This window comes from Ciconia boyciana, chromosome 24 (genome assembly GCF_034638445.1).
Source record: "Ciconia boyciana chromosome 24, ASM3463844v1, whole genome shotgun sequence".
Lineage (NCBI taxonomy): Eukaryota > Metazoa > Chordata > Aves > Ciconiiformes > Ciconiidae > Ciconia > Ciconia boyciana.
Window position 1 is genome coordinate 2,880,001 of NC_132957.1, and position 220,972 is coordinate 3,100,972.

The following is a 220,972-nucleotide window of genomic DNA, read 5'->3' on the forward strand; positions in this document are numbered from 1 at the left end:
ATCTGGCCACGTGCACAGCCACGTACACGCCATGGGGTACCCGGCAGGGATGGGTGACAACCCAACGGGGCACTCGATGTGTCTGCTGCACCCAGATGGAGACCACGCGAGCTGGGGAGAGCTTTCCTCGCAACCTTGCAGTACCAAAGGCAGGTGTCTGCTGGCCAGGGGTGTTCTGTGACACCAGACCAGTGTGGGGACAGCTCTCAGAGCCCCCCCGCTCCTCAAGGCATCCTCAAGTGCAGAGTCTCCCTGGGGACAGCACGGCTGGGGCCGCTTTGCACGCCTCTTGTGCGAGGAAAGCGGCTCACGGGTGGTGGGGAAGGATCCCTCGTGGGCTGTGTCCCCTGAGGGTCCCGGGTCCAGCTGCCTTCTGCGACCAAGGATAGCTGGGGCGACCATCCCGCGCTCGCTCAGAGACACGGCTGCTCTGCAGGCAGCTGGGAAGGGAGGCTGGGGAGCACAGCATCATCCATCACTGACATGTCTTCCTGCAGCAGAGAAACACCCTGTCTGAAAGGCCTCATTAGCATGTAAACGAGCTGCTCCTAAGCACAGCTGGGGCTTCCCTCTCCAGCAGGTCACAACCACTCATTTACTTGTAACCACCGCAGAAAGCCAGGATGCTCGGCCCCAGCCGTGAGCCTGAGCGCACCCGTGCTCAGGACTGTCAAGGAGCATCAGCTCCACAGACGCGGCTCTGGCCTGGAGAGCAGATCGCTGCCGGAGCAGCCCACAGCGGGGCACGGCTAAGGCAGAGGTGACCTCCACTGTCGCCCCGTGGGCATCTGCTCCATGCTGGGGTCTCCTCACTCTGCGGTGGCATCTGCGTGGAGGAGCCAGCACAACAGGTTGCTTGCACGAGCGTGCCACGACAGAGGAGGAGCAGTTCCAGAGGTAAGATTTCTTGCTCTGTATCTCACCTAAGGTTGCACGCCAGACTCAGGGAATAGCCCTCAACAGTTTCCTCCCCTGGGACCTCAGGAGAAGACCTAGCCACCGAATCCAACTTACTGCAACGAAGGCTTCTTGCTTGATGCTACACAGGGAGAAGTTCTGCCCTAATTTTAACCTGCTTCGTTAGGGGGTGGGTGTAACCTGCTGTGAAGCTGTTGCCAAATTGATGTTCCCCATTTCCCACAGTCTGCAGGCACGCCTGAGACACCAGCCACTGGATATATTGTCCTGTTGGAGCTATTCCTCTTTGCAGAGCTAAATCAGTCATTGCTGTGTAAACAGGAGCACAGGTGACAGAGCTGCTTTCCATCTGCCCCATGAGTATTTACCTATTCAAATAAAGTTAAACTGCTCCAATGGGAGATGCTGAACAGAGAAGGAAGGAAATGCCGGTGTCATAAAATGGCTGGGGATGGTTTTCTTGGAATTTACAGGGGAGAGGGTGATGCACACAGTGCTGTCCCTGGAGGTCTGCCACATCTTCCCCCAGGTCTCCGCAGTCCCAGCACCTTCTGGAGAGGGGTGGGAGGCAGGTGAGGGGCTTGGCAGGACCGGGCGGCAGGAGGACCTGCCTTGGATGGCTCTTCCCAGGGATCAGCCAGGCTGGAGCTCACAGAGGGAAGCATTGCTGCCGTGGTTTAGCCCCAGACGGCAACTAAGCACCACGCAGCGGCTCACTCACTCCCCCCACCCCCGCGGTGGGATGGGGGAGAGAATCGGAAGAGTAAAAGTGAGAACACTCGTGGGTTGAGATAAGGACAGTTTAATAGGGAAAGCAAAAGCTGCGTGCGCGAGCAAAGCAAAGCAAGGAATTCCTTCACTCCTTCCCATGGGCAGGCAGGTGTTCAGCCGTCTCCAGGAAAGCAGGGCTCCATCACGCGTAATGGTGACTTGGGAAGACAAACGCCATCACTCCGAATGTCCCCCCCTTCCTTCTTCTTCCCCAGCTCTATATACTGAGCATGACGCCATACGGTATGGAATAGCCCTTTGGTCAGTTTGGATCAACTGTCCTGGCTGTGTCCCCTCCCAGCTTCTTGTGCACCTGGCAGAGCAGGGGAAGCTGAAAAAAGTCCTTGACCAGTGTAAATACCACTTAGCAACAGCCAAAACATCAGCGTGTTATCAATATTATTCTCATACCAAAACCCAAAACGCAGCACTACACCAGCCACCAGGAAGGAAATCAACTCTATCCCAGCCGAAACCAGGACAATCGCTTACGGGTGAGGTGAGGAGCAGGCAATCCAAGGAAGCATTCAGGTGAAGAGCTGGGAGGACAGGGGCTGGGAGATCAGACACCTACACGGCCAGCCCCGACCATCCCACATCAACGCCTGAAGCCATCTGCCACCCCTGCACATGGTACATGATTCTGCAATTACCAGAAAACTGAGGCTACCCCACCGAGGGAGTCTGGGGGGGACCAGGAAAGCCCCCCACGCTCCTGAGGTCAGCAGGACAAGAGCTCCATGCCTCAAGCTATATTGCAAAGCGGCGAACCCAGAGAGAGAGAGATTCACTTTTATTTATAAAAGCAGGCCCTGTTATTAATAACACGTAATGACTGTATTGCTGTATACGGCACTGTAAATATACACATTGCATTACAGAGCCCGGCAAATTCCCTGCTGCAAATTGCTCGCAATTTGCAATCGACTGTGTCTATAATCATGGTGACTGCATGATTCTTGCTTTCAGCACTGGGAGTCTGGCAGGATAATGAGTGGCTCTGCTAATTGGAGTTCCTTTAACTGGAGTTTCTTGCAGGGGAGAATTGCCCTCGAGGCCCAGCATTCCCCCTCAGTGACAAGAGACCTGATCTTTCACTGATCAGCCCCATTCCGGCCCCAAACCCCAAATGATTTTGCCTCAGACTTCTCTGTGCGCGTTGCATTCGTTTCCCACACCGCACATGCCTACTGGTGCACAAGCCCAGCTCCCCTGGCTCATTTACAAATGAATGTCATTGCTTTGGGCTGGTCCCCATCTACCTCGCCCTGCTACGATGCAGCAGGTTTTAGAGGACGGTCTGTTCACATGAGCACGCCGCAGAAACCCTCCATGTCCTGGCCACGCTCCATGCGTTGGGTGTCCGATTGTGGTAGGCACCCAGCAGCAGCTGCTGCTCGGGGTGAAAGCCAAGCTCAAGGTCATCAAACACCTTGCACTGTTCAACGCGCCGCCAGAAATGGACAGGTTCACGCTTTCAAAAGGTTGAGACGGAGGAAGGATTTTTCAAAGGTGTCAGACTACATAAGGGTGCAGGTGGCCGGGAGAGAGACTGTCTACCTGCTAGGCAAAAGGGGAAGGCGGTGGGACTGGTGCTCTGATCGGACCTCAGGACATGAGGAGGCATTGCCCAGCCACCCACCCAAGCCCAGCATGGCTCTGATGAGCAGCACTGAGGAGGAAAAACGCTCCCGAGCCATTCCTTTGGCTCCTGTGGCTGAGCTGTATCTCGTGGAGCTAGAGGAACACTCTGCTCTTTGGAAGATTTGTCATCTTCTTTTATATTTGGTTTCCAACTCTTGCTTTGCTGGGCTGATGTGCCAGTGTGACCAGAGAAACCACAAGGACATGCAAGGGACATGCAGAAGACCCAGAGCTTTCCCCTCTGCAGTCTGTTGGGGCTCAGAGGGGAGATGTCACCAATCCAGCTTCAAACATTTGTCTGAAGTCAGGAGGCAGATGAGGGCAAAGCCTCCCGTGTAGACACTGGGCACCGACCTCATCGCCAGCAGTAGGAGAGCAGCCTGCTCAGGACCACCCGTCCTTCACAGCTCCCACCGGTCCCCAGGACGTACCGGGTTCAAAGCCCGTGTCCTCCACAATGGCTTTGGTCTCTTTACCAGGGGATGTGGCAGGTCTCTCGTTGCTTTTTAACTAGCACCCAAACGCCTACAATACATGAACTGGCAGCCATGTTGATGCTCCCCAACACATTCAAGGTGGTAGCAATTGCTCGCAGCGATGAACATGTGGGTCACATTGGCCACCTTCTCCCTACCACCTGCTCTGGCCGTGTTTCGTTCGCCACTGTCTCTCAGCCTGGTCTCACACTGACATCCCACCACCGCCTCAGCATCTCACACGAGCAGGAGTGACAGCCAGACTGAGCTTGTGCTAAGGGAAAGTAAACGGATTTACTGTGCTGGCTGGCCCCAACTTTGTGCTGGTCCCTCCACCCTCTCTCAGCTGCCCGCAGACCCCTGCAGGGTGCCTGGACAGTTGGGGTCCTGCTGGAGAAACCCCACAGCTTAAAGGAAAGAGAGCAAGGGGCAACCAGGTGGAGACAAAGCTGGGAAGCCCCCTGCTCCCAGGAGCCCTGACAAGGGCGACCAAGCCCCTGCAGCCAGGCGAATCCCACAGCACTGGTGACGTGTGTGGGACCAAAGGCACCCCCCACGCTGGGAGACAGCCCACGGGAATGTCAGACCCCCGCACGGAGCGGCTTTTTAGCAGCCTACTGCTGGCAAAGCAGTGAGTCACTATTCCCATGGCAACTCCACTTACCTTAAAGACATCCTGGGGATGGGAGCCACCATCATGGATCGGTGAATGCCCAGCACCCTGCAAGATGGAGCTGGACCCCTTCCTCCCAGTGCTGCTGGGACCAGTGGGCAAACACAGGACACACTGCTGGTCCTGCACAGCCCTGTAGCACAAGCATCCCCGTGGGTCGGGGGGAGCAGATGGAGATGGGCAGGGGCTGCAAGGGGCTCACTCTCCCGTCGGGAGAAAGGCAGGAAAATCCTGACAGAGTTGCTCTTCTCTGTCCTGCCATAGGGTGTTCCTGGGAGGATGCAGCTGTAAGAACAGTGTAAGACAGACAGTGAAAAATTGGAGTGAGTCTGGCTGAGGCCACCAAGACGGTCAAGGGCTGGAGCACAGGAAGGATGAGGAGAGGCTGAGGAGATTATTCAGGCTGGGGGATGAAAGCATTGAGAGCAGCCCTGTGGAGAAGGACTTGGGCGTGTTGGTTGATGAGAAGCTGGACATGAGCCGACAATGTGCGCCCGCAGCCCAGAAGAGCAACCGTACCCTGGGCTGCATCCAAAGCAGCGTGGCCAGCAGGTCAAGGGAGGGGATTCTGCCCCTCCGCTCCGCTCTGGTGAGACCCCCCCTGCAGTGCTGCGTCCAGCCCTGGGGTCCTCAGCACAAGAAGGACACGGAGCTGTTGGAGCGGGTCCAGAGGACGGCGCAAAAATGATCCGAGGGCTGGAGCACCTCTCCTATGGCGACAGGCTGAGAGAGCTGGGGTTGTTCAGCCTGGAGAAGAGAACGCTGTGGGGAGACCTTGTAGCAGCCTGCCAGCACTTCAAGGGGGCTTATAAGAAAGATGGGGACAAACTTTTTAGCAGGGCCTGTAGCAACAGGACAAGGGGTAATGGTTTTAAACTAAAAGAGGGGAGATTTAGACTGGATATAAGGAACAAATTTTTTACGCTGAGGGTGGTGAGGCACTGGCCCAGGTTGCCCAGAGAGGTGGTGGATGCCCCATCCCTGGAAACATTCAAGGTCAGGTTGGACGGGGCTCTGAGCAACCTGCTCTGGTTGAAGATGGCCCTGCTCATGGCAGGGGGGTTGGGCTAGGTGACCTTTAAAGGTCCCTTCCAACCCAAACCATTCTATGAGTCTATGATTATTGCTTCTTCAGCTGCCCAACAGGAGGGTGAGAGGCACAGTGAAAGGAAAAGAAGCAACTGGCACAAGCTGGAACATGGGAAGTTCTCACTATCTATAAAAAATAGCTTTCACTGTGAGAATGGCCAAACGCTGAGACAGACCAGAGAGGTCAAGGAGGTGTGTGGGGGTGTCTTCATCCTCAGAGATATTCAAGTTCAACTGGAGGGGGATGGATCAGGGACCCCAGAGCCTCTTCCCACCTGTATTATTCTGTGATTTTGCTGGGAGCTGGCTGGGGAAGAAGGAGGCAGCCCCAGGATGGAGCCCCTGGATCAGCAGCACCCGGCGCTTCTGCAGTTTCAGGCTTGCAGTGCTTTTCCTGGGGACGAGAGAAGCAAGCAGGGCAGGGTCCCGTGGTGGTGACGACCACCACCCGTCATGCTGTAACAGTGCTGGGACCCATGGGGGCCGCTCAGGGAGGAGGCCAGATCGTGCTGTCCACAAAGAGCAACAGGGAAGATGGAGGGCTAGGACCAACACAGCTGGTCACGTCCCAGGCAGCAGCCCTGGCAGCAGTTTTACAAACACAGGAAGATATCCGGACAGTGCTTCCCCCGCCCAGGGCAAGTCACAAGCAGGTCATTCTTCACTAAGATACAGCCACCGGCCGGTACATAAAGCTAGCAATTCCCATCCCACCAGGCTAACAGCAGTGGTGAGGCACTGCCAGCCAAGGGAGTCACCAGGGACTCTTAGAGCTCAGCCACGGAGCAGGATCTGCCGCTCCTAGAACAACACGTCCTTGAGACGGCTCCTCTTCCTGAAATGCTCCCGGCCATCCCTGGGCTTTGTCCCACCCAGCAGAAGGCACAGAGCAGGACCCTGGCAAGGCTATGGGACCTCTACCAAACTGAGCCAGGACTTGGGGAGACTTCCTTGGGAGGAAGGGGCAGTGGGATGGAGGAAGGAGCTGTACCAAAGCGTTTACACCAGGACAGGCGCTGGAAGCACTGAAGGGATGCTGGGGAGCTGGGTGGGAGATGGAGAGGGGTTGCCTGGAGAGCTAACACGGCATTGAACGCTGTGGGAGGTCTCACAGCCCTGGTCTCCTTGACTCCCCGGCTCAGCAAGACCCTTCTTTCTCTCATCTGACACCCCCAGTGCCCAAGAGCTGGTCTATACCGTTAGCATATCCCTGTTGCCTCCCTCTGACCCTGTCCTGTTTATCCCCTTGAACACCTCTGCCTGGGACTGCTCAGGGATAGATCTGGCCACGGAGGTGTCTCCGATGGAGCAGAGGCCAAAATACTTGTCACGCATGCGTCTCGGTCAGACAAGACTCAGTGGCAAGTCCGTGCTATTTATTTACCAGGCAGATGGAGTGAAAGACCAAGCTTGGCAAAGCAAAGGCCGTTCATCTTGCTAAGGGTGTCTGGGCTGGTGGCTCTTGCATCCTTCGCAGTGTAGGGAGGCGGGGAATGCTCAAGGATGTGCACAGCTATTCAGGACCCCTAACAAAAAAGGGTGTCCATGATTTCAGCTACCTCCATGAAAAGGCAAAACGACCACTGGACATAGCAGGGGGTTGTGGACCGCAAGCTGGGAGTATTAAAGCCATGGGCACATAGGTGGGGGGGGATGTGCTGATGGATGCAGGCTGTGAGGATGGTCCCTCCTTCACCCATCCTTGTGCCCAAGCAGCTGGGAAGAGGCTCTGGAAAGACAGGCAGGAGAAGCTGAAGGGTGGGAAGAGGGAGCTGTGTTATCGAGGGACATCAGAGCGCTCAAGCACAGCTCACAGCTGTGACGTGGAAGCCCTCACCCATCGACCAAGGGACCCCTCCCCTGCACCCTTCACTAGGACCTCTGCCCTGCCTTCACTTGCAGATGGGGAAGCATCCGACCCCACATCCCTTGTCCCACACAGTTTCCCATCCCGCTTCGCACGGGCGAGGCAGACGGGACTGTCAGAGCCCTCTGTAGCAGAGAACACCAAACACATGGGAGGTTGGGAGCTCCCCATGCATCAAAGCCACTTCTTGCTGTCACGAGTGCCCTCATCCCCACCAGGAGCATCCTCCCAGCCAAGCGACAACTGTCAGCACGGATCATGTCAAAGGCGTTCCTGGCAGAGCTCCCTGCCCTTGCCAGAAGGCCAAGGCTGGTGCAGAGCGTGCACAGAGGACGTACGGTGTTGTACATCCAGGGTGCAGGACAGCTCAGCGCGTCTCTGCCGGCACAGAGAGCAGCCGGTGTCCCACTGCAGGCCTGCCCCAGCATGGGCTCCGAAATACCACTTTGAAGTGGTTGTTCTGCTGCAGAAAATGTCTGGCACAGGCTGCTCGCTGGCGCAAGGAACAAGGAAACTCACTCACAACCACTGCGCCTGCTGAAGAGGGATTCAGAGCAAGCCCAGGCAGTGTCCTGTGGCTCGGCATTTTCCTGGCTCTTGGCATTTGGCTCTGAAGTCTTCCCAAAGATGGATCCCTGTCTGCAAGAAGGGACATTCTGGCTGCCCACCTGAGCTGTTGGTACCCAAGATGCCAGGCTCCCTCAAGCCCTTTTACAGCTGAAGCATCTACATGCCACCATGGAGGTGCCGGAGTAGGGAATTAGATCAGAGTGACCCAGAATATCTCTCGCTGACCCCTTGATTTGTCCAGAGGCATGGTATCACCTCCAGAAAACACTACGATTCATCTGTGTGCAGCTGTTATCCTTCTCCTGCTGAACAGACTCACTAAGGAAGGCTGCTGAGCATGAGGTGCTGTGAACCCACCACTGCTCTCTTTCCAGGTATCAGCTGCACCCCGTCGAGCAACCCAGAGGCTTGACCCAAAAGCCAAGGGCTTCCTTTTGAGGCAATACAGCACGCAGTGGAACACCACAGCAGCTCCTTTGGACCAGAGCCACCAGTTACACACAGATATCCTCTTCCAGAGGTAGCTACCAATGGCCACATCATTCCCAACCACCCATGGTGGACAAGCACTTAGTGTGGGAAGTCTCTTTCAATGACAAATGAAAGGACTTCTCTTGCACCATTTGAAGGACGTAGGTCTTAAATGGTTTAAAACATTTTTGGGTGCAGCATGATGTCCCCAAGCATCCTCCCCAAAGAGTGTGTCGGTCTCAAGCCCTCTCCTCTCCCTCACAAGCAGAACAGCGGCTGCGCTTCCCAGAGACAGAGCTTTAGGCTCAGCAGGCACGAAAGGCTCAGCTTGATCAAATTACACTCTCCCAGGCTTGGTGCCTGCTTGATCTCATGAAACATAACTAGATTTCTCCTAAGAAAAAATCAATAAGCTAAGTGTTAGTGACTATGCTGAATTCTGAGCTGTCCAGAGCTAATTACACCCCCTGGCTCTGTGCCGCTGGCCCCTGCGCTCCGTGACTCGGGTCAGTCTCTGCCACGGCAATTTGTGCCGTTACATGCATCTCCTGTTGAACATCAATGGGAACTGGGGTTTAAGTCCTTGGGACAAGTCTTAAATTGTCCATTTCCCACCTGACTATATGCAGCCAAGGCATATCCTACTGCCATGTACAATGCAGCTCTAGGCTTTACGTGAAAGTAGGGGGAGGAAGGTAGCCCATGGGCTACTTCAAATGAAAGAGAGCTGGGGGAGCATAGGATTCACAAGCGCACACCTGGGAACCAACAGTGGAGCCACGCAAATGCCCAAGGGTGTCTACAAAGCATGTGAGCTGGATTCCCTAATCTTTCCTCATCTAGTAGGGAGGGGATGTAGGGAGCAAGGGAGCAAATCTCACTTTACCAGTGAGATTTAGTCAACCTGGTCAGTAAGCGTCGGCTGGGATTGACCTCTTGCTAGACAGCTGGACTCCACCCGTGAGGCCTCCACTGAAGGTGGAGGAGCCGCATGCAAAGAGCTCAGCTGTAGGTACCCACAGGAGGAGCGATGAACCCCCACTCCCCAGACACCTGAGGTCAGGCTAGAGCAGGATGGGGATGCTCCTGCTGGGATGGCAGGGCTGGCACACTGCTCCACCTGACCGTCATGGGCAACTGCTGCCGCCGGCTTTTTGCCAAGTCTGCTCTTCCCTTGCAGAGCCAGGCTGGAGAACCACACTCAGAGACTCCTGCGGCAAGCCCTGAAGTTGCTGCTGAGCCTGGCCAAACCCAGGAAAAGTCTTTCATCTAGAGAACCCAAAGGGTGCCAAGAGCACCAGTTGCTGTCTAAGCTGGCCTGTGGTTACAGGCACGGAGGGCTGGTCCACTCCCACGAGAGGGTCGGACCTGTCACTTGGAGCCTGCAAGGGAGCCAGGAAGGCAGCTGCTCTCTCTTGCCCGATTTCCACAACAGATGCACCCCCCAGCTTTGGTGGGTTGGGACTCTGGAGGTGGGAGGAGCAGCAGTTCCCAGCAGGGATCTTGAGGACGGTGCCAGGGCAGAGCTGGAGACGTGCTGCTCCTCTGTAACACAGCCAAGGCATCATCGGTTTCACAGTCTTTTAGCGGCTCCTTCACACATCAAGCTTGGATCATGTTTGCTCCTTCTCCCCTTTCCGCCTGGCCTCACACCAGCCTTTGCGTCCTCCCTTTGCTCCTACTCTTGCAGCTTCTCCTGGCTGCATCCAAGTTATTTGCCTTTTACTGCTACAGAGATTTGCATAATCTTGGTGATGCAAGCACACGTGGACAGGAGCACACATGGACAAGAGCACACATGGACAGGAGCACACATGGACAGGAGCACACGTGGATGGGAGCACACATGGATGGGAGCACACGTGGCTGGGAGCACACATGGACGGGAGCACACATGGACGGGAGCACACATGGACAAGAGCACACATGGACGGGAGCACACATGGACAAGAGCACACATGGACAGGAGCACACGTGGCTGGGAGCACATGTGGACGGGAGCACACATGGACGGGAGCACACGTGGCTGGGAGCACACATGGACGGGAGCACACATGGACAAGAGCACACATGGACAGGAGCACACGTGGACGGGAGCACACGTGGACAGGAGCATACATGGACGGGAGCATACATGGACGGGAGCACACGTGGCTGGGAGCACACATGGAAGGAGCACACATGGACAGGAGCACACATGGCTGGGAGCACACATGGAAGGAGCACACGTGGACAGGAGCACACATGGACGGGAGCACACATGGACAGGAGCACACGTGGACGGGAGCACACGTGGACGGGAGCACACGTGGAAGGAGCACACATGGAAGGAGCACACGTGGACTGGAGCACACATGGACAGGAGCACACATGGACTGGAGCACACATGGACGGGAGCACACATGGAAGGAGCACACATGGACAGGAGCACACATGGACTGGAGCACACATGGACAGGAGCACACATGGACTGGAGCACACATGGACAGGAGCACACGTGGACGGGAGCACACGGTACTGGGCTCTGTAGAGGTGCAGAAAGACAAACACATGCCTGACCTGTGTACCGAGATGCTCAAGGACAACAGGAGACAACGAGGAATATCAGCAGACGGGCAGAGACTCCAAGGAAAGCTTCTTCCTCAGGGGAGTCCCTCACGACGGATCTGGTGATGGCCGGGTACCACGATTTCAGACACAGCCTGAGAAGGGTCCAAACCCCGCCAGCAAGCACCTGAAAAGCTACCATTACCCTTTCCCTTCCTTTTGCCGTCCTCCATCCAATTTAGACTCCAAACGGTTCCCGCCTGAAATATTTTCTCACTTGAGCATTCTGTATCTGAAGTACCAAACGCTCTTCTCAGATCCGAATTTCCCATGTCTGCTGCATTTGCCTCACTCACAGATTCCCCAAAGCTGTTTCACTGAAGTATTTGGGCTTTCTGGCAACATATGTCCCAGCTGGCCTGAACCGCCTGTTGCCCCAGCTTCTGTTACTCCTGCTATTTGTGGAAATTTTGCATTTTAATATTTGTGCCATTATTTTGCCAGTAGCAGAAATTACACTTAGGGGCCTGCAGCTTGAGAGCCTGGTTTCGTTCCCTTTTTCATTCGCAAGCAAATGTTGTGTTTGCTTTTTTCCCAGTGTCCCTGGATCTTACAGACAGTGTGATTGTCAAATTCCTTGAGCATCCTGTCCCACCACACAGGTCCATCAGATGATGAGGGTCTATTCTGACACATCAAATATTTCCTGCTCAAATTACCCATGGTTTTATCGGGGTGGTGAGGCTCAGGTGTCTCTTGGTCTCTGGGCATGGAATAATTATGGACAAAGCTTTTGCTCAAGTGATGCGCATACAATCCAGGGCAGAAGGCATCTAAATGTCTTGTGCAATGTCTAAATGTAATCTAAATGCGTATCCAGGGCTGTGAGATGCTTTTAAGGAGCTGGGCCATGCATCACTTACAGACACAGTGCCACCCTGCAGGCACGTGGCCCTGAGCAACCCAGGGCTCCCAGCCCAGTCCCAGCCTGGGGCTATGAAGGACAAAGGTCACTTTGGAAAAATAAAAACATTTTCCTTGTGAAATAGTCCCCCAGATGTCACCTAGACCTGCCTGAAAAGTCCCTTTGAACTTGCACTGGCGTTATTTCATCTCTTTAATACTGCATATGGGAATTCGTTAGGAGGTGAAAAGTTCGGTGTTGAAATGAAAAGGTATAAACGATTCCCCCACTTTTTTCTCAATGCATTCATCATAGCTCCCCCAGGCCTGCCCCAGAGCTGGGGCTCCTGCCCATGGTCGGCAGAGGACACCTCGTAGGACAGCCAGGGAAGTATAGCTGCGATGCTACAGCGCAATGACAAACTCCTGGCCCAAGTGGACCATCAGCAGCGGTGCGACACTGCAAGGTCCCTGCTACCAGTCAGCTGAACTTCAAAGCAGAGAGCACTTCATCATACCAGCTTGGAACTGGACTCAAGAGCATCATATAGATTGAAAGAAACCTCTAGAAGTGTCCAGTCCAACTGTCCTACCCAAAGCAACACCAGTTTTGAAGATAAAACTAAGTTGCTCGGGGCTTTACCCAGCTGGGTTTTGAATATCCTGATTCAAATATCTCAGCTTGCCCAGGAGAGCTCTGCAACGTCGTGTTTGAGACCCCCAGCTCACAATGGATCTCATCTTATCAACAGTCTTACCCCAGAGGAGAGGAACTTCCCAGACATCACTGCATCACTGCATTACAGCACGGGCTACGCACCTTCAAACCAGAACAAGGACCCAAAGTGTGCAACACACTCTTACAACAAGGACAGGAGACAACATAAACCACCACGGTGAGCAATAACCAACACGCACGCCTCATTGCCTCCTGGATGGGAGACACAAGGGGACCCCAACCGTTGTTAGCTCAGTCCCAGTTTAGTCAGTACAAGGGGTCACATCTCCAAGCCACCAAGGACTGTGCTTGGCTCATGGAGGCTCACAAGCGCTCTAGACGCTTCCTCATTTGTTGTTACTCCATGAAAGAAAATAAGCTCTTGAGCCGCGGATGTGCAGTCAATTGATTCATACATCACTGGGGAGAGGCACAGACATTTCTGCAACACATTCTGTGCAGCAGCCGTGAGCTGCAATGCGGTGTCATCAGATAAATCTGTTACTCTGTGCTGGAAAACCATTTGGATTGCACTCAAATTCTCAAACTTCCAACCGGGTTCCAGGCACTATTTTTGACTTACAACAATCAGGAGCTGTTTCATAAATTCCCACTGGAGAGAGGCCTCAGTGCCTTCTCTCTCACCAGGCAATTTCAAAGCTGTGCTCTGCAGGAACTCTCTGCTCAGTTGACTGCTGGGAAGCCTTGCTCTCCAGGTCCTGCTGTACCTTGCACGGCGATGGCTTTTCAGTGGGGTGCAGGCACAGTTCTGCACAACCAGCAAGGGCCGCAGGCCTGAGCGTACTCCTGCCTACCCATGCCTTGCCTTCCTGACCACAGCACGCACTGGTGCCACGTGTGTCGAGGGGGGTACCAGGAGTGGGGCCCACGGTCCTGGTGCTGCACAGGCAGAGGAAGAATTGCGTGGCACAGGAGCTGTATCCATCAGGAGATGGTTGATCCCAGGCGGGAGGGTCATCCCGTGAGCTCCTCCAGGAGCAAGGACTGGTTTTGAGCAGGGACCACCGACGTGGCTGCTCAGGCTCCTGTCCCCATGTGGTCGAGAGCCCCAGCTCACACGCAGGACTATGCTGCACCAAGACATATAACAGCCCTTCCACCAGCTTCCATTTCGCTTGTAGCACCTGGGAAGGGGATGGAGATCCTGGGGCTTGGATGTGTTCACAGAAAGCTTTGGGCTCAGTGCAGTAGCCTGAACACAACAGTTCAGTGCTACCTCATGCCCTGGGACATGGAGCCAAGCCTCCAGGTGCCCGTCCGACAAGTCACAGATCTGCAGGTGGCCCTTGTTGTGACCACCTGCCTCACGGCGACGTCCCAGATACCCTGGTCCAACATTTGGGAGTTGGGCTGAGCCCTTATAGTCTCCTAGCAGAAAGAGGGGAAGAGAAAGCCCTGGGGAGGCTTTGCAGCTCGCAGACAGACAAACCCGGGATGAGACCCAGGCATCCGGCCAGCCGAGCCAGCAGCCACTGACTCAGCCTGCTCTCCTCCGAGTGACACCCTGCTCCGGGTCTGTTTAACCATAACCGCATACTTAAATAGTTGTCTTGGCTGATTAGGGCCTCGCTTTCCCCCCAGGAGTCTGGATGCTCTTTCTGAGGCAGTTCAAGCCTGGCTCTCCCCAGGCTCAGCTGGCAGGTCCCTGCCAGGGCTCCATTCCTGCCAGCCTCCGTCAGTCCCTGCCAGCTCTGCCCAAGCACTCGGCAGTTTCAAGCATGCCTCCAGCATGGCTCTCAAGGCAATTTCTCTCTTGGCAGAAGCCACATTGCTGCTGGTGCTGCTATTCATGGCTTGACCTGCCCCCTCCAGATGTGAACTGGTCCAAAGAGATCGCCTGCAAGCTCTGAGGTGCTCATGGGACCCAGCACTGAAACACGGGCCCCCACCATCACCCCAGATACAGCCTCCAAGCCACGTCCCACAGACACCACCTCACCTAGATTTCAGCCCAAGCAGGTGATGGCACCTCAGGCTTAGAGAACAACCTGGACCACCAACACACAATCATCATTTAGCCCCGGAGGCCTCTAAAATCATGTGGCACCTCCACTTTGGGTCACACAATTCCCCGAGGACCAAAACTGAAGGCTTCTACATATACCTGGGACAGTCCTTCTCTGGAGACATAGGCACTAACCTGTGCTGAGCCCCAGAGATGGGCAGAGAGGTGCCCAGGTCTCCTTCTGCTCTGCTCCAGGAGCCTAAGCATCTCTGCCAAACCCAGCACACGGCCAGCAAGAGTCCCCAGGCACAGGCGATGCTGTCCCAGTGAACTGACCCTTTAGTGCAATGGTCCTGGCACTGAAGTACTCACGTGGTAAGCAGTTCCGCAGTCCAGGATACTCTTTATAGTGCAAAGAAGGTTGAATTCAGAGCACCGTTGGCTTGAGCCAGTTTCCTCCACACTCACCCAAGGATCCAAGTACCAGGGGCTGAGGAAGTGGCACAGAGGGGCTGCTCTGGGAAGGGGACTCACCCTCCCAGAGCCACCTTCCAGTTTGCTGACTCCATCATCTCCCCTCCATGATGCCTTGGCACTAAAGTAGCCATGGTATCACTCCTGGACACCCAACACCTTAACATTTCCTTGGTTCTAGGAGTGGTTGAGCTAACCAGACTCCCAGTAATGAGCTCTGAGAGACCTGGCACAGCCTAATGAAGGACCATTGCAGGTAGACTTGGCCTGACCCATCATGGGTCCCATGGGGGCTACTAGTGAGGATCTGGAGCACCCTGCTCAGCCCACAGCAACCCTGGGAGGCACCACCTCCCAACTCCTAAGACAAGCACAGGGTGAGCCAGGACCAGCCAGTAATTGATTTTAGTGCATGCCTCCTGTCCCTAGCACCTCTCATACTGATGTATATTAAATAACATCCGACATGGCTGACCAGGATGTAAATAACTGCTCGGGTCACCAAGGTAGCTATCCGAGTTGTTCGTGCTTTGTCCCAACTGCACTGTCAACAGTTTTGGACAGACCTTTTTTTTTTTTTTTTTTCCAATTAAACCTTCTAAGCAATCTAAGAGGAGAAACAGATCTAGAGCAAGTCTTGCTGGACTATGACTGGTGCTGGCTTTGCCATGGTAGCTGGAATCTGGCCACCAAAATCTCCTTGCATCCAACTGCACCTCTTGTCATCCCCCCCCAGAGAACAGCTTTTTATCTCAGGGCTCTTCTAACAGACTAGACGTCCCAAAGCCACTTTGTCTTTACAGGGCTCAGGGATGACATTGGTAGTTAGAGAAGCCTTCTGTGAAAAAGAGAACCCCCAGAAGATGCTTGGCCATGGCCCCAAGAGTCACTGTCCCACCACGCTGCTCCTGGCTGCGGGATGGCAGTCCCACAGTGTCATAGAATCATAGAATATCTCAAGTTGGAAGGGACCCATAAGTGTCCCAGGGTGATAGACCCCAAGTCTGCAGATAAGGATTTGTGGTTGCAGAGGACTGAAGGAGCTGCAATATCACACTGACCCCAAGGCAAACAACAAACGATGGGTTTGGGAGAAGTTGCATGGGAAGGCAAAGTCCCACATTTTGGAAACAATGAGACCACTGATGGCAAGAGCTCCTCAGGCCCCCCCTGAAACATCCAGACAACAGCAAGAGGAACCATGACATCAAACAGCAAAATGAAATAGTGAAAGCAGGAACCACTGGGCTCTTGTCGGGGACACACAGTCTCCTCTGAACATTCCTTGAAGCAAAAAAAAAGGTAAAACATCAAAGAGCACAGCAGGCCGGACTTCACCAGAAGAGATCACACCACTGAGTAGGCTCTCAGTCATTGGAGCTGCGCTGACCTTCATGAGCCATGAAACTTGGCACAACATCTCAGTCAATGGAAATGTCTAGAAGGAAACCCAGGCATGTTCCAGCAAAGGGCAGCTACAGCCACCATCTTCAATTGATGTGGTCATGGAAAATCTGTAATTTACAGGGCAAACTGTGACTGTTCATCTCCAATGTGATTTCTACCTTAATATATGACGTGAAAGGCTGGAAACCCACCAAAGGTGCAGATGGACGTCAGAGCGCTGCTGAAAACAAAGAACTGAGGGAAATATGAAAGGTCAAACAGTATAAATCTGTCCTGAGCACTGAGATTCATTGCAAAGGCCAGGAACTTATTATCTCCAGAGCTGTCCAGGAGGAAAAAAGAAATCTCTGGAGGATGGAGTAAAGCCGGATCAGCTGCCATGGCAGCCTTTGCAGAGGAGCTGTAGAGCAGCATGGGAGGAGAGGTGCCCGTGAGCTACCTACCATCAAACACTGCTTGGAGAGAGAAACCTTTGGGATGTAAGGTGTGAAGAGCATCTCAGAGCAAACAGAAAAAGGAGAGCCCTACTCAGCCCTCAAATGAGCCTTGGCAGCATAGAAATGACTCTCATTTAGTGACTGTCTTCAGCAATGGATCCTCTTCCTCCATCTTTCTCTTTGAAAAGGCAAAGGACAAGCCCAAAGGGCTTGGGTTTGACTTGGCTGCAGAGAGGCTCCACTGCTTGGCCTCTTCCTCTTGGAGAGCAGAAGTATCTCCGGTCATCTGCAGAAGTTGGAAACGGTTGATTATGACCATAGGGAGAGGATCTGGAAGTGGTGGCAATGCCAAGAAGGGAGAAGAGGAGCCAGACAGAAAAGGTTTGAGCTTGCTGCCCGCCCCTGCTCTGCTTGCACTGCAGCAACATCATCTTGTGGTGCAGGACAGGCTGAGGAGCAGGCGGAAGGGGCCTCTCACCCAGGGGCAGGCTCGTGTACTCTTCTGTCCTAGGGTAGTGCAGGGCTTGCTATTCCACCCGTACAGCCAGGAGTCCAGTGGGGAATGGGCTTAGCCCACGATGGACAGAGTCAGGGCAAACCCCCCCTCCCACGGCCGCCAGCCCACCAAAGCCCCTGCCTGAGCGGTGGGATATGGTCCCGCACATTGGGGTGGTGGTAGCACCTTGCAAGGCTCAAGGCATGGCTGGATCTGTAGCAAGCCAGAGCACAAACAGCACGAGAGGTTGTTTATTACAGTCATGGTCACTTAACTGGCTTAAATGAGTATTTAGGAGCTATTACAGTGAATCATGACTGTGTCTGATCTGAATACACAGCGCAGAAGCCGTTGCAGGCAGGCTAAGAATTAGCTGGCAAAGATAAATGAAGAAAGATTAGAGTCTGGAGATGACTAAGGAAAATATTTTTCAGTTTCAGGTGACGCACAAGGAAAGCCAGAGGAGCTATTTGAGGAGCTCGTGGCCGACTGTCCCATCAAGCAGCATGTGGCCAAGAGCTTCCCAGTTTCCAGAACCCTGCAGCGTTCTGGACACATCAGGCTAAATACTGGAAATCAGTCAACAGCAGCAGATTTGAGTGCCAGAGGGAAGGGGCAAGGACCGAGGTAAGTCACCTCACTGAAACAGTCATTCCGTTTTCTTTTGGATTTATATGTTTCTCATGATTTGAGCCGAGGTGTTCACACCCATCCCACAGGGCAGGAGCATCCCTGATCTGGTCCAGAGATGTGAGCTAGTATCCAGCCAGCACAACTCCAGAGCTACCTTGGGCAGTCCTGGATCCTGCACAAGCCACTGCTTTCAGCAAATGAGAGATTTATTTATAACAACGGTAATCACAGAGTTACAACAGCAGGAGGAATGGGATGAGCTATGAATATTCATAGTAGAACCTCACAGCCCAGGGCCAAAGAGCAAAATCTTGTGGGAATGGCTTGTGAGTAACCAATTTGGGTTTGATTTTTCCATGCATAAAAAAAAATATTGAACTCATTTCTTTAGGAAGTTTTCATCCTGAAGCTCATATCTTCCAAAGAGAAAGCCATCAAGAATGGAAGGCTGCAACTGTACTGATGTTGATACCTGACAGCAAGGACTTCTGGAGGCAGATGGAAGTGCCCAGCATCTGAAAGTCAGATCATATTCACCAAGTCTCACATGTGAATTTTGGGGCGAGACCCCCCCAAGTCCCTGAACGTTGGCCTGACTTCTGGCAACCCAGCGCCAGGGAGAAAGGGCATCCCATGTCCAAAGTGACTGCGCACCGTGTCTGTACAACTTCTCCAGCTCTCCTGCTCATGCGGAGTCCCTGTGGGGGAATGACATCCCCCGGTGGTCCCACCTCTTGAGCCTGGCGTATTTCTGAGTACAGCTCTCACAAAGCCCAGCTTCATCAGCACCAGTTACTCCAAACAACGGCAGCTTCCCGATGAACCCAACACCCTCCTCTCCATCCTGCCAGCTCCTCAGGCATGCCTCACAGGGTCGGATTTGTCAGAGGCCACGAAGGGATGTGTTTATCACTCTGACACCGCCGGGATGAGCTAAAGTGATTCCATTCATCTCGGAGGAGTCGCACGCTGACAGCCCGACTGTGCAGGGGATGCAGAGGAGGCCATTGCTCCCAGCTCGGTCCCTGCTGCGTGTGCCAAGCACAACGCTGCGTGCGGTGCGGGGAGCTGCCTGCCATGCTGGAGCCACGCAGAGCTGCATGGAGGAACAAGCCCATCACGGCCTGTTGAGCACCAAGCAGCCAAGGTGCTTTGGCCAACTGTCACCTTCTTCCCACCTTATTGCTACCGGAGGGTCTCTCGATGACCCTGCTGTCATGAGAAAAAACAGGAATAAGTCAAGTTGAACCCTCCAGGGCCAGCTTATGGCTGGATCAGTAGTGTGACAGCAAGCTCCCTGAGTGTGCATCAGTCTGGAGAAGACTAATTTGTGTCCATTCTGCCTGGGAACGGACACAACGCCCTGTCTGGAGGCAAGATTTCAGAGCAGTTCTCACCGTGCTCGGAGACAGCCACGGGGAGACCTATCAGGGAGGAAAATGGAAGAGCGGCCAGGGCTCTGTGCTCTGGCCAAGCTAGGAAAGACACTGAGCCTGGTCCTCCAGAATCAGCCTCTCCTGTTGATCTGCCCTGCACGCCTCTGGCTAGGGCTCGATGAGCAGTGAAGCCAGGACACTGTTTGGGGGACAAGCATCACAAGCTTTACCGTTGCCATCCAAAGCCTGTGTGCCCTTATTGCCCACCACAGCCCCACACCTGGTTATGGGCCCCACAAGACAACAGAAGCCCAAGACAGAAGATGGGCAGCGGAGGGGAATGAGGGGCTGCCAAATCCCCCCACCTGGGACTCCAGCCATGGCACCGATACTCTCCGACACGGTGTTGAGAAGCCCTTTCCCAGCCTTTCCTATGGCAGCATGCTCCAGAGAGGGCTTGGGGCTGCAGCCTGGCAGACCCCCTGCCAAGGGAAGAGTGGGTTTGGTGCCAGGTAGGCTCCCCAGTGAGATCTCACAGCCTTGGTCTGCCTCTCCAGCCCAGGGCTTTGGTGGCGGTGGGTGCTCACACAGCTCTGTGCAGGCACAGCCAGGAGAGTGAGCTGCCCAGAGAGCTTACTTTGGGAGAAAAGCAGCGGAGAAGTCACCACAAGGAGCATTTTGCTTCAATCCCAGCTGTCTCACAATGAGCAAAGCAATTGCTCCTACCAGTCCCACCCATCAATCTGCCCGAGCTGTCTAATCAGTGGCCAGCTCCTTCCACACAGTAGTGGCCACCGGCAACACTGGGGAGCAAAAGGTCTCATCACAGAGAGGCCAACGGTGTTTCTGAGCAGGAGCAGGGGTAATGCGGGATGTGGTCTTGCCCCATCCTCTCCTTCCCAAGGACAGAGCATCGTGTGGGACCAGCATCAGCCCCAGCCTGTCCTCCTCCCACACACGGCCTGGGTCAGAGGAAAGCATCTCGCTTTGCTTTGGATATGGTTTAACTCGAGCAGCACCCGCTGCCTGAGCAGCCCAAACCATCAGGGACCATGGGTGGTAGGGGGACATCCCAGCCTGGCCAGGAGGACCTGCATCCACCACAGAAAACCGACCATGCCAAGGGAATGTTTTAGGGAAGGACAGAAAATGTGGGGTCTAATTAAACTAGTGTCATCTCCTGAAATTCCTATTTGCCTCGAAATTGTTCCGTTTTCATGGGAATATCCGAATGAGAACGTTTCTCCAGAAAATACCAACACATTTCCTGTATTAGGTCAAATACATCCATGCAGGGAAGTGGGGGTTTTTTCCACAAAAGATTGAAATTTTCCACTGAAAACGTCTGTAACAAATGTTGCCACTTCCATCAAAGTTTTATATGAAAAGCTAATTCCAAACAGCTGTAGTGACACATTTTTATTTGTTTGTTTCTTTATGATTTCTAAATAGAGCTTCTGCCCATAAAAATTATTTAATTTCCTGAAAATAATGAGCCATCTTTTGAGAGTTTTGGCAAATACTTGGGAGGGAAAAAAAAAAAAAAAAAAGGCAATCAGAGCCTGGTGCAGGGGCCGTGCGTGCAGTCCTGCATCGCCCAGTTGCAGGATGCTGCTAGCTGCAGCTGATGGAGCGAAGGACCAGCACCGAGTCACCCCATGTCCCTGCTCGGTTTGCGGGTGCCCCTCATGCACATCCTCAGCAGGGTCAGCTGCACCCTGGGCTGGATCCCTGCTGGGGGGTGCCTAGGACTCCCCCCCTGGGGAGGGGGCTCTTTGCTGGGGGCGGGGGGGGAGCCCATCCAGGGTGTCAAACAGCCCCGTCAGGCTCTTGCACACTCGGTCTGCTGCAAGACTCGTTCCCCCTTACTCCTGCCCAGGCCCTACAGAAGTCACTCGGGATAAACGCAAGAGCCTGTTTGTACCTGATGCGTAATTGGGCAGCGCTTCGTCAGCCGGGTAATTGCTGTCCCCACCGCGGCAACCTGAGCGCTGCCTCATGCCCTGCGGCACTCGGCCTCCCCAAGCTTGTTAAACACTGCAACGCTCCGCCGTTAATTGGCTTAGCCCAAAAACCCTCCACTTTGGCAGGGTTCAGGCCCTAATTACAGCAAATTATCCTTCATTCATTATTAATGAAATGCAAATTCACATAAGCAAACAGTCCCCCGGGGTTCAGGATGCAGGGCTGCGGTGTCTCCTAATGCCAGCTCTTGGGGGGGGAAGGATGGTTAGTGTCCCCACACCACTGGCGTCCCCAAGCCATGCTGCCAGGCTGGTGGGGTCTGCATTGTCTTGGTGCCACTCACCAGGGCACTGAAGGAGGGGAGGTCTTCTCCCCACAGCAGATCTTGGCAGCTGGATGGGGCTATGCCAGGCTCAGGGAGCCAGGCTGCGTCGGCAGCGTTGCCAGCACCCTGCTCCATGCCCAGAGCCGTCCACCCCATCCCCTCAGGCTGGCACCCGCAGATCCTTCTGTCCACACCTTGGGCTGCTCTAGTCCCTCTTCTGCTTTCCAGTTTGGGCTTTGGCTTCTCAAAGCCTTATTCTTTCTGCACTGCCCTCCGCGAGGGCAAATCCAGCCCCAGGGACCCAGCCTGGCTGAGACTGGCAGAAGGGTTCAGCTGTGGTCCTCTGAGAGCTGATGGCACCATGGGCTCCACCAACTCTCTGCTTCCTTCTCCCCAAGAAGGATATTACTGGCCCCCAAAATGCAGTGCTCTTTCTGCTAGCCCCGCAAGAGCCCTGCAAGCTGCTCAGTCAATGAGCCCCCTGCAACGTTGCGGCTGCTCCACGAAGTACCCCAACCCAGCTTTCATACAGAGAACATGAGCAAGGAGCTCAGCAGGTGAGAGAGGACTTCCCTCCTGAGACAGGCTGCCTGAGCATCCTCAGACAGCATCCAGGATGGAGAAGGATGCTGCTCAGGGCCAGAGAGGATGCATGGCCTCCTCGGATGTGAGGGGCTGGACGCTGGTTAAACAGGTCCCGCCATCGCCATCCTCAGCACCAGCAGCGACCCTCTTGCCTAGGGGTTTCCATCAAGGACAGAGTGGATACACCCAGGCCTCCCACGGGTCCCTGGCCCAAGTTTGCCAGCTCTTCCCAGGGCAGACCCTGGCTGCCCCATCCCACAGCCTGCTCAAAGCCCCCCAGCATCTCCAGCCACCTCTTCTCCCACGCCGCAGCATGGGAAGGAGCTGATGCGCGGTGCCTCCGCAGAGGCCGGCGGGGAACAGTGCGAGAACACGGCTGCCAGCATCTTACAGCGCAGATCACATCCCGGTAATCAGGAACAGGCTCAGTGGAGCAGAACTGAGACCCCAGATACAGCAGGCTTAGCCTGCGAGGCTGTAATTCCTATTGCCCTGATCTGACACCCTGTTAATAGAGATATGCATTAAATAACCCCCTGCGCCGAGCCAAGCAGCGGCAGCTCCGAAGGGCTGCCAGGAACCAGAACAGGCTCAGGGCTGGCATGTGACAAGGACAGCAATGTCCCCAAACGCCAGAGACTGGGGTTAATTCACCCTCATTCACTCAAATATCCCCATGGGCTGGACAATGCTAGATCTCACGTGCTTCTGGTGACACAATGACCCTGCTGCTAGCAGATGTGTCCCACTGCCAAGCATCCTCTCCTGCCAGCTTCTTCTCAGTGGGGAAAAGGAGAAAAAGTTGCCCTTTACGAGGCCAAAACCTTCAAGCAAATGACAGGCTCAGCTCCCTGCACTGCAGGGACAAGCCTGCCCCTCGCTGAAAGGCACCAGTAGGTCGGCATTGACCCGGGTGGAAGCCCATCCCTGCTTGAGGAACAGGGAACTCACACGACCGGCCAAAATTGTTTCTGCATCTGCCTCATCCCTGCTGGGCCAGGGTCCCGCAGTCAAGCCCTGTGCTGCTGCTCAGCAAGGTGCTCAGGCAGTGGCCGGGCTCTTCAGCCCGGGAGCTAGAGCCTAGGTGGGGGGTGCGTGTTTAAAGCAGACTCCAACGCTTCCTAGCGACCACAGCCACATTGCCCCGGACCAGCCAAGACCACAAAAACTGGCTCCAGCATCCCATGGCCATGAGCTGCAATCGCTCCAGGGAGCCCAAGACACCTACAAGTGCCATCCCATGCCGGGGGGTCCGTCTCAGGAAGCCTTGTGAAGACCTAGGGATGCTCTGGCTGTGGCCACCTGGGGATGTGACATCCTTTGTGACAAGGACCTGCTCCTCCTGGCCTTTCCAGTGTGATGGCCGGGATGATCTGGGTTCGGGGTGCTCTCCCCAAGAAGGAGGGTTGAAGAGCACCCGTTGCCACCGTGACTGTCTCGCGTGCTGGCACAAGGGGTTCACCACTAAATCTCTCTCCCAGGACTCCATCACTGCCGCTTCCCCACCAACGCAGGCTGCTGAACGCAGCTACAGAAATAGCAGCTGGGGACACGCGGTTTCAGCCAGCTACCGATATATCTCCGACTTGAAAAGCACTCATCAAGCAAGCTGCACATTTTCATATTGACGGAGTACAGCGAGTAACCAGCTACACAACAAATGGTATTTAATATTTAAAGCAGAATTAAACCAGGCTTCACAAACACGCATGCGGTACTTGGCAAAAGATACTACTGCAAGTGATTAAACATGTTTGCAGAGCATAGCCAAGAAAAATAGCAATTATCTAAACGCCTGCACAAGTTGTAGTGCAACGAGACCTGTGAAATGGGACTCTAGTGCTGGAGGAGGGACAAGAAAATTTGGGGCTGAGGGAAGAGTCTTGTTGCGAGAAACAGCAGCAACGACAGCTTCTCTGCAGTAGGTAATCCAGGAAAAGACATAAATCTCTTTTTTGAATATACAGAATCAACGTGGTGGTAAAATTATTGAAGTGGGTAACACGGCATTGAGTTGGAGATACGGTGTTGTCACAATGATCCCAAATTTCTTCATCAAGCAGAAAAGTTTTCAAAACACCTCTGTGCAAAAGAATAAGGGAAATAGTAGAAGCCAAACACCGAACCTGTGGTTAAGGAAGGCTTCTTCCCAGGTGCAGGGACAGACTGCTCTGGGATTGGGAGCACGTACCTGGGTCTCACCACAACCCTCGTGCTCCTATGTTGAATGCAGACGCTTTCAGAGGTCCTGCCCTACCACTGCTAACTTGGCTCCATCTCAACCCCAGACCCATCTTAGGGAGCCCCGTGCAAGACCTTCATCCCCATGGAACTCTGCCCTTTGCGCTGGGGCACAGAGCAGTTTATATTATTATTATTACTATTGTATTTAATCCCCAGTGGAACAGGCTGGAGAGGCTGAGCCCCGAGATGCAGCCCATAGGTGCAGATCTCCCCGTCCCGGGTGCTCTCCCTGTACCAATTTGACTCATTATCTTTTTTTAGAGAGATTTGTAAGCACCACCAAGACCTCTCCACACAACAATGCCTTTACAGCAGTGCCGTTGCGGTGGCTGCCAGCAAGCCCAGGCCTGTGCAGTGCTACTATAACTCAGTGCTGCAAAATATTTACAGCCCACTGTAAATCTGCTCACTCATGAGAAGTATTTAAAAATAATTTAAAATCCTCCTCCTGCTATGTGCAGGCTGAGCACTGCCTTTCTAGCCAAACTATCTGTACCTCCCAGGAGATTGCTACTTGTAATGACTTAAAAAAAATACAATCCCAAGATAATTCATTATCCCAAGAGATAAAAAAATAAGTTACACTTCCCTCTGAGATGCAGCAGGTGAAATCTCTGCACTGTCCCTTTAGTGCAGAGCAGTTGGGGTTTGGGGACGAGGGATGTCCCAGGGCAAGGGGGAAATGGGTTCCTCCTCAGGCAGGATCCTGCCCACAGACACATGTCCCACATGCTATAGAGGATGCTTGTCATGACCCACAAGATGTGGGGAAAGAGGTTGCAAAAGCCTGGTGAGCAGCCAGGCTCCCACTCCCATCCCATCCCAGTGAGGCTCTGCCAAGCAAAGCGGCAGATCCGAGATGCCCAGAGGTCCGCCTGACCACCTAACAGCACCCAAAAGGGACGCGGGGTGTGGAGCCCCGGGCTCCACCTGAGTCTGGGCTTGGGAAAAGGTTTGAGAGAGGAAGAACCAGGCAGAGACAGCCTCCTCCACCTCTCCCACAACCACTACGGATCTCTGAGTTGAGCAGAGCTCAAGAATGGTTCATTTTAGCAGTTGTGATTTCTGCTGCTTCTTGAAGCTCCCTCTTGGGTCCTGGGGCTCCCTGACCCATCCAGGACAGCAGCTCTCCAGCTTGCTCGTGGGGAGGAGCAACCCCAGCTTCCCAGGCCCTGTATCATGCACCAATTTTGCTGAAAAACCAAGAGGTGGACTTAGCGCAGAGTCACCTTGAATCCCGAGGTGACCAACAAACCCACGCTGCAGACCAGACTATGGCGAACGCCTGGCAGATGCAGCAGTCACCAGTACGGAACTTATGGTGGTTAACCCTCACTCCTCCTCCATGGCTTAAATCTCATTTCATTTCAGTAATTGCCTTCATGCCACTGCATCTCTGCAGAAAAGCTGCTAATGAGCAGTGAGCAAGACAGCAGCTGAAGGAAACATCCCATGAACATGCCAGAAGCCCCCACAGGGAGCAGCAACCCCACAACTTGCCGTGCAGGGAAGGATTTTCTATATCAGCAGTATCGCCGGGGCACCACCAGCTCTGCCCCCTCTGCTTGCTGGGGACAGGCAGGGCTGACTGCCGCTGCAAACTGTGACCCAGCATTCACAGGCTAAGCCAACCAACACGAGATACTGCTAATCCACCACGGCTGGGTTACTGCGGCTGTCCTGAGCAGACCACTTACTTTTACACTCTTAATTCAGATCTTTTCTTCCCCAACACCAGTTAAAAAAACTGAAAAGCACACTGAGTAAAAGAAGTTTTGCACATGCTTCACAGAAGCATCCCAAAAGACTTGGACAACAGGTTGCACGTACATACCCAGGCTGCTGTAGAGTCCTGCCTGATCCGCGACTGCCTGCATCCAGCTACTGAGGAAGCAGGGCAGGAGGTGAGCAGTCTTTATCTTCAGAGGGCACCGACTCAATTTCGGCACAGTCTTGGCGATGAGACCTTCCCCATCCCTGACGAGGTTCAAGCAGCATCTCAAAGACATTCATTGCCAACACGGCATTTGCGCTCAGTGGTCCAGGTGTTCAAATAAAGGATAAGTCTCTGCACGCACGATACAGCCTGCGTGCAGAGATGTTAGATGGGATCCGTCCCAGAAAGAGCCTCACTGAATGAGGCCCACATCAAACATTCATCCACCATTTCTGAAGGCAGTCAGATACAGGGATTCCCTATTTCATAGCCGGTTTCTGCATTGTGGAATTTATTCTGTTCAGATCTTTAGTTTGTGTACTAGTGCTTAAGATATTTGAGTAAAAATCTGAAATTATTTCACTAGCAAAAGCACCAGGGAGAAAACTGTGTGATGAGGGAGGCAGCAGGGACACACACACACACACACACAGAGCCTGCCCTGAGCGCCCCAGAAATACCTAGCGTGGCAGCCAGACAGCAAGTCCGGGCATCTTCTAAGGGGACAGGGCAGACTCTGCTGTTGAATTTGCCGCACTCATCTCCTCTCACTCTAAGAAAGCTGCTAAAATTAAATGTCTCACCCAAAGGCTGTGAGATAATCCCATTCACATTCAAAGGAACTGATGTGGACACTCAGAAGAGAAGGAAGAACTGGCAATTATTCTCTTTAATCATAATGTCAAGGAAGTGCTGTCCTGCATCGCCCTGTTTTGTGCGCAAGCAGAACACAGCAGCAGATCAGTCCTTCGATTTCCTATTTCATGATCAATTTTTCCCCCCCCAACCTCACTTTCCATTAAGAGGAGGCAGCTGACGAATCGACCCACATCACAGCTCCCAAACTGAGCCTCCAGCAGAAGCCCAAAACCTAGAGTCCATGTAAGTGTGCCAGCACCTTCTGACGTCTTCCAGTTGCTACCTGGGACCGCCAGGCCAGGTGTGCCATCCCCCTGCAGCACAAGTCCATCTGGTGAAGAAAGCCATGCTCGTAATGCACTTTACGCAGCAGGTGTGTGAACTACACCCTCTTTTCTCATCTCACATAATAAATACCCGAGCTACAAGAGGTGATGTTCTACCTGTTATTGCATTTTATTTACTCATTTGTTGCTAGTCTGGCCATCCCTACTCCTGACCACTGTTGTAGCACTCTGCCTGCTTCTTCATAGCCAGTTACAGCCTGTCTCCTCCACACCATCAGATTAACCCAACAGAGAAATGCAGTTGTGCGCTCTTTAGTGGTACCAGCTGACACAATGAACAGAACACCAGAAACAATAATGTTCCCCCTGCAAAGCTGTGGATATATAAATATTATCACTAGCAGCAAACTCCACCCCTGCAACCAGCCTCGAGAACCTGCCTGATGATGCCAACACCTCCATCCTGACTCCGCTCCACGCCAACAAAGAGTCATGTGCAAAGTCCTGATTGTATTTGGTTTGGTAAAGAGCAAGACACTGCAGCAACAGAAGGCTTATTGGTGCAACTTTGTACAAGAGATGTATGTTAGCTAAGACCAACATGCCTTAAAAGCACCTCTAAGATCTTTTCAGGGATGCTTTGAGGCCACCAGAGGATGACAGCAGATGGGAACTAGACCTGTCACATCTCACTCTTCGATACCCACCTCTGTCCATCACTGGAAGCACTGGGAAACATACAGGACCCAAACCAGCCTCCTTCAGGCACAATTAAAAAAGGAGCCAACAGCAGCTGCTAGTGTCTTAGACCATTCACGTTGAAATCTACCATACATCCTTACAGTGCAATACTACACAGCAAAGCGTAAGGCAGATATGTCAGACTCATCCAGTTCATCATAGGGATCGGTATAATGAGGGCACACCAAATAGCCGGTTCTTCTGAAAAGGAACCAGTCTAGCCTCTTTCCCCCACAGCCCATCATACAGCAGACTGGTGCAAGTTCAGAGATGGCGTTGCTTCAGGAGAGGTACAAGAAGCCCTCGGATGCAATTCTTCTCAGAGAACCTGCTCAGTGCTCGATGAGGAAATGTCCAATAACCTCCATGCAGCGTAGGGGTTGAGTTCATCCTGGTCTCTGCAGAGTGCCCACACGTACAGCATCCGCAGAACCTTGTCCTGGAAGGAAAATCCTGTCATTAGAGCGTGCGTGATGGTCACAGACCTCCTAGCTCAGAGCTGACGGGGACATGCTCCACACTTCCTCCAGAGACTGTTCTTGTGATTTTGCTCTCTGGTTCTAAGCCCGAAGGTCCTGCATAAGGATAGCTCCAGCAACATCTACTAGATTGTGGTTAGAAACTTATCACAGTCAGGAACAGATAAACTTTTGATTTCCAAAAACAGAATTAGGGTTTCCAAATATCTCTGGCTGACATATATTAACTGGCACCACTGCCAAGTTTGATAATATTTGACCTTCTTTTTAAATATAAATTTCTGGTTTCACATTGGTTCGGCCACCAGGCTGTACTGCTCTCTGTAACCTTCAATCAAGTTTAGGCTCTTTCCTGCGGCTGTAACTCTGCCTCTCCCACATCAGCCTGTGAGCTGCATCCCCTCCCCACAGCTCTATCACTAGCTCTCACACTTCAATTTGAGCAGCTCAAATTAACCAGAAATTATCATCACCAGGTCCGAGGAGAGACAGAGAGTAAGAAACCCAACATTTATCAATGAAAATCAGATCACACCAAGTCCAGCCAGAGCGTTAGCCACAGACACACACTAATTCTGCAATCGAATCTTTGCCGTGCAGACAGTGCTTTCACCATACGGGGTTACAGACTGAAACAGAACTATAAGCTTTTCCGTCCTTGATGCATGTAATGAGAATGCCAGCAGTTTTGTTCATAGTAAGTGAATAAGGATGAAAGCCGTGTCTCAGCACACCCTGAGGCCATCACTCATGGTGTTATGAAAACAGCTCCCTGAAGAGGCACTGCAGCTAGCTGTGACAAAGCCTCTGCCTCTCCCAGGAGGGAGGTGACACTGCCCATCAGCGACTGGGCTGCCAGGAGCCCAAATCCGGCACAGTGTCACAGATCCGTTCTGCAAATCAAGGTTAGTTTGATTTTACCATTTAACCATTAAGCATGGAGAGTATTTCCCTCAGATGAGGAAGTATCACTGAGGGATCAGACTGAGCATTGGCTCAGCTCCCAGATGCATACTTAACCACTACATTTTTGATCAAATGTGTGAATCTTTATAGGTTATAATTTAGGTACACAAATGTGAGGGGGGAGACCTTCTGTACCAGACCAGTCATTAGAAAACTAATGCTTTAGAAATATCACATATCACAAAAGGCATTTTTTTCTTGCTCAGTGTTTCAGAAGATTAACTTGCTTCAGCTCTGCTCAGAATTGTTAAAAGTAATTGAAAAACTTGAGTCATACAGATGTTTGGGATATGTCAGAAGGAAGAGCAGAGTGGACAAGAGAAGAAAAACAACAAAACTTTTGCCTGCTTGAGGCAGGCTGTACATCTACGTCCTAGCCACAGCACTGCTAACAGATCTTCCCTCAGTATAAAACATTAAGTATAAGCTCAAGATGAAGCGAGTAACATAACTAATTTAACGTTGCCAGTGGAACCTTAATTTGCATGATTTTTGTGATTCGTGATTTTCAAAGCCCATTTTGTAAGATTGCGTATGAAAGGCAATTTAATCATACACTTCAGCATCAAAGCTCTGCTACATCTGGAAAAGTTTATGTTCTTGAACAGAGGATTTCTGAAGGGATGAATAGCAGATAAGCTTAGAGTTGCTAGTGATCTCGCAGCATGCAGTACTGAACAAGTAGCACAGCTTTCTTCCTGAGACGTGATGAAACATAAAAATTACGTGTTTCCAAAGCGGAGAGATTTCTGGTTTTCTGATCTAGTGCTTTTATGAATAGGGTACATCTTAATCCTCAATGTACAGTGCATGCTGCTGCATATATTCACAGAAAGTGGGACAGCAAACAGGTGTGGACTCCCAAAGGCAGATTTCTACCATGGCCATGCATGCAAGGCGAAAATTTGTCCTTTAATCCCACAGTCTGCTGTGACAAACAGCATCCTGTCTCACAGTCCTTCAGGACCTAATTTTAAAAAGATTCCCTTGACTTCGCAGCATTGCTCGATGGGTTGTCTAACGCCTCATTTTCCCAGATTGATTTTGTGGTGCTCCATGGGGATCCCCTAGGTTAACTACCACAACACCTTGTCCAACCCTGTCACAGGCTGCCTGGTCTCCCCACGTCTCACTGGGGGTAAGCTTGCAGCACAGCAGTGGGAACTTGAACAATTGCAACTAGGTAAAATACCGCAGCAATTACAAGCTTATGATTTCTATTTAGAGAATTTACAATTTGAGGCTCCTTTTCCCTAGACCGGCATTTGTTCAATACTCCGCAGGAGCAGCTCAGCAGTTAACACCAAATCATAGTTACCAGACAGCCTGCATCTGACATTTGATTAAAGCTGAAGTTTTGTTTCCAATGGAGAATTTTAATGCATCTCCTTGATTTATTGCTGCTCCAGAGAAATCAGACAGCAAACAGACTTTGATATCCTGTTCAATAATTATCACATCAATATCTATCTTCTAGGAATGCAGTAATTTAATGCAAGAAATCACTATATCAGCTGTTCCTCCCCTGCAGTCGATGTGACAGGTTGTAAATCAGTGCAGATGGGCCCCATCATTAAAATTAGTCCCTTTTTTTGTAAACTTACAGCCTGGACTAAAGAGAATGGTTGCAAAAAGCCAATATTTATTAAATGCATGTATTAATTTTAATGGACGTCTGCTAGAAACTGCCAGCTCTAGGCATCTCACAATGTCCCCCATTATATATCATTAAGCTACTTAAACATTGCACAGACACAATGCAAGCCCAGAGCTGTCTGGATAGCGAGCCACTTGAGAATGAAGTTATTCCAGAAAATGCACAGGCTCCTCGAGCCTGCTGTGTCATTAACTCTGGTAACAAGCATATTCTGTGGTTATGTCTGACAGGCTCAGCCTAGCATCGCTCACAACAGAACATGCAGGCTGGACTCGCAGTGTTAAAAGCTAACCCACAGTGAAGCAGAATCCACAGAGATGCCAGAGATTTGCTGCACAAATCACCCTGTGTCAGAGGTTCCCATTAGAAGCCTGTACCATATAGAGCATTTAACACAACTGGATATGGGAGAGTTTCGTGGAAGTAAAGGCTTGCGGCACTGTAAGATATTTTGTACTAGTGTAGGAAGGCAGCAGCCAAAACCACGAACTTCTACTCCCGGTTGTTTACAGTGATTTTCCCAATCTCTTGCAAATGATTTAAATAACTCCAGCTCCCACCCTGTTTACCAAACATCTTTGTGCTCTGCTCTTACAGTGCCCTTTATGAAAGCAAAAGGGAGAAAAAAAAGAACAGGATCAGGTGGAAGCTGTGTGATGGAGCTTTAATCGAGAGCAGGACAGTTCAGTTCTGTCCCAGAGGGTGCCAAAGGAGCAGAACTCACAGGAGGTAACTGCAGGCAAGGAGCGTGCTGGCCAGGCACAGCAGCAACTGGAAGGGAAAGCACTGCTGGTGGCCGTAGCTCCAGCTCCAATCCTCACTGTGAATTTAAAATATCCCTTTCTCTGTCCATTCTAGATGTTTGCAGACTCTCCTCATATACGATAATTCTTGATTAATGGGTCGTACCACTCGGAGTCGGACAGGAATAAATAGCCCATGCTGAGCTGAACCAAGACCTTACCCACAAATGCTATATTATGCGTAGCAGTGAATGTAGCACATGTGGACACCCACTGCTCTAGGTGCTCCCAGACGAATCCATAACAACTGAGACGGCTAGCAGGGGACCCAGGGAAATCGTATACAGCCGATGAACATCACTTACCGGATCACCTTCCACCACTTCCCCTTTCTGGTTCTTAATTACCATCACGACCTGAGCCTGAAAAGTGATGATTAATACTGGTCCCTGCTCCATCATCTTCCCCATAGCCAGCTGCAATGAAAGAAAATCCCATTAGAAACAGTTGATTTCTGTAGATTAATGTAAAAGCATCAAGAATTTAACACAACTGCTATGGCTTGACACAGCTAACAATCCCATCTTCTCCCTGAGCTGAATCTAGTTATTTTAATCAGGTTATACCTGCTTTGTTAATACAGATGCTGTAGACCTTATTGCAAAGCATTTTCCCAAACACTTTCCCTGTACTTAAAAGCTTTCCCAAAATTGTTCTGAAAGTTTTCATAGTTCTTCCAAGTCTAAAAATCTGGGAAACATGAACAAACTCTGTTCCGTTATTTCCAAATTAGACACCAAAAATAAAAGAAACTCTGCTCTTAAAAAAATGACATTTTCTCAAGAAAGTACATCAACTGAAGTTTTTTCTCTTGCTTTTAAATTAATCTTTGACATGAAGTTGTACTGAACTAGATAAAAAGAACTAAGTAACAGAAAGACTTCAAGGTGAGAACCTTTTGTTCGACAGGATTTTTTTCTCTATTCTAAGGTCACTCCATTAAATATTTAAGGAACTTATTAACTGAAATGCAAAGAGGAATGGAGAATTAAGTTTTGTTTCCCAAAGCTGTGCTCTTAAAAAATACAACCCTCTTTCTGCCTCTTTTGTGGGAATGCAGTATGCTACAGAGTATCTTGCTCTTCAGTAACTCTGGAGTTACTGGCTATGTTGGCCAAAAAGGTAATCATACCACCTCAAACTTAAGGTACCATGATTATACTCTTTTGTACATGAGAGATACTGTTTCAAAAACATTCTATTTTATCACATAATAAAGAATGTATCACAAGAGAGAGTTACAAGACCGTGCCATAATTCACAAAGGTGTGCATATATATATAATTTTTTTTATTATTTTTTTTTTTAACTCTCCCCTGAGGAAAACTCAGCACTACTGCAATGCTCCTTTGCTTAACCCGCGGGAATCAGTTCCCTAGCTCTGCAGTAACTCACACCATCCCAGTCCACGCTGCATTTCTGGAACTGGCCTGACTCATTCAGCAATGCATAATGCCTTACACCCAAGTATCAAAAACCAGATCTCCCAGATCTTTGTCAGACCAATTTCCATGACAGACATTTTATATGACACCACTTGGCATTGATAATTCGACAACATAAAGTTGCATGTGGGTTTCAAGGAGGAGGAGGACTGTATCGCTGCCTAGGCTGTATCCCTTATAGGCACCAAGACTTCCATAATGGTATTGCTTTATTTTTTAGTACTATGATCCCAAAAAAACTCTATAATCAAGACCGTATTTATATCACTCCTCCCACACTAAGTTCAGAAACCCCATTTCACAAGTCACATACTTACAACTATGTTTAGGCAGCAAATAAATAGTCCTAAGAAATATCAAGGATCCAAAATTCCATTAAATTTAAAGGCAGCAGTTGTCTAGTGAAGTAGAGAGTGCTTAAGCAAGTACCTGGAACATGAGTTCAGATGCTTATGTTTGAAAGACTTGATTTTAATTTTAATACTGCCAACTTTGCAGCACGTGAATTCCCTTAAATCTTCTAAATGGTTTTTTTTTTCCAAACTCACTGAACTGTTTTTCTGGATGAGATCACTCAACATACTCCCATAAATCTCCTCTAGGGAAACGCATTTAAAAATTTAAACACACAACACCCTTTATCCCCCTTTCTCACAATACAGACAGCATAAGAAGAACTGCGCTCATTTATGTTCCATATCAATCATTTTCCAGCTAAGATGTAATTTTCTTGAGAAATTTCAGGCAAAAATACAGGCATCTAAAACACGTTAATAATGAAATGTCTTCCCAGCCACCACTCAGAATCCATGCACAGCTCTATATTAATTAGCACCTACAGAGGAAAAAGGTTATTTAGCATACAATGAAATCGGGTCTCCTAGACACTAACACCACAGAAAAACCTTTGATTTAAATAAGATACTTAGAAAAAAGCAATCATGTTTATTACTTCCATAGCTTTAATTTTGTTAGACCACATTATTTATTGCTGAAGATAATCAAGAGAATTGCAGATGCCACAGAAATTTTTCTGCTCATTTGGCACACGCTCGCAGTCAATATCCAGAGTTACCAAAGAGGTAGGAATGGCTTCCTCTGAACCTAGATGGATGAGAAAAAATGAGAAGCCTATCAAGACTAAAAGGCAAAACAGTCCTAGGAGGAGGACCAGACATCAGCCTTTTGTGTTAGGAGATGCCCCGTAGATAATATTCTTGCTCCCTGTGAAGATATATGGTCATTAATCAAGTCAGTTCCCGCTGTTCTTTTGTAGGGCTGCACAGGTCAAACTAAGTCTCTTGCTGGAGGGTGTTTGCTCAGATGTTTCTGGAGCTCTCCTGCACCCACTCCAGTTTTTTAATGATGTGGGCACAAAAAGAGGCTCCTGCACAGGGCTGCAGACAGAGAAAAGTCACCATCGGTAGTCCTCCTTTCAGCAAACCACCAACAGCATCAGACTTTGTTCTCTTGGTTTTCCATGATGGTTGCTAAATTCTTCCTGACTTCTTGTCTTGCAGGGGTGTGACCGCAACTAAGAAACATCTGGCCAGCCAATACACCCAACATCTGGAACATCCCACTTTCTGAACAGCACCCTTTTATTGCCATGCTCCATTTCCATCTCTACCTGAAAGCTTCCAATCCTCCGCTTCCTTACCTTGGATCAGATCACCTCTGGGTTTAGACCCCTATTAAGTAGCTCTGTGTTCTCTGTTCCTACAGGAATGACCCTGCAGTTGGCTTTACGGTAATTGTCTGAATGGATCCAGCGTATAATTTTATTGAGGGTAATACTGCATAGCTGCAGTATATTGGACAAGTATACCATAATACGTGGTTCCAACAGAAGCATGTAGTGAATATTGCTGCCTTTGCGTTAGCACCTTTGATGACAAAGGCAAACAGCTGATCTGACTTCAGACTATTTCCAGGCGTGTTTTAAAGCACTGGTGTACAGCTGCCCTGTTCCCCTCTGCCCCTTGCACATTTCCTTTGAGGCAGAGCTGGTTATGGGATATGAAAGGTCTGACTAAAGGCGGTAATTTCTTTGAGATACCTTTGTCACCGAAGGAAAGAAAGATCTGAAAGAGAGCTTGGGGGCCAGTGACAGATGACACTAAAGACTTAATTAAATGAAAGTACTACTGTAGACTTACTGCTAATTAGAACAATAACACCACTGGCTCCTCAATAAAGGGGAAGGTGGAGAGCATTACAACTGTGCAGACAATTTGGCCACAGTCCCCAGCTACCAACATGGCTCCTAAGGAGGCAAGGGCTCCACTCACAGCCTAATTACCTCCCCACTCATCAAGAGCCATCCAGAACAGTGGTTAAGTCTCTCTAACGGCCATTCCTGCACGGCACAACCTTGAGTCACAGAAGTACTGCGCATTATCACCCAGAGTAAGCACCAACAAAGCCCTTCATTAAAGCACTGGGTCAGTGCTATTTGCCTTTATTATTAGCCTTTCTCAATCTATATGCTGGCAATTAAGACCAAGGTGCCCTGACAGAGAGGAGACAAACCACAATGCTGTAACTTGGCTTGATCACACAGTAGCGAATCTGTCCCATGAGCTCTCCCTTCCAGCAGTAGCGATCTGTTCCTCTGTTAGCAGAAATGGCAAATACCAGAGTAGCACGAGGCAAAAAAATCAGCAGTCAGAGCAAAGAAGAAAACCCCTCCTCAGGTCTTGAGTTTCTAATTCATCCCCCAAGGTGAATATATAGGAAAGGACACTCACATCAATGTTGTCAATGTCAAGAATCCTGGAGTGGAACTGGAGACCCATGGCTTTGGCTTGCTGGATTGGATGAGCAAGCTGACTGTAAGTCTAAATGAAGCAACAGGCTTATGTTACACGTTTGAATTTGTTCTGTCACAAAGAAAAAGCGATTTTCTGCTTAGAGAGAACCATCAAAAAGATAAGAATAAAAGTCAAGTTTTTGCAAATATGCTGAACACGTATTTCTTGCAAGGTATCAAACAGCTACATCAAATGCTCTGGGCTTCACATAACCAAATTCTCACTAAAAATCCCATCACCCCTGGACAGAACAGGAGATCCATCATTCACAACAGAGCATGTACACCGAGTGCACCTGATAGCCAAGGCACTTGCGATTCTGATTTGACAGCAGACAAGGAGAAACAGTCTGGGAACCAAGCTATTTTCCTAATACCCAGCCAGACCCTGGAGGCAGACCAGCATTTCCTGGCTCCTTTTAGGCACATGCACATATGCTTCATTATTTATGCATCGAGAACTGTTGCTGGGGATAGTGAATTTCTACTTGCTTCCAGCATTATCACCATATTCTTGGCAGGTATAAACAAACAGGAGGCAGTCCCTACCTACCTCCCCACGGCGGATCTTCTAACCTTCGTCACCAGCATTTAAATGCAAATATCCTACAGAAGTATACTGGCAAAGTCACTAGTGTGAAGTTGGAGTTACAGATCAGGGATTCTGAGGACAGTAGGCAGACACAGCTCTATGAGCCACAAACTATATCTAAGTCAGCAGGCTGGCAGCAACCAGCCACTTAAATAAGTTTTTGCCTTACCGGTTTGTATTCCAACACTTTAGTGACCAGCATCACAAACTTAACACTTGTGGTACAATTCTGTTCAAGAGCCTTTATCTCCTGGATTCTCATTAATAGGACTCCCATTTCCTCCCTTGGTTTATTTAACAGATGATTCTTGACTTATGAGCTTAATTTATAACTACAACTAGCTTAGAAGCTTTTTGTCTTATAAACTGCAGTGAATCTGCTACTTTCCTCTAGAGATGCGAGAGGAATTCTATGGTGTCATTTCAAAGGTTGCTTGAACCAATAAAGAACTTACTTTATTTTCAGACTGCTTTAAATATCTTACTCTTACGTACTGCAATATTGTTACAAAGATGTTAATCACAAAAAATTAAATACAAAAAATTGCCTCTTCCAGCGTGTGCATTTCCAGCCCTCTGGTGGTGATGATCAGTAAGGAGCCTACAGTAAGGATCAGTAAGGAACACTCACTTTAACCAATTAAATTCTTTAGAAACAGAACAACTATGGCTCTGCGTTGCCTACAACACAATTATTTTGGAGCAGAGTGAAGACCAGAATGAGTGCTCATCTATGTTGTCAGGAAAGGATCTGCTTTCATGAAGTTAAGTGGACAATAATACAATCACTGAATTGCAACCAATTCATATTCGCTGTTTCAAGAAGTGAATCTGACACTGCAAATCTATCCCAGTACAAAAACAAAATCAGTTTTTGTACAACAAAACAAAATTCAGTTTTCTGCAGTGAGATTACCCAGGCCACAGATTATCTATGATGCGATTTCAGAAAAACTTCAGCCTGCCAGGATTATTTGCTGAGATACCGCAGTGGAGTTGTGTTTGTATAGTAGCTCCAGGGACAACTTGACTCTTTAAGCAGAAAAGCATCACCTTTTTGGGTCATCTCAAATGTCTCTGCACCTTCTCACCCCATATCTGGGATACAGGCTCTACTAAAGCCCATCCAAATCAAGAAGGGCAGTGCAGAACTGGAGCTAATTAGACTAGTTTGAGCTTAGCTCTGTCTCTAAACAGCTCTCCTCTCATATCCAGACTATTCCAGAAGTCCAGCATGTACACTTGACTGCATTAGTGTTTTATAGTATGAAGATATCAGATGGGGAAGCAGCTGAGCAAAGCAGGTAAGCAATGTCATAGATACAACAGTTGGATGGCTTGCAAGCAAAGAAAGCACGATACACCTACTTACAAGAGAGAATCATAACCTTTTCAGACATTTTTAGTAGCTCTACTTACCGCTTCATAGCACCAATCTTTGAGGATATCAAGCTCTCCAGACATCATAGCCTAAAAGAGAAAATCAAATAAAATATGAACATTTTAAAACACCTCCTATATCAGAGAGTTGAAATTATCAGCACTTCCAGCAGCAAACTACTTTAAATCCTACATCTTGTGAAACCCTGAAGAAGGATAGGAGCTTCAAAGAGGAACAGCAATAAGAAATTCTATAAACACACACGTACTGAGTCAGATGTACATAAACCTTTCGATAATTAAGATAAAAGCTATCTTAAACCTTCCTGTCTAAAAAGTCAGCAGAATGCACACCACCCAGAAATCCTGGGAGGTGGGATCTAACAGAGGCAGTGGTACAAACCAGAAGCAGATCTACAGTTTTCAAGACTATGAAAAATTCAGGGCACAGGATAAGCAGAAGAATCACGCTGCAACTCACAAAAAGGTTTATCTTTAAAACACCGTGTAATAAACACCTGGAATTCATAACAAGACAGATGCTGGGAATTTAGCAGATTTCAAAATAAAGTTAGTTGTATGTGGCAGGGTGTTTTTCAATATAATGCCTATAAATCTTCATACTTGATGGCATCTGTAAGCTGGCTGCCTACAGTTTGAAAAAACCTCTCCTTTGAAAAATTTATTCTCCAAGAGTCAAGAGCTCATTTTTTGCAGCTTGCTTTAGTGACACGGCACCGCTAGGAAAAGCGGATTCACCATGACAGGTCTGTCTTATTTCACTGTCGACATTATAGTTCCAGTCACAGATCTGATACACAAGTCAGCCACTACAAAGACAGCAGTGACAAAACCTAACTATGCATCAGCTTGAATGTTTGTATCTGTAAGCATCAAATTATTTTTTATTCATCCTATAATGCCACCTCATGACTAGGAGTATCATAAATATTTCTACATGTGTATTAGCACGTATCAGTTTGAGATACGATCACTCACTGCACTGTTTTATAGGATGAGAAAATAACACTTTGCTCTCTCTTAGCATTTGTTTACCTCTTCAAGCCTCAGGTTTTCCAGTCTCATACAAATCTCTCAAAACACTTTCTGCTGTATTTCTTCAAATGCCCTACTTTCACTCTGTCTTTTCTGACACACTGTTAACAGTGAGAGGAACTATATCCATTTATACTTGAGGTCATATCCTTCATCAGTGCCATCCTGAGTGGTTTTATACTTTAATCTTTAAAAATATTAAGTTCCACATACTTCCTTGACGAGCACCAGAAATATTTTCATTGACCCATTTGTCATGACTGGTCTTCTTCCAAAGCAGTTACAGATCACTTAGAATCAGTAGTACATAGTACATTATTTCCCTTATCAATATTTGGTATTATTTGCCCAGTACTGTTCATTCACCTACTTCAGTTTGATCCCTCTGATGCCCATATCATTTCTCATGGGAGAAGACGGTTAGTTGTTTTCCAGGCCAGAAAAAAAATTTGCTAGTCTACTCAATTATGAAATATGCTTTTAAACTAAACTGTTATGTGGGAACCACCTTCCTTTTCCCAAGGTTATCTCATGTTCTGTGCAAAGACGGATGCTTGAGAAGCAAATACTGTCCCACCTTTTAATTTTAGCACCAGAAAACTAAAAGAAAAATCTTCCATGTTATAATAAAGGAAAAAAATAAAACAAATGCATCATACTCTACCCCCACCTTACCTCCAAGACATTGGGGATTATATCATACTCGCATTGCTTTAAAAACCGATCTTTGTCAAAGGATGGATCCACTTTGAGTATCTCTGTCAAAACCTCGGACATTTCTGTCTTCGAGAACAAGCCACCTAATAAAACAATTCAGTGAGACTGGTGGCACGACAACTGTCACCAGAACACAAGAGAAAGACCTTTGGTTATATACCAGAGGGAAGGAAGAGTCACCTGGGAACAACTGCAGACTTTAGGTTATGCTTGAGATTTATCCCGTACAAGCACTTGTCATCACACTGCACTTCTGATCCAGGAGCAGGTTGCTACACTGCATGATACTGGATAATGATCCATGCAAAATATTATAAAGCTCCAGAATCTGTCCCAAAGGTTAGTAACACATGGAGGACAACAGCACTAACAGTCACTAGGAACGGAGCTAAAAGGCTAGAGGTGCACTTTCGCAGCAATGATGAAACATTACCTATTAAGTCAGTGACTTTGTCTGTGACAGCTCTGGAAGCTCGAATGAATGCATTATCACTTTCATCGTACTTCATTTTCATTTCAAAGAACCCTGAAAGGAGAGGAGACATGAGCAGCAGTGTCTTTCCACTACATTCCCAAATTAGGAAACAACATGCACTGGGTTGCAGATTAAATCTGCTAGTTCTCTTCTAAATCTCTTTGTTGATTAACAAGTTTCAATTTCAACAGTCACTTTTCTTCTCATCTTCCTGCAATGTTCTTAGCTATCAATAACTGTCACTAGGAGAACGATGGTTTCTCTGACTTCAGCTGCCTGAAACTCTGGAGCTTCTATGCAGATTTTCAGATAGAAAATACACGAGACTTGCTTACACCAGCACCAGTCTGCGTGCAGCCTTTGATTCAGTCTGCTACAAGGGGCAGCAGGATGTAGCAATGTGAAACCGACACCAGAAAGTTTAACCGGGGGGGGGCAGAAATCAAGAATAGACCTTAAACCTTGCCAATTTTTAATAAAATAGCAAGACATCAGTAAGGATGCAGTTTTTAAGCAGCTCTGTGTATTTCTCAACCTTGATAAGAAAGCAAGGCAAGCACGTCACAAAACTACAGAAGGGGAAGGACAACTCCTGCAAAGCAAAACCTCAAAGGCAGAAAGAAGGGCAGGGGGTGAAGCAGAAAAAAAAAAAAAACAAACCAAAAAGCCATTTAAGCAAGCAGGCATTGTTGCAACAAACTAAGGGCTCAAGCAACCCATTATTTGTCTCTGGACATCATCAGACGGACCAGAACTGCAGAAGGTAGTTGCGGGATAATGGGCCCTGCAGGGAAGCTTCTTCCCACCACGTCACTTAACAATTGGAATCCTGCCCTGAATCTCGGTGATTGATTCCTTCCAAAAAAACACACAGTGTTCTTGGTACAGGTGCTACATAAAGGGAGAGCACACACTGTAAAGCCTGGTGCAGCCACATCTGCAATGTTGCCTGAATTGCAGAACCACGGTCTTGGATGCATAAAATCTAGAGAACGCACAGAGCTCGTGCAGATGGCACAGGAGTGGAGGATGCTATGAGCATCTCTCCTTGGAAAGGCTAACAAATGGGACGTAAAAACCCATTCTTGGATACCTCCCAAGGAGCTCCACTTTAAAAGAAGTTGGGAAGAAACACAATTCAAAGTTAATCATATGTTGCACTTTTACACAATCTTTTTGTTCCTTAACAAGTCATTTACCCTGCAGTACACTGGCAGCGATTATTTTGATTTGTTGAAGGATTCTGGTCTCAGGCTTCCTTATGCCTTTCAGAAACATTAAGTGTCTAGACAACTATCAAAAGTTATTGCCCACTGCAGTACAGTTATTCAGTATTTTTAGGTTTTGCAATAAAAACAGAAAGGAGGCAGTGTCCCACACATTCCAGAGTTCTAAGCAGATGACAACAGAAACCAGCTCACTGAAGACAAGATATTTCCTCGTTATAAGCTCAAGGTCAGGAAGAAGAGACCTGCCTGCCCTCTCCCTGGTGACATGCATGCATGCATGCCCTGGCCTCTTCCCAGCGCCAGAGTAGATCTGACTAGAAAAAAAAAATAGAAAAAAAGAACAGAGTTCAGTTCTCTTTAAGCAATGGCGAAAGCAGGTTTTGGTACCTACAGGGAGCAGGGACTGATCAAAAACAATGCCTGACTGGGGGAAGGGTCCAAACACAGATGGAGCAGCTTGGAAAAGCTGCAGTGTTGTCAACTACGCCCACCTCCCATTCACACCACCTCACAGCAACAGCTACAACAAAAAAAAAATGGCTATGATTTGCATTATGTTGAGACTAGTTGCACAGATGGCATCAGATCCAACACAGCAAGAATCAGAACAGGGAAAATAATGTGCTACTCCTTTGTCTTTGGAACACTTACTATTGAAGACCACATTGTTGTCCTTGAAGTCTTTCCACTGTTGATACCATTTTGAGTCTTTATGCAGCACCACACCCATGGCCTCCCTAGAAAGTGCAGAAGACATAGATGGGTACTTGTGAACAAGTGAGTGAGAATAAAAAGGAGGACAGCCTGACGAATATCACTGCAGCATGCAGTATCACTGAGGCTGACACACCACATAAAAGATACACAACTTAGCGGAGCAAGGCAGTAGAGAAACCAAAGGAGCCCAGGCTTAGCCCTACCAAACGTAATTCAATAGCAAGATGTTAGAACTGAGAAAACACAACACGTGCACAAGTCAAAATTTCAGGTCAGAACATTATGTACCCACTTTATAATTTTAAGTGCCCAGTTTCCCTATCTGAAGATTCAATACCATCAACTTATGCTGGAAATTTGCTCTCAGACCTACCTGCTCTGTTAGGTCACGCCTCACCCCACAGCCTCACCTCAGCACTTGGATTTTAACCATCCCTGACCTGTAGTTAAGTTTTAAAGTTTTTATCGAATTATACACAGAAATATTCACCCTAAATTACATCCAATACGTACTCATTAGCTTCAAATATTCGCTCCTCTTTAATCCTCTCGCCTGAGAATTCTGTTCTTTTTCGTAGTCGCTCCGGACGTTTGTAAGGACCAGTCTGCCCTAAAACACTTTCATCGATCTCCTTCTTAACGGTTTCTACTCCCTGAAAGGAAAATATCCCTATTAGGTTGATTTACCATTCCCCCCACCCTTTCCCAGAAACTGAAAATCACTTCTGCTGAAGGAAAAAAAAAAAAAAGAAGAAAAAAAAAAGATAAGAGACCGCAGGTTATTCTCCTCTCCTTTACTCAGCAAATGCTTCTTTGCTGATGTCTATTGACAAACACACCAGTACCAAGGCCTTCTGCTTAAGAAGTTAACAGTCTAGGATGGCAAATGGATGGTTGTATTGAATCAACCTGAAGAAAAAAACCAATATACTAGAAGCTATGGACACAGTCAAACCTGACGGCTGATAAGGGGTAACCTCTACAGAGTTTAAATTGGAATAAATCAAGCCAGAGGAAGGCAAGCATATCAGCCCCCAACAGCAGCCAGCAGCTGCTGATAGAACGACAAGCCCCAGGTAAAAGGAAGAATGATTCCTAGTATCCAAAAGTAGGGGAAAAGAAAGACTTCAGGACACCAACAACTAACTGCAAAGCCACCTGAAAGATCAATAAAACCCAGGTTCTGGGCCCACGCTTAAACAAACAAAAGTATTGCTTTCCCCAAAACAAACAGGAGCCTCACATTTTACAGAATTCAACACACCTTCTAGCTGAGAAAATAGCTTCTGGTTTTGCCAGAGAAGAAATGTGAAAAAAAAAAAAAATGACAGTAGTTCAGCGTATACTAAAGGAGAGACAGGAGAAATTCTCCCTCTTGGGTGAGGCTACTTCAAGAAAAAGGACTTGACAAATCTGGGCTGGTATACATCTCATCAGCGAACAGCCACATCCTTAGTTCAGATTTGCCAAGAGAAAGCTGCGTCCTACCGCAACCATTGTTGGGAATTTTCATACACTTCAATAGGGGTTGGGACTAAAAGGCATTTTTAGGGTTTCTCCTTCATCTTGGCTGCTCTACTTTTATCACTTAACTTTTGAGCAGTACTTTCTCTAATGACTGTACCTACAAAAGATCAGTTGCACAATAAGTACACTCTCCTATTACAACTAGATATGTGCAGGCAGAAAGGGATTTTATATACACTCTACATACAGCTTTTTCCCAATCTGCGTTTTTACTGAGGACGTGTAAGTTATGTAGCCCAAAGCACCATGGGGCTTTATGGGGGCTGTTATTTTTCAACTTTATTTTATGTAGGAATTTTCTGGAGAACACACCAAGTGTCCAACGCAGCTCTGCCAGCATAAGCCGTCCTCCCCTACTGAAAGTCAGTGTGACTCCTTCCTTAAGAAAGCTACAACAGTGCTCAGGGCCTAAACGGAATAGATGCCAGAGGTCTGATATGAAGCAGAAACTGGAATTTAAGTGACTTTAAACATCAAGGATAAGCAAATAAAAAGCTCCAAAGCTCAGCCTGTTCCTACTGACTATAAAAGACTATCTGAGGGACCTGGCAGAGAACAGAACAAGACACAAGCCCCCGTGGATATCATCTAGCTCTAGATTATACAAATAAAATATCTCCTAAATACTGAAGCAATGGGGATCTCAAAATGAGACTACTACTACAATTTCTAAGATAAGGTATTTGGTTTTCTAAAACATTAGACCGAATATTCTAAATTCTACATACATACTAGAAAGTATAGCAAAGCTACAAAAACTGCTCGCAGCCTATAAAAGGTCTATGAACCAGTTAAATCTGACAATGAATCAAAAGGTTTATCCATTTACAGGAAAATCAAATCTTTAAGCCTCAAAAAATTTACTTTAAGGTCCTATAAAATCATTGCCTGCTTGTAAGGTCTGGCCTAGCAGCCTGCTTCGTTGAAGGAACAAAGAGTTCTTAGATTAGGAGGCTGCTGGAGTAAGATAACAGGTTTCATTACAGAAAAAGAAAAAAAATAATAGTGTATAATGTGATCTGCAGCTATGGCTAGAAGTGACCTTTAGGAGATGATGTCTTATTAGAAACACAGAAAGAGGGGAACTGACATGACTGATGCAACTGCGTCTGGCCTGGTACCTCCTCGTACAAGGGCTAAAGCCAATGCTTCAGAGGAGGCATGAGAAACCAGTCAAGGGGAACGCTTCTTTTTAGGCTAATTGTCAGCTGACTGGGTGACATCAAAACATATCAGCACCTATATATTTTCTAGAAAAGGAGAGCTTTAAGCACGCCGGTTTGCCAGTCAGTAGTTCCCAAGAGTACTACCAGTACCTGTCTACGGAAGACATTTACCACCCTACTCCACAAGCACAGCAACCAATTTTTCCAGTAACACATTTTAGCAGAAGCTCAGCTACTCAAGACTTACACTCTTCTAGGGTTGTGGAGTGAATGCTAGACCTGTAAAATACATCTCCTGAATTTATCAGCTTATTCCAATGGCTCGCAAGGTCTTGCTATAAGAGTTTTGCATTTAGTTTTATACTCAGCACAAACTCACACATAACTTCCATGTTAATGAGCTCTGTCCACAGCACTGGGTCCTACAGAGGCACAGGACTTATGTACCTGAGAAATAGCTTTGAAGGCTGCTGTCTTGCCTAGTTTCTCCCCTCCTTTTGTCACTGACTCCGCAGACTGCTTTGCTGTTTTTGCTGCTTCTTCCACACCTTCCTTTATCTTTCGGCCAATATCACTCTTACTTACTTCATCCAAACTCTGCAGCAAAACAAAACAGGAAAGAAAAGGTCATTTCAGGTGAAACAGGTGAAAACTTATTTTGAGTAACTCTTCTTTGTGAATGCTAAAGACCTCCTAATGCACACACGACAAGACTAACCAAACCTAAGCTGAACACGCAGTTACATGTCACAGGGGAGACTTACCAGGACACCATGGCTTGGCACTGCAGCATTAGCCAACACCTCTGTGCAGAACAATGACTTTGGCTACTCAGGGCACCATACGCATTTGTAATAGCTGCTACCCATAGATTTTAAAAAATATATATATTTTTCTTGACATCAAAGAGCAGGACCAATGATGCCAGAGTTAAAATACCCTAGCCCTTTCCTTTGAAACAATCAGGTACTTCTTGCTCCTTAAGAGGAGTTATAGAAGTGGTTGAGATAGCTCTCTGCTATGCAACTCTTCCTGCAAAATTAGGAAACGCTCTTCTCAATCCAACATCTTCATATACATCACTCTGGCTGTGTTTACAGAGCCAGGGTCTCGTATGCAAGAGGTTAAAAGGACTCTGCCAGTAGCTGGTCACCCTTTCATTCTGCACAGGCACAGACCAGATCCTCGAGGATCTCAGAAATCTCACTGGCAGCAGGCAACCAATCCTGGATGGGTCACAAGCTACAGCCTCAGATGAAGAGAAATGACAGGATAACAGTACCAAATGCTTTTCCCTGGTTTTCAATGGGATTTGGCTAATAAAGATGCTTACAGCACCCTCAACAGTACAGAAAAGAGAATGGTTATGTCCACATCAGCAAAGAGCATTACATCCAGCTCATAACTGCATACACAGTTAAGCTGCTACACCAAAGCTCATTTAGACAGAACAAGAGTGAAGGAGCACAGCAGAGAGCGGGACCGGCTCCACTCAAACTTCACAGTGCACAGAGTTTAAGACCAGCTTTTGGCTGGCTGTTTCCCAGCAGGGATCCTGCACCTGACTGCAAGTGTTGGGAACAACCACACCGGCTTTGGTCTTAAACCACTGCTGAAAGCACGTAAGTTCACTCTGCTCCGGAGCGGCCTAGCTACAAGCATGAACTCCATACACCTCGGCTGACAGATAAAGAACAGCCTCCTAAAGTACCTCTCAGCTGTCACTTACTGCAGGAAATCTTGTACCCCCTTTAAGAGAAAGGGCCATAAGTTTTTAGTCACTGCTGGTTGCAATTTAATTGCTCTAATCAGTAGGAGGGAAAAACACGACTCAGGTGCCTGGGAGTAACTGTCAGGGTGGCAGACACTGCAACAACAGCCCTGCTCCAACTCTTCTAGCTCAGTGCCACCTCCTGGGTACTGACAGGTCTACAGCAGAAGGAAGGCTAGAGATAAACCTAACAGCAGGTCTTACAGCCAGCTGACTAGCAGGCACTTTGGCCACAAAGGAGTGAGTAGGACCGGCAGTGTCCTTTCCCGGATCTGCTCTCTCCTCCTCCTCGTGGCAGCCCTGGAGACTCAGAGCAGTTGGTGCAGTCTGAGCATGCAGGAAGCACGCAGGGTTACCAGAGCAGCAGGCCCTGTCCTGTGAGTTATTCCCTGTCTCTTCTGGAAGCAACAGGAGGAGATGCTGAATGGATGTGGACTCATTGTCTTCACAATGGTGCCCTTGCTGAGAAGGGGGCAGAAAAGAGGGAATAAGGAATAAAAGGTCTTGCACCCCACTGAGGACTGCCCAAACAGCCCAGTTTTGTACCAGCTGAATTCACAGATACCATATAACACTGCAGATCAGCTTCTACAGGTGCCACATGCACCTGATTTTTTCCATATTTAAAATACTATCGGGAAGACTCCTCTGAAATTTACTCGAGAGATAAAAGTCAAAACATACTAAACACTCAAATACATCTGCTGCCTGGATGAACTCAGACAAGAAATGACAAGCTGCAGTGCTTAGTCCCAGCCTAAGAAATAACTTCAATTCAATTGCTTAAAAGCAGATCTACACAGACACAGTGATCTTTAAAGTCTGAGCCTAGAATGGAAGACACTCATACCTGTTAGGTACGAACGATGCCGGCTCCTCCAGGCATTTTGTTATTCCCAAGACACACAGAGCCATGGGATCACTTACAGCACGCTCACTTAGAGGAGAGCACTTCAACTACACCACCAGCACTTCTACTTACAACACCTGGAGGCTCTGATGTTGCAAGTCTTTTTCAACATGCAATAAGAAGCCTGAAGCCCTATCACGTTAGTAGCAAAAAGTGTCAGTGTGAAGAGCACCACATCTCCTAGACGACTTTCCAGGGTGATCTTCCAGCATTGCTCTAACTGCCCTCCAGTGGAAGAACCACCTTGAGGCTTTTTTTACTGCTAGACAATGCAGAACCTTATGGACCATCTCCAGTCTCCAAATCTGAGAGGAATCACCGGACAGTGCCTGTCCTCTGACCGTACACTAACCGAGTAAGAAATCTACATGCGCTATTGCTGCAATTTTGTTAACGACTCTGGCCTTAAGGCTTCAGAATAGCGATCACCTTTGGAATAGCAACCACCTTTCACCGAGAAAAAAGAAAGGGTGATAATTCAAATGCATGCAGAACACATAACTTTCGAGCAGAACTGCCTTAGGGAAAGGTTCTTCCATAGCTGCATTTTACCTCTTTAACTGTACCAGTTATTTCTTCAAGTTTCTTTTTAATCACTTCTGAGGTCTTCACTGTTTCAGATTCAATGGTTTTCTATGGAAAAAAAAATGCTGCATGTAACTATGAGGACAGAAAATACTCAAAAACAGTTTAGCACATAGCACACCCCATTAACACTGTAATTGAGGGCAAAAAGAGCTACATCTTAGGGAGCACACTACGTGAGCAACCAGCGTCAGCAGTTCATTTTTGCAAGTAATGCTGTTTATAGTTCTTCAAGGAATGCAAAATAATGCAAAAATTTAACGTTGGCAGTATTTAAATATTGCCAATGTTAAATTTAATGTCTCATTATTTAATCTGCTCGTTATTTGGGAAATCCAGTGAAGGGTCTGCAGGCAAGATTTTCCACTAAAAAAAAACAAAAAAACCAAAACACTCTAAGGCATCCATTTACCAGTCAGTATTTCCAGCCAAGCAGAACTTCTCATAAAAATAGGCACACTGAACTAAACAGTTCATTTGCAGAAAGATTCAAATTTACATTCAGAACAGTAATAGCTCAGTGGCTGGGCAATGAAAACATCAAAGGAATTCATGAGGAAGACTTACATATTTCCTCCTTGCTTCTCGAAGTGCATCGGATTCTTCTAGCTTTTTAGCTTCATCACGGAACTTTTTAATACTTTCCTTCATCTCCTTGTTTTTTGCTAATTCCTGTTTGATGTTCTCCACAAAACCTGATATAAAACCCTTTCTTCCTCCAGAAGAGTAGCATCTAGACTAAAGAAAATCATTAGATGTTGTAGAATCCAAAGAGACATTAATTTAAAACAAAGCCAGCAGGTAGATTTACTTAAGCCAAGCACTGGGTCACTTCTAAAGTATTAAATGTTGCAGAAAACATACAGCTACCTTGAAAAAGCAGCAGCTTACCCTCAAAACAGCCAGATGTCCAACACATTTCTAATGCCCTGTGAAGTACATCTACATAGCCATTAAAAAAGCCACTTCTCCAGAGAAAGATTAACTCCAGAGGTTAGTTCAGGCTTAAACAATTGTGCTGGTCTTCGGGCTAAACCACAACAACAATTTGGCAAATGAAATTACCAGAGCACTACGCCTGAACTCTGTCACCTGGACTCAGTTACTACAAAATTCCTTGAGTTCATCAGATATATCTTAAAAAGTGGAAACTTTCAACCTAGAACTGGTGCTTCTCAGAAACATATCCACACCTAGTAGATCAATACTCTAATGGGAAACCATTTTCAGCCTGAAATAAAAAAAATTCAGCCGTTAACCAACCTGATGGATCTCTAAAACGGGCCTGCTCATTCTATACACCGTACCCCTGTGGACTGCAGGAACCGGGTATCTTCTGGATATAAGCCATATGCCACTGATGAGACATTTCTGCAATGGAAACATAAGATCAGGTTAGTGCACAATACAAGATGGCAGCAGTCTTAAAGAGCCAAGGAAGAAAGGAAGGAATACTGCCAATTCACTGGTCTTTTGGGAACACGTCCTACGTGCTGCCAAGAAACATTAGAGGCTGGTTTGCTAAGAGTCATCCTTATAAAAACTCTGTGATGTGTTTGAGCAGCGCTATATCTGCTCACAAGTTTATTTTGATAAAACCAAAGTTGCAGTCCAAAATGGGGCAATACACTTTTCACAAGCACTTGAGAAAACATACGTGCTTCACAGAACCCTGATTTTATCAAACCGGTGATGCACAAGTAAATCTATCCTTGAGTTGAAACATCTGTTAGTGATGAGAAGCATATTGTTTTTTCTAGGGAAACCGGCTCCAAACATAACTTTCTCCCAGCCGTGGAGGAAACCCAGGACCCCTCTGTATATACTTGTGCTGCCTGAAGTCAGAGACAAACACCTTTTGCCTCAAGTCACAGAACAGAAAAGATACACTAGATCACAGAATGATCACTGAGAAATTCTGCTGCACCTTGCTGAGATCAAAATTCTTGCACCATACGGCTAATCCTTCAGTCCATCATCCTATACTGAAAGCAGGCTATGCAGAGCTCGTACATTCTTGCCTTTACTCCCTTAAAATGGTCTTTCAGCACTGACCTAGCTCCTCTTCCCCACGTTCTGGGAGAATCTATTTGGCCTATCCTTGGTCTCCAGCCAGGCAAAAGCTGCACCTTTTACCTCAAACTAACCTCCTGTTCTTGATGGGCCCGTGTTACCATATCGCACAACCCAAGCTCTTTCTCTGCAAGACCATCTCTCAAACTGCTCACCTTAAAAAATAAAAAAAACCCACAAAACAAAACATGGACAAATCAAATGCGCTTTGCCATTAAAAGACTTTGGAAAACAATTTGTAAGCTGAGAATATTGAATTCTGTGTCCAAGCTAACAATAACATGTCCACCTCTTTATCAGATGTTGAAAAGGCCTTGGAAAGAGCCGCACTGTCCGGTCCTGTGGCTTCAGTGACGGCACTGCCAAACACCACAAGCTAAATCCAGACTTGACTTCCGAGAAGAAGTAACGGTGTAATTGCCCCACATATCCTGCTGGCCCAAAGACACGTGTTACATTAACTCACTGGTTTCTACACTTAAGTCACATCTTTTAAATTCAGCTCCCTCTCATTTATTACCTCTGTAGTTATACCTTGTACTATAATACTCCCTCTTATTTATACCTCTGTAGTTGTAAGTTGGATTGCTGAACTTTGAAGTGTCAAGTTTATATCAAGGAAGGAAATGCTCTCCATAGCCTATCTCTGAACCCTGCTGCCCAAGTCATCACTGAGGCCGGGCTTTGTAGCAAGCAAGGAAAAGGTAGATATTAGATGCATACCTTAAAAATCTGTATTAACTGTAAGAACAGCATTAAAACTTGGGGCAGACTGCCTGCTGGATTTAACTGATTGCAGTTCTTGACCGAAAGGCACATTTCTTCCACGCTACTGAGCAGAAATGCTTAATTCCGTGTTTAACTTTGGGCACAAAAGAAGAGCAACCACCATCAGAGCCTGTCACACTACAAAGTGGCTTTTAAAGCCAGAACCTTTGCATTCAGTTCACGCATCCGTTCACCTGCTCAACAGAGACAAAAAACTCATGTTTAAATGTAAACCTTGCAAGACGCCATCAGCGGAGCAGCTCAGCATCACGGAGCAGCTCAGCATCACAGACAGCTCTGTGAAGACCCTCTGGAAGCTCCAGGACCGATCTGGGCTAAACTGGCCTGGGCTGTCCCTTGCTACGCTTGATGGCAGTGCAAGCAGGGACACCGAAGCGGGGAGAGGAGCCAGCGCCTGGTTCCACCTGCCGCCAGGCGCCCTCTCTACGGGCCTGACAGCCCCCAGGGCACGGCCTGAGCCGGGCCAAGGCGGGCAGGTCCCTCCGCGGTGCCCTCACCTCAGCGGCCCCGGTACCTCAGCGGCCCCGGTACCTCAGCGGCCCCGGTACCTCAGCGGCCCCGGCGCGGCCGGGCAGGGGGTGAGAAGGCAGGGGAGAGGAGGGAGCCGGCACTGGGCCACCTCTCCGGGCGGCACCCGCCATCCCGGCCCAGAGCACCGGGCGCTCTCCGTGCCGGCCGGCGCCGCCAAGGCGCTCAGCCCCGGCGCTCCCCCTCACGGCATCCCCAGCTCCGGGCCGCGCCTCACAGTGCGGCGGGCGCGGCCCGCCGTTGTCTCCCGCCGCCTCACCGCAGTCCCACGGCGCCTCTGCGGCCCGCGGAGCCGGCCCGGCCCGGCCCGGCCCTCAGCCGAGGGCAGCGGCTCCCCCGGCCGCCGCCCCACGCTCACCCGGCAGCCCCCGGCCCCCGCCGCCATCTTCCGAGCCCAGCGTGTGACCTTCGCGCGGCGCCGCGCAGTGACGTCGCTCCCGCGCGCCGCCCGGGGCCACGTGGCCGAGACGGGAGCGGGCCTGGGCCTGCCCCGGGGAGCGGAGGGCCCGGCTGGGGCGAGGGCGGCGGGAGGTTAACCCCGCCGGGCAGCGCCGGGCCGGCACCGCCGAGCCCGCTCCAGGGCTGCTCCCGCGGCCCGTGAGGCGGCTGCGCGGCCCCGGCCTGCGGGCAAGGCCCCGGCCTGCCGGCAAGGCCCCCCGCAAGGAAACGCCGACAAGGTTTTAACTAACGTGTTTATTGCGAAGCAAAACGCAGTAGGGTTGGGGTGTTTTCTCCAAAGTACAAAACACCAAGTGACGTAGCTGCTGCTCCTCCAGCACAGCAGCGTCCCCCGTCTCTCTGCCTCTTCTCCGGGCAGCCAGCGCTGCAGCGAGCGTACCCGCACAAACACAGCTCAGCGCCGCGTTTTCTGCGATAGCGAGGCTGGTTTGGGGTTCCTACGCTTCCCTGCTTCAGTGTACCTTGCATCAGCACAGCTGTGCAAAAGGAAACTTCATTCATGAACTGTAATGTAAAAAAACGGGTGAACTACAACCGAGTTTAATTCAGTTTCAGCGCCTGAGGCCTGCTGTCAGCGTAACTGCGGGTAAAAGGCGAGAGAAGGGGCTGTTGGAAAGGGCAGGAACCTCTTAAGCGAGATTTTCTTAATTGAGAAAGCAGAGGTGAAATGAAAACTCACTTTGAAGCATGCAGAAGGCATTCTTGAGAGCATGTTATCTTGAAGATTATAGGGAGGAGGCTGGAGGGAAGAAAGGGTTAAGAGACCGAGATCAAGTTGTAACACTTTTTTCCTGTGCAGTACCTCTAAAAATTGCTAGAACCCCTCATTCAAGCTGGTTTTCCACATTTAGGATTTCCGACACCGCTGTGGCTCTTGCAGCACAAGGCGGTAGTACCACAAAGCAGAGTACAGACTCCATCAGGTGACCTTTCACCAGAAGACAAGTATTAGCTTAATAATTATAGTTGATGACACTTGAAACGGCTTTCTGATGGGATACAGCTTGGACAACAGCTTCATGCAACAAAGCCCATGGGTGAATTTTTAGAGCAGTGGTCCTCCTGCTTCACTTGCTCAGTATGGTATTGATATATCTCGATGAGAGACCAGCGAGAGGCAGCCTGCCTGAGGTCCTGCCGACAGAACCAAACCCGTGATGAGAACGTCTTTTCATTTCCCATTACTGTAAGAAGAATCTAATTTTGGAGGCCACACAGCTCTCAAACTGAGCTAAGGGCAAGAAATCCTGTCTTTGGCATAAAGCTTCAGCTCTCCTGCCGCAAGAATTCCCACTCAAAAATAATCACTTTCACTTTGTGTTATTAAAATGATATTTCTTGCAGGAGAAGGTGAAATATCCCACCTTCTGCCTTTCACCTGCACCTCACCCCTGACTGGAACCGATACACCTGTGTGCATGGCCCCACTGAAATGCTCCACATTAGAGGGGAAAAAAAAAAAAGGCACAAGGTTTTTAAATCTATTTTCAGTTCAGGCCTTCAGAATGGCACTGACACAACTGAAGGTAGAGGATATATTTTATTTTGTTTTTTAAATCAGCATTGCCACTGGAGAAAAAATTAAGCTACCAGCCTTCTGCTAAGAGTGGTCATCGATTAGGTCTGAATACAGGAAAGGGAAGTTCCCCTGTACCCCAAAGGCATTCACACACTAATGTGAAGGCGCAAATGCATCATTTTAAAGACCGATTCATACCGTCATAAACTGACAACCAAGAGGAACATTCTTGCTCGACACTTCACAGGAGAACACAAATTCTAGTTTACTGAGCGCAGTTTACAGGTATTTTTGCAAGCATAGGATGTGCTGCCAGTAACGGATGCTGTGACTGAAATCTTTAACTTGCATTTATTATCAAAGTCATACTGTTTACATCTGTAATGTCAACAAGATGCCACAACTACAAAAAAAGATTGTGCACATTGCAGTTTCAATGCAAAAAACAGTAAAATGGAAATCCATTTGTTAAAAAAGTAATTAAAATTACTCCAGAAAGCAACTGAATTGTTTTAACACCTTTACATCCAGTCAAATTAAAATGGTTAACAAGAAAAAATACAAATTCAAAAATCTGGTATCAGTGTTAAAAAGGCAACTACTTAAGCATTTCTATCAATTCGCACATCAATCTCCCTCCCACGAAGCTGTATCCCATTCATCATACGGCAGGCTCGCTCAGCTACTTCTGGGGACTCAAATCTAACCACACCACATCCTTTAGACTTCCCATTCTCCATCTTGATATCAGCATACAGCACATGACCTTAAAAAGAAAAGAAAGGGTCTTGTTTAACCTAGCAGGTACCACGTAACTCTCTATCACATCAGTTCTCTGCCCTAAGCCACAGAAAGTATACCTTTAGAAGCTGCCATTCCTTTGCAACTCAAAGCTGCCAGACAACTTTACCAAGTCATTGTTTTAAAGAAGCGTTCTCGGTTTAAGAGATGAATTCATTCAAACTGGTTCTCTCAATTCTCCCTCAAGCAGCAGCAGCAGATGAATGGAGCAAAGCACAAGCTATCAAGCCCTGTCCAACTTGTCAACACACACTTCGCAATCATAACTGCTGAGCCTGGGACTTGGTTTTGCCATCAGACAAGCAGCACAAGATATTGGGGAGCAAGGTCTGGGCACAGCAACTGCTGCCATGACCGTGAAGAAACTCCCTGAAGCTGAAGAGCACACCTCAACATTCTGAATTCTGAGTTTTTTCAATTACTTTTTAAGGACAGTTTTCCCAGACAGCTGTGTTCATTCAGATAGAAAGAATCTGTGCAGATGCTTTTCAGCAGTTCTCAGGACTTCCATCTCTATTCCCATCTCCTTCTGCAACTACAAAGAGGCTATCCACATGATAACCCCAGCCCCTGAGATGGAGAAGGGAAGAAATGCTTAGAAAAAGCATGTGTTAACTGGATATCAACTGGCCAGGCATGTATTTCTTTTCAACACTGCAGAACTCTTGCTGGTATAGCAGGGATGGTAAACATCCTCACAACACTTGTCAACGTTAAGCTCTAGTATTTCAGTAAGTCTCAGTGACTTTTTAGTTAAGATACTGGTGTCAGGGATGTAGAGAGCCAGGAGTTACTGTTTAATTCATATTCAGTTCTCAGAGTAATTACCAGTGATAATGTAACTTACCACATTCATTAAATTTATCTTTCAGCATTTTCCATGTAAAATCAAAAGGCAGCTGTGAAAAGAGAAGAACAGACCATTACTGAGGATCTGCCGAACAACTTGCAAGCACTGCCAACTCTTCAAAACATGTTTTCCATCCTGGGACAGCCATTGTTCAGCATCTTCACGCACAGATGCGGAGAGCTCTTCTCCTGTTAAGGAAATGGCTTCGACTCACAAAAGCCTACCTAACCCCACCTTTGCAGCATCCGATATTAGATATTCTGACTGAAGTCAACCGAGCACAGATGAGATCGACATGTCAGTACCAATTAACTTCAGGAGGAGGAAGGAGAGGTAGGAAGAAGGCTACTCACATTTCTCACAAATATCTGACAGGCTTTTCTGGCCACCCCAGCTGCAGGTCCTCCAGTTCCTCCAAGGGAGCCTGCAAAATTGCCTGCAAAGTTTCCACGTTCCATGTCCATTGTTCTTTCAAAATTGCTTCCCATTGCAAGTCCCATTCGATCTATGCCTGCTCCCATGCCCTGTCCCATAGCAGGACCCATTCTTTCCATATTAGTGGCTCCAATGCGCTCCAAGCCCATTCTCTCCATGCTAGCAGCACCCATACGATCTATTCCTATTCTTTCCATAGGAGTGGCACCTATGCGATCCAAACCAGCTGGCATTCTCTCTATCACCTGACCCATTCCAGTTCCCATTCCAGCAGGGACCATACGCTCCATACCTATACCCATCCTATCCATGCCAGAGCCCATACGTTCTACGCCTGATCCCATTCTGTCCATAGTGGTGCCAACGCGGTCAATGGCAGCGCCCATTCTCTCGATACCAAAGCCTATTCCAGAACCCATTCTTTCTATGCCAGAACCCATTCTCTCAATAGCCGGGCCCATCCTCTCAATGTTAGGAGCAATGTGATCTATACCCAGAGGGGCCATTCGGTCAATTCCTGAACCCATTCGCTCCACGTTGGAGCTCATGCGATCCAAAACAAGACCCATCCTGTCTATTTCTGATCCTACTCTCTCCATCCCATGCCCCATCCCGGAAGGTATTCTTTCTATTCCCGAGCCCATACGATCAATGCCAGGTGCCATCCTCTCAATCCCAGGAATGCTGGCATTTCCACCACCTGGAACACAACACACAGATTATCAGTAATCATACAGGGACAAAAAAACCCCAATGCATGCTTACACTACTGAAACGCTTTAAGCTTTATCATCATTCAGAAATGTGACAGCACACTGTGTGCTCTTGCTGCAGAATACGAAGCAAAGTTTCATTTCAGATGGTAAGGAGAGTACTGTTGTTGATTACGCAGACCATCCCGACTACAACGCATGATTTAGGGGAGCGGTCATCTCGGACCACGTACTATAGTCGGGATGGGGAAAAGTTTATGCCTTCGCTAAGGAGCTTAACTTCTGTACGCACAAAGAAAGCCTTCCAAAAAAAAACAAAGGAGAAAATTTTGAAGGCATATACAAGTCTAGGAGAAGATCTGGTGTCAAAAGTAGTATTTTAAATATCATCTTACCCACTAGCTGTCCTGTGCGGTACAGTGGGGATTACCCAGCAAGAGTAGTAATTTAGTAACTGAAATTACAGTTCAAATACAGATTGCTTGGAAGAGGAATGAAATCACATAATCCTTGCCATGCAACTCAAAGATTTCTTTTGCCAAGCCAGGGAGAGACTTTTACAAGAAAAGCTTGCCCAAAACTAAGAGCCCTCTTATCACCAGAGCTCCAAGAAAAAGCAAATTCCACACAAGAACCACAGCAGAATGACTATTATAAAGTCACAAAGCACACTTGGCCTTTTCACGTGGAAAGAGATATAAAAAGGTTGCCTGTGCCATAAAACACAAGCAAGACTAGGATTTCTATAGCTGCTACATCAGATCCCTTGACTGAGTTGTCCTGCTACAGACTCTGCTACAGAGCCTTCAAGTTCCTGCAGTAAAAGGATCACTCCCCTATAGTTTAGGCCACTTTGCTGTTGTACAAAGGATCTTAGCTCATCTATCAAATCAAGTTTAGCACTGCAGCACTGTAAAAAAAACAAAACCATGTTGAGTTTGATTCCCATTTGAGGGGAAAAAGCCTTGAAGAAAGTGGGTACTTAAGTTATGTACTTAAGTTATGAAGAGAACCAAGAGATGTAACCCTAAGATGAGCCTATGCTCAAGAAAACTGAAGCAACCACATTTACGAACAGCACTCGTCCTGCTTCGCTATTTCAAGCTTCGGTAGTACCTTAAATAACAGAGAATGGTTTTGGGTTACGTGACACTTGTACTTGTGCAAGCAAGTTGGCTTTTTTTTTCCTTTAATGAAGAAACAACAGTAATAAACATTTAGTATTACTTCAGCGGAAAGCCAGCAGCATTGTGCATTTGTTTTTAGAGTCTCCCAGAAGAGGGCTAATCCTGTGCAGGCAGACAGAGCCAACTCCTGGTTATTAGATGTTGTGATTCAGTCATTAAGCAAATAAAATTAATTCTGTAAATTGGGAAGGGGGGGAGGTCTGCCTACTTTGAGATATCTGGGTTCAGCTTTGTTTCAGAAACTGCAGTTCTGAGTACTTCATTACTGAAATAGTCCAATATTTCCAGACAGTCACTGGGCAACTTGCTAGGAAGGTAAATGTTATACAGGCAGTGGGAAGGAGCAGGACTTTGTTTTCACTGAAAAAAATTTAGTATCTTACCAGTAGCATTTCAAAAATGGACAACTGCCAGCAAAGCTCACTGTCTAAAAATATTTTTCTTCTAGCCTTCCAGTAATCTTTTTTCAGAAGTTTTAATGCATAATATTGCTTATCTATTTAAATATTATCTCCCTCAAAACTTTTTTATTGCATTATGATATGTATCTATATATAGATATAAAAAAGCAGTGAGTTACCATAACTGAATTGCTGCTTTAAGTGCTTTGAGTTTTTTGAAGGTTGTATTTGCTTTGCAACCTTAACTTTAAGGTAAGGATATTTTTGTCCTTTTTTTTTTTTTAATGACTTATAAAAAAAGATCACCTTTCCTTGCATAAAAGATCCAATTTTATAGTCATCTGAGTTGCATCAGCAGTGTACTGCATTTCACTTTCTTTAAAAATTAATTTAAAGTTATATCAAAGCAACAGAGCACAGCAATAACAGAGCAATCTCAGGAACTGGCTGAATAAAGCTGTACACACATGGAACAGATGCTCATAGAAGACATTAAAAATGTTCAAGTTCTGAATCTTTCCACAAAGCACAATTAATACCTTTTGCCATCTCAAAGCTACTACAGACAGAACAGTACTGCACTATCCTTGCTCAGTTCAAGTAATGTTTTACACCAAGTTATTTGCTATATCGATAGTCTTCCTTTTCACACTGGGGTTCAAAACAAAAGACGAACAGAAGAGCACTAATTTTAGTGCTGCGTGAGTTGCACAGCAAGGCGTTCTCTTCAGTCATCTGATGTGTGAGTCTATACCAGATTCCTAAAGTGTCTGGGAGGAAGGGAAGGAAATTAAGGTTTCGCCATATTTTTCCTCCCTACTGTCTAGGCCATAGACTACGTTTTAGTGACAGGATTGGGTCATGCATCATTCAGAACCTTCCTCTTTGCCACGCACGTATATGGAAGTTTAGCATGAAGTTTCAAGACACGAGGCAGTGTATTAAGACTGTCAGAAGGTTTCCTGTCAGATCTGAAATTCTGTTACGCAGCCCCACAGATCACTACTAGTGTATCCATCTGCCTTCTGTACAGCTCTTAGGAGTCTGATCAAAACCAAACTATTACAGCAAGTACACAGAAAATACAGCCTGTTTTGTTGTAACAAAACACGCATGACTTATGTACAGTTCAGGTATGAAAAGCAGGTAGTAGAAGTACTTAGCTTAGTGTACTTACCTATTCCTCTCTCCAAGGTCTCTCCAAAACTACGAGACATTCCCATTTCATTTCTTCCAAATTCTCTTTCAAATCCTCCACCCATGGCACGATCCATCTCTGAAAAGATTAAGTTTGATATCTTCTTCAGGGTGTCTAAATGACTCCTGAGAGAACGTGTTAATATAGGCATAATTTTTAAAGACTAACAGCAAGGTAAGTTTTTTATTAAGTTCTCCTGATCCTTTTATCATATCTTCTTGAGACAAAAAAAAACCAAGAAAAAGCAGGACTCATCTCAATATGGACAAACACACTTGAGGCAGCCACTTTGCTCTGGAGAAGTCTTTCCAGTGAATATAGATAGAGCACATTTTATCTCTTTCTAAACTAGTCCTTCAAGACAACCTCAATGGATCACTTGCTTTCTGCAGCTTAGAGGCCATGAGTGACTTGTGGACACCGTGTCAACTGTAAGCCTTAAGTTTTTCCAATAAAAGCCGAGAAGAGGAAAATGACCAGTCTAGAGAGTCTCTCCAATGTTACACTTTCAGAGAACACGAGTCAGGAGTTGGATATACAAAAAACTAATGCCTACCACTCATTCTGCCCATGTTCATTCCAGCTGGGAAGCGACCAATGTTTTCCATGGCACCAAAAGGACCTTCCATTCCTAAAAGAAAATATTTTTCAGGGATTCTTCAGCAATGCATTTCAACTTAACACTAGACTTCACCCACATAAGCTGCTTTCACAGAACATTTCCACAGGCACGAAGACAACTAACTCTGTATCACAGATGCACAAAACAAAGTTTGGTCAGAATTTGGTCACACCGTGTCTCCTAAGCCAAGGGCGGTTTTAACAAGTCACATGACAGAAACATTGGTCATGTTTTATCTGAGGTATTAACCCTTCCCCATACACCTCTAGCAGTTTTATTAATACTCAAAAAGGAACACGTTATTACTAAATTGGTGACAATTTCCAAGAACACAAACGCCTGCTAGGCATATACAGCTAAGTTTACATGACTTTCAGAAAGCCCAAGCTATATACATGTCAAAAAACACAGCTTACCTCCCATTTTATTCATTCCAAAGCCCATGCCTTCCATTCCCATTCCTCAAAATAAAAGAGAAAGCTTTATATAGCAGATGTAATTCTACAAGAGTTCAGCCATTAGACTGGCTGTAGAAATAGAGACCATACAACATGTCCACTGTTTGGACTGAAGAGCTTACATCTGATAACTCTGAGTAGATTGCAACATTCCTTCTCAGAAAATAAAGCAGCAAAGGGGAAAAACCCATAGGCATTTATAAATTGAAAGCTGAATGTGTGCTACTTTTTAGGTGGCTCTTTAAAACTTGTGCTATTTAAACATATCCTAAACAAAGATTTGCAAGCCCACTAATAAGTGTTAAAAGTGACAGATGGTTTTAAAAGTTTAATGTATATTTGCAGTGTCTGCTGCTCATGCTCAAGAGTCAGAAAATGAGAGCTGTGCCTTGACCACAGTGGAAAAAAAAAAATGGAGCAGTTGGTTAAATTCAAGTTTCCATTATCAAGCTCATTACTTAGCTCAACAAAAACTCATTTGGCTTTAACACTCCTAATACACTTCAACTTTTTGTGTAGGCAAAACAAAGCTATCTACCTTCTACACAGCTTAAAGCTCTCATGAAACAAAAGCATAGGAGTAATCTTCTTACCTCCAGGTCCCATGTTGCCCATTCCCATGCCTTTGTTTAAATGATTTGCATCAATAGGTTGACCTCCAGGTCCTAATCCCATGCCAATACCACCAAGACCATCTGAAGAAAATATTCAGATATCAAAAAAGCCTTCTTTCCATAGTTTGACAAAACAGCAAGTTTTATTCTTAAGTAATTGACTTCCATTCTCCAAAAAGCTTGCTGTGTTCCCACTTTGGGGCGTGTACTTAAAGCATGAAAGTGTATAGTATATCCAGAGTAGATGTGTCTTGAAATATACTAAAAACTATCTCAAATATTTTTTCTCATAATCCATTTTCCATCTTACTGCTGAGAAAACTTGCTTGTTTGGTTGGTTTTAAGCTGACTCCTGAAAAATAACTGGCTAGAACACTGCTTATTTTGTGCAACTCCTCAATCTAAGGAGAATAGAGTGGGCAATTTAGTATAAAGATCTTCTAACCTTTGCACAATATTACCCTTGATTGACAAATGGCTTATTTCCACCTTTGCCAAGGTTCTTCCTTGTAGGTAAGAATTTAACCACAAAGTTCAACCTATCATTATGATAGCCACCTATAGAATTCAGAGCACACAGCCAGCCTCTTCTCTGAGCAAACAAAGTATATCATTCCCAGGCATAATTTTGAATCTTCCTGTACCCAAATTAATTAAGGATTCCCCAGTCCAAAGAAAGAAGAAAAAGCCCTCATATTTTCCTTATAGTTAACCAGGCGGAAAGAGTTCTCTGCTTGCACTTGCATCAAACAACAGCTTAATGGCATTCTTCGCCTATGAGAAGAGGACTTCCTCATTTACATCTCAGCATAATAAACACAGGAAGTGTCGAATCTTGTTTTAAAACAACACAAGATACCCCTTCCCCACCCCAATAAAGGCCAAGAAACAGGCTTCCACTGGTATTTGTTGAGTTTTATACAACGATAAATTACATTGGAACCCAATGACTTTCTCTTGAAAAAGAGGTATACCATTGTGGAAAGTCAAGGCAGCAATAAAAACCATGAATGACACTGCTGCTGAATAAAGGCTTTGACAGATACACAGAAAACTGAACTAATTAAGGGATATATTGATTGATGATGATCACTAAAATTGTGCAAGTCATCAGCACACAACAGGCTTCTTTTCCACGCCTAAGAAAACAGCAACCGGCTGAATTAACAGAATTACGTTAACAGCCACACTTTACATTTTTGCTGTATTTAAACAAATTAAGCCTGTGTTCTCCCACCTCTAGCTCTTCCCTTCCAATGCAGACTCTTCCTGTTCAGTACTTTCAGTATCTTATCACAGCATGGTTGAGGTTGGAAGGGACCTCTGGAGGTCATCTGCTCCAACCCCACTGGCTCAAGCAGGGTCACCTAGAGGTGGTTACCCAGGACCATGTCCACAGAGCTCCTGAATATCCCCAAGGATGGAGACTCCACAGGCTCTCTGGGCAACCTGTTGTTCCACTACTCAGTCCCCCTCACGGTAATGTTTCCTTATATTCAGATGGAGTCTCCTGCGTTTCAGTTTATGCTTACTGCCTCTTGCCCTGTCACTGGGCACCGCTGAAAAGAGCCTGGCTCCCTCTTCTTTATACCCTCCCTTCAGATATCTATATACATTGGTAAGATCCCCTTTAGAAACATGAAGACCTGGAAGATTCTCAGGTCCTCAGTTCAGCCCTTTCAATTGAAGGAAAAACATTAGATACCCAGAATACCACCACGTAAAAGGAGGCACACTTTTCCCTACTGACTGATTAATTATGTTTCCATTAAATCCCACTATTACCAGTAGTTTTACAAGGCATTGGGATCTTTGAATTGCAATTGAGAGATCTGGAAGCCTTGAGAACGTGAGTGGGATACTGTTTTAAGACAAGCTTCTAGCTATGAGCTGAAAGTAGTATCCAAAAAAAAAAAAAGACAAGACAAGACTAAGCAGCTCTTCTTTACTATTTCCCCCTTTGATATTATTCAGACCATTTGGATCCCAGCTTTCCAAAGTCTGAACCAGAGTCTTACTGGGGCTGGGAGTGGGTCCCAGTTGCTGAACAGCAAAATAAAAAAAAAAAAAAAATTAACATTTTCAGTCATGCAGGAGACACTTACGAGGAAGTTGTTGGGGTCGCTCTGGAGGAAAGAAGTCTCCTTTGGGAAAGGCTCGTTCGTCCTAAACACAATTCAATACATTAAAGTTTGCGAGAAAAGTAAGAAATTTTTTTCTTGCCTCCCCCCCCCTTTTTTTTTTTAATTAAAACACAGAAACTTAAAGCTAAAGCAATCTTCACTGTATTTATGATTGTCTTTTAGCAAAATAATCAGAATTAACCTTCCTTCATGGTGTGAGTTGATATCACTAGGAATTAGGTAAGTCACACATTCCCCCCGACCCATATTTTGACCCAACCTTGAAACGACACATCATCCAGAGTCAGGAGCACAATTACCAGTTCAAAAATCAGTAAGAATTTGAACGTACTTACCATTTTTACATGCATCGGTCTGTCAAACAGCAGCTGCCCATTAAACATCGCTATTGTTTCATTAAGGATCATTGTTCAAGTGCTAGAACCACACAAAGTCTTAAAGCTCTAAGTGCTATCTGATGCAGAGTACAAAAACCCAGTCAGAAAACCACACCTCTCCACGTCGCTTCTTAAGCTATCGTTCACAGATTATCAAAAATCCTTCTTCCTTCTCCAAAGCTAAAAAGCTTTGAAATCCAAATAACTGAATATTCAAAGAATGGCTTTTTAAAATTAAAACACGAGTTAAAAATACTCTTCTGGTTAAGATTAAGTTCATTAAGAAATCGCTCAAAATGTGACTCCAAACCAGCCTAGGTGTTCAAATGTTTCATCAGTAACTTTAGCCATTTAACACAGGGGAAAACATGCAAAAGTTCTCAACATTTCCAAATCAACAAATAGCCAATTTTTGAAGTATGCCACGCTAGTGAATCATGTGAAACTTGTCTAAATCTTGCTCCTGCAAGGCTTAACTTATTAAGGTGCACATGCAGAACGGAATTAACATTCACATAGAAAGAGAAACTTCGTGAGGAGAAAGAGGGAAATATTCTCCTCCTTTCCATACCACGGCCACAAGCTGAGAGATCAGGCAGACAGTAGTACCTGTACTTTGTTGTCGTTTGGTTTGTTTTTTGCAGATTGCTAAGTAGCAAACCATCACTTGCACAGCATAAGGATACAGGGAACAGAGAAACACACTAGGTCAAGCCATCTTACACTGCAAATGCATTTGTCGTATTCCTTCTTTACCTCCATTGCAGGAATTTAAGACAAATCTTTTCTCAGAAATCGCATTTTAATACTAACTACAACCTAGAGACAGAAATTTACTATTTGTCCTAGAAACGCATATATCCATGTGGGAAAAAGAATCGACTTTGTTAACAATTCTGAGCAAAGAGCAACAATTCTTTCAGGATGGACTTTTTTTTTTTCCTCTCTTTCAGTTTTCCTTACCTTTTCCATCCACTGCAATGGCTTGACTTTCTGTGACATGGCAATATCCTCACTTGTAATACTACCATTTATATTTTCATCCTGCTTTGTTTACTAAGTTATTTGCCTACTATTTACCATCATCACTCTTCAAGGATACATATAGCCTGAACAGCCTCTATAGCCTGCTCAAAAGTGACAGTGCCGATCCCACGACTTTTGCCATCTTTATCTTCTAGTATGTCTGCCCGAACCACAACGCCGGCCATGCTGAATACTTCTTTCAGTTTCTTCCAACCAACCTTGTAATCCAACTGGAAGACAAGTCATATTGGAAGTATGAGAAAGATTTCCATCAAAACACAGCTTTAGTGTTCTTATGTTTCCTTTCCTGATATCAGCAGTCTTAAGAAACAGAGAGTCTTCACAGAGATAGGATCAAATTTAAATAGCATGAAGAATGCTACAGAGCTTAATGCAACGTTCTTGGCTTTGTTAAAAAATACAAATTAACAGACACCGTAACATACAGGATACAACTTAATTTACAACTTCACTAGCACAGAGAATCAACAAGACTGGCCACAGTATAAGTTACTACTCAGTTTTACTGGAACAGAGCTGAAAGTCTAAGGCTTTTCTTCTAATTCATTAGATTTAACCCAGTTAAGACCCAGATATTCTGTCATGGATTACACAGCACTTACATTTGCAACAAAGACGGTGCTTCCAAGTCTCCCTGCCTGTAAGGCATGAATGATCTCGTTGGGTATGTTAGGATTGTTGAGTATACTAGGTGGGATATTGATCATGCCGGGGCCGCCTGGGCCTGGACCAATACCCATTCCACCAGCTGCTGCCATGACCTTCTGCATTGCTCTCCTGGCATGCTCACCATCAGGATCCTGCAAAAACAGAAACAACATACTCTGTTCCCTCTGTACTCCACTAAATGCATGGGGATTTAGTGGCACGACTAAAACAGTCAAAAGAAGGGGGTTCCCTTTATACAGGGCTATCTGCTCCCTATAGATCTCCAGCCAACTACTTCACATATCATTGCCATCCACTAATTTAGGTTTTTTTAAACCAATACGCCAGCACCCTTCAAGTTAAAGTTATTCCTACTCATGCATTTCCCCCAATTCTGAAAGTGTTTATCTATTATTGAATACCAACAATAAACCTCACAGTTACATCTGTTCCAAAGACTGATAAACCCAGAATGACATTGGAGAGGGTTTGGAAGAAAAATGCTAACTAACTCTTAGCATCTTCAAAACAATGCAACAATTCATTTACCTTGCACTTGGACTTCTTTACAAGACAAGAAACAGTGTGTAAAATTTCAAGAAGATTGGTTTGGGCAATGCTTTTCCCCCCACACACACTGGCTTTCTAACCCGAAAAAAACTTTTAATGTATCCCCCTATTACTACATAATCTCACAATTTTAGGACATGCTAGAGAACATGAAGCATAGGATGAAGAATTCAAGGAAGGAAATAAGATTAATTATTGTCACTTCACTTTATACTGAAAGTGAATGTAAGCACCTTCACAATACAAGGTGAACTTATGTTACTTAGGTTGGAAACGTCACACTGTATTCAGCGAGCAAAATGCACCAGCACTGCAAGACTGCTGAAGAAAGTTAAATGTCAAATAGAATGAATTAGTCAGAAATACAGATGCTTTAAAAATAAAAGCTATTTGAGTTAATTTGAATCTTGATCTGAATTTTAAGACTAAAAAATAGCATATTTTGAAAACAGGAGAAAGGATAGCTTTTACATGATTATTTCAGCTACAGAAAATCATAGCAGTCTGAGGTGGAGAACACATTAAAGTGAATACAAGTCACTTCTCAATTCAAATTTCCTATTTCACTGTTAAAATAAGGTATTGCTTAAAACCAGATTAGCTCCAATAGAAAGCCAAGAGTGGTTGTCATACAAACTCAAGTCTTCTGATCAGGCAAAGAGCTTTATCTATTCTGCCATAAAGATTTATTATGTCACTTGAAGGCCTTCATGCTCCTCAGCAGTGAGACAGCCAACGAGGAGAGGTACATACCAGACAGCTGGCAAACTGCTGCTAATGGTCATCCACAATAACTTAATTCATTCCACGCTGTCAGACTGGGGTAAGTATTGCTAAAGTCCCTAAAACTGGTAAAATGCTTCTTCACCGATCTCAAGTACCATTTCTGTTCTCTCTGTGTCATACAGACAGAAATATTCAAGTATGACAACAGTTTCATAAAGAGTTGGGCAAATTACAACCACCTCTTCTCAAGGACTGATACCAAAGGGCAACCTGACTTCCAGCACTAATGGTATATCATTAACAGGAAAACTGACCCAGAGATGGCCCACTCTCAACAGCTTTTTCTTCCAAGGTCCCCTTACAGAAGCCAGTGCCTGATGACTTCCAGGTGCAACTATGTTTTTCTAACCTTCCCTTTCACCTCTTCCTTGAAAGGGTATCCAGAGGTCAATAATGCCAGAAGATGGCTTGCACCCAGAAGCAGGCTGCTGTCCCCAGAATTCGTTACTCTACTTACAAAATCTGCCAGGTCTGAGAAGTGCTGCCACTTGCTGTCCCCATCCTCCTTCCCAAGCGCTCCTCAGACTACAGCAAGAAATGGGTTGCTAAGGGCAGACTTTCTGCACATGTTCTCTATCTTATACTCAGGCAGATGTCTTTCACCCCCCACCATTAAGTGAGCAGGGCATGATGGAACATGAAGCCTGCTTAGCCTAGAACACGGCTCACATAGCACTGACTCTTGGCCTTAGTGTAACACTGAGGTCAGTCCCTTTTTATTTTTGTTTAATTGAACCTTCAATGCAGCTACATGTTCCAAACTGCTGGAATAAAACTTTCATCTTGTCAATGGTTAGGAATTAACTCATGGTACAGTTGAGCATGTCATACTGGTTCACAATAGCAAAGCCATTAAAATAGAAAGAAATCTTTGAAGTATTTCAGAAATCAGTTTATTCTACAGGTTTGTAGAACACATTCATTATGATGTAGAATTAAAAGGGAAGGCAGTCAAGAACAAACAATACTTATGCAGGTTTCTTCTTCAAATCACTAAACAAGAAAGTATACCTGCAGTTAAAGCCAAACTCTTGCTTTGTCTGAGCTCTGCATTGCTACCATCAGCACCTACTCTTTAAATCAAGTTTAGTCTTGATAGTCACGTTCAAACTGAAGTTCAGCAGTACACGCTGATGGTAAAAAAAGGTTGACTGTCTTTTTTTTTAAAGCCTATTTGATGAGTCCTGCCTTCCGTCAATTATTCTTATCTGCAAATGAGTCAGCCATAAATCTTGACTAAGAACTACCCCTTCACCTTCAAATTCAACATACTGAAAGAACAGATGCACGTCTTACTTCTTTCACTTTCAATGGTCTTCCACCAAGACTATGCTTGTTCAAAACCTCTGCAGCCTTTTTCATGCTTTCTTCCATCTTGAATTCAACAACACTGTGGGGATACAAGACATCTAAGAACATTGCTTATTTTTTAAGAGTTTCCTCATTTCTTGCTATAAATTCATAAGTGAACTTACGCGCATCCCTGATGAGATGATTTCACAGGCGAATAACGGGGAGGAGAGGGGGGAAGAAAGAAGAAATAAAGTAAGTAAAAGCAGAAAACACACAACACTTTTTTTTTTTTTAATCAAATCACATTAGTTAGCCCTAATAGTGAAAACAAACGTAATCTTACCCAATAAAGCCTTCAATACTTGAATTCCATAAGATATAATTTCTTATGCGTTAACAGGATTAAACTGTCATTTCTGAAGTTGTAACAAACAGAACTAAGTCCCGATTCTCCAAGAAAAATACCACACGCTTCATGTGACCTGTTCTTCTCTGTCATACAGCGAAACCCTTGCCATATTCTCTCACCCTAAATCCATATCCTTCAGTACAGTTAAGTGTGCTCCTACTATTTTTTTTCCTTGTAAGATACTGTCGCTGGACTAAAGGACTTAAGTACCTATGAAGGCAATATACATTTACATTTAGGAATTGAATTCTGTTTACTGGCACAGGAGGTGTAGTTTACAGAACCTGCTTTTGCACACTGGCCTTACAAATTCAGCAAACCACTACAGTGACATTTTCCAAAACACAAGTATTACTTTAATATTCCGTACCACTATACATACTGCTAGGGTCCATGGGTCATTCAAACAGCCAACGCCAACTGAACACAGTGGAAGACCACCCTAACACTGCTTACAAGGCCCCATCCCACCTCCTCCCCACCCCGAAAGAAGCTTTAAGCAATCCTGTGTTATAGCCACTAAGCATACACACTCTCTACCTTCCTGACTTCGTTTCGTTCCACGCCACCATACAGTTATATTTGTCATGTAGAAAATCCACAGAAGAAATCTCTCAAACACTTACCCTTGACTTTCCTTCAGCGTCCATTAAGAGCTCCACGTATGTTACCTCACCAACTACAAATCAGATTCCAGACGACACATATACCAAGGGAGAAAAGCCAAGAAAACAATGGGAATTTAGAACAATCAACAACCGTGTATGGAGCCTCTGCCTTATAAGAAAGCCCAGAAACACTCCATGTTCTCTAGACCACAAAACTGGACAATTACAGGTATGCAGTAAAGTCTTAAAACAATTAAACATGTTCTTGATTTTCCTCCACTTCAAGCGCCAGCTATTTCCACAATATCAGTTTCCTTGATCTTTAGAACCCACTCATTACTTGAGGCAATCCAAATCCATGGGAAAGTCTGCAAGAACAAGTTTCCTTCACTTTACATAGTATGCAATCTTGTCTCCATAGTCCAGAACTTGAACAGTTATTTGCTTCTCTCTGGATTTAAAGACAAACTTCCAAAAAGGGAGTCAGACTGAACCAAGAGACCAAGAGATCACTGACTGCCTACTATTTCTTTCAGCAGTTTTTTAGCCTTTTGTTAAGCCATAATAAAGTCCGTTTTTCAGCTTCAATAAGTGGTATTAAACAGTCTGCCATATTTGCTCTGAAGACAAAACCATCTACAACAGTAGGCAAAACACACTGGAAAACTAGATTTGCACCTTTCCTCACAAGATTAGGATTGCCTTTTTATGACCACATAACCATATCATGTACCTCCAGAATACAACTACCGAAATGGCTGCTGCCTTTGAAGTGACTGGCATACAGAAGAATCAAAGAAAACATTTTTTACTTTTTCTTTCTGGTTTTAGAAGTCCTAGTTTTTAAGTTTAAGACAGGAGGACTCCAAATTGCATTATCTGAAAGGTGGAAAGCAGTCTTTGTGGGAAACCACGACCCAGTCTGAATACCAATATATACTTTGAGCAAGGAACTAGAGTCTCACATTCAGGAGTGTACCTCTTAGCAAGGGACAGAGAGAGGAAGAGGTGTTCAGCCTGACCTCCTGCAGGACCAGTCATTTCTAGGACACCTAGTGTCATTATGCAAAGCGAACATCCTGAAAGGTCCCTCTCAAAGCTGGAAGAAAAGGAATGCTTAATGAAAGCACTAATTTTTTTTTTTTAACTCCATTTCTCATTTAAAAAAATAATTTAGCAATATGAGCATTCCAGCCAAAGACAGAGTAAACTTGTTAGCTAGACAGAATAAACAAACTCTGATCCATTCATGTTTTTATGAGGACAGTGTTTGAGACTGGTAGAGGCTAACAAGCAAGTCCCTTTGAAAGGGACAGGGCAGATCAGAGTGTTCGATTACTGTCCATAGCTTCATTATCTAAACAATACTTCTTGAAATAAAGCCTAACAAAATTAATTCCATCCTATAATCTGAACAGTATGAGCTCATGTAGTATACAGGGAATTGTTTCCACAGTCTGTGCAGTGAAAGAGAGTGCACCATAAACAGCCCTCCTGGACTAGTCCTTGGTGGTACATGGCAGCCGTGCACCGAGTCCAAATACTCTGCATTACCAAGACATTCTGAAGCCATCCATCTCAACAGCAGCAGCCAGAGTCCAACCAAACTTGGATCAAGAATGCAAGTGTGATTCAACAATTTATGCAGTAAGACAACAAATTCCCAGATTGCCTACAATACAAAAACCACTCCATTTCACAGAGGCCAGAAGTCACAGGTTAGAAGTCTGTGACTTTGCTCCTAGTAACAGTACTGAGCCACTGGATTGAGGGCTCTCCTCTCCCAACCACTAATCGAATTCAGCTACAATTCTTACTTCAGGTCCACACCAACACTTCCAAAGAAGTTTGCCAAGCTTGAACATAACGTATGAAATACGATTTAACATTTACTCTTTTAACGAATCTCTGACCTCTGAACCACAGATTTCCAGGAGTCTATCACAGCAGCAATTGTTTGTCACTTGGAAAATCTAGTATGTGCCAATTTTGCTCAGTGCTTCACATTCAAGCCTTATAGACACCTATATTAAAAACTGAATATACATCTTGAAGTAGCTGCTTTCCTTCAGAGGACATCTGAACTTCCTGAATAGCCAAATTAAAAAAGGCAGGGGGGAGGGGAACGACACAAGTAATGTAATAGCTCAGTATCCAAGACATCAAGTCCAGAGCACAGAACAACTGCAATAAAAATGCATTTTTTCACTTGAAAGACATGTAAAACAATTCAACATGACACTTCTTCCAGAAGAGTATTGTTTGAGGCTGGCAAAGGAAACTTTTTTTTAAACAACCTATGCTGCGTTACATTTTATTTGGCTTTTTTCTACATCCCATACCACAGTATGTCAGAACATCAAGCGTTACAGAGAAAGCAGAATAGCAGACGAGGGTAGCCTACAACAGCGCATAGGCAATTAAGCCATGGAAAAGCACCAACAGCAGATATCCAGGTATTAAACCTGCTTCAGAGGGCAAAAGAAATGCACAGTGATCCAGACAGATTTTCTTTCTGTTAGAGAACAGTTGGCTTATCTCAGGAAACATATCCTATAGCCACAAGTGAAGAAATTTCATTCAAGCACAAGAGATTGTTACTTAAGGAACTCAAGTTTATTACTGGACCAGCCTCCAAAGGGAGATAAAACCTGCAGAAAATTCTAGCTCTAAGTCAATGCAAGTATAATTAAGGAACATGTTCCCCATGGTGTCTTTAAGACCTCACTTAGAACAGACCGATTCATTTATTTTTTAAACCTCACACTTGAGAAAGTTCAGAAACTCAGTGTTTCTTAAAACAAGAGATTCAAGCAGAAATCATTGCAATAACTACAAATACAAACCAAAGGAATCTCCAGTGTTGCTTATCATTACAGTCATCAGGTTTTTCCCCTCAAACTTTATCTCCACTTTCCAAAGTTTATCTGTATGGAAAATTAAGATGTTCAAGCCAGGCTGGTCTGTCAGCATTCAGATATTGTCCAATGACTGTTCAGGAAGCTCAGGTAAGTATGTCCATATGGTGACTTGAGGCATGGCTCAGATGGATTCACCTAGCCCTAAAGACATATCTGGGAAGTAACCAGGATAACAAGCTCAGACATAGATGTCAATTTTGAAGATTCTAAAGTTGGGCAATATGATTTTAAGAGTTAGTGACAAACCAAGAAGCTCCAAAAGGTGTGAAAGGTACAGAGAGGCAAGTCTCAGCAAGAAGAGAAGCACAGAAACTGAAAAAGGGGTAAACGTTTTATATCACAGCAATTTCTTTGGCCTAGAGGGTCAAAAGTAAATACTAAATAGAGAAGGAAGCCTCTCAAGACATTACCAAAACTATATGGATGTCCCATCATCTTCTGAAGTAAAGAACTACAAGCAATGTGACTGATTCAAGAGGACCCTGCCATCAAAAGCCTAGTACTTTCAACATGAGGCAATTCAGAATTGGTCACAGCTCCTCCTCCATTTACAGTGTTTAAAAGCTCATGACAGGCAACTCCTAAAAAGTTATGTGGGGGGCTTGGGCTGGGGAGAGAGAAGAGAAACACACTTTATATACATACAAAGCCTTAGTTAAAAGGGGAGAAGAAAAACATTCTTCCCAAAGTAGAGACAGAGAAGAGTTTGCAAGCTATTCTTCTACAGTAGGGGAAGGGAAATCTCACTTTGGCATGAGAGAACCCAGAAAAAACCATGGGTAATTTTGGCTCTTTAAGAGCCCAGGCAGGAAAGAGGGAGTGAAAAAGCTCATTGCAGCCACTGATCAAGGACAGTGCCTCCTCAGAAAGACGGTTAAGGCCAATGAAAATAGAGCAAGTCATTAGTGCATCTACTGAAAGTAAGGAGGAACAAGTCAGATGTGGAAAAGCACTTCCACACTGCTTATTCATCCTTCTCTCTTTGCCCACCTAAAACTTCAGTCTGCAAGCACACTGCGCCAGAATCTTGGGCACTGAAATCCAGGGGACTCTCCAGTAACAGCTGTCCTCAGGTACTGGAGTAACAGCCATTAGTACCAAAGTAACTAAAGTGCTCAACTAACATCTGGGATCATGTACAAAGCAAGAGGGCATGAGTTACATCTTTAGGAGGCCACAAAGGCTCCAAAAATTCCAGAGATGGAGCAAGAAAGAAGGCAGCATATGAAGTTCAGCAGACGCTCTTCTTCACAGAAAGTTTAAGCTGGGAAAGCTTTCTTGCTTCTTTCCCTCACATCTGTTCACACATCCAGGTTTTGATGTGAAGAGGTAAGCATGCCTGCTCCATGCTACAGCTCTGCCTTATGTAAAGGTGGGTACAACCATGCTAATACAAACAGCCTCTGGGGTGTCCTGGAATCTTTGAATGTGACATGAGCGTAGCCTTGACTGCAACTGCTCCTGGTTTTGCAACAGAGCAGAACACAATTATTGCCTCATTTTACAGCTAATTTTTCTCCTTGTATTGTATGCCATCTTGCTACGCTGGTCAGGAAAAAGGTTTAAAATACAAAATTCTGTATTTCCTAAAGGAACCAACAAATATCTCAAATTCAAATACAAGTTCTTTTTTATCATACAGCATCACCTCACTTATGTCAGCTGCCATGAAGCATTACCATTTTGCTCCCTAAGAGTGAAACATTTGTTGGGGGACAGATTAAGACAGCTATTTAGCATTCAATCATGTTTACATGTAGACTCCACTTACATGCTGAAGAACTGCTGCCTCATTCTTCTCCTGAAGCCATTCACCAATTGCCAGTTATCAATGCTGATTACGTCAGTTTAGTAGAACCTTGTGTTTGTCAGCCAATACAAGGGAGTTTCAAACAAGAACATTTTTTTATTTCATTAATAACTATGTCATACTGCATACCTGTAATTGAGTTTCACCAACAAATACACTGAAATGACTGAACCAAGGCATTACTCTTGAGAGAGATGTCACCTTTAGAAGACTTCAGATGCACGCATCTGAAAAAACCAGGTTGCAGAAATATGAGCAGACCTCAAAGCTCATGTCTCCTAAACCATACTTACTGACGCAAAACAGCCGATTGAAGTGAACTCCTCCTACGTTCAGCAACCTGCTATGCCATTGCTGCTAACAGCTTAAGTCTTCACGACTGCCAAGCGATGGAGCAGTCATGAAACACCTACGTTTACCCTTTGTGTACAGATCTGTTTCACGTGCTCCCAAAACCTTGAACGTTTGGCCTGTAATTCTTACACTTACAAACCAAGAATTCTAACGTTTCAATTTTTCCACAGTCACATTCCTGGTTCTTGGAACTACTATGCCTTGTATCAAGAAGTACCGATTGAGCAAGTTCAAGCACAGCACAAGAGCACCAATTTGGTAGAAGTCAGTGACTAATTAGGATGAATCGCAACTACACAGCAAATCTAAACTGCTGTATTTTAACAAGCAGTCCCAAAAACCAAGAACAATGCTTCTCAATGTTTAGCATAACAAGCCCTGCAGACAGAATGAAGAGGTTTCAATGTTCCCCTAGGAGTATCTGCTGGAATGAGTAGCTGAACAGCAAGGCAGGAAACAATCTCACACCGGACTTTTCCATCCACGTGAACTGGAGAGAAACCACAAGACACTTGGAACGGAATTCAACATAGTACTTAAAATTAGACATCTACACATACAGACACTCCTATTAACCAACGTATCTTGTGTAGCAAAGTGAAAGCATAGTTTAAGGCAAGGGACCATTCATAATTAGGGCCTGTTAAAGCAGTCTTTAAGACTGTAATTCTTCATATTACAGAAAACCATTGCTGAATCTCAAGCATCAACATTTCACAGCCTCTAATTATGGAAGTTTCCCAGGGCTTATAGTCCTGAAGTTCGTTACGCAGACTCAGTTCCATTTTGCCTCCAAAGACAAACATTTTAAAACCCTTTGGAAATTTGTTTTCCCATTTGTTAGGCCACACCATGTGAACACATTAACTATGATTCCTTACCTAGTTCAAACACAAGTGAACACTGATCACTATTTTGCGAGACATTTATGACTGATGCTATGTATTTTAGAAGTGACCCACAAGAGCAATGGTTGCATTAGTTACTCTTAACTTGTTTTGAGACATTTTAATGATGGAGAAGCCAAGTATTTTCTTGCCACTCCGCTGCATTTCCAAGGTGACTTGAAAACTAGTAAGCCGGGTATCAGCTTAAAGAAACACTACGTTTAGACTTGTCACCACCTGAGAGTAGCCAGCTCAATTTCTTCATCTTCTTCAAGAGATGAAGAGATGCTACAATCAACAAACTAAGGCAGCTCCCATTCACATGGGACAGTTAAACAGAAGTGGGGAAGGGGGAAACACCATGAACATGATTTCCAAAGCCCTAACTGCGTTGCAGCACATGCCAAAGCACAAACCTGATTTTTCTTTTTTGCAGGTCACCCTTAAATACATTTTACTGCTATCAAATGGCAGTATGGATCTTTATCTAAGCACAAATCACTACCAAGTTTGGGGACACAGCTATATATACACACACCAGATCAGCAGTAAATAACTACCTTTATTACCCAAAAGACGTTAAAATGCTTCAGAAAGTTTTGTTGCATGTCAAGGCTAAAATCTGATAAAAGCCTCATTTCCCCCCCCTAAGAAAAATACTCTTTTAAATCTCCGATGAAGCTCTATTAGCTATATGCCAACATGCCTGTAAAGGAACTATCCATCTGGAAGGCTGCCAGGGAGCAGATGTTGTGCAACACCCAGAAAGGCTTCAAGAAGACCTTTTACAAAACTCATGTCACTAAGTCCACCCAGAACTTCAACTCTTAAGTTTACAAACAAAGTCAGCCACAAGTAAGATGACAGACATCACTTGGCCACCTGAGTTGTACATTACCTTTCTCTTTGACCAGGTCTTTCAGAGACTGCCACTTCACATCAAATGGAATATTTGTAATAAAAGCTCGGTATCTTTTAGCAGGATTAGCATATGGCTCAAAGCGATTTCCTCCTCTTTTGACACTTTTCTCTTTCCTTTTTTCATTTTGGCTTGGTCGTTCACCTTCACTGCAAGCAAAGAAAGATAATCACACACATTAACTACTCTGGGATTTGATCAATGTCATACCACCTCTTGGAACATAACTTGTTACATTCTTAGAACTAAATCAAAACTTGCAAAGTTTCATCCATTCACATTATTTGCAAAAAGCTGTACACCTTTCAACCAAAGCTAGTACACACGGTACCAGTGCTACATCGTGGATTGTAACAAAGATTTCCTAACAGCAAACAACTTGCGTCATGAAGACCCACTATTTTCTCCCACATTTATCCAACGTAACCAAAGTTTTCGATTTCATAAGCTGAATCTCTTTCAAGCCGACCAAGCCTCACTCCATCTCCTCATGATGCTCCAGACCAGACGTCTACCTTATTTATTTTCTCCTTATCACACTACACTACTTAAACACCTTTAAGTCAAATAATACATTGACCCACCATATTTGCAGTCTTACACCAGAAGAATTTTAACAAAATAATCCTGTATCTAACTAAACACTCAGGTCAATGACTCTTACCTAACAACACTTTTTTTCTCCTCCAATTAATATAGTTTTTGGACAAGACAAAGTCAAAGCCTCTGTGCATTCCAACAAACGTATTAAGTAGTTCTGTTAACTGTTTCAGAATACCAGCTCTAACAGGTCAAAAATTAAAAAATTAGAAATTAAGACTATTTCTCAACCAACCTAGATGACCATCAGGTCTTCATAGGACACAAATGCCACTGAATAACAGTATTTAAAAAAAACCAGGAGAATGAAATACTTCAGCCTCAGCCTGACATAATTTCCTTAACTAATCCAATTAATCTCCTTGTTCACTTTATGCTGGTTGAGAAGACGCAGAAATACATCTTTAGAAAGAATTCATCAGAACACATTAGTCAAAAAAGCTGGTAAAGTTTCTAAAACTCCTCTGTACATATACCGAGCTTTTGCTCAACTTAAGACTTATGTAACCCTGCAAAGACCAAGCCATGTCAGAAATTCTGGCTCTGACGTGAACACACTTCTGCATCAATACTGTCCATTCCTTTAGAACCATTTCAATCACTGAACAGATACAACAGCCTGCAGGGAAAAAAAAGGAAACAAGTATGCAGCTGTCTACGAAGTTTTATATTTGAGTAGGTTCCCCATTTTTATTACATAGCAGCCTACACTTTTTCAGCCACAAGGATATATTACAAGCAAACACACAAAAATATTGTACCTTATGGATACAACCACAACTGCAAACAGAATTTGGCTCTAAGTATGGCCATCATGTATCACTTCATGTCAAAAGAGACAGAGGTTCTGCATGTAAGTAATATGCTGGAAAAGAGGTCTATTTTTTTAAAAAAAGGTGTTCTTTAGTTATGTACAATATTTATTTCACCAAAAAGTGAAATTTTTAGACTTTCCCTCACTGAACTTTTCTAAAGCTTCTTGAGTAATGAAGTACTTAAAAACCCAAAAATAGATGCAAAATAGGACAATCCTTCTGACACCTTAACTTCTGTTTGGCTGAAGAAATAATACAAAATTTAGTGCTTGTGTTAAAAGCTACATACAGTTTTTTATGGTTATTCTTCAAACTGGAACTATTTACATTCCCCCCGGGTTGAACTGCTGTATAACATGCTTCAACGTAATGCAGTACGACACAGACATTTTTTGCAATCCTGCATTTAAGACTCCCAAGTCAGCTTAAAAACACCTCAAGCTTTGATATACCTGTAAAGAATTCAGACAAGCCACAGTACCTGCCATTAAAGACAAGCATTAGCCTAGAACATATTCCTTATCATATTTAGAGTAACAAAATCCAGCCAGGTCAAAAGAAATGTCAAGGAAACTACTTCAGCTGCCAAGGGTTTTTTTTTCTTTTGCAGGATTTCAGACACATCCTCCGTGGGTTTCACACACTGAAAGGACAAGAACAGGCAGGCAGAGGTCCACAGAGATCGCTTAAAAAATGTGGTTACCAAGTATGAAAACAACTGAGCATTTAGGGCTTCTTTTAAGGGAGTTCTAGACAGCAGGAAGGAATGAGCCCCACATCACCTCCAAAATACACCATATGCCTGCCTGTGAGTATTCCCAAGCTGGAAGGGCAGGCAAGATAAAATTCCCACAGCAGCTTTGCCCATCCCAATAAGGAACCACTCTGAATAACTGTGATCCACTTACGCCAAGGCTAACGCAAGACCTACAGAAAATAATGCACTTAAGTAGTTACTTTCAGAAGATATTTCATCTACTCTGATTTTTTTCCTTGGGTTACAGAACTGAAATGCTTCATCAAGACTAAAGAAAAATTCTCCTGTTTGTGACGTGTGTAGACGGAGGAACTGAAAGGGAAGCTCTTACTTCCTCCAAAGAAACCAATTATGATGCACATTCCTCTACAAGGTTTCTTAAACATGCCACCTAGACCCAACAAGTGTACCAGAAATCCCTAAGAATCAAAATCCAGTATAGGCAGATCCCCTTTTCCCCCTCCCCCCAAGGACATGGAAAATACATTCAAATGAACATTGGTATTATCACTGTAGATGTGTTAGCTTTGCCACATGGAGCTTGATATTACAAATAGAATTGCACCTAGATAAAAAGATCAAGCTCTCTGGAGAGACTCCAAACATGACGGAGGCCAGGGGAAAATAAAAAAAATCAGAACAAAGTAGACATCTTTACTTATACTTCCAGGAATAAATCATCTCCTCATATAAGACAAATTACTGATTACATATTACCTAGAGCTGCAGGCTCTGCCACAGTCACCAAGAGCAAGCTTTGAGGTGTAAACAGAATCTAAGACATGAACATCCTCCACGTACCAACTACCCAATGTGAGGAGGAGAGAAGATGATGGGAAAATCCTTCCCTAGCCCTGGCTAACATATTACATGTCACTGTATCACGTGCCATGGTGGGACTGGGATCCCCACCCTCCGGGAGCAGGACTGCCTCTGCTCCTGAACAGGCATGCCTGTTTCTGCCTGGCAGGAAGATGATAGAAAGAGTCGTGTGTGTCAATTTTTTTTCGGTTGCCATAAGCACAGTTTAACTATTTTGTGTTGCAAAAAAAATAGATATGGACATTTTTACCCAAAAAAGTGACACCTGGAAAGCCGACTACCTTCCTGGTGATATGCAACACAATCCACAAACTCAGGCAGCAGAGGCAGATGAGAGCAGTTTTTCAAATTGAGACACACCGCCATCTCCTCACCATGCCCATATTATCTCCAATTACCTACAGATTATCGAGCTGGCCTCTGTTATTCAGATCTGTCAGCTCTGGGTCAGACTATAGATATGCAACATGCCTGGGCGTAACAGCCTGCAGCAACCGGCAGCCTGACTGACACACAACTGTGTAACACACCTCAGGAACAGCAGATAAACGAATGTGACCTCGAGTCTGAAACATTACTCACAGAACATCAGGTTCAAAATGCTGATTCTTATCTCCACAGCATTTAAGGCCTAAGGCCAAAAATTAACTGAAGAAAATGTGTTATTTATTCCACAGATTTGGTATTAAAAAAAGCTTTGCTAACTATGAAATTTTCCAAAATGAGGTTAGCATTAACATAGGAAAGTGACAAGCAGTTCAAGCTTTTTCTGATTGCAATTCTCACATTTACAGACCTAAAAATGTAACCCTTGCAGGTTGGGTTTGGTTTTTTTTTTCAATTTCTGTAACATTCTATTGACATCAGACACACAGCCCTTACTCAGTGCCTGGCATCACCTTCAAGCTCTCGCTCTCGAGGCATTTGTCTCTCGTGTTCCGAACCCACTCCAGAGATAAATCATCAACCACGAAACAGAGCACACTTTGCTCCAAATGTTGCAGCAGTATGAAAAACAACGGCTTGAGAAGAGCCTAATTATTACAACCCGCCACTGATAGAACAAAAAGAATTAACTTGCAACATCAAAACCCATCCCGCTGGCACAGCCTATACCTCCAGGGGAGGCCTTAAGTTGTCCATTAAGGCCCAGCAGGAACATTTTCTAAGCGGGATAGGCAAAGATCTCCAGGATCTCCCTGGCCACCGCACCCCACCGTACTGCACCCGTACTAGGTTTGTGCACCGTACTGCGCGGTGCACAAAGCGCCAGGACAAGGCACCGGCTCCGACCTCAGACCGCGGGAGCCCCCGGACGCGCCCCCCCAGGGCGGCTCCGCGCCCGCCAGTCTCCGCGTCGCAGCGGGTAGGCCTCACCCGGGTTCCCGGGGCGCGCCTGCAGCCGAACAGCGGCCCTAGCCCCAGTAGCGGCCCTAACCCTGGCCCCGGTCCCGGCCCTGCCGACAGCCCCCCCCAGCGCAGCGGCGGCGGCCCCGGGGCGCCCCCCTCGGCCCGGCTCAGGCCAGGCCCGCGGCGCGGGGAAGGCCGCACGCGGCGCAGCAGGCCCAGGCGGTAGCGCGGCCCCACGGCGATCGCCCTACCTCTTGGGGGGCGCATCCCCGGCACTGCCCGCCCCGTTAGGTGGTGGCGGAGCCGCCGCCGTCGCCGCGGCCGCTGCCGGCTCCTCCATTTTGCCGCCGGCGCTTTCCGTGGCCGCCGCTACCGTCGCCGTCGCCGCCATTTTCCCAGCGCTGCGCCTTTGTGTGAGGAGAGCCCGCCCCCTGGCTGCGCGCGAGGCACGCCGGGACGCATGCGCAGTGCGGCGTCCCGCTTCCCGCGCGGGGCTGGAGGCGGCCGGGCGGCTGAGGGAGCGGCGGAGCCTGAGGGGATGGCGGGGCCGTTCCCGGGCTGCAGGGCCTGGGCAGGGGCCTGAGGGCCCTGCTCCCGGCTCTTTCTCGGTCGGGTTCAGCCCGCTGGGCGGGCCCAGCGTGGAGCCCCAGCGGGGGGGGCGGGGGGGAGGTTTAAGCGTAGGGTGATGTTTATGTGCATGCTGCAGCTCCGGTGAGGCCCCACCAGCATGGAAGACCCCCAGCTAACTCAGGGGATCTTACCAATACACATAAGGGTTATCAGGATTACACAGCACGCTGCTGCTGAGGGACCTTTGACAGGATTAGAGCTCTTACCCTATGGATCACTTCACACGTGCGCTCCTTCGCTCAAGCTATTGCCCTCACCGATTCCCTGTTTTTTCCCCATTAAGTTTCAGCAGAAATCTCCAGTTCTGTCTGAGTGTCACCTTGCACTGAGATCGGAGGATTGTGCCCAGAGGGCCACTTTATGTCTTCAAACCTGGCAGTCTCCTGTTCCACGATCCCAAACTCGACCTTGTACCTCCAGACGGCTGCTGTGTGCACAGCACAGGGGTCCTGGGGGGGTTCAAGGGCCAAAGCCCAGTCCCAGGCAGGGCAGAGGGCATGAGGAGAGCCCGAGAGCGCCTTGTGAGGGGCCTCGAAGGATGCCACAGGGGCACGAGGAGGTTTGGGGATGCTGTGAGGAGAGTACAGAGGGACTTGGAGACATCCTAGGTGGCATAGAGAGGAAAAAAGACTGTTCTGGGACACGAAGAAGGGTGGAGGAGGGTTCTGAGGGAACCGGAGGGATCTCAGCAGGCTTTGCCATGGCCGTAGGGAGGCCCTGAGAGAGCCAGGGGGCAAAAGGCGGCTCGGAGAACCAACGGGGGCCTCGGGAGGGGATGTGAGAGAACAAGGGAAGTCCACGGCAGAGACGACTCCTCCCGGCAGGACGGGCAGAGCCCTGTGCTGTCCCGGCAGCCCCGGGCCGCAGCACTGCCTCTCCCGACGTGCCCTGCGGGACAAAATGGGTGACCAGCCCCCCGCATCTCCCACCGGGCTGCAGCGCACACAGGACCGGGGGGGTCACCGGGAGAGGCCGCTCCTCCTGCCCACCATCGCTTCCGCCATCGCCTCCGCATCCAGGAGGTCTGGAGGGGCCCCGGCTGCGGCCAGGACCTGCCCTGCGAGTGGCCCCGGGGTGTCCCGGCAGGCCGAGGAGCCTCGGGGTGCTCCGGGAGCCCCACAGTGGGTAACCCCCTCCCCAGGGCACCCCGTCCAGGCACTCTTTACTGAGTGCAAAGGTACAGGGACACTAATTGAATTAATAAAATAATTGTTTATTAATTAATGCACACACACAACATCCAGGGGTGAGTCTGTCACCCAGCTCACCTGAGGAGCCGTTACCGGGTCCGCAGCAGGGACGGGTCAGCTCCTGCTCCTGCCCGTGATGTGGCAAGAAACGAGGGGGCTGCCAGCCTCCCCCCTGCTTTTCCCTTCAGGGACAGGATTGAGCGCTGATATTTGAGAGGAAAAACCCCAATTTCACCCATCTGTACTTCTTCTCGACCTCCAGAACAGAGCCCTGCAGGAAATTTTCACAGCTCGCAGCTCATTTTTTACAAAATACAGTATAACCCCTGAGTAAGAAACCGTCAGCTACAAACTCAAAACAATAAACCGTAAGTGAAGGACTCTGAATCCTCAGTTTTAAGCAAGAAACACCAAAGCACACACGAGCAGGAAAACAGTGAAGAGAAGCAGAGGAGTTTCCCTTCCTTTGGAAGCGCGGCGGAGCGCTCTCCAGAAAGCTCTCCCACTGAACCTACCCGCAACACCAAAAGCACTAATATACCTGCATTAGGGATAATTAATTTAATTTTTTCCCACCCCAAAGACTAACCAGAAAAATGCCTCACAGAACAAAAGCGGAATACTGCAGCTGGGGGAATATTTCTTATATAAAATAGACTTTTTTTAGCCCGTTACCCACACGATTAATATCTGTAGCTGGGGCGCAGGGCCTGCCCGGGGCCCACACCCCGCTTCGCTCTGAGGAAGCCGAGCTCCAGCTCCCCACAGCTCGCAGCCCCCGCGCTGCCCCAGGCTCCCGCAGCCCCAACCGGGGCACAGCCTCCCCCCAGCCCCTCACAGGCGAGGCGCCCCGGGACCTCGCAGCGCCCGGAGCCCGGGGCAGAGCCCGGAGCCCAGGGCAGAGCCGGCGGAACCCCTTCTCGGGCCGTGGCGACCGGCGGACTCTTGTCGGTGGGCGCAGCTCGCTGACGGACGGCAGAGGCAGCCAGTAACAGACGAGGAACAGCCGGGCCGTGGCTCGATGCACCAATGAGCGGCGGAGGAAGGCGGGGCTATTTCCCGGAAGTGGGGAGCGGTGCGGGGGGCAGCTGCTGGGTGGCACCGGTGGCTGGGGGAGGTCGCAGCCATGTCGGAGCGGAAGGTGTTGAACGTGAGTTGGGGGGGGGATTCCCCGTCGGGGGGGGGGCGGCTCTGTAGGGGTCCCCAGGCCGGGCTGGTCCTCGGGAGGGTTCCCTGATCGCTGAGGTTGGTCCTCAGACTGGGGATGCTGGGGAGTCCCTGGGCGGTTGGGGGGTCCTGAGGCGGAGAGGGGTCCCTGAGGGGACTGTCAGGCTGGGAGGGGGGCGGTTGGAGTGGGGATCCCCAGGCTGAGGCTCCTGGCAGTGCTTGGAAGGGACTGGCAGGGACAAGAGGGTTAGGCCCTAAAATCATGCAAGGGTTGGGGGGCCTGGGGCCGAGGACGTACAGACAGACAGACACACAGATGCACCCCCCAATGCCTGGCTCTGGCGGGGAGTGGTGGACAGGGTGTTTGGCACTTGAGACCACGCCTGGTTAGTAGGGGCACACCGGCTCCTGCTGTGTGGAGGTGATGCCTTAAGCTGATATGGCAGCTGGGAGCCTGCCTGCCACGGTTCACGCTCTTCTGGGTGACTCTGCGCCCAGCACACACACGTCTCTGCTCTGTCTCTGTAGAAATACTACCCGCCGGACTTCGATCCTGCTAAGATCCCAAAGCTCAAACTCCCAAAGGACCGACAGTATGTGGTGCGGCTCATGGCTCCCTTCAACATGCGGTAAGAGGGGCTGTACCGGCCAGAAGGAAGCAGCTGTAGAAGAGATGAGTTTGCTTAGGAATTGTTTTGCCTCCATACACTGCAGGGGAGCGGCTCCCAGCAGCCCTAAGAGGTGACACAGGCCAGAAGAAAAGGGGTGAGGGAGAGGGAAGAGATGCTGTGGGTGATTTTGGGGTTCTTTGAAGAGTAGGTACTGAATTTCCAAAGGAGAAATAACAGAATCACAGAATCGTATAGGTTGGAAAAAAGACCTTTAAGATCATCACAGAATCACACAGGTTGGAAAAGACCCTTAAGATCATCGAGTCCAACCATAAACCTAACCCTACCAAGCCCACCACCACACCATGTCCCTAAGCACCTCATCCAAACATCTTTTAAATACTTCCAGGGATGGCGACTCAACCCCTTCCCTGGGCAGCCTGTTCCAATGCTTGGTAACCCTTTCAGTGAAGTAAAATTTCCTAATATCCAGTCTAAACGTCCCCTGGCACAACTTGAGGCCATTTCCTCTCGTCCTATCACTTGTTACCTGGGAGAAGAGACCGACCCCACCTCTCCACACCCTCCTTCCAGGTAGTTGTAGAGAGCGATGAGGTCTCCCCTCAGCCTCCTCTTCTCCAGGCTGAACAACCCCAGGTCCCTCAGCCGCTCCCCATCAGCCTTGTGCTCCAGACCCTTCCCCAGCTCCGTTGCCCTTCTCTGGACGCGTTCCAGCCCCTCAGTGTCTCTCTTGTGGTGAGGGGCCCAACACTGAACACAGCATTCGAGCTGCGGCCTCACCAGGGCTGAGTACAGGGGCACGATCACTGCCCTACTCCTGCTGGCCACACCAGTGCTGATACAAGCCAGGATGCCATTGGCTTTCCTGGCCACCTGGGCACACTGCTGGCTCATATTCAGCCAGCTGTCAACCAGCACCCCCAGGTCCTTCTCTGCTGGGCAGCTTTCCAGCCACTCTTCCCCACGCCTGTAGCGTTGCTTGGGGTTGTTGTGGCCCAAGTGCAGGACCTTGCACTTGGCCTTGTTGAACCTCATACACTTGGCCCAGCCCATCGATCCAGCCTGTCCAGGTCCCTCTGCAGAGCCTTTCTCCCCTCAAGCAGATCAACACTCCCGCACAATTTGGTGTCGTCTGCAAACTGACTGAGGGTGCACTCGCTCCCTGCGTCCAGATCATTGATAAAGATATTAAACAGAACTGGCCCCAGCACAGAGCCCTGGGGAACACCACTTGTGACCGGCTGCCAACTGTAGTAAACTCCATTCACCACCGCTCTTTGGGCCCAGCCCTCCAGCCAGTTCTTCACCCAGCAAAGAGGACACCCGTCCAAGCCATGAGCAGCCAGTTTCTCCAGGAGAATGCTGTGGGAAACCATGTCAAAGGCTTTAGTGAAGTCTAGGTAGTCTAGTCTTCAGTAAGTCTAGTCTAACCATTGCTCAGAACCTGGTCTGACATGGCCTGAAAAATCACTTGGCATTTTCTTGGCCTGTTTTTTCACTTTTTTTGATGCGTTACGGACTTTTCTTTCTCCTTTTCTAGATGCAAGACGTGTGGTGAATACATCTATAAGGGGAAGAAGTTTAATGCCCGTAAGGAGACTGTTCAGAATGAGGTGTACCTGGGACTTCCCATCTTCCGCTTCTACATCAAGTGCACGCGTTGCCTGGCAGAGATCACTTTCAAGGTGAGATATGTTCTGTATTTTCTGGGGAGGCTGTGCAGTCTGTGGACATGACTGGGTGCTGACCCCACAGGGAAGGGGTGTCCCAGCAAAGACTGAGTCTGAGCATGTGCTTTTTGGTGTATATTCTCTTTTCGTGGCCATTTGTAGTTCTGAAATGTCTCGCCCATCCATGGGCTGCAGCACATCAGCTGGAGCAGAACAAAAGGCCGTGGGTGATTGCTCTGGGATGTGAATGAAATTCGGAAACGTTTGCATGCGGCTCTGGAAGTGGCCACAGGATGGCTGGAGCAGAATTGCCTCAGTACAATGATTTTTCTGTCTTGTTTCTTCCTTAGACAGATCCTGAGAACACAGACTACACCATGGAGCACGGCGCCACTCGCAACTTCCAAGCTGAGAAGCTCTTGGAGGAAGAGGAGAAAAGAATGCAGAAGGAGAGGGAAGAGGAAGAGCTCAACAATCCCATGAAGGTACGAGAATGTGCCCTTCTCTGCAGAAGGCAAACCTCTCTCCTGCCCTGGCTGGCTTTCCCCAGCAAAGCAGGTGACTTCGTAGCCATTGGTTTAGTTCTTCAGGCTCCCGAGGTATTGCTGTGCTCTGGACAGGCAGGAGACAACTCTCTGCCCTCAGGAGGTTTCCTCCTGTGCTGGAGCTTGTGACAGGCTGTATCTCGCCCCAGTTTTTCCTGTCCTATAGAGACCCAAAAATGAGGATGATGGTGATCCTCTTAGTGCTTCCTGCCCTGTACTGGGTGGGGAGGCTGTGTTCAAGATTGCTGGCAGGCTCTGCTACCTCACATAAGCCTGGCTTCCCTCTGGTCACCCAGGTCCTGGAGAACCGAACCAAAGACTCCAAGCTGGAGATGGAGGTTCTGGAGAACCTGCAGGAGCTGAAGGAACTCAACCAGCGCCAGGCAAACGTGGACTTTGAGGCAATGCTGAAGCAGTACAAGGAGTACGAGGAGGAGCAGAAGCGCAAGGAGCAAGAAGAGGATGAGCAAGAGATGAAGTGAGTGGGCTGGAAGCATTCATGGGCGTGTGAAATCGGCCGCGTTGGCCCTGGCCGGGCAGACCTGCACCTCACCCTTTCCTCAACACCCCGACAGCGCTTAGGAGAGGGCCCTGCCTGAGGGGCCTGAGTTCACAGGAGTTGGGTGGGTGGGATGTAGTCCTGAGCAGGCTGTGAGGAGATTGGGGACACTTTGTCGTGGCAAAGTGTTTAGGGAGGTGGAGGGGTTTTGGTATCACTGGCCCATCTGGTGGGGAGATCCGGGCTGCTGCAGTGGCCTGACTCCCCCAATAAGCGTCCTCGCATGGAGAGATAGTTTCTGCACCTGGCTGAGGCTGCAGATCTCAGTGCTTTCAACCTTCAGGCACTGCTTGAACATGGCTTCTTAAACAGCACCTGAGAAGGTGGATCCCATTGCACTGCTGCTGAATTCCAGCTCCCCTTACAGGAAACAGCGCAGGCACAGTGCACGGCCGGCACTGCTCGGCACGGCGGTGAAACAGACCTGGCTCTAACCCTCCACGCGCGGCCTCTCTCCTTGCAGAGCTATGCTGGAGCAGGCCCAGAACCGGCGGCTGCTGGTAGACTCCGACTCTGACGAAGAGCCTGCGAAATCACGCACGAAGCCTGTGGCGAAAATTAAACCTACGGACATCTTGCAGGAGGTGAGCGGGGACAGAGGCTCTTCCACCCACCGCACCTCTTCCCCCGAGCAAATCCGCTGTCCTGGGCTGCGTGTTGTCTCTTCTCTCCCTGCGATGCTGGAGCCCTAATGCCTGTCACGCATGAGCAGCTTAGAAAGCCTGTGTCCCTGTGCACTGAGCTGAAAGGAGACAGGGATCAGTTGGTGATTTTAGACTGCGTCTGCTGACAAAGGCTGGGAGGGAGCTGCTCCCATCCTCACTCGGGGTGTGGCTTGCCTTTCAGCTCAAAAAGGACGGGCTCGCCTGTGCCTTGGTCGTCCTTCAGGCACAATTTCAGCACTCTGAAAATTACAGCGATGAAACCGTTGCCTGGGACAGCCTCTCCTTTGGTTCTGTTTTGTCCGTGTTGGAGACAAGCAGAACAAAAGAGCTTTCAGTGCCTGGCTTGCAAGGGAGGGATTATCCCCACCGACCGGCCCCTGCGCTGCTGCTCTCCAGTGTCGATCTGTGTCTGCAGGGACCTCTGTCCAGTTGGATGAATCAAAGCTGCCGTGTCTCTAAGCCGGGCTGGGGTTAATCTGAGCGATGTTCCCTGGCCCGGCACTAATCCTCGTGCCCGGGGGAGTTTGATTCAGTGGCTGGACCACCTGCAGGCACGCGGTCCTGGCTGGCAGAGGTTGTGCAGCCCTGTGGCATGCATCTGGTTCCTCATCATCCCAGGGCCAGCGCGTGGCTGTGCAAGGCTGGATTTAACTGTCACAGGCAGCAGCGGGACATTTGTGTCCAAGGACTGTTTTGCAGCCGTTTAGATCCATATCCCTGTTGTTTGCCTAGCTTGTGCCAGTCGCTCTGGGGGGAGAATACCCCCTTGGCTGCTCCGAGCAGCTATCCTCATGTCTCTTGTGCTTTGTGCTGCTGTTTGTACCACTCCTCCTTCTCCCCCATCCCTCTGCCTCCCCTCCAAGGCCGGAGCACCCTAACGCCCCTGCTTTACTCTGCAGGACCCTCAGCCCCAGAGTAAGAAGCTGAAGACTGAGAGCTGGGAGCGGAGCGTGGGCAAATTGAACACCAAGCCCCAGCTGGCCGGGCTGGTCACAGTGAGGAAGCAGAAGCCGGGTCCTGCCCTGGCTAACGGGTCAGAGAACCAAGGCACCGCGGCCAACACCGGTAACTGCTCACGTGGGGATGGGGTGGCCTGAGCTGGGCCGGCAAGGAGGGGTCTGGCAGCACCCGAGTGGCGTTTAGCTCTGTCTTCAGAGCCTGAATGCTCTCAGGTCAAGTCCTTGTTGTGGAACAGATGGGGCCATGATGGTGTAAGGGTCGTCCCTGTTTCTGGGAGATGTCTTGATGGAGGAGAGGTTCCTTCCTGGCCCTTGGCGGTAAGCCAGGGCCTTGGAGACTGACTGTCAGGGCCAGAAGCTTCAAAACAGCATCTCGGTGCGCAGATACAATGCTGGGAATCGTCACAACAGCGAGATATGAATGGAAAAGCAAGAAAATTGCTTTGGTTTGGGGCCTGATTATAAAACCAGCCAAACTGGCGGAATTTGGAAGCTGTAAAGAAGCGGTGAAAACAAGCAGAAAGGCTTTCCAGCACCTCGTACATAGTTCACTGCCCCAGGAAGCCAGAGGATTTGGAGGAGCTGATGAGTTGATTGATTCTGGGCTGATTGGTCCTATAAGCCTTTGGCTTAGTAAGTCCCTCTGCCCTCAGGGGATCCCTGGGGAAGGACAGCTCTTGTAGTTGCCCCATTTTTTATATGCTTTCCCCAGCCACCTGCTCCTGGCTGCTGGCAGGGGTCTGTTCAGCCAAATTATGCTGGAGGAGCTACCCATCTTTCAAGGACTCGGGCTCTGGGCTGGCACGGAGCTCTCTGTCCGTGACGCTGCCTCGCACTTGCAGCTGGCAGCTTGCGTGGTCAAAGCCGAGAGCTGGCTCCGCTCTTCCTTTCCAGTGGCTGAAATCTCCCAGGGGGTCGCAGAGGGAGAAGGGGGTTTTACAGACCTTGGGCCAACCTTGCTGCTTCCTCCCGTTGCCGCAAGGCGGAAGCGGGAGACTCCAGCCGAGGGGGCACGGGGTCTCCTTGTCCACCTAATTTAACCTTGCTGTCCTCATCGAGATTTGGGCTGGGGGACGAGGCACCGCTTGCACTCTGGCTCTGACTGCCTTGTCTCCAGCTGGTTGCAGCTGGAATGGCGAGGCAGGCTTGTATTTCCACGCAGCTGGTTGCGCCGAGCCGGCAGGGTTTGTGGGCAATGGGGAGGGCCCTACCTGATGCTGTCTGCTCTCTTGCTCGGCTTCCAGGCTCGTTTCCCACAGCAACGGGCACCACGTCCTCTCTCGGCTTGTTGGGGGCGTATTCGGACAGCGAGGACAGTGACTGATGAGCGACTGAGCCAGCCCAGAGCAGGGATCGCGGGCTGTTCCCCCCTCCCAGCCGCAGCAGCTGCTCTCCAGAGCCCCAGCGCAGAGCTGGCGTCATGGCCGTCGGGCCCAGCGGGGTTTCCAGGCCATCTGGAGTCCCAGTGTCTTCACCTGGCCGGCCTGGGGTGCGCGACCATCCTCCAAGAGGGACGAGGCCCCAGCTGCCCTCCCTGGCTAACACCACCAGCAGACCGAAGCCAGATGAGCTGGTCGAGAGGACGGCTTCCTCAGAGGAGGGTATCGCTGCTGCGTTGCAGCCGGTGGAAAGCCCCGACGCTGTCCCAGGCTGGCTGTGCCCAAACCCAGCTTCCAGCCGGCCCCAGAGCACGGTGTGTCCCAGCCCTGCACCCTTAATGTGTTTGAAAGCGCCGGGGCCGGCCAGGACTCTAGTTTCTCCGTTCTGGCAGCGCCCACTGCCCTCACCCCCACGCTGGTCATGCCTGGGCTCGGGTACGTGACTCACCAACCCTCCCGCGGCAATAAAGGGACCTCAGGGCCTGCCTTCCCTCCTGCCCTGCGTCCCTGCGGGGAGCAGGGGGAAGGCAGGAGCTCAGCACCCCTTTTTTGCCACGGGAGGAACCACCGCCCGCTCCTCTGGCCCTGGGTGTCTCCTGACCCCCCCGTGAGGTTCGGATCCTGCCTTTGAGGGATGAGCCTGAATCCCCTGTTGTTTTGCTGTTAGACGTGACACATTCTGCAGCACAGACACGGCGGGGGACTTATCTAACCCCACGCTGCGGGGACAGGGCTGTCCTGGCTGCCACCAGCCTCCTTCCCCCTGCCCAAGTCCTCCCACACCCCAGCCGTCCCCAGCAGCTTGGTGACAAACCCCTCCCCGCCATTCGGAGAGCAGTTGGGTTTGCTCGGTAATAAATCGGATGTGTCGGAGCCAGTTGCCTCTTCATCTTCCAGAGCAGTAATTCGTACACGGGCAGCGGGTCCTGCTCGCGTGGGTCTGGCAGGGGCAGCCCCGAGGACCCCCACCCCGATGACGCAGGCCCTACGCACCCATCAGAAGGGCTGACCCCCCCTGGGGTGCCCACCTGCCCCAAGCAGGGCTTGGTCTGGGGCTCTTCTTCTCCCCATCTATGCCTCTTAACTTCCTCCTTATCGAGGCACCCACCTCTAATTGATGAGCAGCTTCTCGCTAATTAACCCACTCTCAGAGCCTCACAAATGGCTCTCTGGCGTGGGCTGCAGGGCCGGGGGCTTGTGGGGCGTTTCTGAGAGCCAGGGAGAAAAGGCAGCTCCCCCCGTCCCAATTAGCATTCCTCGCACGTGCGTTGTAATTAGCCTCTTCAAATATTAATGATGGATATCGGGCTCAGCCCTGGGGTTTGTGTTGGATGGGGTCTGGCAGAAGCTGCTCGGTGGGGCCGGCAAAACTGGGGGGGCCCCTGGCCATGTGGTTCCCCCCAGCCACCTCCTGCCCCTGCACACGCGTCCCCCCAGCTCCCTGCACCCCCCCGGCACCAGGCCAGGATCGCAGGAGAGGGACCTTTGTTCTGGGAAGGGACAACACGAGGAGCCAAGCCGGGGCACGGCTGGGGGGTCCCCGGCCCTCCTGCCCCCCCCAGCGTGGTCCCTGAGGCTCCCCCCAAACCCCAGGGCAGAGGGGGAGGCAGGGCCCCCTGCCCCCCATGACGAGCTCCCGAGGGGGGGCGGGGGGTGACCCTGCAGCGTGGGGGAGGTCCCGTCTTCCCCCCAGACCTCCGAAGCCCCCGGGCTGGGCTCCCCCCGGCCCCTTCCCTGAACCCCGAACCCCAGGGGCAGCCCCGGGAGCCCAGAGGGGCCGGGGGTGGGTCCCGTAGCCGGTGTCCCGCCCGCTGGTGCCCGGGGGTCCCGGTGACCCCCCCCCTTCTCCCACTGCCACACGGGGGGTGGCCGTCCCGCTGTCACTCGGGGGTCCCGGTGGCCCCGTCACCGCAGGGGGGCCCGGCCCTCCCCCCCCCGGGCTCCCGCCGTGTCCCCCGCGGGGTCCCGGGGTCCCCCCCCCGCGGGTCGCGCTCCCCCGCGTGCCGGTGCCCCCCCGGCGAGGCGGGCGCGGGGGGGTGGGGGGGGGGGCCGGGGGCTCCGGTCCGCGCCGCGCGGCGGCGACACAAAGCGGCTCCCGGCGGCGGCGGCGGCGGGGGGGTCCCGGCGCGCCCGCGGTCCCGGTGCCGGGCGGCCCCGCCATGGCCAAGTGGCTCCGGGAGTACCTGGGCCGGGGGGCTCGGCGCTCCCCCCCCCGCCCGCCCCAGCCCGACTACAGCGGCGGCGAGCGCCGCCCCACCGGCACCGGGAGCGGGGCCCCCCCCCCCGGGACCCCCGGCGCTGCCCTCCGCGGCCCCGCTGCCTCCCCTCGGCACCGGCTGGTGCGGGTGGGGGGCGCGGGGCCGGGGGGCGGCCCCCGCCGGCTGGAGCAGGTAGGAGCGGGGGACACCGGGGAGCAGCGGCGGGCAGGGGGGGGGGGGCAGGACCCGGAGGGAAGCACGGGCACCGGGGAGGCCGGCGAAGGGACCGGGGGGTGCAGTGGGGCGGCGGGGGGGGCAGGGAGAGGAGCCGGGGGCACGGGGAGCAGGACCGGGGGCACCGGGAGCACCGGGGAGCAGGACCCGGGGAAGCGGGGGGGCGGAGGGGTGTGAGTGGGGCAGCCGGGAGAGAGCGGGGTCTGGGCAGCAAAGACCGGGGGACCGGGGGCACAGAGGGGATGGGGGGGGAGATGGGGAACGGGGGTGGGGACCGAGAGGGGCTGGGGAGAAGGACCGGGGGACCGCAGGGGACTGGGGATGGGAACCGGGGAGCCAAGGGGTCGGGGGGCAGCGGAGCACCCGGGGGGGACGTGGGGTGAGTGGAGAGGGAACGGGGGGAGCGCTGGGGGTGGCGAGGTCACTGGGAGAGGGGGAAGGGGAAAGGGGTTTGGGGACAAAGGGACCGGGTGTGAGGGAGCGGGGAAGGGGCTGGGGACACCCGTATCTGGGACCTGGGGGAGCCTGCAGGGTCCCGGGGAGGGGACCCAGGGACTGGGGACCTGGGGGGGGCAGTGGGGGTCCGGTCCCACTCAGGGCACCCACCCACAGGGCCCCGGCGAGAGCGAGTACTCGGAGCCCTTCGAGGGGGAGCAGGACCCAGCACCCGAGGGTGGCTGCGAGGAGCCCGGCGAGGCCAGAGGTGGGTGACACCCTGGGTGACCCCCCAGCACCCAGCCCCTTGGGTGACCCCCGGGTGCCTCCCACCCGTCCTGTCCCCGCTGCGTCTCCCAGCCCTGCCTGTCCCCAGGGTGCCCGCGGCAGGGCGAGGGCCGGCAGGCGAGGCCGCGGCGGGGCCCCCAGCTCTATGACACCCCCTACGAGGAGTGGGAGACGGCAGGGGAGGGCCCGGGGGTGCCCACCGCCCGGGAGAGCCGCCTGCCCCGCAACGACGAGCGCCCGGCCGACGAGTACGACCAGCCCTGGGAGTGGAAGAAGGATCACATCTCGCGGGCGTTCGCAGGTGACAGCATCCCGGGGCACGGGGTCCCCCAGCACCCATGGGTACCACTCCTGTCCCCCACCCACCCTCAGCCCCAGCATCCCCCAGCACCCATGGGTCCTACCCCGGGGCGGGGTGGGGGGGGCAATGGGACATCACAGCAAGGCAGAGCCATGGTGGGGACATCTAGGACGTTCCTTTGTGCTCTGGCACTGAGAGCCGGTGGCCCGGTCACCGGGTGCCCCCCAGCAGCAGGCAGGGGTGCTGGGCCCCCGCAGTGGGGTGACACCCCCCTTTTGCCCCCGCAGTGCAGTTTGAGAGCCCCGAGCGCTCCCCCAGCCTGTCCCGGCAGCTGCCGCGGCCCCCCCGGCCCCCCGCAGGCGCCAGGCCGGGCTGTCCCCCCAGCCCCAGGCACGTGGACACCTCGCTGCCCCTGGAGAAGCAGGCGTGAGTCTGGGGGTCCCTCCTCCACGGGGTGGCATCAACATCCCGGTCACACGTCGTGGCGTGGTGGCGGCCCTCTGGGGTGGAGGGTCCCCCCCAGATGGGTCCCCATGGTGTGGAGGGTGCCCCATGGCATGGTTGGTCCCTTTGATGTGGTTGGGTGCCCCAAGGCATGGATGGGTCCCCATGGTGTGGAGGGTGCCCAATGGCATGGATGGGTGCCCATAGATGGTCCTCATGGGGTGGAGGGTGCCCATGGCATGGATGGGTGCCCATAGATGGTCCTCATGGGGTGGAGGGTGCCCATGGCATCGATGGGTCCCCATAGATGGTTCTCATGGGGTGGAGGGTGCCCATGGCATGGATGGGTCCCCATAGATGGTTCTCATGGGGTGGAGGGTGCCCATGGCATGGATGGGTCCCCACAGAGGGTCCCCATGGTGTGGAGGGTGCCCATGGTATGGATGGGTGCCCATCAGAGGGTCCTCATGGGGTGGAGGGTGCCCGTGGCATGGATGGGTCCCCGTAGATGGTCCTCATGGGGTGGAGGGTGCCCATGGCATGGATGGGTCCCTATGGTGTGGAGGGTGCCCCATGGCATGGATGGGTCCCCGTGGCATAGAGGGTCCTCATGGGGTGGATGGTCCCTTTGGTGTGGATGGGTGCCCCATGCCATAGCCAATCTCCATGATGTAGAAGGTGCCCCATGGCACAGACAGGTCCCTGTGGGGTGGATGGGTCCTCATGCCGCAGAGGGTGCCCCGCGTTGCGGATGGGTCCAAGTGGTGGAGACGGTGCCCCATGGCATGGAGGGTGCCCCACGGTGCAGATGGGTCCTGGGGCCCCAGTGCTGTGTGGCGGGGTGCCGCTTGCCAGGTGCCGGGGTGTCGCGTGCCGGGGTGCCACGTGCCGGGGTGACGCACGCCACTGCGCAGGTGGTACCACGGCCCCATTGGGCGGGCGGGCGCCGAGACGCTGCTGGCGCTGTGCCGCGAGGGCAGCTTCCTGGTGCGGGACTGCGAGACCAGCCCTGACGACTACTCGCTCTCGCTCAGGTGAGCGTGGGGCCGGTGGGGGGGACGTGGGGACAGCCCCGGGGACAACCCCGGCATGGGGGGGCCATGGGGGGACGCCCGGGCAGAGGCTGTGAGTGTGGTGCTTGCGTCCACGTGCTGACGTGTTTGCATGTCCCCCCGTGATCCGCATTGATGTGCACCTGCGTGTGCGGGGGTGGCCAGGCCGTGCGCCGCGTGCCTCAGTTTCCCCTCCCCGCCCGCAGGAGCAGCCATGGCTTCGTGCACGTGAAGCTCACGCGGACACGGGAGCAGCATTTCATGCTTGGCCGCGCCGGGGCCGCCTTCCCCTCGGTGCCCGAGGCCGTGCGGCACTACACAGCGCGGGCGCTGCCCGTCCGTGGTGCCCGCCACCTCTCCCTGCTCTACCCCGTGGCCGTGCAGCCCCTGTGAGCCCAGCGCTGCCGGGGATCCCCCAGCTGTGCCCCCCCCGGCCCCACGGCTAACCCCCCCCCCCATTAAAAGCCGATGTGCGGCCCCTGCCCGCTGTGTGCTCTGTGGGATGTAGGCATGGTGACGCTCTGGTCCCTCTTGGGGTTCAACTCTATGGTGCCTCTGGGGGAAGGCGTGACGCCCTCTGCCTGAGGCCAACATGGCGGCCCTGCCACCAGTCCCATCCCGGTCCCACCACGTGGGTTCTGCCCTTGCGCCCGCTCCCACCACCCTGCGGGGAGCCCGGGGGTCTGGGCGAGAGGGGGTGCCCCGATGAGCCGCCCACGCACACCCCAGGACCCTGGGGACAAAGCGTGGGGGTGACACCGCACAGGGTCACCCGCCGTCAACCGCACGCAAGCTCGGCCACGCGGCGGGGGGAGGATGATGGCACCGGTCCCCCCGGGGGTCCGTGCCGGGAGGAGCGGGTGCTTCCCGCGTGGTCAGCGCAGCCTTCGCGTACCGGGTGCGGGCGCGAACTGAGGCCACGGCCCGCAGAGCAGCTTCCCTGGAATAGGGGGGCCCCAGGAGCCCCCGCTGCCTCCCGGCCAGGCGCCGGCCCCCCCGGCACAGCGGGCAGGAGCTGCCCACGCTTGGCGGGCCGCGCTGGGCGCAGCGGGGAGCGCCGGATGCTGTGGGGTGGGTGCTGCAAGCGCCGCACAGAAGACAGCGAACGGGGTTGCAGGATGCTGCAAAACAGCTTTTGGGTGGGGGGCTTTTGCTGCAGAAAGGCAGAGCCGGGGGGTGCCCCCCGGCCAGGCGTCAGCGGCACAGCGGGGCACGGATCCTCTCAGGGACGGGGGGGTGTGGGGGGGCCCCCCGTGCCCGCCGCAGCCCCCCAGTACGTGTTGTTCCCCGTCACCGCGGGGGGTGGCAACAGCTTCCTGGGGGCCCGCGCCAAGGGGGGCAGGACGTTCACGTAGATGTTCGTGTCTGGGGGGGCAGTGGGTGTTGGAGGGGCACAGGGCTGGGCATGGCCAGCCCTGTCCCCCCAGGACACGGTGCGGTGTGGCTGGCACAGCCGGGGTCCCTCTGTGGGACCCCCGAGGGGACCCACTGGGTGCCCCCAGCCCCAGGAGGTGCCTGGGGTGAGCCCCGATGAGCAGGCAGGGTGCGGCGGGCAGGGGGGTACGGGCAGGGGGTATTGGGGCACAGGGGTGCGTGGGGCAGGTGGGCACGGGGGTGTTTGGGCACGGGGCAGGGTCAAGGGTGGGTGGGCAAGGGGTATTTGGGGGGGGGAGGGAGGCTCGGGGGTATTTGGGCTTGGGGTAGGATGGGCACGGGGCAGAGAGGCACAGGGGCACATGGGGACGGGGTTTTTGGGGACAGGGTGTTTGGGGACAGGGTTACCTGAGCTCCTGCGCCAGTGCCGGTGGCCCAGGAGGGCCAGCCCCAGGAGGAGGGCCGTGCCCCCCAAGGCTCCCGCCAGCCCCCACACCAGCCCTGCAAGCAGACGCAGCTGGGGCCACCGCCTCGGCACCGCCGGCACCCAGGCACGTGGGTGCCGGGATGGAGGGGACGGTGGGGACAGCAGGAACGCACTTACCCGCCTGATGTCCTCCGTCAGCTGCTGCTGGCGAGGGGAAAGCAGAGTCAGGGTGTCCCCACCCCCGTCCCCGTCCCTGTCCCTGTCGTCCCTCCTGCACTGGGGCCACCCCAAACCCTCCAGGCGTCTCCCTCCATGGACCCCATCAACCCCCTCGGTGATGCCACCTCCCAGGGACCCCGACAACCCCCGCCGTGACGCCGTGTCCCAGGGACCCCGCTAAGGCCCCTGGGGATTCCCCGGGGGGAAGGGGCAGAGCAGGGTCCCCCCCCTCTGCCCCCCCCCGGTACCTGTGCTGACGCTGAGCAGGGTGCCGTTGCCGGTGGCCGTGCTGTGGCGGGGGATCTCGAGGGTGACCCGGCAGAGGTAGCGCCCGGCATCGTCCCCCCGCGCCTGCTGGAGGCTGAGGGTGGCACAGGGGGGGTGCCAGGCCAGGCGGAGGCGGGGGGTGCAGGGAGCCGGGGGGGAAGGGGTGCTGGGGCGCAGGCGGGCGGCACACAGCACCCCGCGCCCCACGTCCTTCACCCACTCGAGCCACAGCAGGTCCCAGGGCTCGGCCACCAGCACCCGGCACCCCAAGGCCACCTCGCCACCCACCGTCACCTGCGCCTCGCCTGGGTCCTGGCTCACCCGCAGGGCACCCGCCACTGGGAACAGCGTCGGGGTCACGGGGGGCTGTCAGCCGCCACCCCGGCGGTCCCCAGGGCCACCCGTGTGGCTGAGGGTACTGGGGCACCCAGTGACCGGGAGCCACGTTTCCTGCCTGTGTGTCCTCCGTCACTGCTGCCTCCGGCCATGCGCCGCTCTGCATGTCCCTCTGTCCCCATCCTGTCCCCCCCCTCGGTCCCCTTCCTGTCCCCCCAAACCTCTGTCCCCATCCTGTCCCCCAACACGCTATCTGACCCCATCCTGTCCCCTCCCCATGTCCCCCCATCCGTCCCCACCGCCTCCGTCCTGTCCCCCTGCCGCAGCCATGTCACCTGCCTCTGTCCACCCACTCATCTCCATCCTGTCCCCATGTCTGTCCCTCCCTCTGTGTCCCCAACCCCTCTCCGGTCCCCCCTCAGGACAGACATCCCCAGCAGCCCCCCTGCCCCGGCCGTCACACAGGAGCCAGCCTGAGCCCCATGCCCCCCAAGTGTCCCCCAAACAGCCTGTCCCCAATGCCACAGCCTGGCCATAGGGTCCCAGGCGCTGTCCCCTCTGCCGCCCCAGCCAGCCCTGTCCCCCCACTCACCGCCAAGGAGGGGGATGAGGACCCTGAGCCCCCACATCCCCACGCCAGCGCCAGCCCAGCCACCCTGCTCTGAGGGGCCGTGTCCCCAGGGCGTCCCTGTCCCCGAGGGGTCCCTGTCCCCACGCTGTCCTCGTCCCCAAAGCACTGCTGTCCCCGTTGTCACCCAGGCTGACTCACTGTGACGCCACGGCTTCCTGCCGCCACGCTGCGCAGCCCAGGGTAGGGGGACGGGGACGGGGATGGGGGACACCATCGAGAGCAAGGGCAGGGAGTGGCACCTCCTCGGGCCCCAGCCCCGGCCGAGGGAGCCTGGGGTGACGTGCCACCTGGGGACCCCCGCCGGGACCCCCGGAGGGGGACACTTCCCCACCCCAGCGCGGGCTGGGGGGCCCAGCATGGCCTCACAGGGAGAGCTGGGAGGGTGGGGGTCCCGTACTGGGGGACACCACCCCAGCGTGGCAGTGCCCCCCACCCCGGCACCCCCGCGGCTCCTGCGCCCCGTCCCTGGGGGCAGGGGTGTCCCTGGCCCGGAGCGGGGCGGTCCCGGAGCGGGGGGCTCACGGCCCCCCCCTTCCCGGGGGTGCTGGTTTGGGAGGGTGCCGGCGGGTCCCCCCCTGCGGGGGGGGGGGGAGGGGCGCCATGTTCCCGCCCCCCCTCCGGACTACATCTCCCAGCATGCCGCGGGGCGGCGCCCGAGGCCACGCCCCCAGCCTGGCCCGGCGGCCGGACTACGGTTCCCGTGGTGCCCCGCGGCCGGGAGGGGCGGGGCGCGGCGGGGCGGGGCGGGGCGGGGGCGCCGCTCCCCTTTGTTGGCGGCGGCGGGGCCGAGCGGCGGCGGGGCCGGCCCGGTATGGGCGACCAGGTGGGGCCGGGCCGGGCCGGGCGGGAGGGACGGAGGGAGGGAGGGAGGGGAGGGGGGATGGAGGGAGGAAGAGGGGATGGAGGGAGGGAGGGAGGAGGGAGGAAGAAGAGGGGATGCAGGGATGGGGGAGAGGGAGGGAGGAAGAGGGGATGGAGGAAGGAGGGAGGGGGGGGGAGGGATGGAGGAAGGAGGGAGGGAAGAAGAGGGGATGGAGGGATGGAGGAAGGAGGGAGGGAGGAAGAGGGGATGCAGGGATGGAGGAAGGAGGGAGGGAGGAAGAGGGGATGCGGGGATGGAGGGAGAGGGAGGGAGGGAGGAGGGAGGGAGGAAGAAGAGGGGATGCAGGGATGGAGGAAGGAGGGAGAGGGAGGGAGGGGTGGAGGAAGGAGGGAGGGAGGAAGAGGGGATGGAGGAAGGAGGGAGGGAGAGGGAAGGAGGGAGGAAGAGGGGATGGAGGGATGGGGGAAGGAGGAACAGAGGGATGGAGAAGGAGGGTGGAGGACGAGGGGTTGGAGGGGATGAAGGTCTGGAGGAAGGAGGGATGCAGGGCTTGGGGATGGCAAAGGAGGGACGGAGGAGGAAGGGGTGCGGGAGGGATGGAGGGGGCGGCAGGGGTGCAGGGGTGTCCCCCCTCGCTGCCCTCGCTCTGCTCTCGCACACACGCACACTTGCCAAGTCATCCCGCTCCCGCCATGCCGGCGGAGCCGCGGCCGCGGGGTCCCCGCAGCGCCTGGCACGCCTGGGGACAGGAGGCGGGGGGCGGCGGGGGCCGGGGGCGCTGACCGCGGGCGGGGGGGCCCGGGCAGGAGGCTCTGCGGAAGATCATCACCACCCTGGCCGTGAAGAATGAGGAGATCCAGAACTTCATCTACTCCCTCAAGCAGATGATGCAGAATGTGGAGGTACCGGGGACACCTCCCCCTGGGGACCCCCACCCCAGCCCAGGGGAGGGTCCCGCAGCCGGGTGGGGTGGCACCCCGCTGACGCCCCGGGCGTTGTGACCAGGCCAACTCGTCGCGGGCGCAGGAGGACCTGGAGGGCGAGTTCCAGTCGCTGTACGCGCTGCTGGACGAGCTGAAGGACGAGATGCTGATGAAGATCAAGCAGGACCGCGCCAGCCGCACCTACGAGCTGCAGGTCAGCGCCCGCCCCGCCCGCCCCCCCCCCCCCCGGCACCCTCGCCCACCGCCGCCCCTCTCCCCTCCCCACGCCAGGCCCAGCTGGCGGCGTGCGCCAAGGCCCTGGAGAGCTCGGAGGAGCTGCTGGAGGCGGCCAACCAGGTCCTGGGGACGGCCAGCCACCACGACTTCCCCCAGGTACGTCCCCGCCGGCACGGGGGGATGTCCCCACCCGGCTGCCCCCCACGCTGGGGGTGTCCTGACCCCCCTCTTGCCGGCCGGTCGATGCCGCCCCGGGGCTGCGCTCACCCCGGGCACCCTCCTTTCTTTCTGCGCTGGGCACTGGGGCAACGCCGGGCTGGCTGTCCCCGCTGCGGGGCTGGGTGGGAGCACGGGGACCCCCAGGGTGATCCCTGACCTGCCCAGAGCTGCCCGGTGTCCCCTTTCTCCCGAGACCCAGGGACACCATGGCAGGGACACGGGGCAGGGGGGGGCACCGGCGGGCGTATGGGCTGCTGTGCCGTGGGGGTGCTGCGGCGGGGACGCAGGGACGCTGGGGTACCACGGCAGGGATGCGGGGACGCCGTGCTGGGACGTGGGCACGCTCTGCCACGCTGGCACCGGAGCGGGGGCCCGGGCTCGCTGTACCGCGCTGGCTCTTGGCACTGCTGTCTCACCTGCTTTTTTTTTCCTCCTCTTTTCCTCCGCGCTCGCAAGGCTGCCAAACAGATCAAGGATAGGTACGGCACCCCCGTGCCCCCCAGTCCCGCTAACCCCCACCCTCCTCCCAGCCAGGGCCCCGCGGCGGGCGGCCCCGTGGGTGCTGGGGTGGCTCTGCCCGCCGTCCCCACCTCCCCACGGCCATGCAGGGCAGGGGGTGAGCAGTCAGGGCTGGGTGGGTGTCCGACTCCCGGCCCCGCTGACCCTCGTCCCCGTGTCCCCCGTGCAGCGTGACGATGGCACCCGCCTTCCGCCTCTCGCTCAAGGCCAAGGTGAGCGACAACATGAGCCACTTGATGGTTGATTTTGCCCAGGAACGCCGCCTGCTGCAGGCCCTCGCCTTCCTGCCAGGTATCACCCGTGGGCAGCGGGTGACAGGGACACGGGGGGACAGGGCACGGCGGGTGGCTTTCTCCCCGTGCAAGGGAAGGGCAGTGCCGGGGGCACGGAGGGCTGTGCCAGCCTGGCACGGGGACAGCGCAAGGATGGGGGGCCAGGGTTTATGGGGTCTGCTGGGTGCCAGGGGACAGGGCGAGGAGCTGGGGGGGGGTGCCAGGCCTGGGGCACCCTGTGGTACCCCACCCGGACAGGCGAGAAGGTGCCAGGGATGGAGCGATGCAGGGGTTTGGAATCCGCGTCTGGGCGTGCAGCGGGTGACATGCTCAGGGTCTCCGGGATGCCACATGTGGGGTCCCTAGGGTGCTGTGCCCACGGGTCCTACGGGTGCCATGCCCGGGGTCTCTGAGGTGCTGAGCCCATGGGACCTATGGGTGCCCCGGGGGTGCTGGGGACACCCTGGCTGGCAGCAGGACTGCAGCGGTGGGGGGACACTGGCATGGCTGCTCCCGCGGGCAGTGCCCAGCACCCCTGAGATCGACCTGGCGGAGTCGCTGGTGGCCGATAACTGTGTGACGCTGGCCTGGAGGATGCCCGATGAGGACAGCAAGATCGACCACTACGTGCTGGAGTACCGCAGGACCAACTTCGAGGGGCCGCCCCGCGCCAAGGAGGACCAGCCCTGGATGGTGGTCGAGGGCATCAAGGGCACCGAGTACACCCTCTCCGGTGAGGGCACGAGGGCAAAAATAGCCCCAAATGTGCCGGGCTGGGAGCGGGCACTGTGGGTGGCAGGGGGCTGGGGCTGTCCCGGGGGCTGGGTGGCAGTGCCAGGCTTTGTAGGGGACATGGGGGTGGCCGCAGTGCCCCCCCACGCCCCGCCTTGTGACCCTGCTGTGCCCGCAGGGCTCAAGTTTGACATGAAGTACATGAATTTTCGGGTACGGGCGTGTAACAAGGCTGTGGCGGGCGAGTTCTCTGAGCCGGTCACTTTGGAAACGAGAGGTGGGTACCAGGGGGGTGGCAGGGCACCCGTCACCCCCCCACTCCGTACCACCCCATCCTGCCCCTTCCCAAGTGTAGCCAGGGTTCTTGGTGCCAGGCGAGCGGGGGGGGCCGCGCTGACGGTGGCTGTCCCCAGCGTTCATGTTTCGGCTGGACGCCAGCACGTGCCACCAGAACCTGCGGGTGGAGGAGCTCAGCGTGGAGTGGGATGCCACGGGCGGCAAGGTGCAGGACGTCAAGGCGCGCGAGAAGGACGGCAAGGGCAGGACGGCCTCACCAGCCAACTCGCCTGCCAGGTAACGTCACCCCCCTTTGTCACCGCAGCATTGCCCACCTCGGGTAATGCCAACCCAGCCCTCCTTGCCAGCGTCCGTCTGTCCTAGGGTGGTGCAGTCGCCCAAGAGGATGCCCTCGGGGCGTGGGGGCAGAGATCGCTTCACCGCCGAGTCCTACACGGTTCTGGGTGAGAGCTGGGGGCAGCCAGTGGGTGCTGGTGGGGACCCTGCAGGCACCCAGGGGTGCGGGAGGGGATGATGGGGGCACGGAGGGGAGAGGGTGACCCTGAGGGCACGGGGCGGGGGGGGGGGATGTAGGTGGGCATGGGGCACCCAGAGGGACCCGTCAGGGCTGGGGACAGGCCCGGGCACCCCGTGGGTGCAGCAGGCAGAGCCGTGCCCCGTGCCCACAGGTGACACGCTGATCGATGGGGACGACCACTACTGGGAGGTGCGGTACGACCGGGACAGCAAAGCTTTCGGCGTGGGGGTGGCATATCGCAGCCTGGGCAAATTCGATCAGCTGGGCAAGACCTCGGCCTCCTGGTGCCTCCACCTCAACAACTGGCTGCAGGTCAGCTTCAGCGCCAAGCACGCCAACAAGGCCAAGGTGCTGGACGTGCCCGTGCCCGACTGCATCGGCGTCTACTGCAACTTCCACGAAGGTGGGTGTGGGATGAGGGTGGGCGCGGGGACTGCCGCCACCATGGGCGTTGCCACCACCGCCAAGGGCATTGCCACCACCACGGGCGCCAGGGTGTCCACCATGGGCATCACCACCAGCATGGGCATTGCCACCACTATGGGGCACCACCACGGGCACCAGCGTGTCCACCACGGGCATCACCACCAGCATGGGCATTGCCACCACTATGGGGCACCACCACGGGCACCAGCGTGTCCACCACGGGCTCTGCCACCACCGTGGACACTGTGCTGGGGGTCTGCAAGCTCTGTGCCCACCTGTGACCCCCTCTGTGCCCTCTCCCCGTGCCCGCAGGGTTCCTGTCCTTCTACAACGCCAGGACCAAGCAGCTGCTCCACACCTTCAAGGCCAAGTTCACGCAGCCGGTGCTGCCTGCCTTCACGGTAAGGGGCAGGCAGGGCCGGGCGGCTCCTCCAGGGCTGCCGGCGGTGGGGTTCAGCCCCCCCATCCCCGTGCCGGCCCTCCGGCCCCAGCCCAGCCCCACTCCTGTGCCCGCAGGTCTGGTGCGGCAGCTTCCACGTCTCCTCGGGCTTGCAGGTGCCCAGCGCGGTGAAATGCCTTCAGAAACGCAACAGCACGGCCAGCAGCTCCAACGCCAGCCTGCCCTAGAGCTGTGCCCCCCCCTCCCCGGGCACCCCCCAGGCAAGAGCACTGAATGTACCCCTACCCCCCTCCCCAAACCCACCCCCCACACCCATACGCTGCACTGGCAGGGCTGTGCCAGCCCCCAGAGCTGGGGTGCACCAGCACCCACGGCCCTGCCAGCTGACCCCCACCCCCCGGCCCCCTCCCCATACCCCCCATCGCCGGCACCGGCCTGGGCACGTCGCCCCTCACCATCGAGAGCTGCTTCTGGCCTGAAGAATAAATTGGGATGTAGGTGTGACGCGGCCGTGGCTGGGGCACGGGGCGCCGGGTGGCACCAGCCCAAGGTGGGGAAGGGTTTTTTTTTTGGGGGGGGGTGGGGTGGTGGTGTCCTGGTGCCACCCCCACGGCGCGAGGAGCCAGGACGGGGCTGAGCCGGGCAGCGTCTTTATTCAGGACGGCGCCTGGGGCGAAGCCCCCCAAATATATGGGTTGGGGGTCCATTGCTGCCCTCTCCCCCCTCCCCAGTGCCACCCCGGCCCGAAGGGGGGTGCCCGGGCCAGGGGGGACTGGGGGAGCTTTGCCCCCGCGGGGGGGGGGGGCACCGCTGCCCCAGCTGGTTCCTGGCACAAAGAGGGGGGCAGCTGGGGCCCCCCCACGCTGGCACCCGTCAGTCCTCCATGAGAGCTCGGCGCAGCTGCAGCTTCTTGGCAAGCTCCTCCGCCATGCCTGTGCCACGGTGGGGGGGTCACCCACGGTGGGGGGTGGTTCGGGCCCCCTCCTTTCCCCCCCCCCAGCCACTGACCCCAGAGGAACCACTCTGCTCCACCACTCGTCCCCATTGCCCCCCAGAGCTGGTGACAGGACCCAGGCACCCCCATTCCATGTCATCCCCCCCCCAGCAGTGGGACCCAGGCATCTGGACCCCCCCTCACCGTGGTCGTAGGGCGGCAGCAGGGCTCGGCGGGGGGCAGGATGGGGTGCCAAGCTCTGGGGGTCTCGCTCACCTATGGAGAAAGGCAAGGGTCAGCTTGGGGGTGCCCCCTCCCTGCCTCGGTTTCCCCAAGCCCAGCCGGCCTCACCCTGCTCGTTCATGTAGGTCTGCTGCTCCGGGATGGCCCCAAATGAGGGGGGTCCTCTGGGCCCCCCCAGGGGCTGCAGCGCAGGGCGATGGGAGCTCGGGGATGGCTTCAGCACACTGAGCCCACGGGGCTGGGACGTGGGGGCAGCTGGGGGGGGCTCCCACACCCCCTGGGTCTCCTCCCCGTTCTCACCATCCGTCTCCACGAACTCTGGAGCAGAGTGGGGGGGGCATCACAGACTCTCTGCCTGCCCCTGACACCCACCCCCCCCCCCCAGACCTCCAGTGCCAGCCTGCGGCACCCCAGCAGCTCTGCCCCCCCCCCAATACCATCCCGCAGCACCCCACCACCCCTGCAACTCTCCAGCAATCTCCAAGCACCCCGAAGACCCCCCAGATGCCCTCCACCAACCTGGCCACCCATAACTGCTCCCAGCACCCCCAACACCATCCTGCAAGACCCCCCCAGACCTTGCTGAGCCCCCATACCCCCCCATCGCCCCCTTGTGCCCACCGAGCCGTGGGCTGTACTCGCGGTGCAGGGGCTGCAGGCTGCCCTTGCTGCTCTCCACGAAGTACCGCACCACCTCGGCCAGCGAGGAGCAGCGACGCTGGGGGGGACGCGGTGTCACTCGGGGACCCCCCCCATGGGTCCCCTCTGTAGTCCCCCATTCTCTGCCCACAGGCCTTGGGGGGGGTCCCAGCCTCTTGGGTCCCAGCCCTTTGGGGTGTCCCAGTCCTTAGGGGTCCCACCCCCTTAGGGGTCCCAGTTCCCAGGGATCCCAGCCTTGGGGGATCCAGATCCTTGGGTGTCCCAGCCCTTGGGTGTCCCAGCCCTTGGGTATCAGCCCTTTGGGGGTCCCAGTCCCTTGGGGGTCCCAGTCCCTTGGGGGTCCCAGTCTGCTGGGCATCAGGCCTTTAAGGGTCCTGGTCCCTTGGGGGTCCCAGTTCCCAGGGTTCCTTGCACTGGGGGGGGGTCCTAGCTCTTTGGGGGGCCCAGGCCTTGGGGTGCCCAGCCTTGAGGTTGTCAGACCCCATGGGTGCCAGTCCTTCTGGGTCCCAGGCCCCACGTGTCCCAGCTGCTGGGGGTCCCAATCCCTTGAATACCAGCCCGGGGGGTCCAAGCCCTTGTGGGGCCCATCCCAGGGTGGGTGCCTGGGGGGGGAGTCACTGTCCCCAGGGCCAGCCCAGTTCTGTCCCACGTCACTCACTGGTGTGTCCACGTCAATGACGTAGCCCTGGTCCACGCGGTTCACCTTGTAGTGCTTCAGCAGCACGGTGCTGCGGCGGGGGCTGCGTCAGCGGGGGCTGCCACCCCTCGCATGGGGACCCGCACCCCGGGGACACCCCTCGCATGGGGACCCTCGCCCTGGGACCCGCACCCCTGGGACAACCCCTTGCATGGAGACCCACACCCTGGGGACACCTCTTGCATGGGGACCCACAGCCTGGGGACACCCCTCACACAGGGACCTGCACCCCAGGACCACCCTTCACCTTGGCACCAGCACCCCACGGGGACCCTCGCCCTGGGGGGACACCCCTCACACGGGGACCCATTGCCCCAGGGCCACCCCTCACATGGGCACCCACACCCCACGGGGACCCTCGCCCTGGGGGGACGCCCCTCGCACAGGGACCCGCGCACTGGGGCCACCTCTTGCACAGGGACCCACCGTCCTGGGGACACCCCTCGCAGGGGGACCCACACCCACAGGGACACCCCTCACACGGCGACCCACGCCACAATGCCACCCGTCCCTTGTCACCCCACCAGCTCACCCGTTCATCTCCTGGCGCGTGGTGACGGAGACGCCCCGGCCGTGCCCCCCGGGGCGCAGCACCATGTTCCCTCCACCCACGCTCCGCTCCAGCAGCCGCTCGGCCTCCAGGCGTGTCACCTCGAAGAAGCAGCTGGGCACCCTGGGGACAGCCCTGCCCTGTCACCCCCAGCCACATCAGGCCACCCCAGCCATGCCACCCAAGCCATGCTGGTCCCCAGTGCATCCCAGTGAGGATGAAGACATCCCCCCCCCCCCACCACCACCACGGTCCCCAACCCACCCGACTCACAGGGGTGGCTCAGGGGGGCTGGGGGTGGCGGGGGACCCGGGGGTGGCCCGGGACCCGGGGGTGGCCCTGCGGTCCCGCTCCTCACGCAGAGCCTCCGAGAGCTGGAAGATGTGGCCGGGCAGCAGCGCCAGGTCGGTGGGCACCCTCATCTGCGGGGGGGGGGGGGCCACAGGGCGATGGGCACGGCGGGGTCATTGCCACCAGGACCCCGGGTCACCGGGACCCCCCCGGGCCAGTGCCCCGCGCCCACCTCCGCCATGGTCAGGATGAATCCCCGCCACATCTCCTGCGCCTCCTGGCTCTCCGCCTGCCGGGTATGGGGGGGACAGACATGAGGGTGGCCTGTCCCTTGCACCCCGTACCCTGTCCCTTGTGCCCCCCCCAAGCCTCCGCATCCCCTAAGCCTCCCCCTGCATCCCATAACCCTGGCCCTCTGCTTCTGCATCCCCTGTACCCCCAAACCCTGCCCCCTGTGCCCCCCCAGTCCCCCAATCCTGTCCCCTCTGCCCCCTGTACCCCCAAACCCTGCCCCTGTGCCCCCACTGTGTCCCTGTGTCTCCCCAGTCCCCAAATCCTGTCCTCTCTGTCGCCTGTACCCCCAAATCCTGCCCACTGTGCCCCCTGCCCCCCCAGTCCCCAAATCCTGTCCCTTCTGCCCTCCCTGTCCCCCCACCCTGGCTGTTGTGCCCCCTGCCATGCCCCTGTGTCCCTCTGAGCCCCCAAACCCGGTCCCCTCGGCCCCTCCATGCCTGAGCGTCCCCTTCTGTGTCCCCCACCTGTGCCCCCCCCATGTCCCCAGTCCCCCAGACCCCTCTGTCCCCCAACACCCCACCAAGGACACTGGACCCCCCCAGCCCCCCACTTCTGCCCTGCCTGGTGCCCTCCATGTCCCTCCACTACCCTGGGCCCCCAACACCCCCAGTGCCCCCAGCCCCCCATGGGGTGCCCCTCACCTTCAGCGTCACCTCCTGTCCCCGCAGCCTGAGGACGAGGACCCCACCCTCGGCCCGCACGGCCACCAGCTCGCCCAGGTCCAGCACCTCCAGGGGCTGGGGGGACCCGCGTGTGGGACCCCCCGCCCACCGCCACCATGGACACGAGTGTGCCAGGCCTCAGCCCCTCCGGGCCACCCCCCACCCCACCCCCCGTTCCCCTGCCCCTCACCTCCATAGGGGGTCCCAGCCTGGGGCACCCCCCCCAGTGTCACCCAAAGGTCCCAGCCCAGGGGTCCCACCTGGGGGGTCCCAGTCCTAGGGGTCCCAGCCTGGGCGTGCCCACCCTGAGGGGGTCCTGGCCCAGGGGTGTCTCTGGGGTCCCAGCCCAGAGGGGGGTCCCAATCCCAGGGTCCCACCCTGGAGGTCCCACCCTGGGGGCGTCCTGGCCTGGGCATCCCACCCGCAGGTCCCCTCCCAGGGGTCCCACCCCGGGTGTCCCAGCCCCGGGACATCACAGCAGCACCAGGATGGAGGTGCCCACCCTGAAGGGGTCCCAGACGTGGGGGTCCCATCCAGGGGTGCCCACCCACAGGGTGGCCCAGCCCGGGGGTGTCTCCAGCCTCGGGGGGTCCCACGGGGGAGCTCCAGCCTGGGGGTGTCTCAAGGGTCCCGGCCAGGACAGCCCACCCGGGGGTCCCAGTCCCGGGGGTCCTGCCCGGAGGCCCCCCCCGTACCTCGGAGTCCCGGGGCCCCCCGTAGAAGGCGAGTGTGAGCCCCCGCAGTCCGGCCCAGACCCTCCGGTAGCCCTGCGGGGCACGACGGGGCTCAGCTCCGCCACCGGCACCGGGTGCTGCGGGGGGCACCGGGACCGGCACACCGGGCTCCGCGGGGACGCACCGGCGCGGCCCCGAGCGGCGGAGGGGACCGGGGGGGGGCCGGTCCCGGGGGGTCGGTGCCAGGGGCTCGGTCCCGGGGTGTGCTGGGGCTCGGTCCGGGGGTCCCGGGGGTCGGTCCCGGGGTGCTGGGGGTCGGTCCCGGGGGGTCCCGGGGTGCCGGAGCAAGTTCCCAGGGGGTCTCGGGGCTCGGTGCGGGGGTGCCGGGGGGCGGTCCTGGGACCCGGGGGTCGGTCCCGGGAGGGTCCCGGGGGTCGGTCCCGGGGGGTCTCGGGGGTCGGTCCCGGGGTTTGCCGGCCCACCTGGTCCCGCGGCCCCCGCTTCTCCACGAAGCCCTCGTAGCTGTGCCGGGGCCGGGGCCGGGGCCGGGGTCGGTCCCGCCGGGGCGGTGGCACCGGCCGGGCCATCTCCGCCCGCCGCCGCCGCCGCCGCCGCAGGAGCCGCAGGTGCCGCCGGGCCGGGCCGGCCCCTCCCGGGCTGCGGGCACCGGGCAGCCCCGCCCCGGGCCGGGCCGAAGGGCAGCGGGGGGGGTGTCCCCGGCCGGGGCGCGGACCCCGCTGCGGCGGGGGGGGGGTGGGGGGGGGTCAGGGCCCCGGTGCGGCTCCGGGTCCGCCCCCGGTGCGGGGTCGTGTGTGTGTGTGTGTGTGTGTGTGGTGTCCCCCCCCCCCCCCCGGGGCCGGTGTCCCCCCCCGCCCCGGGCGGGGCGGGGCGCGCGGAGCCGCCCCATCACGTGGCGCCGCCGCCGCGCGCACCGGGGGAGGCGGGAGCGGCGGGAGCGGCGGGAGCGGAGCATGGCAGGTACCGGCGGGCGCGCGCCGCTCGCACGCGCGCACCGGGCACGCACCGGGCACGCACGCACAGACGCACGCACCGGACGCCCGCACCGGCCGGGGACACGCGCACACACGCACCGTGCCCCCCCCCCGCACACTGGGGACACGCACACGCGCGCGCGCACACACATGCACCTGCGTGCACACCCCCCCCCGCACACACGTGTGTAGCCGCGCATGCTCACAGGCACGCACAAAACCACGCACACGCGTGTGCACGGACACGCGGGACCCTCGGTGCACGCCTGCAGACGGCCGGGCACCCCGGGGCACCCACGGGGCAGGGACAGGGACACCCCGGGCGTGGCGTGGGGCGGGGATGCGGGCACCCCGGGACACCCGTGGGGCGGGGATGGGGGCACCCCGGGACACGCGTGGGGCAGGACCAGAGCGGGGGTCGGGGGCTGTGCTCCCCCAGGGGCCCTGTCCCCACCCGCACCCTCTGGGTTCAGGCTCTGGGGACCCGCTGGGCCAGGAGAGCCTCGTCCCCGTGTCCCCCAGCCGTGTCCCCATGTCCCAATGGCTCTGTGTCCCCCGTCCCTGTGTCCCCCAGCTGTGTCCCCGTGTCCCCTAGTCCTCTGTCATCATGTCCCTGTGTCCTCACAGCCCCACATCTCCCTCCATCCCCCCGTCAGTGTCCCCATCCTCCTGGGTCCCCTCTCCCCCACGCCCCTGTCCCTGAGTCCTCCTGTCCCTCTGTCCATCCCCCCTCCCCCGTGTCCTTGTGTCCCCTCTTACTGCATCCCTGCGTGCTTGTGTCCCCATGTCCCTGTACATCCCTGTCCTAGTGTCCCCATCCACAGGCAGACACGACGGGGGGGACCCAAGGGTGCTCTTGGGGGAACACCCATGGGTGCTGCCCCCGGAGAGGACCCCACATGGCGTGTCCCATCCCGCAGCGCTGGCGGCCGCCTCCCCCGCCGGGGACGAGTGTCTGGAGGAGGACGAGGACGAGCTGGAGCCGGGGCTGGACGAGGCGGAGGCCGAGCCGGAGACCGGGAGCGGGGCGAAGGCGGCGGGGGGCACCCGGGGGGCCGTGCTCACCCGCCGTGGCATCACCCTCCGCGTCCTGCTCCGCGACGGGCTCCTCGAGCCGGCCCGCGGCGTCCTTTCCATCTACTACCTGGTGAGCCCGGCCGGCGCGGGGACGCGACGGGGGACAGGGGTTGGGGACAGGGGACCGGCGGGTGCCTCCCCACTCACCCCCCCCCCTGCTCCCCAGGGCAAGAAGTTCGTGGGGGACCTGGGGGCGGATGGGACCATCACCTGGCAGGAGACGGGGCAGGTCTTCAACTCGCCCAGCGCCTGGGCCACCCACTGCAAGCGCCTGGTGAACCCCGCCAAGAAGTCGGGGTGCGGCTGGGCATCCGTCCGCTACAAGGGCCAGAAGCTGGACCAGTACAAAGCCGCTTGGTTGCGCAAGCACCAGCCCAACGCGCCGCCCGCCGAGGAGGTGGGTCGGGACCCCCCCCTCCGGGACCCTTGGGTGCCCCCCAGTGTGGGTGGTGGGGTGGGTGCCAGCCCTGTGCTGCCTGCAGAGCCTGGCCAGCGAGGGCGAGGAGGAGGAGATGCCCGAGGAGGAAGAGGAGGAGGCGACGAGGGAGGGTCGGGCGCCCGTGCCGGAGCCAGCGGCTACCAAAAAACCGGAGGAGAAGAGCAAGAAGCAGCAGTGCAAGAGCCTGGCGGAGCCGGCGGGGACGGGTAAGGTGGCACAGGGGTCCCGGGGGACCCTGGGCTGCCCGGCAGCGGTGACGGGGCGTTGTGCTTCGCAGATCACGGCCCCCCGGGGAAAAGGCTGGAGAGCAAACCCCGGGTGCCCGTCCGCTACTGCACCCTGGGCACCCGCGACTCGGCCAGGTAGGGTGCGACGGGGATGGGGACCCGAGCCCCACGGGTGCCACCGCCGGCCCCATGGGTGCAGGAGGGGCCGGGGGCGGCTGTGGCAGCGGGGCTGTGGCCCTTCCAGGAACCCCCAGACCCTGGTGGAGGTGACGTCCTTCGCCGCCATCAACAAGTTCCAGCCCTTCAATGTGGCCATTTCCAGCAACGTCCTCCTGCTCCTGGTGCGTCCCCTCCCCAGGGGGGACAGGCTGGGACATCTCTGATGGCGCTGGGGACGCCCGCAGGGAGGGGGGTGTCCCTGGCGTCGTTTTGGGGCCAAACGGTTGATTTTAACCTCTTCCTTTAGGATTTCCACAGCCACCTGACGCGGAGCGAAGTGGTGGGCTACCTGGGCGGGCGGTGGGACACCAACACGCAGCGTAGGTAGAGGGGTGAGTGGTGGGGGTGTGACCCCCCCCCCCAGCCCGTGGCGGAGCCACCCACCCCTGTGCCCCCCACCCCCCTGCAGTGCTGACGGTGCTGCGAGCCTTCCCGTGCCGGACCCGCCTGGGCGATGCCGAGGCCGCCGGCACCGTGGAGGAGGAGGTAAACCAGCCCCGGGGTGGGGTGGGGGGTCCTGGGGGTCCTGGGGGACGCGGACCCGCAGCGTCTGCCCATCCCAGATCTGCCAGAGCCTGTTCCTGCGGGGGCTGTCGCTGGTGGGCTGGTACCACAGCCACCCCTTCGGCCCCGCGCTGCCCTCCCTGCACGACATCGATGCGCAGATGGATTATCAGCTCAAGCTGCAGGGTAGCGGCAACGGCTTCCAGCCCTGCCTGGCCCTCATCTGCGGTGAGCGCTCGGTCCCCGCGGTCCTGGGGGTGCTGGGGCTGTCGTCACCCCCCCATGTCAGCCCCATTTCTCCCCCCCCTCCCCCCCAGGACCCTACTATCCCGGCAACCCCGGCGTGGAGTCCAAAATCGCGCCCTTCTGGGTGATGCCGCCGCCCGAGGTAAGTGGGGTGGTATTTGGGACGGGGGCGGCCCCCGTGCCGTGGGGTGACCCCGCTCTCCCGTCCTCCAGCAACGGCCCAACGACTACGGCATCCCCATGGACGTGGAGGTGGCCTACATCCAGGACGGCTTCCTCACCAACGATGTCCTGCAGGAGATGGTGAGCGTGGGGTGGGGGTCCTAAAAACCCCGTCCACCCCAGCAAGGACAACTCCCTGCCCCCGTGGGGGGGATGCCCCCATGGGCCTCTGCCACCCATCCCCGTCCTGCTGTTAGCGCCGGTGACGGCGACAACCTCTTCTCCATCCCCACTGTGCTGCCGAGGTCTCGGTGCCACAGGGGCGGGGGGCTACGTGTCCAACCCCAGGGCAGCCCCGGTGCCTGCAGCCCCTCTCTTCCCCCCCCCCAGACGCTGCTGGTGGAGTTTTACAAGGGAGCCCCTGACCTGGTGAAGTTTCAAGAGCTGTGGAGTCAGGATCAGACCTACCTGGACAAGCTGAAGGTGAGGAGGGGGCTTCCTCCGCTGGGCTGGGTGGGGAGGGGACTTCAGCCAGGGCATCAGCTCCAGCCACCCCGCTGTTTTAATGAACTGGGCTGCGTCCCCATCTCAGGGCTCCCTGGCCTCCCGCACCCCCAAAGACCAGAGCTTCACCCACATCCTGGAGCAGATCTACAGCCTCCTCAAGCTCAGCAGCTGAGGGGCCGGGAGCCCCCCTTCGACTCGGACCAGGCGCCTTCCCAGCAGCCAGGGCTCGGCTCGGCAGCCCCCCCAGCCCAAGGGACTCATCCAGACCCGGCGCGGGGACGCCACATTGCCCGCTGCTCCAGGGAGCTCGCCCGAGGGGTCCCGGCACCCCACCGACTCCTGCCCTGCCTCGGCGCGGCTGCCTGGGCGTCCCGCGGCTGTGCCGGCCCCGGGGCAGCGGCGGAGGGGAGGGTGGCGGTGGTGGGAGTCTCGGCTGTGAGTTGTTTGTGGAAGTGGTAGCTGATTAAAGAGCAGTTCCTGAGAGGCGGCCAGTGTGCGGCTCCGCTGGCTTGGGGACATCCAGCTAGTGCTGCCGTGAGGGACGGTGCCGGTGGCCTCGTGGGCTGCAGGCATCATCCGGCTGCCTGGTTTTGGGGGCTGAATCGGGGGGACGTTCGTCCAGGGCTGCTCCTCCATCCCGCCGCACCCCCCCCGGAGCCCAGCCTCGCACTCAGAGAGAGAACGCAGCCGTTAGAAAGAAGAAAACATTTAATACTTTCATTCAGAGATACAAGTCGAGATTTGTGGGTCGTCTTTTTTTCCCCTAAAAACCAGGAGAAACCATTACAAAAAAAAAGATCTAGCAAGTTGTCCCAGCTGACAAAACGCATTTCAATCCACCTGAGTGGGAGGCAGCGTTCCCAGGATGTGACCCCGGTCCCCACCGGGGAGGGGACAGAGGCGAGGACCCCGAGGACACCGGTCCCTTGGGCTCCCTGCGCTGCTGGGAGCGAGGGGGAGCTGCCCCGTGCCCCCCGCGTCTGGGACCAGGGTCACCGGTCAGGCTGCTGAGAGCACAGCGCGGCAGGGGATCGGACATACATCGACATGCACGGTAAAAATCGTTAAAAAGGGGCTGTGTAACTGTTACAGGAGCCGGGAGCAGCAGGGACAGGGACGTGCTGCGGCACGGGCCCGGTGCGGAGCTGGGGCTCGGCCCCCGGCCAGGCAGGGATGGTGCTAGCCAAGGAGAGGTGCCAGAGCCTGGCCAAAGCCGAGGAAGGGGGGGAAAGAGGCCGCTTTTCTAGCAAAGAAAACCACGGAGTCGAGTGAGAGATGGGGCGAGCGCTGCTGCTGCCAGGCCCCATCCTGACCCCCGTAATAAGGAACACGCGGGGAGGCTCGGGGCTAAGGGGTGGCAGGAGCCACGAGATGTACGATTACGATGCCTTTTCCCACCAAACCCAGCGGCAGAGGGGCACGGTGCTCCCCTGCAAGGAGGGTCACTGCGGGGCAGGGGTGGGGGGCACAGGAAAGGCACGTGAGGAGCGGCCGGGCTCCAGCCCCGCAGCCGCGAGCCCCGGTCCTGCGGCACGGGGTGCTGACGGCTCCCCGGGGACGGCAAGTGCAGAGCCTTCGGGGGAGAGGAGCCACGACCTGCTCTGCCCCACGCCGGGCAGACCCTGGGCTGCGGCCCCATTCCCCCCGCCTCAAATTATCCCCCAGCTCTGACGGACTCGGTAGAGTTTATAGTAGGAAAAGCCCAAGGTCCAGAAGCAACCTGACTTAAAATACTTAAAATCAAGGGGAGAAGGGAGCAGCCACCCCCTTTGGAGTCAAGCTCGGCAGGGAGGGGGCCGAGGGCTAACAGGAGGCAGGGGACATCCCTGCTCTGTCCCTCCGGGGCGGGGAGGGACAGCACAGAGCCCCAGGCAGGGCTCAGCACCCGCGCCGCAGGGCTGGCTTAGTGTTTGACGGGTGGCGTAGTGTTGCTGTGCCACGGCATCCCTCCCCTGAGCCCCCGGGAGCGGGGACAGCCGGGGTCCCGCGTCGGTGTTGGGCTGCAGGGAGGATACAGGGAGAGGGGTAGTGTTCAACGGGGCGGGGGGGGTCGAAGGTCTTGCCCCTCGGTGAGGCTGGGGGCTGCTTTGCCCCCTGCCGCTGGGCCACGCGTCTCCCCGCGCTGATGCTCAGCGTTGAAGGATGCATCCCGGCTCTCCCACCTGGCTCATCCGGATGCTTGACCCAAAGGAAAGACAAAAACTGGACAGGGAGAGGCCTGCGACAATCGTACGGCCGGGGGGGAACCTGGCAGGGCGCGCAAAGTACCGAAGTTCAAGCACCAGAAGGACACCAAAAAAAAAAAAAAAAAAATTAAAATAACCAAATTCACAGGGGGTAGGGGGGCCGTTCGACCCTTCTGGCTTGTTCCCTGGTGGCAATCTCGCCCCGAGGTGACGCAGAGAGAACACGGCCCCGCCGCCGGAGAGGGCCAGTGTCAGGATGGAGGTGGAATGGTGGCTCGGCCCCACGTGAGCGGAGGGGGAACAGGAGCGACGCCGTTTCACTGAGGTAGCGGAACCAGCACTTCCACATAGTTGAGGGGGAAGAAGCCCGACTGGCCGTTGATCATGCCCTCGTACCAGTTTTCGTCGATCTGGTTGGTCAGGGTGATGATGTCGCCTTCCTTGAAGCCCAGCTCGCCATCGTTTTCGGGTTCGAAGTCATAGAGAGCCTTGCAGCAGGGCTGGTCCAGGGGGGCTGCAGGGAGAGGCGGGGAGGGGGAGAGGTGAGTCGGACCCCCTGCGCACCCCCTTCCTCCAGCCCCCGGCTCTGCCAATGCCGGGGATTCCTGCCGCTCACGCTGGCGGACGCCAGATCCGGACGCGGCGCGGGATCGTCGGCTCTGCCAGAGCCGGGGCTTGCACAACTGGTTTCACAACTCGGCTCTGCCCTGCCCGGGAGAAGCTGGCCCTTCACTTTGCCCCCACGATGGTAAAGCATTAACTCAGTTTAAACTCCTCACGGGCTTTTCGCTCGCTAGTTCCTCTGCCATCTTGCTGCAACCGCGTCCTTCACGAGCTTCTCCCAAAGCAGACTCCCACCTCCAGCACCCCGTGCTGTCTGTTCCTGCCTGGACTTCCCCTGCTCTAAGCTAAACTCCAACCTAAATTAGAGTACAAAAGCCACGTTATTCCTCCAGAGACGAGAGGAGCTGCCGTGCGGTTCATCAGTTAGTCAACAACGGGGTTAGACATCAGTTCGTGGCGGGGAAGGACCGCGGGGATCCCTTTAGAGAGGTCACCCCAAGCCTGAGGGTGATGGGAGGGAGAGGACTGCGACTGCCTCCCTGGGCAGAGGGGTTCAAATCAATCAGCAGCTTGGTCATACATGCGAGGCCCCCCCAAAAATGGGGAGAAAACCAAAGTCTCTTTCCCACACCTCAGCTTCACAATTTAAGCATCAGACCTGTTGACTGCAAAGGGGATACTTTTATAGCAGGGAAAGTTGCTGCTTGCTCTGTCTATGCACTGGGACGGGCAGGCGCTCAGCTTTGCAGCTGTAGGGATCCTACTGAACAGGGACCAAGCTAATGCAGACCACCAGGGTCTGCAGGGCTCCCGTTCCCCTCCCCGTGCTCCAGAGCCTGCACCGCTCTGCGCTAGAGCTCTTCCAGCCAGGGCAGGGGGAACGGCACGAACGGCAGCCAGCACGTCTGGTCTGCCGAGCATCCACAGCGAGAAAGGACCCAGCGTTAGAAAAGAACTCGGAAAACGCCAAAAGCGGCAGCCAAGCAGGTTCATGTTTTTGAGACAACGTCCCAAAATACCAGGCTGGTCCCACCACCACAGCACTTCCCCTACACCAGGCTCCTCAAGTCCTCCTGCCCCGCTGCTGCCCCACCACGAGCTTTCCCCACCGCGATGCCTCCGAGCCACAGACCCAGCCTGGCCCGGGGACCCCAGCGGGACCCCCGGGTTCCTTCAGCAGGAATGCCGACCTGCAGACCCCACGGTCACAACCCATTCGAGGCTCCTCGCTGCCCAGCTGGGGCCACAAAACCCGCTCAGCATGCCTAGGCTCTACCCGCTCCCCCCAGCCTTCAGCAGTGGGGTACGGGGGGGCAGCACGAGCAGGAGTGGGAGAGATCCAAGCTGGGTGCTTGTAACGAGAACGGGTAATCCTCGAGATGTCCGATACCTCGTGGCAGAGCATCTGATCCCTGTGGCCTCACACAGGACATGCCTGCGTTGACGATAGCTGCTACAACTCCTCCGGGTGAGCAAAGCTTTGGGGTGGTAAATACCAATATAGCGTGGCTGTTTTAATTTGGGGCTTAGCTCAAGGCTTAGCTCAGCCGGGCTGTTCTGCTGGCCAGGCTCAGCACGGAGGTGTTAGCGGCTCCAAGCAGCAGTGTCACGGAAGGAGGAGCGAGGAGGGATGGGGAGAGATGGTCACACATCATGCAGTGCGGAGGGAGGAAACTCACGGATACTCCTGACGGAGGACCGGGACGGCTTGTCGGATCGGAAAGAGGAGGAAGCTGCTTTCAAACAAAAAGAGACATGCTTAAAACAACGTGAACTGGAGAGAGGGAAAGGCAGAGCCCAGGGGGAGGATCTGTTAGGAGAAACAGGGCGGCCCACATGCTGTGTTAGAAACCCGCCTGCCTCGCCGGGACCAGGGAGGGACGAATGCAGCGTGACGGAAGATGTGGAGGGAGTGAGAGATGCTTCGTTTTTCCTGTCTGCCACTGCTGGCACTGACTGGGCACTACAGGCGAGTGGCCTGGGCTGGAGACCCTGCTGGGACATCCCCAAAGCCAAAATAACGAAGGCTGCTGGGTCCCAGGAGAAAACAGCCCAAGTCTAGAGGCATTTCTGTCTTTTTCAGAGCCCATGAAGGCGCATCCAGCACAGCAGAAACATCATTTCCAGGCAGAGCAGATCCCCTCCATCCCCAGGAGGCTGCTCCAGAGGCACCTGTGTGCACCCACACGGGACAACTTTACCTGAGACTTTGGGGGTAGGATTGCAAGAGAAGCCCCCGTTAGATTGGTCAGTGTCTCCAAAGTCGTATGTCTCCCTGGGTTTGGGCTTGTATTCCCGCTTGGGACGCGAGGAGGCCTCCCTCATTCTGGAAGAAAGAAAAGAAACGTGGATAAATTGAAATATGAAACAGAATATGATGAGATCAACATGATATTTATTCTCCTTGCTGGCTATGCAGGGGAGCAAATTGGTTTACAGACAAGAATCCGCAAAACCCTTTGTGCTGGGGCATTTTGAAGATGGATCTTGCCCAGGATTTGGGACCTGGCCCTTAGACAGGGCCACATGCCCTAGGCTTTGCTACGGAGGTGTCTCAGGCAATTCAGGCCAGCAGAGGACAGTCGTGCTGCAGTCTGAAAGCTCACACTTGGCAGGATCCTCCCAGCTCTTCTTAATTGAAACCAGACACAGGATCCACTCAGCAGTTTCTTCTACGAGGAAAGAACAGCAGGGCAGCATCGCCAAATCGCCCCGAGAAGCAGAGAGGCTGCCCTGGCTCTCTCCAAGCCACCCTGCTGAGGCTTGGACAGAGGCTGAGGAAGGCACGTCCCCAGCTCTGCAGGGAAGCCCCAGATGCAACGAAGCCACCTCTCCTTCCTCGGCCAGGGTTTGGGGAGATGCTTGCTCAGGTGAGACAGAGCAGCAGGAAAAATGACTGTGCAAGTCACAGCAGTCATGTGAAGCAGCTCGCTCGGTATTTCAACAGCACCTCTGTGTTTCTTGGCACCTCGGCAGCAACCGCACATTCCCCGGGGCCGCTGCGGAGGTCAGGCACTCGAGGAGAAGCAGGGAGAGCAGCAAGACCAGGCAGCTCCATGGCTCTCCCTGCTCCTGCGTGCCAGACACCCATCTGGTGTTCACGAAGAGGCTCACGTGGCTCAAAACTCCAGAGCACACGCGGCAGCGCCACATCTGCGGCAGGGTCTACCAGGAGAGTGCCTTGTAAACAGCAGGGAGAGCTGGAAAATGGGGGGTCTGGCAGGGGGCTCACAGATGCCTTCCTTTAAGAGGGTGATCTAAGTGCTCTTCCACTGGCCTGTGGCCACCAGGCCATCCCCACCAGGCTGCATTCACTTTCTGGTCTTCAGAGCAACCGGGAACCCCAACACGGACCCTTCTGGGCCACAACCACGGCCAATCTCCAGGTACCCTCCTTAGCCACGACTGAAGCTAATGGGACAAAGGCTCTAGGCTAGGCCGTTCCAGGTGACACAGGGTGACAGGCACGTCCAGCTCGTGACGTCTGAACCGTCTGCTCCATCAGCATGATGCAACTTCTGACTTGATCCTGGGTCTGGCCAAAAGGGACTTCTTGGGGGACACTCCCACGCTCAACGCCCACAGTGCAAGGAGCCGCGAGCCCTGGCACGAAGGGGATTTCACCGTCCTTCTCCACCCCTGCCATATTCAACTCTGGCCTCCTTGGGAGCAGCACACCCCGATACAGGCAGGGCTCAGCCCAGCAGAGACCGGCTGCCCACGCCGCAAGCGCAGAGGCTTTCTTTCAGATGTCAGAATGTGCCTGTCATTGAAAGCGGGTCGTGCAGCCAGCATCGCTCCCTCCAAGCTGGAGGAAGTCTGGATGGAAGCTCTAGTGATTGCAAGAAGCAGCTTTAACACCAGGGGATAGATTTAGAGGGAGAGTCAGGTATTTACAGGACAAGTACCACAGGGACAGCTTGTGGCTGTGAAAATTGAGAGTGCCTACAGCACCCTGGGACTCACCTGCGTTTGAGTTTTTCCGCAAGCTCGTCCAGGATCTGCACTGCCTGCCTATGGTAGTCCAGCTGGGCGTCCACCAAGGCTGAGAGCTGGCTCACCTGCTCGATCTGCAAGAATCACACCAAGCTGGGATGAATGGCTCAGATCTGGGTATTCAGAGAGCAAAGCCCCACTTGCAAAAATGAGAGTGGAAATTAGGGTCTAACTTCTGCGTCCCTCAGAGATCCCAGCCTCGAGTACACAGAAACACAGAACCCACCCGGCAGCTCTCAGCCCATGCACTCACATCAGTTTCTAGGAGGTTATGCATACTGGTCTCCGCTACTTCCTTGGACTCTTCAAATTTCTCCATGGCCTGTCGAAGTTCCTCATCGGGGATTTTGCCCTGTCGTTTCTTCTTGTAGTCAAAATCCAAGCGTCTGCCTTCCAGCTTCTTGAGATGGTGCTGGGAAGAGGATGGTTATGAACAGTAAAGGAAAAGAAGGAAAAGCCAGACACTGGGAGCAGCCGAGCTCTCCTGCTGAGAAGGCAGCTCTAGTTACAGGCCAAGTTCATCCGCCTCAGAAACCTGATCTCGGAGCACACGCTTCTGTGGCTCCCACCTTTGTTCAGACTCCAGAGAGGCTCCAGGACGTGAGACCTGCAAGGCAGGGCTGCTGCGAGGCGACAGGGAGGAGCGGACCATCCGAACCCCGTTTGGCAGAGGATTACTGCCGTGGCTGCGGGGGGCTTTTTACTAAGAAACAACCCTCAACAAACTGAAACGGCGATATGATTTCACCCCTTCCAGCTGACAGCTGGAAGAAAACACTGCAGGGAGCAGCCTGGGTCTGTTCCCCATGCAAGCTTTTCAAGAAGATGAAGAGTTGGCCTGCTACTTTCAGCTCCCCAGGAGTGACGGGGATCTCTGGAGATCAGGAATTGGGATGCAGGCTCTGGGCATTGCACGCCCTGACGGCTTAGAGCAGGGCTGTTTAAATCAGCTCTACGGCAGCCTGCAGAATTGGAGTACAGATAAGCACTGAAACAGTAGTTGGCGGTTATTTTATCTGGGACACCACTGTAAAGGAAAATTCACCCGAGAGCGCTGCCTTGTGAATTACCGGTTGGGATAGATGCTATTACAATGCCTGGCCGCGCTTTGCACAGACTTGTCTCTGTGGTAGCACGAGGAACCTACCAAGCTCCATGTCTCCCCAGTGAGACACCAAAGGGCCTTCTTGAGATGCTGCGTAAGAGACCTAGAGGGAAGCTTGCTCATAGCTTGAAAATTATGTTACAGGATCCAGGCTACCAACAGAATAAAGCCAACAGCTGTAAAGAACACTGTGAAATTTAATGCCAGGCAGCCCAAATGTAACACGGCTGGGAGCTCACAGCACAAATTCAGCAAGCCCAGAACGCTTGTTGGGATTTACTCCTACAGCATCCTCCATGACACATGGTAAATGAAGAACCACTCAAACCTGCATCCAGCCTTACGAGCTGCTCAGGAGCAGTAGCAGCAGCGGCGCTGAGCAGGGAGGAAATACTAGTGAACCGGAGAGAGAAAGCACACGCAGTGCAGGGGAACAGACCCGATACCTACGCGAGTCCGTGGTTCCCACCGCGACAGAGCAAGCGGTTACATGCACTAATAGGCGGGGAGGCCAGAAACTAGAGGAGGGAAAAACATCGTGGTGTTTACCTGGATCTCTTTCAGGTCTTTGTCACACAGGTTCTGGAGGGGATCAATAAAATTTTGTTTGACTTCAATATCCAGCGAGTCCTTCACTTCAGCCAACCGCTTCATAGATTCGCCAGCATCAAGAAGCGCATCGCCTTCGAGTGAGAAAAGGAAAGGAAGAGAAAGGGAGAAGGGGCCAGCCAGTTAAACAGAGCCAAAGTCTGTGGCGGCTGCATGCAGAGCCATTCTGCCAAGACACCCAGCGTGTGCAAGCTCCGTCCCCCGTCCAACGCCCCCACATTTCTATCTGGAGCAAATCTCCGAGCCTGGCACGGAGCGAGCGGTGCCCGGCGTGAGAGCAGGCAATTGCCTGTCGGTACTGACTCCGCACCAGACACTTCACTGACATGCTTCAGTTTTTTCCTCTGAAAAACAGGAACAATCTCTACCAACTACACAGAGGAAGGGAAAGGTTAAAATATTGTTAAAAGCAATAGTTTTAAACTCCCTGTTAGCTCAGGGAGTCGCTGAGCTGCTAACCTGCCACGCAGTGCTTTAACCTTGCTCTGCTCCTTGGCCACTGCTGGCAGGAGAAGCCCGGGGCACAGGCGGGTTCGGTCTGATCCAGCCTGGCCATCCTTTTGTTCAGACAATTTTAAGCCCAGAGCGCTCTGACCAACTTTTCAAGTTTCCCCAGATGCTAGCAGCAAACCTGCAGCCTTTTATTCATTTTAGACACTAACCTCTACCAGGCCGACCTTATCCCTTCTCCTCCCCTCTGAATCAGAGAGCTCAAAGTTGCTTATTGAAACCTATTTTGTTTCATGCTTTTCTAAGGCTCCCGCCACAATGACAGCTAAGCCAGACGGACTTGCAGCAAAGCATTTTTAGTCCTGGCTTTTTATTCCAGTGGAAACCATTTATAGATTAAATTATTCCTGTGCAGCTTTGGCAAACCGACCGTTTCAGCACTGCATTAGCACAGGAGAATATACACGTGAAATAGAGGGTAAAGTGAAAACATCACTCTACCATCCAGCCGGAAAAATAAATACACAAGAAGAGTTATTTCAGTTGTGATAACACTAGATAACCTGTCCTAGGGAGGGATGCAGTACTAACACAGAAATTTATCAAGTTAAGTGTTCCTTTAAAGAGAGCTATTAAAGGAAATCAGGTTTGATGTGTTCTTCTAAGAACTTCCTTCCCCCTTGCTCTCTGTAACAACACCGGTTCCTGCAAGCCAAGAGAGATGCAGGGCTCGGAGCTGGCCAGAGACACTCTCGAGAATCCTTCATCACTCCCAAGAAGTAGCCAGAGCTTTTTAATCTTCCTGAGGCCAGAAGGCTCCTCCCTGCGCTGGAAGCCATCAGACAGCTGTGTACGGTACCAGGTCTGTCACGTGCGCAGGCTGATGTTTTAGTGGATTAAAACTGATGTCACCGAAAGGCTTCACCCTCCTCCCCCCTGCAAGTCACACGTTGTTATGAGAAATCACCATGCAAAAAGATTTCTTGGCTACAGCCTCCCCATAGCAGAGCTCTGGCTGGAAACTGCACCGTAAAACTCCGCATCTCGCTCAATCTAGTTTCCACGTCACCGTTGTTCAGTTTAGAAGCAAGGAAGCATTTTTTCTACATGTAAATTTATCTCCGTGTTTAATAAGAAAGCATTAAGAGGTGGTTTTGCACATAATGCCATGGATTGAGATCCAGGATACTTGGGCTCTGCTCGCGCCTTCCCTGCCACCCTGGGTGGAAGCCTTCGGACCTCTTTTAAGAGCCCCCAGTACTGGTAGGTGACGCAAAGGGTCACACAGCCCTTCCAGAATTTAGAATAACAGCTTGGAAATTTGGCAGCAGCCTTCGCCACCTCATCCGCACACTCCGAGGGGGAGCCGGCCCGATGGGACACTCACCGAAGTTGGAGTCCTCGCCCAGCTCCTTGCCGTATCGGATCATGCTCTCCCCCAGCAGCCCTTCCGACTGCGGGTAGCCGGGGTTCTTCACCTGCCCGCGGATCTTCGACATCGTGTTGAGCATGGTTAGCTTGGCTCTGGAAGCTGGCACAGAAACAGCCACAGCCGTGTTTGCAATTACTTGGACTTGCCAGCAGCTGCTGGCCACTGCCAACTTTTTTTTTTTTAAAGCTACACCCAAAGCCAAGAAGCCCTATTGTCTTCATCTACCAGAAATATCATTCGCTACGAAAAGAGAAGTTTCTTTTCCAAGACAGCAAGCAAAAATAGTTCCCCACAGCTCGCCAGTGAAGGCCAAAGGAGTTTCCCCAGCCCTCCCATAGTCCCTGGAGTGCTCTCTGAATGAGCTGGCTGGAAGCACGCAGGACAGCAGGCTCCAGAGGCGATGCCTACAAAGCCAGCCACCTCTCCCCAGCCCAGAGACGCCACTTTTTCTGGACACCCCAAGAAAAACGGGTCCCTTTCAGGTCCTCTCTAGGTCCAAGGCAAAAGATGTGTCTGTTCTTTCACTGTTCAACAGCAGCGTCTTACAGCCCAGGAACACAGAACAGGGCAAGAGGGGTATCAGGATCTTCACCTGCGTCGCAAAGCACCAGCGAGCCAAGAGCCAGACCCCGCTAGCTCAGCCAGCGAGGCCACGGGATGGCCACACGTACAAGATGACCCGGCACACCTCCGGTCAAGGGAGACAGCGTGCCTGATCTCAAACGTGGGCTGGTGACCAATATCTCAGGGCGAAAACAGTTCTCTCTGATGTCTCTCTGTCCCCTCTGCCTCTTTCCCTGGAAAACTGGGGGGCAGAGGGAAGGGGACAGGAGAGGTCCAGGGACTCACCTGGGTTTGGCTGGAGGTACTCTATTGTTCTGGTCAATACTTCCGTAACCGCCTTGCTGGTCAGGTCCACTTTCTGTGGGAAAGACAAGATGAGCCAGCAGCAGTGAATTTCAGCTCAGGGCTTTGGCAAGGTCCCAGAGGAGTTAGATGGGCTATTTTAGAGATTTCTCTTGTTCCCTACTCACCTTTTCCATTTCCTTGAAGTCATCGTCAAGCTTGGTCCCTTCAGCTCCTCCAACCTTCTCGCTGACCAGCTGCAGAAAAAGAACAAGGGAGGAGGAATCAGGCCCGGGAGCAGGTGACTGCTTAAAGCTCCTTATACCTCATGCAGTAAGTCCCTGGGACAGAAAGGGAAGAGGGGTGGTCCAGACAGCACCTGCAAGAGAACAGAGGTGGCAGGAACACCCTAAAGCACGTCAAAAAGACGCGGCTCTTTGCTAACACTGCCCCACTAAAAATCCAAGCATCTCCTACCCTCCCAAAGCACGGCTCAGTCAGGATATTCCTCACCCAACAGAAGCCACACAGCTCCTTAAATCACACCACACGGCTCCAACTCCAACGCTTGCTGGAAAAAGCAAGCAGCAGAATTGTCTCTCGACTCCATTTTGAGCCAAGGCTTCAGTTTCACGCACGGCAAGTAAACAGGGAATGAACACGCTCTGCTCACCGCAGCCAGCACGCAAACAGAATCTGGAGAGAGCAGAGACCTCGCAAAGCCCTAAACCATCGCTCCTCGGGGAAATGCTGGAGGAGCTCAGGATCTGGAGCACGGGGTTTTTGAATTCTTTGTAAGCGGAGGATAAAGAGAGCTGCAGAAGCTACAGTAAAGTTTTCAAATCAATTTATCGAAGCGTCTCTGACGCCTGTTCTAAAACTAGTGAAAAGGCGAGATGTTTGACAAGCTGTTAAGGCAGGGCTGCTTTTGGCTATTTGGGCGAGGGGCTTATCAGCTTTCTTCTAAATATCACTTGGTCTAAGAAAAGACCCCCTACTCCCTAAACCTCACCATTCAACTGGCTGAGCCGAAAGATAAGAAGTGTCTTATTAAATCCACCTAAAAGTGTCCTTCCCTGCAGCCCAAACAGAGAGGAACGTTTCCTTCCCAGCCCCATGCCGGAGTGGCAAGGCAAGCGGCAGCGCCTGGGGATGCAGGATGTACAGATGAGCCAAAATTAGTGATTATCTTGCCCCAAACTGGTCCAAATGGGCAGCAAATTACCTATACAGACATCAAAAGTGGTCTAGGAAGCAGGCGCTGACTCCCAAGCACTTGATGCCTGCCGCAGGACATTGCCAGGATTTCTCATGTTTGTAGTCAAAACTCCAGTTCTGGACGAACAATACAGGTTTGTTTACTTCAACATCAAATACTTGATTTTATCAAGTCTTTCTTCCTCTGGAACCCTACTGCTCCCATGGGGATTCAAAATGGTTCCTTACTTTTTTGAGGAAGAGGGGGGGTGAAAAAAAAGCCTTTAGGTAATCATCCAGTTTCAAAAGCACTCGGAGACACCATGCCAGCCACTGCGTGCTCGCACCTACCACGCAGCGTTCAGCTCCAAAAATCAAGTTACCAAGCAGGACATGCGGAAGAAACGCTCATTATTACGAAGAACAAGATCTTCAGTGTTTGAGCAAAATCCCATTTCCAGACCCTAAAATAGGGAGGAGAAAAAAAAAGAAAAAAAAAAAGATAACACGCATATTCAAAGACCCTCGGTACGCCAAGCGCCCAGCTCTGGTGCTGAGCACAAACATGGTTGCTCAGAGCACAGCCACGGCTGATGAGCTTCTTGCATCTCGGTGGGGAGACATCGGCAACCGTCCGACGCTGCCGAGGCAGCGCAGACGTGGAGAAGAGGCTGGGGAACGTGGAGAGCTCTTCTACCTGACCGCCCAGCATCAATCACCGCAGGGCCAAAACGACGGTTCAGGGAGGCTGATAAACGAGGCAAGAGCCTCTCAGGGCCTCGCTGCACCAGGGGAAGACTTTTTTCCCCTCTTTCAGAGAAAGCACAGCTCAGCAGAGGACCCGAGATGCCAGACAGAGAGGGAGTGCTGTCGTTCACCCTTGACATTTAGACACTGGGGGAAAGGAAAGGGTTGCTGCTCTCCTGGGTCGCCCAGCTCAGGTCTGGATTTAATTCTCCTGCTTAACCCCCCAGATGAAGTCTTCATAGGTCCACAGGTCCTAGCGAGAGCGTGGCAGGATGGCCCAGCCCTGCACCCTGCCACGCCGTGTCCGGCGAGCACACGGACGAGGCCCAAAAGGGATTTCATCATCCCACAGCCACCTGCAGATGGGCAACCCATCCGAGCTCGATTTCTTCCTTTTTTTGTACACCCGCTCCGCGCTTGGGGTGCCAGCGCACGGCCCGGCAAGCTGGCTCCGAGCTCGGGAGGTGCACGTTCCTCTCTAGACACACCGAGTCTAGAAAACCCCTCCACGAAGCAGTTGCTCTGTCTGCCAGGGCAAGCTCAGCAGAGCAAAGCTCGCTCCCAAGCTGCCATTGCCTCTCCCCTGCCAAAAGTCCCGCAGCCTCCACGGCCAGAAAGGGGCACGGATTGCTTTTGCTAAGGTCGCACCTCCGGAAACCTCCTTTACTCATTAATACACCTGGGAAGGGTGCAGTTATCCCAAGCAATTCCATTCCCACTTTTCACCACCCACCCACCCACAGATTTGCAGCCCAGAAAGCTGCAAATAACCTCTCTGGCAGGGAGCTCTGCTGTAATCAGGGACTGCATGCCATGTCAAAGGCATTGATCACCACAGTGATTTTGGAGGCTTAACACCCTCCCAGAGAGCGGAGAGATGTGAAGGAGGAAAAAAAAACCCCTCACTTGCAGACTAATTTAATCCTCCTTTTGACATCCAAGCAATGCTACTGGTGCCCTGCTGTGAAGGAATAATAAGATTGAGGTTCTCTCCCTGCTGGCTCTAATTAAACTGGGAGGCTTCATCACGGGAGGAGAGAAGGAGGGACTGCGTGCCATCCGCAGCGGCTCCATCCCTATCCTCGCGCTCCCGAATCCGTCAGGCAGGAAGACAAACTAATGCAGATTCCCCCACGGTGCTAGCCGAGACACGAGCCAGGAGAAGCCCTCGCCGGCTCCTTGTTTAACCTAGAGCTTCACGACGCGCCTGGAAGCCAAGTTTCAAAGTGCCACATCGTGCATCTCGTCGTGCTGCCTGCAAAGAGCCTGCGAAGGCTGGCAAGCAGGCAGCCGTCTTTCTCAGGGGAGCGTTAAGTTCACCGGGAAGCTCGCCCTTTGCTTGCAGGATGGGAGAGGAAGGAAGCATCCACACGTTGCTTGTAGCATCCAGCTTGGCCCAAGTAAGCCGTATGATGGTCGGTGAAATGCTGCTGGTGCACATCCCGGCACAGCTGCCTCCAGGGAGCAGCTCGGGGGCTTTTTTGAGGATGTGGTGACAATTCTTCTGCACTTTTATTTCTTGAACAGCCAAGAGAAGACTTGGGACACGTCTGTCTTCCCCTGGTTGGGGACCTAACCACTCGTGAATGCTGCAACCAGACAGATGTGGAGCCAGGGAAGGGACTGGCAAGGCAAGACACGGAAATCCTTAACCGCATTCAGTGGCCCAAATACTCTCTTGCAGGCTTATGTTGAAGTGCATCAGCTGGCTCGGTGTGAAAGATGAGAACAAGTCTATACTCTCTGGTTTCTTGAATCTCCCAGCCCTGCCAGGATGGGACAGATTCTAAAATATTAAACCTGAAGCAAGCCCTGCCGCAGCTCCGAGAGAGGAGCAGGGCACAGTGACAGAGCAAAAGCCCTCAGCTGCACTGCCACAGCAGCCAAAATCAAATGCTTCCTGGAGCAAATATTAGCACAAGGCGATACAGTTGGGTGTCACGGCCCAGCGAGACAAAAACTGCTTCAAAACAGGACGGCTGTTTACGTGGCATCCCAACCAAACCACACCGCAGGGTGGGGGAAGAGGGCCGAAGCAGACTGCACATGCAAACTCCAACAGAGAAGCCAGGAATCAACCCCTTGCTTCCCATCCACGTTTAATTAAAAGGATACTGGCAGTTAAAATATGCCCTAGATAGCTCCGACCTGAGATCAGAGAGCAGGGAGGTGCATTTTAATTCCAGGTTGGTGCAGGGCTCCTGCGCCGTGCCGGGGTGCGGCGGCTCGCAGCCCAGCGAGCATCACCGGGAGCACGGCATCCAGCCTGCTTCATCCGCAGAACTAATCCAGAGGGATGAGATTTGGCCACTTCTTGCCATGGACGGGCTGCTCCCGACCACGCTTTGCAGTTTCTGCAGCCTCATTTTAAAGAGCGTGGACTCACGGGGGCTTCCATCGGTTTCCTTCGCAGGGGCGTGGGAACACAAACAATATCCGACTTCCCCTCGCTGTTCAAAACCCACCGAAGGGCTGCGCACGGGGGAAGATCTTCAGAAATGAAAGACCTATTGTTTAAACTAACTATGGCAGCGGGAGGTTGGCTACAGGGAGAGGCAGGAATGGTATGTGTACACAGAGGGGGAAGAAAGGCGCGATGCAGAGGGCTTCTCTTTTACAGCCGGGAGCGGGAGAGAAACAAGGGAGAGCTACGCAGCCGCTCCCAACTTACGACACAAAATCCACACACCTCTCCTCAAAATCCAACGTTCCTTCATCTCATCTGCTCAACTGCTGCTCAGCTCCAGGACAAGCTGGCAGGAAATAAACCTGAGCGTCCACTTTTTGCTATACTGGACATCCTTACGGGAACCAGATGAATCAGACAGACAGGTATCGGTCATCTGGTGCTGCCTACGCCGTCACCGAAACCTAAACAGATCCCAAAGGCCTGGAGAAGGACCCTGGCACACCCGCTCCCACCCTAAAGCCGCATTTCCCTCGTTGCTGGCTGCAGCATCACCCCCGTTAACATTCCTGCCACGAGCACAAGGCCGTGCCCAGCGCGTTTTGCCACGCAGCAAGTGTGTTTGGCCTGGATATATTTAGGAGCGCAGAAGATCGGGAAAGGTTTTGTGAGCAGTAGATGAGGCTGTTCCCCGAGAGGAGACGGGCAGTCGCAGCTCGGAGCAATGGGATGGGCTGTTCTGCACCGTGGCCTTGCTGCGTCGCTCCCAGGGGCTGCTGGTGGTGCGAAAGATGCGTAGAAAAAAAAAAAAAAATGGAAAAAGGAGACTTTTGTACAGCATCATCAGTAAAATTCGTGACAAACTGAGAGGGAAGACGCCATCAGCCCAACTTCCCCCAGCCGAGGAACGCCGCAAGGCACCCCAGAACCCGGAGGAGGGCAGATTCGCAGCACACCCCACCCCGAAGGTCCTCGTCTGCCCAACCCGTGGATGTGGGAGCCACGCGTCAGGGTCATTTTCTGCTAATAAGCAGCTTTCCCATGGGACTTTACATACCTGATTTTGATATTCTGCTCTTTAGCCTTTAGATACTTTAAAATGGGAAATTATCCTTAACTCCCTCAGCCTCAAACCAGCAAAACACACCAAGAGAAACACAAAAACTACTTTTTTTTTAAAAAAAAACAAACTTGCTTTCTTTTTCCATAGCAAACAGTCAGCCCTATTTATAACACATCAAACTTACGCCATCCTTGCATTCAAAACAGTTGCCTGCAGTAGAATGAAAACCTTATCCCTCCAGATGCTGGTCTATCAAAGTCTTCCTCTTCCTCCCCACCACCCTCTGCCTCTCAACAGAAAGTTCCCTTCCAGAAATAAAAAAAACCCACAGATGAGCAAACAGAGAAGCAGCTCTACCCTGGCTCCCTTCACCAGGAAAGAGCAAGTCCAGTGGAAAAAGCCAGCCCACAAAATAATTAAAAAAGGTGCTGTAAATGTTTTGAACCCCAGATGAAGAGGGCTGGAGTACAACACACGGCCTGGTAGAGACACGTAGAAGAAGCAGTTAAGGAAAACCAGGGCTAACCGGGATCGCTCGTGCCCAGTTTCAGTTGTGCCCAGTGGCACAGATCTATGGGCTGCTCCAGAAAAGCTAAATAAAGCCGTCGCCACGGCTCCAGCTCAGCAAGGCATGAGTCCCTGGCATTAACTGTAATTTTCGGTCATCTTCACCGGTAGCTTTATCATCATAGTGTAAGAGGCAGCTGGGCGGTCACAGCTCCATGGAGCCAACGTGACAATTTACTCTGTTGCTGCATGTGTATTTAAGCTTTAAAATAGATGGGTAGTAAATGGGTTTAGTCACTCGGCTGCAGTCAGCGGGGCTTGGGAATGGCAGGGCTGCAGAGCCCCAAAAAAGCCTCCTCAAAACACCCTCTGTTTCTAACAGAGAGGCAGGAGCTCAGCGGTGCCAGAAACCCCCTGGAAAACACCCGGGGGTCCTCCCCGAGCACCCCGCATGTCCCTGCCACCGCAGAGGCTCCTTGCAGAACCAGCTTGTACTGGGAGGTGTCTCAAGGCCAGTGGCAATCCCCTGCAGATGTCTGAGCTCTGACGTGCTGCCTGTCCGCGCCAACACAAAGCGTCTCATTAAAAGTTAATTGTCACCTTCCTGGCGTAATCCTTGGAAACGAGGCAAGACCGGAAGGTGCTGGTCCGACAGCAGACACCGGTTGGGATCCAGAGCGTGCGTACGTCGTGTCGAGGACTCACCATTTCGGGTACATCTCCAGCTCCCGGCCACAAAAGCAGCGAGCACACGGGGCTGGGAACTGGGAAGAGACAACTGGCGAGTTCCCGGGGAGCAGCGGCAGCGGATGCAAACCCACCGAGAGCTTTAACGCTGCGCACACCCCTTTTCTCCCCAGCCAGCCTGCAGTTCTGTCTGTTCACGTCAGCTTTGTAGATCTGACTGCATTCTGCCTCCTTAGAGGCTTTTAAGCTTTTTTTTTTTTTAATTAAAAATGGAAGGCATCCTCTCCTAAGGAAGGATGGTGCCGAGAGGCAGCAGACACCCCAGTTCAAGGAGAGATCGGCACGCCCACAGCAAAGCGCACGCTAATCTGAGCAACTTCTGACCTACTTTAAGGAGAAGAAAACAGATCTAAGCATTTATTGTGCGGAATAGGGGATGAACAATTACCACTAGCCTTGTAATGAAGAGGAATGCACGTTCCCTAGCAGATCCCCATGCTCCGAATAGCTGGGGGATCGGAGGCACCCAGGAGCTCCGCGGTCCTCGCGAGGCTGAGCACTGTTGCACCCACTGGACCTTCTCACCCCAAAAGCTGCCACTTGAAGGAGAGAAGACCGACAAGTGCTAAAGAGGAAAGAGTACGAGAGGAAGCAATTTGCTTACTGTCAAGAGCAGGTTAGCAGCAGAGCTAAAAACAGAAGGTGGATGTGACTTGGCAGACACCGTCTCGCCATTTCTCACATCCCTGTTGGGCTGTGGGGCAAACGAGAGAAAGAGGAACGGCAGCCGAAGCTCTCGCCCTCCGAGCAAGACACCGCTGCTGGCCTCTAATGTCAGCCCTACTATTGATCCAACTTGTCTTGGGGCACCTGACTGCTCCACTGGCCACCTAAGTTGTCTAATCTCCCTGCTAAATAGCTCACAGGAGCATTTTTACTCTGTTATCCAACTCTCGATCTTCTCCTGAACTTTCTTTCACTTATTTTTCCTGTTCCCATCTTTCACAAAGAGGGCCAGTCCCATCAAAGACTCGCCACCCAAGCACCAGCGATGTACTCGTGCAAAGGCACGTAGAGGTGCTCTGCTGCCTCCAGACATGTGCACCAGGAAAACGTGTCTAGAAACAAACCGAGCTTTCCACCCCCTCACCATCTGAGATGGGATCTAGCCACTCTCCACCCAACGCCGGAGGAATTGCCTTGATTTTGAGCAGGAAGGTCAGCCCAGAACAATGAAGAGCTCCTTCCCTTCCCTCCCGACGAGGCAGAAAGCCTTCAAAGTGACCTCAGGTTGTAATCTTATCACATAGAAACTGCAAAGAAAGAGCTGCCGCATGCAAAGACAGCTTTCTAGAAAGCCACCTGTCAAATCACCTACTCAAAGCGCTATCGAATGACTCATCTCCATCCAGCAGATGGGCTCAGAGGAATGAGGACAGCATGAATTAAAAAAAAAAAAAGTAACTTAAGAAGCAGCAGCCAGCAGGTCACGCTCGCAGAGCTCGGGCCAGAGAAGGGCATACATATGCACTGCAATGCAGCCGCTCCCTGTTTGCTCGGGGGATTCGGCTTTTCCTCGTCTGTAGCGTGACAGTATTTAAAATCCCGGTTGCGATCCCTCTTTACGATGCTCTGTGCTCATCTCGGCGCTCTCCAAGCTAACTCTTCCAGCAGGAGAAAGACGGTGCCTCCTTTCCTCCCCAAGCAGAAGCCAACTGCTCAGCTTGCCCCGGCTAATGCCAAGCCAGGGACGGGCCAGCCTGCCAAAAGGGCACAACGCTGCCTTAAAAGCAGACTCACCCCAGAGGAGAAAGGTTTCAATACGCAGCTCTCACCGCAGGGAGACACTTGAAATGTTCTTGCTGCGGGGAAGGGGGCACCTCCCGACAGTCAGCAACAGCCATTTGCATCATAGATATTTTCTCCTATTATTAGTTACTTCTCACATGCTCTGTACCCAATGAGACATAATTTCTCTTCAGCTGGAAAAAAAAAAATATGTAATTGGGTCAAGTTAACAGGGAAAACAAAAACACATAAGGAAAAAAGCAGCAGCTTGCCTCTCTCCCCCAGCAATGCCCTTCTCACCCACTTGCAATGACTACAGCAATTCAGAGGAAGTCCACTAAACCGAGGGGAAACGTGGAATATTTGCCTTGCATCCAGATTTCCTGCCCAACCTCCCTACGTCCTATCTCGGAAGAGCCTCAGTGAATCACAGCCTGACTTTTGCAAAGCTGCTGAGCCATCATTCCTCAGCAACTCCACCCGACCTTTGCAGACCCAGGGGAAAAAGACAAGCGGCTCCTCGCATTTGAGACTTGGAGCCGCTCATTAGATGTGATGTAAAAGTACAAAGCACTAGAAGTGCCTCCTAGTCATTGCAACCTTCGGTTTCCTCTTCTGCAAAGCTTCAGGAGTCCTGTCCTTCGGTCAGCGTACCAAGGATCAGCCCCAACCATCTGCCTGCACACTGCTCCTAGGGATTTCACAAAAAGCAAGGGGAAAAAAAAGGAACAGGAGGGCTTACGACACCTGTACATCTCTGGGAAAAACACCACGGCCGCAGGACAGCTTGCAAAAAAGCAGCAGACGGGATTTCTGCTCCCCATGCAAACCAAGACAGATGAAAAAACACCTCCCCGGGGTGCATGACACTAACTGGCATCACCCAGCGAAAAATCTTGAACAGCAACAGAGCCTGGAGCCTATCAAGAAACTGGGAAGGAAGCAGAAGAACCTCCGGATTTGCAGCGTGATGAGGCCAAGCCAGGCTGATGGGACACGTAGAGCAATTACCTAAAAAGTTTAGTCATGGCTGCATTCAGTTTTGGGTGGCAGACAGCCTTAATGAGTTCAGGGAAGAGTCAAGGTGAGTTCCCAGGCAGGTCTACAGACAAAAGGGAGATCAAAAAAAGATGCTGAGCTCAGGCAGGAGCTCAACCCCGTCAAAGGGAAGGCAAAACCCCTCTTCCTGACTCGGAGGGGGCAGAGGGAGCCCCGTGCAGAGCACGTTTAACACGGACAGCGTTGGCCAAGTGAAAACTCCAGCACGGACCTAGCGATATCTCAGCGTACACAAACATCAAAGAGGGAGAGAAATAATTGAGAACACTATAAACACGCGTTTTCTTTGTTAATTTGAATACTAGGAAAAGCTTAGTGGCTATCAGACCAGAGCACAGCATCCTAAGGAAAAGGAGAGCGGGAACGAGGGAACAGATGTCCGCAAGACTGCCGGGAGCAATCCGGCAACGGGTGTTGGACAGGATCAAACTCCTGCTCCTACATCAGCTCCTCCAAGAGCTCTGCACAGGGGCCTCCCCACATCCAGGTACTCTCTCATGCTTCCAGCCCATGCAAGATGATGCATCATTTTTCTTGCTGTGCATCATGAACACTTGCTAATAGTCATTTCAGAATGGTTTAAATGTGAAAAAATCCCTCCCAGCACCTTGCTTTTACTCTGCAGATGATGCTATCGATGGATCACTATCGCCTTTCTGCCCTGCAGCCAGAGCAATAGGTGTACCAGAAATTCTGGTAGACAACATTTAGATTATGTTATCCCTGGCAAGCACAAAAGCGCAGGCTCCTTGGTCTTTAAAATTCATCCAATACAATTAGGAGGAGCTTTACTGTGAGAACAGCTACACCAACATCTGGCGCTCCAGATTTGTGCCTGCCCCGTGCCCCCCAAGTCCACCCAAAAACACGTGCACAGCCACGCGTCAGCAGCAAACAAGACGTTTTCTAAATGCTCCACCACGGAGCTATACAGTGAAGAAAATCGGGGTGGGGGGAGAACCCTTTTGGCAAGACTAGCACCTTCTTACACAGTGGATTTGCTTTGTACGTAGATAATCGTTTACCATTTTTCTGCCTTTTTCGTCACGAAGGTGGCAAGATTAAGTTTAAATATAGCTAGTCCTGTAAAGCCAAAACCAATTTGGTCAAGAAAGTGGTTAAGAAATGATCATTGATGAACAAAGTCTGGGCCAACAAGAAGATACAGCCTGGTTTTCAAGCTCTAGGATGAATTATGAAGCGTTTTCTCAATTAGAAAAAGCCCTTTAAAGCTTTAATCATGCAAATTTGATCTTCTGTCTGAAAGACAGAATTTCATTATGGAGATACGTTTAACTTTTTTTTTTTTTTTGAGCAGAAAAGCAATCTAATTAGTGACAGTATCATGAACTTTATTAATAGCCAGTTAATATGAGATAGGAAGATTCTAAAATTCCCAGTGGCTTTAGAAGAAAAAAAAAAAGACTAGTTCTATTAATAAGGTATCGGCAACAAAGCTAATTACACACGCCATGGGCTAGGAGGCTTTTCTTGGAAGCAAGAGCAGCCCAGATTCCCTCTTGATGGACTCTCCATCGGCTGCAAGAGGTGCAGCAGGGCAGGTCCAGGACCTCGGGGGGACCGTGCGTGTCCCCTGGGACAGCCCCAGCGCGGTGGGGCCGCGCTCCGGCAGGCTGAAGAGCTCGCCAGCACCCCCAGCAAACCCACATCCAGCAACGGGTGGTGTATCACGGGTGGTACATCAGCACGGTTGGTGTACTCGGCCCCGGTGAGGCCGCAGCTCGAATGCTGTGTTCAGTGTTGGGCCCCTCACTCCAAGAGAGACATGGAGGGGCTGGAGCGTGTCCAGAGAAGGGCAACGGAGCTGGGGAAGGGTCTGGAGCACAAGGCTGATGGGGAGCGGCTGAGGGACCTGGGGGTGTTCAGCCTGGAGAAAAGGAGGCTGAGGGGAGACCTCATCGCTCTCTACAACTGCCCGAAAGGAGGGTGTGGAGAGGTGGGGTCGGTCTCTTCTCCCAGGTAAGAAGTGATAAGACAAGAGGAAATGGCCTCCAGTTGCACCAGGGGAGGTTTAGACTGGATCTTAGGAAATTTTACTTCACTGGAAGGGTTACCAAGCATTGGAACAGGCTGCCCAGGGAAGTGGTGGAGTCCCCATCCCTGGAGGGATTTAAAAGCCGTTTGGATGAGGTGCTTAGGGACATGGTGTGGTGGTGGGCTTGGTAGGGTTAGGTTTACGGTTGGACTTGATGATCTTAAAGGTCTTTTCCAACCTATACAATTCTGTGATTCTGTATATCAGCAAACCCACATCCAGCAGTGAAACCACGCAGCCGCTGGAGAGGATCCCAAGAGCAGCTTGTTTATCCCTCCAGCTTGGGCCAAACACGGCCCTTTCCCGTCAACAGGAACTTGTTTCTGAAAGCCATGGGATCGCTGACTAAAGGGATGGAGGGGGGCAAGGGGAAGAGGAAGAGGAAACCTTTTAAAAAAATTTAATTATCACTTTTATAATCACAGCGAGAAGCCAAGAGGGGCTGAATCTCGCACTAAGTCACGTCACACTACAGCTTACGAAAAGAGAAGCTAAGCGATGCTGCGGGGCTTTCCCAGCCTGACGAGCCCGGATTCTTCCCCATCCGCTTCGGCTCTGCACAGACTCCCCTGCTCCCCGGGGAAAGGCTGGGACAGAGCCACGGCAGTGGGGACACAGCCCAGGAGGGAGCAGATCTGCAGGAAAAGTCACCCCCATTGACAGGAGCTCCAGCTCCAGGCCCCTGACTTCACAGCTCAGGCTGATGATTTAGTCAGCGCAATTAAAAAGACGGAAAGGACCACAAGCGCAGCCCTCTGCAACGCGGGAGTCTTATGAAAGAGCATCAGCGTCTAGATGCATCGCTGAGTTTCCACGCGAATGAGTTCAGCTGGCATTACAGACCCAAGACCTTCTGGATTACGGATTTATTTTATTTCTGGTCTTTTCTGTAAGTTCGGCATCCTGCTTGGGAACAGTGCAAACCAGCAGCCTTCTCCGGAAGGGACAGCAACATCGATGCAGGCTGCAGCAGGCTCAGGTCTTGTCATAACCCCTCACACCCCACTGCACACAAATTCCCCCCCCCCGAGGGGCTCCGAGCCCATCCATAGTTTTGATTTTTACGTTGGTATTTCTGCAGTCTCGGGCAGGAGGAGCTGCCCTGCTCCCAGCACGGGCTGCCGTCCCTCCAGTTTTACCACCCGGGGCTTGGATAGGGCTGCGAGCCCTGGCAAAAGGCACTGGCATATGTAGGGATGGGGGAGAGATGGAACAAAAAAAAAAAAGTGCTAAAGAAATGAATCAGCTTTTACAAGCCAGCCTGCCTGATCTCATCCTTGTTTTGCTCTTTCCCAGGAGGAAAGAACTGGCAGGGAGAAGAGGGAGGAAGGATTTCCTTCCACCGCACGCAGAAACCATCCCCCTCGGCACCGTCCACTTTCAATAGTTCACCCATAACCTGTGAAAACAGATAGTTAGATAAATAGATAATTTTAGACAGAAAGCCCTGAGGCAGGCAGGCAGGCATCACCACGCAGAGCGAGATGACGATGAGGAATCAGCGCTCCTAATGCCGCACGATCCGCCCCAGCCCTGAGTCACGTATCCTTCCTGCGTCCCAGATTCCCCCAGCTGCAAACGCAGGATAACACTTTCCCTCTCTGACATTAGAAACAAGGAGGGGAGTAAACGAAGCAGGGTGCGGAGAGCTGGAGTTTTCCACCTCTGTTTTCTGTCTTTGCCTTCCAAGAATCTGAGTTCTCGTTACTATTGGAGCCCAATGGCTGTGAAAGCAATCTTAAAAGGAAATAAAAAATGCCACATTAAAGTAACTGATGCAGAGACACAAGCCATCCCCTGCCTGCGACTCCAGACAGGCTGAACAATACTGAGAAAAGCTGAAAACAGCTCCGTTACGGGGCTGCTCAGCTCAGCTCCGACAACGATTAACCAGCCGAACAACGTCGCCGTGCCAGGCATTTCATCGACGACAAATCATGCAAGAAAAGGAGAGGGAGTTAATATGAAAATATTCTGCACGCAGTCATTTTAGCTAGACGTGACAGCAGGCATCTCTGCCAGTATTCAGTCATCATCATCATCACCTAGGCTAGAAGCGGCACGCGCTGAAGTCTAGTCCCCTTCACTCGGAGGTTTGCCGAAAGCAGAGTACGTGCGTCCTCCTCCGCTTTTTCACCTGCCGTACGTGGATCTGCAAACACACGCATCACCGAAACACCCATCTCCGGTGACAGCAAACTGCTCAGGGCTTCAGGGTGTCAGGCGAGGATGACGGCTACTGCCGAATACGACTCCCTCCCGGATGGACCCTGGCCGGCAAGCTGAGCAGGTGGGCCGTCACACTGCGCTTGAGCAAATCCGGCCTTCCTCCAGCCTCAGGAGCAGATAATATTGAAAGATAAACTAGGGAGGCTGCAGGCCACTCCAGCCCAGGTTAATATTAATAGAGCAAATACCAGGTGCTGTGGGAGGGGAGGTCAGGCTGGCAGGAATCAGCAAAACCCCTTGCCTCCCCGGTCCAAATTCCCATTTATAGATAAGGAACTTAGAGCCCGACACTGCCAACGGCCTCCCCCAGGCATTACCTGCTCACCATGCCGTTGCGGCACCCAGTCCTCATTCTGCCTTCGTCATCAAAGCGCAGCCACCGCTGCGGCAGAAAAGCCGAGGAGCGACCTGCTCCCAGCGCCTCCTCCTGCTCCTCGGACCCTGCCGCTGAGGGATGGGCTGACTTGCTTGCCAGTGGCACGGCACGGGCATGCAAAATTCACCGGAACAGCTCAAAAAGAACACGTGAACCCAAAATAGCACCTCAACCCCCCCCTCAGGTGCCCGGTTCCTCCATTGGCAGCTCTGGGTGCTCTCCTGGGTGCTCTCAGACACCAGCAAGCTCTTGCCCAGGATTTCACCCACGGACGGGGCAGGCAGCCCTGCCCAACTGCTGCCTGCACACGCTCGCACCTCTCGGCTCAGCTTTCTGGGAAAGCAGAAAAGCCACCGCACAGAGCGTTTCAGGTCCACTCTTGGCCTTACCAATTGCTGGAGGATTGAAGACAAGTCAGCATGAAGTTCTCATGCCACTGCGGAGCAGAGCCTGGCCTGTCTCAGGGGGCTGTGTCCCCACTTTAATGTCTCTGGGCACTGTCACTGTCCTAAGAGCTTCCACTCGCATCCACTGGCCAAAAAGCTGCAGAAGGTGAAGATCTAATAGATCTAGATGATCCTAGGATGATCCTAGGATCCTAGGATGATCCTAGATAGAAGGAATAAATTTTTTACGCTGAGGGTGGTGAGGCACTGGCCCAGGTTGCCCAGAGAGGTGGTGGATGCCCCATCCCTGGAAACATTCAAGGTCAGGTTGGACGGGGCTCTGAGCAACCTGCTCTGGTTGAAGATGGCCCTGCTCGTGGCAGGGGCGTTGGGCTAGGTGACCTTTAAAGGTCCCTTCCAACCCAAACCATCCTATGAGTCTATGATTTCTCAGCCGCTGCGATAACCTCCCTGCAGCATGGTCGGCAGCGGGAGCACGACCCTCTGCTCTCCCGGCTCCGCAGTTCCTCTCCGGTTTAAACCACCGTTCCTCTCACGGTTTAAACTCTGGCAGCGGCGAGTTGGAGCAAAAACGCGCAGATGAACTCGGGGTGTGTCAGTCTCCACCAGAGCGGGAGCAAGCTAGAGCTGGAGGGCAGGCACAATCAAAACCATCTGCAGCAAGACAGGGCACCGACAGACAAACTCCGGCCAGGGAAAGGGGCCTCGTGGGTTTGGTTTTCCATATGGAAGGTTATCCTGCACGCTGGGCTTCTCATTTCTCTTCCACTGGGAGATCCTGTGCTGCACAGCGCATCTGTGATGTCCCGAGAAACCCACCGCCCAGCCGCATACAGAGCAAAGGCTGCAAGCGGAAAGGCATCTCATGCCTACAAGAGAAAGCCCCGGAGAGCCATATGCTAGAAGGACTGATTTAACCTCAAAAAAAAAAAAAATAAAGGTAGCCGTTAAAAGGTATCATCTGGAAAAGGGAGGAAAAACCAAATTTGAAAGCACAGCACAAAGCCGCCGCAGAAAGAACCTCACCCAAAGAGAAAGAAAGGAAATCCCAATCCAGCACGAGCAAAAGCAAATGACCATGAAGGCCAAAAAAGAAAAAAAAAAAGGGGGAGAAACGCCATCCCTGCCCGCCAGCTGCGCTCTGTCCCCTGTCACCGAACGGCCCCTGTGCAGCACATCTAGGAGCGGATTCCTCTGCATCTGAGCAGATGCCATCGCGTCGCAGCACCTGGGCACCAAGCCGCAGGGAAGTAAGCTCTTAGGACTCATTAACAACCGGCCGGAAAGCGTACATCGCCGATGTACGGAGCTGGGGAACCACGTGGTCCTTCTGGGCTGAAATGGCTGTGGGAGCCTACAGAGCACATCCCGGGCTCTCGGGCCAGGCAGAAAGCAAGCGGTAGGTATTCACGTTCAAAAATATCTTTGGAAGTCTTGAGAGCAGTCACCAAACTCAGGAAAAAGCGTGCTCGTCAAGGGCTTGCTAGTTTTAATTGGCACTCACCTCTCCCCCTGTCAGAAAAATGGCTTTTGTACTTTGCATGTGGAGGAGGAGGTTGCTGGTCTGTGTCTCGGGCCAGGACTTGCCAGGCACAGCAGGGCATGAGCCACTGCTTGCCACCCCGGTTCCTAAGCCCAGGCAGGCCTAGCAGGGTTTAGGCTTGGACGACACAGGCTTTGGGAGCATGTTAATCCTGTTCAGGATGACAGCAGGACCCAGGGCTGAATACCAGGCTGGTTTAAAAAAAAAAAAAGCAATGCCTCCTTCCCTCGCTCACCCTCGCTTGGGCTGAGTCTGCTCCCCGAGCTGAACCGCTGGCGTACAAAACCACGTCTTGTGTCCCCAGAAGGGCCCTCTCTACCTGAAATGACAGTATTTGGCAAGCTCATTCTTGCTGCGCCTTGGTCACCTGCCGAGCCACGACTGCCCAGAGCAGAGCAGCCCGTCAGCCCTGCCTGGCAGAGAGGGACGCTCCCCGCATCCACGGGGCAGCAGATGAAGTAGCCGCACCGGGAGCCACGGTGACACCACACCGACGTGGGCTACAGATAAGGGCACCGCTCCCCGGAGTAAACCTGTCCCCAACGCGCAGGCTGTGCTGCTTCTCCTGCCTCCACGCTGTCAGGCAGTGTATAATCCCAGGTAGGACAGTCCTGCTGTCACAGAGGGAGGGGACGCTTTTACCACCACCGTATCACAACGGCATTGCCTCCACCCTAGGGCTTGTCCCTTCGAACCAGTGGCTGATAAACCTGCCGGTGCCAGGCAGGGCCGCTGCTCTATGTGCAAGTAGCGACGAACCCACTTACACTCAATAAGCACCAGATTTTCCCAGGAATGGCACAGGCAGGCGCCCTGCTTGCGCAGCCTGCCCTATCCAGTGGTGAACGGAAAGTTTTGCAGGCTTTTAGGACTTATACCGATCTGTATAAAAAGCAACTGGTGAGTATGAAGCCATTTCTACACCACAAGGTTCCTGCAAATTCCTGACTGGATGCTGACGGATCGAGGCCGGATGGTGCCGGGGATCAGCCGGTCTCACACCTGCAAGCAGGGGCTGCACCGGGACTTCCCACCCTGCTCCCAGCTCGCGACGCTGGAGCTCAAAGCTGCTGCTGTTGTTGTTTCTCCTTCCTTTTGCGGGAATGTTTTCTACAGCTTTTTTTTTTTTTTTAAAAGAACATTTTGCTGTGAACTAGCAAAACCTGTTCTGGACGCACACATAGAACTGCTCACCATCTGCAGCATTTACCAGCGTGACTTTTTTTTTTTTTTTTGCAGGATACTATCTCGGCTCTCTCTTGCGTGTGGGCGCCCGGCTGCCTCACCCAGGGAAGACGTGGGCCAGCAGGAATCAGACGGCAGAAGCCCACGAGCCAAGCCCTGCTCCCTCGGAGGCTGAACTGGCCCCCTTGTCGTGCGGGGAGGCAGGGGGGATCCCAAACCTGCCGCTCCAGCGGTGCCGAGGTCCTTGCAGACCTTGGTCCTGGCTCCATTTTCCTTCAATTAACAACAGACGTGGAACAAAACATAACATTTTAGGAAAGATCTTCCACATGTTTGGTTTTGGCAGCATCCAATAGCTTTAAGGGAGCCAAAAAATAACTAATCCTCCTCTCCTTCAGCCAAGGGGCAGCTGAGGAGTGGGACCGGTGGAGGGAAAGGGAAGGAGGGTGGAAAGGAAAGGGAGAGAAGGCAGAAAAATGGCTGAACTGGAACCAGTCACTTCCAGTTTCCAGATAAAGCATCTCCAAAACGTAGATACCTGTGTCCCCGTCACCGGGGCACTGCAAAGGGGGTGGCAGCGCCTCCGAAAGAGGACTGCGTCCCTCTTGTCCCTGCAAAGCGAGTCGCTTCACTGATACCGGCGGAAAACCTCACACCAAACCCGGCTTCTTCGGATTAAATCAGCGCCCAAAACCCTGCGGCAACGAGAGCCGCGAAAGAACTCACGATGGAGTCGCAAATACACAGGACGCAATTGCAAATACACCTTATCTCCCGATTTAACACACCACCCAGCGCAGCCTAAGCGCTCAAGTGAAGTACGTGCACGCGCGCACAAGAGGCGAGAGGGCCACCAAGTCTGCGCGTTGGGCTAGTTACTTCTCCCTGGACAGCTGCGCCAGGTTTAATTTTTCCACAAGCAGCCAAAATGGTTCCTTTTAAGAAAAAAAAAAGACACCTGTAACAAAAAAAAAAACCACCACCAAAGACCACATATGACTTCACTTTACAACAAATCCTCCCAATAAAGGTTTCATCAGGTGCTTTTAAAATGATGTTTTTAGACTTTAGAAACACGCTACTCCTGACTCATCGATGAGCTTTCACCTCTAATTGCCCTGCGACACCACCACGGCACATCCACGCCAGCAAAATCCTCCTACGCTGAGTTTTCACCATAACCTTTCCCCGTGGAAGTCGTAAAAACCCCCACGATGCAGGGGTTTGCGAGAAAGGGGGTGGGGGAATGACTGAAGGAATCCGTTCTTTTGCTTTGCTGTTTAAGCAAAATGCTTTTTTCGTAAACAGGGCCAAGAAAGGAGGCAACACACGTAGCAAACATACTTGAGCTGAGCTTAAAGGATTTTAAACTTTGTGCCTGGAAAACACGCTCTGATGGTAGATCTGTGCAAAATTCATCTTCAATTTAAAAAAAGGGCAGTAAAGCAGCGACTGGGGGAAGCAGAGGAGTATTTGCGATTCCAGAATGGTTCTAAAAATACATTAAAAAAAAAAAACCCCAACTGTTAATTTCAGCGGTGTTCGCGAGCAGCGGGAAGGATAACTCTGCTCGGGGGGATCGGGAACGGCCACCCCTCACGCGGAGGGCGAGGGAGAAGGTGTTTACGAACCCCGTTAGAAGCAGGCTCCCACGTCGGGGGGGGCGAGAGCTGCAGCCCCCCGAGCTGCGAGGAGCCACGCCTAACCACCTTGGCTTTAGGACGACATAAACTCACTGTTTACCGCCGGAGCAATCAATCACGGGATCAATTTTCACTTGGCTAAAAATTGCACATCTGACAAGTTCTTTCCGACGTCCCCCGTCCGTTTCCCGTGCGAGCCGGGGATCCGGGCTCTGTCGCCAACCCCAAAATCCCGCCGCCGGCTGCTCTGCCAGGAAGCGGGAGCTTCCCGAGGTTGGGCTGCAGCTGCCATCCGAGGTTGCCACCGAGGTTGCCACCGAGGTTAACAGGGCCGGTGACTCCCAGCTCCAACCTCGAACCCCGCAGGGCCACCGCCTTCCAGGGCCTTTCTCCTAAAATCCCGCTCGGCTTAGAAAGTCCGAGGACATCTTGGTTGTTGAGGTGCTTCACCGCCATCGCCCGCAAAGCCAGCACCGGGCTGGGGCTGAGCGGGCCGGATCCGTCCCCGTGCTGCGGACACGGACCGTTTTTGGGGAAGGTGGGCAGCACACCCCCACCACGACACCCACCCGGACACGGGGCACGGCCGGCACCCAAACCCCGGGACCCTCCGGTCCACAGTGGAGACGTTTCCCTGCTGGCGTCCCCCCAACAGCCCCGGTCCGGGGGTACGGGACCGGCCACGGGACCCCCCAGGCTCCCCCGAGGGTTTGGGGAGCATCCGAAGGAGCCACAGCGGGGACGGTGCAGAACCCCGCTCCGCTGGCAGCCGGCACCGGGTTGGTCCTGCCCCGCCGCGGCGGGGGGGGGGGACGGGGGACACCGAGCCCCGGGATGGCCAGGAGTCCCCGGGAGGGGAAAGCGGGGGCTGTCGGGGGGCAGCTGGAGAACCGGGCGCTGGCAGGGAGGTGCGAGACCGGGATAACGAGGGGTGCCGAGCTGGAACACCGGACATCGGCGAGGGGCCACCGGGCAGGGGTAGCGGGGGGCGATGCCCGGCGGACGCGGACGGGCACCGGACCGGGATAACGGCGGGTATCAGGCCACCACCGAGCCGGCCCGGGCAGGCGGCAACGGGAGGGGGGGTCACCGAGGCGGAGCAGCGGGCGCTGGTAAGGGAAGGTCAGCCGCCCCCGGGCCGCGGCGGCGGGAGGGGTGGCGGGTTCCCGGTGCCTCACCTGGCTCGCCTTGTAGAACTGCTTCTTCAGCCCCGCCACCGACATGCTGCCGCTTCTGCCGGCCGCCGAGGGACGCCTGGGGGCGGCGGGACGCCTCGGCACGCAGGAGCGGAGCGGAGCGGAGCAGAGCAGAGCCCAGCCCGGCCCGGCCGCTGCCGCCGCTTCCGCCGCCGCCGCCAGGAAGCGCCCGCCCCGCCCCGCCCCGCCCCCTGCCGGCCCGGCGGAGCGCCGCCACCGGCACCACCGAGAAGCGCGCCCGCGCCGGCCGGAGCGCCGCCTTGCCCGCCACGTGGTGCCGCCGCGCCCCCTGCCGGCGGGGCGATGCCGCCTCACGTTGCGACTGAGCCGCGGGGGTGGGGGGTGGGGGGGCGCGCTCTGTCGCGACAGCGACAGGTCCTGCCGAGTCCCGTCTCTCCACCGCAGTCATATCTTTCTCCTGCAAGCCGCCGCCCGGACAGTCGCGCTCGGGAGCGGGCCCGCAGGGCTGCCGCGCACCGCCCCGCGCTGGCCCTCCTCGCCGGCCGCTCTGGCTGTGCGGTGCCAGCGGCCCCTCGCGAAGGCGCCGGTGTCTCGGCTGCGTGTGACCGCCAGGAGCTCGCTCGGTGCCTGCGCGTGGGTGAAAAGCACCGTTGGCGGCTCTGCACCGCGGTGCAACGTAACTTTCCACAGGAAACGGGTACTCCCCGCCTGTGCAGAGACAGCCGGTCCTCAGACCCTCCGGTGTGGGGGCAAAGCGCCAAACCCGGGGGAACTCCGTCCCTGAGGAGAGGCGAGGGGCAAGGGGAGAGGCCGCAGCCGCGCCGCGGACAGAGCTGGGGACCCACAGCCCAAGAGGGCCCGGCCCCCACCCCTGCCGGGCTGAGGGGCCCAGCACCGCCTGAGCCAGGGCTGCAGGGAGGAGACAGCGTGTGGGACACGGGGACAGCCAGGCCCGGCCGGGAAAGGACGTGGGGCGGGCGCGGGGGGACAGCCAGTGCCTCCCCCGGCACCTGCCGTAGCACCGGGGAGGACATGGGGGCGACTACCACTCCCAGGGGGCCTCGCGCCGCCGCCGAACTACGACTCCCAGAATCCCTCGCGGCAGTCCTCTGCGCCGGCGCGCCGCAGCGGCGGTCGCTCATTGGCCGGCGGCGCTGCCGCCATTTCGCGCCCTGGCTCGGGCCCTTCGGTGGCGCAGCGCGGCGGGCGGCTCCGCCCCTCTGCCCGGTGCTGGGGAAAGGCTGCCCCGACCTCTCCGGAGCCGGCCCCGGGGCCGCACCGCCGCTGCCCCGGCTCCCGCCCGGCGAGCAGGCAAGCCTCGAGCGCAGGCGTAAGGACCCAGCGGCACCCCCTCGGCCCTCGCCCAGCTGTCCAATCAGAGCCTTCAGCGGGCAGGTTGACAGCCGCCGCCGCCAGTCAGCGACGGCCGTCGCACTAGCCAATCGGAAGGCCGCGGCGAGGCCGGGCGCCGAGCCTCCTTCCCACCCTCCTCGCGAGACGCGGGCGGGAGGGGGGCGGAGCGGGCGGAAGGGCGGGTCACGTGGGGCGCGCTCCGCCTATCAGCGCGGCGAGGCGCGGGGTCGCCCCGGCTCCCGCCAAATACGAGCGGGAGCCCCCGGGGCGGGACCGGACGGGCCGGGACGGGTCGGCCGCCGCCGCCGGAGGAGCGGCGGGAGCCGCGGCGCCCGCCGTGGCAGGTAGGGCCGACCTGGGGTGCGCGGCGGGGCCGGGGCGAGGTGTGTTTCCGGCGGCGGTTGGGCCGCGGGGTGCGCGGGGCCTTCCCGGGGTAACAAAGAGAGGCCCGGCAGCCGCCGCCGCGCCCCGGAACCAGGCCCGGGCCCGCCCCGCCGCCGCCTTCCTGCCCGACATCTTCTCCCTCGGCCTGGCCCCGGTGGGGGGCCCGGTGTCCGGCGGCCTGGGGCCCGGCGGGTGCGGAGATCCCCTCAGCCCGAGGGGTGCCGGCGGGGCTCGCCCTTTGTCCGGCCTCGCCGTGCCCGCGCTCCGCCCTGGGGAGAGCTGTCGGTCGCTGCCGTGGCTCGACTGTCTCGGGGAAGCAGGTAGCTCACCGGGAACGTCTCACGGGTGTTTATTTCTTATGTTTTTCCCTCACAGCCATGGAGTGCAGAGACAAAGCGGCTGTTCCTCCGCGGAAGCTCGTACAAGGTGAGGCTGCAGAGAGAGCGTCTGTCACCCGGTGTGGCTTTTGCGCGCTAAGAAGGTGTCAGACGTGATTCTGTGAAATATATTGGCTTTGCAGTAATAAACCGGCCCCAACTGACTAGTCTGTTTCAATTCTTGTACTTAAGAACTAATAAAATAACTTGATATTTGATTCCCCCCTTTGTCCCATCCTGTTCCCCCCTCCCTCCCCCCCCCCGGTGATTTGTATGATGTGACTAAAATAATAAAATGCTGTTGTTTCAGCTCGGTTGCCATTCAAGCGCTTGAATCCTGTACCAAAGGAAAAATACGATGCAGATTCAGAAGTCAAAAAAGTAAAGGGCTCGCAAAGTGGTTTTGGTCCAAGTAAGGATTCCTCCCTAGATACATCGCATGCGTCCCTGGACAATCTGGAAAATGACTGCCAGCTGGATTCAGATGTGAATTTTTCTCCAAAACTCGTTAACGGAAAGGGTCCGTTAGACCATTTTATACAGAAAAACACAAAAGATAACACAAACGAAACTGTAATTGTTATTGACCTGACAAAGAGCTCTAGCCATAGACTAAGCGATGACATAGACCATGTCAATTTTGATTCAAAAGCATCTTCATCCGTAGCTATAACTAACGGCACATTAGGAAAAGAGAGAAACCAGTTGAGTTGCCTGAATTCTGCTCAGAGTGGCCAAACGGATGATTCGATGGAGACTGATGCGCGGTGTGAAGGTGTAGCGAATAAAGATGAAGATTTGGTAGATGGGATCCAGTCGTGTTCTGAGTTAACAGGGTGTAACAACATGGAAAACACGAAGGTAAACCAGAGTGAACTGAAGCACGTCATCTTTGAGGGGAAGATGCCTGTAGTGCTCCTGGAGGATATTATGACTGCAAAATCTCCCCAAGTCGCTTCTCTGGATGGAAGCGTCACGTCAGAAAATGAGACCATGGAGTCGTCTCACGAAGGAGACTCTGGGCTTACCAACTCCTCGCTGAGCTCTCGCTCTGTGAGCTCGCCTGAGACGCAGCCTGCTGCAGAAACCAAGAGAAATACTAGTCCTTTAGCTGCCTCAACGCCTGTTAGGAAGGTTGGTCTCTTTTCTTGGGTTTTTTTAACAGCTGTTGTGTTGCAGATAGGTTGTATGGTTTCCTGTGCTTGTAGTGAAAAGGATGAATATGATATTCACAAAGATCATGAGAAGTGTATGGAACGTGGTGTTGATTTAAGAATAACATAACTGAATTATTGCCCTTTTGAATCTTCCTTTAAGTCCTGTAGCTAAAGGATTTAAACCTTGCCTGTTTTTGAGCTGCTGGCATATTTGCATTGTGTGAATGTAACTTTAAACTCTGTTACAGGTTCATTTTATTTTTTTTTTTTTGTGAACTGCTCATGAAGTGCATGCCCTGGGACTTAGCGTTCTGGTAATTGGGATAAGGACAGTGTTCAAAAGGAGTTTTGTCCATTGGGTGATGTTTTACAACCTTTATTCTATCCTTGATGAAGCTGCTGTAATTACTGTGAGAGGACGCTACCCCAGTACCTGTCAGTGCAGATACTTTTCAATCTCTGAATTTCTGCAGCTGTGGCGTAGGAAACACTTTAAGTTGAAACTACAGTGCATCAGTGGAACTGCAGATCTGTACGTGAAGGATGGAGAACGAGTCAGACGAGCCTCTGTCTCTCTGAACTGAGCGTACAGAGCTTGTGCTCTCAGCCATCTTGTTACGGGTACGGGGAGCTGCTTCGGGGAAAAGTCACCGCACGTACAGCGCTCCTGGGGATGTGCGATGCTGCTGGGCAGCGAAGGCTGGAGCACAGGAGGGACCACCTCGAAATTAGCTCTGTATGAGCAGGTCGGTTGTGATCTTGGTTCCAGTTTAATACCTCCGCTCCAGCGAGAGACCCTAAAACGTTGTGATTTTTGGTGCTGTATTGAAGGGGAAGCTTCGAAGGACAACAGTCTCTGTGCAGGTGGCTGAAACATTCACGTGGTTCAAATGCCTGTTCGCTGCTCAACCATTTTTGGGAACAGATGAGTGGAGGGGTAAAGTGGGGGTTTCTCTGGGGGGACACAGTCGCCCGCAGTGAAACCTGTGAAGCAGAACAGTCCTGGTGAATGTGCTTGGGTACTGTAGCTAAGCCTCGCCTACGCTTAGGCTGGACTATCTGACTGGTGCATTCGTTTGCTCAACTACATTATTAGAGGGGAAGATGAGGAAGGTATTGAGGGGTGGGCCGATGTTGTGCTGCCAGAGGTGGAGGATTGAGACTATGGCTCAGGTAGATGAGGGTGAAGGGGTGGAGCAGCTGGTAACCTTCCTGCTTACGCCATCTTGAGCCTTTTAAGAAAGACTTTCACCAACTATCCCCCTGAGGTTTAAGGAGAGACTGTCCCACAGGTGAGGAAAAACCTCACTGGCCTGGAAGAGGTATGGATGAGTTAGCTGGGGCTTGGAGCTCACGTTGTGACAGGTCTTCCATGTCTTCTACTACGTGCTTGTCAAGGAATGATCAATTTTTATACTGTTAAAACTTGCAGTCTTTCACCTCTAAAATAAATACATAAGCTCAAGCAGGCATGAAGTATTTCTGGTGTAGCAGAGCAAACAAAAAAAATACTTGACTCCTGAGGTAATACGATAACACAAACAAGTTATTGGTTTCCCGTGGCGTGAAGTAAGGTAGGAACAGCTCACGTGCTGCTTGCCAAAATGGGAACTCTGCACCTCGACATGTACTGTTGTCTGTCCTGGCGTGTTTGTTTTCCTAGGTGGAAACAGCTCTGATAAACTAAAGCTCCCAATTGAAAGAACTCTTATTTTGTGTCGGATAAATACAGAATCTCCTGATACAGCTTTGCACTGTGTAAACTAAATGTCTGTGAGTACAGAAAATAGAGCAGTTGGTCTGTGTTAGTCTATTAATCACAGGGATGAACGTGGTACCTTACACTGCGAATGGCGGGAGAAGGAAGAGTGAGATACAAGAAACTGAGCCATAGTATGCTGAAATATTGACGAATGAAGCCTTTGACCAGTCTATGAATGATGCTCTTAAACATAAAATACCTTTTTTCCCCTATAAATAACAGCTTTAAGAGAAACGAGAAGCGTGACCTGTTGGGAACTTAGGGTTGATACGCTGATACTAGTGGAAGAGCAAGAGGGCTATGATTACAAGAAGAAACAGTGTTAAGATACGGATAACAGTCCTTGTATGCAGGAAATTGTATCTAAATACCATAGCAAGAGTAAGTGGCAGGATGCAAAAAAAAATGTCAACTCGAGGGAAGTGACTTTGCTATAATTAAATGTCCTCTGTTGTGCTGCTGTGATTTGGAGCAGCTCTAGCTTCTGTTTGTTTTTCTGCACATGATATTCCCTTGCAAATGATACTTTAGAACTGAGTAGACGAGAGGGATTTGTTTATGCAAAACTTAGTAACACGAGGACTTAATGTAAACTGAAGCATTTAGATGTATTCAGGCTTAAATGGAAATCAGGGAGATTAGATATGCTTGAACTGTATTCTTATACCCTATACTGAAGGAATACTTAAGTTGCTGAATATACTCATCTGCAAGAACAATGTTAATATAATTCAGACAAAGCTTGCTGTTCTTTTAGTAAGAGTTCTAGTGCCTCGTGGAGAGGGAATGATGTAGATCTCTAAAACTTGCATTTTGTAATTCCAGGTATCTCAGAAATTCCACAAAAGTTCGGCAGAGAAGGAGAAGCTGAGATTGCAAAGAGTAAGGCATTTTCACTGACATAGAAAGTTAACCTGCTGTGCTTTTGCATTGAATAGTAAGCAAAGCCCTTTGCGTTTCATCTTAGTCCATTTAGAACATCTCTTTTCCTGGTTTTCCTCACTGATGAATATGGAAGAATCTTAATGCATGCAGTTAAAGTACTTGGCTTGTTCCAAAGCTTCTTAATGCATATGTAATGAAGTGTGGGTGGCCTGCACTGCATTTCTGTGCACTTTGGTAAGAGATTAAGAAACTGTAAATGTTGCTGACTGCTTGTCAAAATGCTTTCGAGAATTTTTTTTTCAAACCCTTCCTGAGAGGGTAGGTGCAGCCTGCTAAGTGGACAGATACAAGTGAAATCTTCAAGAGCCTTCTATTTAAGGCTGGTTCCTGCTTTGTCGTTCTCACCCTTCCCCCTTTTAAGCCCCAAAATGTAGGGTCTGTCCTTCATTAATAAGTGAGGCAAATGGGCCACTGTGTTTATGGCTTCCTGAAGAACCTGTTGGATGTTGCTGGAAGCGCTCAAGCTGCGGCCTCTCTTTGCTTGAATGCAGCTAGTCGGCAAAGTCTGTTCCGTAACAAAACGGCGGTGCAATAATTTTGCTGTCCATTCTGCTTTCAGTCATAAAATGCTAAATATAAAAGAGGCTGATGGATCACATGGAGCTCTCGAACAGTCAGTGCTGTATGAGTGGGCTTTGCCTGCTGGAAAACTGGGTGTTATTTTAACTGCAGTTGGGAAGGCCTGTGCTTATGAATTCTTATTGTGTTTCTTAGTAACTAGTTTATAAAGTTGGTAGGGGACTGTTGTGTGTTTTATATAAGCTATATGTGGTTGAGCCTGCTCCTGAGATGCTTGCTTTTTACAGTGCCCTGTATAGCAGTCCAATCTGTTGTGTTCTTCCGTTCTATAAGTATGTTAAAGATAGCAGTAATGTGAGGGAGAGATGAGAATGGAAGCCTTATTATGCTAAAAATTAAATAGACCCGCCAATCTTGCTGTTAACTTCACACCATTTTCCAAACTACCTAGTAGACTTTCACTGATTACCATGACTCGGTTCTGACAATATTGGTTTTTTTTACCATTGGCACCATTTTGTGTGTTGGTTGCCTTCTGCAGTTATTTGTACATTGTGACACTCTTCAGTAAGTCTTTGATGTTGCCAAGAAGAGATGTGAAATAAATAAAACGAAACTGAAAATACACAGTGAGGATATTTGTGTGTCTGAGCACAGACACATCCTGCTTTCCTGGTGAAGTCACCGATGCCTACAGCGTAGGCAAGCTATGTTTCTTGAATTTGTTGTTTTTTAGTAAGCGTTCCACATTCTCCTCTATGTGTCAGTAGATCCATAATGAGAATTTCGGTTGCCTTGGGAGGAAATACTGTGAACAGCAACACCTTCAATGTAATCTTTCTCCCCATTGTTCCCATAGTGCCCCTTAAGCTTAGAGCGCCTGGTGTTGTATGATTATCTAACATGGACTAACACAAGTGACAATTTTTTTGCGAGCTTCAGGTCTTAAAAAGCAGGTGCACAATCCATCGTTTGGAGACTCTCATTACTGCCTGACATAGTGAAAAACATCATCAGAAAATCCTTCTGGGTTTATAATGCACTATCGGATCAAATTCCCTTTTCAAACTTATACCCTGGCAGCCCTACATTGATATAAAAGGATGAAAGCTTAGCTCATGAGGTGTGTATTTCCAAAGAAAGTATTTTGGAAACAATCTGAAATCTTCTATTAAATTAAAATTTTTTTTTTAAAATTCCCATATAATTTTCCATAATGCTACACTGGTAATGAAGATGACTCAAATATAAAGCAAGTAGAATACAAAGCTTTCCTGGATGCTTAGAAAATGGAAACGCCTCCATTTGTTAGGAGAAAAGAACAATTAATGCCTTCAGAGAGGCAGTACAAGGTAGCTCAGCTGACTGAGGCAACAGGTAGCTGCGGTTAGTAACCATGTGTCCTGGGATAGCTAGAAACGATGCTGCAGGTCAGGCACTGGGTGGGTGCAAGAATCTACTCCAGGTTCTCAGCTGAAGAACTAAAGCCCCTCTCTTACTCAGGTTTTTATGCCAGCAGCGATTACTGTGTACAAAAAGACAGTGTGCTTAATGGCTTGTTTCTGAACCAGGATCAGGAGCGTGCAGACAAGCTGCAGAAGCTGCAAGCAGAAAGGGAAGAAAAGGGAAGGCTGAAAGAAGAAGCAAAAGCCGCAAAAGAGCGAGCCAAGGAGGAGGCGAAGAAGAAGAAAGAAGAGGAGAAAGAGTTGAAAGAGAAAGAAAGGAGAGAAAAGAAAGAAAAAGAAGAAAAGGAAAAAGCTGAGAAGCTGAGAGTGAAGGAGGAGAAACGCAAGGAGAGGCAGGAAGCTTTAGAGTAAGTGGCTTGGTTTCTGCAGGTCCTGGGGAGTAACATGTAGTGATGTGAGCACCCTTCCAAACCCACCTTAACCGTCCCTTCTAGAGGCTATACTGGTCAAACAGCCTGTGCCTCTATCACAGGATATATTTTAAATGCTTGAAAGACTGTGTACACCAGACCCGAGTCTCAGCATACTTTTTGCTTGCAGGCTGACCTGGGCTTGTGATTTGAAATGGCTGAAAAGAGCTGTCATGCTCCACTGAGTTTTCCCTTCATGACTAGTCTTGCTTGTACTTTTGCAATTTGCTGGCACTGGTGCCCTGTCTGTTGAGGAAGTTGCTTGTAACTCCATAATACCATAAACACCCTTTCCTGGTATTGAGGGAAAATTGAAGCAGCCTAGCTACTTGGTGGCTAAAACAATATTTGCTCTAGGAGGAATTAAGAGTCTTCTGTAGGCTTAACCAAGTATGGTCCTTGACTGAATTATCTTCTTGCTTAGCATGATAGGGTCTTAGTCAAGGTCTGGGGCTTCTCGGCTCTTCCTCAGTGCAAATAAACACTTCATGATTTGCAACAATTAACATGGACTTTATATTAAAGGGCAAAACTCGAGGAGAAGAGAAAGAAAGAAGAGGAGAAACGGTTAAGAGAGGAGGAAAAGGTAAATGCTTTCTCTAGCTTGTCTCTAAATTCTACTGCTACGGTGAAATGATGTTAGTGGGCTCCCTGGCACCCTGCCGACGGCTGCTGAGCCATTCAGAGCGGGGCTTCCGCAGCTACTGTGGTTCTCCAGGCAGCGTACCCTGCCTTGGTGCCCCTCTCAAGGTCATGCCACTTGGGAGTGAGCATGTCCATTTGGGATGCAGCCTGTCCAACCTGATCTGGTGGTGCTGTATTGTGCAGGTTTCTTGTCTGTGACTTTCATACGTGTTGGTGTCTTTGCTTTTACCTGTTAAAGGCTTTTCTGCATTTGTTTTTTCAATGCCCATGAGTGAACTCTATCCTTTGTCCTAGCAATGACACTGGAATCCACATAGGTGTGTTAGGGAAGACAATTTTCTGTTGAGTTACAGGAGCTGGTAGATAACTGAACTTTGCTTTGTACCGTACTAGATTTGAAGTTGGGTCATGCATGAGCTCACCTTGAATTATAAGGCCTTGTCCCACCTTTGTGTTTCTAACTGGAATTTTGATTCTGATTTCAGCGTATTAATGCACAGAAAGCAGAAATTACAAGGTTCTTCCAGAAACCAAAGACTCCACAGGCACCGAAGGTGAGATATTGCTATTCCCGTGTTTTGTTGGTCTTTCATTAGTTGTGTTCTAATGAAGACACTGATTTCCTTCTGATCTTTCCTTTAGAGTTTCTTAGGTGGGCAAAGCATTAGTATTTCTTACTTCCTAATTTCAAAAGTGTAAAGGATTTTTTAAAAAAGTCTGTGGCCAGAGCAGAGACTACAAAAGAAGTCTGTAGTTGCTTTAAGTAAAAATCTCAGCTCTGTCTTCTGCTGTGTTGGCTGTAAAGACCTAGATTCCCTTGAGAAGATCTCCTGGAGTCTCAGATAGGAAGGGCTTAACCTAAATCTTCACTCAAACATCAGTACCTGGTATTGAGGTTTGTTGTATGTCTTGAATGTGTTAGTACTGCAGTTTCTCAGGTGTTCAGACCCTAACGATCCTCACTTAATATTTCAGATTCTTGCTGGCTCTTGTGGAAAGTTTGCTCCTTTTGAAATTAAAGAGAACATGGTCTTAGCTCCCCTCTGTCGTATTGCCCTGGATCCAGACTACTTAGAACAGCTGGATAAACTCCTGCATGCACAGAATAGTGAAGTCTCTTTCTTGAGGGATCTAAAGTGTCGTAAACCACGTAAAACTGGACCTACTTTTGTCAATAACAGTGCCGACATAGTAAACAGGTTAGTCTGTGTTTTGGGGGTTTTCTTCAGTTTTTTTTATATAACAAACTGCAGAATGGTTTTGAGGTAGTCTTATTCTAATATAGCAGATGATGGAACGATGAAGCTTTTCTTTGAATACTCATTTTCTATGAGAATTGTTGCCAGGGGGAGCAGTGTGTTACGCTGTAGATTTCCTTCATTCCATACAATGCTTCTCAAATCCTTCCCTGCAGGAAATCTTGCGCTTCAGGCAGCTGCCTTTCAGCACTGGACGCTACTGGCCCTTAGTGGTATTCATCTTTGGTAGTTTTAAAAAGTACACATACCGATAGCTAAAACAGAGGTGCTGTTAAGGAGGGAGGTGGCTTGTCTGGACCTTGCAAGCGAATTGGGAGTGCCTGTTCTAATGAACTTAAGCTCTGGGTTGGTATTGTGGCTGAACCGAAGTTTTCTGTAAGATGTTTTCTTGAGCAGCAGGGGAGTGCTCTGTGAGTACTGAGGATGGTCTCTTGTTTTAACAGTGACGTGGTGGTAGTGGATAACTGCAAAACAGATGCTGTTCCTGAAAGGGGGAAATTTGGTAGAATGAAACTTCTGCAGTTTTGTGAGAATCACCGTCCTGCATACTGGGGCACATGGAACAAGAAAACCACCGTGATCCGTCCCAGGAATCCTTGGTCAAAGGACAGTGTAAGCACCTCACAGGCAGTGTAGTTGGATTCTTTTCTTTCTTTGTGCTCTTGAAGTGAATGTGTGGTTGGCCAAGTTCGCCTGTTCTCTGGCATTTCTGATCCACTTGCATGTTCCCTCTCGCTACTGAGTTTTGAGACCCTGAATGGGGTCTGGCATCGTGCTCTCAAATTATTTACAGAAATGGCATGTTGGCATTTCTTCTAGAAACTACTGGACTACGAAGTGGATAGTGATGAAGAATGGGAAGAGGAGGAACCTGGAGAAAGTCTCTCCCATAGTGAAGGGGTAAGGATTTCACATGCTGAAAAATAGCTTTCTGAACCAATTGCACTTGTCAGTGTAATTTCTAATAAGCAGAGCTTATTTTTAGGATGATGAAGAGGAGGGAGAGGATGAAGATGATGACGATGGGTTTTTTGTACCCCATGGGTACCTATCTGAAGATGAAGGAGTGACGGAAGTAAGTGAACTGGGTGTCACTGGATTTCCATCCGTGTTTCCAATGAATCGTGTAATAAATATTGGCAGAGGAAGAAAGCGCGTAGTCTTGGCAGTGATGTAACTCATCTCAGATCTGCATGGTTCAGCAGCAGACTTCTGTAGCTCAGGGAACATGGTAAAAAGCTGAGTTTAAAAAGCTTTTGTTTTTCCTGGAATGGATGTATCGAGTTCTTTCTCACCTGTGGCTTTAGGAGTGCGATCCAGAGAATCACAAGGTTCGTCAAAAGCTGAAAGCAAAGGAGTGGGATGAACTGATGGCCAAGGGGAAGAGGTTCCATGTTCTACAGCCTGTGAAAATTGGCTGCGTCTGGGAAAGTGCAGAAAATGACAGTGGCACAAATGCAGACCTAAAGGTTCTCCAGCAGTTCACAGTGTGTATCCTGGATTCACCTGTTGCAGAGGAAGAACAGCAGATACAGAAATGTAGCAAAAAAAGAGCAAAGGATCAGCAAAGTAAGACCTAAAGGGCTAAATAGTTGTACTTATGCACTGTTGTACTCTGCTTTGGAGAGAACAGATTTTTGTATTGAGTGTCAAATTCGGAATGACCTGTTTATGACAAGTGTGAAATCCAAGGAATCTCTATGTTGAGTTCTTGGAAAGGAGTTTTCCAGCATTGTCTCTGGTACGGCCTTAGTTACACTCTCCAAAAACTTGGTCTAGATAATCTAGGAAATAAAGCAAACAAGACTTCACTAGACTGAGATTTAGGACTGTTTACTGGAAGTGCTTGAGCCCATTGACAGGTTTATTGTTCAGGGGGAGAGGATTTAGTTCGTGTGAAAGGTTTCAGTACTGAGTATCTCCTGTACCTGATAACACAAGGATGTGAATGCACACAAATGCTAGAACAGGGGTTGAAGCTTTCACTTCAGGTGTCATTATTATTGGGGGTGACTCTTCTACATCAAATTTAGCTCCTGTTACAATCTCATATCTAAAATTGATCTCAGCTTATTTGTCGTCTTTGTGGAGCATGTGTATTGATAGGTTATGTCAGCCTGTCTTTTCTCAACCTTTAAACAGTTCTTCCCCAGAACCTTTGTGCATCTTTTTTTCTCTGCAGTCCTCGGCCAGCTTCTGCCGCTGCTGCATGGCAACGTGAACGGGAGCAAAGTGATCATCCAGGAATTCCAGGAGTGCTGCCGGCAAGGACTGTTCAGTGATGTGACTGCAGCTGCCGACTGTAGTGACACAAGCCCTGCGAGCCCCCACACCTCCCGGCCGCAGACGCCTGTTGGCGAGGACAGCGGTGTCCCTTCCAAAGCCAGGCTAAAGCGAATCATTTCTGAGAACTCTGTGTACGAGAAAAGACCTGAATATAGGATGTGCTGGTACGTCCACTCGGAGGTGCTGAAGAGTTTTGATCAAGAGCATCTCCCTGTCCCTTGTCAATGGAACTACGTCACGCAAGTCCCTTCTTCAGGGAAGGAGGAGGGTGGCAGCGTGCCAGGCATGGCTGTCCTGCAGACCACCCCCATGTCGGTAAAGCGGAAGTCCACCGGAAGCATGTCCATCACTAAATTCATGAAGAGGCCTCGGGATGCTGAACAGGTGAGTTCCTTTCGTGGTGCTCTTCCCGAGTAAAGAATGACAGGAATGTAGGCGTGCGTCTTCAGTAGGCACGCGTCCTCACGTGCCTCCAGATTGGCCTAGATCTGCCACGGGCAGAGTCAAAATACTAAGCTACAGATCTTCGTACAAAAAGACCCTTTTTGTGGGGAAAGGAGTGAAATTATGTGACTCTAAAGAGATGGGTTTCTTTTGTGTCTCTCCAGCTTGGACTGTCTGTTCCATTTGAAATGTTGCTCTCCTGCTGTTCTTCCATTTTCTGCTATTTGGCAGTGATTGCATCCAAGCTGTGAATAGTTTCTGAGTGTCTGCTTGGCCTTGGTTTTACAGCTGTATATAATTTGTATGCAGGTTTTTATGTGTGTGTATGGCTGCCAGATGTATAGCCTGAGCTGGTGACTTACATCAGTTGCATGTGTACTGATTAAATGTGGTTCGTAAGTGCTGCAACTCAGCCCGTAATAGTCTGTAAAGTCTCCGGCTTATGCTGTCATACATAAAGCTGAATTTCAAGAGCTGGCTTTTAAAAAAAAAAAAAAGGTAATTCATAGGAACAAAATGAGATGGATTTGGAGTAGTTGCTACTCCAGCTCTGAGCTTTGCTGTGGTCTTCCTGTTGTTCGCTTCTGCTTTTCAGGGTAACCACAGGTAGTATTAAGAGCTTAATCATCCAAAAGGATGACTGAAAAGTCTGTGATCGGTGCTTTAGCTGTGTGAAGCTGTTGTGCATTTAAGACAGTAAGGTTTTAGGTCCTGAAGCTTGGTGTTATCAACTGTTTGCCTCCAAACCTACAGGTAGGACAGGTTTGCACTGGCAGTGGATTTATTCCTCATCCTCTGTGGACAAGGGGGTGAGGAAGGAAGCCACAGACAAGGCTTTTTATGCTTTTCCTTCCCACTTTATTCTTGGCTTCTTTGGCTTTTCTACTGAAAAAGCTCTGCATTCAAGTATTGATAGGGATCGGAGACTTGTGAGAAGCTGTTCAGCCCCCAAACTCCATCTGCTTGGGTTTTTTCTTGTACGCTAAATAAAGGCAGAGATAAACATCTCTGCTTGGCACCCACTGGAAACTCTGCTTATAACCGACTGCTTGAGCAGAAATAGTGAAACAAAGCCTTTTAGTAGAATTACATCACCAGCCTGAATGCTTCAAAGCTCTCAAAAGCATCTTAAAGCTGCCCTTGTGAAGTGTGGTGCTGTGCAGCTCAGAGCAAAGGTGTCAGAGTCCTGAAAGCCTTTCATGCCTGACGTCTAAATCAGCACTGCTCAGGTATTGAGATCCCATCCTTCCTGTCAAGCGAGGCTGGAGCTTGGGCAGGGCCTAGGAACGATCGGTAGGTCAAGGCTGCCAGGTTCTCTACCCCTGGCACGTGTTACTCTGCCATGAAGCTCACGCCAAGACTTGTGTAAGTAAAGGTGCTCTTACATAAACTGTGGAGAGAGAAGAACTTGGTATTGAAGTGGGCAGTACCTGCACATGTGTAGGAGGGGAATACTTAATCTGAGAACTGTGACTTTAATGGAAGATGTAAATTTAAGTTTGTTTTTTTCTCTTGGAATAGCTTGTAGGGGGTGTGGACCACGTTCTAGGTCTGAGATTTTCATTCCACAGTTCCAGTTGGGGGTGGACGACACCAAAACCACTTGCAGCTGTTCAATGCTGGGCAACTTCAGTTTCTATCATTCCTTGTATTCATTTTCTTGATTCAAAATGAGTAGTTTGTGCTGCTCCCATGGCAGAAAATAGGGTCACCAAGGGAAGAACTGTCACCCCTCCCTGAAGAAAAGCTAATTGGCAAAGATGAGGAGAAAATGGGGGGAGAACGTGCTTCAAACTTGACAAGCAAATGTCATTTTCCATCTTCAGAAGGAAGAAAGCATCCAAAATAATGAGCAGAGGGGGGAGAGATTTCCCTTCCAAAAAAACCCAACAAAACTGAGTCAGATATCAATTAAGGTTTGAACTGACTTTTCGATGTGTAGGCTGTTCATTGCATTGTGTAATAGCGAAACATCTTGGAGCAGAAGCTTGGCATGCTTCCTGCTGTACGTGCCATTGCAGATGAGGCCTTTTATCAAAAGTCAGTATCTGTTGAAGCCAGGGGTTGCTTATTTTTCTTCCCTACAAATACGCCCAACTGATCAGACTGTGCTGAGAGTCCTAATCGTGAGGAGTGCCCACGGTGGTCCTTCACAGCACTGGCTGTGCTTGGTCTTGCACGTTAGCACTGTCAGCTTACTGACAGGCGGCTGGTACCTTTTTTTTCCTTAAGGCTGAAGCTGTGGAGATGGATGGATTTCAGGCTGACACGGAGGAAGATGAGGAAGATGATGACTGCATGATTGTGGATATACAGCCAGGCAAAGGTGGGAAGATAAATTGATAGCAGTCTCTTGGCAGACGCTCGCTCCCACAAGGCAGAGTACAACAGAGTGGGAACGGCGAGTGGCTAAACCTGTTGCAGTTTTTCTGCCACTTTTTTCCCTAAGCCTTGTGCTCTTCTCTCTAGATGTTTTATTCTAGGTACTTCTCTGCTTTTTATGTTTTATTCTAGATGCTTCTTTGCTATTTATGGTTTCCTCTAACCTGCTCTTGCCTCTTCTTCCCTCCTCCCTCCAATCAACTAAATAGTGCAGAGCGCTTGTCACTAGCATTTGGCTGCCAGTGTTACCATTTTTTCTTTTTTGCTGGTAAGAAAAGTGAACGTTGGGGTCAGTATCAGCAGATCCACTAACTATTAGTAAATGCTGCTGAGCAGGGCTGGGCTCTGGCGTGTGCATACTTGTGTTCAGAGCCCTTCCAGGACTGACAAGGCCTGGACCGTAACTCCCCTCTGCTGCCTTCTTGAAGTCTTAGATGCATGCTGAATTGTCTGTTCTGAAGGAAATAACATCAGATAACCACCAAGCTCTCAGATGTGTGACAGGTGAGGGCTCTGATCAACACTTTGCTCTAGAATCTAAGCAGTTGCTTATATTTGTGTCCCAGTTATCCCTTGGAAAAGGACTTTCAAAGCTCCACTGCTATAGTGTATCCTTTCAGGCTACGGATTCAGAAACAGTGGGATGAGGATGTGGAGTGGCTCCTTTCATCTCAGTGAGGTTTTAACTATACGTACTTGATCATACAGATGAATGACTTAACACCAACCACATGATGTGCATTCAGCTCCTCTAAACCGCTTTCAAAACCTCCGAGCCCTTTCTTACCGCTTTCACAATAGAGCTCTTTCACAATGCTACTGGCAAAACCTGAATTAAGGAAAGTGGGCTTTTTGTGTTGGGCAGCTCCTCTAATTGATAAGGGCTCGTGCATATTCCCGAAGCCTTATTCTATAGAGTGTTTGACCCATTCTAGACATATCTGGGTTCTCCTTTCTATCTCAGCTGGTGCTACGTTCCTCTTCTCGCCTTCCGTAACAGACAATATAACTGTTTGACAAGAAGCTTTGCATTTAATCTTAAGCTGCTTTTGCTTATTACAAGACTGCAGTGAGATGAAAGCCTTGCTTCAGGTTTGTAACCTCTTGTTCTGAGGACGGGGATGCTATTCAGTAGCTTGCCTTCCTCAGGCTTTGTTGACACACATGCAGCTATATTTGTTTAACTCTGCCCAAGTCTAAAGCACTGAAAAGATTTCAAAGATCCATTTTACGGTTGAAGTAACTTTATTCTGGATCGATGTTAACCCAATATTAAAACCAGTTTTTAAATAGTATTGAAAAGGAGACTTGCAACAGATACGGGCAGACAAGCTAAGACAGATAAAGCATACAGTAGTCAAATTCTACTAGATTAATGAAGATATTTAAAAAAGAAACAAAAAAAACCCCAAACCAACACATTTTCTATTTTGCAGATTCTACAATGGCAGTTACTGAAACAGCCTCAGAATCCAGTGGCACAAGAGCCACTCACCAGGACACCAGCATGGTCAGCCCATCTAATACAGTTTGAGACTTAAATGCCTACTAACTTCTCTGTATGTATGTAGAATGAGTTAGAAAATTTTAAACCTTGCGTATCTTTGAACAAGATACTTGAAAGTATTCCATATTTCTTGTAAAGAGAAGACAGCACTTTGTTCTGCTTCAGACCAGATGGAAGCTTAAATTTTTAGTTCTAGTTTTTAGCTTAAAAAATACTGCATATTAATCTGTCCTTAATAAAGCATTATTGAAATTTTGATACTTCTTTGTAATGGAAGGTATCTTAAGTTATCTCTAAAACTAGTTGGAGGGATTTTGAAATAAGCTTATTGTGATGCCACTGGGGGGGAATTACTCTGTTCATAATGTTGTATAGCATGGCCTTGGGTATAAATGATGTACAATTATATTTGAATTTATGCTATCTATATCATCCTGTTTGTGGTCTTACTTGCTACAGAGAACAGCAGCAGGGCTTTACCTTTGGAAAAGAAAAAGAAATGCACCTTGTTTCTCCTACTTTGGGATAGGCCAGTATTAATTACATATCGGGGTGGATTATCTGTCTCCTGTACACATTGCTACAATAGAAGCTGTATATGTAAAAGCTGGTCTCTACCCCACAGGAAAACTTTAAGATTGAAGTATAAAGGACTGAACTAGCATCAAACTTGTTTACGTATGTAACAAACTTGCTGGGGCTTTTAACTTTTATATGGGTTGTGAGTTGATGAATTAGTTCCCTAAAATACTGGCTGTAGTTTGAAGCTTAATCTCTCACTGGTGGGCAGCATAAATAGCTGTTGCCTGTTGTCAGTCTCCTGGTCTGTCCCCTCTTCTGTCTGCAGGTGCCATGAAGTGAAAAGGTGAGTGAGTAATGCCACAGCTGCACCAGTAACACCAGTGCTAGCCCCAGCACTGACTGGAGCTCATCTGCATTTCAGACCTTTAAGAGCAACACAATTCAAATAACTTTGAACAGAACTGAATCTTTAAATATTGCATTTAATCAGACTAAGCATAATTTTATCTAAATATATTCTCTCCAATAGGAGTTATAGTGCACACAGAAGCAAAAGGAAAAGCTGAGTTCTAAGCCCAGCCTGATATCCAGGCTCAATTGATTGGTAATCCAGCCTAGTACTAGCACCTAATCCCTCCTCCAAGGGAGGAGAGTGGTGCTTCATCATGGTCTTGGAAACACCTCCAGCAGTCACTGCTAGAACTTGGTTCTTAAAGCCATTCAGAGCAGTCCTCTAAGTGTCTTACTGGGCAACACCACCTTAGTGTATGGCTACTGGAGCTGTGGAGGTGACCGCAAGGTTGGTGTGACATGGCAGAATCTAGACTCCCACTCTGCAGAGCTAAAATCAAAGTCATTTCTGAGGTCACACAGCTGGAAGCTCCAACAGTCTGTATGGGGAAAATGAGGGAACCGTCTAAAACCACCAGCACTGAATCCACTCCACTTTATTTCATGACAGTGTCTGGACTCTGGAGAGAAGTTCTGGTTTCAGGGGGCTTGCTGGTTGCTCCTCTCCTGATGCCTGAATGTCTGCCATGACTGCTGCGTCCCAGGCGAGAGTCAGGAGGGCTGAGGGCACCTGGAACAGAAGAGGCTGTGTTATTAAGCTATAGCAATGTTATACTTTGACCGCATAACATGCTGTGTATGTTCACAGACTTGGAAAAACTTAGCAAGAGCACTTCAACTAAAAAGGACAAGTGTGGATTTCTGCAAGAAGCTCCTTAGGGGAGCTTTGGCCTTTCTGTTGGTAGCCTAGTGGTAGAGCTGTGCTTGCCTCCGTTGCTGCCTTCCTTCTTTTCCCGGTGGGGATGCTAAGCCTCCGACAGATGCTGGCAACTACTGCAACCTGCGTTTGCTACAGGAGGTAGGTCCTTGCAGTTCCTTCCAGACAGACCTCTTAGCCTTGAGCTAGAAGCCTTCAAGCAGTTACTTCTTTGCTTGAGCTTAAAAAGAAGGGGCCAGAGCGCAACTCTCGCAGCACTGAGAGCAAAAGACACAAACTTCTCCAAGTTACGAGCAGTAGATGACTCTAGCAACCTGAAGACCCCTGTGGAAGGTACCAGCTATCTTCTTTTACTCACCAGCCCACATTCATTGAAGGCCAAGTTCTCATCAGTCAGTTTGAGACCTCCGGGTCCCAACAGCTCAAAGGGCAGCCAGTCATCTCTGAGTGCTTCTCTCACAAAGTTGTAGAGCGCAGATACTGATTCTCGTGCATAAAAAGTCCCTGCCATGAGAAAACAAGGTGAGAGATTGAGAGAGAGTCTGGCATTTACCAAATCTAACCTTTTGTGGTAGGTTTCGTGGGGCTAACGTACTGATGCTAACTTTATGAACTACTTCAGTGATACAGAAACAGCCTGATTCAGCTGAGAAGTATAAAAGCAGAATCCCCAAAGAAAAATATTACTTCAATTGTTGCAAGCCCCTGCCAGCCTGTAACAAAGCCTGAAATGATTTCCAGAGTTCTACTGCAAAATTTGAAGAGGATTTATACTGTTGTATAGCCTGACACCACACAGGCAACCTCATGCTGGTTACTATAACAAACTCCTCTAATGAGTCCAGCTTGCTCGCAGTAGCCTGGGAAGAGCACACTTTAATTAACAGCTCCTTGAGATTCTTCCCTCTCCACTCAACCCTGGCTTACAGTCCCAACCCTGTGCAGGTGAGGCAGGTGGAGGGCTTGGAGATGGGAAGAGTTCTTAGAGAAACATTACCCCACTCTGGTTTTTTGTTGTTTTATTCTACCAGCTGCGTTCAGCACACCTCAAGCCTGCTTATTATTCAAGCTCTTACGCTACAAGTATTCTCAGAAGCTTTTGGGGGCATACAAAGAAAGGGTAAGAAGTCTTTTACCTTGGAGGATGTATCCATCAGGAAAACGGACTCGTACCAGGGTGTAGTTGTACTTCCGCATTTCCCTTTGTTCTTCTTTCTCTCGCATGGCTCTTGTCCTCAACATCGAAGCCTTCTCCACTGCTTCTGTCCTTTAGAGGGAAAGCAATTTTTAGCATGAAGGAGAGGTATAAGACTCTTAGCTGGCATCACATGCCCCCTGGGCAGTCAGGGCCCTCCTTCTAAGCCTACTCACCGGAGCCGTTGCTCTCGTTTGATCTCTTCTGCAGTGAGGTTGTAGAAGTCATTTGGTAGCTCAAACCAAGCAGCTTCAGGTGATGGTTTAAAAACACAGAGCTGGCGATCCAGCTGGGCTCTCACAGGCTCAGAGCTTAAAAGCTGCTCTTTGTAGTCCTTGAGGTCTTCCAACTTGGTCAGCATTTCTTCCTTCAGTACGTAGTACTCCTCTGTGGTCTCTACAACCAAAAGGACAGAATTTGAGTCTCTTGTTCTCTACGTGAGTAACATAGGAAATATAAGGGCAAGGATCTCCAGAAAATGTAATGTCTTAACAGGGAGACGGCAGGGTGAGCGGCTGTTTCTGTTACAGCCTTGGAGTAACAGCCTTTGTTGCAGCCTGTGGAGTGTTCTCAACAACCAAAGCTGCCTCGCTAGCCTCCCCTGGGATGTCCCACTACCACTCAAACTCCTGACTCCAGTTTAATACACTTAGATTTCTTGCCTTGTCCTGGAACAGGCAGTGTTTTTGTCTCAAACCCGATAGCCTGGAAAAATCTGTGTATCCCTTCCAGGCAGCTTATCCTTTCCTGGAAGAAAAGGAAAGAATTTAGCTGTAGTCTGCTCCAGGCAAGGACTTTCCTAGGCAGAGTGCCTGCAGGAGTCTTGACCTCACCTGAAACACTTTGTTCTGCAGTTTGATTTTCCGGTACTTCTCCTCCTCTGGATGGAGATAGATATTATCCAAGTATCTGCAGAAAGAGGAATGCACTGCATGGATCAAAGCAGGCACTTCAGGACCCACTACCCCAAGGTGTAAGAAGAGACAGAGACCTCACAGTATTTCTCACAGATAAAAGAGCTGAAAAACTGAGGATAGTATAAAATACATCAGTGTTTCATGCCTGAGCCAGACAGAAGATGGAGGTGGCTGATCCAGCAGCTTCCAAACCTCCTGGACTCATGGACCAACTCTTAAAACATCTCTGAGATGTTGACCTTGTTTCTTAACTAACAGCTAAGACTGTTTGGCTTTGCTTTTCTTCAGACTTTGCCTGGAGCACAGCAAGAAAATCCACCTGCCTGCTAGCCTTGCAGGGAAAGGACAAGTTACCTCCGACCTCAGTCCTACTAGCACAGCCCACTTACTTGGCCATGGTCTCCACGCCCACTCGTACTTTCTCCCGGTCCTTATTAAAGGTGTGAATCTCCATGATCGAGGCAGCCACTGGGTCTATGGAGAAATACTGGGGGAGAAGGAGAGAAGCTGGTCACGGGGGAGCTGACACTACTCTGCACGAAGGGGTGTGTGGGTCTGTTGTGTTTTAACCCTGACCATTAGCTCAGCACCACGCTCATTCCCCCTGCAGTGGGATGGGGGAGAGAATCAGAAGGGTAAAAGCAGGGGGGGAAAAAAAGAACTCGGGGTAAGAAGCCAGTTTAATAACTAAAGCAAAAGCTGTGTGTGCAAGCAAAGGAATTAATTCACTGCTTCCCAGTTTAGCCATTTCCAGTGTGTAATCAACACTGTTTTCATCACAAATCCAAAAGCCAGCACCATCCCAGCTGCCATGAGGAAAACTAACTCTGTCCCAGCCAAAACCAGCACAGGGCCAGAGTTCCCAGCCTCAGCATTTCCAGCAAGCTGAGGGGAGGGTGTTCGGACAGGCATTTGTACATCTAGAGCAGAACAGAGCTGTCCTTTGGGAGACGGTGGAGATTTTACAGGGAGAAGGCGGAGAGTTGGAGAGGTCACTGCTGCAGTGCTCGAGGGGACACACGCCACAAACCGAGTTAAAACAGGCGGAAGGGAAGCCGTGCAGGCGGCAGGTGTGGCGCTTACCGACTGGATGGCTTCTCTGATGTGCTTTTCCTTCTTGTCTTTCCTTACAACTGCACCGGTCAACGGGCAAATGAAATAGACCCCCGAAACAGAGGGGGCAGCTGCCCCTTCCTTGTCCGGGGACACGACGTCCTAAAGGAGACAAACCCAGGCACCGAACTGAACGCAGGATGGTTTTGTGGGGTTTTTGTTTTTAAATACCCTGGCACATCTGCGCAGGAGAGGGACGGCAGCACCGAATGGTGCTGATCAGGGAACAGCAGCGTCTCTCATACCTTTTCCTCCGTGGAGAGCTCTTTCTCGCTTGCAGCTGCCTCGGCCATCAGCTCTTTTCTCACTATGAGAGAGAAACCCGGGTTACAGCGGCGGAGAGGGCAGAGGGTCAGCAGATTTCAGAGGGCTTCGGACCACACAGCGCTGCCCTGGGGAAGCGAACGCCTACCCGGGTGCTCCATGGTGCTCAGCTCCTGGGCTGAGAGTCCACGGGCGAGCGCGACCCCCATTTCTACGACACTCAAGCAGTCGCAGAACCCAGCTGCGCCCTACACCATCCTCGAGAGCTGCACCCGAGTGGTTGCGCACCCGGGACCTCCCTCTCCAGGCTTGGTGTGGAGCTGTAACCGTCCCAGCCAGCCCCACCGTCCGGCTGCCCCATCCCCACACCGGCACAGCCGCTCCGCGTCCGCCAGCGAGCTCCTACCCTGGTTCTTGATGGCCTCCTGGGAGGACGGCACCTTGGCCTTGGGCTTCAGCTCCATCCGGGCCAGCGCTGCGGCCGCCGCCATCTGCGCTTCATCCGTCGGTCCCTGACGAGGCTTCGGCACCGATTCGGCTTTCGGCTTCTCCTTGGGGACCCTGGGCAGGACGGAGCAGCGGAGCTCGGGAGGAGATGGGCCCCGCGACCCCGCTCGTGCCCGCGCCACCGCACCGAGGCGACGACAGCTCCACGACCGTGCCGGCCTGGACGTGGCCATGGACACGTAACGGCAATTACCGCCCCGGTGCCCCCGGGGAGCGGGAACCGGCCGACCCGGTGCAGCAGCATCGCTGCCCGGGGAGTGTCGGCCCCCGCGGGACGGACGGCTTGGGCACTGAGGTGAGCATCGGCCACTGGTCCCCGCAGGTGGCGAGGTCGGTCCCAGGCCGGTGGCCCCGGGCAGCCTCGGCCCGGTACCCCCCAGGGTACCGGCTGGCACCGGGCCCAGGGCAGCCGCGGGGCCCGCGGACGCCGGCAGCGGGGCAGAGGGCGCCCAGTCAGCCCCGCTCGCTGCCGGCAGCGTCCCGGCCCGCCCGGGAGCGGCGTCCTCCCCCCCGTTACCGGAGAGTCCCCCCCCTACCCCTTACCGGGACGGCTCCGAGAGCTTCTGTCCGGGCCCCGCGGTCTTGAACTTCAGGTCGGCCTTGATCTCCTGGAAGAACTTGCGCATGGCGGCGGGGCCAGGGTGGGACCGGGACCGGGACCGGGACCGTCGCGCCCCGCCCGCGCTTCCGCCCCGCCCACAGCGCGGCCACCGGAAGGGGCGTGTCCATCACACTGGCCCAAGCACCGCTCTAGGCTTCCGCCACTCTATGATCGCCGCGGTCCTCCAGGGAGGTCCTGAGGGGAAGGGGGGTGCTGCGTGTGAGGGCGGGCCCGGGCCCCCCACGGCCCCGCCCCACGGCCCCCAGGCTCCCCCAGGCCTACAGCCCCTGCTCTACAGCCCCCCCGGTGCCCCCGGGAGGAACCAGCAGCCCCAGCCTGACCAAACCAGCCCGAAACGGGCCCTCCGCGGCACCGGAGCAAACCCCGCCCGGCCCCGAGGTGCAGCCTGGGCTGAGGGAGCCGCCGGCTGACACACGGGAGGATTTTTTTTTCTCTTACCTCTGCCTGGGCCCACAGGTAGGGGAGGGGGCCCTCCCTCACCTGCCAGCCCCCCCAGAATGGGCAGGGGCCTCGCTTCCCGCCCCACAAAGCAGGTTTGAGACGGGCCGACGGGCCCAAAACTTGGGGCCGGATGGTTTCATGAGGTTTATTTCCACAGCGCAACTCCTCCTCCTCCTCCTCTTCCTCCTCCTCCTCCTCGCAGGGACACCGGACAGTCACTGCCGAGGAAGCGGCCGCCTCGTCCCCGCCTCGGGGTGAGCGCGCCATTGGCAGCACGGGGAGGACGCCCATCCCAAACGGGGGTCGCGCGTCCGCCCGGGCAGGCAGCAGCTCTGGAAATGGCACCCTGGCACCGCACCTTCGGTGGCGGCAACTCGGCCGACAGCCCAGCATCAGCATGGGGACCGACGCCTGGGCCACCGCAGCGGCACCGAGAGCCAGAAATGCACGGATGGAGGCCGGACCCACGCCTGCATCGCCAGCGGGCACTCGCACCGCGCCACGGCACCGCCGGGACCCCCGCGCCTGCGGCGCAGGAGATGCTGCGGAGAGCACACGGTCCCCCGAGACCTGCACGGGGATGTTTTTGCTGTCCCAGCGCCGGTCACACACCACGGGCTCTGCACCGCCAGCAAGCCAACGCACAGCCCAGTGGGGATACGGCACAGCCCGGTGTACGGCCCGGCCCGGCGGGGATACGGCACAGCCCGGTGTACGGCACAGCCCAGCAGGAGCGAGCCCTCACTGTCAGGGTGACGTGGAGAAACACGACCCCCCCCGGACCTGCCCGCTCCCCGACACCCCGTACTTCACGAATTCCCTCCCGCAAAGCCCAGAGGAATTTCCCCTCGCCGTGCGCATCCCCTGCGGCTGCCGGCCACACACCAGACACCGCCTGCGGTTCGTCCCCGCTCGGCTTCCCCCAGGGCCATAATTGCCCTGTAAATAATTTCTCCCCCGAGCGTGGTTTGTGTTTCGTCCCCCCCGGCTCTTGCCGGGTGCTGGGAGCTCCGGCTGCCACCCCATCGCACGTACCCGCTCCGATGCCAGGCTGTGAGCCCGGCGCGGGCAGCGAACCATTTGCATTTCCATGACCTCAGAGAGAAACCAGATTGGGTTAAAACCAGGTTTAAAAAGCAAGCAAGCTTTCAGGCAGGCTCCTTACACCGATTTGCTCTGGCTTAGCTGGACCGAGTTCCAGTTTTAAATCCCAAGGTAGGTGAAGCAGGTCTGACTCCCCCGTCGCCTCGCCCAGCAGCTCTCGCTGGTGGCCCTGTCCTGGTCCCGGGGACACTTCCCACCCACCCCAACCGGACACCGGACGGGCCCCGTCGCACCGGGACCACCCCTTGGCCCCGGGGCACGGCTCCGGCGGGGGGGGGTTCGCGAGCCCTCGCAGCGCCGGAGCCGCGTCCCCGGGCTGGGGGGCCGAGGTGGTGGCGGTGGACGGGGCAGGGTCGGGGCTCGCCCTCGGGTGCAGACCCCCCGGAGTGCCCCCTGTCCCCCCCTGCCCCAGGGCCCCTTCTCCCCCTCCTCGCCCCGGGGCCTGGCCCGGCCTCCCTGTCCCTGCAGCCGCTCACCTGGCTGCTCAGCCCGGCCCAGCCCCGGCCCCCACCCCCCTCCCTATAGCCCTGGCCCTCACCCCTCACCCCACAGCTCTGTCCCACACCCTATAGCCCTGGCCCACACCCTATAGCCCTGACCCATACCCCACAGCTCTGTCCCACACCCTATAGCCCCGGCCCACACCCCACAGCACTGTCCCACACCCTATAGCCCTGACCCATACCCCACAGCACTGTCCCACACCCTATAGCCCTGGCCCACACCCCACAGCACTGTCCCACACCCCACAGCACTGTCCCACACCCTATAGCCCTGGCCCCCACCCCACAGTGCTGGCCCACACCCTATAGCCCTGACCCATACCCCACAGCTCTGTCCCACACCCTATAGCCCTGACCCATACCCCAAAGCTCTGTCCCACACCCTATAGCCCTGGCCCACACCCCACAGCACTGTCCCACACCCTATAGCACTGTCCCACACCCTATAGCCCTGGCCCCCACCCTATAGCCCTGACCCATACCCCACAGCGCTGGCCCACACCCCACAGCCCTGGCCCCCTCTCTATAGCCCAGTCCCACACCCTGTAGCCCTGACCCCCAGCCCCTGGCCCCCACCGCACAGCCTTGTTCCCGCCCAGCCCCGAACCCCGAACCCGGCCCCCACGGCCCCGGCCTCCCCCCCCGCCCCTCTGGCCACGCCCCCCAGCGCACCCCTCCTCGGCGCCTCTGTCGGCGCGGCCCAATCCCGTTATCTCGCCGTGCCCTCGCCTCGCTCCTATTGGACGAGACGACGGAGCGACGCGGCGCCGAGCCAACGGGAGCTGGCGCCGCGGGCGGGGGCGGGACATCCTGCGGCCCGGGCCGTCCCCGCCCCGCTGCCCGGTGCTGCCCGCGGCCTGGGCCTCCGCCGCCGCCGCCCCGCCCCGCGGCCGCCATGCCGCACAGCTTCAAGCCCGGAGACCTCGTCTTCGCCAAGATGAAGGGGTACCCGCACTGGCCGGCCCGGGTGAGACCGCGGGACCGCGCCGGCGGGGGGACGCAGCGGGGCGGGGGGACGCGGCCCGGGCCGGGCCGGAGATCCCGTACGGGGATGGAGATCCCCGTACCGGCACCCGTATCGGGATGAGGGGCCGGTACCGGGATGGGGACACATACCGGCGCCTGTGCCGGGATGAGGGGCCCGTACCGGGATGCAGATCCCATAACGGTACTCGTACCGGGATGGGGACCCGGTACCGGCATGGGGTGTCCTGTCCCGGGATGGGGGACCTGGTACCAGCACCTGTCCCGGGACGGGGGCCCGGTAGCGGCATGAGGGACTTGTACCAGCACCCATACTGGGATGGAGATCCCGTAACGGCACCCATTCCGGGATGGGGACCCCGTACCGGCATGGGGTGTCCCGTACCGGCACGGGGGACCCATACCGGTATCTGTCCTGGGATGCGGACCCGGTACTGGCATGAGGGACCTGTACCAGCACCCGTACTGGGATGGGGAGTCCCATCCCAGCACCCCTACTGGATTAAGACATCCCATACTGGGATGGGAGCTCTCGTACCGGCACCTGTACCGGGATGCGGACCCGGTACCAGGACGGGGTGTCCCATACCGGGATGGGTGATCCCATTCCAGCATCCATACTGGGATGGAGACCCGCTACGGGAATGGGGCGTCCTGTACTGGAATGGGTGACCCCATGTCAGCCCCTGTACTGGGATGAGGACCTAGTACTGGGATGGAGATCCCCTGCGGGCACCCACGCTGGGGTGGGAGCCCAGTACTGGGATTGGGTCCTGCACTGGGGTGGGGGTCCCACACCAGCACCCATACCGGCACTGGGGTTTGATCCTGGGAGGTGGGTGTCACGTTGGCACCTGTACCAGGATGGAGAAACCCAGACCAGGATGGGGGTCCAGGACTGGAATTGGGGTCCCATGCTGGCACCTGTACTGGGAGGAGATTCTGTGCCAGGCTGGGGGTCCCATACTGGCACCCACACTGAGGGAGAGGGGGGGGTGTCCCACACTGGTGCCTGTATCTGCCAAAGGGTGGGGGAGACCTGGGGGACCCCTCACCAGGAGCATGTTTGACAACCCCGTGCGGGGGGACCCCTCTCTTCTGTCCCAGTGGCACCCTGAGCCTTTGGACCTGCACCCAGGGGACACCCTGACCCCCTCGGGGTAACCGCGCAGGGCCTCAGCCCTGCTTCACCCACCAAGACCCCTGGCCTGGGGACCCTCTCTCCTGCTGGGGTGACCCCTGCCACCCCCCTCCCCTGCTGCACCCTGGGACCCTGGTGCTCCAGGCACCCCGACCCCCTGGGGGTGTCCCTCACAGCCCACCCCCTGCCCCAGCACCCCAGAGGAGTCCTGCCCCCTGCCCTCCATCCTCATCCTCATCCTCCCACTGCCCAGCAGGGCCCTGCCCCTCCGGAGACCCCCATTCCCCTTCCCAGCCTGGATGTCACCCACTCTCTGTCCCCCATTCGGGACAGAGGCAGGAGGCCTGAGTTTGGGGAGAGGTGGGGGACAGAGCCGGGGTCCGGGGCTGTGTCCCTTGGTGGGGACGGGGACACACACACTGGGGACAGCCCCTGGGTGTGGCATGTGCGGAGGGCTGTGGCTGAGTGCTTGCGAGGTGCGGGATCGGAGGGTGCCGGTGCAGTTTGAGGGGTGCAGATGGGGCGATGGAGCGTGCGTGGCGGGGGACAACTGGTCCCGCCGGCCAGGTGACAGCGTTGTGCTGTGGTGGTGCCTGGAGGAGACCCGGAGGAGCGGGCAGAGCGGGGACCGGTGTAGGATGTGCTCACCGGGGAGTGCGAGGCGGCTCGGGGGCTCGGATGGGGGTCTGCGGTGGTCCCCGGCGGCAGCTGAGGGCGAGGCAGGTTCATCTGCTTGAAGGTGTCCGATGGCAAGAGACTGGCAGGTGGAAACCATGTGGGATCGGGGCTGGCAGGTACCGGGGAGGCTCAGGGTGCCGGAGACAACGATGCTTGGCTGCACCACGCCGTGAGATCTAGGATGCCGTCCCCGCGCTGTCGTGGCTGGCCTGGCGCCGAGAGGACTCGGTCGTTCCAGGAGAGCCCTCGCGCTGCCAGCGTCTGCAACCCCTCCTGCTTTAGCTCGCTTGCTCTTTTGGGGAAGGCTCCCCCCTGCCCCGAAGACCTCCCCAGCACGCGGGGCAGCCCCTGCACACCCCAAGGCTCCCGCCTGCGGCTCTGCCCGCAGCCCAGACCACGTGGAGCAGACAGACGGGCGCTGGAGCCGCGCGTGGGAAGAAGACGGGGTGGCCCACGCGTTCTGCTGGCAGCGGGGCTTTTCCTGCGGCCGGTCTCCAGCCAGGAAGGACCCTCAGGCTGCCCCGTTGGAGCAATCGCCCCCCACCCTGGGCTGGAGGGGGCTTCCCTCGGGCGTCCCCCCCCGAGGCGGCTCGTGCGATGGATCTCTGGGGAGTAGCACAAGGCCCGCGTTTCCCTGGGCGTTGAGCCCGGCAGCGGAGAGACGACCTCGCGCCGAGCTCTAGCCGTAGAGCATCCGTGCCGGATCCCTTCTGTTACTCTTCTAGAGATCCCGCCGGGCCCCGATGCCGCAGTGGGACTCTTGTGCGTAGCAAGGTCCCCGTCCGGGTGCTTTCTTGCCGTGCTTGCCTCCAAGCGGGTGCGGGTGCCGGAGGCCGACACTGCTAGCCGGGGCTGACGTGCCTCCCAGAGGACGTGCTCAAGCCACTCTCTCTGACCACCTCCTGCTTTGGGTTTCCTTTCAGATCGATGACATCGCGGACGGCGCTGTGAAACCCCCACCGAACAAGTACCCCATCTTCTTCTTCGGCACCCACGAGACGTAAGCGCTGCCTCGCTCCCCTCTCTGGGCTTTTGCCCCGCTGCCTCTGCTCCGGGCTCACCTCTGCTTTGTTTCTCTCCAGCGCCTTCTTAGGCCCTAAAGATCTCTTCCCTTACGAAAAATATAAAGACAAATATGGGAAACCAAACAAGAGAAAAGGCTTCAACGAGGGATTGTGGGAAATCCAGAACAACCCTCACGCCAGTTACAGTGCCCCTCCGGTGAGTGCGGGCCTCGCGTGGCGGGGGGGCAGCGAGGACGTGGGCTGCCGGCACCGCCGCCTCCTTTCCTCCGAGTCGCTCTCCTCCTTTTTCTGCTTCTCATTGCTACGGTGCCTGTGCGCTTCCAGCTCGCAGATCGGCTTTCTCGGGGTTGAAGTAGCTTCCCTTCCCTGCCCTCTCCCTTCCTGAGGGAGTCAGCCCTCCTCCTCCTCCTCCTCCTCCTCCTCTGGAGGAAGATGCCTTTACCCCATCTTCAAGGTGGAACCGGGGATGTGCTTTGTGCCGCTTGTCCAAAACCACGGAGGATTTCGTTGTCGGAGTGAGAACCTGAGGCTTGCTCGTCCCCGGCTCCCGGACCTGCGTGTGTGGTGTTGGGCAGTCCCCCTCTTCATCCATTTCTGAGGTCCTGAGCCAAAAGCCGCTGGGCTGTTCCTTCAGCGGGCTTCAGAGCAGGCCGGGAGACGGCTCTTTGCTGAAATTGCTTGCGTGGGCATTTTGTAACCATAATTGTGTGATACAATTTATTGTATAGCGATCTTCAATGAAGGCGTCCAAAGCAGCTTCATAGGCAGTTGGTCTGAAGAGGCAGAGGAAGGTTTTTAAGGTGAGCTACAAGGACAAGGTGGTCTAGAGGTAGGCAGGCTCAGGGAATGAGCCCCCCGGCTGTGCTGCTGCCAGTGCAGGAGAGAGGATGTGGTTTGAGTAGCTGTGGGAGATGGTTGGACCCCAGACCGCAGACATAGGGTAAGGTGAGACCACGGAGATGCTTGAAAACCTGGAGAACAACTTGAGCTTGTTGGGCGGGAGGTTGGTGATGGTGAGGGAGACAGCACCCGCTTTGTCCAGGGACTCCACCGTGAACTCCCAGCAGGGGTAAGAAACCTGTTGGTGAAGAGCCTGCTGTGATTGAGGGACGGAGGCAATGCCAACGGCCCCAGCAAGGCTGAGGGTTCACCAACACCAGCTGCGTTTTGTGGCCAAAATGCCTGGAGGAGCAGAAGAAGAGACTGAAGTAGAGGTCTTTTTTGGTTTTGTGACCTAAATGAAGGAGGTGCCAGGAACAGTCAAGTATGAGGAGAGGCTTTCCAGCAGGAAGGCTCCATCATTGGAAGAATCCCAGCTCTAGGAAAGCCCTTGGGTGCGATGTCCTTGCGTGAGGAACCTCATGATGGGCTGGTGAGAAGCCAGGAGACCTTCCCTACGTGGGAGTGAGGGAGCAGGACACGGGAAATCCCAACTGGGAAGAGTGGTGGCTGCCACGCTGGACTTCTTGTGCGGACCTTTCCCGTGGGGAAGGTGTGTGATGTGCTGTGGGGTGAAGCCATCTGAGAAGGAAGAGGTCTGACCCGAGTCGAGGGCTGGTGGCCAGCCCACCAGAGGAGAACGGCTGCTCCCTGACGCCGGAGGAGAGGCTGAACTGAGCCACCCAGCCCTGCTTGTCTGGCGCCGTTAGGGCAGAGGAGGGCTGGGGTCCGCTCGCCCAGGAGGGGCTGGCAGGTCTGGGCTTCTCCGGGGGTCTTTGGCAGAGCGTGAGGATGGTGGGGAGAGGAGAGCGAGGTGGCAGCAGCGGGTGGAAGCCGAGCTGGGGGATCCAGAGGGAAGGTGTTGCTGGTGGTCTCGGGGTGGTGCGTGAGGGGCCTTGGGAAGGGGGTGCAGGGGAATTAGAAGGGGGTCAACTGAGTGTCCTCACTGAAGGGCTGGTCACCTTGTCCCCCTGCCCCAGAGCCACGCCGAAGGGTTCTGTGCCGGGAGGGGAGGCTGCCGCATGCTCCCCTGCACGCACACCTCTCTGCTCAGCGCTGCTGTCCATCGCTTGTCACCCTTTTGTGCCCCTTCTCCTCTCCCCCCGATATGCCACAGGCCCCTCGGGGCGATAACGCAACTCTCATCTCCGCTGTCTTTAGCCTGCGAGCTCCTCTGACAGCGACGTTCCCGAGAACGACCCGATGGGGGGAAGCGATGCAGGTGACGATGAGGAAGACGCTGCCATGGCTGCAGTCGCCACGGAGAAAATGGAAAGCGATGAGGACTCGGATCGAGGCAGCGACCACAGCGGGCTCAAGCGAAAATCGCTGGCTATGAAGGTGAGTGTGGGCTGAGGCGGTTCCACGCAGCGGGGACGGGAGGGTGTCCTGGTCAGGAGGACATTGATACGGTCATTGGGTCCACCACTGAGCTTTCGTCCACCATGCAGCATGTCAAACCCGCCATGGCCGGAGGTGGTGAAGAAATCAACTCCCTCTGGATTCTCCGGTGGGAAATGGGGTTCGGTGCATGTTTGGGGGTCTCGCAGCTGTCTCATGTGGTCTGTGAGATGGTGGGACAGCCCAGTCCTGGTGTGGTTTGCAGCCAGGAGGAGAGACTGGAGCTGCAGATCTCTTCTGAGTGCATGTGGCCGCTCTTGCAGGGCCAGTTGGGAAGAGTTGGGCAAAGCCCCTTCCCAGCAGGCGTTGGCTTCCTGTTGTGGGTGGAGGGGGAGTGGGCTTCTCTCACGTTGTCACTTCTCGGATATTAGATGCCGGTGGCAAAACGGCCTCGGAAATCCTCCAGTGACCTGGATCAGGGCAGCCCCTCCCTGACAGAAGAGGAGAACTCGGAAACGTCTTCTGAGTCGGAAAAAAACAGTGATCAGGTGAGAGGGTTTTGGGATATGCTTGTATGGAGGCTGGCAGGGCGGTGGGGAAAGGGCTGGAGGAAGAGCATCGCCGTCTAGGGGGCAGTGGCTTGGGGGAACCTGACTGGCTTCTGAAACCATCATGAGACCGTTCCCCATTTCTTCATATCTGTGTTTTCGTCCAGGACTTCACTCCCGAGAAGAAGCCAGTGGCCAGGGCTCCCCGGAGGATGCCGGCAGGGGGGAGGAAGAAGAAGGTAAAAGACCCCTGGTCTGCAGTGCAGCGGGAGGGAAGCTGGAGAAGGGTCTGGGGTCTGTGCTGCCTGGAGGGGGGCCGGTGGGTGGCAGGGCTCTGCCGTGGGCTGGGTGTAGGTTCGGCGCTAGGAGGGACCTCGCTGATGCCTCAGTGACCCGGTTGTGCCCCGTGCTGCTGTGTTTTGGGGTACGCTGCTGAGCCACTGCCGCCTCCCCGGTCCAACCCCATTCTATGCCTGCAGAAAGTGGAGTCCGGCTCTGACTCAGACTCCAAAGTGGACTCGGATTCAGAAATGGGAAACGCGACTGTGGACATGACCAAGTCGGACTCCAACTCCGATTCAGACTCGGATGTGTCTGTGAAGAAGGCTCCGCGGGGCAGGAAGCCAGGTAATGCCAAGGAGGCTTTTTCCACCACTGCTGGGCCACTGCTGGCCTCCTCCAGGGACTGGAGAGCGTGTGAGACTGGGGGCTCCTGAGGCTCTGGGGTCCTCTTCTGTTGTGGACACCTTCCAGCCCGTACCTGAAGAGCCCTCTGCCCCCCCCCGATTTGGGGCTGTTTTAACAGAGGGACAACCAGGGCTCCTGCTGAACATCTCCCCGTTGTCTTGCAGCTGAGAAACCCCCTCCCAAGCCCCGTGGCAGGAAACCGAAGCCCGAGCGTGTCCCAACCAGCTCCAGCAGCGACAGGTGAGATCAGCTGGGACACTGTCACCCTCGGGGCTGGGCTGGAGGGTCACCCACCTTCCCTCCGCACCAGGGGTCCAAGCGCGCTCTGTCCTTTGCAGTGATAGCGATAGCGACGTGGACCGCATCAGCGAGTGGAAGAGGCGAGATGAAGAACGACGGCGGGAGCTGGAGGAGAAGAGGAAGAGGGAGCAGGAGGAAGAGATCCGTCGACTCCGGGAGCAGGAGAAGGAGGAGAAAGAGAAGAGGAAGGAGAAAGCAGAGAAGGGCGAGGAGATGCACTCGGACTCAGACAGCAGTGCAGAGGATGAAGTGGCCAAAAAGGGCCGGAAAGGTCGGGCCAAGGCCCCGTCCTCCTCGGACTCTGAACTGGAGCTGGAGAAAGAGGTGAGTGCAGAGCCGTGGGGAGCTGGGGACAAACAGACAGCCCGTCCTCTCGGGTCAGGCCAGCAGGGACCTCCAGGAGAGGCAGGGACTTGCTGTCTCAGTCTTGCGTTACGCTGGGATGGCCCACGGAGCACTGGGAGGGGTTGTGTCCCTAGGCACATCCGTGCCTTGTAAATGGGAGCTCTTCTGGCCCAGGACGTCCCATCCAGCTGTGGGTCTCGCATCGCCATGATGCTCTCCCTCCCACCACAGTCATCGGATTTGCTCCACTGCCCTCCCTGGAGCCTGGAGGAGCATCAGCCGGATTCGGCTGAAGCCCAGGGAAGGGTTGCAGACGGCTCATAGGAACCACGCTGCCCGTGGGCAGAGGCAAGGTCGCCTTTGTAGCCTGGGGAGGGGGAGCCAGGAAAGCAACCCGAAGATCTTGAGGTCCGGAAGGACGCGTGGGCCTGCCAGTCGGGTACTGCAGGCTGGGTGGGCCACTTTAGGTACCAGGATATTTACTTTTGGAGCAGCACACCCCTGTGCTCCAACCCAAGTCCTTTTTGATCCCGTACGGGGGCTGTCCCTGCACCCAAACCGACTTGCGGCAGTGGTGTGATGGGTGCTGGATCGTGCCCAGCCGGGGCCGTGGCACTGTCTCCCTCCCACAGCGGGGAGGGCTCTGCCGCTCTCGCCTGCATTGTTCTCTCCTCCAAGGTAAAGAAGCCGGCGAAGAAGCAGCCCTCGGAGTTGTCAAGGAAACCGAATCAGAAGGAGAAGAGGGGCCGAGCAGAGGAGAAAGCACGGAACAAGTCAGCATCTTCCCTCCCCGCATCGGCGCTTTCTTCCTCTGGGGACAGGGCCGTTCCTCCGCTGCTGCCCAGCCCTCCCCGGCTGACACCCCGGGCTGGGGATGGGGCTCCCCGTGGAGCTGCCCCTGGGCCAGCAGCGCCCGTGGAGGGGCCGGGCTGTTTCCTCCCCTCTTGTCTCCTAGAGCTGAAGGGGCTGGAGGAGGTGTTGGGGGGGCACCAGGCTGAGCTTCCCTGGTGTTTTCCGTCTCGCAGGGGAAGATCCTTGGGGTATGGCTTTGGGGCTCTTGCCTTTCTGCAGTCCCGGGAAGCTGGGGCATGGGGGAGCTGCTGCCTCAGGGCTCCTGTCTGCCTGCGAGCCGGGAGATGTGTGTGAAAGCGTGGGTGGAGCGTGGCAGGGCTCTGCTGCCTGGCTTCCACCGTTGGGCAGGCCCGGGGGGATGCGCCGATGTGTGCCATCACCCTTCTTGTTAGCCCAGCAGCGAGCAGGTGGTTTCGCCTGAATAATCTTATCTCTTTCCTTTGCCTCCCACAGACCTTTGAAAGTGGAACGAGGCCGTAAGAAATCTGACCTGATCCCCGAAAGGAGGATGGAGAAGAAAAAGGGTGAGAGAGTCATTGCTTGCTGTCACAGAGGAGAGGAGAGGGAGAGAAGGGATCCAGGGTTGGTTCCCTGTCCCGAGGAAGGGGAGGGATCTTTCCCACAGGGCCCTTCCCAGCACTGCTGTGGTCCCGGCATCGTGTAGGAAAGTATTTACAGGGTGTGCAGAGACAGCGAGCTTCCCTATCTATATACGTCCCCTCCTGATCTTGGCACACCCCGACACATCCTCGTCAGAGAGGCCCCTGGGGCTGTGTTTGACCTTGGAGATGCAGGAGGAAACCAAACCCTTGCTGGGGGAGAGGTCCCGGGCTCCGGGCAGTGCCGTGCTCTCCTCCAGTGGCCTGATGCCTTGGCCTGTCTCTCTTGCTGCTCCAGAGCCCACAGTCGAAGAGAAACTTCAGAAACTTCACAGTGAGATCAAGTTTGCCCTGAAGGTGGATAACCCGGTGAGTGCCCGAGAGCGGTTGGCCTGGCCTGGGAGGTCCCTGCTCGTCATGCCCTCGGCCACCGCGTGAGCCTTGCCCAGCTGCGATACCTGGGGGTGCTCAGCCTGAGCCTTCTCTTCCCTTTCTGGGTGCTGGGTGGCATCAGGGGACTGTGCTCCACACAGTGCTGCCCCAGGTGCCCACAGGGAGACTTCCAGGCAGCTTCTGATCTTGGTGCCATCCTTGCAGGACATCAAGCGGTGTCTGAATGCGCTAGAGGAGCTGGGCACGCTCCAGGTCACCTCTCACATCCTCCAGAAACACACCGACGTGGTGGCTACGCTGAAAAAGGTAGGGCAGAGGGCTGAGTCCCTGCCTGGAGGGAGCGAGGAGCATGCTTGGGTCACCCCAGCTCTAAGGGCGTCCCTCCTCCATCTTTCTGGTTCAGATCCGTCGCTATAAAGCAAACAAGGACGTGATGGAGAAAGCTGCCGAAGTCTACACCCGGTTGAAGTCGCGCGTCCTGGGACCAAAGATGGAGGCGATCCAGAAAGCCAACAAAGCCGGGCCTGAGAAGGACAAGGGGGAGGCAGAGAAGGGCCAGGAGAAGCTGTCGGGAGGGGAGACACGGAATGAGAAGGGGGAAGAGGAGACGAATGCTGGTAAGGCTCCCTGCGTGTCTCAGGGCAGTTCCCTGCTCTGTCCAGGCACGTAGCGATCCCGGGGTTCTTCTCAGGGCACAGCATATCCCGCTGGGAACCGGGGACACGAACAGGGACACAGTACGTCCCACTGGGGACTGGGGACATGAACAGGGGTGGCTCCTGGCCTCGGTGGTGGAGGGGATCGGCAGCCACGTGTGGCACCTCCAGTCCCTTGTTTGCTGCAGTGCCAAGAGTGGGAAAGGAATGAATATTGAACGCCCATGGCAGTGAGAACAGAGGGCAAACCTCGATGCCCACGCCCTGCCTTTGGGTGCCTCTGGGCTGATTTTTGGGCCAGGACGGCTCCTCGCTGCCAGCTTGAGAGCTGGTCCAAGGCACCAGGGAGATGAAGGAATGCGGAGACGCCCTTGGACGCTGGCTCAGGCTCTTGCACAGGCAGCTGGTGACTGGGATCTTCCACCCTCGCAGCCAGGTCCCTGCCTGGGGATGTCCTGGTGGTGCTGCAAGAGCCTTCCCAGAGGAGCTGATGGGGAAAATCTGCTCTGATGCCTGCCTCTGGGCTTGGGGGATGGAGTCTTTGGGGCCCTTCCCATAGCTGTCAGGGTCAGGCCAGACCTGGGGTCCCCTCGGCCTCAGCTGGGTGTCCCTTGCCTGGATGGGGACAACCTGTGGCCGTGGGTGCTCGGCTTGCTTAGCCCCTCGTGGGTCAGGGTGGACGGGGTCCGCCGTGGGGACCCGAGTGTCTGAGCCTCTCTCTTCCCTTTAGACTTGTCGGGTCCTGTGAATGGTGAATCCCTGTCCCAAAAAGCGGAGGGCACAGAGGAGAAGGACAAAAGCCAGGGGCCGGGAGCCGGAGAGCCGGAGGCATCCGCCGAGGAGACCCACAACAAGTGAGCGTGCGGGGGGCAGAGCTGGGGGCTTGGGAGCTGCCCTGGATCTGATGCACGTCCCAGCTGGGCTCTTGCAGGGATGATTTGGGGGGGTCTCGTGGGTTGTGTCGGGCTTTTCCCGGCTTGGGAAGGAGCCTGGGGCGCAGGAGAGGGGCAGGCAGACGGGCAGGGAAGACGCTCGCTGAGATGCCTGTGCTCTCCCCCAGCAGCGTGCAGGACTATCCCAAGGTCGAGCGAGCCGGGCCGGAGCGGGAGAGGGCTCGCGGGGAGTCAGAGGCTGTGGATGACGTGGAGGAGAGCTGAGGAAGCGGCTCCCGCCCGGAGGAGGAGGAGGCGGAGGGTCTGCGAAGGGAGACCGGCCTCTGCCTCGTCCCCTGCTTGAGTTACTTCACTAAGTCACACAGTAGCTGATGTCCTAGGTCTTGTCCTGTGCCCCCGGCCCCGCAAAAGCACCGACCGTGGCGGGGGCTGTGCTGGTTGTCTGTATTTGTCCCCTCTTTTTTTTTTTGTTTTGATTTTTTTTGGTTGTTTTTTTTGTTTTGGTTTTCCCTCCTACCTAATTTCTTGTGATTTCAACCGACATGAAATGAATATAAAGGGTTTTTTAATGAAAAACACAAGGAGCCCTAGTGTCTGTTTCTTGAGGCATCGCTGACTGTGACGAGGGGAGGGCAGGAGCATCCCCCTGCCCAGGGCCGGGACTGGAAAACGTCCCCAGGGGTCCCCCCTTCCCTCTGGCCCTGGCCCACCCTACGAGCCAGGACCAGGCACCCATGGGTGTCCCTGCTGGGCCCTGGCAAGGGGAGCGGGACGGCCAAAGCGGGCTGCTTTCTGCTTGATTTTCCGGCGCCTGTGCTGGGCTCTGCCTTGGACACGGGGGCTTCTCCGAGCCCCGTTCCCCACCATCATTTTCTCTCCGGCCGGAGGCAGCTGCTGGAGCCAGGTCCCTCTGCTCCAGGGGAGGCAGTAGGGCTGGGCACCAGCTTTTGGGTTAAAAACAGAGTAAAAATGGTGTGTTCTCTCCTATCTTGGCCAGGGAGGGACTGAACCGTGGCAGCATCCTGCCTTGTGCTGGGCAGCATCTTTGTCTGTCTGTCTGTGCTCTTTTGCAAAGATCCGAAGCTTTTGTACATGTAAAATAAAGATGTTCCCAGCTCAACCAGACGCTGCGTCCTTGAGTCCTGTTTGTGCCGTGGCGGAGGGAGGATGCCCTGACCCCGCGTTGAGGCTGCTGTTGCCGTAACTCTGCCCTGGGGAGAGGGTTATTTTTTTTTCGCAGGGCTGATTTCATGCTCCAGCCCTCCGTAAACAAAACCCAAATAAACCCCCCCAAAAAAAAAGCCCTGCGTGCCTCTTGCCCAACTGCCGGGAAGCGGGAGGCGGGGGGGAAGATGGGGTGAGATGGGTGCTGCTGCCCGGTGCGGGGCCGGGGGCTCAGCCCCATCCTTGGGCTGGGGAGACGCGGGGAGACGCGGGGAGCAACCCGGACCCTGACGCTGGGGCAGGTGGACGGGGACACAGGGACGTGTCACCGCACCCCAGGAGGGGCTGGTTAAGCCCTGCACTTGTGTGAGCCCCTCCTTGGGACATCACCCTGGGTCGGGGGGGGATTTAAAGGCAGATATGAGGTCTGTCTGTCCCCCCCCCGAAACCCCCTCCATTGCCTTTGGCTGTGGCAGCCCCCATGGTCACAGATGGCAGCACCGGGGGACAGAACAACACCAAGACACGGATGTGAATGTGAGCAGAGCCATGTTGGTGGCACCGAGGACGCAGCAGGGTTTCAGACCCTCGCATGGCCCGGGGCGACAGCTGTGGCTGGTTGAATTTGGGGCACCCCTAGGTTTTGGGGGGTTGGCGGGGCGGTGCCGCCACGCTGGCATCCTCGGCAGCATCCTCGGTCGCATCCTCCAGCCGTGGCACCAGCGGGTGCTGGAGCAGGAACACCACCAGCGCTCCCCAGGCCTGGGCCACCACCTCGCGTCCCCAGGCCAGCACGGTCCCCAGCAGCTCCCACAGGGGCCCGGCCCGGCCGACGGCACCGTGGACCACGGCCACGCCGCGCTGGGCTCGCTGGGCTGCCCGCTGCAGCAGGGCTGGCAGCTGCCCGGCCCGAGCCCGCAGCTGCACCAAGGAGTCCTGCAGCCGCCGCGCCAGCATCCGACCCGTGGCCAGCCCCTGCCCCGGTGGCATCACGGGGGTCCCGCACCCCTCGGCCGGCCTTGCCTGGGTGCAGGGACAGGCAGGGTGTGGGCAGGGGCTTGCCTGCGCCTGGTTCCTGCATGCCCACATCTCCTGGCTGTTGTGGAGCGGCTCCGCCAAGCCTTGCCAGGTCTGCAGGAGGAATAGCACCGTGGGCACGGGGGTCCTGGGCAGGGTGGGGATCCCCCCAGTGGGGATTCCTCCCCCCCCCAGCACCACGAACCGGCGGCTCTCACCATGTCGAGGATGTGCTGGAGCTGGGCGAGGTGGTGGGGGGTGTCCAGCCACTTCTGCCGGAGCTGCTGCACCAGGGCCACGGCTCGGCTCCTGGCATCGCCGGGCAGGGAGCCGAGGGGAAGGAGGCGGCTGTGCCGCAGAGCCCTGGCTGAAGCCGAATCTGACCCCTCTGCAGCCCCGTCCACTGCAGGGGAAGAGGGGCTGGAGGCGGGGTGCCGGGGTCCTGGCCCCCAGCAGCATCCCGAGGCGAAGGGGACACGGGGACCAGCAGCATCCCGGGGTGGGAGGGACATGGGGACCCCCAGCAGCATCCTGGGGTCTCTTACCCGCCTGCCTCTCCCCCAGGGGCAGGTATCGGTTCAGCCACTGCTGGGATGTATCCAGCGCCCGCTCCGTGCTGTGGAGGACGAGCTGACCCGCCGCGGGGCCCAGCAAGGCGCAGAGGATGGTGGCCACGGCCGAGGGGCTGCTGGTACCGGTGTCCTCGGGGACTTCCAGCTGCATGGGGGGGCCTCTCGGGGCAGAGCCTGCAGCAGCCTGGGGTGCACAGGGGCTGCCGTCAGACCCGTACCCCCGGGACACCGACACAGCCCCCTCCAGGGACCTGCGGGACCCCAAGCAGGGGCACGGCCCCCACGGACAGGGTACCTGCTGGGATGGCTGCGGGGTGGCTTCATCCGCGGGGTCCGCAGGGGCTCTGCCTGCAAGGGGAGGGGGCACAGCACTGGCACCTGGGCGCAGGTGGGTGCCACGGAGCCCCTGTGTCACCTGTGGGCCAAGCCCGTGGGGGGCCTCGGTGTCTGTCTCTTCTGGGGTGCACAGAGGGAGTCTGCCGGTGGGACGGGTGGGCACCCAGCTCATGGCAAGCTGTGCCGGGCGAGGGGCTGAGCCGCGCTGGGGGTGCCCTGGGGTCCTGCTTGGCCCCTGGCACTGACCTGCTGCTGCCGGTGCTGCAGCCCTGCACCCGAGGATGGTGCCCCGGGGCCATCGTCACCGGTGGTGTGGGTGACGCCCCGGGCTGGGGGCACAGAGCAGGGTACCACTGCATGGGATGCAGGGCACGGGGTGCTGCCCCTCAGTCCCAGCGGGGTGAGCAGGTCCTGCCCAGCACCCCCCCCACTGCCAGACCCTGCCACCCTGAGGCCCCTGGGATGGGCCTGTCTGTGTCCCTGGGGCTGGGGACATCCCCCTTCCAGGACAGTCCTGGTCCCAACCTCCTGCTCCCGTCCTCCCACCCCTGGTCCCACCAGGGCAGGGGACAGGCCGGGCATCTTGCTGGGCTGTGGGATGGGTGGGGGCCCCACGACATGGGGGTCCCCAAGACTCAGGGTGGGGGGCTAGAGCACCCCCTCCACTCACCCTCAGCCATGGGCTCTGCTCAGGGGGTGGGGGGAAGAGGCCGGTGTCCCGGGGGCTCAGCCCCAGGCTGTCCCCTCCAGTAGAAGTTCCAGCCCCTGTGAGGTCACGCAGGGCTATGACATCATCACCGTCCTCCTGAGCCCCTGCTTGGGGTGGGATGTAGCCCTAGGGACCCCAATACCACCCCCACCCCCCCCAGAAGAAGCTTCACAGTCCAGTGCAAAACTAACCACAGTTTATTGCTTCACAAGCCATCCCCGACACTACAAGACCGGGGCTTGAAGGCACCAAGGATGAGGCGACATGGGGGACCCAGCCAGGGGCTGGAGGTGACCCCAAAAGGCACTTGGGGGAACCAAGGCACATTACTGCACAGCCCTGGCAGAGGTGACAAGGGACAGAGCTGCACTTGGGGCAGGCAGGAGAGGTCCCTTGTACAGGCAGGCACCGAGGTTACGGGCAAGGTGGGCCAGGCAGGGGTTAGTAGATGCTCCTATCGAGGCTTGGGGGGGGACAGGGACAACCGGACAGATGGATGGGACCAACATCACCCCACCCCCGAGGATGCTACTGCATCTCCTGATCCACCAGGCGCTGGCCCGAGGGGGCAAAGGGTCCCACCAGCCAGGTCAGGGGCGTGTTGTGGGCCACGTGCTCCACCAGCTCGTCCATCAGCTGCCGAGCTTTGGTGGCACGGGCACGGGCTTGGGCCAGGACGCTGCCCGTCACGTCCTGGAGGGAGGCAGCGGAAGCGAGGGCTGCCCGTAGCTCCTCCACGTTGTGCCGGACCTGTCCTGCCGTGTCCTGGATGCTGGCAGGGAGGCCCTGGAGGCTGGACACCAAGGGCTGGCAGGAGCTCTGGAGCTGCTGCGTCAAGCCCTGCAGCAGGGCCAGCGTGCCCGACTCCACCGGCTGCAGGGGGACAAGGGGGTAGTGAGGGGCGGGGGGACACACACCGGGTGACCCCAGGGACCCCCTGCCCTCCACCTACCTCTGGTGGCACCAGATCCTTGCCACCGCCCGGTTGCTTCTTGCTCCACTCCAGCCACATCTGCTGCAGCTTCTCCTGCCCTCCCTGCAGCTTCTGGTCCATGCCTTGCTTGAGATGCTCCACCTGGGAGGAGAGACAGAGCCTGCCATGGGTGGTCTGCCACAGCCCCAGGGTGGCAGGGGGGACACGGGGACGGGTCCTACCAGGTCGAGGGTGCGCTGGAGCTGGGCCAGCACGTCCTGGCTGCTGCGGCGGGCGCTCTGCAGCTTGCCCAGCGAGTGCTGGAGGGCTCGGTGCCGCAGCTTGGCCGAGAGGGAGCCCAGGCGCACGAAGTAGCTCTGCTGCTGCTTCTGCTGCTCCGTTTCAAAGCCCTCCACGGCCGTGGCCAGCTTGGCTGTGGGAGAGGAGCTGCTGAGGTGGCCCCACCACCACCACCCCCATGTAGACCCGGCATCACCCTGCCCGGGCTGTACCCACCCCTCTCCAAGGGGACCCCCAGGCCATGACAAATCTCCAGGGGGCTGCGATCAGCTCCTTACCCAGCTCCTCATCCGTCATGGGCAGGTAATGGTCCACCAGCTCCTCCGACTTCTCCAGCATGGAGCCCATCCCGCTCACCACCATCTGGCCCACAGTCGAGCCCATGACGGTGCTGACGCCGCTGCTCACCGCCGACTTGGTCAGCTCCATGCTGCCCTGCACGGCCCCTTTGGTCATGTCCATCACACCCGTCACCCGGCTTGTCACCGCATCCTTGGCCCCAGCCATGGTGCTGGTCAGGACATCCTTGGCCCCCGTCACCGTGGATGTCACCAGCTGCTTGGTGTCCGAGATGAGCTGGTTGGGGGGTGGACAACCCTCTGTTAAGCAGCACTGGGGGGAGACCTCAAGCGTGGTTGCCCACCCCACCCCACTACCTTCTCCGTGGGCTGCTGCAGGATGGGCAGCTTCTCCTCCAGCTTATCCAGCCCTTTGCAGGCGTATTCGTTGGCGGTGGAAACTAGAGACGTGAAGAGAGATGTTTTTTAATATCCTCCTGCCTTGCGAAAGCTCTGCTAGGGCCAGTTTTTGGGGCACCCCAAAATTCATGGGCTGCTGCCCCCCCCAGCTTCTCCTCCAGCTTATCCAGCCCTTTGCAGGTGTTTGGTGGCGGTGGAACCTGGGTATGAGAAAACAGCTTCTTCCTATCCTGCTGCCTTGCGAGAGCTCTGCTAGGGCCAGTTTTTGGGGTACCCCAAAATCATGGGGTGCTGCCCCCCCCCAGCCCCACTCACTCTGCGGCTCCAGCTTGGTGAGGATGGGCTGGGCCCCGCTGACCGCCGCCGCCGTCAGAGTCTTCACCCCCTTTTCGGCAGCGTCGCAGACGGACTTGACGTAGGGGTGGCTCTCCTTGGTGGAGGCGTAGGCGGTGGAGACCATGTCGTAGGCAGAGCTCACCAGGGGCAGGCTGGCCACCCGCGTCCCGATGCTCTGGGGGGGTGAAGGGGTCAGGATGAGCGTGGGGTGGGTGATAGAACCCCAAATCTCACAGGGGATGGGGGGGGCACTGTGTGCCCCCAACCCCCCGAGCATGGCTTTGGGGTACTCTGGGGACTCTCCAAGCCCACCCAAGGGTGGGATAACCCAGAGCCCTGTCCCCAGGCAGGGACGCCCTGGACACCCCCGCCCCAAGCCCCCCCTCGCCCCCACTGACCTGCTGCTCCTCCGCCTTGGGCTGCGCCGTCCCGGGCTCGCTGGTGGCCATGGCGGGGCTGGGGAAACCGTGAGCGGGGTCAGACCCCCCCAACGCCTCCCACTCACCCCCAGGAGGGGGGAACCCCAAGTTACCCCCCTCCCTAAGCCGGGGCAGCCACCACCCCGCCGGGGCCCGCCAGGACAGGGGGGGGAACCGGGACCGGGACCGGGACCGGGCTCACCGCTGGAGGCGAGACTCCGCTCTGGGCTCGCCCCGCTCCCACCCCACCGGCCTTTATAGCCCCGGAGCCCGGCCCCGAGCGCATGTGACCGGGACCCGCCCTGCCGGGGCCGGGCCGGGGCGGGCCGGGAGCACCGACCCGCCGGGAGCACCGACCCGCGGGGAGCGGCGCGGCCCGGGGCTGCAGCGACCCCTCCGGGACGGGGACCGGGCCCGGGACCGGGACCCCCGGGATGGGGCTGCACCGATCCCCCCGCCAGCACCGGATCCCCCGGGTCGGGCTGCACCGGCCCTCCCGGGACTGGACCCCCCCGGGACCGAGTCCCCCCGGCACCGGGCTACACCGACCCCCTCGGGACCCGATCCCCCGGGACTGGATCCCTCCCGGACCGATTCCCTCCGGCACCGGGCTACACCGACCCCCTCGGGACCCGATCTCCCAGGACCGGACGGCACCGATCACCCCCGGGACTGGATGCCCTGGGACCAGGCTGCACTGATCCCCCCCACCTGAGACCGAATCCCCCGGGACCAGGTCCCCCAGACTGGGCTGCTCTGACCCCCTCGGGACCAGATCCCCTGGCCCCCACCCACACCCACCCCCGGGACGGCTCAGGCACTGACCCCCCAAAACCCACCCTCCCCTCGGGGGGATCCCCCAGCACAGGGCTCCCGCTGTCCCCCCCACACCTGGCCCAGCGGAGAAGGTCAGACTGGTCCCAGTGGGTGCCGGTGGCAGGAGGACGGACGGTCCCGGGGGAACCTGGCGTCACCCCGCTGGGTGCCGCGGCCACACTGCACCCGCAATGTTGGGGATACCCCGGGCCCAGCCCTGCCGCGAGACGCAGCGGTGATAACCGGGACGAAGTTCAGTGCCACACGGCTGCAGTTCACAGTCCAGCCGCCTCGGCACCCCGCCGGCACCCTCCATCCCAGCACCCCACCGGAGCCCACCCCGCTCCCCCCACCCTGTCACCCTGCCAGCAAAACCCTCCCCATGGGGTCACCCCGCACCCCCAGCTCTGCCACCCCTGCCGAGCCCGGCATGACGCGGTGGCTCTGCCGCAGCCGGCGCTCCGGGCTGTGAGCCATTTTAAGGCCTAAAAAGTTGTTTTATTCCTCTTTAAAGTGCTTTGAAGCTGCTAAGATAAGAAATCCCGACACTCTCTGGGGCTGGGGACACCATGGGGAGCCCCAGACCTCGGACAGGAAGGGTCCGCTGCGTCCTCCACGTGCCACCGTCCCCCCCCTCCCCGAACGAGTCCCCGGCTGCAGCATCAGGGGTCCCACGCCAGGTCACCGAGTCCGTCGTCACCGCGTCCCTGCCGGGGATGGGGTTCACTGCTGCGGGCGAGCGGGCACTCCCCCAGCTTGGCGGTGCCGGGACTCGGGCTGGCTGCAGAGCTGCGGGGGAGCGGGCACGCGGTGCGTCCCCCCCACGGTGATGCAACCCTCCCATTTGGCCATCTCCACGGGGACATCCTCCGGATACTCCACCAGGGCGGGGGCGAAGGGTCCCACCAGCCAGGGCAGGGGCGCGTGCTGCCCCACGTACTCCAGCAGCTCGTCGATGCTCAATTGCGCCCGCATCACCGTCTCCCGGCTCTGCGCCAGCACCAAATTCGACAGGTCGTGGAAGGAGCGGGCGCGGGAGAGGGAAGCTTGCACGCCCTCCATGCCGTGCCGGACGTGTCCCGCCGTCCCCTGCATGCTGCTGGGTAAACCCCGGGCGCCAGCGGCCAGGCGGGTGCAGGCGGCGTGGAGCTGGCGCAGGAGCCCGCGCAGCATGGCCAGCGTCCGCGCCTCCACCTGCAAGGCAGCCGGCGGGCAGCAGCGGCCCTGGGGTGCGGTGCTCCCCCTGCCCAGCTCGGACCCCCGTACCTCGGTGTCCTCCATGGGCATGGCCCCCCACCCCATACCTCGGTGTCCCCCATGGGTACCCCCACCCCATACCTTGGTGTCCCCCACGGGTACCCCCACCCCGTACCTCGCCCTCCTCCATGGGCATGGCCCCCCACCTCACCCCATACCTCGGTGTCCCCCATGGGTACCCCCACCCCATACCTCGGTGTCCCCCACGGGTACCCCCACCCCATACCTTGCCCTCCTCCATGGGCATGGCCCCCACCCCATACCTCGGTGTCCCCCATGGGTACCCCCACCCCATACCTTGGTGTCCCCACGGGTACCCCCACCCCGTACCTCGCCCTCCTCCATGGGCATGGCCCCCACCTCACCCCATACCTTGGTGTCCTCCATGGGTACCCCCACCCCATACCTCACCCTCCTCCGTGGGCGTGGCCCCCACCCCATACCTCGGTGTCCCCCACGGGTACCCCCACCCCGTACCTCGCCCTCCTCCATGGGCATGGCCCCCCACCTCACCCCATACCTTGGTGTCCCCCACGGGTACCCCCACCCCGTACCTCGCCCTCCTCCATGGGCATGGCCCCCACCTCACCCCATACCTTGGTGTCCTCCATGGGTACCCCCACCCCATACCTCACCCTCCTCCGTGGGCGTGGCCCCCACCCCATACCTTGGTGTCCTCCATGGGTACCCCCGCCCCGTACCTCACCCTCCTCCGTGGGCGTGGCCCCCACCCCATACCTTGGTGTCCCCCACGGGTACCCCCACCCCGTACCTCGCCCTCCTCCATGGGCATGGTCCCCCACCTCACCCCATACCTTGGTGTCCCCCACGGGTACCCCCACCCCGTACCTCGCCCTCCTCCATGGGCATGGCCCCCACCTCACCCCATACCTTGGTGTCCTCCATGGGTACCCCCACCCCATACCTCACCCTCCTCCGTGGGCGAGGCCCCCACCCCATACCTTGGTGTCCTCCACGGGTACCCCCGCCCCGTACCTCGCCCTCCTCCATGGCATGGCCCCCCCCATACCTCGGTGTCCCCCACGGGTACCCCCACCCCGTACCTCGCCATCCTCCATGGGCACAGCATTCTGCCGGCTCCACTCCAGCCACATGCGGTGGAGATGCTGCCAAGCACCATACAGCGGCCCATCCATGCCCTGCCGCCCCTGCTCGATCTGGGGGAACAGACAGCGAGGTGGGAGCACACCGGGGGGGGTGCCGGGCTGGCACGGGGCTGGCGCTGTCCCCACCGCATCCTTACCAGCTCGAAGATACGGTGGAGCTGGGCCAGGATGCACTGGGCGCTGTGCCGTGCCCGCTGCAGCTCACCCAGCGAGCACCGCAGGGCTTGGTGCCGCAGCTTGGCCGAGAGCGAGCCCACGCGGACGAAGTAGCTCTGCCGCCGTCTCTGCCGCTCCGGTGATGCCGCCTCCACGCCCGCTGCCGCCGCTGCGGGGCCAGGGGGTGAGAACCGCGTGGCCGGACCATCCCACGCCAAGCACCGGAGCATCCCGCCGTTGGCGCTGGGATGAGCCCCGCGAGCTCCGCACCCCATCACGGGGACACGGGGGTGCCCGGCTGCAGGATGCTTGGCCACCAGGTCATGTGGATGTGTCACCAAAAAGCCAGGTGGCCTCTCCGGTCACCTCTGCCGTGACACAGGGCCAGCTCTGCCCACCATTACCCCGTGCCGAGCTATAAATACCCGGGGTGGGCGGCACACGAGGCTATATTTGCTTTCTGGTTTCCAGGTGAGAGTTCACCCACCGCCGTGCCGTGTTCCCCGGCTTCGGGTTCCCGCCGGGTGGGGACCGTCCCCTGCGCGGTGTCACGGTGGCCCCGGGCACCGTGTGGGGCTTGGTGCTGCCCTGGCACCGCACAGCAGCCCAGGCACCACCGTGAGGGGCTAAGCAGGGGCACCGGCTGCAAGCGATGCTGGGGCGGTGCTGAGCAATGGGGTGGGGGTCCCGGGGGGAGCTTGGCACCCCCAAATTTGGGAGATGGTTTCCGGCCCGGCACAGTCGGCACTCACCCAGCTCCTGGTCCGTCCCGGGCAGGTATCGCTCCACCAGCTCCTCCGATTTCCCCAGCACCGTGTCCACCCCCGTGGCCAGGATCTGGCCCACGCGGGAGCCCACCACGGTGCTGACGCCGGTGCTCAGCGCCGAGCGCGTCCTCTCCACGCCGCCCTGCACTGCACCGCGGGCCAGGCCCACCGCACCGCTCACGGTGGACGACACCAGCTCCCTGGTCCCTGCCACCACCTGGGAGGGGACAGCAGAGGGACGCCTTGTCCCAGCACCTCGCCCAGGGCTGGACCCCTCCGTGTCCCCCACGGGAGACGTTACCCTCTCCGGGGGCTGCTGCAGGATGGGCAGCTTCTCCTCCAGCTTATCCAGCCCTTTGCAGGCGTATTCGTTGGCGGTGGAAACTAGAGACGTGAAGAGAGATGGTTTTTAATATCCTCCTGCCTTGCGAAAGCTCTGCTAGGGCCAGTTTTTGGGGCACCCCAAAATTCATGGGCTGCTGCCCCCCCCAGCTTCTCCTCCAGCTTATCCAGCCCTTTGCAGGTGTTTGGTGGCGGTGGAACCTGGGTATGAGAAAACAGCTTCTTCCTATCCTGCTGCCTTGCGAGAGCTCTGCTAGGGCCAGTTTTTGGGGTACCCCAAAATCATGGGGTGCTGCCCCCCCCCCAGCCCCACTCACTCTGCGGCTCCAGCTTGGTGAGGATGGGCTGGGCCCCGCTGACCGCCGCCGCCGTCAGAGTCTTCACCCCCTTTTCGGCAGCGTCGCAGACGGACTTGACATAGGGGTGGCTCTCCTTGGTGGAGGCGTAGGCGGTGGAGACGGCACCGCAGGCACAGCTCACCAGGGCCAGGCTGGCCACCCGGCTCACCACGCTCTGCCGGGGGGGATGGCAGTGAGCCGGGGTCCCCAGCGATGCCCGCAGCCCCCCTCAACCCTCCTTGCACCCCTACCTTCAGCTCCTGCCCATCCTCTGCCGGCGCGGTGTTTTGGGCTGACATGGCAGCGGCGGCTGCAGCGGGAAGAGAAAGATCACGGCGTGCCACGAGTGGCTGAGCCCGGCGTGGACCCCTGGGGTGGCTGAGCCCCGTGGCCACCCCTCACCGTGCCGAGGGGAGCAGCACGTGGCAGGGCTGAGCCCCCCCAGCACGCCCCTCCACAGCCCCTGCTCCTGAGGGCTGAGACCCGTCAACTCATGACACGAATGGGAGGCAGCTGGAGGCCTCCGAGCCGCTCGCGGGGGTGTCATGGGGGGTCTGGAGGGGGTTTGGGGATGGGGCTGGCCTCCTGCCCTGCCGGGATGCCGTGGGGTTGGCTGTCCCCATCCCCTCTTGGGTCCCCCCATCCCCGTTTGGGGCCAGGGAGGGCTTTTGGGCGACTCAGCCGGAAGCCGGGCTGGATTCGCCTTTCGCAAGCCTGCAGTGGGGACGTGCCACCGGTCACCGTCACCTCGGCCCGGGCAGCCCCGGGACTCCCCGCAGGGAGCGGAGCAGCCGACAGCCCCCCCCCCCCCGCGCCCCCGGCAGCGTCGGTGCCCCTGCGGGTGTCCCGCTGCCCGGCGGCTGTGCCCCGGGTCCCGCCGGGGACCGGGCAGCGTCCCCGCCCCGCCGCCCCCCCAGCCTGGCCCGGTGCCGTCCTGGGGGGGGCTCGGGGGGCCTGCAGGCAGGTCCCTGGGGTGTCCCCTTGGGTCTGGGGGGCAGGTCCCCGGGGAGGGACGGGGACCCTCGGGGTGCTCCGGGACACCCGCCACGGAGGGGCGGAGGGGGGGACCGGCAGGGGGCCCCTGGGACCCCCCCAGCCCCTGTGTCCTGCCTGAACCCCCGGAGACCCCCGGGAGCCCCCGAACCCCCCCCGAGCCCGCTTTCCACCCTCCAACTGCCGCCAAGTCCCGTGGACGGTACTTACCGGGTGGGGGGGGTGTCTGTCGCGACCCCCGGTCGTGATCGCGATCCCCGGCCCCCGCCCAGCGCCGGATTCATAGTTGGCGGCGGGAGCCAATGAGCGAAGGGGAGGGCCGCGCCTCCACCAATTAGAACAGAGGGGCGGGGCGGGAGGGGCGGGCTTTGGGGGGTGCCGCCACGTGGGGGCTCCCACGTGGGCCGGCGGCGGGGCCCGATCCTGACCGGAGGCTCCGCCACGTCCCGCGCCCCCGGGGACACTGCGGGGACACCGCGGGGACACCCCGACCCGGGTGGGCGGCCAGGGGTCCCGAGGCACCGCCCCATGCCAAGTGTCCCCACACCAGGTGTCCCCTTGCCACGTGTCCCCGTGCCAGGCACCTCCATGCCAAGTGTCCCCATACCAAGTGTCCCCACTCCAGGTGTCCCCATACCAAGTGACCCAACGCCAGGTGTCCCCTTGCCAGGTGTCCCCATGCCAAGCATCTCCGTACCAAGTGTCCCCTTGCCGTGTGTCCCCATACCAAGTGTCCCCATGCCAGGTGTCCCCATGCCAAGCATCTCCATGCCAAGTGTCCCCAAGCCGTGTGTCCCCATACCGTGACCCAACACCAGGTGTCCCCATGCCAAGCATCTCCATACCAAATGTCCCCAAGCCAAGCAGAGCCCCACAGGGTCCCAGGCCTCCCCCAGCCCCTGTGGGTGCTCAGGCCAGGGGACATCAGTGTCACCCAGAGGTGAGCAACGCCAGAGGGTGGGAGAGGGTGGTGGGCAATCCCAGGCGGTGGCCCCATGGGGGACAAGGCCGGCCAGGACGGGAATGGGCACGGGCAAGGGACACAGCGGGTATGGGACGGGCACGGTCAGGGGACACGGTGCCCGTCACTGCCTTAGCCCTGGGGACTTCATAGGACAACACACGGGAGAAAGTGCGATGGCTCCAAGTGACACCGTTTAATGTGGGGTGGGGACAGGGACATGGGACAGCCTGAGCCAGGCAGGATGGGGCCAGGGGCCACTGGGCTGTGTGTCATGGGATGGGGACAACGGTCATTGGGATGGGGATGGCAGGCTGGGGACAGGGGCCTTTGGGCTGGGGACAGCTGCAGCCCTGCTCTCCCTGCCTCAGTTTCCCCAGGAGAGCTCATCTCGGCTGGGGACAGAGTGGCAGGGAGGGAGGTGACATGCCCGGGCACCTGGGCTGGCACCAATCCCCTTGCCTAGGGGTCCGGCGGGTGCTGCCCGTCCCCCTTGGGCTCACAGCCCGTGTCCCCAGCCCGGCTCACGGCGGCCACCTCCTGTCCCCGGTAGCGCGCGGGGCTGGCACAGAGGGTGTCGTGGGCGGTGGTGAGATGCGGGGCCACTCGCCGCAGCAGCGCCAGCAGCGGGCACTCGCAGACCCAGGGGTTGCCCGAGATGTCGAGGTCCAACACGGGGCCGGGGGGCCGGGGGGGCAGCTCCAGCGCCCGCAGCCGGTTACGCGCCAGGTCAAGGACGCGGAGATGACGCAGGGGGACGAAGATGCCGGCAGGCAGCACCCGCAGCTCGTTATTCTGGAGGAAGAGGAGGCGCAGGGCGGGCGTGGGCGCGAAGGCGGCGGGCGGCAGCGTGCCCAGCCGGTTCCCCTCCAGGTCGAGCCGCTCCAGTGCCCGCAGCCCGGCCAGCGCGTCCGGCGCCAGGGATGCCAGGCGGTTGCGGGACAGATCCAGGCTACGTAGGGAACGCAGCGGGCGGAAAACCGCCGGCGGCACCTCTGCCAACACGTTGGCAGCCAGGTTGAGCCAGCGCAGCCGGGGAAGGTTCTGGAACCAGGCGGGCTGCAGCGCCGGCAGCTGGTTGCCCTGCAGCACCAAGTGCCGGAGGTGTTCGGTGCTGGCGAAGATGCCGGCGGGGAGGTCGGCCAGGAGGTTGGATGTCAGGTCGAGGATGCGCAGGGTGGGCACGGGGCGCAGGAGGGCTTCGGGGAGGGTGGCGAGGCGGTTGGAGGAGAGGTGGAGCTCCTGCAGCCGGGGCAGCCCGGCCAGGGCGTCGGGGAGGAGGACAGCCAGCGCCGTGAACTCCACCGAGATGGCCAGGGTGGTGGGGGGCAGCCCGGAGGGGAAGGTGCTCAGGGTGGGCTCCGTGCAGACGAAACGGGTGGCGTTGGGTTGGGGGGAGCACGGCGTGGCGGGGCCGAGCGGCAGCACCAGCAGCAGCGGCAGCAGCGGCGGCAGGATCCGGCCCGGTGGCATCATGGTGCTGGGCTGCGGGCAGGCGGCCATCGTCGCTCGAGGGTTGTGCAAGCCCTGCCGCTGCCGCCCCGCTGCCAGCTCTCCACCCCGGGGTGGGCAGGCCGCGGCTGCAGGCAGGGAGGTGCCCTGACCCCCATGTCCCCCCCTCCCTGGCCCCACTCCGAGCCCCCCAGCCCTGCCCTCACCTTCCCAACCGGCCGGCGAGGCTCCTCGGGGACCGTCCCGTCTCCTCGGTGGCTGTCACCCCACGGGGGGGTTGGTGGCTCGGCCTCACGGCCAGTTGGGAAATCGTCGCTTTCGCTGCCAGCTCACAGGGTGCTGGCATCCGGGGCAGGGTCAGGGTGCTGGCGTCCCTGCGTCCCCATTGCACCCCGTGGCTCTTGGTGGACACAGCGGTGACACCCCCCCTCCACCCTCGCCCCTCTCAGGGACATTATGGGACCCCAACGCCATGGGCAGCACGTGGTGCTGTACACCCGCACGGGGGAAACTGAGGCACGGCGTGGCATGGGTGCTGGGGAGCGGTGGGGACCCCATGTCGCACCCGCTGCCTCGCGGCAAAGCCCCGCGAGGGGCTCCGTGGCGCGATGAGCCGTGGCCAGCGGCTGCTGCGGGCTGAGCACGGAGGAACTCGTTGCATGGGAGAGAGGCTGGGAGTGGGTGGGTGCACGGGTGCTGGGTGGGGGTGTGCCCGGGGGTGGGGGTGAGCACGGGGTGTGGGTGCCTGGGGAGGGGGTGAGCACAGGGGGATGGGTAGAGGGGTGTGGGGGTGAACACGGGTGAGTGGGTGCACGGGGGGGGTGAGCACAGGGGTGTGGGTGCACGGGTGGGTGCACAGGGGATGTAAGCACGGGGTATGGGTGCACGGGTGGGTGAGAGCACGGGGGGTGCACGTGTGTGCAGTGGGATGTGTGTGCCCACGGGGGGTGTGAGTGCACCGAGACGTGCGTGGCGTGGGGGGTGTGCGTGCACGGGGACTTTGCACACCGGGAGCCCCCGGGCAGCCGGGCCCCGTGCCCCCCACCCCGTGTCCCCCCGTCACCCGCCGCCAGCACCCCCGTGCCCGGCCCCGGCCGGTGCCGCTCCCCCGGTCCCGGGGGGGGGTAAGAAGGTGCCGAGGCGGCGGCGGGGGAGTCGCCTCCGGTAAACGGGCGTTTATTGGGGCCGCGGGGTACAGACCGCGGGCGGCCGCATGCATGGCCGCGGGGGGGGGGGGCGCCTGCCCCCCCCCACCCTATTTACAGCCTGCCACCCCCCCGGGGACCCGCCGGCCCGGGGCCGGGCAGGGGTGGCACCGAAAGGGCACCCTTTGCCAGCAGAGAGTGGGTTCGGTGGGGACCCCCCAGCCCCAGCAGTGCCCCCGCACCCCGGCTGTGCTTTCCAGGAGGGGGGTGCCGGGGGGGGAAGGGATGGATGAGCCCCCCCTCCCCCCCAAGCTGGCCCTGGGCAGGGGTTGACCCCAGGCCGGGGCGGTGAGTGTGCCCCGTCCCCAGACAACACACACATTTGCCCCCCCCACCTCAAATGTTCACCGTGTCCCATCACCGCAACCAACACACCCCCGTGGCACCCCCTGGCCGGGTGTCCCCAGGGTGCTGGCAGCACCCACAGGCCCTCCTGGGTGCCCAGGCACGGCCAATGGGTCCAAGGGGCTGCAGGGTGGGGGGCACGGCCCTGCTCTGCCTCGGCCGTGCCCGTGCCCGTGCATCCATCCTGCTGCCTCCCAGGGATCCCCCTCCCAGGGTGCCACAGTCCCTGGGTCCAACCTGGGGAGGGGACAGGATGGACGGACCCCCTGGGACCCAGGCAAAGCAGCCGGAGCGCGGGGCACTGCCCCACGCCAGCCGGGGACACCCCCAAACCCCATCTGGGGGCACCCAGGGGATGCCTGTCCCCCCCACCTCCACCCATGGAGCATCTCACCCCATGCCCGCAGCTCCTGCCAGGCCACCCCTCCCTGTCCCCAGGGAGCCGGGGGACCCCATCGGTGCCCTGGGAGGGGGGACACACACGTGGTGGTACCCTATTTTCCCGAGGGAGTCCGCTCCACGCCGTAGCGCAGGAGGTGGTGCAGGTCCGTCAGCGCCCGCGGGGGCCCGGCGCTGGGTGCCCGGGGTGCCGTGCCATGCCGCCCGTAACCGCCCACCGGCACCTCGCCGCTGTTGAACGTGTGGTTCCTCTTGAGGTGGGCGCCGGGGCGGCCCGTGCCGTTGTTGGCGTTGAAGTTCAGCTGCTCGGGGTGCCAGGGTGGCCCCTCAGTAAAGTCTCCCCCCTCCCCGCTGGGTGCCGAAACCACCCGTCGGCGATCGGGGCTGGGGTGCGGCGTGCTGGCGAAGTCACCGTAGGAGCTGCGGGGTGGGCGGCGGGCACCGGCTGTTGGGTGCTGCCGGGTGCGGGGACCCTCCTGGGGGTCCCGACCCCAATGCCCGTCACCCGAGGAGTCGCTGAGTTCGGCCTCCAGCTCCTGGTCCACCAGGATGGTGTGGCAGGAGAGGGGGATGCCGCGAGCCGGGCGGCCGGAGCCGGCGTGCAGCCGGCCGGTGCCAGTGGCAGTGGTGCTGGATCCACCGGGGTCCCGCAAAGCGGCGTTGATGATGTTATGACTCTGCTCCCAGGTGCAGTTTTGGAGGGCGCCGGGGCAGCGTTTCTGCTGCAACGGGGTCTGCTCCGGCGTGGGCAGGACCCCCGAGTCCAGGTCGTGTTGGGTGACCTTCCCCAAGTCCTTGGGCCAACCGTTGGGCATGAGCGGGGCCAGCAAGGCGCCGGGTTGCCCGCCGCGCGCCCGCCGCTCGCCCAGCCGGCTGACGCTCACCACCGACTCGCTGTGCGCCAGGATGGTCTCCTTGTCCTTGCGGCGAGCCAGCTCCTTGCGGTCCCGGTGGCCGATGAACCAGCAGACGCTGAAGCCAGAGATGACGGCGCCGATGACGAAAGCGGCCACGGAGGAGATCACCAACAGGTTCACCGACACCAGCCCGTCCGGCTCGTCCACGAAGCTCTCTGTCACCAGCCCTGGGTGATGGCGGGGGGGGGGTGTCAGGGGACGGCTGCGGTGGGGACCTGGCGGTGCCACCGCCGTGTCCCCGGGCCCCGTCCTTGCCCCGCACTCACCCTCGCACTCGCCCAGGTGGGACGTGCTGCCGCCGGCGATGTCCTGCTCGAAGGCCACCCTGGGGGGGGTGCAAATTGGGGGGGCTCAGCCAGTCCCAAGTAGCCTGGCAGAGGGCTCCCAGCTTGCTTCAGCAAGCGATGAGTTTGCTGGGTCTCAGTGGTAGGAGGGTTTGAGGAGCCGATGCTCTCTGGGGAGCCCCTGAGACCCCACTGTCCCCTCCCGCCATGTTCCCCAGTGTCCCCCGGGGCCTGGCAGCGTTACCTGGGGCTGGGCTCCAGGAAGACGCAGGAGCCCTCGGGCGTCCAGCCGCAGTAGGGATCCCGGCTCCCGAGGCAGTTCCTGGCAGGGAGCAGAGACGTCAGGATCAGCCTCGACACGGGGGGGGACGACATCTCGGCCCCCATGAGGCCCTGCACCACACCGTGCCTCAGTTTCCCCTGCTTGTGCTCCCAGCCATGCTGAGCCCTTCCCAGCCGGATCGCGGCGCAGGGCAAATTCCTGGGATGTGAAGGTAACCCCTCTGTGCTCCTCGCGTGCCCCCCACCCAGCGAGCCCTGCCCACCCCGGGGGGCAGCTGAGACCGGCACACTCACTTCATGCAGCCTGAGTGCTGCTGGCAGCGAGCCACGGGCACCCTGGCCACGCACGGCGGGAAGGCCAGCAGCAGGGACCCCGCCGCCTTGTCCAGCTCCAGCCCCAGGAGCCGCCGCTCATCCTCCGTGTCCCGGCCACACCTGGGGACGGGGCAGAGCTCAGCGTGGTCCCAGCCCTGGTGCCCGCCTGCCCACCACAGAGCTGGCTCCAGCGCTGGCTGGTCTAGAGGAGGGCATCTCACCCGTTCCCCCCACGCCATTCACCCGCCCGCCCCTCTGACCCACCCACCCAACCCTTGCATCCCTCTGACCCATCCCCTCCAACCATCCATCCATCCCCAACCACCTCATTCATCCTCCCCTGTCACCTTGCAACCATCCATCAATCCCTCCCTAAACATCTCATCCATCTACCCACCCCCCACCCATCAACCCAACCACCCCCCATCCATCCAGCTCTCCAGCCACTCACCCACCCACCCACCCATCCATCCATCCATCCACCCACCCACCCGTCCAACCACTCACTCATCCACCCACCCACCCACCCAACCACTCACTCATCCATCCATTCATCCATCCATCCACTCACTCATCCATCCACCCACCCACCCAAACACTCACTCATCCACCCACCCACCCACCCAACCACTCACTCATCCATCCACCCACCCACCCAACCACTCACTCATCCATCCATCCAACCACTCACCCACCCACCCACCCAACTGTCCAACCAATCACTCGTCCACCCACCCATCCACCCACCCATCCATCCAACCACTCACCCACCTACCCACCCACCCATCCATCCAACCACCCACCCAACCGTCCAACCACTCATCCATCCATCCACGCCCCTACCCACACACCCACCCATCCAACCACTCACCCACCTACCCACCCACCCATCCATCCAACCACCCACCCAACCATCCAACCACTCATCCATCCATCCACGCCCCTACCCACACACCCACCCATCCAACCACTCACCCACCCATCCGTCCGTCCGTCCATCCACCTACCCACCCATCCATCCGCGCATCTGACCACCCCCACCCCCCCCCCCCCTCCCTCCTGACACCCCAGCACCCACCTCCCGGGGTGGTAGGTCTCAAACTCCTCCAGGAAGACGCTCTGGCTGCCGGGGGGAGCGGGCGCGGGGCTGGCGCTGGCATTGGGCTGGATGAGGAACTTGAGGACGGTGCCCGTGCTGGAGCCCAGGAAGACCACAGTGTGGTTGCCCCACGGCCCTGCTGCGTTGTCCACCACGATCTTGCGGAGCTGGTACCTGCGTGGTGTGAACGGGGCGGGCGTTGGGGCGTGCGGAAGCCCGCGTGTCCCCGGGGAAGGAGAAACTGAGGCAGAGTGGGGGGGCTGGGACCCCCCGCGGGGATGGCCAGGCTGCGGCTGGCCCAGAGCAGGGAGTCCCCAGGGAGCGCGAGGGGCCGTGCAGATCCCACGTGGACACTAGTCCAGGCCCCGGCCAGGACCCAGCCCAGGTCCCACCCAGGACCCAGCCAGACCCGTCCCAGATCCCACCCACGCCTCATCCCAGATCCCACTCAGGATCCTGCCCACGTCCTGCCTGCACCCAGCCTGGATTCCACCCAGGTCCCACCAAGGACCCAGCCCAGATGCCCCCAACCCCTCAGCAGGATCCCAGCTGGTCCCCAGCCCCACGTCCCCATCCCCAGCCTGGTGTCCCCGTCCCCAGCCTTGTGTCCTCATCCCAGCCTCCTGTCCCTGTCCCCAGCCCCACATGCCGGTCTGCAGACTTGTGTTCCTGTCCCCAGCTTCACATCCCCAGCCCCAGCCTCGTGTCCCCGTCCCCAGCCTCCTGTCCCTGTCCCCAGCCCCACATGCCCATCCCGAGCCTTGTGTCCCCATCCCCAACCCCACATCCCCGTCCCCAGCCCCACATGCTCATCCCCAGCCTCATGTCCCCGTCCCCAGCCTCATGTCCCCAGCCCCAGCCCTGCATCTGTGTCCCCAGCCTTGTGTCCCCATCCCAGCCTCGTGTCCCCATCCCCAGCCTCATGTCCCCATCCCCAGCCTCGTGTCCCCGTCCCCAGCCTCATGTCCCTGTCCCCAGCCTTGTGTCCCCATCCCCAACCGCGCATCCCTGTCCCCAGCCCCACATGCTCATCCTCAGCCTTGTGTCCCCATTCCAGCCTCGTGTCCCCATCCCCAGCCCTGCATCTGTGTCCCCAGCCTTGTGTCCCCATCCCAGCCTCGTGTCCCCGTCCCCAGCCTCATGTCCCCGTCCCCAGCCTTGTGTCCCCGTCCCCAGCCCTGCATCTGTGTCCCCAGCCTTGTGTCCCCATCCCAGCCTCGTGTCCCCGTCCCCAGCCTCATGTCCCTGTCCCCATCCTTGTGTCCCCATCCCCAACCCCACATCCCTGTCCCCAGCCCCACATGCTCATCCTCAGCCCCATGTCCCCATTCCAGCCTTGTGTCCCCATCCCCAGCCCTGCATCTGTGTCTCCAGCCTTGTGTCCCCATCAGAGCCTCGTGTCCCCATCCCCAGCCTCATGTCCCCATCCCCAGCCTTGTGTCCCCGTCCCCAGCCTCATGTCCCTGTCCCCAGCCTTGTGTCCCCATCCCCAACCCCACATCCCCGTCCCCAGCCCCACATGCTCATGCCCAGCCCCATGACCCCGTCCCCAGCCTTGTGTCCCCATCCCCAGCCCTGCATCTGTGTCTCCAGCCTTGTGTCCCCATCCCAGCCTCGTGTCCCCGTCCCCAGCCTCATGTCCCCGTCCCCAGCCTTGTGTCCCCGTCCCCAGCCCTGCATCTGTGTCTCCAGCCTTGTGTCCCCATCCCAGCCTCATGTCCCCGTCCCCAGCCTCATGTCCTTGTCCCCAGCCTTGTGTCCCCATCCCCAACCCCACATCCCCGTCCCCAGCCCCACATGCTCCTCCCCAGCCCCATGTCCCCATCCCCAGCCTTGTGTCCCCATCCCCATCCCCACGTGCCCAGCCCCAGCCCCGTGTCCCTGTCCCCAGCCCCACACGCGCCCTGGCTGCCCTGCCGGTGGGAGGCTACGGCCCGAGAGGGCCGCTTGATTAATCCCCCATCAAGCAGCAATTAAGGCAGATTTAATTAGGACGAGACAACCTAGACTGCAAAGTTTATGAGATTTATCAGGTCTCCTGGCGCTCTCCCGGTGCTGGCGTGCACATGCAAGGGTGGCACGAGAGGTGCCGGCCAGCAGCCACCGGCACCCACCGGCACCCACCGGCACCCACCGGCCACCCTGCCCCTCCCCGGGCTGGATCCTGCCCCGGGTGCTCACCGGCTCATGGTGCGGAGGATCCAGGGCACGTTGCCCAGGGACGGCACCGCCTCGTCCATCAGCGGGTGCGTCTTGACGAAGTTGAGGATCTCGTCGGGGAAGGTGCTGGAGGAGTTGTAGCGCATCCCCGGGGACGCGCAGCACCCGGGCCTGCGGCCGCGGCATGGATCAGTGTCCCCACAGCCATGCTGGCCTTGTCCCCAGCCCTGCCTGTCCCCAGCCCAGCTGGTACTAGCCCTGGCTATCACTGTTCCCGTCCCCATCCCTGTCCCCATCCCTGCTGGCACTGGCCCTGGTTGTACCCAGTCCTGTCCCCATCCCAGTCCCCGTCCCCATCCCCTTACCCTTCCTGCTGGTATCAGCCCTGACTGGCCCTGTCCCCATCCCTGGCCCTGTCCCCATCCCTGGCCCTGTCCCCATCCCTGGCCCTGTCCCCATCCCTGCAGGCACCAGCCCTGATCATTCCTGTCCCCATCCCTGTCACTGTCCCCATCTCTGTCCCCAGCTCCATCCCCATGCCCGTTCCTGCAGGTACCAGCCTTGGCTGTCCCTGTCCCCATCCCTGTTGTCACCTCCGTCCCCATGCCCCTTCCTGCCGGTCCCAGCCTGGCTGTCCCCATCCCCGTCCCCATGGCGCGTCACTCACCGGGGCTTCGGCACCATGTCCTCGGGCACGGGCGTCCAGATGGATTCGGGTGATTTCTGCTCCCGGAAACGTCCCTCGAAGACAGCGGCCACTTGGGTCATGTCAAAGGCGCAGACGGCCGAGCCAGGGATGCTGGGGGGACGCAGTCACAGGGTGAACACTTCAACCCGTCCCCCATGTCCCCCATGGGCACTGGGGCACACGGAGGGGTCCCAGCCCAGCCCCAGGGGTCTCAGAGGGGCACAAGAGGGTCCGACCTGTTGGCAGGCGTGGAGAAGACAGCCAGCACCACGGGGCGCCCGTCCAGCTCCAGGATGTCCGTCACGGCTTGGATGACGTTGAAGTAGAAGTGCGAGTCGCCCGGCACGGAGCAGTTGAGCCGGGCCTTGAGGAAGGAGGTCCACTGCTTCTCCAGCACCCGCTGCGAGCCCCCCATGTCGTTCTTGCACACCCGGGCCACCCGGGACACCACCACCTACGGGATGGACACCCATCACCACCTGGTACCCAACCCTGATGACCGTCCCCTTGTCCCTGTCCCCACCCGGGGTGTCTCGGGCCACCGCGGGGATGTATCCCACCTTCTCCAGGTAGTTGAACTCCATGGCGATCTCCCGGAAGAAGAAGTAGACGTGGCTCCTCCATTCCACGGCATGCACGAAGTAGGGCTCTGCGGGGACAGTGTCAGTGTCAGGGATGTCCCAGGATGGTGTCAAAGGGGACAGGGACCGGTGCCGTGTGGCACATGGTGGTCACCACGCCACGGGAGGCACCTTTGAACCATTTGGAGTCGTGTTTGACGGTGCGGAGGGTCGGGCTGTCCCCCAGGCTGCGGTAGATGACGGCATCGATGGCCAGGAAATCCGTCACCGTGGCGGTGAAGAGCATCCCCCCTGCACGGGAGAGGGGTGTCAGCCGGGCGTGGGGCAGGGGACGGCGGGCAGAGCGCCCGGCGCAGCACCGGCAGTGCCAGCACTCACCTGTGAAGAGGGCCACATTGGCATGCTTGGGGTCGTAGGGACACCGGGCCATGCCGCTGATGTTGTCCCCGATGGGCTCCAGCGTGTCCATCTATAGCGGGCGAGATGGGGCCATGAGCGATGCCACGCCGGCGGCGGGGTCCAGGCTGCCTCGGTGGCACAGGCAGGAGCATCCCCTGCCCGCAGAGCCGGCCAGCCGGGCGCAGGGGGGTGACACGTGGGGTCCCAGGGGTCCCCAGGGGCGTGGGTGACTCACGCTGTAGTTGGCGCAGACGGGGTTGAAGGCGTTGGTGCCGCAGACGAAGAGCAGGCTCTCGTTCCGCACCAGCAGCACCTTGATGAAGTTACGGCACTCTGCCTGCGCCGGCGAGAGGGGACCGTCACCCCTCGGCACTCTGTGTCCCCCCCACCCCACCCCTGGGTGCTCCCACCCAGGTCCCCATCGCTGTGAGGGTCTGGCTTGGGGGGTGTTTTCACCCCAAAATGGCATTTACGGGACCTGGAAATTGGATTTCTGGCAGATGCTGGGCTGTGCCTGCTCTGATCCATGGGCCCCAAATAATTAATTACAAACCCAATTATCCAAGCGGCCGATAAATCAGAGAGACACAACTGCTGGCAGGGAGCGGGGAGGCAGAGGGTGACACTGCGGGGGGGGACGGGGTGGACACGGGGCGCAGAGGGTGCTCGGTCCCCACCCGGGGGGTCTCACGGGGTGCAGACCCCCCTCCCCGTACCTCGTGTTTCCCCTTCATCCGGCAGATGCTGATGTCATGCTGGTTCGAGCGCCACGTCAGCTTCTGGGGGAGGGGGGAGAAAACCCAGCGTGGGGCTGGGGTGAAGCTGGCAGCCCCCCCCGGCACCCCCCAGCACCCGGGGGCTCGGCACTTACCCGGTGGTAGCGCATCTCGCCAGCACCGGTGGGCTCCAGGCTCACGCGGTAGACGTTGTCCCTGGGGGGACACACACGGGTGTCACCACCCTGCAGAGCTCCCAGCTGCGATGCTGGGGGCACCCCGGGGATGTGCCCCCCAGCGAGGCACGTTGGGGGGGGGTGCGGGATCCACCGCCACCCCCTGGGGAGATGTGGGGTGCTGGGGTGGGCGATGAGTGTCACCGGGGCAGGGACAGCCCCGCCGGAGTCCTCCGAGGTGTCCAACCTGCCATGGCAGATTTTGGGGTGCCCCAGGGCAGGTAGTGGGGTCCCCCCCCCACCAAAGAGGGTTGGGGTGGGTGTCGGGTGCCCACCCCCCGGGGGGGAGGCTTTGGGGTGCCGTGGTTCGGACCTGTCCCCGATGAAGAGGGTCCGGTTGACCTTGAGGATGCGCTGGATGTTGAGGCGCTGGGTCCCCCCAGCCTCGGGGCCGGCCGGGCGGCTCGTCCCGTGGCCCACGAAGACAGCGTAGTGCTTCACGTCTCGGGGGGGACACACGGGGGGGGTCACACGCTGCCGGGGCACCCCCACCCGCTCCAGTTCCCCCAGCCAGCCAGGGTGACCACCCTCACCCAGCCCTGCCCATGGATGCCCCCCTCCTGCCTTCACCCCAAAACCGCTTCCCATGGGTGCCCCCCTCCTGCCTTCACCCCCAAGCACCCCAAAACCCTTCCCATGGGTGCCCCCTCCTGCCTTCACCCCAAAAACCCTTCCCATGGGTGCCCCTCTCCTCTCTTCACCCCAAACCCCTTCCCATGGGTGCCCCCCTCCTGCCTTCACCCCCAAGCACCCCAAAACCCTTTTCCATGGGTGTCCCTCTCCTGCCTTCACCCCAAAAACCCTTCCCATGGGTGCCCCCCTCCTGCCTTCACCCCAAAAACCCTTCCCATGGGTGCCCCCTCCTGCCTTCACCCCAAAGCACCCCAAACCCCCATCCCCTCTCTGTGCCGAGCCGTGTCCCCCCTTGTGCATCGATGCAGCACCCTGACCCCCCCACACCCCCGGGGACCCCCTGGGTGGGCACTCACAGTCCTCAGGGGCCACGGTGATGGGGCCGGGCTCCTCGGGGAAGGTGCCATGGGCCATCCTCTCGGCCGCGAGCAGGAGCAGCAGGACGAGGGGGACGCGGGGGGGTGGCCCCATGGTGTCCCCCGGCACGGGTGGGCACCCACCGCACCTGCGGGCACGGGGAGAGGTGAGAGGGGGGCAGCACCCACCCGGACGCCTGCGTTCCCTCCCCATTGCGTGCCACTGCCCCCCCACACACCCCGTAGCACCCGCACCCCAAACCCATCACTGGTGCCGGGGTCCGGGGGGTTCTCGGGGGGCGGGTGGGGGGCTTAAGGCGCCGGCACTGGGCCGGTGCCAGCGGCGAGGGGCCGGCATGGGATGCGGCTGGGATTGGCGATAGGGAAGCGAGTCCTTCCCTGGCTGAAGAATTTCAAATATGCTGGGAAAAGCGGCCCCCGCGCCCCCGCCAAGCCACCCCCAGCGCCTGCGCGGCTCCGCACTGGGGCTACTGGGCCCAAACTGGGGCTTTACCGGCGGCTCACCACCAAGAACCCATGGGGGAACTAAGCCAGTGCGCGGTGGCACGGCAGGGCTGGGGACACGGGGACGTAGGGACACGGGGAAAGCCAGCAAGACTCTGCCCCCATCCGAAATGCCATCGGGACGGCTCGGAAAATCCCTGGGGACACATCGGAGCACCACGTGCCACGGCATCCCAGCCAGACAGCCCCAATGCCACCGCCACCGTCCCCCCACCGCGCCGGGCCACCGTCCCCGTCCTGCCACCCGTCCCCGTGGGGCAGCGGGGATGAGGAGGGCTGGGTAATTAGCAGCCAAACAGAGATTTAATTGATTATCAATTCCGTGCGAGTGGGGAGCGGGTTCGATCGAACCGTCGCCCTCCTGCTGCCGCGTCCCCTGCGGGGAGCCGGGGAGGTGACATTGGGCAGGGCTGGGGGTCACGGTGCCTGGACACCAGGCGATGCCAGCGGGGAGACTCGACGTCGTCCCCTCTGCGGTGTCACCGGCCCGGGTGAGACCCAGCACTGTCCCCATCCCGGTCCCCTCTGCGGTGTCCTAGCCTCCAGGGACATCTGACCCTGACACCACTGTGTCACGGTCCCCGGGTAGGACGTGACCCCAGTAGGACCTGACCCTGGTGTCACACCCCCTGGGGACGACTGACCCTGTCCACACGGTGTCATGGACCCCAGGGACAGCTGACCCAGTCCCCACAGTGTCACAGCCCCCAGGGACAACTGGCCCCATCCCCATGGTGTCATGGACCCCGGGGACACTCAGTCCCATTCCCACAGTGTCACAGCCCCTGGGGACAACTGACCCCATCCCCATGGTGTCACAGCCCCAGGGACACCCAACTCTGTCCCCACGGTGTCACGGACCCCAAGGATATCCAACAACGTCTCCATGGCGTACTCCCTGGGGACAACTGACCCCATCCCCACAGTGTCACTGTCCCCAGGGACACCCCCGCGCCGGTGAGCCGGGATCAGACGGAATCACCTCCCCGGTGGCCTTCCGGGGATGGCCAATGCCACGCGCGGCAGGGATACCCAGCCGTGCCTCAGTTTCCCCACCTGCCCAAGGAGCAAATGGCACCGCCCCTTATTAATTTTTTTATATATATTTCTATTAAAAATAACCGACGGGTGCCTGCAAGAGCAAATCATGCCTCAAAGCCCGGCACGGCTGAGCCGGCAGCGCCGGCGGCACAACCGTGGCACAACCACAGCAAACGCCAAAAGCAACCCAGAGGTTTGGTGTTGCCGACGAGTTCATGCAGAGGAGCGGGATGGGGGGGGGATTTTTCCGCAAAAAAGAGGGAAATGAGCTGTTTCTGGTAGAGGCAGCTGCTGGTTTGTCACCCACGGCACACCGCCACCGGCCCGGCTGCACCGGGCCGGTGGCGGTGTGCCGTGGGTGACAAACCGGCCAGGACGGGCCCCATGCCTTGGGTCCCAGCCTGGAAATTCCTATTTTTTAATCTCTTTTTTGTGCCTGGGCTGTTCTATAAAAGCCATTCACAATTTAATTGCTGTAATTAAAGTGTCAGAGGCTTTTACCACCTGAGATGAATTAGGGGGCTCCCCCAACACCCCCCCCCCCCCAGCTTTCCCTTTAGGGGCTGCCGGGGACTCCGAGCCCGGCCTCGTTACCCAAACGAGTTGTCCTGCTCGGGTAATAATGTCCCCGTGCCGTAACTCCCCCCCCCGTTGACACCGGCAGCATCCAAAAATCACCAAATTTAAGCATCCCCATGGGGTCTCCAGGCACCGGAGGAAGGGGGGGGACCCCAAAAAGCAGCCCAAGGGAAGGGCTCAGCGTATATCAGCCACCTGAGAATCCACCCATGCCGGGTGGGATTGGGGGTGTGGGGAGGTCACGTCGCTGCCTCGGGCGCCTGTAACCCCAAGCAGGGGGTTCGGTGTCACCGTCCCCCCAGCCTGCGTGGTGACAGTGAGCGGGCACGGGGTAACCGGAGCCTCCGGCGACATAAATGCCTGCGATTGTGCGGGCAAAGAAAAGGCAGCGAAGGCAGCGGGGAGGAGGGGGCTGGCGGGGAGAGGGGCACGGCACGGGGACGGGTGACAAACAGGGACCCATTCACGGCAGTGGCAGAGGAGAGGGGACGGTCACCGTGCTGGTCCCCAACATGGCTGTGGGGAAACTGAGGCAGCGAGTGGGGACAGGGCGGCCGTGCCGGGGATGCGGTGGGTGGTCTGGGGGGGGATGGGGGTCTCCAGCCTGGACGTCCCTGACACCGAGCGGCCGAACAGCCTCGGCCACATCCCTTGTCCTTGTCCCTGCTGGAGCCCCCTGCTCTGTGCCTCAGTTTCCCCATTTGAAAGCACGCTCAGCCCTCACCCTCTGCACACAAAGCTTTGGGGGGGGGAGCCACTCACCCTGTCCTTCCCCCCCTGCAGCATCTCCCACCCCCCCGACACAGGGGTGATGGGGAGGAAGGAGGGGCAGCCCCTCAGTTCTGCTCCCCCCATGCCATAATTTCCAGGGCCTGCACTGATCCCCAAGCGCAGTGGGGTCCCTGTGACCCCGAAGAGGGGGCTGCCAGCCCCCCTCCCCCCTGCCAGGGGTGGTACGCTGCCCCCGTTCCCCTCCCGGGGATGGGAGCCCTTCCCCATGGCATCTGGGCACGGCTCCTGCCCCCCCCCCCGGCACCCCGCTCTGCCCACCTGAGCTCCGCCGGCCGCCTCTGCTGCTGGCCCTATGGCACGGCCACCGCTGTCCCCACCGCTCGGAGGGGGGGTCCCCGACGCCTGAGTCCCATAGCTGGGAGTGGGTGTCCCCCCCCAGGACGCCCCGACAGCGCTGGGGGCTCCGGCGTCCCGCAAGCGGCTCAGCTGTCACATAACCCCCCCCCAGGGACCCCCAGGGGAGGGGGCCCGTGCCCCCCACCCGCGCCAGGTGGGAAGGTAGGGGTGATGTCACCGTAACTGGAGCCACCACCCCCCCACCCCCTCCCCCCCGGCAGCTGTCACCACAGCCGGGGACCCGGGGCAGGGGGGGGCTACCCATGGGACACCCCGAGTGGCACCGCGGTGTCCCCTCCCAAAGCATCACGAGAAAACACCGGTACGAGCCCACCTGGTGACACCTTGTGAGACACCCCCCCCCCCCCAAGCCACAGCGGGGACAAAGGCACTGTGGTCCCCCCGCCATCCTCACCGGCCATCGCCGCACCCGGAGCTGATCCCGGTGGGGCTCATTCCCACGGGATCCCAGATTCCACCCGCGCTGGCTCAGCCTCAGCACATAAACCCATCCGAAAGGCACCGGGAAAGGGGGGGGGCACCGGGAAGGGGGGGACACCCACGACACTGGGAAACAGGGGGGGGGACACCGGCCCTGAAATCCTTAAAATACAACTTTTGGGGGGAATAACGGCAGCGGCGGCCCAGCACAACCAGCCACCAGCTCCTAATTAATCAGGGTTCGTTAGGAGGCAGCTGACGAGGGGTGCGTTATTCAATATTCAACCCCCCCCAGTATGGCAGGGCGGGGGGGCACGGTAGAATCTCAATATCTAAATCCCTTCCCTTTTCACAGGGCTGATGCCGGATTTTATTTGCTGTTTGGGGTAATTTGTTTTAGAAAATACCCAGCACCAATAAGTAATCAGCAATTAGATATGCTAATGAGGCCCTTATAAGCAGCATTAAGGAAAATGCCCCCCTCCCCCCAGCCCCCCGAAATGCAGCTCCCAGTCTCCAGAGCATCCCTTGCTCTGCGGGCTCACACGGGGGGCACTCCCCATTGCCATAGAGGGGTTTGGGGGTCACCAGCAGTAGCCCCCCCCCCCGAAATGGCAGTGGGGACCCCCCCCCAACCCAGCTGCTGCCGCCGCCGGGGCTGGGGGGCTCAGGCTCCCCCCCCGGGTTTCCGTTCCGGGGCCGGTTCAGATGGCAGAGCCAGGAAGCAGCTGTCCCCACGGCGGGGACGGAGCAAATGTCACCCCAGCCACCTGGCACTGCGGGCTGGCCCTGGCCCTGTCCCCCACCATGTGTGTGTGTCCCCCCAAGCAGCACCTCCTGGGGGGGGGCTGCAGGCAGTTCGCACCCCCAGAACTGAGGCAGTGCCAAGAGGATGGGGGGGACCCCAGCGTTGGGAGGGTCCCCATGTGGGTGACGGGGATGGAGGGCCATCGGCGTGGCAGGGGGGGACACACACAGCACCCACCATTTACCTTGGCGCTTCCGCGGCCCCGCCGGCGGCTCAAATGTCCCCCCGGGCCTCCCGCTCCGGTTACCGGCTCCGCTTACAGCTGCCGTTTATAGCCCCCGTCCCCATCCCTGTCCCCGCCCTATCGCCCACGACCCCCCCCCGGGTGGGGACCCAGGCGTCCGGGCCCCCCGGGACATCCCCAAGCACCAGGGGGGTCTGACCCCCCCAACATGGGCTCTGGGGATGGTGGAGACCCCGAAGTCACTTTGGGTGGCTTTGTCCCCGCACCCATCACCCACCGCGGGTGCCCAGGGGTGACACGAGCCGCTGGATGCTGTCAGCACCTTCGACACCCGCTGGGTGACACCCATGGGTGCTGGGTGCCCCTGGCACGTCCCTTCCACCACGCCAGGGCGGTGCTGGTGGCCGGCCAGAGCCGCATGGTAATTTGCATATTAAATACATACTCATCTGCATATTAAGGATGGTTCCCTATCGAGGAGGCATCACGCTTCACACCAAAATAAACCCCACGGAGGGGACAGTGGAGGTGGCAGGCAGCGTGCTGTCCCCCCCCAGTTCACAGCCCTTGTCCCCTGTCCCCAAGCACATGGCTGCCCTGCGACCCCCCCAATCCACAGCCCTTGTCCCCTCTCCCCCCAGGGCACATGGATCCTCCTGTCCTGCTGGTCCCCTCAAAGCACTTGTCCCTACAGACACGTCCCCTCATGTCCCTCCTGTCCCCCCCAAGACTGTCAACCCCCTTGTCCCCAAGGGCACTCATTCCCTTGTCCCCAAAAGCACTCATCCCCCCTTGTCCCTACAGACACACATCCCCCTTTGTCCCTCCTGTCCCCCAAGACAGCCATCCCCCTTGTCCCCTTTGTCCCAAAAGTCACACATCCCCCTTGTCCCCAAAGGCTCTCACCCCCCTTGTCCTTCCCAGTCTCCTGTGCCACCCCAGGGGCTCTGCACCCTCCCCAGGGCCCCTCAGGCTGCCAAGCGTCACCCCAGCACCCCGTTTCGGCACCTGCACGGCCCCAGGGCCACCCCAGCCGTGGGCGGCCGCAGACAGGTCCCGCTGGCAGGAGCAGGTCCAGCTGCTCTGTCATCGCTTCCGGCCTCGTGCCTCAGTTTCCCCTCGGTGTGGGAATGGGGAGCCCCCTGCTCCTGCCCCGAGCCTGGCCACTGCTCCTGGGAGCCCCCACCCAAAGCTCGTCCGGTCCCCTGGACTGCACCTCCCCTATGCACCCCAGGGTGCCCCGTCCCCAGGGAGCCCATGGCCGCGGGGAGCCCCCATCACTACGGAGCTCATGTCCCCAGGGTGCCCCGTCCCCAGGCATCCCTGTCCCCAGGGTGCCCCCATGTCCCCAGGGTGCCCCGTCCCCAGGGTGCCCCCACCCCTAGGGTGCCCCATCCTCAGGGAGCCTTTTCCCCAGGGTGCCCCATCCCCAGGGATCCCCGTCCCCAGGGTGCCCTGTCGCCAGGGTGCCCCATCCCCATGGAGCCCACATCCCCATGGAGCCCATGACCCCAGGGTGCCCCATCCCCATGGAGCCCACGTCCCCAGGGTGCCCCGTCCCCAGGGTGCCCAATCCCCATGGAGCCCCCATCCCCATGGAGCCCACGTCCCCAGGGTGCCCCGTCCCCAGGGTGCCCTGTCCCCAGGGTGCCCACGGCCCCATGGAGCCCCCGCCCCAGGGTGCCCCATCCCCATGGAGCCCACGTCCCCAGGGTGCCACGTCCCCGGGGTGCCCCATCCCCATGGAGCCCACATCCCCATGGAGCCCACGTCCCCAGGGTGCCATGTCCCCAGGGTGCCCTGTCCCCAGGGTGCCCCATCCCCATGGAGCCCCCGCCCCCAGGGTGCCCCATCCCCAGGGTGCCCTGTCCCGGAGCGGGCAGAGGGACGCGCAGCTCCTGGTTCAGCCCCAATACCCAACAGGCAAACCCAGCTCCACATGGGAGACCCTACAATAACAAACCATCGCACACCAACTCCGCTGCAGGTGGCGACCCTACAATAACAAACCGCCGTGTTTACACCCAGCCCCAAGCAGGAGCCCTACAATAACGAACCGGGGCACGGAGCCCCATCGTTAACCAGACGGGACGTTGCCGTACACGCCCGCACCCACCAGAAACAACCCCAATCCCGAGAAAGCAACCCTACAATAACAAACCCCCGGATCCCAGCAGCCGAGGAGAGCCGGAGGAGGTGCCGGGGAGGCCGGCGGCGAGCGCTCAGGCCCTCAGCCTGCTCATTTTTTAAGCCTTAATGAAGTTTAGTTATTGGTGGCGGTTTTTATTTCCATTTTGGGCTCCCCCACACCGGCCGCGCTCGGCTGCTCTGCTCCAGCCGGGAAAATGGGGCTTTTAATTGCTCCAAGCCCAGGCGCCAGCGCCTCGAGTTCAGATTTCTACGCTTCAAAACACTTATTTGTAGTTAAATAAGATTAAATATCCACTCGGTCAAACAGTGCGGAGAGGGGCGAGGGGCGTGGGTGAGCACTGGGGGGTTGCAGCCCCCGGGGTCCCCGCAGGTCCCCGCTGCGTCACCGTCCCCAGCATCACGCCGTCCCCAAGGTGATGGTGGCCCTGGAGCTGCCACCCGGCGTGTGTTCCCACCCAGGGCACCCGCTCTGCGGACCCCCCTCTTCCTCCTCCGAGCCACCCATCTCCTAGGGACACCGAGGGATGGGAACCCCCGTGGGGACAGGAGCCACGGCCACCCTGGCAAACCTGCTCCTGCCGCCGCCAGCTCCCGGCACGGCCGGTGTGCCAAGAGGGTGGGAAGCGGCTGCCAGTGCCGGGGCGTGGGCCACGGCACGTGAGCCCAGCCTTCACCCGGCGGCCTCCTCCTCCTCCTCCTCCTCCTCCTCCTCCTCACGGCGAGGCTGCAGGCTCACCAGCGTGACCCAGCTCCATCCCGCTCTCTGTTTTGCAGACGCCAACTTCAAAGGCTTCGGCGGTGGCACCCACCCCGCGCCCTGCTGGGTCCCGCTCCCGCCACGGCTGGGGACAGATGGGAGCCGCGGGGGGTGACACCCAACCCCCCCGCTGCCGCGAGCCACCGGCACCCCGAGCCCTGACTAGGCCGTGGGATGCACCGGAGCCGGGCTAGCGTGGGTGCTGGGTGCTGGCACTGCCAGGGCGTGGGATGGGATGTGGGATGCGGGATGGGATGCGGAACGTGGCATGGGACGCAGGGTGGGATGCAGGATGCGGGGTGGGCCGTGGGATGCAGGATGGGATGTGGGATGTGATGCAGGATGCGGGATGGGATATGGGGTGCAGGATGGGATGTGGGGTGGGATACGGGATGGGATACGGGGTGCAGGATGGGATGTGGGGTGGGATAAGGGATGGGATACGGGGTGCAGGATGGGATGTGGGGTGGGATACAGGATGGGATACGGGGTGCAGGATAGGATGTGGGATGCAGGGTGGGCTGGGATGTGGGGTGGGATACGGGATGGGATACGGGGTGCAGGATGGGATGTGGGATGCAGGGTGGGATGGGATGTGGGGTGGGATACGGGATGGGATGTGGGGTGAGATGCGGGATAGGATATGGGATGCAGGCTGGGACATGGGACGCAGGATGGGATGCAGGATGGGATACGGGATGCAGGCTGGGATGCAGGCTGGGATGCGCGATGCCAGCGGCGGTGCGGAACAAAGGGCCATTGTTCGTGGACGCGCGCCCAGCGCCACCGCCTCCGCGCTCGCCGCCTCGCCGGAAGGTCAGGTGTTTCCTCGCTGCCCTCGAAACAGCTCCTTGTTCTCCTGCCAGCGCCGGCAAAGCCCACTCGGCCGTGGGAGCCCACCGGGCCGGCATGGCCCCGGCCTCCTCTCCACCGCCACTGCCACCGCGTGCTCCCGGCCACCGGCACCACAAAGCTCATGGCAGGACGGGTGACGAAGGTCCCCGTCCCCTGGGTGGCCCTGCCAGATGTGCCGGGTGTCATCTGTGTGCGGGTGTGTGCACACGGGGTGTCACGTGTGCAGATGTGTGTGTGCACCGCGTGTCGTGTGTGTGTGCAGGTGTCGGTGTGTGCACCGGGTGTCACGCGTGTGTGCCAGTGCGTGTGCAGCAGCTGTCATGTGTGTGCCGGGGTCAGCACACGCACCGGCTGGCAGACACGTGGGCACCAGGCGTGTGCCGGTGCGCGTGCACTGGGTGTCATCGGTGTGCAGGTATGCGTGCACCACGTGTCACGCGTGTGTGCCGGTGCGTGTGCACCAGCAGTCATGTGTGTGCAGGTGGTAGCACGTGCACTGGCCGGCACACGTGTGCAGGTATGTGCACACCACGTGTCGTGTGCGTGCAGGTGTTGGTGCGTGCACCGGCTGTCACGTGCGGGTGCGGGTGTCTGTGCACCGGCTGTCACGCATGTGAGGGGTGTGCAGGGACGGGCGTGCACAGGAGCGGAGTGCACGTCTGTACGCACAAGGCTGGGTGCGTGCGAGCGCACGGGTGCACGCGAGCTGCGCGCGTGCGGCTGTTGCGCACGCGTGCGGATACGCACACGTCTGCACGCCAAGCCTGGTGCTGTTGTTTGCGTGTGCGGTGCGTGCAAGCAGCAGGGGCTGTGCAATGCACCCCGTGTGCGCACCCCGGCTCTGACCCCCACGCCGGGGAGGCCGGGCAGCCCCTCCGGCCCAGGCGGGCAGGATCAGGCCGCGGGCCGTGCTCCCAGGCTATTCCCAGCGCTGACCTCATGCCGCGCCAGAAAGGTGACACGAAGGATAGGGCGCAGCCGGTGCCGGGGCAGCTGCCGGGGTTATTTGCAGCTCCGCGGTCCCTACCTGCTGCCCTGGGCAGGATCCAGCCCCGCGTGGAGCGAGGACGGATCCCGGCTCCCAGCTTCCCAGATCGCCTTCTTAACGCTTCCTAATTTCCCGGCGCTTTATCTCGACGTCCCCCGGCGGGAGATGATGGATGGGGCTGACAATAAAAGCCAGTTCCGTTCCCACCACCCAAACCGGGGCCAGATCCGGTCGCCCTGCGGAGCACATGGGTGCTGCCGCCGCTGCCTCTTCCCACCCTGCCCTCCTCCGTCACCTGGGTTTGTTTCCAGCGCTGCGGGCGGGGGTGGCTGCCACCCCCCTGTCCTGGTTCCCAGCTACTGCAAAGCCACGTGCTGTCTCCCCGCTCCGTGCCTCAGTTTCCCCACCCGATGCCTGGGCACCCCACGGGTACCCACAGCCCCATATTGCCCCGTCGAGGACGCGCCCACAGCTGCTGCTCCCCCAGGGCCACCGTGTCCCCCCCTCCCCAGATCCATCCGGCACCAAACCCGGCACTGAGCTCGGCCACGGCGCTGCCGGGTTTGATGAGATTATCCCGGCGGGCAGGATTACACAGGGAAGAGCCGGGGATTAGCCACGGCGTATCGGCACGCCGCCGCTGCCACAACCACAGCCACGGCCGGCCTCGCTGCCAGTGGGCCGAACTGGGAGGAACTGGAACCGAGGTGTGACTGCCAAGCCCTGGGGCTGGGGTCCCCTGGGACCTCCTCCAGGGACCAGTGGCTTCACCAGCCGCTCTTTAATTAACTGGCTGCCGGGAACCGGCACAAAGAGACGAGAGGGATCTTTTTTCCCCCCCTTTTTTTTTTTTTAATTTGACAAAATTGTAATTAAATAGGGAGTACAATCCTGTTAGCACAAGGCAGCCCCGCTGGGATCTCCTCCGTGCCAAACGATCACTCTTCCTCTCCCTCCCGCCTTCGTGAAGGAAATCGAAACCTCCATCACCCTTTTCGGGGGACACAACCGAAGCCCGGAGGTCCCCAGGGAAAAGCCAGGGGGGTCCCCAGGGCCACCGGGTCCCCTCTGCAGTGGGGCTGGGCGCTGCCGGGGATACGGCAGCATCCTTTTGGGTACCACACTCCGGCAGCCACCTCCATCACCAGCCTGGGGATGGAGGGGTGGGAAGAAGAGACCCCAGAGCCCCCAGGGATGCAGCACCCATGATGCCGGTGGCAATCGGGTGCAAACGGGTTAAGCAGGCGCAGCGGCACAGCCCAGACGGAACCAGGCTTGCTCTTGGTTATCTTTACTACTGTTTATGTTGCCGAACGCACGCCGGATGCCACTGCACCAGCACCGTTGCGAAACCATCCCGCCCGGAGCGGTGGCAACCCTCTCGCCCGGCACAGCGAGAGGTGCTGGTACTGGGAATGCCACCAGTCCTCACCCGGTAGGAAAACCTCACTGAAGGCAATGCCGGGAAATAGATAGGGCTGGAGCAGCCCCGGTGCGGGAGATGCACCGAGGGGCCAGCGCAGCTCAGCACACTGAAAAATTAAATCGCATCCAAACTGGCAGGTTTAATTAAAAATATTCGAGCTTGTCTAAGGATACAAACTGCGTCCGGCACTGCAGCAGGGATCTGCATCCAGCTCTGGTACCCGGCGAGCATCGCGCTGGCACGGGCCTCGTGGCCAGGCTGAGCCCTCCCAACGCGGGTACGGCAGAGTTGGCGGGGAGGGAAGAGCCCTGCCAGGAGCCACTGGTTTAACTGGGAGCCAAACCATCACGTGGCATGTGCAGAGCAAGCTGCAAGGGATGCCGGCTCCGAGGGCTGAGGGGGCGTGCGAGGGGGACGGTGACACCCAGCCTGGCGCGTCACCAGCCTGCCCCATGACTTCGGGCTCCTGGCAGGGCTTGGAGGGCTGCAAAGCCACCGAAAACCTCCCGGTTTAGGGAGAGCACCGGGGTCCCTGCAGCCCCCCGCAGCCGGGGGCAGCTCTGCCACGGGGAGCAGCACACCCACACGCGTACACACGCATGCACACGTATGCACACGCATGCACGGCCACCTCCAGCCCGCTGCGGTCACCGGGCAGCACAGCCCGGGTTGCTGGTGGCTTTGCCATTGCCAGGGGTTGAATTTGGTGATTTCCCTTTGTTTATGGGAACAGCAGCGAAAACATCTCGGGAAGCGGCTCCCGTGGGGGGGGGGACAGGAGCCGCCTCCCCCGCAGCTGAAACACCGGCGGCACCGTCGCCGCTGGCAGGGGCTGAGCTGCCCCCCAGCATCCTCCGAGCCCGAATCCCACCCCCCCAGGGACCATCTCCAGCCTCCCTCCACGCACAAAACCCCCTCACCGCAGCCACGTGTCCCGGTGACAGCGGTGACCCAATTCCCGTGTCACCCCGGGGACGCTGCAAAAGGGGTGTCTCGGTGGGGCCGGGAGAGCGTCGCTGCCCACGCTCGCCTCGGCACCCGCCTGGATCCGGCCCCCAGCACCCAGCGGGGACACGCACCTGCAAACGTCACCCCACGGCTCGGTGGGGGGGACACGCCGCGCTGCCAGGGTCCTGGCACCCAGGGCCGGATCCTGCACCGTCCGGCTGTGCGCGGAGCTGGGAGCTGCCCTCTAGTGTCACCAGTTCAGGCCCTAAATTATGGCTAAAATTGCTGGGGGACACACAGAGGAGCCCCCCCCAAGCCGATGCACCCTTTCCCCATGGCTGTCTCAGCAGGACGGGACGGGGGGCTCAGCCACCCCCCCCCATTGCATCCCCGGAGCAGGATCCGGCCCTGCTGGGGCACCCCCAGGGCCAACCCGGAGCCGAAGAGATTGGGGTGAAGGCACTGGAGCGGGGACCCGGGGCGGGGGACAATGGTGCCACATGTGCCACCATCGTCCCCACCTCTCCCAGCTGCTGGGGACAAGCAGAGGTGTCCCCGAGGGGAAGGCGCTCGTGGCAGGTCCCCCCGCCTTGCTCCCCAGGGTGGGTGGAGGGGCTGGGTGCAGCACCCAACACCGGGGGGGGAGGGCTCCCCTCCGCACCCCCCTGCGGCTCATGGCCTCGTTTGGCAGAGGGGAAACTGAGGCACAGCGGAAGGCAGTGCTCACCCAAGGTCACCCCGAGCTGACGACGCAGCCCCGCAGCCCCCCCCAATCGCCTTGGGGGTGCTGGGCCCCCCTCCAAGCCCCCCACGCAGAGACAGGGCTCCCCACTCCCTTCCGCCCCATGGGGGGGTCCGGAGGGGCCGGCCAGGGCAGGCAGAGGTTCAGGGGGGGCCCAGCACCCCGACCGCTCTGGGTTATGTTGGAGCGAGGGAGGCCAGGCTGGGGGGGCCGGGGGCGGGGGCCGGGGTCGGGGGGTGCCCGGGGCAGCCCACAGCGAGGGTGACAGGGCAGGATTCGGGTCAGGCCCAGCACCCCCCACCCTGCGTTATCTTAGAGTTACCCCCTCCCCAAATCTGCAGACGGCGTGATGGTGCTGAGCCCCAAAAGGGGGGGACGGGCCCCCCCAGCCCCACAGACGCTGTCTACACGGGGCTCCCCAGCCCTGCCCTGACACTGGGGGTGCCAGCCCCCCAACGCATGGGGGTGCCCCACTTCTGCCAGGTGTCCCCCCATCCCTTGCCCCCACCATGGGAAAAGTTATGGCTCCAGCGACACGGAGCTGGGCACCCCCCCTAGTTTGGGGGGGGTCTGCCCCCCCCTCCAGCCCTGCGGGGTTATTTGGGGGGGGCCCTACCCCCAAGCCCCCCCCAGGCTGAGCCCTCGTTCCTCCCCTCCACCCATTCAGCTCCTCTGACCCCCCCGGCCCAGCAGAGGCTTCATGGGGGGCACACACCAGTCCCCCCATCTTCCTGCCCCCCCCCCCCAACAACAAGCCCTGGCTGCTTCCCAAAGAGGCGGCAGAGGCAAAACAGAGCCCGATGAAGCAGGGACCCCCCCATCTCCATCCTCCCAGCTCGGGGCGGGGGGGGCACCCCCGGCCCCTCAGCACCTCGTGCCCATCACCGTGTCCCGGGGCTGGGGGGTTGGGTGCCGGCCCGGGGTGCTGACGGGTGGGATGGGGGCGTGGGAGGGGATGGGGGTGGGACTGGGTGCTGGGTGGAGGGGATGGGGGGCGGGTGCGGGATTGAGGGGATGGGGGGCTCAAGGGTGCGGGGGAGATCGGGGTGCTGGGTTGGGGAGAAGGCTGCGGGATCGGGGTGCTGGGGGAGACGGGGGTGCGGGATCGGGATGCTGCGGGGGCAACAGGGTGCTGGGGGGGACACCAGGGTGCTGGGGGGACACACAAAGGTGCCGGGGGTGGGCTGGGGTGCAGCATCAGGGTGCCGGGAGGCTCGCCGGGGTGCCGGGGTGGGCTGGGGTGCGGGCTGGAGGTGCGGGGGTGCTGAGGGTGCCGGAGGGGGCTGGGGGAGGATTGGGGTGCCGGGGGGCCCCCGGGGTGCTGGGGTGGGGACGGGGATGCAGGATGGAGATGCTGGGGGGGCGCGGTGCAGGGGGCCGCAGGGTGCAGGGAAGGGGGCAGAGGGGTGCGGGCTAGGGGTGCTGGGGGACCGGGGGATGCGGGGGGCCGGGGGCCCTCCAGCCCGTGACCCTTCAAGGTTCCGCCCGCTCCGCCCGGAGAGCCGCTAACAAAAGCGCCGCTTCCCAATGCAGCAGCCGGCGGCGGCGGGAGGGGGGAGGGCTGGGGGGCACCCCCGTTCCTTCCATCCCCCCTCCCCGCGACCTCCTCGGGAGGGGACAACCGATGGGGAGGGGGGGGGGGATTAACCGGTTAACCGCGGGGGAGGACCGGACCGCATCGCCGGGGGCGGGAGGGGGCACCGGCCGCGCTCTTACCTCCGCCGTCCCGGTGGGGGGGGCCGGGGGGGCCCGGGGCACCGCGCACCTGCGCCCGCCGGCAGCGCGGCTCGGCCCGGCCCCGCTCCGCTCCGCTCCGCTCCGCGCCGCCGCGGCGGGAGGCGCCGGGGCACCGGAGCCCGGGCGGGGCGGGGCCGCGGGCGGCGCGGGGGGGGCCGCGGCCGCGGCCGGAGCCGGAGCCGGAGCCGGAGCCGGAGCCGGGCCCGCCCGGTGGCTGCGGCTGCACCGGGGCCGCTCCGGCAACAGCGGCGCTGGAGGAGCCGCCACCGCCGCTCCCGGAGCGGCTGCGCCCCCCGCCCTGCCCCCGCCCCGGGGAGGCGGCCCGGCCCGGCCCGGCCTCGGGGCCCCCCCGCCCCCGGCGCGGAGAGGAGGGGAGAGGCGGGGGGAGCCGTCCCCGCCTGCCTCGGCCCCCCCCGCCCCCGGCAAAGGGGGCATCCCCCCCTCTGCCTTTCCCGGCACGGGGAGGGTCTGGGACCGACCCCCGCCCGTCCCCTGCCTCAGTTTCCCCCCTTTCCCCCGTACAGGCAGGGGTCGGGACCGACCCCCCACCTCCTGCCTCAGTTTCCCCCTTTCCTGGCATGGAGAGGCGGTGGGACCCCGTCCCTTTCCGGCTCTGCCTCAGCCTTGCACCCCCCCGGCAAGGGGGCTCCCCCACTTTGCTGCTGAGCATCTCCCTGCCCCCTGCCTCAGTCACCCCCTGCGACAGGGCTCCCCCTGCCTCCTTCCCCCCGGCACTGCAGAGGTGGCTCAACCATGCCCCCAGCCCCCTGCCTCAGTTTCCCCTCGCACAAGGAGCTTCCCTTCCCCGCCCTGGCACTGCCAGCCGCTCTGATACCCCCAGCCCCCTGCCTCAGTTTCCCCTCGCACCGAGGGCTCAGAGCCGCTCTA

The 220,972-nt window shown here is 55.8% G+C and overlaps 16 protein-coding genes across 44 annotated transcripts; 6 read left to right on the forward strand and 10 right to left on the reverse strand.

The window, feature by feature from the left end:
- Window positions 1-27,907: 27,907 nt before the first annotated feature.
- TIMM44 (translocase of inner mitochondrial membrane 44) lies at window positions 27,908-52,321 on the reverse strand. 5 transcript variants are annotated; one of them, XM_072845639.1, is made up of 15 exons: window positions 52,194-52,235; window positions 51,242-51,480; window positions 50,593-50,673; window positions 49,709-49,816; window positions 49,013-49,183; window positions 48,413-48,493; window positions 45,627-45,776; window positions 43,000-43,139; window positions 42,421-42,506; window positions 40,499-40,591; window positions 40,024-40,148; window positions 38,332-38,382; window positions 36,259-36,348; window positions 32,369-32,479; window positions 27,908-28,597 (listed from the first exon to the last, which is right to left on the reverse strand). In XM_072845639.1, the coding sequence occupies exons 2-15, from the start codon at window positions 51,335-51,337 to the stop codon at window positions 28,478-28,480; spliced, it is 1,503 nt and encodes a 500-aa protein (XP_072701740.1). In that variant the 5' UTR covers window positions 51,338-51,480; window positions 52,194-52,235; the 3' UTR covers window positions 27,908-28,477. The 5 variants fall into 5 exon arrangements, with proteins under 5 accessions (XP_072701740.1, XP_072701743.1, XP_072701744.1 ...); XM_072845642.1 differs by lacking the exon at window positions 50,593-50,673 and having other exon boundaries at window positions 52,194-52,232; XM_072845643.1 differs by lacking the exons at window positions 51,242-51,480; window positions 52,194-52,235 and adding an exon at window positions 52,095-52,165.
- A 1,824-nt stretch (window positions 52,322-54,145) lies between these two features.
- On the reverse strand, window positions 54,146-168,359 carry HNRNPM (heterogeneous nuclear ribonucleoprotein M). 7 transcript variants are annotated; one of them, XM_072845827.1, is made up of 13 exons: window positions 168,354-168,359; window positions 67,961-68,054; window positions 65,263-65,460; window positions 64,716-64,869; window positions 63,572-63,621; window positions 63,198-63,258; window positions 61,072-61,173; window positions 60,437-60,481; window positions 59,955-60,029; window positions 59,378-59,476; window positions 55,818-56,599; window positions 55,462-55,513; window positions 54,146-54,579 (listed from the first exon to the last, which is right to left on the reverse strand). In XM_072845827.1, the coding sequence occupies exons 2-13, from the start codon at window positions 68,036-68,038 to the stop codon at window positions 54,416-54,418; spliced, it is 1,860 nt and encodes a 619-aa protein (XP_072701928.1). In that variant the 5' UTR covers window positions 68,039-68,054; window positions 168,354-168,359; the 3' UTR covers window positions 54,146-54,415. The 7 variants fall into 7 exon arrangements, with proteins under 7 accessions (XP_072701928.1, XP_072701926.1, XP_072701925.1 ...); XM_072845825.1 differs by having other exon boundaries at window positions 67,937-68,054; window positions 168,354-168,358; XM_072845824.1 differs by lacking the exon at window positions 168,354-168,359 and adding an exon at window positions 68,140-68,266 and having other exon boundaries at window positions 67,937-68,054.
- YJU2 (YJU2 splicing factor homolog) lies at window positions 83,096-90,478 on the forward strand. Its single transcript, XM_072845736.1, has 8 exons — window positions 83,096-83,179; window positions 83,725-83,825; window positions 85,369-85,513; window positions 85,849-85,983; window positions 86,340-86,521; window positions 87,066-87,186; window positions 88,167-88,332; window positions 89,471-90,478. The coding sequence occupies exons 1-8, from the start codon at window positions 83,156-83,158 to the stop codon at window positions 89,548-89,550; spliced, it is 954 nt and encodes a 317-aa protein (XP_072701837.1). The 5' UTR covers window positions 83,096-83,155; the 3' UTR covers window positions 89,551-90,478.
- SHD (Src homology 2 domain containing transforming protein D) lies at window positions 91,668-95,032 on the forward strand. The gene is made up of 6 exons (XM_072845479.1): window positions 91,668-91,995; window positions 92,650-92,740; window positions 92,849-93,061; window positions 93,349-93,487; window positions 94,420-94,539; window positions 94,764-95,032. Exons 1-6 carry the CDS (start codon window positions 91,765-91,767, stop codon window positions 94,948-94,950), a joined length of 981 nt encoding a protein of 326 aa, XP_072701580.1. The 5' UTR covers window positions 91,668-91,764; the 3' UTR covers window positions 94,951-95,032.
- On the reverse strand, window positions 95,708-98,283 carry LOC140643651 (uncharacterized). Of its 3 annotated transcripts, none has more exons than XM_072845738.1 (5): window positions 97,950-98,283; window positions 96,826-97,182; window positions 96,536-96,562; window positions 96,340-96,432; window positions 95,708-95,922 (listed from the first exon to the last, which is right to left on the reverse strand). In XM_072845738.1, the coding sequence occupies exons 1-5, from the start codon at window positions 98,167-98,169 to the stop codon at window positions 95,780-95,782; spliced, it is 840 nt and encodes a 279-aa protein (XP_072701839.1). In that variant the 5' UTR covers window positions 98,170-98,283; the 3' UTR covers window positions 95,708-95,779. The 3 variants fall into 3 exon arrangements, with proteins under 3 accessions (XP_072701839.1, XP_072701841.1, XP_072701840.1); XM_072845740.1 differs by lacking the exon at window positions 97,950-98,283 and adding an exon at window positions 97,773-97,901 and having other exon boundaries at window positions 96,536-96,559; XM_072845739.1 differs by lacking the exon at window positions 97,950-98,283 and adding an exon at window positions 97,773-97,901.
- On the forward strand, window positions 98,580-103,669 carry FSD1 (fibronectin type III and SPRY domain containing 1). Of its 2 annotated transcripts, none has more exons than XM_072845267.1 (13): window positions 98,580-98,634; window positions 99,441-99,536; window positions 99,640-99,771; window positions 99,849-99,950; window positions 100,470-100,492; window positions 100,702-100,823; window positions 101,328-101,537; window positions 101,715-101,813; window positions 101,950-102,109; window positions 102,197-102,276; window positions 102,502-102,753; window positions 103,089-103,177; window positions 103,293-103,669. In XM_072845267.1, the coding sequence occupies exons 1-13, from the start codon at window positions 98,623-98,625 to the stop codon at window positions 103,401-103,403; spliced, it is 1,488 nt and encodes a 495-aa protein (XP_072701368.1). In that variant the 5' UTR covers window positions 98,580-98,622; the 3' UTR covers window positions 103,404-103,669. The 2 variants fall into 2 exon arrangements, with proteins under 2 accessions (XP_072701368.1, XP_072701369.1); XM_072845268.1 differs by having other exon boundaries at window positions 101,975-102,109; window positions 102,181-102,276.
- On the reverse strand, window positions 103,976-108,817 carry STAP2 (signal transducing adaptor family member 2). Of its 2 annotated transcripts, XM_072845567.1 has the most exons (11): window positions 108,664-108,817; window positions 108,203-108,274; window positions 107,487-107,582; window positions 106,784-106,840; window positions 106,534-106,682; window positions 106,243-106,383; window positions 105,672-105,741; window positions 104,975-105,071; window positions 104,462-104,671; window positions 104,315-104,386; window positions 103,976-104,108 (listed from the first exon to the last, which is right to left on the reverse strand). In XM_072845567.1, exons 1-11 carry the CDS (start codon window positions 108,766-108,768, stop codon window positions 104,050-104,052), a joined length of 1,128 nt encoding a protein of 375 aa, XP_072701668.1. In that variant the 5' UTR covers window positions 108,769-108,817; the 3' UTR covers window positions 103,976-104,049. The 2 variants fall into 2 exon arrangements, with proteins under 2 accessions (XP_072701668.1, XP_072701669.1); XM_072845568.1 differs by lacking the exon at window positions 106,534-106,682 and having other exon boundaries at window positions 106,243-106,400.
- MPND (MPN domain containing) lies at window positions 109,102-112,858 on the forward strand. Its single transcript, XM_072845231.1, is given in 13 exon segments — window positions 109,102-109,159; window positions 110,094-110,320; window positions 110,417-110,647; window positions 110,733-110,904; window positions 110,907-111,051; window positions 111,161-111,257; window positions 111,383-111,455; window positions 111,545-111,621; window positions 111,699-111,867; window positions 111,957-112,027; window positions 112,099-112,188; window positions 112,438-112,530; window positions 112,640-112,858. Coding segments are annotated over 13 exon segments (1,539 nt in total). The 5' UTR covers window positions 109,102-109,152; the 3' UTR covers window positions 112,727-112,858.
- On the reverse strand, window positions 113,245-144,015 carry SH3GL1 (SH3 domain containing GRB2 like 1, endophilin A2). Of its 6 annotated transcripts, none has more exons than XM_072845236.1 (10): window positions 143,815-144,015; window positions 123,931-123,999; window positions 123,746-123,818; window positions 122,943-122,995; window positions 120,955-120,987; window positions 119,554-119,712; window positions 119,271-119,374; window positions 117,506-117,630; window positions 116,984-117,040; window positions 113,245-115,254 (listed from the first exon to the last, which is right to left on the reverse strand). In XM_072845236.1, exons 1-10 carry the CDS (start codon window positions 143,857-143,859, stop codon window positions 115,058-115,060), a joined length of 915 nt encoding a protein of 304 aa, XP_072701337.1. In that variant the 5' UTR covers window positions 143,860-144,015; the 3' UTR covers window positions 113,245-115,057. The 6 variants fall into 6 exon arrangements, with proteins under 6 accessions (XP_072701337.1, XP_072701338.1, XP_072701334.1 ...); XM_072845237.1 differs by having other exon boundaries at window positions 116,984-117,037; window positions 143,815-144,013; XM_072845233.1 differs by having other exon boundaries at window positions 116,984-117,037; window positions 120,955-121,088; window positions 122,852-122,995; window positions 143,815-144,012.
- CHAF1A (chromatin assembly factor 1 subunit A) lies at window positions 144,991-160,947 on the forward strand. 3 transcript variants are annotated; one of them, XM_072845817.1, is made up of 15 exons: window positions 144,991-145,123; window positions 145,906-145,956; window positions 146,218-147,041; window positions 149,652-149,708; window positions 151,862-152,103; window positions 152,692-152,752; window positions 153,297-153,365; window positions 153,787-154,010; window positions 154,514-154,682; window positions 154,890-154,970; window positions 155,056-155,145; window positions 155,378-155,639; window positions 156,253-156,740; window positions 159,033-159,126; window positions 160,619-160,947. In XM_072845817.1, exons 2-15 carry the CDS (start codon window positions 145,908-145,910, stop codon window positions 160,714-160,716), a joined length of 2,808 nt encoding a protein of 935 aa, XP_072701918.1. In that variant the 5' UTR covers window positions 144,991-145,123; window positions 145,906-145,907; the 3' UTR covers window positions 160,717-160,947. The 3 variants fall into 3 exon arrangements, with proteins under 3 accessions (XP_072701918.1, XP_072701917.1, XP_072701919.1); XM_072845816.1 differs by lacking the exon at window positions 144,991-145,123 and adding an exon at window positions 145,329-145,490; XM_072845818.1 differs by lacking the exons at window positions 144,991-145,123; window positions 149,652-149,708 and adding an exon at window positions 145,329-145,490.
- UBXN6 (UBX domain protein 6) lies at window positions 162,143-168,786 on the reverse strand. 2 transcript variants are annotated; one of them, XM_072845836.1, is made up of 12 exons: window positions 168,664-168,786; window positions 166,979-167,231; window positions 166,335-166,489; window positions 165,910-165,971; window positions 165,635-165,766; window positions 164,941-165,038; window positions 164,468-164,543; window positions 164,297-164,381; window positions 163,811-164,030; window positions 163,576-163,706; window positions 162,798-162,943; window positions 162,143-162,292 (listed from the first exon to the last, which is right to left on the reverse strand). In XM_072845836.1, the coding sequence occupies exons 2-12, from the start codon at window positions 167,059-167,061 to the stop codon at window positions 162,164-162,166; spliced, it is 1,317 nt and encodes a 438-aa protein (XP_072701937.1). In that variant the 5' UTR covers window positions 167,062-167,231; window positions 168,664-168,786; the 3' UTR covers window positions 162,143-162,163. The 2 variants fall into 2 exon arrangements, with proteins under 2 accessions (XP_072701937.1, XP_072701938.1); XM_072845837.1 differs by lacking the exon at window positions 168,664-168,786 and adding an exon at window positions 167,496-167,701.
- A 1,066-nt stretch (window positions 168,787-169,852) lies between these two features.
- HDGFL2 (HDGF like 2) lies at window positions 169,853-181,611 on the forward strand. 4 transcript variants are annotated; one of them, XM_072845821.1, is made up of 16 exons: window positions 169,855-170,072; window positions 172,832-172,908; window positions 172,991-173,129; window positions 175,034-175,213; window positions 175,645-175,761; window positions 175,929-176,000; window positions 176,241-176,388; window positions 176,613-176,688; window positions 176,787-177,072; window positions 177,772-177,866; window positions 178,399-178,469; window positions 178,843-178,913; window positions 179,142-179,243; window positions 179,341-179,554; window positions 180,324-180,447; window positions 180,657-181,611. In XM_072845821.1, exons 1-16 carry the CDS (start codon window positions 170,001-170,003, stop codon window positions 180,748-180,750), a joined length of 1,938 nt encoding a protein of 645 aa, XP_072701922.1. In that variant the 5' UTR covers window positions 169,855-170,000; the 3' UTR covers window positions 180,751-181,611. The 4 variants fall into 4 exon arrangements, with proteins under 4 accessions (XP_072701924.1, XP_072701922.1, XP_072701923.1 ...); XM_072845819.1 differs by having other exon boundaries at window positions 169,861-170,072; window positions 180,654-181,611; XM_072845823.1 differs by lacking the exons at window positions 172,832-172,908; window positions 172,991-173,129 and having other exon boundaries at window positions 169,853-170,072.
- A 2,854-nt stretch (window positions 181,612-184,465) lies between these two features.
- On the reverse strand, window positions 184,466-187,219 carry LOC140643577 (perilipin-3-like). Its single transcript, XM_072845561.1, has 8 exons — window positions 187,153-187,219; window positions 186,930-186,987; window positions 186,511-186,706; window positions 186,154-186,236; window positions 185,776-186,073; window positions 185,440-185,630; window positions 185,237-185,359; window positions 184,466-185,157 (listed from the first exon to the last, which is right to left on the reverse strand). The coding sequence occupies exons 2-8, from the start codon at window positions 186,978-186,980 to the stop codon at window positions 184,813-184,815; spliced, it is 1,287 nt and encodes a 428-aa protein (XP_072701662.1). The 5' UTR covers window positions 186,981-186,987; window positions 187,153-187,219; the 3' UTR covers window positions 184,466-184,812.
- Window positions 187,220-188,255: 1,036 nt separating this feature from the next.
- Window positions 188,256-193,039, reverse strand: LOC140643578 (perilipin-3-like). Of its 3 annotated transcripts, XM_072845563.1 has the most exons (8): window positions 192,156-192,363; window positions 192,005-192,063; window positions 191,733-191,928; window positions 191,375-191,457; window positions 191,059-191,290; window positions 190,288-190,475; window positions 190,088-190,201; window positions 188,256-188,960 (listed from the first exon to the last, which is right to left on the reverse strand). In XM_072845563.1, the coding sequence occupies exons 1-8, from the start codon at window positions 192,298-192,300 to the stop codon at window positions 188,490-188,492; spliced, it is 1,488 nt and encodes a 495-aa protein (XP_072701664.1). In that variant the 5' UTR covers window positions 192,301-192,363; the 3' UTR covers window positions 188,256-188,489. The 3 variants fall into 3 exon arrangements, with proteins under 3 accessions (XP_072701664.1, XP_072701665.1, XP_072701663.1); XM_072845564.1 differs by lacking the exon at window positions 192,156-192,363 and adding an exon at window positions 192,957-193,039 and having other exon boundaries at window positions 191,059-191,457; XM_072845562.1 differs by having other exon boundaries at window positions 191,059-191,457; window positions 192,156-192,360.
- Window positions 193,040-193,905: 866 nt separating this feature from the next.
- LRG1 (leucine rich alpha-2-glycoprotein 1) lies at window positions 193,906-195,552 on the reverse strand. Its single transcript, XM_072845566.1, has 2 exons — window positions 195,366-195,552; window positions 193,906-195,192 (listed from the first exon to the last, which is right to left on the reverse strand). Exon 2 carries the CDS (start codon window positions 195,181-195,183, stop codon window positions 194,170-194,172), a length of 1,014 nt encoding a protein of 337 aa, XP_072701667.1. The 5' UTR covers window positions 195,184-195,192; window positions 195,366-195,552; the 3' UTR covers window positions 193,906-194,169.
- Window positions 195,553-196,703: 1,151 nt separating this feature from the next.
- SEMA6B (semaphorin 6B) lies at window positions 196,704-220,196 on the reverse strand. Of its 2 annotated transcripts, none has more exons than XM_072845699.1 (17): window positions 220,064-220,196; window positions 205,775-205,923; window positions 205,099-205,228; window positions 204,705-204,765; window positions 204,550-204,612; window positions 204,069-204,170; window positions 203,813-203,903; window positions 203,606-203,725; window positions 203,414-203,502; window positions 203,090-203,307; window positions 202,833-202,964; window positions 202,187-202,336; window positions 199,985-200,179; window positions 198,886-199,026; window positions 198,554-198,631; window positions 198,292-198,350; window positions 196,704-198,192 (listed from the first exon to the last, which is right to left on the reverse strand). In XM_072845699.1, the coding sequence occupies exons 2-17, from the start codon at window positions 205,887-205,889 to the stop codon at window positions 197,204-197,206; spliced, it is 2,733 nt and encodes a 910-aa protein (XP_072701800.1). In that variant the 5' UTR covers window positions 205,890-205,923; window positions 220,064-220,196; the 3' UTR covers window positions 196,704-197,203. The 2 variants fall into 2 exon arrangements, with proteins under 2 accessions (XP_072701800.1, XP_072701799.1); XM_072845698.1 differs by lacking the exon at window positions 220,064-220,196 and adding an exon at window positions 206,030-206,168.
- Between the last annotated feature and the right edge of the window lie 776 nt (window positions 220,197-220,972).

Bases quoted from the DNA above. Each gene is read 5' to 3' on its own strand.
- HNRNPM (XM_072845825.1), bottom strand. From the start codon at position 68,038: ATGGAAGAAAGCATGAAAAAGGCTGCAGAGGTTTTGAACAAGCATAGT. The intron at 64,870-65,262 runs GTAAGTGCTGTG...CTTGTCTTCCAG, and splicing joins GCACCGTCTTTGTTGCAAAT to TTGGATTACAAGGTTGGTTG. The intron at 63,622-64,715 runs GTATCCTTGAAG...ATGAAACAATAG, and splicing joins AGAGGCTGTTCAGGCTATAT to CGATGTTTAATGGGCAGCTG.
- FSD1 (XM_072845267.1), top strand. The intron at 99,951-100,469 runs GTACGTCCCCGC...CGCGCTCGCAAG, and splicing joins GCCACCACGACTTCCCCCAG to GCTGCCAAACAGATCAAGGA. The intron at 103,178-103,292 runs GTAAGGGGCAGG...CTGTGCCCGCAG, and splicing joins CGGTGCTGCCTGCCTTCACG to GTCTGGTGCGGCAGCTTCCA.
- SHD (XM_072845479.1), top strand. From the start codon at position 91,765: ATGGCCAAGTGGCTCCGGGAGTACCTGGGCCGGGGGGCTCGGCGCTCC. The intron at 91,996-92,649 runs GTAGGAGCGGGG...ACCCACCCACAG, and splicing joins GCCCCCGCCGGCTGGAGCAG to GGCCCCGGCGAGAGCGAGTA. The intron at 93,062-93,348 runs GTGACAGCATCC...TTGCCCCCGCAG, and splicing joins CATCTCGCGGGCGTTCGCAG to TGCAGTTTGAGAGCCCCGAG.
- CHAF1A (XM_072845817.1), top strand. From the start codon at position 145,908: ATGGAGTGCAGAGACAAAGCGGCTGTTCCTCCGCGGAAGCTCGTACAA. The intron at 153,366-153,786 runs GTGAGATATTGC...TTAATATTTCAG, and splicing joins AGACTCCACAGGCACCGAAG to ATTCTTGCTGGCTCTTGTGG. The intron at 156,741-159,032 runs GTGAGTTCCTTT...TTTTTCCTTAAG, and splicing joins GGCCTCGGGATGCTGAACAG to GCTGAAGCTGTGGAGATGGA.
- TIMM44 (XM_072845639.1), bottom strand. From the start codon at position 51,337: ATGTGCCTTTCGGTCAAGAACTGCAATCAGTTAAATCCAGCAGGCAGT. The intron at 49,184-49,708 runs GTTGGTTAACGG...GATTTTCTTTAG, and splicing joins CCGTTTTAGAGATCCATCAG to TCTAGATGCTACTCTTCTGG. The intron at 32,480-36,258 runs GTGAGTGTCCTT...CTTTCATTGCAG, and splicing joins TTGACATTGACAACATTGAT to CTGGCTATGGGGAAGATGAT.
- HDGFL2 (XM_072845819.1), top strand. From the start codon at position 170,001: ATGCCGCACAGCTTCAAGCCCGGAGACCTCGTCTTCGCCAAGATGAAG. The intron at 173,130-175,033 runs GTGAGTGCGGGC...CGCTGTCTTTAG, and splicing joins CCAGTTACAGTGCCCCTCCG to CCTGCGAGCTCCTCTGACAG. The intron at 178,914-179,141 runs GTGAGTGCCCGA...CCATCCTTGCAG, and splicing joins CCCTGAAGGTGGATAACCCG to GACATCAAGCGGTGTCTGAA.
- YJU2 (XM_072845736.1), top strand. From the start codon at position 83,156: ATGTCGGAGCGGAAGGTGTTGAAC. The intron at 83,826-85,368 runs GTAAGAGGGGCT...CTCCTTTTCTAG, and splicing joins ATGGCTCCCTTCAACATGCG to ATGCAAGACGTGTGGTGAAT. The intron at 87,187-88,166 runs GTGAGCGGGGAC...TTTACTCTGCAG, and splicing joins CTACGGACATCTTGCAGGAG to GACCCTCAGCCCCAGAGTAA.
- STAP2 (XM_072845567.1), bottom strand. From the start codon at position 108,768: ATGGCCCGGCCGGTGCCACCGCCCCGGCGGGACCGACCCCGGCCCCGG. The intron at 104,672-104,974 runs GTGGGCACAAGG...ACTCTGCTCCAG, and splicing joins CGAGTACAGCCCACGGCTCG to AGTTCGTGGAGACGGATGGT. The intron at 104,109-104,314 runs GTGAGGGGGGGT...ACCGTGGCACAG, and splicing joins GCTGCCGCCCTACGACCACG to GCATGGCGGAGGAGCTTGCC.
- LOC140643578 (XM_072845562.1), bottom strand. From the start codon at position 192,300: ATGACACCCCCGCGAGCGGCTCGGAGGCCTCCAGCTGCCTCCCATTCG. The intron at 191,929-192,004 runs GTAGGGGTGCAA...CCCCCCCGGCAG, and splicing joins AGGATGGGCAGGAGCTGAAG to AGCGTGGTGAGCCGGGTGGC. The intron at 188,961-190,087 runs GTACGGGGTGGG...GCTGCCTTGCAG, and splicing joins TGCCCATGGAGGATGGCGAG to GTGGAGGCGCGGACGCTGGC.
- SH3GL1 (XM_072845232.1), bottom strand. From the start codon at position 143,859: ATGTCGGTGGCGGGGCTGAAGAAGCAGTTCTACAAGGCGAGCCAG. The intron at 121,089-122,851 runs GTGAGTGTCCCA...TCTCACTCGAAG, and splicing joins GGGCGAGGACTCCAACTTCG to GCGATGCGCTTCTTGATGCT. The intron at 119,375-119,553 runs GTGAGTGCATGG...TGATTCTTGCAG, and splicing joins ATAACCTCCTAGAAACTGAT to ATCGAGCAGGTGAGCCAGCT.
- LRG1 (XM_072845566.1), bottom strand. From the start codon at position 195,183: ATGATGCCACCGGGCCGGATCCTGCCGCCGCTGCTGCCGCTGCTGCTG.
- SEMA6B (XM_072845698.1), bottom strand. The intron at 198,351-198,553 runs GTAACGCTGCCA...CACCCCCCCCAG, and splicing joins TTCCTGGAGCCCAGCCCCAG to GGTGGCCTTCGAGCAGGACA. The intron at 198,193-198,291 runs GTGAGTGCGGGG...GCCATCACCCAG, and splicing joins CCACCTGGGCGAGTGCGAGG to GGCTGGTGACAGAGAGCTTC.
- UBXN6 (XM_072845836.1), bottom strand. From the start codon at position 167,061: ATGCGCAAGTTCTTCCAGGAGATCAAGGCCGACCTGAAGTTCAAGACC. The intron at 165,972-166,334 runs GTAGGAGCTCGC...TCTCTCTCATAG, and splicing joins GGAGGCCATCAAGAACCAGG to TGAGAAAAGAGCTGATGGCC. The intron at 165,767-165,909 runs GTATGAGAGACG...TGTCTCCTTTAG, and splicing joins AGCTCTCCACGGAGGAAAAG to GACGTCGTGTCCCCGGACAA.
- LOC140643577 (XM_072845561.1), bottom strand. From the start codon at position 186,980: ATGGCCACCAGCGAGCCCGGGACGGCGCAGCCCAAGGCGGAGGAGCAG. The intron at 186,237-186,510 runs GTGAGTGGGGCT...TCACGTCTCTAG, and splicing joins CACCAAGCTGGAGCCGCAGA to TTTCCACCGCCAACGAATAC. The intron at 185,631-185,775 runs GTAAGGAGCTGA...CCTCTCCCACAG, and splicing joins CATGACGGATGAGGAGCTGG to CCAAGCTGGCCACGGCCGTG.
- LOC140643651 (XM_072845738.1), bottom strand. From the start codon at position 98,169: ATGCTGGGCCCCCCAGCCCGCGCTGGGGTGGGGAAGTGTCCCCCTCCG. The intron at 96,563-96,825 runs GTACCGGGGGGG...TCCCCTCGCCAG, and splicing joins CCTGCTCAGCGTCAGCACAG to CAGCAGCTGACGGAGGACAT. The intron at 95,923-96,339 runs GTAACCCTGTCC...CTGCCCCCCCAG, and splicing joins GCACTGGCGCAGGAGCTCAG to ACACGAACATCTACGTGAAC.